At 52.0% G+C, this 277,122-nt stretch overlaps 10 protein-coding genes, 2 long non-coding RNA genes and 5 other non-coding genes across 39 annotated transcripts in view; 7 read left to right on the forward strand and 10 right to left on the reverse strand.

The window, feature by feature from the left end:
* The first annotated feature begins 5,245 nt into the window (after positions 1 to 5,245).
* ST6GALNAC2 (ST6 N-acetylgalactosaminide alpha-2,6-sialyltransferase 2) lies at positions 5,246 to 24,616 on the forward strand. 2 transcript variants are annotated; one of them, XM_055242172.2, is made up of 10 exons: positions 5,246 to 5,370; positions 11,128 to 11,188; positions 15,095 to 15,269; positions 16,577 to 16,745; positions 17,165 to 17,303; positions 19,281 to 19,384; positions 21,194 to 21,277; positions 22,478 to 22,577; positions 23,306 to 23,556; positions 23,721 to 24,616. In XM_055242172.2, exons 1-10 carry the CDS (start codon positions 5,246 to 5,248, stop codon positions 23,788 to 23,790), a joined length of 1,278 nt encoding a protein of 425 aa, XP_055098147.1. In that variant the 3' UTR covers positions 23,791 to 24,616. The 2 variants fall into 2 exon arrangements, with proteins under 2 accessions (XP_055098147.1, XP_055098148.1); XM_055242173.2 differs by lacking the exon at positions 23,306 to 23,556.
* On the reverse strand, positions 5,364 to 32,868 carry LOC129462303 (5E5 antigen-like). 5 transcript variants are annotated; one of them, XM_063617173.1, is made up of 5 exons: positions 32,772 to 32,868; positions 32,030 to 32,255; positions 31,587 to 31,685; positions 28,827 to 28,942; positions 5,364 to 6,550 (listed from the first exon to the last, which is right to left on the reverse strand). In XM_063617173.1, coding segments are annotated over exons 4-5 (1,089 nt in total). In that variant the 5' UTR covers positions 28,829 to 28,942; positions 31,587 to 31,685; positions 32,030 to 32,255; positions 32,772 to 32,868; the 3' UTR covers positions 5,364 to 5,463. The 5 variants fall into 5 exon arrangements, 3 of the variants coding, with proteins under 3 accessions (XP_063473243.1, XP_063473244.1, XP_063473245.1); XM_063617174.1 differs by lacking the exon at positions 32,772 to 32,868 and adding an exon at positions 32,351 to 32,761; XR_010115515.1 differs by lacking the exon at positions 5,364 to 6,550 and adding an exon at positions 6,566 to 6,833.
* On the forward strand, positions 20,269 to 21,198 carry LOC129462290 (uncharacterized). Its single transcript, XM_063617180.1, has one exon. It carries the CDS (start codon positions 20,321 to 20,323, stop codon positions 21,191 to 21,193), a length of 873 nt encoding a protein of 290 aa, XP_063473250.1. The 5' UTR covers positions 20,269 to 20,320; the 3' UTR covers positions 21,194 to 21,198.
* LOC129463316 (small nucleolar RNA R38) lies at positions 28,516 to 28,587 on the reverse strand. Its single transcript, XR_008651110.1, has one exon. It is a non-coding gene; the product is annotated as a small nucleolar RNA R38 (small nucleolar RNA).
* On the reverse strand, positions 29,042 to 29,125 carry LOC129463317 (small nucleolar RNA R38). Its single transcript, XR_008651111.1, has one exon. It is a non-coding gene; the product is annotated as a small nucleolar RNA R38 (small nucleolar RNA).
* On the reverse strand, positions 31,762 to 31,839 carry LOC129463315 (small nucleolar RNA R38). The gene has a single exon (XR_008651109.1). It is a non-coding gene; the product is annotated as a small nucleolar RNA R38 (small nucleolar RNA).
* A 4,193-nt stretch (positions 32,869 to 37,061) lies between the features above and the next one.
* Positions 37,062 to 50,913, reverse strand: PRCD (photoreceptor disc component). Of its 2 annotated transcripts, none has more exons than XM_063616529.1 (6): positions 50,522 to 50,913; positions 50,176 to 50,244; positions 48,120 to 48,196; positions 47,625 to 47,717; positions 46,813 to 46,942; positions 37,062 to 37,533 (listed from the first exon to the last, which is right to left on the reverse strand). In XM_063616529.1, exons 1-3 carry the CDS (start codon positions 50,593 to 50,595, stop codon positions 48,175 to 48,177), a joined length of 165 nt encoding a protein of 54 aa, XP_063472599.1. In that variant the 5' UTR covers positions 50,596 to 50,913; the 3' UTR covers positions 37,062 to 37,533; positions 46,813 to 46,942; positions 47,625 to 47,717; positions 48,120 to 48,174. The 2 variants fall into 2 exon arrangements, with proteins under 2 accessions (XP_063472599.1, XP_055098190.1); XM_055242215.2 differs by having other exon boundaries at positions 48,116 to 48,196; positions 50,522 to 50,911.
* LOC129462305 (uncharacterized) lies at positions 39,535 to 46,819 on the forward strand. Its single transcript, XR_008650819.2, has 3 exons — positions 39,535 to 39,807; positions 44,829 to 45,119; positions 46,397 to 46,819. It is a non-coding gene; the product is annotated as an uncharacterized lncRNA (long non-coding RNA).
* A 1,888-nt stretch (positions 50,914 to 52,801) lies between the features above and the next one.
* Positions 52,802 to 63,312, forward strand: CYGB (cytoglobin). 2 transcript variants are annotated; one of them, XM_055242207.2, is made up of 4 exons: positions 52,802 to 53,347; positions 59,002 to 59,233; positions 59,555 to 59,718; positions 62,070 to 63,312. In XM_055242207.2, exons 1-4 carry the CDS (start codon positions 53,205 to 53,207, stop codon positions 62,101 to 62,103), a joined length of 573 nt encoding a protein of 190 aa, XP_055098182.1. In that variant the 5' UTR covers positions 52,802 to 53,204; the 3' UTR covers positions 62,104 to 63,312. The 2 variants fall into 2 exon arrangements, with proteins under 2 accessions (XP_055098182.1, XP_055098183.1); XM_055242208.2 differs by having other exon boundaries at positions 53,146 to 53,347; positions 59,555 to 59,730.
* A 24,698-nt stretch (positions 63,313 to 88,010) lies between these two features.
* On the forward strand, positions 88,011 to 118,885 carry RHBDF2 (rhomboid 5 homolog 2). Of its 4 annotated transcripts, none has more exons than XM_055242108.2 (19): positions 88,011 to 88,139; positions 101,488 to 101,685; positions 108,236 to 108,406; positions 109,916 to 110,037; positions 110,493 to 110,688; positions 110,761 to 110,964; positions 111,982 to 112,110; positions 112,478 to 112,596; positions 112,752 to 112,946; positions 114,628 to 114,739; positions 114,966 to 115,040; positions 115,241 to 115,402; positions 115,647 to 115,756; positions 115,887 to 115,950; positions 116,051 to 116,145; positions 116,464 to 116,539; positions 116,686 to 116,786; positions 116,952 to 117,105; positions 117,739 to 118,885. In XM_055242108.2, exons 3-19 carry the CDS (start codon positions 108,257 to 108,259, stop codon positions 118,156 to 118,158), a joined length of 2,484 nt encoding a protein of 827 aa, XP_055098083.1. In that variant the 5' UTR covers positions 88,011 to 88,139; positions 101,488 to 101,685; positions 108,236 to 108,256; the 3' UTR covers positions 118,159 to 118,885. The 4 variants fall into 4 exon arrangements, with proteins under 4 accessions (XP_055098083.1, XP_055098084.1, XP_055098082.1 ...); XM_055242109.2 differs by having other exon boundaries at positions 88,058 to 88,556; XM_055242107.2 differs by having other exon boundaries at positions 88,065 to 88,139; positions 109,829 to 110,037.
* A 788-nt stretch (positions 118,886 to 119,673) lies between these two features.
* AANAT (aralkylamine N-acetyltransferase) lies at positions 119,674 to 137,210 on the reverse strand. Of its 4 annotated transcripts, none has more exons than XM_055242199.2 (4): positions 137,101 to 137,210; positions 120,884 to 121,121; positions 120,465 to 120,619; positions 119,674 to 120,126 (listed from the first exon to the last, which is right to left on the reverse strand). In XM_055242199.2, exons 2-4 carry the CDS (start codon positions 121,044 to 121,046, stop codon positions 119,821 to 119,823), a joined length of 624 nt encoding a protein of 207 aa, XP_055098174.1. In that variant the 5' UTR covers positions 121,047 to 121,121; positions 137,101 to 137,210; the 3' UTR covers positions 119,674 to 119,820. The 4 variants fall into 4 exon arrangements, with proteins under 4 accessions (XP_055098174.1, XP_055098173.1, XP_055098175.1 ...); XM_055242198.2 differs by lacking the exon at positions 137,101 to 137,210 and adding an exon at positions 136,249 to 136,539; XM_055242200.2 differs by lacking the exon at positions 137,101 to 137,210 and adding an exon at positions 130,648 to 130,690.
* On the forward strand, positions 136,805 to 201,586 carry UBE2O (ubiquitin conjugating enzyme E2 O). Of its 4 annotated transcripts, none has more exons than XM_055242095.2 (18): positions 136,805 to 137,307; positions 185,505 to 185,564; positions 185,761 to 185,871; positions 188,383 to 188,480; positions 188,955 to 189,018; positions 189,933 to 190,076; positions 190,537 to 190,646; positions 190,790 to 190,940; positions 191,166 to 191,638; positions 192,095 to 192,249; positions 192,502 to 192,614; positions 192,703 to 192,831; positions 193,198 to 193,287; positions 194,261 to 194,957; positions 195,224 to 195,360; positions 198,937 to 199,140; positions 199,237 to 199,294; positions 199,437 to 201,586. In XM_055242095.2, the coding sequence occupies exons 1-18, from the start codon at positions 136,891 to 136,893 to the stop codon at positions 200,105 to 200,107; spliced, it is 3,882 nt and encodes a 1,293-aa protein (XP_055098070.1). In that variant the 5' UTR covers positions 136,805 to 136,890; the 3' UTR covers positions 200,108 to 201,586. The 4 variants fall into 4 exon arrangements, with proteins under 4 accessions (XP_055098070.1, XP_055098069.1, XP_055098071.1 ...); XM_055242094.2 differs by having other exon boundaries at positions 136,817 to 137,307; positions 193,195 to 193,287; XM_055242096.2 differs by having other exon boundaries at positions 136,821 to 137,307; positions 190,790 to 190,865; positions 193,195 to 193,287.
* Positions 201,587 to 203,169: 1,583 nt separating this feature from the next.
* Positions 203,170 to 208,076, reverse strand: SPHK1 (sphingosine kinase 1). Of its 4 annotated transcripts, none has more exons than XM_063617155.1 (6): positions 207,494 to 208,076; positions 205,367 to 205,570; positions 204,883 to 205,035; positions 204,709 to 204,803; positions 204,516 to 204,631; positions 203,170 to 204,219 (listed from the first exon to the last, which is right to left on the reverse strand). In XM_063617155.1, exons 2-6 carry the CDS (start codon positions 205,374 to 205,376, stop codon positions 203,439 to 203,441), a joined length of 1,155 nt encoding a protein of 384 aa, XP_063473225.1. In that variant the 5' UTR covers positions 205,377 to 205,570; positions 207,494 to 208,076; the 3' UTR covers positions 203,170 to 203,438. The 4 variants fall into 4 exon arrangements, with proteins under 4 accessions (XP_063473225.1, XP_063473224.1, XP_055098146.1 ...); XM_063617154.1 differs by lacking the exon at positions 207,494 to 208,076 and adding an exon at positions 206,220 to 206,488; XM_055242171.2 differs by lacking the exon at positions 207,494 to 208,076 and adding an exon at positions 205,856 to 206,374.
* A 22,176-nt stretch (positions 208,077 to 230,252) lies between these two features.
* Positions 230,253 to 237,716, reverse strand: LOC134732406 (uncharacterized). The gene is made up of 3 exons (XR_010115524.1): positions 237,570 to 237,716; positions 234,348 to 234,451; positions 230,253 to 230,773 (listed from the first exon to the last, which is right to left on the reverse strand). It is a non-coding gene; the product is annotated as an uncharacterized lncRNA (long non-coding RNA).
* The window catches only part of PRPSAP1 (phosphoribosyl pyrophosphate synthetase associated protein 1), a 43,622-nt gene continuing 2,831 nt past the window's right edge, over positions 236,332 to 277,122 (forward strand). Inside the window, exons 1-8 of one of the 4 annotated variants that reach the window (XM_055242159.2) lie at positions 236,332 to 238,014; positions 243,265 to 243,317; positions 247,504 to 247,570; positions 257,907 to 258,079; positions 259,992 to 260,107; positions 260,554 to 260,609; positions 261,802 to 261,947; positions 276,971 to 277,041. In XM_055242159.2, coding sequence (XP_055098134.2) covers positions 237,944 to 238,014; positions 243,265 to 243,317; positions 247,504 to 247,570; positions 257,907 to 258,079; positions 259,992 to 260,107; positions 260,554 to 260,609; positions 261,802 to 261,947; positions 276,971 to 277,041 — 753 coding nt within the window. In that variant the 5' untranslated portion in view covers positions 236,332 to 237,943. Of the gene's footprint in view, positions 238,576 to 243,264; positions 243,318 to 247,503; positions 247,571 to 257,906; positions 258,080 to 259,991; positions 260,108 to 260,553; positions 260,610 to 261,801; positions 261,948 to 276,970; positions 277,042 to 277,122 lie in introns of those variants that run through there. The other 3 variants (XM_055242158.2, XM_055242161.2, XM_055242160.2) reach the window with 3 other exon arrangements.
* Positions 254,849 to 254,955, reverse strand: LOC129463407 (U6 spliceosomal RNA). Its single transcript, XR_008651175.1, has one exon. It is a non-coding gene; the product is annotated as a U6 spliceosomal RNA (small nuclear RNA).
* On the reverse strand, positions 265,938 to 266,041 carry LOC129463345 (small nucleolar RNA U13). The gene has a single exon (XR_008651133.1). It is a non-coding gene; the product is annotated as a small nucleolar RNA U13 (small nucleolar RNA).

Below are 277,122 nucleotides of genomic sequence, written 5' to 3' on the forward strand. Positions count from 1 at the left end.
AAAAAAAAAATTGCAAAAGATGGACTTCCAGCATGAGGAACTCTACAGCCCCACTTTCTAGTGAAAGTGGACTCCAGCCTGGTCAACGTGGCAAAACCCTGTCTCTACTAAAAATACAAAAATTAGCCAGGTGTGGTGGCACGTGCCTAGACACTTCTAAGTAAACAGAAAGTAAGAAGATTTATTGTTAGCAGACACACATTACAAGAAATACTAAAGGAATCTTCAGGCTGAAAGAAGATTCAAATACACATGAGACAAAAAAAAAAAAACTCTGGTAAAGGAAACTCTGTAATTATAAAAAACAGTATAATTTTATAATTATATATTATATAATTGTATTTACCTACAGTTATCCCCTATTATCCATGGGGCATTGGTTCCAGGACTGCCCGTATAACCAAACCAAATCCACACATACTCAAGTCCCATAGTTAGCCCTGAGAAACCCATGAGAAGTAGGCCCTCTGTGTCTGCAAGACCCTGTCTCTGCAAAAATAAAAATAAAAATAAATTAGACGGGTATCGTGGCACATGCCTATAGCCCTGGCTACTTGGGAGGCTAAGGCAGGAGGATCGCTTGAGCTCAGGAGTTTAAGACTGCAGGAGCCGACTGGGCGCGGTGGCTCACGCCTGTAATCCCAGCACTTTGGGAGGCCGAGGCGGGCAAATCCCGAGGTCAGGAGATCAAGACCATCCTGGCTAACATGGTGAAATCTCATCTCTACTAAAAATACAAAAACTTAGCTGGGCATGGTGACACACGCCTGTGGTCCTAGCTACTTGGGAGGCTGAGGCAGGAGAATCGCTTGAACTCAGGAGGTAGAGGTTGCAGTGAGCCGAGATCGTGCCACTGCACTCCAGCTTGGGCAACAGAGTGAGACTCCGTCTCAAAAAAAAAAAAAAAAAAAAAGGACTGCAGGAGCCATGATTGCACCACTGTACTACAGCCTGAACAATAAGAGTGAGACTCCAACTCAAAAAAAAAAAAAAAGTAAGAAAGAAAGAAAGAAAAAAGTAACACAGGTCTCCAGGGATGCCTTTATACATAGCTGAACAGGTTTACAGCTGGTAGAGATCTGGGCCTCAGATGGAGACTAATTCAGGAGTCACAAACAGAAAGCTGGTTGTTGAAACCATGAGAGCAGAGTTGCAAGCTGGAGTTACTGGGAGCTAAGTGTCAAATTCAGAGAGACAGATGCAGCAGAATTAGAACTGGAAAATGTGGACTCCCTTTTGGAAGGATGATGGTTGCTAGTGACTTCAGTGGGTACAATTTCAATGGCATGGTAGGTAAGGAAGTCAGATGCAAAAAGAAGTGGAGACAGAATAGACTCTCTACCAAGAACTTGGATGAAAGAAAAAGAGAGTAGCTATGAAGGGGGCCAGCTCAACTGCGTTTTTTGTTTCTTTTGCTTTGCTTTGCTTTTTAGGATGAGCTATTTGGGGCATGTTCATAGGCTGTGATAAGGACCTTGCAGAGGGGGCAGGGAGGGCTGCTGAAGCAAGAGCTGAAGAGTGGGAGGTCACAGTGAAGAGGCTGGCTCTCCCTGGGAGGAGGAGAGTCTGGAGCAGTAAGGTGAGGGTGCATGGGCATGATCGTGCTGTGAGCAGACAGGGACCAACTGACCTTTTGTTCCAGGCTCTTTTCAAGAATGTTGGTATAGGCTAGGGGTAGTGGCTCACATCTGTAATCCCAGCACTTTGGGAGGCCGAGGTGGGCAGATCACGAGGTCAGGAGATCGAGTTCATCCTCGGTAACATGGTGAAACCCCATCTCTTCCAAAAAATACAAAAAATTAGCCAGATGTGGTGGCGGGCGCCTGTAGTCCCAGCTACTTGGGAGGCTGAGGCAGGAGAATCGCTTGAACCCGGGGGCAGGAGGTTACAGTGAGCCAAGAACACACCACTGCACCCCAGCCTGGGCGACAGAGCGAGACTCCGTCTAAAAAAGAAAAAAAAAAAAAGATTGTTGGTATAGCAGACTGCCTTGGAAGATAAAGATAGTGCCTCCCTCTGGAGCAGAGAGCAGATTTCCTACTGTCCAATGTAATAAAGATAATGTCTCCCTCTTGGACAAGAGCAGGTTTGCTTGCAGCCCATTATAAAAGATTCTGGCTCCCTTATCTCAGGGATTCTCAGCTGTGCTGCAAACCCATTGTGTATGCAACACCCACCTGGGCCTCTCTGTCTCACTCTCATGGGGCTTGAGGAGTAAAGAGAAGTGACACAAACATGATGCCTGTGTTGCTTGCTGCACCATGAGTAATAAAGTCCTTTGTCTCTGATCCAGTAGTCTTGTGTCTTCTACCAGCATCCACAGAACTATGGCAGGTTCACTGGTTAGCTTGTAAGTAGAGCAAAATCTGCACAGTTCTTAACAAAAGATGACTTTGAACTTGGGGGCATGGGAAGTTGAAGGTCACTTCTGATGGGCTGCATTTTCTCACAGGTATGGCTGGGAAAAGAGGAGGCTTGAGGAAAGAAGTAAGTTCTAGAATCATTGTTGAGCAGGATAGAAGCTGGAGCTGAGCAAGGATAAGGAAATGGCTGATGTTGAGAGCCAGCTGAGGCCAAACGTGTTCCCAATTCACTCTGGAATGAGCTACCCCTGATCCCTGACCCCTGACCCCCGCAGCACCCAGCCAGGCCAGGGACAGGCAGCACAGGAGAGGCAGAGGCACGAGTGAATCCAGGTCAGAGTTTTGCTGGGCAGAAAACCAGGAACACAAGAGAATCTGGGTTACTGATGCAGGAGTAGCTCAGATTATAACCCAGGGAGTCCTGCCTAGATAGGAAGGAAAGCTGCTGAGACAGGGTTGGCCCACTGGGAGAAAATGGAAGGATGGAGACCCTGGAGATCCTGAGGCTGAAGATGGGAGGAAGGAGAACTCCAGGTGGGTGGACAGGAGATCTTGGTGTGAGGGGAGTACTGCCATTTAAGACACTGGAGGTGGACCTGGATCATTAACACAGATGGGGGTTAACTCCCACACAGGAGGAGAGCACCCTCTCCCCAACTCTTAAGACTGGAGTCCTGAGGCCTGGTGCAGTGGCTCACGCATGTAATCCCAGCAATTTGGGAGGCCAAGGTGGGCAGATCACCTGAGGTCAGGAGTTTGAGATGAGCCTGGCCAATGTGGTAAAACTCCCATCCCTACTAAAAATACAAAAAAAAAAAAAAGCTGGGCATGGGTGTGCACTCCTGTAATCCCAGCTACTGGGGAGGCTGAGGCAGGAGAATCGCTTGAACCTGGGAGGCAGAGGTTGCAGTGCGCCGAGATCACGCCCCTGCACTCCAGCCTGGGTAACAGAGACTCTGTCTCAAAAAAAAAAAAAAAAAAGACTAGAGTCCCAGCAAGGAGAGTCTGCGCTGTGGTGGGGGCCAAGTTTGTAGGTTTGTAAGTGGAAAGTTGAATAAATTACTAATGAATGATTCCCCTTTTCTCCATGAAGTAGAAGGTAAGGCACTTACTGAGAGCAAGGGCAAAGCACTTACTGAGAGCAAGGGCTAGGAGGGGTATTTATGGGCACAGAGAGAGGGTCTGAGGAAATGTGAGAAGCCAGTGATCAGGGGATAGGTAACATCTATAGGAATTTTGACAAGTAAACCCATAAAGATTGAAATGAAAGTCTTGACACCATAAATTCCAAGTAGTGCCCATCCACGGGGTAGCAAGATGAGTCTGGCTCTGCTGAGCAGTCTTGGGGTGAAGGAAAGAACTGGCCCAATGTGAGTGACCTCCAGTGATCCTGACTTGGTAGGAGAACTGAGACCGGATGGACTGAATGGCCATTCCTGACCACAGGCCCAGGCCCTGGGAGGTTTTCGGGAAGCCTTGCAATCGGACAGGTACCTGTTGCTGCACCCAGACTTCCTCGGATACATGAAGAACAGATTAGAGCAGAAAGCACGTGACACAGTAGCCTAGGTCCCTCTCATCCTTGCAGCCTGCTGACAGTTGGGAGTCTGGGGCATGTCACAGCTTTCTGAACAGTGGTCCCTGGAGCACACCCATCTCACAGTGAGTAACACTCACTGCCAGGGAGTGCTCCACTTAGCACAGGCACTGAGCTTCCCAGCCCTTTCTGATGCTGGAGCCTGCTAGACCAGGGGTCCCCAATCCCAAGCCTGGTCTGCGACCTGTTGGGAACAGGGCCTCGCAGCAGGAGGTGAGTGGCGGGCGAAGGAGCATTACTGCCCGAGTTCCGCCTCCTTCAGATCAGCCTCTGCATTAGAGTCTCAAATGAGCGCGAACCCTCTTGTGAACTGCGCATGCCAGGGATCTAGGTTGCGGGCTCCTTATGAGAGAACCTTAACTCAGGCCTGATGATCTGAGGTGGAACAGTTTCATCACCAACCCCCCCGCCCCCACCCCCGTCCGTGGAAAAATTGTCTTCCAGGAAACCAGTCCCTGGTGCCAACAAGCTTGGGAACCCGTTGTGCTGAACATTTCAAGTGGTCTCTCTGACTGGCCTCGTTCTGTGAAAGGAACTCAATGCGATTGAGGGGACTGGCCACCCTGGATGGTCACCAAATAAGCGCTGACAGCCTCAGCTCCCCCACGCAACCCATCACGGCAAGCTCCCCACCCCCACCTCACCCCCTTTCCCCCCCCCCCGCTCTACCACCAGCCCAGAGACTGAGCTGTCGGGTTTTGCTCCTCCACCCTGCCCGCCCCCTCCCAGCTGTCCTGGTGTCCGCAGACTGACAGATCTGAGGGTCCTTTGGAGGGAGCCGGGCAGATCTCCTCCCGGCCGCCGCCCACCCGCTACAGAGTCTGGAGGCCGAGTGCCCGGCCCGCAGAGCGCAGAGCGCAGCCAGCGCAGCAGGTGGCAGCGTCTACCCGCGCCTAGCCAGCCCCGGACCACGCGAGGAAAGCGCCCTGCCCAACCCGAGACTGGTGGCCTCCCGGGGCTGGGCTCTGGAGAGAGCGCAGTGGCAGGAGTGGCCGCTGCCGAAGTCCCCCGGGCAGGGGGCAGGGCCAAAGGAGCGCGCGCTCCGGGCGCCGGGGCGACACTCCAGCCCCGGGGGACCCGCCGCCCAGCTCCCGAGGGTGCGGCAGCCTCTGGCCACTCAGCCGGTGCCGAGAGGGAGCTGCCGGGAGGGGAGGCGCCGCAGGCACCGGGCGGGCAGGGCGGGGCAGGGCAGGACGGCCGCCTCCGCAAGTGCCACCCGGCCCACCCGGGCCTCTCCGTTCTGCCTGGGACGTCAGCGGACGGGGCGCTCGCGGGCCAGGGCTGTATGGGGCTCCCGCGCGGGCCGTTCTTCTGGCTGCTGCTCCTGTTCACGGCTGCCTGCTCGGGGCTCCTCTTTGCCCTGTACTTCTCGGCGGTGCAGCGGTACCCGGGGCCAGCGGCCGGAGCCAGGTAGGGGCTGCCGCGCGCAGAGCGGGAGGGCGCAGGGGCGAGCAGGGCGCGGGGAGGGTGCCCAGCCCAGGGCTCCCCGGCGGCCCGCAGCCCTCAGCCCAACCTCCGCGTCGACCCCTCTGGGGCAGCTCTCAGCGAGGACTCGGGCCGCGGCCCTTTGTCGCCAGAACCCTCTCCCAGCCTTAACCTCGCGCTGCCCAGACCCCGCGGCCTTTGCCTGGGTCTAAGGAAGATCTCGCCCCTGTGCACTGGCGACCTGCCCCGGGCCCCCTTGTCGGTGAAGTCCTCCCCGGTCTGATGAGTACACCTTCTATTGTCGAAATCTGGCTGGGTCCCCGAAGCAGATAAAAACTTCCTTTTTTGTCGGGAACTCTCCCTCGGTAACGTCAGATTCTGCTTTTTGGGCAGGGGCCCAAGTCTCCGGTTTCCAACTTCGCGGGGACCCTCCGTCCGGCCGCGGCCAGTCGCCTTTCCCGCCCGCTGCGGTCTCTGTCCGCCCCGCGCCCGCTCCCTTCTCCCCGGCCTCCGCTCGCCGTGTCTGGATAAGCCCAGTGCGGGCGCGATCCGCGAAGAGGCGGGCGCCCGAGGGAACGAGGGGCAACTCCTGGCTCCGTCCGCGCTCTCCTCCCCGCGCCGCCTTCTGCGCTCCACTCCCTCCTCCTCCCTGGGAACTTTCCTGGGTGTCCCACGAGGAGAACCTGGGAGCCTGCCTCTAGCAGGTGGTGGTTCCAGTGACTGAAGAAGCCGCAAAACGATTTCGCTTAGCTTAAGAAAGGCGGACCAAGCCGTGCGAAGTCTGGGTTTGGGAGGAGGGAAGGGCCCGGCAGCCTCAGGGAGAGGCTTCCAGACCCAGCCTTTCCCTTCCTGGCGCTTTTCCATCTGCGCACCCCCTACCAACCTAGCTGGGGGCCTAACGGGATGAAAACAAAATAAGTATCTGGTCTCCACAGATGCAGTCAAAGGATACACCAAAAGTTGCAGAAGAATGTGAAACAGCTTGCCAGTGATCAGGAGTCCAGCACTCTTAGAACAAAGGGTGCTTGCCCCCCCACGGTGACTTAACGCCTGTAGTCCCAGCACTCTGGAAGGCGGAGGTGGCAGGATTGCTTGAGGCCAGGAATTCGAGGCTGTGAGCTGTGATTGCACTACTGCATTCCAGCCTGGGCGACAGAGCGAGACCCTGTCTCAAAAGAAAAGGAATCCTTGTCACTTTTATGTAAAGATGCTTAAAACACAAAGTATCTCAATGCAAAGAAATAATACATGTTTGATATAAGCCTGGGCAACATGGCGAAACCTCATCTTTACCAAAAATACAAAACTTACCCGGGGATGGTGGGGCATGCCTGTGCTTCTGTCTATTCGGGGAGCTGACCAAGAAGATCCCTTGAGTCCGGGAGGTCGAGGCTGCGGTGCGCTGTGATCGCGCCACTGCACTCCAGCCTGGGCAATATAGCAAGGTCCTGTCTCAAAAAAAAAAAAAAAAAAAAAAAAGAAGTTCGAGGTGATGGATATGCTAATTAGCTGGTTTGATTATTACACATTACATACACATATTGAAATATCACACTGTGGCTGGGCGCTTTGGCTCACGCCTGTAATCTCAGCATTTTGGGAGGCCGAGGCAGGTGGATCACCAGGTCAGGAGATCAAGACCATCCTGGCTAACACGGTGAAACGCCGTCTCTACTAAAAAATACAAAAAATTAGCCGGGCGTGGTGGCGGGCGCCTGTAGTCCTAGCTACTCTGGAGGCTGAGGCAGGAGAATGGCGTGAACCCGGGAGGTGGAGCTTGCAGTGAGCCAAGATCGCGCCACTGCACTCCAACCTGGGTGACAGAGCAAGACTCCGTCTCAAAAAAAAAAAAAAAAAAATCACACTGTACCCTGTACATATGTGCAAGTATGTGCCAGTCAAAAATAATTTTACAAAAAGGAAGAGACCTGATCTAGCAGCTCAGCCCCACTCTGCATGTGACATCCTGCCCCACCAACACCAAGGCCCTCTGGCTGCTCTGGACCACTGCCTATGGGGTAGCCCTGCTCCACAAGGAGCAGAAAAAAAAAAAAGGACTTCACCAAATGTGGTTCCTCGACCTTGGACTTCTCAGCCTCCATAACTATAAGAAATGAATTCCTTTCCTTATAAAAATAATCTTTTGGGGATAGTCTCACTCTGTCACCCAGGCTGGAGTACAGTGGGTCTATCTTGGCTCACTGTAACCTCCACCTCCTAAGCTAAAATGATTCTCCCACCTCAGCTTCCCAAGTAATACATTTTCTTTTTCTTTTTTTTTTTTTTTTTGAGACAGAGTCTCCCTCTGTCGCCCAGGCTGGAGTGCAGTGGCACCATCTCGGCTCACTGCAAGCTCTGCCTCCCGGGTTCATGCCATTCTCCTACCTCAGCCTCCTGAGTAGCTGGGATTACAGGCACCTGCCACCACATCCAGCTGATTTTTTTTATTGTTTAGTAGAGACAGGTTTTCACCGTGTGAGCCAGGATGGTCTCGATCTCCTGACCTCGTGATCCGTCCGCCTCGGCCTCCCAAAGTGCTGGGATTATAGGCATGAGCCACCACGCCCAGCCCCAAGTAATACATTTTTTAAAAAACACAAAATTATTTCAAGGTATCTAATACAACTTTAAGTATGAAGTTTACTATACTTCTATTATAATGCAACAATGCTTTTTTTTAAAAAAAGATCTTTCCTCTTTTCAAAATGTGGTATGACTCAAGCACCTGGCCGTTTCCTGCTGTTTCTCTGTATCTGCACTGTAGCTTAAACCGCAGTGCGGGGCAGGTCAGGACTCAGCCTTGCTGTGGGAGGTGGATATTTAGTCTGGGAGAGAGTGGGAGGTGGACGGCATTCTGGGCACAGCCAGCAGGCCACATGAGCTTCCCCAGCCAGGGACTGCAAACAGACATGCCTGGCTACAGGGGACAGTCCAGGAAGATGGGCAGCTGGGACAGGGTCTACACAGACCAAGGAGAGGGTTCTTTGGTGCAGATTAGAGTGGAGCCCAGTCTCGGCATTTCCTCATGGCAGAATCTGGATCAGTGGGTCCCCACCTGGGCATTCCTATTAAAAGTTGTTGTTGTTGTTGTTTAATAGGAGAGTAAGAATCAACATAGGGCTGCCAGTTACTATCCATTGTCAATGTTATGTTTTTAAAAAGAGAACATTTTAGGGTTAAGTATTAAGAATATGAAGGCTGGGCACGGTGGCTTGTGCCTGTAATCCTAGCACTTTGGGAGGCTGAGGCAGGTAGACTGCCTGAGCCCAGGAGTTTGAGACCAGCCTGAGCAACATGGCAAAACCCCATTTCTACTAAAAATACCGAAAAAAAAAAATAGCCAGGCCTGGTGACACATGCCTGTAAGCCACAGCTACTTGAGGGGCTGAGATGGGAGGATCGCTTGAGCCCAGGAGGTCGGGGCTGCAGTGAGCCAAGATCCTGCCACTGCACTCCAGCCTGAGTGACAAAGTGAGACCCTGTCTCAAAAAAAAAAAAAAAGGCTGGGCGCGGTGGCTCACGCTCGTAATCCCAGTACTTTGGGAGGCCAAGGCGGGTGGATTACAAGGTCAAGAGAGAGATCAAGACCATCCTGGCCAACATGGTGAAACTCGTCTCTACTAAAAATACAAAACTTAGCTGGGCGTGGTGGCATGCGCCTGTAGTCCCAGCTACTTGGGAAGCTGAGGCAGGAGAATCGCTTGAACCCGGGAAGTGGAGGTTGCAGTGAGCCGAGAGGCACCACTGTACTACTCCAGCCTGGTGACAGAGCAAGACTCCATCTTAAAAAAAAAAAATTGTGAGTAAAATTAACTTTCTGAAAAACACAGCACATGATCCGTATATCTCCTCAGGCTGGTAAAACCTCCCAGAAGAGCATGTGCAGGCTGGCCCCCTTCCTACGCCCTCCCAGGTGCCCCAGGCACTTGGATTCCTGAGAGGGAGGGGCTGGAAGGATTAGTGGGAGCCGGGCTGGGAGAAGTTGCTGAGCACCAGGGATACTCTGAAGTCACACCAGGCCTTCCTGAGGGTGGGGAGTTCAGGGCAGCAAAACTGAACTTGGGGGGTCCCCATCACCTCCTTTGCAGCTGTACCCCTGCCCCCCACCTGTCTCAACTCTGCCCTGTTCCACAGCTCCTCTGTCAGGCTCTCCAGCCTGGCTGCACAGCAGAATCACCTGGTTGGGGTGGGAGGGTAGGGACTGGACTCACCAATGCCCGGCCCCGACCCCAGAACAATCAGATCAGAATCTCAGGAGTCCGGGCTGAGCGATGGGGTTTTTCAAACCTCCCTGGGAGTTCTCATAGGCAACCTAGGCTGAGCCCACTGTCCTAGTTCCTTCTCAGAGGGGGTCATATTGTGCTCATGAGCAGGAACTACGGGATTATGTGGGCGGACAGGTGGACAGTCCAAGGGGGCAAGGGAGGGATAGGGGAAGGGATAAACTCTGCTCTTTCTGGGCCGTCCCTCCAGGGTCTTATAGGAAACCAAAGGGAGGCAGATCCTGGGTTCCCTTGTGGCTCAGCCGCCTCAGCACCTAGAAGCCAGTAACGAGAGACCTTTGTTTCTCTTGCAAGCTGCCAGCCCAGAGTCCCCTCCACCTGCTCCCTGTGGCTGCTGGGGTGAAGGGAGGGGTCTGAGAGAAGCCTGGCCACCCTTTTGAAAGGGTAAGGACCCCTGTTCCTTCCTTCATGTTTTCCTTCTGCCCTGATTCAGGGGCCACCTAGTGCCTGGGAATTGGGCATTGGGAGGGGACAGTAACACTATCCCGTTACTGCCCTCTAGAAGGGACACTAATAATAGAGGCTGACACAGCAAGATCCTTTCTCTTCCTCCTTTAGGAGGTAAAACTAGCTAATATTTAGAGAACACTTTTTTCTTTTTGAGACGGAGTTTTGCTCTTTTTTTTTTTTTTGTGAGAGGGAGTCTCGCTCTGTCGCCCAAACTGGAGTGCAGTGGCACGATCTCTGCTCACTGCAATCTCCGCCTCCTGGGTTCACACCATTCTCCTGCCTCAGCCTCCCAACTAGCTGGGACTACAGGTGCCCACCACCATGCCCAGCTAATTTTTGTATTTTTAGTAGAGATGCGGTTTCACCATGTTAGCTTGGACGGTCTCGATCTCCTGACTGCAATCTGCCCACCTTGGCCTCCCAAAGTGCTGGGATTACAGGCATGAGCCATCCCGCCCGGCCAGGAGTTTTGCTCTTTCACCCAGGCTGGAGCGCAGTGGTGTGATCTCGGCTCACCGCAACCTCCACCTTCCGGTTTCAAGCGATTCTCCTGCCTCAGCTTCCCAAGTAGCTGGGATTACAGGCATGTGCCAACACGCCCAGCTAAGTTTTTTTTTTTTTTTTTTTTTGAGACAAGGTCTCACTGTCATCTAGGCTGGAGTACAGTGGCACAATCACGTTCACTGCAGCCTTGACCCCTAGTCTCAAACAATCTTCTTGCCTCAGCCTCCTGAGTAGCTGGGACTACAGGTGCCTGCCACCATGCCCAGCTAATTTTTTAAATTTTGTAAACATGAGGTCTTGCTATGTTGCCCGCTCCAACCCCTGGTCCCAAGCGATCCTCCCACTTCAGCCTCCCAAAGCACTGGGATTACAGGTGTGAGCCACCACGATGAGCACAGACAGACTTTGTCCACCCCTAGAGCTAAGGGGGTCGGTCAGTCCAAAAGCTTCCAAGGGGTAGGTCAGAGCTGCTGACCCCTGCTTTTTTTTCTGCTTTTTCCCCCAGGGACATCACATCATTTCAAGCACTCTTTCAACCCAAGGCATCGAATTCTTGGACAGGAAAGGTAGAGTGGGCTACGGCTCTGTGGCAGTTTTGAGCACCCTCAAATTAGTGGGGAGGAGGGAAGAGGAGCAAATGAGAACGTTTTCATGAGATTGCTGGGCAGAAGCTCTTTGGAACGCCCTAAGTTACAGCTGAGCATCCGTCCCTTCAGGGCCTCTCAGACCTGACCAATACGGTTTCTTGTGGCCCAACAGCAGGGAAGGATGAATAAATATGTACTCATGGGGTGTAGCCAGCTGAACAGTTCTTCAGTCTTAAGATTGTATCTTAAATAGTCCTGTGAATTTTATATTCTACTCCTCAAAATATCTACTTCCTATAAAAGTCACATTTAAACTGCTCACCCTGGAGCAAACTCCAAGCTCTGGAAAGATGCCCTTGCTTGCCCATAAGGTTTGAGAAGTTTCAGGGCCCTGCCTCATAACCGTAAGTAACAGACAGCATTGATTTTGGGACTTTACCTGCGTTCTCTCCCTGAAGCCTTGCAGCAATCCTAGAATGTGCCCTTACAAATGAACAAAATGAAGCACCAAGAAGTTAAGTACCCTGCTTAGATAGTAAGAGGTATTCCTGGGGTTTGAGCCTCTTGTCTAGAACCTGGCTCAGAACCATTGCACGATACAGCCTCCCCCACCCCATCCCACTCCACCCCACCCTGGTTCCATGTGCTGCCGTTAAGCAGGATGATGACTGTGTTGTTCTGGATTAATACAGGCTTAAGAGGTGTTTTCCATGCCCAAGAGACTAAACTGGGTCATGTTGACTGGGGCTTCCGAGAGAAAGATTTCACTGCATGGTAGAGCTTAGTGACAGCCAAGCTGTTCAGAGACACAGCAAGTAGCCCTGGGCAGGTGATGGGGGCCCTGTCTTAAGAACAGAGGCCGCTGACATGGTGGCTCACACCTGTAATCCCAGCACTTTGGGAGGCTGAGGCGGGTGGATTGCCTGAGTTCAGGAGTTCGAGACCAGCCTGGGCAACACAGTGAAACCCCATCTCTACTAAAATACAAAAAATTAGCCTGGCATGGTGGCAGGCTCCTGTAATCCCAGCTACTTGGGAGGCTGAGGCAGAATTGCTTGAACCTGGGAGACGAAGGTTGCAGTGAGATGAGATCGTGCCACTGCACTCCATCGTGAGTGACAGAGCGAGACTCTGTCTCCACAAAAAAAAAAAAAAAAATACAGAGGCCAATGGACACTTGGCCGGCAGGCTGAAGAGAGGCCTTGAGCACCTTAGGAGTGCTTGGACCAGGTCATCTTCAAGCTTCCTAAAGTCTTTTCCACCTTGAGCCTTGAGCTGTTTGATGCTAATTGACATATGTCCCCACCTGGTCTAAAACAAAGGGTTTGAGGTGGCTTTTGGACACATATAAGAAGGCAAAAACGGCCAGGTGCGGTGGCTCACGCCTGTAATCCCAGCACTTTTGGGAGGCCGAGGTGGGTGGATCACTTGAGATCAGGAGTTCGAGACTAGCCTGGTCAACATGGTGAAACCCTGTCTCTACAAAAAATACAAAAAATTAGCCAGGCGTGGTGGCAGGCACCTGTAATCCCAGCTACTTGGGAGGCTAAGGCAGGAGAATCGCTTGAACCTGGGAGGTGGAGGTTGCAGTGAGCTGAGATCATGCCATTGTACTCCAGCCTGGGCAATAAGAGTGAAACTCCGTCTCAAAAAAAAAAAAAAAAAGAAAGAAAAAAAAGAATTTGTTAATTTGTTCCAACAAGATTGACATATTAGGAAACAATTTGAGCATCACAAAAATTTTGCATTTTTTTTTTTTTTTTTGAGATGGAGTTTCGCTCTTGTTGCCCAGGCTGGAGTGCAATGGCGCCATCTCAGCTCACTGCAACCTCTGCCTCCCAGGTTCAAGCAATTCTTGTGCCTCAGCCCCCCAAGTAGCTGGAATTACAGGCATGTGCCACCACGCCAGGCTAATTTTGTATTTTTAGTACAGACAGGGTTTCACCACGTTGCTCAGGCTGGTCTCAAACCCCTGAACTTAGGTGATCCGCCTGCCTCTGCTTCCCAAAGTGCTGGGATTATAGGCATGAGCCACCGTGGCCAGCCTGGATTTTCTTTTGGGTGGTTTTGTCAGTGAAAACTCTAGGTTAACATAGAAACCACACCCAACTCAGCAGAGCCACGTAGGAATACACAAAAAGTACACACATGAGCACCTGAAATCTCCATCAGCTTCACCTAGTGTGTTATGGTGAAGCTGCCCTAGTGAGCCTGGTGGCACAATTCCCTCTGATTTCAGACAACTTCTTTCCACCATTTCACAATATCACACAAACTGCCCCCTTCCGACACCCACTTCCACACCCACTTCCACATCAATCTCAAGTATTCTTTAACCATGGGACATCAGTAAAACTGTGCTTCTGTCTTTCTTTGATTTGTATCTTTGGTTTTATGCATTCCTGACAGCGTTTCAGTGTTATGTCACTCATCCCATTTTCTCATAAGCCCGTGGTTTTTCGTTTTGCTGTTGTTGTTTTGTTTTGTTTTTGAGATGGGGTCTCACTCTGTTGCCCAGGCTGGAGTGCAGTCTCAGTAGCTCACTGCAGCCTCAATCTCCGAAGTTCAAGCAATCCTTCCACCTTAGCTTCCCAAGTAGCTGGGACCATAGGTCTGGGCCACCATGCCTGGCTAATTAAAAAACATTTTTTTTGCAGACATGGGGTCTTGTTATGTTGACCAGGCCAATCTGGAAACTCCTGGCCTCAAGTTATCCTCCCGCCTTGACCTCCCAAAGCGCTGGCATTACAGGGGTGAGGCCCCATGCGCAGCGGCCCCATGGTCATGATTGCATAGCTCTGCATAGCATGGTGATATTTAGCCACTCATAAGTTGCATTATAGCAGAAATTACTGTACAGCTATTTCCTGCTTTGTCTTTTGATCAAACCAATGGCTTAACAAAGAGCCCCATTCAGGAGTAACAGAAGGCCCACCCAGGCCATGACTGTGTGCAATTCTGAACTTGTGGGGTCGCGGGCAGACAAGGCTGGGGCCTGTTTCCTGACCTCACCCTCCCTCAAGGCCCACAAGTACAGAGGTGCTGTGTTCCTTCCCCATGGCTGCTGGAATAAATGATCACAGCCTGGGGGGCTTCAATCCACAGAAATTGAATCGTCACAGTTCTGGAGCCCAGAAGCCCAGAATCAGGGTGCTGGCAGGGCCACGCTCCCTCCGAAGGCTCGAAGAAAGCCTCCCCTGCCTTTCCCCAGCTCTGGAGGCTCCACGTGCTCTTTGGCTTGTGGTGCATCGCACACATCCCTGCTTCATCATCACTTGGCCTCCTTCTAAGGATGCTAGTTAGGGCCCGACCTCACCCTATATGACCTCCTCTTAACTAATTCCATCTCCAAAGACCCTAGTTCCAACTAAGGTCACATTCCAAGGCTCTGGGTACTGTATTTTGGGGGGACACTTCCACTCCCTAAAGCCACCACTGGAAAGAAAGACCATCACGGATCTTCCTGGCAGCCTGTTCACACGCAAATCATACAGCGAGTACCAGCAGGGTTAGGGTGTGCATCCAGGGTGGCGACCTCAGCTCAGCCCAAGCTGAAACTACTCCACCAAAGGGCAGGCAGGTCAGACCCACACATCAGAAAATGCTCCAGAGTTTGCTCAAGTGTGAGGTGAAGGAGTATGAGGCCAGAGCCATCAGGCCAAGGGGACGTGGCCTCTGGGAGAGGAAGAGCAAGGCAGGCTAAATCCAGAAAGTTCCCAGACCCCCTAGCTGCCAGCTCAGTTCAAAAATGCAAGGATGGCCCCGATCTGGAGAGGACAGGGCAGGCCTCCCCTCACAACTCCCACCTCCCCTGCAGGGTCTGCGGGGTCCCACCCACCCCAGCTCCCACCTAACGGGGCTCAGCCCTCACCTTCTCACCCACAGGGCCAGGCCTGCCAACAGCTGCTTCACCTGGCCATTCAGCGGCACCCCCACTTCCGTGGCCTGTTCAATCTCTCCATTCCAGTGCTGCTGTGGGGGGACCTCTTCACCCCAGAGCTCTGGGACCACCTGAGCCAACACAAAGCCCCGTATGGCTGGCGGGGGCTCTCTCACCAAGGTAACCCGCGCCCGCTGTCTCTTACCTGCCTTCTGCCTCAGCTTCCTGCTCTTGACCCTGAGGTAGGCCAGGCCTCCCTGCACTCATAGCACTGGTGATGCAGGGTCTCCCTGTCCCCCTCTCCTCCCAGAAGCCCCAGCTATGCAACTCCTGCCTCACCTCCCTCCTCCGTCCAAGCACCCAGGGGTCAGTGAGACTCCTGGGGCTGACCCCGCCAGTGGCCCTCACTGTCCTGGGGCCTCCCTGGCAAGAAAGACTGCAGAGTCCAATGGTGACCAAGGACAGAGGCTGTGGGGCCTCAAACCACCTCACTCACAGTTGCTGCTGCAGGAACCCCCACACTGCAGGCCCAGAGCCCCCTCTACATTATACCTGCACCCAAACCCCCATAGGCCTCTGATTCTTTTCTTTTGCAATATACAGTCTTTTTTATTTTTGAGATGGAGTCTCACTCTGTCACTCAGGCTGGAGTGCAATGGCACAATCTCAGCTCATTGCAACCTCTGCCTCCCAGGTTCAAGTGATTCTTGTGCCTCAGCCTCCCAAGTAGCTGGGATTAGGCATGCACCACCACGCCTGGTTAATTTTTGTATTTTTAATAGAGACATGGTTTCACCATGTTGCCCAGGCTGGTCTCGAACTCCTGGCCTCAAGTGATTCGCCCGCCTCACCCTCCCAAAGTTCTGGTATTACAGGTGTGAGCCACCGTGCCCGGCCCAGTCTTTTTTTTTTTTTTTTTTGAGACGGAGTCTCGCTCTGTTGTCCAGGCTGGAGTGCAGTGGCGCAATCTTGGCTCACTGCAAGCTCCGCCTCTTGGGTTCACGCCATTCTCCTGTCTCAGCCTCTCCGAGTAGCTGGGACTACAGGTGCCCGCCACCGCGCCTGGCTAATTTTTTTTTTTTTTTGTATTTTTAGTAGAGACAGGGTTTCACCGTAGTCTCGATCTCCTGACCTTGTGATCCACCCGCCTCGGCCTCCCAAAGTGCTGGGATTACAAGCGTGGGCCACCGCGCCCAGCCCCGGCCCAGTCTTTTTTAAGCCCTGAACTCACTTCTCTAGGACTAGTCTTAAGAAGATAAGTTATTCAAGTTATTAAGACAAGTGAAGGCTGCCAAGCTCCCTCTTCCACTGTCAGCTTTTCAGTTCTCCCCCCACAGACATCTCCTTAGCCTCCCACCCTCTGTGCTTCTTGGGAGGGGCTAGGGTCAGGCCTCAGGGGAGATGGGGCACCAGAACCAGCCTAGGGAAGGCCCCAGGTGCCCCCGATGCCAGCCCTCCTCATGGCTGCTCCCCATCTGCACCCACAGTCATCGCCTCCACCCTGAGCCTTCTGAACGGCTCAGAGAGCGCCAAGCTGTTTGCCCCACCCAGGGACCCCCCTCCAAAGTGTATCCGGTGTGCCGTGGTGGGCAACGGAGGCATTCTGAATGGGTCCCGCCAGGGTCCCAACATTGATGCCCATGACTATGTGTTCAGGTATGAGGGGCAGGGGCTGGGGAGGGGTGGGAGGGAGAGTTGCCTGGAGGGTGGGGGTGTCTCCCCTAGGGACAGTGGGCTATGGCAGCAGTGGCCTGGGCGGAACAGCAGTTGTGACTGGCACACGGGCATGGACAAGGCAAAAACAAGCAGTAGGCCCTGAGGACGGAGCATGGGTGCCCATGCAGGGGACCCAGGAGGAAGCAGCCGCCAGGGCCAGCTCTACCCACTCACAGGGCGTCACCCCTTAAGGTCTGGAGGAGTGGGGGTCTGGCTGACAACTGGGCACTGGTACTGCTGTGGGCAGAAGGAGTGGTCGTACAGAGGCAGGGGGACAGGCCAGGCAGAGCCGTGAAGATGGAAGCAGAACAGATGGCCTGGTGTAACCACAGACACTGACGGGCCTCTGTGCTGACCAGACTCAATGGAGCTGTGATCAAAGGCTTCGAGCGCGATGTGGGCACCAAGACTTCCTTCTATGGTTTCACTGTGAACACAATGAAGAACTCCCTCGTCTCCTACCGGAACCTGGGCTTCACCTCCGTGCCTCAAGGACAGGTGAGGCCTCTGGCGGGCATGCCATTGTGGTTGACAATGGCACCGTTGTTCCTGGATTCCCCTCAGTGGGGGCCACAGGGCTCACACACCCTGGTCCAGTGGATGCAGAGGGGGTGCCAGGACTCTGGATGCACGAGACGGCCACTGAAGGTGAGGCGGGATCTGGTCCCGGACTCCCTGCTGATTCAGGCAGCACAGGACTCCACTGCAGCATGTGAATGGCCAGCATTTACCAAACGCTTGTGACTCGCCAGGCACTTTACAGAGACCATGCAACCCATGGTTTCTCTGGTGCGGGGATAAAAGCCTGGCACCTTTCATTCAGTGAGTCAGCGGTAGGGTCAGGATTTGAACCCAGTGTACCCCCCACCTCGAGAGCTGGCATTCTTTGGGGAGCTCAGCCTGTCCTAGCAACTCCCAGGGAAGGGGATTTATGGAGTTCCTCCTCCTAGCATGTTACAGGGCACACACACGGTCACCACAGCAGCCCTGAGTGGGACCCGTGTACCCATTTCCAGATGACAAAGCAGAGACGCTGAGAGGTTCAGGAACGTGTCCAAGGTCACCCAGCTGGAACCATCTAGATTTAGGACCCTCTGACCCCAGCTCTGGGGTTGTTTCCATTTCCCCACACTGGCCCCTGGAAGAATGATGTGTGGCCTCTCGAAATCTCACAATAACCCTGTGTAGGAAACTGAGGGTCAGAGACACTGAGGGACGTGCCCCAAGTGGCAGCCAGTGCATGGGAGCCAGCATCTGGCCCTACCTGCCGGCCTCCAGGTTCCTCCACCCACACCCAAGGGCCGTAACTGAAAGCTTCCCTCCTCAGGTGCTGTGAGTGCCACATGCAGGGTGAGGGGGATCCCAAGAAAAGGGGATCTGCAGTGCCGGAGGAAGCTGAGTTGGGTTTCTAGAAGCTTCCTCCCCTGACCAGAGGCTTAAGGAGTGTCCTACCATAGCGTCTACGCCACACTGAGTCCTCACATTAGAACCTCTCTTCTGCAAAGTGGAACAAAATAGAGCAGCTTTAGACTTTTGTTTTGTTTTGTTTTGAGACAGAGTCTCACTCTGTCACCCAGGCTAGAGTGCAATGGTGCAATCTCAGCTCACTGCAACGTCTGCCTCCTGGGTTCAAGCGATTCTCCTGCCTCAGCCTCTCAAGAAGCTGGGATTACAGGCACGCACCACCACACCCGGCTAATTTTTGTATTTTTAGTGGAGATGGGGTTTCACCATGTTGGCCAGGCTGGTCTTGAACTCCTGACCTCAAATGATCCGTCTGCCTCGGCCACCCAAAGTGTTGGGATTATAGGCGTGAGCCACCGCGCCCGGCCTTAAGTTTCAGTGTAGCCACAGTACGTGTATGAGTTATCTATTACTGTGTAACAAATGACCTCAAAACTTGGTGGCTTTAAACAACACACATTGATTATCTTGTGGTTTCAATAGGTCAGGAATTTGCGGGGAGCTTACTGGGAGGTTTTGGCTCAGGTGCAGATCATGGGCTGCATCATCTGAGAGACCCAAAAGCTTGACTGGGGCTGACATCAAGGTGGCGTCTCACAGGCCCTTGCCACTTGGGCCCCTGTAGGCTATTTGAGTGTCCTTACGACATGGCAGCTAACTTCATCCAGAGTGAGTGATCTCAGAACATAAAGGAAGCCACAGCACCTTTTATGACCTAGTCTCTAAGTCACACACCATCACTTTCCTCTTTATCAGAAAAATCCTGTGCATGAGTGGCTAAGCCCAGCCCATACTCCAGGGGATGGCAATTGGGTGCCACCTCCTGAAGGAGCATTAGAGGGTTTGTGGACCTACACTGAAACCAGTACAGCACCTCTGGGTGGGAATGAAAGGTATTTAAGGGAAATTCTCCAGTCGGCTCAGGGGGCAAGGTTGGGTGGAGGGCTGTCCACACTGAGCAGCTAAGCATAGCCTGGTTCCCCTCCGGGCTCATTGTCTCTGTTCTGACAGGACCTGCAGTATATCTTCATCCCCTCAGACATCCGAGACTATGTGATGCTGAGATCGGCCATTCTGGGCGTGCCTGTGCCCGAGGGCCTAGATAAAGGGGACAGGTGAGCAGCCAGGCTGTGGTGGTGTGGGGTATGGCGGAGGGGCAAGGGGCACTACGGTCATCTCCTTTTTGCTCCCAGGGCCCATCATGGGGTAAGAGGAGGTGGGTGAAGGGCAGCAAGAAAAGCCCTAAGAATTCAATCATCCCCAATGATTCATATAACTCAGCACTGGGAAATTCTACTTTTTGTCTACCCTTGGAAAGCCCAGGTGACCCTCCGGGTTCCCAGTAGCCCTCTGGGGGCAGTGGGCTGGGGGGCGGGAGAGGCAGCTCTTCTGAATGAGGCGAGCAGGTCTGGTTCCCCGGCTTCGGGCTGTGCTCTCCCTGCCCAGCCCAGCCGCCAGCGGCTCCAGGTCACAGACTGGGCCAGGTCTGCTGTCCCATTGAGCACACTGTGCTGGAAACGAGAGTTGGGGCCAGTCTGGGCCACTCCTCCTGCTGGGCATCCTTCCCAGGGTCATGCCCATGAAACAGGAGAGCAGACTGGAGGCCCAGCATCCTGAGAGGCGGAAACAATGGGCCCTTTTGTCTTCTTTCCCACCTTCCTGCACAACAGGCCTGGGTCCAGCGCTCTTGAGCCACGACCTGACCCTCATCTGAACCTCCTCCCGGGGGTTCTGAGACAATTTCTTGTCCCTGAGATCAGGTCCCTAAAAATCGATGCCACTGCTGTGGCCCAGACAACCAGCCCTCCTATCTCGGGGGTCTCGCTGAGGACATCTTGCCCGCCCCCCACAGAGTGGCTTTACAGGTGGTCCTTATGGGTTAAGGGCTCTAAAGCCAGGCCTTCCCCACCCCCCACCCCCGCCCCCGCCCCCGGTGATTACCCAACAATTGCTTCCACTGCTGGTCTGAGCTGGGCTTTGTGACACGCTGGGCTTGGGCCCCTGGGGGCTGCCTCAGAGACATCGGGTGGACCTAAGCCTCCCCAACACCAATGAGCTCCCCTTCCCACACCCCTAATCCGTCCCCTACCCAGTCTCCCTCCCAGTCCCGTTCCAACAACATTGTCACCCCACCAGGCCAGCAGCCTCACGAGAGCGCCGGAGGCTCAGCCCCTTCCCCCTCCCCCACGCGGGGGTCTTCCTCCCGACCCCTCTCCCACCCTCCCACCCCAAATGCCTCACAGCCCTCTTCCCGGACTTCCTCCCTGAACCCCAGTCCTCAGGTCCAACACGTGCCCCGCGGGGCTACCCAAACCCCCACCCCACCCACCTCCAAATCTCCCTCCCAGTCTGGTTTCAAATCTATCTCTCGAAACCCTTCCCTAACCCCCGCTGTGCCCCCCAAGTCCTTCTTCTACAGCCCTGCCACCTCATCTTCCTATATCGGGCCAATTCAGAACATCCCATCCTATATCACCCCCTATGTGCCCCGCTTTCTGAAGGAGCCCCCCTTTTTCCAGCCCCCCACAGCACCACTTCCCCAAAACCCATGCTTTGCCTGTCCCTCTGCCTGCCCTGCCCGGAAGCCCCCACCCCCTCCTGACTCCCTCTACTTACCTCTCCTTCCCCCGCCCCCCCACCACCCCCAGTTTCACTGCCCCTTCCCAACTCCCCCAGGTCTGTTCATGCCCCCCTCCTCTCTCTCCTACACCCCGCCCGTGGAGGTCCTGGTGAGCGGGAAGCCGCACGTGGTCCCCACCGTACTGCCTGCCACCTTCTACACCCCCTTCTCCCGCTACTACTCCCAGCCCCGCTCCTACCGCTCAGGGTACCGCGGCTACTCCGGCGCCCTGACCCTCTCCTCCATCTCCTCCTTGCAATACGACGGCTCTGGGCGCTCTGTCCACTTCTATCATGGGTCCTAGGCCGCACACCTATTTCGGACCAGAAGCCTCTGCCAGTAAATTCAAGCTGCTACATCCGGACTTCATCAGCTACCTGACAGAAAGGTACGGAGTGGTGTGCCTTAAGAACAGCGTCCCCTTCCTTCCCCCTTTTACACACCCAGCCCACATCCAGGCAGCGCCCTCGCACGAGCCCCACACATGACCAATAACCAGAGCTCCACTGTCCCGAGTGCTACGTGCAAAGCACTGTCACTTCATTTACTGTTTTATTTAGCACCTTGATAGAGGGAGTGTGATACATGTCAGTCACCAGGAAATGGACAGGAAACTCAGGATCTAACTCAAGGAGGTTTATTTACTAGGGACCGTTCACAAAGGCACAGACTGGGAGTTGGGGGAAAAGGTGCACAGCAGCAGTGGGGCTGTCAGCAGTGGGACATCAGAACCTTCAGGCCCAAACACAGCCAACACAAGGTGCGGGGAGGAACCCAGGGAACAGCCTCAACCCCCTTCCCTCCCTCCCCTCCCTCCTGCCAGGGGTTCTCAATGTGGATGTGCATATGGTCCTCATTTGGGGTTGTCACAAGGGTGGTGGGGGCAAGTGCCATCAGTGGGTAGAGGCCAGGGATGCTGCTGAACATCGCAAGAAGCACCTGGCCCCAAGTGTCAATAGCACTGAGACTGAGAAACCCTGCTGTGGACCAGAGGCTCGAATCCCAGGTCAGGGAGCAGTTGGAGAGGGGTGTGTGGATCTGGGGAGGCAAATGAAGCCCCTCTAATTAGTCCTGTGCTACAGAGGAAGACAGGCTCTGAGAGGTCAGGTGATCGGCCTGGCACAGTTTGATGTGAACTCGGGCCTGAGGGCAGAGCCCGTGGTCACACCCTGGCTTCACTCTTGGACTGTATGGGTCCAGTTACAGGGTCTGAGCTCCCTGTCCCTCACATGATTCCTACTGAATCAAGATGTGGGGCAGAGAGAAACTGCAGTCTCAGGCTAAATAAACAGGCCACCTATGCCCTTGGCAGTGTGGTTACTTAGTAGCTTGGGGTGAAAACAGGCTGTTGCCGAAAGGGGGAAGGATTTCACCTGTGGTTCCTTTCTCACCCCCCCACCCCCACACCCCAACCTTACCTAAGATCTCAAAGATCTTTGTATTTAGTCCATTTGGACCAAATAAAGAACTGATTGGAGTAGAAGGCCCTGAGTTTTTGAAGTTTTCCCACCTATTTGAATGTGTAGTTGTGAAGTGTGATGATAAAGCCATCAAGCTAGTGAGCTGAAACGTCTCTTTTTGCTTCCAGGTTCTTGAAATCAAAGTTGATTAACACAAACTTTGGAGACCTATATATGCCTAGTACCGGGGCTCTCATGCTGCTAACAGCTTTGCATACCTGTGACCAGGTAAGAAGCTTCTCTTCCAGAAGCCCATGCCGGCAGAACACAGGACAACAGAACCCAACAGGATCCCCTGATATCCCTTACCTTGGAGCTGGGACTCTGGGCCTCTGTTCGTGGAATCCCCAGCTCCAAGAGTGCTGCTGGTGCTGCTCACTTCCTTGCCCACAACCCAGGGGCCTTTGAAGGACAGGTCCTGGGCCAGCCTTGCCTTGGCTCCTGACATCTGCCCCAGGCTTCCTTCTTTCACTCTTCTCCAAGGCAGCCACTCAATATGGCACTGAAGGCTCAAATCATCAAACTGTCCTTGTGAAAGCCAATCTCCTCAACATACTGGGCCAAATAGGGACATTCTTTTATGGGGACATCCTAGAGCTGGGGTGGGGCAGCAGGTTTAGCCTCCCACACGCAACTACTTTGAAATCACCATAAGAGTCATTCCTGATGGGATGTGACCCATGTGAACCTTGTGGAGGCAGGGGCCAAGCAGCAGCTTTCAAGGAGAGGCCATGACCCACGCTAAAGCTGGTATGGAGAGCTGGAGGCCAAATGCCTCTCCACGACTCAGGCCTACATCTTTTCCCTCTTTTTTGAGATAGGGTCTCAACTCTGTCACCCAGGCTTAAGTGCAGTGGTGTGATGATACTCCCGCCTCAGCTTCCCAAGTAGCTGGGATCACAGGCATGTACTGCCACGCTCAGCTCACTTTTTTTTTTTTTTTTTACTTTTTGTAGAGACAGGGTCTCACCACATTGCCCAGGCTGGTCTCAAACTTCCAAGCTCAAGCGATCCTCCCACCTCAGCTTCCCAGCGTTGGGATTACAGGCGTGAGCCACCACACTGGGCCTTTTCCTATTCTGATGCAGGAGTGTCTTGACTGCAGTCCCCAATTAGGATGGGGAGAGAGTAGTAATGGGCTTTTGCCCCCACCCTCGAGTTCCAAACCCAGCTCTGGCAATCACCAGTTACGCCAAGTGGGGACACAGTGAGTCACCCCTGAATCCATCTCCCGACTTGCTAAGTGGGAATAAGCCTTAGACCATTATCCTTACCTCAGCAGGGGGACACCTTTCTAAACTCATGTCACTTCACCCAAGTGTCTGTACACACTAGACGCTCAATACTAATCCAATGACTATCCTTGCCCAGGTCAGTGCCTATGGGTTCATCACAAGCAACTACTGGAAATTTTCCGACCACTATTTCGAACGAAAAATGAAGCCATTGATATTCTATGCAAACCACGATCTGTCCCTGGAAGCTGCCCTGTGGAGGGACCTGCACAAGGCCGGCATCCTTCAGCTGTACCAGCGCTGACCCCAAGGCACTGAGCCCTTTGTTTCTTCCAGAGTTGCGTCCCTGATCCTCTCAACTAGCCAAAAGCTTTTTTCTTAACTTTTCAATCTTCACCTTCCCTTCTTGCCAACAGAGGGCACTGGGGTGAATTCACAATTATCATCGAAGTCTGTTCAATGTAGGACACCCCAGCTTGTCCCTGGCTCATCCAAGAAAACTCTTCTGTATCTAAAACAATCAATCTTGGCCAAGGGAAAATGGACTGCTTTGCTGGATTTGCACTGAGCAACTTCAGGAAATGTCAGTGGAGTGTTCAGTAAGATCAAACAGCAGTCCAGGTCAAAGACAAACACACACGCTCCAGCCCAAATCTTCCTGGTGGCACATCCTACCCCAGAGGCTAAAGTGATTCAAGGACTCCAGGACCCCTCTTAAGAGCCTTTCTAAGAACATGATAGGCTTACTTCTGCTTCATAATAAAGTGGGAGAAAAAAGCCAGAATATAACTTAAGACTAGATAACTGCGTACATGATGGACCACTTTTTTTTTTTTTTGGCTGGGTAGAGAAATCATATAAAACGCAGGCTGTTTAGCATGGAGATCACTCTCAGAACACTGGGGGTGGTCTGGCACTTGATGGGGGTTAGTTGCTTGGCAGCCTGCCACCGAGGGAAGTCCCATTAGAGATGTATCACCACCTTGTCACCAACAGGATGATGTTACCAGGTAATAAACCTTCATCCTCGTATCATGGCTTCAGTAAATTTGAACTTAGCTGACGGTAGTTTCCCAATTTTATTATAAGTGGTTTTAAATAAGTCTCATCCAAACAAGTTATCACACAGCACTTAACCAAGCCCTGGGATTTACTGTCTTGATGACTACATGGCTTTGCACAGTCTGAGATGCTTCAGTGTGCAAGGCAGCAGCGGTGGGGGGAGGGGAGTCTTCACAGGGACAGCTGGCGAGAGACTTCCCGAGGCACATCGATCGTGTTGGTCAATTTAGGGCATGTCTGGTTCTGTAGCTTTGAAAGGTGGATTCTTTCTATTAGCACACTTTACAAGAGGGATGGGGATTAACTCAGTCACCAGAAACGAAACACCACTTCAGAAATTCAGAGACCTCTGATCAACAGAACAGACATTTGGGCTTTAATTGCTAAAGCAGCTACCTACTTGGGGAAACCATGGCATTCTGCTGCCTGGACAGCAGGAATTAAGAGAGATTTCAGAGTTGCTGGCACGAGGACAAAGCCTCTCAGCTCGCTTCACCTTGGCAACCTTAAACAGTCCCTCCTTGGTCCCCATGATAGCAGTATGCTTCTTTGGATAGAATACTTGGTTTGGAAAGAATGTAGTCAAATGTAAGATATGTAAGTACCCCTCAACAGTCACAATCCATCCTAGTATCTTATATAGTGATCTTTTTTTTTTTTAATTTACAAAAGAGGTTTATTGGACTTACAGCTCCACATGGCTGGGAAGGCCTCACAATCATGGCAGAAGGTGAAAGCCACGTCTCACATGGCAGCAGATAAGAGAAAAAAAGGAAGTGATCTTTTAGTAAAGAAACCTGAGACTGGTAGTGGGCTTGGAGCCAGAGGATCGCTTAAGTCCAGGAGTTCGAGACCAGCCAGGGTAACAAATTGAGACCCCAACTTTAAAATTAAAAAACAAAAGAAAAACTAGCTGGGTGTGGTGGCTCACACCTGTAATCCTAGCACTTTGGGAGGCCAAGGTGGGTGGATTGCCTGAGCTCACGAGTTTGAGACCAACCTGGGCAACATGGTTGAAACCCTGTCTCTACTAAAACATAAAAAATTAGCCAGGTGTGGTGGCGTGCACCTGTAGTCCCAGTTACTTGGGAGGCTGAGGCACAAGAATTGCTTGAACCTGGGAGGTAGAGGTTGCAGAGATCATGCCACTGCACTCCCAGCCTGGGTGACAGAGCAAGACTATCTCAAAAAAAAAAAAAAAAAAAAAATCTCTCAAAAAAATGAAAAAAATTTAAATTAAAAAAAAAAAAAAAAGGCTGGGTGTGATGGCTCATGCCTGTAATCCCAGCACTTTGGGAGGCTGAGGCGGGCAGATCACGAGGTCAGGAGATAGAGACCATCCTGGCCAACATGGTGAAACCCAGTCTCTACTAAAGAAGGTACGCGCCTGTAGTCCCAGCATTCGGGAGGCTGAGCCAGGAGAATTGCTTGAACCCGGGAGGCAGAGGTTGCAGTGAGCCAAGATTGTACCACTTCACTCCAGCCTGGCGACAGAGTGGAACTCCGTCTCAAAAAATAAACAAAATAGAATAAAATAAAGCAAAAACATAAAATGTAAAAAAAAAAGGGGGGGGGGAGAGGAAGCTGATTGCCTTGGTGAGTCAACACTGGGTGTTTTCTGACCACTATTTGAAACAAAAAAGGAAATCACTGATATTCGATGCAAAGATCTGTTCCTGGAAGCCACTCTGCGGAGACACCAGGAGAACTTTTATCAATCCTTCATTGATTTGAAGTAAAAGTGCTAAAGCAATGGTTGTGGGTGGCAACCCATTAGCAGATCACAAAATCAATGTAGTGGGTAACTAAAAAAGAGAAAACACAAGACGGCATCCTGTGTAACTGGGGTTTTAAGCATTACTCTCTGAAACTCATGGCATCAGTTTCCTCTTAGGCGCTTCCAGCAGAGTATAATCATGTTCATTTCAGTTTACAATCCTTGCAGTCCCAGCGATTTGTGAGATTATACCCAGAACATCCACAGTGGAGGTCTGAAAATGTTCTTAGTTGTACTCTAATTTCACTAACTGCCAAAAGGTTTTCCAGAATAATCTCAGTTGCTTCATTCCTTTAAAGGTGAAGCCCGAAGAACGCATGGCGATCACTTTAGAAGAATAATTAGGGCCCGGGCGCGGTGGCTCACGCTTGTAATCCCCGCACTTTGGGAGGCTGAGGCGGGCGGATCACGAGGTCAGGAGATCGAGACCACGGTGAAACCCCATCTCTACTAAAAAAAACACAAAAAATTAGCCGGGCGTGGTGGCAGGCGCCTGTAGTCCCAGCTACTCGGAGAGGCTGAAGCAGGAGAATGGCGTGAACCCGAGAGGCGGAGCTTGCAGTGAGCCGAGATTGCGCCACTGCACTCCAGCCTGGGCGACAGAGCGAGACTCCGTCTCAAAAAAATAAAAAGAAGCCGGGCGCGGTGGCTCACGCTTGTAATCCCAGCACTTTGGGAGGCCGAGGCGGGTGGATCACGAGGTCAGGAGATCGAGACCACAGTGAAACCCCGTCTCTACTAAAAATACAAAAAATTAGCCGGGCGTGGTGGCGGGCGCCTGTAGTCCCAGCTACTCAGAGAGGCTGAGGCAGGAGAATGGCGTGAACCCAGGAGGCGGAGCTTGCAGTGAGCCGAGATCGCGCCACTGCACTCCAGCCTGGGCGACAGAGCGAGACTCCGTCTCAAAAAAAAAAAAAAATAAAAATAAAAAAATAAAAAGAAGAAGAACAATTAGCAGCAGAGGCAGGGCTGTGCTGATCCCATCTGGCATCGCTGGGAGCTAACCTATAAAACAGAAGAATAATTTGAAGTGACAGCCAAGGAAGTGACTCAAAACTGAATGCTATATAACAACTAATTTGGGAGAAAAAGGCAGTCAGTCTAAGAGCACTCCTTCTCACCACCAGCAGGCATGTGCGCGTTGGGGGAGCGTAACGGGGCACTATCACATCATTTTGGTGCAGGCTGGTGGGGATCCAGGATGACTCATTTTAAGGAGACAGTACCTCTGAGGGAGCAGTTTCTGGTAAGAGGCCAGTAAACAACTATCAGAAAGCACTCCCTCTGGATATAAACATTTCAAGTCAAATCTTCTGGTTTACTTGAGTTCTGTAGTCAAGTCCACTCAGCAGACAATAACTACTTGATAAGCTGCCCTTTTCACTGTTTTACGTGCAGGCTGTAAACTACTGGGGCCAGTTTTTAGGCTCATTAAATCTCACCCAGTATACAGCTTCTTTGGTGTCCAGCAAAAACACAACCTTAAATACAAAGAATTTGCACACACCTCCCATTTCAACAGAAAAGAAAGGCAATCTGTGTGCATTTCAGGCCTGGCATTCCAATGGGAACAAAGCTGGGCACCCCACCCTCCAGCACCACTTGGCTTCTTTCTTGCTGGCATGCCAGTCATGACATTCAGACAGGATCTAAGCTACAAACTTAGGAGACCTCCCTGGCGTCCTTAACAAAGCACATAGAAACCAAACAGCCGTGGTTTCCCCTAAATGTCAGCACCCTGGAGCAGAGGCGAGGTCAGTCATTAAGCATTCTCATTGCCACAAGCTGGCATACACCCTACATTCCAATCTGTTTCTAAGAGCACATTCATTTTCTTGAAATATGTAACAAGCACTTTCATTCCACAATAAGGGTATAAATCAAATCCTGCGCACTTGTGCATTTCTACCACCTCATACAGCCTGTACCCTCAGAGCCATAATCAAAGGCCTAGAGAAAGCAGGACAATCACTCATTTGCTTTTCATGTTTTAGAGGAATGATACTCTAGACTGGGCTCTCAGCAGGATATGCTGAGGGAAAAAAAAAAAGGGGAAAAAAAACAAAAACAAAAAAACCATGGAGCCAAACCCTTAAGCCTCAGAATAGATTACTTCCCTCAGTCTAGATTTTCAGACAGGGATAACTAACCATCATAGGCTTATGGGACTTCTTAGGGATATGAAAGATGTAAACAAAGCTTACAAACAGGAAAGCAATCATTTCACTTGTTTCCAGCAAAGCAGTTCAGTTTCGTCTCTTATTGCAGACACCTAGCAACAAAACGCTACTAAAGTCTCCCTGCCCCTTGGCATCCATTGCTTTAAGTCCAGAGCAGGGGAAGCAAAAAAGATTACCTCTCTCCCAAACCAAACCAAGCCTGTTTACCAGTTCGTCTACTTACATGCATTAAAGACATGGCACTTTGGGTCCGGGGTCCAGGTCCTGGTTCAGGGCAGCTGCCACACCGTGGCTACTAGAAGATCCTTTTCCGGCTTTGGAAACTGAGGCTGACTGCACCTGGGAAGGAAGAGAAATTAAGAAAAAAACCTACTTAAGAAGATACACGCAGAGTAACTCTCAAGTAGCTTAAAATTTCTGTAAGGCAAACTTGGGAAACTGAGTTTCAGACATTCAAATTCCACACAGAAAGGCCTTTCTTTGCCTTCAGACAGGGATAACTTGACATCATCATGGACTCAGCTCCCACCAACCTGCTGGCCCATAGCACTAACCGCCACAGCACATGCATACTATTTTTTTCTTATCAAATTGTTCACTTCTTTCATGCAAACTCTTTGTGGAGCAAGCATGTGACTTGCAGTTTTTTTTGTTTTGTTTTGTTTTGTTTTGTTTTTTTTGAAACATAGTTTCACTCTTGTTGCCCAGGCTGGAGTGCAGTGACGCGATCTCGGCTCACTGCAACCTCCACCTCCCAGGTTCAAGTGATTCTCCTGCCTCAGCCTCCTAAGTAAGTTGGGATTACAAGCATGCGCCACCACGCCAGGCTAATTTTGTATTTTTGGTAGAGACGGAGTTTCTCCATGTTGGTCAGGCTGGTCTCAAACTCCCAACCTCAGATGATCCACCTGCCTCGGCCTCCCAAAGTGCTGGGATTACAGGTGTCAGCCACCGTGCCCTCCAGGCTTTCAGTTTTTTAAGACAGAGGATTAGAGATTTGCCCAAGAGCTACTTAAAAATAGCCGGCACTATAATCTCACTATAATAAAATCCTTGCACTAAAAACGGATGAGATCATCTATTTCAAGCTTGTCTAACCCACAGCCTGCATGTGGCTCAGGACAGCTTTGAATGCAGCCCAACGCAAACTTATAAACTTTAGGACGGCTTTGAATGCAGCCCAACACAAATTTGTAAACTTTTTTAAAACATTATGAGATTTTTTTTTTTTTTTTTTTTTTTAGCTCATCAGCTATCATTAGTGTTAGTATATTTTATGTGTGGCCCAAGACAATTCTTCCAATGTGGCACAGGGAAGCCAAAAGATTGACACCCCTGATCTAGTTACTACCCATTTGCTCTTGGACTGGCCACATGATTCCTGGACTCCACTCCAGAGCCATTCTCACCCATGCCTGGAGGTGAGGCCCAGGAATGTGTATATTTTAACCCTTTGTAGGTGGCTATGATGTAATAGTCAAGTTTGGAAATCACTAACCCTGTTTCACAAATGAAGAAACAAGACTCTGGCGAGAAAATTGGCTGAGACTAGAGCTCAGATCTCTAATTAGCCTAATGTGTGGTATACAGGAGTTTCTCAACCTCAGCTCTACTGACATACTGGGTGGATCAATTATTCCTCACACAGGCTGTCGTGTGCATTGTAGGATATTTATTTATTTATTTATTTATTTATTTATTTATTTACAGAGTTTCGCTCTTGTCGCCTAGACTGGAGTACAATGGTGCGATCTCAGCTCACTGCAACCTCTGCCTCCTGGGTTCAAGAGATTCTCCTGCCTTAGTCTCCCAAGTAGCTGAGATTACAGGTGCCCACCACCACACCTAGCTAATTTTTGTATTTTTAGTACAGACAGGGTTTCACCATGTTGGCCAGGCTGGTCTCAAACTCGAACTCCTGACCTCAGGTGATCCACCCACTTCGGCCTCCCAAAGTGCTGGGATTACAGGCATGAGATAAATATCCAGGCCCGGCCAGGGTATTTATTAATGGTAGCATTCACCAGATGGCAGGAACACCATCCCTCCCCAGTTCACAACTGCCAGTCTAACTCAGTAACTGCTTGTATAACTTTGGGCAAGAGAACTCTCTACGCCTCACTTTTACTTACTCAGCAGCAGAGTAGGGAAAAAAATTTACCTCATATGGGGTTGATATTAGAAATACTATTTATGGCCGGGCGCGGTGGCTCACGCCTGTAATCCCAGCACTTTGCGAGGCTGAGGTGGGCAGATCACCTGAGGTCGGGAGTTCAAGACCAGCCTGACCAACATGGAGAAACCCCGTCTCTACTAAAAATACAAAATTAGCTACGCGTGGTGGCGCATGCCTGTAATCCTAGCTACTTGGGAGGCTGAGGCAGGAGACTAGCTTGAACCCAGGAGGCAGAGGGTGCGCTGAGCCAAGATCACACCATCGCACTCCAGCCTGGGAAACAAGAGCAAAACTCTGTCTCTAAACAAACAAAAAATACTCTTTGTTGGCCGGGCGCGGTGGCTCACGCCTGTAATCCCAGCACTTTGGGAGGCCGAGGCGGGCGGATCACGAGGTCAGGAGATCGAGACCATCCTGGCTAACACGGTGAAACCCCGTCTCTACTAAAAAATACAAAAAAATTAGGCGGGCGAGGTGGCGGGCGCCTGTAGTCCCAGCTACTCGGGAGGCTGAGGCAGGAGAACGGCGTGAACCCCGGGGGACGGAGCCTGCAGTGAGCCGAGATCGCGCCACTGCACTCCAGCCTGGGTGAAAGAGCGAGACGCCTTCTCAAAAAAAAAAAAAAAAAAAAAAAAAAACTCTTTGTGAGAGTGCTTGGCAAGGACCCTATCAAAAGGAATTCCATACTACTTCCATTATCTGGGCAATCATAACCCTGGAAGACCAACACATCCCCAAAACTAACAAACCAATTCTTAAAGGGGACCATAAGCACATTCAAGTCTATGAAAGAACTAAAAATCTCACCATTTACAGAAACTTCATCATGAAGATCCTTACACTTAATATCTTAAGGTGATGAGTTTTCACATGACTGTTTTCAAGGCCACAGCCAACACCTTCAATCTAAAAGAGAAGGATAACAGGCTTCATTCTAACAGAAACCACCTTAAGGTTTATTCTCCAGATTTGTATTAAACAGCTGAGCCTCAGCAAGTCAGACCTCCTCACAAAAGATACCATTTCAGACAGGGATAACTTTAAATCATCCTCAGCTCAGCCAATAACAAAGATTCCTAAATCCCAGCGATCCAAAATTCATTTGCCATGTCTCTTTCATCCCTGCATGCCCTAACGAGGATCCACGTTGGTTACAATGACACCTAGTGGCCCCAAATTACACGGGCAAAGACCCTACTCATTTTTATCATTAAAATAATTAGCATTCTGAATTCTGAGTAATTTCTTACCATAGCTGGCTTGTATGTCAACACGTATTCTCACACTTGAACTTCAGAATAAAGCAGGAGGTGAATGTATGTGATGGCACCAACTGTGCTTTCTCATTTCTAGTGACCACTCAGGCCCTGCCTGCACCCACTCTTACTCATGTTAGGGCTCCATCCATTACTCTGGTCCTTCAACCTGGCGCTCTGCTTTTCCCCGTCTCTGCAGATGCCAAACAAAGAAAGGCCTCTGGGGAAGGAAAAAAAGGCTCGTTGTTAAAACTACGGCTTTCCAGAAGTTTACAATCCTACTGACTCCTATCTGTAAAGTTAACTATAAACTACCGATTGGGGCCGTCCTCAAGGCACTCCAAGTGGAATCACGTCTTCACACGTTAACACTCCTGATGCTGAATTAAGAACCACCATCGTCAGTTTGCCCGTGCGCGGGCACCGAAGACCCCTGGGCATGCAGGCTCAGCACACGCGCGGCGGAGACGCACGGGGCTGCCCAGGTTGTTAGGCGCTCTCCCCCGCAGAAGCCGGCCCTATGACGCCGAGGACGGGCTTGAGCTCTCTCCCTTCACATAGTAACATCTTCTCGCCGTTTGGAAAACATTTTCTCATCCAATACTTTTAACCCTCCTAACCACCCTATGAGGGAGAAACCGAGCTTATCGTCACCACTTCGTCTCTGAGGAAGGGAAGCCAAGTGTGTTAGTGTCGTGTCAAGGAAGACCCCGTTTTCCCACTCAGTCAGCCTTACCATCATCATTAAAGGCCTGAGGCTGCTCGCCGTGCTCAACACCGACGGGAGCGGCCATGACTTCCAGCCACGCGGCCGACCTCGAAAAAAACGCGAGGCCGCGCCTGCGCGCAAGTCTTCCCGGCAATCTCTCCGGAACGCTCGCGATGTTGAGAAAGGGCTGATGGGAAATGTAGTTCAAAACTGCGGAGGCTGGGGGCTAGCCGCGTCCTCAGCGGGACCCTGGAGGTGGGGGTAAGATGGTGGCCGCCACCAGGGGCAGTGGAGGGTCCGGAGTGGGAAACCAGGCCTGTGAAGAACCACGGCTGTCAGAAAACGAAGCTGGAGGTTCACTTCTGCCAGAAAGTCATTGAGCTTCAGCACAGTTTGTCCCTGGTCGAGACTGGGGAAGCACAGAAAGTTCGAGGGGGCAGGGACGGATGAGGAAACCGGGGCTTGGCCGAATATCTTTTTTAATTGTTCTGCGGATTTTATTTGGGGGAGGATGGGGGCATTTAGGGTAGTTCGCTGGGTTAGTGAAGAGGAGAGATTCCGAGGGAATCGTTCAACCTCCCACTCAGGTGTTTTTAAGTTTGGGGCGAGGCCGGTGAGGCCGAGGCGCGGGCGGCAAGGGGCGCTCTTGAGCGACGGGGCTCGGCCTCCGCGGCTGCCCAGGGGCCCGGGGCCAGTGTGCTTTTCATTCCGAGAAGAGAAAAAAAGGCAAGTGTCACGAGCTGAATTACGAAAAGAACGGAGAATGATGTAACACCCACTGCTCTTCTGAGTGTTATTTTTCAGGCAACCACCTTGGCTTCATTTTTTTTTGTTTCTGGGTTTTTTTGGTTTGTTTTTGGGATAAGGTGTCACCCTGGCACGCAGGCTGGAGTGCAGTGGTGCAATCATAACTTATTGCAGCCTGGACCTCCTGGGCTCAAGTGATCCTCCCGCCTCAGCCTCCTGAGTGGCCGGGACGACAGGCGAGCGCCACCACGCCCAGCTGATTATTTTTATTTTGCAGAGATGAGGTCTCACTATGTTGCCCGGGTTGGTCTCAAACTCCTGGCCTCAAGCAGTCCTCCTGTTTTGGCCTCCCAAAGTGCTGGGATTACAAAGGTGAGCCACTGCGCCCGGTCTGGCTTCATTTTTGAAATAAAAATAAGGCAAAAACGACAACAACAATCAGGGCCAGAATTTGCACCTATTTGAAAGCTAGTTTAAGTTTGCAAGACCAAAAGCCTTTTCTCCATTCCAGTCTCCCCATTCTCATCCACCCATTAACAGTGATCTCTGTGGCCTTCGGTATGGGTTATATTGTCCTGCAGATGGTAATATGTTGCAGATACTTATCTTCAAATTACCACATTTGCTTATGTTTACCTCCTTTCATTTGATTGTAAGCTCTTCAAGAGCAGAAGTCTCTTTTTATTTTTATTTTATTATTATTATTATTTGAGATGGAGTTTTGCTCTTGTTGCCCAGGCTGGAATGCAATGGCATGATCTCGGCTCACGGCAACCTCCGCCTCCCAAGTTCAAGTGATTCTCCTGCCTCAGCTTCCCGAGTAGCTGGGATTACAGGCATGCGCCATCACGCCCAGCTAATTTTGTATTTTTAGTAGAGACAGAGTTTCTCCATGTTAGTCAGGCTGTTCTCAAACTCCCGACCTCAGGTGATCCACCCGTCTCGGCCTCCCAAAGTGCCGGGATTACAGGTGTGAGCCACCACGCCCAGCCTCTTTTTATTTTTATTTTTTTCTTTTTCTTAACAGTGCAGGGTTTGGTATTTACCTGCTATGCTCACAGTAAGTCTTCAGCAAATAATCATTAATTCATTCAGCAGTAATTCTGGCCATTAGGTTTCTCTGCCTTACCCTTGAAGACACGTTATTTTGTGTAATACTGAAAGGAAGAATGTGTTCTATCCCTGCAAACATAGTTCCTTTCATTTGACACTTACAGTGGGAATTCTAAGTGTGGAACTTCCCAAAAGCTGCTAGCGGGCTGATGACCTACTGTAGGCAAGATAGTAATGATAGCTAATGCTTCATAGCACTTACCAGGTGCCATTCCCTATATTGATTTCTGTACATGTATGAACTCGTTTAATCCTCACAATGCGGTGAAGTACTACGTCAGAGGCGTTGGAACCAGAGAATTCTGTCTTGAATAGGAGCTGGGTGAAATGAGGCTGAAACCTACTGGGCTGCATTCCCGGACGGTTAAGGCATTCTAAGTCACAGGATGAGATAGGAGGTGGGCACAAGATACAGGTCATAAAGACCTTGCTGATAAAACAGTTTGCAGTAAAGAAGCTTAGCAAAACCAAAACCAAGATGGCGATGAGAGTGACCTCTGGTTGCCCTCACTGCTACATTCCCACCAGCACCATGACAGTTTACAAACACCATGGCAACATCAGGAAGTTACCCTATAGGTCTAAAAATGGGAGGTGTAAATCACCCCTTGTTTAGGATAAAATCAAGAAATAACCATAAAAATGGGCAACCAGCAGCCCTTAGGGCTGCTCTGTGGAGTAGCCTTTTTTTTTTTTTTTTTTTTTTTATGAGACAGAGTCTCGCTCTGTCACCCAGGCTGCAGTGGTGCTGCTGTCTCGGCTCACTGCAACCTCCACCTCCCGGGTTCAAGCAATTCTCCTGCTTCAGCCTCCCGAGTAGCTGGATTACAGGCGCACGCCACCACGCCCGGCTAATTTTTGTATTTTTAGTAGCAATAGGGTTTCACCATGTTGGCCAGGCTGGTCTCGAACTCCTGACCTCAAGTGATCTACCTGCCTCAGCCTCCCAAAGTGCTAGGATTACAGGCTTGAGCCACCATGCCTGGCCAAGTAGCCATTCTTTTATTCCTTTACTTTTCTAATAAACTTGTTTTCACTTTAGTCTATAGACTCATCCCAAATTCTTTCTCGCTCAAGATCCAAGAACCCTCTTTTGGGGTCTGGATCAGGACTCCTCTCCGGTAACACTATCACTGTCCCCATTTTATGGATAAGGAAACGGAAGCACTGGGAAATTCAGTAACTTGCCCAAATTCACATAACCAGTAACTGGCAGGGTCAGGGTTTGCTCCCAGCCTGTAGAATCCATGCTTTTACCACTAATGAATAAGGTGACCTTATGTATAAGGACTTTTGTTTTGGGGGAGGAAGGGAGAAGGAAGAAGATTTTCATGTGTTTGTAGGGGTGGTTGGGGACAAAATCAGAAATGAGGTTGAAAGGAGGAACAATGGGCACCTGCTCTGCCATTTGAGCCACTTCGTGGCAGGAAGAGTGAGGATGGGAGGCTGCAGAGCTGATGTGTGGAAGATGGAGGCTCCGGGCTCTAGCAGGGCTATACTGGGCCTGGATGCCACCCAGTGTATAGTGAGGGCCATTCTTTACAGCTCCTCACTCTGCCGCAGGCCACCAAGTCGCTTTCACACCTGACTGGACATCGCTTCCCCAACAGTAGGTTCACGGCAGATGGTGATGCCAGGGCAGCTGGGCAGTGGCCAAGAGGCTGGAGCGAAATACAATGAGAGGCCTTGTGCCGAGCGCATGTGAAGTATACTGTGCAGCCAACCCAGAAATAACTGGGGAGACTTCAGAGAATGCATCAGAATTCCTGAATGAGCCAGCAAGGGCTCAGAGCTGTTGAGACTGAAATGTGGATGTTACTGTGATCTCATTTGCGCTTGCTGCTGGTGAGAGCTAGGACATTTGAGTTTTACCTACCGTGGAATTATCATACAGCCATTATACCAGGCTAGTGCAGACCTCTATTTATTGACATGGAAAGAGTCACAGTCTAGTGACTCTTTACAAACAGGAAGGCAGAAGTCCCCAGCACTTTTCAGGGACCCAGGCTCTGAGTACAAAGGGAAAGTCCAGTCAGCTGGCCTGCTGTGTTGGGGTGGTCACTGACAGAGTTTAAGACATGGTATCTGAAACCCACGGTAATAGAAAACAGTCTTTGGGCTGGTCGCAGTGGCTCACGCCTATAATCCCAACACTTTGGTTGGCCAAGGCAGGAGGCTCACTTGAGCCCAGGAGTTCAAGACCAGCCTGAGCAACATAGAGAGACCCCCATCTCTACCAATAAAAAATAAAAAATGAAAAACAGCCAGGTGTGGTGGCACATGCCTGTGGTCCCAGCTGGATGGGAGGCTGAGGTGGGAGGATTGCTGGGGCCTGTGAGATTGAGGCTGTGCAGTGAGCCATGACTGCATCACTGTCCTCCAGCCTGGGTGACAGAGTAAGACCTTGTCTCAAAAAAATAAATACATAAAAATAAAACAGTCTTTAGAATATTGAGGTTAATTTCTCTACCCAGAAAGCAATCTTTAATTTTATTAATAAGAACACAAAAGAAGGTAGGTAGTATCCCAGGCAGCTGACTGCTGACATTTGGAACAGTGGCAGCAGCGATATCACAGGAAGCACATCTGTATGTCAGGCACTGTTAGCGGCCAGTCTCTTCCTCCATCCGGTGAACCTGGGCTCCGTTCAGCTGCTGGGCAAGGGTCTGCTTCAGCAAGGGCAAGCCCCTCCCTAGCCCCCACTGGCAAATCTTGATTCATCTGTACCAGACATGGTAAGTCTATTCCCTTTGCTGGAAATTGTTTTGGAAAGGGTCTGCGATGCAATTCTGGCCAAGTTTAGGAAAGTTTTCCTGCTTTTTAAAACAACAGCCTCTCTTCTGGCTTTGGGACACTGAGAAGAAGTGATGCTGGGCCTGCTGGAGCCATCTTGCATCTGCGAGGCTTCCATTAAGTAGGAGCTGAAGGACTGCGATGGCAGAGTAGAGAGAAGAAGAACATGAGTCCTCAGTGATGCTGCTGACCCGCAGAAACCGCCAGTCCCGACACCCCCGAACTTCAGACCTCGTTTTGATTCAGAGACACATTTATACATTTCATATACACACATATATATGTATACATACATATACACATATACATATATATACACATATATACACATATACATATATATACACATATACATATATATACACATGTACATATATATACACATATACATATATACTTTTTTTTTTTTTTTGAGACAGAGCTTTGCTCTTGTCGCCCAGGCTGGAATGCAGTGGCATGATCTCGGCTCACTGCAACCTCCACCTCCTGGGTTCATGTGATTCTCCTGCCTCAGCCTCCCAAGTAGCTGGGATTACAGGTGTGCACCATCACGCCCAGCTAATTTTTGTATTTTTAGTAGAGACAGGGTTTCACCATCCTGGCCAGGCTGGTCTTGAATTCCTGACCTCAGATAACCCACCCACCTCAGCCTCCCAAAGTGCTGGGATCACAAGCATGAGCCACCAGAGCCAGTCGCATTTTCATATTCTTAAATGCAGGATGTGTCTTACAAGCAATGGCATCTCAGTTTGAGTGAATTACAAAATGTGAGATTTTAGGCTGGGCACGGTGGCTCACACCTGTAATCCCAGCACTTTGGGAGGCCGAGGACAGTGGATCACGAGGTCAGGAGATTGAGACCATCCTGGCTAACACAGTGAAACCCCATCTCTACTAAAAATACAAAAAAAAAAATTAGCCAGGCATGGTGGCAGGTGCCTGTAGTCCCAGCTACTCAGGAGGCTGAGGCAGGAGAATGGCTTGAACCCGGGAGGCAGAGCTTGCAGTGACTGGAGGTTGTACCACTGCACTCCAGCCTGGGCGACAGAGCGAGACTCCGTCTCAAAAAAAAAAAAAATAAAAAGTGAGATTTTAAAAAGAAATCTTATTAAGTCATTTTAAGTTGGGTGTTCTGTTTCAGTCAAATCATCCTAAATGATATCTTTTAAAAATAATTCTTCCCAGAAGAATGGATCATGGCAGAATACAGAAAATGAGCTCATGTGTGCAAGCTTCCTTTCTGAAATCATAACAGCTATGTGTATATGAAGTGTTTACTCTGTGGCAGGTACTCTGGAAGCACCCTTTATTCACTGTCTCATCTGATTCTCATGACATCCCTGTCATCCCCCACCCCCCACCCTTCCCATTTCACAGCTGAGGAAGTCAAGGTGCAGAAAGGTTAAAGGAACTCGTAAGTGAAGGCACTGAGATCTGAACTCCAACAATCCAGCCTAAAAACCCATGGTCTCAGCCACCATGCCATGTTTCCTAAAAAAATTACACTATGACAGTGGAACGTTTTTGCTTAACTCCAGAGACTTTAATTCACCCACCTAGAAAACCCGTCATGAAAACATAGAGGATTTTTTCCTGAGAGTTCTTAGGACCGTGAAACTGTGTCACAAATCCTGTTCAGAAATCTGGGATCATGCAGATGACCAGGCAGATGGAAGAAAAGTAAAAATATAAAAATAAAAAAACCTGGGATCACTGCTTTAAGTTTCACCTAGCTTTAACTTTCTGGAGGAGGAGAAATATAACACAGACCCTATGCATTGAGAATAGATGGCGTTGGAGTTGTGGATTATCTGTCCTTGCCAACAGTGTCCAGGAAGAAAAGCGACGCATTTGACTTCCCTGCTTGGCAGAGCCACTGCCTCTAGAGTATTACTCAAAAATTGATTTTTAAAAAATAAAAATAAATGAATTTGAAGACGATATAATGTTCCATGGATCTCTTCTGTTATTTCCTGGGCATGTCTCTCCATGCCCAGAAACCCTTGCCTTCTCACAGCTGTTGCATAACCTTTGCTTGTGGTGGTGTTTGTTCCTGTTGCCTTGAAAGTCCCTTCACTGCATTCTCTTCTCTGCTCTGCAAATTCCAGCTTGTACTTAAATACTTCCTGCGAAGTTGTGACTGAGATGCTGCAACAATTCCCGAGCTGTTTCATCGTGGCACCTTCCTGGTGGCAGGTGGATTAGCACATTGTCTGCAACCCAGGATGACCTGGAGGAAAGTCCCAGCTCTACTGACTGTAGCTGAGTAACCTTGGCAAAGGTCACCTCAATTCTCTCTGAGTCTTATTTTCTCATCTGTAAAATGAGGAGGAGGAGGAGGATCATCCAAACATCACGGGACTTCGTTAAATCAGTGCTTCGGAGCATTTAGCACAGCGCCTGGCGCAAGGTAAGCACTTGATAAATGGGAGTTCGTGTTATTTCAACATACTTTGAACACTCGTCCCACTGTTTGATGATTATTTGTTTGTACGTCTGGCTTTTCTGCTAGATGGTGAGCAAAACAAGCATCATCATTCTTGTTTTGTTTCTAACTCTAAATCATCTTTATTCTCGTGTAACTTACATACAATACAGTATAACCATTTACAATGTACGGTTCAGTAGTCCAGTAAGTGTATAGACCCATGTAACCACAATCCCAGTTAAGATTAAGAACATTGTGGTCACCTCAAAAGCACCTTCTTAGGCAGGTGTGGTGGCTCATGCCTGTAATCCCAACACTTTGGGAGGCCGAGGCCGATGGATCACCTGAGGTGAGGAGTTTGAGACCAGCCTGGCCAACGTGGCGAAACCCCGTCTCTACTAAAAATACAAAAAATTAGCCGGGTGTGATGGTGGGCATCTGTAATCCCAGCTACTCAGGAGGCTGAGGCAGGAGAATCGCTTGAACCTGGGAGGTGAGGTTGCAGTGAGCCAAGATCGCACCATTGCACTCCAGCCTAGCTGACGAAAGCAAAACCCCATCTCAAAAAAAAAAAAAACCTTCTAGGCCGGGCACGGTGGCTCACACCTGTAATCCCACCACTTTGGGAGGCCGAGGCGGGTGGATCACTTGAGGTCAGGAGTTCAAGACCAGCCTGGCCAATATGATGAAATCCCGTCTCTACTAAAAATACAAAAATTAGCTGGGCGTGGTGGTGCAAGCCTATAGTCCCTGCTACTCAGGAGGCTGAGGCAGGAGAATCGCTTGAACCCAGGAGGCAGAGGTTGCAGTGAGCCAAGATCGTGCCACTGCACTCCAGCCTCGGTGACAAAGTGAGACTCCATCTCAAAAAAAAAAAGAAACAACAACAACAACAAAAAACCTTCTTACCGTTGCAGTCAACCCCCACGATATCTAACCCTGGCCCCAGTCAACCACTGATGCCTTCTGTCACTATCAGTCGGTTCTGCCTGTTCTAGAATTCCATGTACATGTCATCATCACACAGTAGGGGCTCTTTTGTGTCTGGCTTCTCTCAATTTACCCATGTGGTCGGCATCGGCAGTTCATTTCCTTTTCATTGCTGAGTATTATTCTGTCTTATCTCAGTGTGTTTATCTATTCCCATGTTGAGGAATATTTAGGCTGTTTCCAGTTTGGAGCTGTTAATAATAAAGCTACCATGAACATCTTTGCAGTCTTTTTTGTGGATGTTAAGTTTTCATTCCTCTGGGATAAGTTTATAAGAAACCACCATGCTGGTTTCCCAAGTGGTTATAACACTTCACCAGTCCCCAGCCGTGTATGACAGGGTCACATCTTGGACAGTACTTACTATGGTCAGCCTTCAGCTTTAACCACTGGTGGGCATGTAGTGGTGTGTCATTGGGCTTTCGATTTGTACGTGGAATATCTTTCTTTCCCAAAGTGCTGGTATTACAGGCCTGAGCCACCGCGCCCAGCCGCATGTTGAACAACTTTCTGTGTATTTTAGCTGTATGTATATTTTTTGTTGTAGTGTCTATTCAAACCTTTCCCCACTTTTTTATTGGGCTGTCTTATTATCGAATTGTAAAAGTTCTTTATGTGGATACAAGTCCTTTCTCAGATTTTTGTTTGGCAAATATTTACTCCTAGTCTTTCCAAGAGCAGAGGTTTAATTTTGATAAAGTCCAGTGTATTGATTTTTCTTTTCTGGTTAGTGCTTTTTGTATCCTGTTGAAAGGACCTTTCTTTCTGCATTGGATTACCTTTGCTGCATCTGTTTTTGGATTCCATTGATCTGTGTGTATATCCTTATGAATCTCACACTGTCTTGACCTCTGATTCTGTCTCCTCCTCACCTTAGCAAAGCCACTGTCATCCGCTTGGGTTTCCCCTCCCCAAGGCACAGTCAGGGAACTGTCTCCAGGCAGAAGCTGAGGCAGTCATGGGGTCACTGTCCTGTGTGCTGCCAGTTGTCAAGTGTCTGTTGCTTATATCTTGCCCAGTTTTCTGGTTGTTTGTGGCAGAAGGTCTTAATCCATTTCTGGATCCACAGTGCCTGGCACACAGCACTCCAGACACAGTTCATTACAGTCGCTTTCGATTGGGAAAGTCGGTGGGGCCCCCAGAGAGCTTCTGGTCCATCCCCTTCATTTTACTAAACTGTTCTTTTCCTGAGGAGATCACTAGTCCTCTACGTCCTCACTCCAGCCCACCTGGGTTTGACAAATGTTTATCAAATGAGGAAACCGAGGTCCAGAGAACAAAAGGTCACAGGGACAGGCAGGGTTGGGCTGGCAGAACTAGGCCACCTAGGCTGGGACCTTCCTATAGGACCAACCGGCAGGGCAGGGCCTGTCTCTCATCGAGTGTCACTCCTGACACCTGATACAGGGTTCGTACATTGCAGGTTCCCAGGACATGCTTGTTAAATAAATGACCAAATGAACACGTTAATTTCTTTTAATGCTTGGTTCAAATGGCTTCTGCCTCTGCATATGATATTGTGTGTGTATATGTTTGTGTATGTGTATGTCTCTGTGTATGTATGTTTATGTGTATCTGTGTGTGTGTGGCTGTGTGTATGTGTGTGTATGTTATGTGTGTCTGTGTGTATATGTCTGTATGTGTGTGAATGTGTGTGTCTGTATATATGTGTGTATGTGTGAACGTGTGTGTGTGCGTATGCATGTGTATCTGTGATTATGTGTGTCTGTGTGTGTATGTGTGTTGTGTCTGTGTATGTATATGTCTGTGTGTATGTGTGTGTGAATGTATATGTCTATGTCTGTGTATGGGTGTGTATGTGTGAATGTTTATGTGTGTGAATGTGTATGTGTATGTTTATATATGTGTATGTCTGTGTATGTGTGTCTGTGTATGTTTATGTGTATGTATGTATGTGTATGTTTATATATGTGTATGTCTGTGTATGTGTGTCTGTGTATGTTTATATATGTGTATGTGTATATGTGAATGTGTGTTATGTGTGTCTGTGTATGTGTATGTCTGTGTGTATGTGTGTGAATGTTTGTATATGTGTATGTCTGTGTATGTGTGTGTGTGAATGTGTGTTATGTGTGTCTATGTGTATGTGTATATGTGTGAATATGTATATGTGTATGTCTGTGTATGTGTATGTGTGTTGTGTGTGTGTCTCTGTGTGAATGTATGTCTGTGTGTGTACTGTATGTTTGTATAAGTGTATGTCTGTGTGTGTGTATGTGTGTGAATGTATGTGTCTCTGTGTGAATGTGTGTGTGTGTGTGTGTGTGTGTTTTCACATAGGGACAGGATTGGCCTCTCCTCCCCAGGCTCACAGGCTGAGTGTGTTAGTAAATTTTTAAAAATTTTCTCAGCCCCCCACTACAGTCATAATCCCCACTAGGGGGCACATGTGTCCCACAGAGAGGGGCTGTGCTCCTTAGGCACAAGGACTGGCTTCCCGCTGTCAGTGTATTGCCCCTCAAAGCCACCTCCTTGGTCTCCATGCCCTGCACCCTCCCCCTGCAAAAACAAATCAAAACAACCTTCCTCACCAGGCTCCCCATCCCCAGCGGGGCTGCTAGCTGCCATCCTTTCCTCTCCCCAGGGCCCTGCCCCTGGCTGAAGGAGGCAACGGAGTGGCAGTGGCAGTGACTGTGGGTGATGACCTCGCTGTCCGTCATCCCTGCCAGGGGCCACCACATCCTCCCTGAGGAAGATTGAGGGGTCCTAAAGGGGCAGCTCTCCTCTCCCCCTCACCTGGGAGGCAAGAACCTCCTCTCCCCCTCACCTGAGAGGCAAGAACCAGCCTCTCAGGGCCCAGAGTCTGGTCTGCCCTTGAATGTGAGTTCCTGAAGACGGAACAGTGGCAATGACCCTGGCCAACCCCAGCCCACTTGCAAAGGCAGGCTGGGCGGGACCACAGCTCCATTCCTTGTGCCTTGTAGACAGGTCACAATCAGAATTTCCTCACGGCCCCCAACTCAAGACTCGGGCCCCCTCTATCCCAAGCTTTGGCGTCAAATTTCCCAGGCTCAGGTCCTGGCTTCACTGCCAGCTGTGAGTGACCTTGAGCAAGTTCTGTGAACCTCACTTTCCTTATTGGATAAATGATAACAGTTCCTGCCGCATAAATGAAACAGTGCGTAAAATACAGCAGCTGGCACGGTGCCTAGCACATAGTAAGCGCCCAATGCATGTTAGTGGTTATTAATCATACGATTAGTATCATCATTATATTAATATAAGCTTCCGTGCAAACCAAACTGTTCTTCTGAAGTTCACAAAGAAGCATTATCTTCCTCTAGCTCTAGGCCTTGGGCTTCTTAACAGTGAGGCCCCCCACAGGGGCTACGGGAGCCTGAGGAACCAGCAGGGTTTGCTCTCTCGCCATTGTGCCTGACTCAGAGTGGGCACCGTGCCCTACCCATCTAGTCTTGGCCCAGCACCTCTACTGTTTGCCCTTGCCCAGGACTGTCTGCACACACCCACACACAACCGCACACTTGGAGTGGGTGGGTACTCCCCAAGGTGACATCTACACCCCAGGGTGACAATGGACAGCCACAGCTGTGGTGGCTACTTCCCTCGCTCCCACCACACCCCCACCGCCTCATTAGTTCCCTGGTCATGCTCCAGTCTCCAGGAGAGACTGGCAGCCGCCCTGAGCCTCAGTTGCAGGAGCAGCACCTCTCTGCTCCTGGCTGCTGCCCTCAGCCACCCTGCAGCTCCAAGCAGCCTTTCCCCATCACTCAGGCTCCCCCAGCAGAGAGATTAGCATTCACACGGAGGAAGCCACCACAGCAGGGCAGCGCCTCCTGTCTTGTCAAGGAGCTGAGGTCCATTCCGGAAGCAGAGCCAGCTGGGAGTGGCACTGTCCAGGTCGAGGCCACCACTGGAGGTTGGGACACGGTTCTGGGCACAGAGAGGCAGTGGTGGTCTTCTCCAGTACAGGCTTACAGGGGGCTTCCCCACCCCAGCAATGCCACCCTCTGCCATCCTCTGATCTGTTGCAGAACTACCGGTCGCCCAGCTCTGTGTATGTGGAGAGACAGCAGGAAGGACCACAGAGTGAGGATGGGAGGAACTCTACCCGTCCTGAATCTACCACTGTTCAGTAATTTACAGTTCAAACCGGATTGTGCCAGCTGACATATATGGGACACTTACCCAACATGCTAAGCATCTTCCATGCGTTATCTAATCAACCCTTACAACTCTAAGAGACAGATACCAGTAGGCTCTCCATCCTACAGCTAAAAAAACTGAGGCACAGAGGTGTTCAGAAACTTACCCAGGCCACAGAGGTAGGATGTGCTGGCGGAACAAGGTTCAAACCCAGGAGCTCTGACTCTGGACACCTTGCTCTTGGACTCTGTTATTTCACAGTAGCCAGCACCCCGGACCAGAAGGGACCCCACCCTTTGGCTCAGCTCTCCCTCTCTAGTTGCCCTTTATTTGCCCTCTCCCAAGCCCCTGAGCACTCCTGCTCCCATTCCCAAGCAGCGGCTCTTTGCAAGGAAAGGGAGGAAAAAGGACTCAGCCTCCGTGGGGACAGTGTCATAGTCAGGATTTAATTCCCCCATTTAAAGGTCCACCCTTGCCCTGAGCTTCACACTAACCCCTGTGATGGGAGCCAGTGGGCCAAGGAAGGGGCACCCGGGTCCCAGGAGCCTTCTGTGGGGAGCTCTAGGCTGAGAGAGGTAACTTTCTGCAGCAGGAGCTGCAAATGTGCAGATTGTGCAGAGAGCCCGGGGTGGGAGAGGCCCCGGGAATAAGAGGCGAGCGTGGGCTGGGTGTGCGGGGAAGGTGTAAACACAATCTGCTCCCACCAAAGCCAGCCTGCTCCCTGGGGGAGACAGCCCCCCACCCAGCCCACATGGCACCCCAGCTGCCCAGGCAACCTCCAAGCCCAGGCAGCCACGGCCCCGCTGGCCGCCAGCAGCCCCTTCCTCTCTCTTTCCCGCCCTTCCTCTGGATGGGATCCCTGGAGCAGCCACCACCTCCTGCGCAGGTTCTCAGAACAGTGCTGTGGAGGGGCGCTGCCCTGCGGAAGTGCGTCTGGGCCATGAGCCAGCTCCATGACCTTGGCCTGACAATTCCTCAGACCAGTGGAAGGAGATGGGCAACTTGGAAATGGTAGCAAGGATGAGGTGACAGGAACATGGCAAATAGATTAGAGAATAAATGCAGATAGGATCGGGGAACACAGACTGGGTCCCGGGAACAGTGCCCTCTGGCCCTCAGCCTGACAGGCCTGTCACCAGGAAGGCCGATGCCTCCAAAGAGAGAGACAGGCTGACAGGAGCTGAGACAGGTGATCACAGGCTCACGGCCTGGGTCAGGCTGGCGCTCTGGCTTTGCCTCTGCAGGCTCCTTCCCTAGTGTGACTTTCCCCCTGCCTCCTGCCTGCCCTACTTTGAGAGGTTCCCACAGAACTGCCTTCGCACACACCCCAGCCAGGCTCCCCGAGGTACCAGCAGCCCCTCCCAAGCAGGGTGCGCCTCCTCCCCCACCCTGAGCGCCTCCCCAGCGGTTCCCTCTCTTTGCGGTGTCCCTCACCCTTTCCCTTCCTTCCCTTCAGAGGCAGAGCGGCGGCTGAGGTGCTGCTGTCTAGAGAACTCCATCTCCTACTGCCTGGAAGTCAAGGGCACGGGCCAGCGAGGCAGAGACATCGCCGCTGGGCTGGGAGGGGGGCTGGCTGGGGAGGAGAGACGCGTGTGCACAGAGGCACGGGGGGCTTTTGAAGACTAATAGCTGTGAGACATCAGGAGCAGCTGCCTGCAAGGTCTGCGCCTGGATCTGGGAACAGAAGCGGAAATCTGCTTTTATCTCTGCTCAGGATCACGCAGGATTGGAAAGAGAGAACTGGCAGAGCAGCTGGGGGCAAAGGAGGCAGCCGCTGGGACTGAGCATCAGCAAATTGATAAAAACAAGTGTCAGGCTTTTTCCTTCCCACACGCTACTGCCCGTTTGGAACACACGCGCTTGCACACATACAGAAAACACATTCGGAGGACAAGCTGTCCGTTGCTCCCATCCAGCTGCAGGCAGATATGTCACAGATCCAACTGGCATTTCTTATTGATAATTTCAGCAGAGCAGCCAGTGACAGGATGAGCTCTGGGAACTGGGGAAAGGCAAATGAGACAAAAGCGAGTGCCACTGTGGCAAACTGACAGCAGCATCTCGGACCACAAGTGGAGGCTTAACAGAATAGCTCCTGGGCTGACAGGCAGTTGGCCAGGCCAGCAAACCACCCCCAACCCCTGCAAACTGTGTTAGGTGCCAAGGGGAGGCCGCCTGCCACGGTGGGTAGGAGCGTGGGCCCTGCAGCTCCAGCGTGAGCCTGGGAGCCTCCACTTCCTAGCTAGGTGATGTTGGGAAATTATTTAACCTCTCTCTGTGTTTCCCCATTTAGAAATTGTGGATAATAACATTACCAGGCTCTGTGGGTGACTGAAGATTAAATTACAGAATGAATGGAAGCCCTTGCTTAGCAAATGTGAGCTATCAGCCGTCCCTTGCTTCTGGGGTCTACTCACTCCTTACTTATTCCTGCCTCTTGCCTGGGCTGCTGGCTGCCCCGGAATTAGCCTGGCAGACCCAGCAAGTCCCTCATCCTAGGCTTTCTCAGGTTCAGCAGTCCCTCAAAGGAGCCTCAGGAACTCAGATGGAAGGAAGCCTGTCCGAGGGCAGCGGGAACGTCTGCTCTTTCTGCCAGGCCTGGCCAGGTCCTGCTCAGGAGCGCACACCCAGGGCCCGGGGAAAGGGGAGACTGGCAGGTCCCGGGCTGACAGGGAGGCGTCTACCTTCTCTAGTGCTGCTTCCCCCCATTCTCCCTCTTGCTGCTGCTTCAGCTCCCACAGCATCCTCCTGGGCTAGGGGACGAACCAGGACCTGAGCTGAAACAGAAAACCAGAACAGATCAGCACTTCTCCCACACCTGGGGATGGGACTCGCACTTCAGAGTGGCTGTTCCAGAGCACTGCCTCTCCCTTGGACGTCCTCCGACACTGCCCTCATGCCCCAGCACAACCACCTCGCCATCCCCAAGCCTAGAAAACGTGGTCAACGCACACCTGGTTCTCTTCAAACTAACCCTTGCCCCAAGGCCTGGAACACAACAGGCTCAAGGTAGCAGCCAAAGGCACAAGTCCATCCACCTACTTTGAACCTCCATCAGTGACCACAAGAGCTGAACACTGCCCGCTATCCTCCCACATGGCCGGGCCTTGCCTATTGCTTCCTGCCTGTCCCCAGCCTTGCCCTCTGCCCTCCCCAGCTCCCAGCCCTGCCTTACCTGCCTGAGCCAGCTGATCCCAGTCTCTGGGCCTGAGCCCCACCTGCAGAGGTGAGGGCTTACTTCAGAGGTTCTTTCTCCCTAAACAGAGGAAAGCACTGGGGTCAGGATTGAAGGGCATGACCTTCCCAGGTTTCTGACTCTCCTCTTCCTCCTCCTCCCATCCCTATCAATTCACCCCAATATTGAGGGGCAGGACCACCTAAGGAATCAGTTGGCATTTAGGACAGTGTGACTGGAGAGTAGAAATGTCACCCCCACCGCCAGCCCTCCACGGCAGCCACCATCGGCAGGTGGTTCCTCGATGTCAGACCAATTTTTCCAGTTAACTGGGTCCCAAGGAGTTAATAGGCAATTGCTTCCTTCTGGCTAAGTCACGCCAGGCCAGGCCTGGCCAGATGGTCCTCAGATTTGGCCTTTTCTCTCCTGCCAGGAGGTCCAGGCCCATTTCATGTAGAAGAGACCCTGCCTGGAATCAGGGGCCTGAACGTCCCGCATTAGCCACAAATGAGATAGATGATCCGGAGCAAGCCATCTAAATCTCCCTGTCCCTCAGTTTCCACAACCATTAACCAAAGATTAAAAACACATGTCCTGCCAATCCTCTGGGGTTACTGAGCCTTCCGAGTGACTTAATATATAAGAAACCTCTGGAGAAAACTAAAGCACAGGTCCCGAGCATGAAACAAGACAGCTGCTAGCATTTATGGAGCAATCACTCTGTACCCTCACCGAAACCTCACAACCACTGTTATTAATCCTAGTTTACATATAAACTGATTGCGCAAATTTCCCCCATAGTCTTTCCATTAGTAAGAGGGAAGCCAGGATTTAAATTCTCTCTGCCCGACTCCAGACCCGAGCTCAATAGCGTGGACCACCCAGCATTTGAGGGCCTCCTATCGGGGGAGGCCCAGGGGTGGTCATTGTAGCTGATTTAACTAGTGATATCAATCAGGCACTATTATGATGATGCCAGCTGGCCTATCCAGTTGAGGTGTCACAGAAATGCCTCCATTTCCTGTACAGTCCCAGGGCTTCCCATTGGGTCTTCTGATCATCAGAATCTCAGGACTCAGAATCCCAGGACTCAGACAACAGGAGACAGAAAGACTGAAGTTCTTTCAGTTGCCAGTTTCAGCATATCTAAGGGACACATTGCTGGCAGGTCCCCACTCAGAAAGAGACATGGATGGTCACAGTACCCGCCACCTGAGTCTTCCCTGTGTGGAGACACCCTCCTGCCAGTGGGCCCTGACCCAAAGATGTCATCGGATCTTTTTTACTCTTTGTTTCACTGGGAGCAAAAAAGTCACTCTTCAGACAGGTCTCCCATGCTAGGTGAGTCCATAGGCACAGAAGGAACCCCTCATGCACAGGAACTTCATAAAGATTTGCTGATTTTTTTCCAGTGTTTGGTTGGGATAGGCGCCCCTATCATCGAACGACACTGGTCACCCAGGGAAGGAAAAGTCTGGAAGTTCCCCCAACTTCACCCCCTAAAGACCACATGGCTGCAGCCTAGGGAAGAGTTAACTTTCTGGCCACTGGAGACAGCGTCCTGCCCGCAGGGTCTGCCCAGCCAATAGCACTCAATGCTGATGATGTCATGCTCCTCCCGCGCCTTCTATTGGGGACTGGACAGCGAATCCCGCCGGAGGCTCAGGCAGCGGAGCTGAGGCGGGGCGGGGGCAGAGCAGGAGGAGGGGGAAGGGCAAGGAAAGGCGAGCAAAGCCACACAGAGCTACTTCTGCCTCATCCCTCCTTCCACTCCCCTGTGCCTTCCGACAGAAGGTGCCCCGGGGGACCGCCCCGTACTGGAGATGAGAGGCACAGCGGCTTTGGTCCAGAGGAGCGAGCTGAGGGCTCCCATTCCCAACCGCAGAAAACAGACATCCAGCCCGCCCAGCAGGCGGACAGGGAGCAGGGTGCCTAGGGCAAGGGCCAGGATACGGTGCACGCACAGGGCGCACACAGGCACACACGTGCACCCCCAGGCATGCACAGCCGCAGCTTCCTTGGCAGCACCTTCCCTCCCCCAGCCCATACTCCTGCCTTACCTGCCTGAGGACTGAGGGTCCGCGTCCACGCTGCTGCCCCTAGCTGCCCCATCCACGTCGCTGGGCTCTCTGTGGGAGGCAAGAGTAGGCAGGAAGAGCTATGGCTGTGCCCAGCCCCTCCCTGTCCCTCCACAGGTCCCGGACGCATTGGGCTATGGGACTAAAGGCTGCAACTAGAGCCTTTGAAGCTCTAAGTCCCCACTGCGCTCTCTCAAGGGTTCCTCAAAATGCCCTCCCAGCCCCCCTAAAGGTTCAGGCAGCCCCTGCCCACCTTCGGCTTGGTGGCAGCCCAGCCCCATGGTTCCCCCCCGACCAACCGCCAGCCATAGCCCTGTCAGTTTCTCACGGTTGGACTCGGTTGGCAAATCGGCGGCGCCAGAGCATGGCCAGGGTGCTGAGCAGGAAAAGGGTGGTGCACATGGCGCAGCTGCCCCATCCCCTCCCAGACCCAGTCTGCAGAAGGCCACAGGCGAGAGGCCAAAATGGCCCCAGCCAGCTCTCTCAGGAGCCACTGCCGTCTGTCCTGCGGTTCCTGCTGGGGATGGATTAGGAGGCTCAAGCTGATTAGTGGGTCAGCGGCCCCGACCTTGTGAGGACTGATTAAGCTCACTGGGCCCACGTTCTCCCCTCCAGCGGTAGGGTCAAGGCGTGCACTGTGGCATTGAGCACGTATTCGGAGTCCCGATCTGATGAGACTGGGCCTTGCTTGCAAGGAGCTACCAGTCTAAACAAATGTGCTGTCAAGTACAGTGACTGCAGTAGAGTGACCCAGGAGTCATTCAAGGCGCCTACAGGGCACTTTCAGAGCTGCAGGCATCAGGGCAACGTTTAAAGAGGAGCAACGGCATCTGAATTTGCAGTGCGCAAGGCAGGATGAGCCCTCAGACGGAAGACGCTGCCGAAGCTACTGACATGAAATCCTGGAGCATCTGCCAGTAACTGCAAGGTGAGTGGAGGTGAAGCAATGATGTCACCGTGGAAGCGTCAGGAGAGGAGGAAGAAAGGGGAGGAATATTCGATAATGAAGCCATAGAAACAGGGGAGACTCAACAGTGAAGGGCTGGCAGTTTTACCCTCTGGACAATCCTCTCCAAACTTTTCTGATTACACGCCCTCTTCAGTAAAAGGCAGAATTCAAGTGTGCACGCACAAAATAGACAGGTGCAGCCACTTACAAATTATATGCTAGACTACTGTACAGATTCATTCCTACACCATACGACTACATTACATTTGCAAAGGATGAGATGAAAAGAAACAGATATACGACTTCTCCTATTTTCTTTCCACATCCCAAGGGGACCTGTTGGGCAGCCACTTGGTCACACCAACTTTGAGAAACTGTTCAGTGTGTGTGGGGGGCATAGAGCCAGCCATGGCCACGCTGAGACATGGGTCTTGGAGTGGTGTGAGAACCTGAACCCACCCACTCCCCTCCACCCCCTCCAAGACCCCCAGGAGGCATCAGATTTTCCTTCCCTCAACAAGGGGGAGACAGTGTCAGAGGCACTGCCACAGGGTCCCCCAGGCACCTGAACTCTGAGCTCCCAAGAAGGGCCCAGGCTGCAGCTGAGGCTGGCCAGGGTGAGTTCTCCTTGCCTCCCCCGGACCTTAAAGTCGGATTTTAAGAATAAATACATGAACCATAGCGAAAGCGCAGAGCCAACCCTTAGCAATGCTTGGGCAATGGGACATCAAGTCTTGAGCGAGGACAAGGGTCCCCGGGAGCCTGAGTGACACCTCTTCCCGACACTGCCAGGCCCTGTCTGGCCTCAGGCTGTCCCCAGGACTGAGCAGCCGCTGCAGGGCAGGCACCATGGGATTCTTCCCCCACCTCTGGCCCAATCTCACACCGCCCTGGATAGGGCCCACCAGGAGGAAGGATTTGCCACCCCCAGGCCCGGAATCGGGCCCTTGGTGGCGGCTGAGATGTCCCCAGCGGCCTGCGCCTTCCTCAAGACTTTTTGTCTGCCAGGTCCTGTCTGCCCTATCCGGTGCCTCTCTGGACTTCCTCCGCCACCAGCTGGGCCAGAATTCAGGGCAGCGCCTGGTTCTTGCCTGTCCGTGTCATTCATAAGCCACGGGGGACTTCTGGCCGCCGCCGCCGCCTTCGTGCACCGAGGGCATGGAGGTGCTGGGCGGGAGGAAAGGGGGCGCAGGCCTCTGGCGCCCGAGGTCGGAGGTGCGCTCAAGTTCCGACAGCCGGGGCGGTGGGCGGGCAGGGGGACGACCCCCGTGCTAACCCCCCAGAGCCTGGGCGTCTAGAGCTGTGGGAGTGGCGCGGCGGCCCCCAGCAGCTGGCTCGGGGGCGTGGGGAGAGGCCCGGGCTGGGGGAGCCCAGTTAGGTCCGCGGCGGCCGCCGGAGGGGCTCCAGTTCGCTCCCACGGGCGGGCTGGCGGTCGGCCTCGCCGCGAAAGCTCCAGAGTGTTGGACTTTGAGTCAGTTGCCCGCCGCGGGAAGGGTCCGCACGCGCACACCCGCGACGCCGCAAGCACTGGGACCCGGAACCCGGCGCTCCCGGCCCGCGCCCGCCCCGGCGCACTCCTGTGCGGCCCGCGCCGCCCAGCGGCGCGTGACCGCCCATTCCTCCCGGGACCCCCAGCGCCCCGGCCACACCTACCCGAGCCCCGCCCCGCGGTGCAACTCCGCCGTGGCCTGCGGGTGGGCGGGCGGCAGTCGCGTCGCCCCCACCCCGCGCAGCCTTCACCTTGCCGGCATTGGCTCACCCACACGGGGCCGGGGGTTTGGAGCGGATTTGTTTTTTTAAACATTTTCCAGCAGACCACATCCCCGCCCCCCGCACATATACCCTGCACACACGCACGCACACACACACACCCGGCGCGCACACACACACGCTCCCTCCCTCCGCGCTCTACCCCTCGCCCGCCCGCCCGCCGCGCACGCAGCCGGCCCCGGCTCCCGGCTCCCGGCTCCCGGCGCCCCGCGCCCCGCGCCCCGCGCCCCGCGCCCCACCGCCGCCGCCGCCGCCGCCGCCGAGCAAAGCCGGGCTGGACTTGGAGCTGCCCATGGAGAAAGCGCCGGGCGAGATGGAGATCGAGCGCAGGGAGCGGAGCGAGGAGCTGTCCGCGGCGGAGAGGGAGGCGGTGCAGGCTCTGTGGGCCCGGCTCTATGCCAACTGCGAGGACGTGGGGGCGGCCATCCTGGTGAGGTAGGTGTCGCCCAGCCCGGCCGGGCCCTGGGCAGGGAGGGCGGCAGCGGCTCCGGGCAGAGGCGGGCTGGGCCCGGGTCCGAGCTCCAGCGCCACCTCCCCAGCCGCGAATGGGGCCGGTCCGAGGTCGGCGGGGCAGGCGGCGAGGGGCGCCTTGGGGTGAACCAAGCCTGGGTTGAGCCTTCCCTGGCTCCGGCGCGGTGCTCACCAGGATCTAGGAACAAGAGGCAGGAGAGCACCTCGGTCCCCCTCCTCTCCCCGGCCTCAGAACTCCTTGCTCGGCCAGCGACCCCAGACACCCAGCCAAGCTGTCAGACACACACATTTTTCTGGAATTTCAAAGGGAGTAGCAGGGGCTCCCCATTTTAGAGATGGGAAAACCGAGGCTCAGCCAAGAAGGGGGACAAAGAGGAGCAGACCCCTGTCTCCAGCTCAGCTGCTTGCTGGATTCAAAGCCTCTTGGAAGAACAGAGAGCAAAGAGCAGAGGTTGAGAAAGAGGAGAGCGCGGGGGGGTCCAGTGTTCCCAGCTGCCCCTTTCCTGCTGGAGGGCACGGGCCAGCAGAAGCGCCCAGGGCAGGCACAGGTGAGTGGAGAAGCAAACAGTCCCCTAGGATACAATCCCTGCTGAGTTTGGAGGGTGAGGGGAAGAAGAGAGAAGCTTCAGGAGACAGAGCCTAACCCTAAAACCTCCCACCTAGGGAGGAAATGCAGTGGCTTGGGCTTAGGGGTCATTCAGGCACTACATGCCCCCAAGAGACCCACAAACACAGAGCGCCCCGTTCTTCACACACCTAGGCTTAGAGCACACACACCGTCCTCATAGAGGTGATGTGTCCAAGCCTCGAAAGCTAGTCACTGACTCTAGCTACAAATCCATGCTGTCTTCCCACACGTGCTGGTCCCTGGGGGTGCAGGCAGAGGAGCCCCAGACCATGCTCACCCTCAAGCCCCTCTTCTTGGCAGAGGAAAGCGGTCAAATCTAGGACAGAGCAGGGCAGCCTTGTCATGTGCAGACGGGGTGAAGCCTCGCTCTGGAAGGGCAGCTTTAGTGCATCCCTGACTCCCAGGCCTGTTCCATCTCCAGCTTCTTCTTTCTGTGGCCTCTCCCAAGCCTGGGACCTACCCAGCTCCACCATGATATGCCCTGATTCCAACTCAGAAGCAGATTTTGGAGGAAAAAGAGCAGGAAGCACTTCTAAGGAGTTAGAGGAGCGCTCCTGAGAATGGGGCAGCTATCTCAGCAGCGCCCAGGCCCAGAAAGACAGCCGGGAGTGGCAGGAAGCTAAGAGGGACATTGGGATACTGGGGCCTCAGACGCTCAGAACCACCAGTCCCCACAGGTGCTGGCACCCACACAAGCACACAGTGGGTAGCAGAGCTGCAGACGTGCCAGACTGCATCCTCGGAGGGTGCCGTCAGCCGTGTGTCAGCACCTGCAGCCCACCGGCCTTGCATGCATCTGGCACACTCATGGGTCACCATGAAGAAGCAAGGCAGGGTCCTCAGGACCTTGGAGGTTTTGTGTCCCAACCCCTGCCATGTACCTGTGTGGATACATGGAGGAAGTGCTCACCATCCACATCTCGGGACACCATCGAACCTCCCCAGGAAGGAGACCAGGGTAGGGCAGATGCCAAGGGAGAAATGAAACACCAAGGCCAGGGCCATGTCTGGGCAGTCCGAGTTTTCAGCAGGGATTTCTTTCTCTCTCTACACCCCTCTTCCGGTTCCCCACTCCTGTCTCTTAGAGGGGCTAGGCCTGGGCTGGGGGAGGTCATTACCAGTGCGCTCAGGGCCCAGAGTAACCCCTCACCACTCCGACTCCACTTCTGTGTGGACTAGAGCCCAGCCCCAGGACAGCCTGGCCCAGCTTTGTCTCAGCCACTCCCTGCCAGCCCAGGTCCCACACGGCCTTGCTTTCCTTTTTGTCTCCTCCTGTCTCTGTCCAGGGCCTGGTCAGTGGGGGAAGGGGAGGAAAGGGGGATAAGGGCTCCTGAAGGTCCCTCCTCGGATCCTGGGCCCGTCAGTCTTGACACAGCGCCCTGCCTTCCCACATACAACATACACATCCTCGAGGTCAAGGCCCCAGCTGTAGCCCTCTGGCCGGCACCCTCACCTCTGCCCTCCCCACTGCGCCAGGCCAGCGCCCTCAGCCCTTATGAGCCTGCAGGGCAGGAAGGAGGCAGCTGCACTTCCACACCCCCAACCTGGAGAAGTTGCCACGTTGGTGGGGGTGGAGGAGGCGTTGCTTTCGGAGCCTGAGGCAGACCCCACACTTCCATTCCCTGCCAGGGAGGAGACCAAGAGGGAACACCCACCCTCCCTCCTGGTTGTAACTCTGACACCTTCCTCCTCACACTCAGACAGGCCTATTTCAGGCTCTCTTGGAAGCCCAGATGCCTCTGGGAGCTGAGAAACCCCCAGGGCTGGCTGTGGAGGCTCCTCCCTGGCAGCACAGACTGAGACCGGGAGGGTCTCAGGTGGAAAAACCGCAGAGCCAGGAGGAAGGAGCCAGGCACATGGGCCCCAGGGGCCACAGAACCGTGGAGGGTCTGGGTGGGGGCTCCCTGAGACTGTCATTCCTCAGGGCCACAACCCGGTGGTGGGTGTTGAGGCAGAAGACACCTGGTTACCAGGCCACGATCCCCTGGCACAGCTGTCTCTCCAGGCAGTGTAGGGAAACTGTCAAAGCGGGCCTGCCTGGGCCCCTTCCTGGTGCTGCCATCTACTTTGTTGGGCAATCTTGGACATCAATTCCTAATTCACAAGATGGGGATTAAAACAGTGCCTACCTCAGGAGACAATTGCAAGGATTCGTGAGATCATACAGTAAGTGTTCAACAAATGTTCCCTGTTGTTTCCTCATCAGTAAAATAGAGGTAATACCCGCTTAGCTGTGGCAATTAAATACAATAACAGGCCGGGCACAGTGGCTCACACCTGTAATCCCGGCACTTTGTGAGGCCGAGGCAGGCAGATCACCGGAGGTCAGGAGTTCGACACCAGCCTGGCCAGCATGGCGAAACCCCGTCTCTACTAAAAACACAAAAATTAGCCGGATGTGGTGGCGGGCACCTGTAATCCCAGCTAACTTGGGAGGCTGAGGCAGGAGAATCCCTTGAACCCAGGAGGCAGAGGTTGCAGTGAGCCAAGATTGTGCCACTGCACTCCAGCCTGGGCAACAGAGTAAGATTCTGTCTCAAAAAAAAAAAAAAGGAAGAAAAGAAAAAAGGTACAATAACATTGTAACACATCAGGCAAATATATATATCATTGTTATTATTTTGTGTCAGGGTCTTGCTGTCACCCAAGCTGGAGTGCGATGGCACCATCATGGCTCACTGCGGCCTCCAATCCTGGGCTCATGATGCGATCAGATCTTCCTGCTGCAGCCTCCCAAGTAGCTAGGACTACAGACAGGCACCACCACACCCAGCCAATTTTTTTCTTTTTTTCTGGAGACAGGCTCTCACTATGTTGCCTAGGCTGGTCTCGAACTCCTGGTCTCAAGTGATCTTCCTGCCTTGGCCTCCCAAAGTTCTGGGATTACAGGCGTGAGCCACCACACCGGCCTTTTATTATTATTATTATCATTGTTTCTTTTGATTCACGGTCTCACTCTGTCACCCAGGCTGGAGTGCAATGGCACAATCTTGGCTCCCTGCAGCCTTGACCTCCCGGGTTCAAGTGATCTTCCCACTTTAGGCTCCTGAGTAGCTGGAATCAAAGGTGTGTGCCACCACACCTGGCTAATTTTTTGTATTTTGGAGAGACAGGGTTTGCCACATTGCCCAGGCTGATCTCAAATGCCTGAGCTCAAGCAATCCACTCGCCTCAGCCTCGTAAAGTGCTAGGATTACAGGCATGAGCCACCGTGCCCGGCCATATCATTATTTTTTATTGCAATTGTAAAACCTCCAAAGTCTGAGATGCTTGTTTAAGTCCAAATTGGGTTTTTCACATTTGTCCCTCATCACAGTGCTTCTCCAGAAAATTCAATGTATTTTCAGACCCATCGCCTCACGTGTCCTCACCCGTGTATCCATGAAGCAGTGAGCGGGGGCCCTCCTCTCGCCCTTCTGCAAACAGGGAGCTTGTGAATCAGTTTGCCCAAGGTCACAGTTGGCCTCTGAGAGGGGCCCTCCTGAGTCTCCACACAGACTGTGCCCTGGTCACTGTGCAAACTTCCCCCGCCAATAGCAGCTCCACCACCAGCAGGGATGACCCGGCCAGATGCCCTCTCCGCATCTGTTCCAGCCTTCACATTTGAGACTCGACTCCTGGCCAAAGGGCTGCTTCCGCAAATTATCAGCTCTCTCTGATCACAAAGGGGACACACGAAGGGGCAGAACAACCTGGAAGAACAGGTCCAGGACGCTCCATACATTTTCTGGGGATTCACTTAAGTTATTTAAGTTCTGATTGAGTCCATGCCCACGTCTCACATGACATCCAGCCCCGACAGGGAGGGGAAGTGTAAAAGTCATTGTCGGCCGGGCGCGGTGGCTCACACCTGTAATCCCAGCACTTTGGGAGGCTGAGGCAGGCGGATCACCTGAAGTCAGGAATTCGACACCAGCCTGGCCAACATGGTGAAACCCCATCTCTACTAAAAATACAAAAAATTAGCAAGCTGGGCGTGATGACGGATGCCTGTAGTCCCAGCTACTCAGGAAGCTGAGGCAACAGAATCACTTGAACCCAGGAGGCAGAGGTTGCAGTGAGCCAAGATTGCACCACCACACTCCAGCCTGGACGACAGAGTGAGACTCCATCTCAAAAAAAAAAAAAAAGACGACTGTCATTTTCCACGCTGCAGGTCCCCAGCTAGGGCAGGGGGTCAGAGGGTGCATGAGAGCCTTGGGATCCAGTCTGACACGCTGGAAGGAGGGCAGGGAAGGTCACCTGAGTGGTGCCAATGGCCTCGGGGGCAAAGCATTTCCCCTGGGCCAGCCTGCTCCAGGTAAGGCATGTCTGACACAGGAAAAAGGTAGTAGAAAGGAATGTGGCTCACCTGAGGAACATTTTCCCAACAGTAAGTAAAGCCACTGAGCCAGGACAGGGATGATGCGAGTATAGTGGGGAATGTGGACATGAATTTGAAGAAGTGGGTGGGGAACGGTTCAGAAGAAGTCTGGAATGCCCGGTTAAGGAGTTTCACTTTGGCAGACAATAGGGAGCCATTGAATGTTTTTGAGCATGAGCATGACTTCATGAAAGCAATATTTTGGGAGAGTCAGAATAATTTCAGTCCAACTGGAGAGGATTTAATTTCAGATCAACTCATGATTCCAGAACCTGAGCTCTTACCCTCTCGGCTATGACTAGAGCAGGCCTTGAAGGGGGTGTAGAGTTTGTGAAGGAAGCAAGAAGCGAGGAAGACAGAGGCCTGGGAGACGAAGCCGCCAGCCTGACGAAGCCATCAGCCTGAGCAAGCCTGGCAGATAGACATGGCCAGACTTGGTAGGGGTGAGCCGGCTTGGCCAGAGCGAGGAGGGTCTATGCTGAGGTCTACAGATGGTAGTGAATACAGTGATGATGTGGGGGTGGGGGGCACTGGGGTCCACTTCTTCAGCCCCCACTATCCTGGCAGCTTCAGGGTGGGCCCGAGGCAGCCTCCAGCTTCAGCGACCACCCCTGTTCCTCTTGCCAGGTTCTTTGTGAACTTCCCCTCGGCCAAGCAGTACTTCAGCCAGTTCAAGCACATGGAGGATCCCCTGGAGATGGAGCGGAGCCCCCAGCTGCGGAAGCACGCCTGCCGAGTCATGGGGGCCCTCAACACTGTCGTGGAGAACCTGCACGACCCCGACAAGGTGTCCTCCGTGCTCGCCCTTGTGGGGAAAGCCCACGCCCTCAAGCATAAGGTGGAGCCCGTGTACTTCAAGGTATGCACCCTGATCTGCTGCAGAGCCCCCACCGCCCATGCGTCATGGCCACCTGCAGCTCACAGGCTCCGGGAGGGCTCCCTGGGGCAGCAGAGGTGATCCCCGGAGTGGCTGCGAGAGGGAGGAGCAGTGCCCGGCAGCAGGATGGAGGGGCTGGGTTCAGGGCAACCCTTGTCCTGAGAGCACTGGGTTCCCAAAGCTGCCAGACTGTTGCATTAGGAATGATCCTCTTGGCCACACATGGGGCGGAGGGGCCTGGGGGTTGCGGGACGCAGGGCGCCCGGGTGTTCACTCCCCCTTCCTTCCTCTCTTTGCCCCCAGATCCTCTCCGGGGTCATTCTGGAGGTGGTCGCCGAGGAATTTGCCAATGACTTCCCACCTGAGACGCAGAGAGCCTGGGCCAAGCTGCGTGGCCTCATCTACAGCCATGTGACCGCTGCCTACAAGGAAGTGGGCTGGGTGCAGCAGGTCCCCAACGCCACCACGTGAGGAGGCGGGTGAGGGTGGGCTGGGCAGCCTCCCCGCCATGTCCTCTGCTGTCCCCGAGGTCTCCCATCTCTCCTGGGGCCCTGGGGCTGACCACCTGGGCAGGCACACTTGAGGCAGGCCAACCCTGGGGTCTGACATGTAAGAACAGGCATAATAGGAAAAGGCCTTCAAGATGGCTCCCCTGTGACTTCAGGCTGCGCAGAGCCATAAGCCCTGAGCAAAATTCCTCCCAAAGAGCCTTCCCCTCTCCTAGAGCCAGGGAGAGCTCAGAGCACCCAAAGCCACAGCTGCCCAGGCAGAGAGGCACCAGAGGCTCCTGGCGGGAAGGTCCGATCATCAGGCTCAGGGGCAGCCCAGGTCAGCCCAGCCACTTCCTCCCTGGGTGCCAATCACAAGGGGCTGTTTTTTCATCTCATGCCGACTGGTGCTGCTAAATGCCCTCTGCCTCAATAGGGCTAGAGCCAGGAGGATCACGAGGACACATACACACACACACACACACACCCCAGCCCACGAGGGCGCTACATGGGTGTCACTCACACGCACACAAGCAGGGGGATGTTTACTTCCAGGCTGACCTGGAGGCTGGGCTTCCAGTTCTGGGCCCAGGAGGTGGCTCAAGGAGGGTGGCCGGCCTCTGTGACTCCTGCTGACTCGGAGCGTGAGGGGAGGGCTAGCCCCGAGACGTGGCGGTTGGGAACACTCGGCCTCCCTGGGCCCCCAAGGGGAGGCTGACTCTGGGAGCTGAATGGAGAGGCGGAGGCAGGGCTGGAGTAGGAAGGAGCGAGAGGAGCGGAGGCGGGAATGGGAAGCAGAGGTCAGCCAGCAGCCCGGGACACGTGTGGTAGAGAAACATTCCCAGCAGTTTCCCATGGAAAAGGCGGCGTCTCCCGCCGGGCTCCGCACGGGCCCCCAAGACTGCCGGCCCTCCTGTTCACAGGCACAGCTCCTGGAGGAGGTCCCCTGAGGGCAGCTGGGGACGCCAGGCCTCCTGCCCTTCCTGCTGCTGACCACACTGGCCCCGGGCTGGCTCCTGCTCCCCTCCCCCCTCTCCCCTCAGCACCACCCCAAGAGAGTGGAGTCCTCGGGAACTGCTGGCTGGAGCCAAGCCAACTCCAGATGTGCACAGCTGGGCCCCGGCCTGCCTGAGACCTGGAAGTCAATGGGAAACAAGCAGACGTTGGCCCACCAGAGGAGGGCACTGGCAGAGTGTGGAGAGCTGTGGTTGCCCCATCACCCCCCACCAGCTGTCACCCAGAGGGTCCAGGGAAAAGACGGGAAGAGGAGGGGAGGGGGCTTGCTTGCCCTCCCACCCCTCTCCCCAGGCAGGCTCTGCTGCCAAAGATGAGTTTGTTTACAGCCAGGACACAAGACTTCCTGCTTCCAGAGAAAAGGGCTTTTTTATAAGGGCCAAGAGGGACTGGAAAGGGCTGGCCGGGCGCGAGCCCCAGTGAATCAGAAACACATGGCCCAAGTTCCCCAGCACGCTGCCCGTCCTGCCCTCCCCACCCTGCCCTAGGGACTGAGATCTCTCCAAACCCCAAACATTTTGAAACGGCCGAAGTCTCCTCCTCCGCCCACGTCTGCTCTTTGTGGACTGAATGGAGATGGGCTACCGTGGAAACTGGCACCCCATGAGGGTTAGCGCCCAGCTGTCAAGTGGTGGGGTGGTCCCCTCATCCCTTTACATCCTCTAGCCCACCCCTAGTGTTCCTGGCCTGAGCCTGCAGAGCCTCCCTGCTGCCAGGGTCCCCATGGGCTTGAGGGTAGGATGGAGTTACAGAGCAGAGTCCTAGAAGGCCCTCGCCCAACTTCTCTTATCAGGGAAGCAGGGGTGGGCCAGGCGCCACTGTTTATTGAGCCGTCTCTGCTCCAGGGTGTGCGCCTTTGCGTGGGTGGGGGCGGGGAGGGGTGCGCAATGATTGCAGCGGGGGCTGTGTGTACCGAGAATACCAGAATACAGATGGGTGGCCCGAGGAGGGACGAGACAGGCCCGACAGAATGCGCCACGTTTCAGAATTAATGGAAAAAGAGCTCATATTGGTATCGTGCTTTGCAGTTTGTGAAACACTTTTTTACCCAGTTTATGTCACAAGACAGACATTATTCACATTTTAGAGAAAACGATCCGGAGCCCCCACGGACCAGTAGACTTGCCTGAGATCGCACAGCAGGTTCGAGGCAGGACGGAGACTAGAACTTGGGTCTCACGGTTGCTTTCAACTGCACTGTGCCGGGCATCTTGGCAGGAAGTGAGCCTCACCAGCCCCAGGTCTTCCCCCTTTCCCCAGAGGGTCCTTCCCTGCCTCTGGTAACATATGTCCTTCCCTTCCTATCTCGTCCACAGCCCACCGGCCACACTGCCCTCTTCGGGGCCGTAGGACCCCTCCCTCCACCCCTCTCCCTGGCAGCACCTTGAGCAGAAGGCCGAGTTCCGAAGACCCTCCTTGACGCTCCATTTCTGGGTGCCAAGGAAGCTGGAGGAATCCCCGACTCAACTTCCCCCAAGGAGGCCTCTGTGGGGGCCACGGTCCCCCCCTGGAGCTGCCGGGAGGCGGCGCTGGCTGCCTGGATGCTGACCCCAGCGCGGCGGGCAGGGTGGGGGACCCGTCCTCCTCGCAGAGCGGGGCCCACTCTTCTTAGCTTTTCTACTCACTGTTGGAGAGAGACCTAGCTGAGCGGCTGGCAGGAAGCGGGACCGGTCTAGGAGTCCCTTAGGGAATAAACCAGCCCCGTTTCTATCAGCCCGGCCAGCATGCAGGTCTCCACATCACCATCTAGAGTATCCCGCACACATCTACCATATATACAGATATATTCTATATACGAGCTATATATAAATATATATATACATATATATACACACATACATATCTAGAATGCATATCTGCGGGGCCCAGAAGCCTCGGTTTGGCCCACCTGTGATTGGGCAGGGAGGGGTTCCAGTTGTGCAGAGAACAGAGTGTTCTGGCAGCGCAGAGGACCTGGGCCTGGAGGGGCAGGGCTGGGGCAACCCGGCTTGGCAGCAAAGCGCAGCCCTTTCTCAGACCAGCTCCCCACATTCCTGAATCCCACTTCCAGGCAGAAAGGAGTGGGCTCCCCTACTCCCTCAGAGGAATTGACTCACCGACTGCCCTAGAATGGGCAGGGGCAGAGTGAAGTTCTGGATGGGATGATTGCACTGGGGGAGGGGCCTCAGTCCAGAAACCTCGACCGACAGCTCCACCTGCCTTGGCCACCAGGGCAGCCCCGGGGGATCCGGGCTGCTGGGCAGCAGGTCGGCGGGACCACATGCCTAGGTCTCACCCTCAGCTCCGAGGGCCGAGGGCTTTCCCCACCCCACCCTCCTCCTGGCCGGCAGTCGGCCCCGTCTATTCATCTGCGTCAGGCTTGCCAGGGGGGCCCCCCATGTGTGCCCCTTGGTCACGTGTATCGTCTTCAAGGATGTTTTGCTGCTGTGGCTACTATGCCTGTGTCCCCTCCTGGCCCATCCTCATCTTCATCTGTGTAACTGCCTGTCCTCCTTTTCTAGTTTCTGATGTTTGTAACCAGACCCAGCTGTGTCATTAAACAGACCCGTTCTTGCTGTACCCGTGCACACTTGTGCAGTCTCTTCCTGCCACCTGCCCTCACCTCTGTCCCCCATCCCTGGTTCCGGGCTCAGGCCTTTTTCTTGAAAAGTCCTCCCCTGACCTCCCACACCAAGGGCACCCCATCCCCTGTCCTACACCAACGGCACCCCATCCCCTGTCCTACACCAACGGCACCCCATCCCCTGTCCCATACCAAGGGCGCCCCATCCCCTGTCCCGCACCAAGGGCGCCCCATCCCCTCTCCCGCACCAAGGGCGTCCCATCCCTTGTGTCTCACCTTTGGCTCCCCCTGGGCCTCTCTCTAAATTGGGGATTAAGATTGCTGTCGGTTCCTCACCTGGTTCATCAGGAACACAGGGCTGGAAACTGGAACTGGGGTTTTGTGGGGGCTGGGGGAGGTCAGCCTTGTTAAAAGGTCAGGAGGCAAGGCCAGGCGCGGTGCCTCACACCTGTAATCCCAGCACTTTGGGAGGCCGAGGCTGGCAGATCACTTGAGGTCAGGAGATCAAGACCATCCTGGCCAACATGGTGAAACCATATCGATACTAAAAATAGAAAAATTAGCCAGGCGTGGTGGCGCGCACCTGTAGTCCCACTACTCAAGAGGCTGAGGCAGGAGAATCGCTTGAACCCAGGAGGCGGAGCTTGCAGTGAGCCCAGATCGCACCACTGCACTCCAGCCTGGGCGACAGAGCAACACTCAGTCTCAAAAAAAAAAAAAAAAAAAAAAAAAAAAAAAAAGTCAGGAAGTTTTTAAGATTTGGTTCTGGAAATCTCCCCCCAGCAAGGGTACAATAGGGACGAAGGAATCAGAGGTGAGATATCCAGACAGAAGGGCCCTGTTTGTCCCAGTTCTTTAGTGATAGAGCCAAGGATTGAACCTTGACCTTCTTTTTTTTTTTTTTTTCCAGATGGAGTTTCCCTGTTGTTGCCCAGGCTGGAGTGCAAGAGTGCAATGGCACAATCTCGGCTCACCACAACCTCTGCCTCCTGGGTTCAAGCGATTCTCTTGCCTCTGTCTCCCAAGTAGCTGGGATTACAGGCATGTGCCACCACGCCTGGCTAATTTTTGTATTTTTTAGTAGAGACGGGATTTCAGTATGTTGGCCAGGCTGGTCTTGATCTCCTGACTTCAGGTGATCCGCCCACCTCGGCCTCCCAAAGTGCTGGGATTACAGGCGTGAGCCACTGCGCCTGGCCTGAACCTTGACCTTCTAGACCTGAACACCGGAGGCTGCACACAGGCAGAGCTGAGGGCCTGGCCCTGCTGCTCAAGTTACATGTGGTGGATCAGCCCTTGGGTGTTTGAGAGAGGAAGGCTGCTTTCATCAGCCTTAAACCCCCAACACCTTCCCTGAGCTCTGAGCTCCCAGACCCCTTCCCCAGCCCTCTATCCCTCACCCCATAGTCTACTGGGTCAGGCCTGCCCAGTCCCCACCCGATGATGGAGGCGGCGGCAGCAGCAGTTCCCTGAGAAGGGACCAGGAGGTCACCAGCTCCGGGTGGGCTGCAGGAGAAGCAGGAAACAGCCTCTGCCCCTTGGGAGTCCTGCGGGCTGCCTGGGAAGACTCAGCTGACACGCAGGAGGAGTCTTGTCTCCCAGACCATGAACTCCTTAAGTGCAGCCGCCGCCTTTGTCTCCTGGGCCTGGTACAGGGGAGGAACTAAGTAGAAATCCAAAGAATCAGTAAATAACCACTCTTAGAAAGCAAGACAAGTACCCGGCACGGGCCAAGAGTGAGCTGTGTGAACTAAAACAGTGCAGGGCAGAGAGGACAGTGCGGGCCCAGCCTTTCCAGGGAGGCAATGCCAAAAGACAGCGTGCTGGCTCTGGGCCCAGACTCCATCTCTCACTGCTATGTGACTTTGGGCAAGTCACGCAGCCTTTCTGAGCCACAGTCACCTCTAACTTATGCGGTCTCTTCCTGCCTCATGTTCACTGCAGGAGTGAACATGAAGCCTTGCCTTGCAAGGCAGCTACGAGGAGGAGGAGGATGGATGCCACAGTGCAGGGGACAGTGACTGTCAGGCCATCAGGGCCACGTCAGAAGGCAAAGGAAAAGAAATAGAAGGAAACAGCTGGGCGCGGTGGCTCACACCTGTGATTCCAGCACTTTGGGAGGCCGAGGCAGGCGGATCACTTGAGGTCAGGAGTTCGAGACCAGCCTTGCCAACATGGTGAAACCATGTCTCTACTGAAACTCTGTTTCTACTAAAAATATAAAAATTAGCCAGGTATGATGGCGGGCACCTGTAATCCCAGCTACTCGGGAGGCTGAAGGAGGAGAATCACTTGAACTCAGGAGGAGGAGGTTGTAGTGAGCCGAGATCGCGCCATGGGACTCCAGCCTGGGCGGCAGAATGAGAGACTCCATCTCAAAAAAAAAAAAAAAAAAGAAAAGAGGCCGGGCACGGTGGCTCATGCCTGTAATCTCAGCACTTTGGGAGGCTGAGGCAAGAGGATCACGAGGTCAGGAGTTCGAGACCAGCCTGGCCAACATGGCAAAACCCCATGTCTACTAAAAATACAAAAATTAGCCGGGCGTGGTGGCAGGCGCCTGTAATCCCAGCTACACGGGAGGCTGAGGCAGGAGAATCACTTGAACTCAGGAGGCAGAGGTTGCAGTGAGCCAAGATTGTGCCATTGCACTCCAGCCTGGGCAACAAGAGCAAGACTCCGTCTCAAAAAAAATAAATAAATAAAATAAGGAAAGGAAAGAAAAGAAATAGAAGGAACTCAGGAGAGCTTCCAAGTCCTGAGCCCAGGGCCCCCGGTGGACCCAGGCAAGCCAGAGCTGGAACCAGAGCCAGTGGGGGTCACAGGGCCATGGGCCATAGGGACTGTCAGAGGAAAAGGGGCATCTGAGGTCAGGGGTGAGGGAGACCATCCGGGAAGAAAGGCCCCCCTCCTCATTTCACACCACTTGGCTTGAGAATGGTGAAGGGGCTTCTGAACTCAACAAAACTGGAATCCTTCAAGAATGTGGCCCTTCTGGAAGGTTCTCCCTGCTCTCCATTCCCAATAGAGGGGACACTGTCAATTAGAGAATCAGCCAGACCCGGGCTGGGGATGCTACTTGGACCTGGGACAAACATGATACCCCAGAGGCCTTGCTGAGGGAAGGCGTGGTATTCTGGGTGGGCTCTGCCTGGGTGCAGAGGACTAGTGGGTAAGGAGCAACGTCTGAGCTTTGGTTTTGTTCTCTACACCCCGAGTTAGCTATCTCGCCCAGGAGCTGAGCAAGTGGGTCAGCTCCCCGGGCGAGCTGGGGCTGTGAGCGACGTGGGTGTCAGGAACCGGGGTGCACGGCGGCTTCTTCCCTGGCAAAACGGTCCTCGCGGTGCTGCCCCACAGCGTCCCCTGCTGGCCGCGGAGGGACCCTCACCCGGGAGCCGCCTTCTGCCCCGCGGACCCCGTTACCTTCCTGGGATGACCACTTCCTCCCTCGCTTTCCGGGGCTGCAGCCGCGCCGTAGCCTGAGACCAAGGAAGCTGGAGGAATCCCTTCCCAGTTTATTTGCAGGAGAAGGAAGTGGGGGATTCTCTGTGCAGCCTTGTACACACTCAGGAAAATGTCACCCCCAGAGTTGGAACCAAGTGGGAAAAGTGAATAAATGGTCAATTTTTTTTTTAAGAACGCCTGTAATCCCAGCACTTTGGGAGGCCGAGGTGGGAGAATTGCCTGAGCACAGGAGGTCAAGGCTGCAGTGAGCTGTGATGGTGCTACTGCACTCTGGCCTGGACAATAGAACGAGACCCCATCTCAAAACATAAAGTAAAATGATTTTTTCTGAGCCGGGCACAGTGGCTCACCCCTGTAATCCCAGCACTTTGGGAGGCCTAGGGGGGAAAATCATGAGGTCAGGAAATCAAGACCACCCTGGCTAACACAGCGAAACCCTGTCTCTACTAAAAATACAAAAATTAGCCAGGCGTGGTGGCACGATCCTGTAGTCCCAGCTACTGGGGAGGCTGAGGCAGGAGAATCTCTTGAACCCGGGAGGGGGAGGTTGCAGTGAGCTGAGATCATGCCACTGCACTCCAGCCTGGGCGACGCAGCGAGACTCCATCTCAAAAACAAAAAAGTAAAATGAATTTTTCTTTATCATTAATATTTTTGTTTTAACATTGATTTTTTTAAGTATTGTATTTCAATATTATTTCTCTTGATTACTAGGCCCCTTAAATTTTGGGCCCCAGGCCAGCACCTCACTCGCCACACCCTGTTCCAGGTTCTGTCTTATTGTAGTGTCTTATTGTAGCACGTTCAAGGGACCTCAGCCAAAGAACACTCATTTTTAAATCTTATGTATTTATTTATTAGAGACACTGTCTGGCTCTGTTGCCCAGGCTGGAGTGCAGTGTCGCGATCACAGCTCACTGCCACCTCAAACTCCTGGGCTCAAGCGATCCTCCCTCCTCAGCCTTCCAAAGTGCTGATATTATAGACATGAGCCACTGTGCCCAGCACACACTCTTCTTGACTCCAGAAAGTTGCCCCACCCACCTACAGGGCAGCAGGTTTCATAGTTGCTCATTGGATGCCTTTGGTAAAAGAATTGATTGCAGCACGGTATGAGTTTGGACTTGGCCCTTAGGGCTGAAGACACTGGGGCAGGAGCTTTTGGTGGCAAGGAGCAAAGGCCTATTTGGGCTCCCAAAGTAAGGGTGGGGAGGCTGGGCACGGCGGCTCACGCCTGTAATTCCAGCACTTTGGGAGGCCGAGGCGGGAGGATCACCTGAGGTCAGGAGTTTGATACCAGCCTGCCCAATACGGTGAAGCCCGTCTCTACTAAAAATACAAAAAAATTAGCCAGGCGTGGTGGTGGGCGCCTGTAATCCCAGCTACTCAGGAGGCTGAGGCACGAGAATCACTTGAACCCAGGAGACAGAGGTTGCAGTGAGCCAAGATGGCACCAGTGAACTTCAACTTGGGCGACAGAGTGAGACTGTCTCAAAAAACGAACAACAACAACAACAACAACAAAAAACAGAAAACAAAATGAGGGTGGGGAGTGCACAGTAAACGGGAGTCCAGTCTCTGGGGATCAGGGAAAGCCACATGACCCAGCCTTGCTGGAAGCAGAGACCGGCGCAGCTGCCCAGGAGCCTGGGAACTGAACAGCAGACTAGGGGAAGGCAGCTCCCGGCCCAACCATCTCCTGACCCTCTGATAATTATCAGGGCCCCCATTGTCTTTTGCGCACCCCCACTGCAGCCTTAAGTCCCTGGAACCCCACTCATGTTGGGCGGGCTTCTCCACTTTCCCTTCCTTCCATCACGGAGGGACCAGGTCTCAATCTCCTCTGTGAAAAAACGCTGTAGAAACACTGCTGGATCCAGCCTTTCTCAGCGGCTGGGGCGGACAAAGCTCTCATTGGAGGCCACCCTGTAAGCCTGCCTGGGGCCCACCTGGGGTCTGATCAGCCCCGGCCATGTGGTCCAGAAACTGCCCCCTACTACTGCACCAGTACCAAGGTCCCATTTCACTATTTCCTGGGGAAGCACAGAGACATTATCCCCGGGGTCTCACTCTGTCGCCCAGGCTGGAGTGCGGTGGCGAAATCTCGGCTCACTGTAACCTCCACTTCCTGGGCTCAAGCAATCCTCCCACCTCAGTCTCCCAAGTAGCTGGGACTATAGGGACGCGCCACCATGCCTGGCTAGTATTTTTTGTAGAGATGGGTTTTCGCTGTGTTGCCCATGCTGGTCTTAAACTATTAGGCCCAAGCGATCCACCCTCCTCGGCCTCCTAAAGTGCTGGGATTACAGGCGTGAGCCACTGTGCCTGGCAGTTTTAACTTCTTGATCATAGGTCCTCTCCGCCCCCACCCCACAGCAACCAGTTGCGGTCCTGCCGGCCTGTCCTTTGTTCCTTCCGCTGCCCTGGTTGCTTCAGGCCTAAGCCCGGGGTGGCCTCCGTGCCTTCCCCAGTCCACCCTGCACAGGCCGCCAGCTCTGTGGCCACCACTGCTCCTGTTCCGGGATCTCCAGTGGCTACAAGTCACCTCCCAAAGACAGTCCGAGCGCCTCAGCCATCGAGGGCCCCATGACCTGGCGCCAACACACTTCCCTGGTCTTACCTGGCACGTTCTGCATCACAGATTTGGCTTCCACTAGCTCCCGGTCTCTGCTCACTCGCCCCCAGGGTCTCCACCGCTGCTCCGCACCCTCTTTCCCAGAACCTTCCTGACGCCCCTTCTGGACAAGCCCCCTCCTCTGTGATGTCCACGCCCATGTACACAACCTCCCTCTTCTCTCATGGAGGGGTTTGAGAGGAGAAACAGGACCTCATTTAGTCTCTTTTTTTTTTTTTTTGGAGATGGAGTCTCACTCTGTTGCCCAGCCTGGAGAGCAGTGGTGCGATCTCGGCTCACTGCAACCTCCGCCCACTGGGTTCAAGCAATTCTTCCACCTCAGCCTCTCACATAGCTGGAATTACAGGTGATGCCACTGCACCTAGCTAGTTTTTGTAGTTTTAGTAGAAACGGGGTTTTACCATGTTGGCCAGGCTGGTCTCAAACTCCTGACCTCATAGGTCAGGATCCTCCCGCTTCACCCTCCCGAAGTGCTGGGACTACAGGCATGAGCCACCTTGCCCGGCCAGTCTCTTTTTAAATAATAGTGATGGAGTCTCACTACGTTGCCCAAGCCAGCCTGGAACTCCTGGGCTTAAACGATCCTCCCACCTCTGCCTCTCAAGTAGCTGGGAATACAAACAGGAGCCACCACGCCCAGTTTAATGTGATTTACTGATGGATGGGATGTGAGGGGTGAAAGAGAGGACAGTTGAGGAGGACTCCAGGGCTTCTGGCCTGTTTAACTTGGCAAACGGAGTCTCCACTTTCGAGGGGAAATAGCCAGGGGAGAGGAGGCTTTGGCAGAGGTTCCGCTTCGTCCGCACGAAGCGTGAGGGGTCCGGGAAGCAGCCGGAGGCTCCAGCCTGAATCAGGACAGAGATGTCAGGGCTGGGATTTAAATTTGGGATTGGATGAGCTCACTGAGAAAAGAATGTGGGAAGAAAAGAGGGGCGAGGACAGAGCCCTGCAGCCATCAGCCCTGAGTCCGGAATAAAGGGATCAGGGAGAGGGAGGATCGGGAGAGGGAGGATTAGGAAGGGGGAGGATCAGCGAGATGGGGGGATAGGAAGGATCAGGCAGAGGGGACACCAGGGAGGGGCGGCTGAGGGAGAAAGGGGACTAGGGACAGGGCAAGGAGAGGGAGGACCAGGGAGAGAGGGAAGCAGGGGGATGGGACGCCAGGTGGAGGAAGGATGTGGGAGGGAAGCCAGGGGGATAGGGGATCAGAAGGAGGAGGTCAGTGGGAGGGAGGCTGGGGGAGGGGGCATCACGGAGAATAGGGGCCAGGGAGGGGGAGGAAAACCAGGAGGCTGCAAGGAGAGCATTTTGGGGCAGTGGGCAGCTGTGTGGGCTCTCTGCTTAGGTCCAGAGCAGTTGAGGACAGATGGCAGGGTGGTGCCCAGGATCGTGACCTGGCTGGTTCAGAGACTGGAGGGGAGAGGTCTGGGTGGGAAGTATGGGTAAAGGATGGTGGTCAGGGAGAGATAGGAGGCTCAGGTGCAGGAGGACATGGGGTCAGGAGAGGGAGATGACAGCCCCTCTGTGTGGCCTGATCCCTGACAGACAGAGAGAGAGAGAGATAGAAAGAGAGAGAGAGAGAGAGAGATGGCAATGCAGGGGACCAGGAGGTGGGGGCAAGACTGCTGGAGGGAAGTCCTCAAAAAGAAAAGGAGGGGATATTGGCTGGGTGTGATGGCTCACACCTGTAATCCCAGCACTTTGGGAGGCCAAGGTGGGAAGGTCGAGAGGTCAGGAGTTCGAGGCCAGCCCTGGCCAATATGGTGAAAGCTCGTCTCTACTAAAAATACCAAAATCAGCTAGATGTGGTGGTGCACGTATGTAATCCCAGCTACTCAGGAGGCTGAGGCAGGAGAATCACTTGAACCGGGGAGGCGGAGGTTGCATGAGCTGAGATGGCACCATTGTACTCCAGCCTCTGACAGAACAAGACTCCATCTCAAAAAAATAAAAAATAAAAAAAAAACAAAAAAAAAGAGGGGATGTCTTCATCCATCTGAGCTTCCCTAACAATGTTCCATAAACCAGGTGCCTGGACTGCTTATACACAATAGAAATGTATTTCACATGGTTCTGGAGGCTGGGAGGTCCAAGACCAAGGAGGCTTCTAGTTGGTGTCTGGTGAGGACCCACTTGCTTGTCCACAGAGGGCACCTTCTCACTGTCCTCACCTGGTGGAAGGGCAAGGGTCTCTCTGAGGGGCCTCTTTTATAAGGGCACTAATCCCATTCGTGAGGACACCCTAATGACCTAACTCCCTTCCAAAGTTCCCCCCTCCTAACACCATCACCTGGGGGTTAATTGCAACATGTGAATTATCTGGGAGACACAGACTTCAGACTCTAGCAGGGGGATGGCCTTAAAGGGCCTGCCTGGGAAGGGGGAGGTGGGCTCTGCCACAGCTGGAAGACATGCAACAAGCGACGAGAGACGGTGGTAGCCACCCCAGCTGGTGCTTCCCAACTCCGTGAGACAGTACCTGACCCGAGAGGCCAGGGCTGTGGGGTACCTGGGGAGGTCTGAGGAGAGAAGGGCGCACCAGCGGTCCAACAGCAGGCAGGACTGGGTTTGCTGTGGACAGTGGTGGACTGGCCAGGGAATGGCATGTGGTACTGAGCCGTGCACCACAAACTGGAAGCAAGAGCAGCCCCTGCCAGGTGACTTTCTCCTTCAGAGCACAGAAAGTTCCTGCGAGGCCGGGGTGTCCTGAATTACTGGGCCTCACAAGGCGGGTGAGTGCATAAGTCACATGGGCGGGATGATACACTCACCGCCCAGAGCGCCATCCAGCTACTATGAGCGCATCAGTCTCCTTGCCCAACCTCAGCGGCCGTTCCTCTGGGGGAAAACAGGCCCAACCCCAAACAGGGACCTGAAGGGCCCATGCCCATCCCTGCCTCCCCTGAGCCTTTTCTGTAGTGAAGGTAGGAGGGGTGGGGGTGGGGGTGAGATCAGTGAGTCTTTGACTTTGTCTAAGTCCAAAAACAGAAAGTAAATACTGTTCATTGTCCAAAACAATAGCAATAATTTTCTGTTTAAAAAAATTTTTCTTTTACAAAAATTAGCTGGGCATGGTAGCGTGCACCAGTAGTCTCAGCTACTCAGGAGGTCGAGGTGGGAGGATCTCCTGAGCCCAAGAAGTCGAGGCTACAGTGAGTCATGATCATGCCACTGTACTCCAGCCTGGGTGACAGAGCAAGACCCCATCTTAAAAAAAAAAAAAAAAATTAAACACTGCTCTCCAGCCTGGGCGACACAGAGAGACCCCATCTTAAAAAAACAAAAAACAAACAAACAAACAAAATCTTTTTTTTTTCCGAGACAGAGTCTGGCTCTGTTGCCCAGGCTGGAGTCCAGAGGCGTGATCTTAGCTCACTGCAACCTCCGCCTCCCAGGTTCAAGTGATTCTCCTGCCTCAGCCTCCCGAGTAGCTGGGATTACAGGCACTGGCTACCACGCCCAGCTAATTTTTGTATTTTCAGTATAGATGTGGTTTCACCATGTTGGCCAGGCTGGTCTCGAACTCCTGACCTCGTGATCTGCCCAACTTAGCTTCCCGAAGTGCTGGGATTACAGGTATGAGCCACTGCGCCTGGCCAAAAAATTCTTTAACAGTTTTTTGTTTTTGTTTTTGTTTCAGAGACAGGTTCTCACTCTGTCTCCCAGGCTGGAGTGCAGGGGTGCAAACAGGGCTCACTGCAGCCTTGACCTCCAGGGCTCAGCCATCCCCCCACCTCAGCCTCCTGAGTAGCTGAGACTACAGGCATACATACACCACGGTGCCTGGCCTTATACATAGTTTTGAAGTAGCATTCCTGGGGATTCTATATGATTACAAAGGCAATATGTATAAGATGACAGAGAGAGTGAAAAAAAGAAAATTAAAAAAAAAAACAAAAAAAAAACCAGGCCAGGCGCAGTGGCTCACGCCTGTAATCCCAGCACTTTGGGAGGCCGAGGCGGGCGGATCACCTGAGGTCGGCGGTTCGAGACCAGCCTGGCCAATGTGGTGAAACCCTGTCTCTACTAAAAATACAAAAATTAGCTGGGCGTGGTGGCAAGTGGCTATAGTCCCAGCTACTTGGGAGGCTGAGGCAGGAGAATCACTTGAACCCAGGAGGCAGAGGTTGCAGTGAGCCGAGATCGCACCACTGCACTCCAGCCTGGGTAACAGAGCGAGACACCATCTCCAACAACAACAACAACAAAAACAAAGGTAGCCGGGCGCAGTGGCTCAGGCCTGTAATCCCAGCACTTCGGGAGGGCGAGGTGGGCGGATCACAAGGTCAGGAGTTCGAGACCAGCCTGGCCAACATGGTGAAACCCCATCTCTACTAAAAATACAAAAATTAGCTGGGCATGGTGGCAGGCGCCAGTAATCCCAGCTACTCAGGAGGCTGAGGTAGGAGAATTGCTTAAAAACCCGGGGGCGAAGGTTGCAGTGAGCCAAGATCACACCACTGCACTCCAGCCTGGGTGACAGAGCAAGACTCTGTCTCGAAAAAAAAAAAAAAAAAAAAAAATTGCAGGAAATTTGAGGGGGAAAGGAAAGCACAAAGGGAGATGTCCAGGAAGCGGTTGGAGAGTCTGGTCTGAAGCAGGACAGAAGTCAGGGCTGTGACAATAAAAGTCCCCTGTGATCCCTCCACCCGAGAGTCACTGTGAGTGTTTTGCCGTAAATACTGGCAGTGGTTTTCCTGTTCATGTGCACATTTTACACGGCACACACGCGTTATGTTTTGTGTTACGCCAGGATCTTAGCATGCATACTGGTTTTAGTGAAGAAGGCTCCAGCAGTTTCGCAAGTGAGTGGGTTTCGGTTCAGGTCACACGGGGATGATAGTAGCAGTTGACTCAGTGGCAGCGCATGTGGGTCTGACAAGTTCCCAAGGCTTTCTGGCTGGTCCCCAGTTTAGTGTGAAATGAGCCAGGAAAGAAAGCCGTCGTCTCTCCTGGCGACTGCAAAGCCTCCTCCCAGTCATCGGCCTCCGCTTTGCCCTCCCACGTTGTGGTCTCCACTCAGGGCCCAGGAAATGCTTTTATCGTGTGAATCAGATCGCGTGGACTCCTCCCTGTCCCATCAAAACCCTGCCCTAGCTTACTGAAGTCACAGCCAAACAGAAAGCAGAGTCCTGGCCTGGCTCCCCAGCCCGCCTGATTTGGCCCGGGCCATATTTCCAGGCGGATTTCTCCCCCTGGCTCCCCTTCTCGCTATTTTTTTTTTTTTTTTTTTTTTTTTTTTGCACTCTATAGCCCAGGCTGGAGTGCAGTGGCATGATCTCAGCTCACTGCAACCTCTGCCTCCCAGGTTCAAGTGATTCTCCCGCCTCAGCCTCCTGAGTAGCTGGGACTACAGGGTGAGCCACCACACCCAGCTAATTTTTGTATTTATAGTAGAAACAGGGTTTCACCATGTTGGTCGGGCTGGTCTTGAACTCCTGACCTCCGGTGATCCACCCACCTCAGCCTCCAAAAGTGCTGGGATTACAGGTGTGAGCCATGTGCCCGGCCTAATGCAGTATCTCTCTCTCTCTCTCTCTCTTTTTTTTTTTTTTGAAACGGAGTTTTTGCTCTTATTGCCCAAGCTGGAGTGCAATGGCACAATCTCAGCTCACCACAACCTCCGCCTCCCAGGTTCAAGCAATTCCCCCGCCTCAGCCTCCCGAGTAGCTGGCATTACAGGCATGTGCCACCACGCCTAGCTAATTTTTTTTGTATTTTTAGTGGAGACGGGGTTTCTTCATGTTGGTCAGGCTGGTCTCGAACTCCTGACTTCAGATCATCTGCCCACATCGGCCTCCCAAAGTGCTGGGATTACAGGCGTGAGCCACCGCGCCCGGCCATCTCTCTCTCTCTTTTTTTTTTTTTTTTTTTTTTTGAGACAGAGTCTTGCTCTGTCACCCAGGCTGGAGTGCAGTGGTACGAGCTCGGCTCATTGCAACCTCCGCCTCCCAGGCTCAAGCAATTCTCCTGCCTCAGCTGCCCAAGTAGCTGGGATTACAGGCACCCGCCACCATGCCCAACTAATTTTTGTATTTTTAGTAGAGACAGGGTTTCACTTTGTTGGCCAGGCTGGTCTTGAACTCCTGACCTCAAGTGATCCAACCGCCTTGGCCTCCCAACATGCTGAGATTACAGGTGTGAGCCACCACGCCCAGCAACAGTAGCTCTTAAAATCAAAATTAGCTGGGTACAGTGGCTCACATGCATAGCCCCAGCTACTTGGGAGGCCGAGGTGGGAGGATCACTTGAGCTCAGGAATTTGAGACCAGCCTGGGCAACATAGCAAGACTCTCTCTCAAAAAACAAAACAAACAACAACAAAAAAAACACCTCCCCACCCGCCGCCCCGCAAATCCATGATGAAGAAAATGCCAAAATTTTAAATACAATGAGGATCCCTTTTCCCGGTCCCTCTATCCTCACTGTCTGGCCCTCCTGCCCACAACACACACTTGGGAAATATGGCTGAATGAATTAGAAGAGCAGGGGAAGAAACTGAACATAAGTTGGGTGGAGGCAAAGAGCAAGAAGCAAGTGGGGCGGCTCACGGAGACCGCTCGATGAGACCTCCCACCTGGGGGCCAGGCTGGGGTCCTGAGGAGCCCCCTTCCCCTGTCTGGCTAGCAGGTCCTGGAAGCAGTGAAGGAAGAGACTGGCTGGGAGCCCCATGACAGGGCAGGGACCTGGGGGTTCTGCCTCCAGGAGAGTGGGGAGTGCAGGCCAGAAAAGCCCGTTAGGGAAAGGGAATCACCCGTGACGTTGGTTTCCCTGGCTGCTGTAACAAATGACCACAAACTGGGTGGCTTAAAACAGCAGAAATCGGCCAGGCACGGTGGCTCACGACTGTAATCCCAGCCTTTGGGAGGCTGAGGCAGGTGGATCACCTGAGGTCAGGTGTTTGAGACCAGCCTGCCCAATGTGGCAAAACCCCATCTCTACTAAAAATACAAAAATTAGCTGTGCGTGGTGATGGCTGCCTGTAATCTCAGCTACTTGGGAGGCTGAGGCAGGAGAATTGCTTGAACCTGATAGGCAGAGGTTGCAGTGAGCTAAGATTATGCCACTGCACTCCAGCATGGGCCACAAAGCAAGACTCCATCTCAAAAACAAACAAACAAACAAACAAAACAAAAGAAACAGCAGAAATCGATTCTCTCAGGGTGCTGGAGGCCACAGGTCTCAAGTCAAGGTGGGGGCCAGGGCCACGCTCCCGCCGAAGCCTCTGGGAAGGATCCTTCCTCACCTCTGTCAGCCCTTGGTGGCCCCAGGAGTTCTTGGCCCAGGCCAGCATCACTCCAGCCTCTGCCTCCGCGGTCACGTGGCCTTCTCTCTGTGTTGCTCTTGTCTCAAGTCTCTCTCTGTGTTTCTCTTCTAAGGACACGTGTCACTGGATCTAGGGCTTACCCTAAATCTGGGATGATCTCATCTTGAGATCCTCAGCTTAGTCACATCTGCAACAACCCTTTTCCAAAAAGTTCACATGCACAGGCTCCTGGGACTCATATCTCTGGGGGCCACCATTTAGCCCACTACCCTCGTGGACTGGGAGGAATGAGCCAGGGAAGATGCAGGGATCTGCTGCCCAGAGTCCCTTCCTCCTCCTTCTCTTGAACCCTTTGGGAGCTGGGCCCTTCTGATCTGGGTGCCAGAGCAGACAGGTAGGGCCTGCCCAAGGAAGCATCCATCCCCAAGGACGAAGAGCATAGGACGCAAGCATGTGAACAGTGGGGTGAGTTCAGATGAGCAAGGACAGAGTCCCCGAGGTAGGGAGGGGCTCTTCTGGACGGGCCTCATCTGTTCTCCTCCACCACCCTCAGAGATGCACCTCATGACCCCATCTTACAGCCAAAGAGTTGGTCTCATCAACAAGCCGCCCACGGCCACGGGGCAAGGCAGGAGCCACAGGCTGACCCCAAAGTCCCAGCCTCTCCCACAGTCCCCACCATTAGAGAGAAGCAGGGAGGAGATAGCAGGACAGGAAGCCATCACCCTGGCCCGGGCTCCCCGCGGCCTCCCCGGTGGTCGCCAAGGTCACCTCCTACAGTCCAGGCTCCATCCAGCAAAGCTCTCTTCAGGAAAATCTACCTCGTCGGCCCCTGCTCAAACCTTCCGATGGCCCCCCACCAGCGGCAGCTGACGGGGAAGGATGATGAGGGTGGTGAGGGCAGCTGGGATCTGAGGTGGGAAGAGCACAGGGGTGTGATCGAGGGGGACCAGTGACCAGAGACTTTTGTTCCCAGCTTCTTACCCTCGAGTGACATCTGGGCCGAGGGAGAAAGGGAGGGCCCAGGTGTTGGTGGCAGCTCGGGAGGTGAGATGGGACCCGGCCTCTGCCTCTCCTGCCCTCTGGGGGCCTTGGGAGAGAAGAGCTCCTTGGAAGAGCCTCTTCTATTTCTCCTTGGTGACAGTGGAGCCAGCAAAGCAGTGTCTGAGGCTGCTTGGTTTTAGACTGGTCCCGAGAGACCCAGACGAGCTCCAATCTCCCTGGACTTGCTGTGCAACCACGAGCCAGCCTCTCACCCTCTCTGTGAAAGCTTGGTTACCTGCCAGCTTTGGGTTACCTGCTGCTCCTTCTGCTGAACCCAGTGGCCCCATGCACAACTCCCTGGGAGTTAGAATGAGGGATCCCAGGGAACAGAAAGCCCAGGGGGGCCAGCACCCCCCACCCAGGCTGTTGCCTAGGCTGGTCTTGAACTCCTGGGTTCAAGTAATCCTCCTGCCTCAGCTTTCTGAGTAGCTGGGATGACAATGTCATTTATTTTAAAATACAAATTTAAATTGTTAGCGTGAATTTTACTGTTCATCTTTATATTGTGCAATGCCAGTTTTTACACACAAATAGAAGAGCATTGAATTCATAATGCAGAATCAGCAGAATTACACAATTGGTATTTCATAGCTCCTACAGGCGTCTGTGGTGCGTGTTGTTCTTACCACAGCAGTGGAAACACTGCACAAAACTAACTCACCTGCTTTTATTTCACTTTTGTTTTTGTTTTTGCTTTTGTTTTTGTTTTTGAGACGGAGTCTCACTCTATTGCCCAGGCTGGAGTACAGTGGCACAGTCTCGGCTCACTGCAACCTCCACCTCCCGGGTTCAAGCGATTCTCCTGCCTGAGCCTCCCGAGTAGCTGGGACTACAGGCGCCCGCCACCACACCCGGCTAGATTTTGTATTTTTAGTGGAGACAGGGTATCGCCATGTTGGCCAGGCTGGTCTCGAACTCCTGACCTCAGGCGATCTGCCCACCTTGGCCTCCCAAAGTGCTAGGATTACAGGCATGAGCCACCGCACCCCACCTTTTATTTCACTTCTTGATTCTCCCAACACTCCAGGGAAGCCAGTGGCTTCCTTAACTCACCTTGTATTCACATTGAATCTTGTTAGACTCCCACCCAACGTGGGTCCGCCAGACCACTGTACCGTGGGCATGGAGAACGTTCTATGAGAGTCAGTGGGTGTCGGCTGTGGATAGGGTGCATGCTCCACTGTCCAGCAGGACTTCACTATAAGACACAAGTTCAAAGAAAAAATGATTACGAATTCCAATGTGGCGACAGCAGAGCGTTAAACCAAGCACAGAGGCTTCTGAGCCTGGAGTCCTGTGCTACCGCCCAGCTGACACTCCCGTGTAGCGTCCCTGTCTCTGGACAACTGACAGTGGGGAAAGAAGGCCTCAATCCAACAGCCAGACGGACATTGAATCCTGTCACCGCGGGAGTGAGCTTGGAAGTGGATTGTCCCCCAGTCAAGTCTCGAGATGAGTGTAGCTTCTCGTTGACAGCCTATGAGAGAGCCTGGGCCCAAGGAACCAGCTAAGCCACGCCCAGATTCCTGGACCCACAGGAACTGTGTGATAATAAACGTGTGCTGTTTCAAGCAGCTAAGTTTTGGGATAAATTGTTTTGCAGCCAGAAATACCTAATACAGCTGGCATTCTTCTGTAAAGCAAAGCATTCCTTCCTCAAACCCGACTATTCAGCCACTTCGAAATACAGTTTCTACTGGAAAGGCAGGATAGATGCTTGATTTTTTTGCCTCTCTGGGCCTGATATATATATACACACATATATATACACACACACACACACACACACGTGTATATATATACGTATATATATGTGTGTGTATATATACGTATATATACATGTATACATATATTTTTTTTTTAAGAGGTAGGATCTTGCTCTGCGGCTTGGGCTAGAATGCAGTGGCACAATCATGGCTTGCTGCAGCCTCAAACTCCTGGGTTCAAGCGATCCTCCTGCCTCAGCCTCCTGAGTAGCTAGGACAACAGGTGCACGCCGCCATCTTCGGCTAATTTCTTTTTCTTTCTTTCTTTTTTTTTTTTAGAAACTGAGTCTTGCTATGTTGCCCAGGCTGGTCTCGAACTCCTGAGCACAAGTGATCCTCCCACTTCAGCCTCCCTAAGTGCTGAGATTACCTGCCACTGGGCCTGGCCAAGACTTTGGTTGAATAAATGCTTTGGTGGGGTCCCAAGAGTTTCTCTGGATTTCCCTAGTTTGAGTGTCTAATGAACAAATGAATTTTTTTTTTTTTTTGAGACGGAGTCTCGCTCTGTCGCCCAGGCTGGAGTGCAGTGGCACGACCTCAGCTCACTGCAAGCTCCGCCTCCCGGGTTCACGCCATTCTCCTGCCTCAGCCTCCTGAGTAGCTGGGACTACAGGCGCCTGCCACCGCACCCAGCTAACTTTTTTGTATTTTTAGTAGAGACGGGGTTTCACCATGTTACCTAGGATGGTCTCGATCTCCTGATCTCATGATCCGCCCGTCTTGACCTCCCAAAGTGCTGGGATTACAGGCGTGAGCCACCGCGCCCAGCCTGAATTTTTTTTTTTTAGATGGAGTCTTGCTCTGTTGCCCAGGCTGGAGTGCAGTGGCGCAATCTTGGCTCACTGCAAGCTCCGCCTCCCATGTTCACGCCATTCTCCTGCCTCAGCCTCCCGAGTAGCTGGGACTACAAGCACCCACCACCACACCCAGCTAATTTTTTTGTATTTTTAGTAGAGACAGGATTTCACTATGTTAGCTAGGCTGGTCTTGAACTCCTGACCTCAGGTGATCCACCTGTCTCGGCCTCCCAAAGTGCTGGGATTATAGGCATGAGCCACCGCGCCCGGCCTTATTTTGTAGTTTTTATTTTTATTTTATTTTATTTTTTGCGACAGCATCTTGCTTAGTAGCCCAGGCTGGAATGCAGTGGCTCGATCTCAGCTCAATGCCACCTCCCGCTTCCTAATCCTCCCTCTCCCGATCCTCCCTCTCCCTGGTCCCTTTATTCCGGCCTCAAAGCTGATGGCTGCAGGGCTCTGTCCTCGCCCCTCTTTTCTTCCTACGCTCTTTTCTCAGTGAGCTCATCCAATCCCAAATTTAAATCCCAGCCCTGACATCTCTGTCCTGATTCAGGCTGGAGACTCCGGCTGCTTCCCGGACCCCTCACGCTTCGTGTGGACGAAGCGGAACCTCTGCCAAAGCCTCCTCTCCCCTGGCTATATCCCCTCGAAAGTGGAGACTCTGTTTGCCAAGTTAAACAGGCCAGAAGCCCTGGAGTCCTCCTCAACTGTCCTCTCTTTCACCCCTCACATCCCATCCATCAGTAAATCACATTAAACAGGGCGCGATGGCTCGCGCTTGTATTCCCAGCTGCTTGAGAGGTGAAGGCAGGAGGATTGTTTAAGCCCAGGAGTTCGAGGCCAGCCTGGACAACATAGTGAGACCCCATCACTATTATTTTTTTTAAAAGAGACTAGGGCCGGGCACGGTGGTTCACGCCTGTAATCCCAGCACTTTAGGAGGCTGAGGCAGGCGGATCATGAGGTCAGGAGATAGAGACCATCCTGGCTAACACTGTGAAACCCTGTCTCTACTAAAAACACAAAAAATTAGCCGGGCGTGGTGGCAGGTGCCTGTAGTTCCAGCTACTTGGGAGGCTGAGGCAGGAGAATGGCATGAACCCGGGAGGCGGAGCTTGCAGTGAACAGAGATCGCACCACTGCACTCCAGGCTGGACAACACAGCAAGACTCTGTCTCAAAAAAAAAAAAGAGACTAAATGAGGTCCTGTTTCTCCTCTCAAACCCCTCCACGAGAGAAGAGGGAGGTTGTGTACATGGGCGTGGACACCACAGAGGAGGGGGCTTGTCCAGAAGGGGCGTCAAGGAAGGTTCTGGGAAAGAGGGTGCGGAGCGGCTCAAGGCTCCGTGAGGAAGGGAGACCATGTCAGCGGTGGAGACCCTGGGGGCGAGTGAGCAGAGACCGGGAGCTAGTGGAAGCCAAATCTGTGATGCAGAACGTGCCAGGTAAGACCAGGGAAGTGTGTTGGCGCCAGGTCATGGGGCCCTCGATGGCTGAGGCGCTCGGACTGTCTTTGGGAGGTGACCTGTAGCCACTGGAGATCCTGGAACAGGAGCAGTGGTGGCCACAGAGCCGGCGGCCTGTGCAGGATGGACTGGGGAAGGCACGGAGGCCACCCCGGGCTTATGCCTGAAGCAACCAGGGCAGCGGAAGAAACGGGAGATGTGTGGATGGGCCGGTAGGACTGTAGCTGGTTGCTGTGGGGCAGGGGCAGAGAGGACCTATGATCAAGAAGTTAAAACTGTCAGACGCAGTGGCTCACACCTGTAATCCCAGCACTTTGGGAGGCCGAGGCAGGTGGATCGCTTGAGCCTAATAGTTAAAGACCAGCCTGGGCAACATAGCAAAACCCCATCTCTACAAAAATATAAAAATTAGAGGGGTTTTTTTTTTTTGTAGAGATGGCATCTGGCCATGTTGCCCAGGCTGATCTCAAACTCCTGGACTCAAGTGATCCTCCCGCCTCAGCCTCCCAAAATGCTGGGATTATAGGCATGGGCCACCTTGCCCAGCTGTTTGGCTTTTAACTTTGTCTACAGTGCCTTTTGTGGCACGGAAGTTGGAGGCATTTATGTCAATCTGTCAATCTTCTGGTTTATGGCTTCTGGGTGGCATGTCTTTCTAGGGCGGCCTCAGTATTCCAAAGTTAGGCAACTTGCTTAACCGCTCAAGCTAATCAGTGATGAGTTGGGTGTACCTGAGCATTTGCGTGCCCCCGAGGCCAGTGCCCTTCCCCCAGGCCTCATTCTCCTCCCAGGGTGACTGAGGCCTCCAAGGTTGGGGAGGGAAGATACAGCAGTGATGGGCGCCTGAAAAATGAGCACAGCTGGGCTGAGCAGGTGACAGGGGCTCTGGAATAGCTTTCAAAGTCCGTTCCCAAGGGCTGGTGGGAATGACCAAGCCCTAGCTGAGACTAGGATGACCCAGTGGAGGGCTGACAGTGGGGTGAGAACACTGGTGAGGAGCAGCCTGCTGGGAGGGAGGTGGAGATGGATTTCAAGGGCACCATGGGGGAAGGAATAGCACCAGGAGGAGATAGCTGAAAAGTATCTCTGGGCCTAAGGAGTCTGACCACATCCGCCTCCTCCCCAGCACCCGGGAATGCCAGGCACCCTGGCTTCTCCCCTGGTGGCAGGCAGCTCCCAGGGTGCCTAAGGGTCTGGTGGCCCATGAACCCCTAGAGAGAGAAGGTCACTCACTGGTGCCCTCCCCGTCATGATGTCGTAAAGGCAGGCAGGGAGGAAAGGAGAGGCCTTACAGAGGCTTTGGCACCTTGCTAACCACTGACGAGTCCTGTTAAGAGCGAGCCTGTGCCCCTGTGCCCTTAACCTTCAGGCTGGACTGCCAGGATATCTGGTGAGAAAGCAGGTGGCGGGGAGCGCTAAGACAGCGGCTTCCCCAGGTTCCCCCGACCAGGTGGGTTCCTTGGCGCGGTACCTCTTCTCGCCACCAGATGGCGATCCCGCATCATCAATCTCTGCGGCTAGGCCGGCAAGCTCCTGTGGCTCCTTTCTCTGGGGCTCCCACCTGGACCCACTGCCGCTGCTGACTCTCCCTGCTGGAGGCCTGGGGGTAAAGGGAGGTAAATCCAGAGCATATATGGAGAGGAAGTCTGGGGGCTTGTGTCAGCTAAATTCCGAAGAGAGGGGATGCCCTTCTCATCCCTCTCTCTACTCTGCTCCCCCAGCCACTCCCCTGGTCCCTCTCACCTGGCCTCCCCACCTTTGCCCAAACCCATCTGTCCTAAGCACAGCCAGAATGGCCCTTCCAAAAGATGGGAATGGTCCACCGGGATGGCTGGAAAGAGTGTGGGTGTGGGGCCCAGCACCCAGCCCTGCTCTGTCTCACCACCTGTGCCTTCTTGGGCACAGTCCTACACTTCTCTGAACCTTGACAAGGAAGTCAGCATTCAGCATCCTCTCAGCTCACTGCAGCCTCCACCTCCCAGGTTCAAGCGATTCTCCTGCCTCAGCCTCCCAAGTAGCTGGGATTACAGGCACGCACAATTATGCCCAGCTAATTTTTGTATTTTTAGTAGAGATGGGGGTTCCACCACGTTGGCCAGGTGGGCCTCGAATTCCTGACCTCAAGTGATCCAACGACTTGGCCTCCCAAAGTGCTGGGATTACAGGTGTGAGCCACCACACCCGGTCCACTCATGTTCTAAAAATGAAAAAATCTAAACATAGACCCCTAATATTTTACTCCCACGGACAAATACCAGGGCATCCTTCAAATGTGTGTTGTTGGAGCTTTTCTGAGTTTGCTAACTCATGGCTTCGAGACCCTCTGCCCTTTTCTTCCGAGGGTCACAAAGTAAGTCTTGAGGGGGTCTCAGGGTGTGCACTTCCCAGGGTGGGTCCGTCTCTGGGGCACGTTCTCCTGCCTTCCTCTCACTCAGTACTCACTGAGGACCGAAGCTTCTCAATGTCAAACTCTGTCGCTGGTCTTAATTTCACAGCAGCCTCAGTGTCCTCATCTGTAAAGCCTGACCTGCCTAACTGCAGAATTGTTGTCAAGATTTAAAAAATAAAATAGGCTGGGTGCAGTGGCTCATGCCTGTAAACCCAGCACTGTGGGAGGCTGAGGCGGGAAGATCGCTTGAGTTCAGGAGTTCAAGACCAGCCTGGGCAACATAGTGAGACCTCCATCTCTACAAACAATAAAGCAAAATTAGCCAGGTGTGGTGGCCTGTAGTCCCAGCTACTCAGGAGATGGAGGTGGGAGGATCACTTGAGCCCAGGAGGTCGAGGCTACGGTGATTCCCATTGTACCACTGCACTCCAGCCTGGGTGACAGAGCAAAATAACTGCCTCAAAAAATAATAATAGGCCGGGCGCAGTGGCTCCCCACACCTGTAATCCCAGTGCTTTGGGAGGCCGAGGCGGGCGGATCATGAGGTCAGGAGATCGAGACCATCCTGGCCAATATGGTGAAACCCCATCTCTACTAAAAATACAAAAAAAAGGCCAGGCGCAGTGGCTCACACCTGTAATCCCAGCACTTTGGGAGGCAGAGGCAGGAGGATCGCCTGAGGTTGAGACTTCGAGACCAGCCTGACTAACATGGAGAAACCCCATCTCTACTAAAAAAAATACAAAATTAGCCAGGTTTGGTGGCAAACGCCTGTAATCCCAGCTACTTGGGAGGCTGAGGCAGGAGAATCGCTTGAACCCGAGAGGCGGAGGTTGTGGCGAGCCGAGATTGTGCCATTGCACTCCAGCCCGGGCAACAAGAGAGAAACTCTGTCTCAAAAAAAAAAAAAAAAAAATTAGCTGGGTGTGGCGGCGCATGCCTGTAATCCCAGCTGCTCGGGAAACTGAGGCACGAGAATTGCTTGAACCCAGCAGGCGGAGGTTGCAGTGAGTGGAGATTGTGCCACTACACTCCAGCCTGGCGACAGAGCGAAACTTCGTTTCAAAAATAAATAAATAAATAAATAAATAAATAAATAAATAAATAAATAAATAATAAATGAAATAGTGTCTGTGAAAGCATGTTTTAAAGGAGGCTACACAAGCAGAAAATATGAGGGTGCAATTTCCTAGTTGAAAAATGCCTCATGGCTCCCCCTTGCTTACAGAATAAAGTAAAAACCCTTATCTGGACACACAGCAGGCTCCACCCTGAGGCCCCCCTGACTCCCCAGGCTTCTCCTGTCCCCCTCCTCACACAGCCTACGATGTAGCCAAGCCGATCTCAGATCACTGCAATCTTTGCCTCCCAGGTTCAAGCAATTCTCCTGCCTCAGCCTCCCGAGCAGCTGGGATTACAAGGCATGCGCCACCACGCCTGGCTAATTTTGTATTTTTAGTAGAGATGGGGTTTCTCCATGTTGGTCAGGCTGGTCTCAAACTCCCGACCTCAGGTGATCCGCTCGCCTCAGCCTCTCAAAGTGCTGGTATTACAGGAGTGAGCCACTGCGCCCAGCCGACAGTGTTTTTCTTTACGTTATAAAAGTAAAATATGCAAAGTGTAATCCCACCACTTTGGGAGGCCAAAGCAGGATCACTTGAATCCAGGAGTCTGAGGCCAGCCTGAGCCCCCCGCCCCCACCATCTCTACAAAAAAAAAAAAAAAATTTAATTAGCCAGGAAGGATGGCGTGCACCTATAGACCCAGCTACTCAGGAGGCTAAAGTGGGAGGATCACTTGAGCCCCAGAGGTCGAGGCTGCAATAAGCCATGAGTATACTGTACTCCAGCCTGGGTGACACCAAAACCCTGTCTCAAAACAGAAACAAAGAGTCTAGACAGTGTTTCTCTTTAAGCTATGTAAGTAATATACGCACATGATACAAAATGAAAAAGCAAGTGCCTCTCTCCCACTAAACCCCTGCAGGGTTACTCCACAAATATCCTTCCAGAAAGTTTTTGTGGATCTACCAACATATATATGTCTGTTCTATTTAAATTTAGGTAAGTGGGATTATACTAAACATGCAGCTTGCTTTTTTTTAACTTACTATAAGTTGGAGATAATTCCTTTATCAGTACATGCATAGCTGCCTCATTGCCTTTAACAGCTGCTTGACATCAACACAAAATATTCCCCTGGCCAATTTAACATTCTTCCCTCTCTGGCCTCACAGGTGCGTGTTGCTGCAGCCAAGGCTGTGATCAGCATCCCTGCACCTATGTGGCCGGGCAGCATGCCATGTTTGCATGGGACAAATCCCTGACACCAGCTTAAGCACCACCATGAATCCCTCCCCTCCTGGGGACTCCTACAGAGCTTCCAGTAGAGCTCCAGGAGAGAGGACCCAGCTCGGGCATTTGCAGCAGCATTTGTTAGAGTCTAAAGTCAGATCACGACTGAGTTTAAAGCCCAGCTGCTCCCCTCACATCGCCCTCTGCCCCAGTTTTCTCATCCCTAAAATGGGGATGATCATAATGGTACCCACTTCATAGACCTGTACTGCAGATTATACAGACTAAAGCACTTTGGAATGGCTAGCTGCTCTCACCCTTCCTGTTACAGTACTGAGTTCCAACGTCTCCCCGTAGAATGCTGGCACTTTGTGGGCAGACCCTGGTTTTGTTCCTCTCTGCACATAACCCCAGAATGCGCTGATTGCAAAATAAATGGTCCCTTACATTTGTTATTAAGAGCAACCCCCACCCCAGCTTTGGCCCACTCCCCCTCCTTCCAGCCTGTGCCCTCCTCATGGCCGCAGAGCTGGGGAGGAGAGATGCATCTCTCAGGATAATCCCCAGCAGCCAGGGGCTCCCCACCTCCACCCAGGTCAGCAATAAACACCAGAGTCCTTGGGTTGGGGGGGCAGGGTGGCTCAGGAGCTCTCTAAGGGCCAGAGGTTTTGCCTTGGCCCTGACACCCCCACCCCCACCCCTCCAAGCCTGAGTCTCTTCAAACTCTGCTCCTCCTGGCCTGGCCAGGCCTCCTGGAGTGGGACGGGCGAGATGATAAGCGCTGGGGCTGAGAACGGGGCCTCCAGACCTTGGAGTTCGGTCCTAGCTGCCCTGGCCAAGGTTTTGTTTGTCTAGTCCCAAGAGGCAGGGCCTTGGAGTCCAGGAAAGAGAGAAGGAACCACCTGGGCAGACAGACCCAAGCCAAGAGGCCAGGTGTCGCCAGCGTCCCCAATCTCCAGTCTGGCTCTGGCCCGCACGGCAGCTGGAAGGGCCAGAGCTGGATGGGTTCTGTCAATGCTTCTACGGAGTGTGTAGGGGGGTGGCAGGAGTCACAAATGTTGGCCTTAGCTGCAGGGCAAATGCAGATAGGACCTCCACGGAGTGCCCTTTCCCAACCCAAGGGCACAGCAGAGCTAGGGGAGAGGCCTCAGGGTCCAGGAGGGAGAGGAGGTGTTCAGGCCCAGCTTCCCGGATAGAGTGTGACTACAGACTAAAAGGGTCAAGGGAACAAGCCCACTTGGCCTGAGGATGAGGGCGCTGGAGGAAGGGGAGGGGAGATTCGGTGCTTTTTCTTGAGGGAGACGGGCGACTTGAAGACGCCAATCCAGACCTAGATGACGTGTTAGGTCTGGGGTGGAGTGAGGAAGCCAAGAGGGAAAGGACGGCGCCCTGAAGAGACCAGCTCGGGCGAAAACGGGGCTCTGCCCAGGCGGGGACCCAGCTGGGTGGAAGGCGGAGGCGGGAACCCAGGAAGCAGTCAGAGCAAAGGCTGCGTCCAGGCCCCGCCCCCCCGGAGCCCGGCCCCGCCCCCCCGGAGCCCGGCCCCGCCCCCCCGGAGCCCGGCCCCGCCCCCCGCCCGCCCGCCCGCGCGCAGGTAGGGAAGAGGCGGAGCGCCGCCGCCCCGCCCCCGAGGAGCCACCGCCCAGCCGCTCGCAGGCGCCGCACAGAGCTGCGTCCCGGGGACTTGGGGCCGCAGGGAGGTGAGCGCGGGGCGACGACCGGGGCAGGGCTCACGGCCGCCCAGCCGCAGGCCCCGGAAGGGTCCCGAGGTTGTGCCCAAGCCTGCCCTAGAGCGGTGGTGCGCGGCCAGGGAGGGTGCCCAGTGCCCGGTGCCCGCCCTGCGGAGCGCCTGGGTCCCACGTGGGCTCGGCTGGAGGCCCGGGCTGGCTCGAACGGCGCCGGCGGGGCCGCTGGACCCGGTCTGCTGGCCCCCGGGGCTCGGCTTGGACAGGACGCCTAAGGGGTCCCTGGGCGACGGGGCGCCAGATGTAGGGGCAAGACGATTGGGCAGAGGTTTAAACCTCCGGAGGAAGAGAGGAGACTGCGCAGGGCAGTCCCGCCTGCGTCCCAGAAGTGCCTGCAGTTCAGACCCTTCTCTCCCCTCCACTTTCTCCCGGGTGAGCACCGGGCGGACCGGGGCCGAAGTTTGTTGGTTGAGCCAGCCAAGGTGGAAACAGGTGCGGGGGTGGGGATGAGGGAGCCGGACTCACACAGCAGGGCTGGACCGGAGCTCAGAAATTGGACCCAGGAGTCCTGACTTCTGGATGGAGGGGCTGGGGAGGGTTGGCCCTGGGCTTGCCTTTTACCTATTTGGCCCCTTTGATGTTCTCCCAGGGCATTGGGATAGAGACGGGTAAGTCCCCTAGGGTACAGACCCCGCCCCACTCCCACGCCAGGGCGCAAAGGAAGCCTAGGTTTTGGCCCTGCCCCATTCCATGAAAGATTAACGGAGGGGGCTCTAGGGTTGGAGCTACTGAGAGGGTGGCAGCGGGTGTGTCTGAGGAGCAGAAGGCGGAGGGGGGGGGAGCTGACCCCACGTGGGGAGAGGCTGCTGTTGCCTGGGTGGCTGGCATCAGGCCCCCAGTGTGTGCCATTTGCTGGTAAAATAATGAGACCAGCATCTGTCTTATTCGACCATCACTGTCTGTAGGGCAGGGAGTGGAAAGGGGGGCGTGTTTTAGAGCTGTAGTTCTCAACCAGGGGCGACTTTGCCTGCCATGGGATATTTGGCAATGTTGGAGTCATTTTGGGTGTCACACACTTGAGAGGGGAAGTGAGTGTTGTTGTTACTGGCAGGTAGTGGGTAGAGGCCAGGGACGCTACCAGACATCTTCAGGGCACAGGACAGCCCGCACAACGAGGAATTATCCAGCCCAAGGTGCTGTGCTGTGCTGAGGCTGAGAAACCCTGCGCAGCAGCTGGTCCATCAGGTTCCTTCTCAATGATGCTCCCTCACTGGGGAAACTACCTCAGTTTTCCCGAGTGGTTAGGGGAGGAACTTGGAATAAACCTGAATGAGATAAGGGGTAAGGCAGTGTGAGGGCAGTGTGAGGGCACTTATTCCCCTCGCAAGAGTCCTCCTTTGGTGCCGTGAGCCACCGCCTTTCCCAATCTCCACTGTCCCTGCAGGAAGCTGGTCTGGGTGCTGTGGGGGAGGGGTCGGGAACAGGGGACCCCCTCGCAGTCCAGGCCTGGAGTGCTTAACCCCAGGGCAGTCTCCCAGGAAGGCTGGGCGGAGGCAGCCCTTGAGCTCAAATATCCCTGGGCTGGGAGGGCGGGCAGAGGGCAAGCTCTCTTCCCATAGATTTTCCCAAAGCTGATTGCTGAGGCTGGCATGATTGCCTGATACCATGTGACCTGCTGGAATTTCTCCTTCTGAACTCACCTAACTTGTCCAATTATGTACACCTTTTGAAAGTGACATCCAAGGAGTATCAGGGCTCCTAATTCCTGGGGGCTCCCCAGGCTGCTTTTCTCCTGCAATAAAGAGGGCACCCTGGGTTAGCTGACGAGCCCTGGAGTGGGCCCAGCTGCTGATGGGGTGGGGGCACCCCTGCCCGTGGTGTTAGCTGAGCAGAGGTGAGAGATGGGAGACATCAAAGCACAGGCCAGGCGGCCCCCCAGTAGGGATGACTCAGAGTTGTTTGTATTGGGCTGGAGGAATGTACTTCCAGTTTTCTGGCAACAAGGAGGGGTGGCTGGCATGGTGGGAGAGGATCGGATGAAGCAGCCACGTCTGTACCCAGGAGCTGGGGCCACCTCGCTGCCCTCCCTCCCTGTTTTCTTTCAGTAGCCATTATACCCATGCTGTTCACTTCTGGACCCAGCCTTCTTGCCTGGGAACCCTAGTGGAGGTTTCGAGCTTGGGTTCTTTTTGTTGGTGTTGGTGGGTTTTGTTTTTTTTTGTTTTGTTTTGTTTTTTTGGTCTCTTGACTGTAAAAGGCCGAAGTGAAACTCCCACCTTCTCATTTGCACAAAAAACAAAAGTGGCCTCCATTGCTGTGAGCCTCTCAAGGGACAGGGCTGAGCACCCAGACTTGTACAAAGTTGTTCAGGAAGTCAGCAGTGGAGCTCGGGTGTGAACCCAGGTGCCCACCCTCAGGCCCCGCCCAAGAGCCCCACGAACAAACCCTCAGTGACTCTTACCTGTCTATACCTGGTGTAGACACACACACACACACACACACAGGCACACACACACACACAGGCACACATACACACAGGCAGGCACACACAGACACACACACACACACACACTCACTCTCTTTCTCTTCAGCCCAGAAGAGGGCTTTTGTTCCTGTAAGAGGAGGAATAAATCACACTACAAATGCTTTGGGTGACACACTTGGGGCCCGAGTCCTGCTCTGGGGTCAGTGGTGCTGTTTTTCCTGTGGCCTCAGCTCTGGATCCTGTGGTGGCCTCTCCACCAAGGTTTCTGTCCTCCTTGCTGTGTAAACTCTTCCCCAGACAAGGTGACAGATGACAGCAGAAGTCAAGGAGCTGTGCACGCCTGCCTGTGAATGTCCGAGTGGCATAGCTCAGCTGCCTGGTGCTTCCCTTTGGGCCTGGCCCCTGCCTGCCGCTGGCACAGCACAGGGAAGACGTGTGCCCTCCTGGCTGCCTCTCCCCCTCCACACTCTCCTCAGATCTCTGTGCTTCGCACTCTGGAGCAGGCCTCGGCGCTGCCCGTCTGCCCCAGGGGGTTTCCAGAGTGAGCTCAGGCATCTGCACCGGCTGGGCTGCGCTGGCTGTCGGAAGCAGCTCCCAGTTTCCTATTCAGCTGAGCCAGGCTGGGGGAGGAGTGGTGGGGACGTCTGCGCCTGCCCAAGTACCGGCTGACCTCGGCTGTGGTGGTGGCTAGGCAGGGACAGCTCTCAGGGCATGGGCGGCTTCACAGGGAAACCAAGCCTGCCTGGAACATCGTTTTGCCTCCCAGGAGACCTGGATGGGTGTACAGAAAAACACACCTTCGGGGAAGTACAAAGCGCCACCGTGTCCACAACCCCTCCTTCAGCAAATGTATCCGGGCGCCCAGCTGGGATTGTTTGTGGTCCAAAAGCTACTGGAAGGCAGTTCCAGCCCCAGTGCCCGGCTCCTCCAGGAAAGTGGTTTCAGCCAGGTGGGCAGCGCAGGAGGTGGGCCAGAGACACTGGAGTGTGAGGGGAACCTTGTGACCAGCAGAAAAGGATGGAGGAGGATTCCAAACTTCAGGAGCTGGGCCAACGTCCAGGGGCTGCCGGGCACAGTCGTCCATGTGTGTGCTCAGTAGGATGGGTTCACTTAATTAGTCTGTGCCTCAGTTTCCCCAGCTGCGCAGTGGGGTCACTAACAGTAATCTACCTGGAGGGTCGTGTGAGGTGAGGACTCCCATGGTGAAGGTGTGCAGCCTTCAGTGCAGTGCCCGGCCATGGCAGGAGCAGTGAGGGGAGCCATCGTGATAATGGTGTTAGGGTGGCTTCAGGTAGGGGCGTGGCTGCCGGTCCATGAGACAGACTTGGGAGATGGCCAAGGCCCTGCCTCATGGGCTGTCAAGGACTAGATGGGAACATGCATATGGAGCAGTGGCACTGTTGTTATTGTTATTCTGTAGGAGTGGCTGTGTCTGGGGTAGGGGGACCTCAGTGCCTTGGTGGCCAAGGGAAGCGAGGGTGGGTTTCCATCTGGGCATGAACTGCTGACCTCTGCCTGGGGGTTTTCCTGGCCTGCCAGTGTGTGCGTGTGTGTGGGGGGGCAGGTCATGGAGTTGGTGCCCCTCAGCTGTGCTTTCCCTGGCGTAGGTTCCTGGGGCTGGGAGCAGGGTACAGCTGCCTCAAGTCTTGGTTTTCTCCTCTGCCTCACCCGTGTGGCCCTCAACCCTGTGCCAGCAGGTGCTGCGGGGTGGCTTCCTGCCCCGGTCTCTGGCAAGAAACCCTTTTCCCTCTCCCAGTGGGTCTCCCCAGGTTGTCAGCTCCGTGTAGCCGTAAGAAGATCTGGGGCCGGGCGTGGTGGCTCACGCCTGTAATCCCAGCACTTTGGGAGGCTGAAGCAGGCAGTCACAAGGTCAGGAGATCGGGACCATCCTGGCTAACATGGTGAAACCCCGTCTCTACTAAAAATACAAAAAAAATTAGCCGGGTGTGGTGGCATGCGCCTATAGTCCCAGCTGCTCAGGAGGCTGAGGCAGGAGAATCGCTTGAACCCAGAAGGCAGAGCTTGCAGTGAGCCGAACTCACACCACTGCACTCCAGCCTGGGCAGCAGAGCGAGACTCCATCTCAAAAAAAAAAGAAAAAAAAAAGAGATCTGGAACAGGAGGGTTGAGGATCTGCTGTGGGGTTTGGAGTGTGAACAGGACTTTGAACCCCGGCCTAAGCCTCTTTTGACCTTGCCAGCCCGTGAGGATGACAGCCGCCTCTCCCCCTCAGCCTCAACTAAATGAGATCATGTTTGTAAAAGTCCTTTGCAAGCCAAGCAGTGCTGCCCAGGCAGTTAGGTGCTGTCCCTTCTTCATGAATCAAAGGCCTTTGCACGTGGGACTCACCCCAGCACCCCAAACACTCAGAGTCCTCACCCGTTCTTTTTCCCCTGCCCCTCACCAGTTCCAGGGCGGCAGGAGGCTGCAGAGTGTGGAGGTTAAGAGCGCGGGGACCCTGGCTGGGGTTGTAGCCCCAGCACTCCCTAACTGTGGGACCTTGGACAGGTGACTTCATCTCTCTGAGCCTCTGTTTCCCCACCTGTCGAATAGAGATCTGTCCCCTGTGGGGCTCATGGCTCAGATAGGGACTAAGTGAGCAATGGTGGCAGAGCTCAGCCAGGAATAATAGAAGCTTCCAACTGGGCGTTGGGTGTGTGCCAGGCACTGTCCATTCATATCTGCTGTCATCTTCCCTGGCTCCCTCCGTGGTGGGGCGTCACCCCATCTCACAGCAGAGGAAGCAGGCTCTGCAGCACCCACTTGCCCAAAGTCTCCCAGCAGGTAGGTGGCCAAGGCAGGTTTGAGTCCTATCTCTGGCCCCTTATCCCTCCTCATTCCTCAGCAAGAGAGCTCCACGCTGCCCCAGAGCAAGGTGCGGGCCATGAGCAGGTGGCTTTGCAGGCCTGCTTGGGACGAGCAACCTGGTGGGCTGGTGTCCAAGTGTCCTGAAACCCTGGCAGCCACTGGGGCTAGGGCCAGCCTCTTCCCCGCGAAGCAGGGAACCCCAGGGCAAAGTTCTGGGAAATCAGGTTTATTAGTTCCTTAATGACTGTTTACAAGCCCAGAAGTGTCTGCCTGGCATTTTCCCTCCCTGCTGAGGGGCTCCATGCAGCCAGAGGCAGAACTGGGCCTCCAGAAGCGCTCTGGCTCTGAGTGTGTTGAGGTGAGGGCCCAGGGACGCTGTCAGCTCCCTGGGCTCTGCATGCTCACACCCAGCCAGTCCAGGCCTATTTCTGGCTGGGTGACGCTGGGCAAGGTGCTTACCTCTCTGTACAATAGGTGAGACCTTGTACCTTAGCTGAGCTGTTCCTGGGGTGAGCCCTCGTTCATGGTGACAAAGTCACATAGATCTTAGACCCTGGGAGGATACTAGCATCTTATGCCTACACAAACGGAGGCTCAGAGGTGTTAAGTGGCTTGCCCAAGATCGCACAGCGGTGAGAGATGGGCCTATGACTCTGTCTTCTGCCATCAGGCCAGATTTTCACTGTCTGGAGGCAGGTGGAAATCGGGTGGGCTCCTACTTTATAAGCCCAGGACAGAGCCCTGTCTGTGTACATGGGACAGTCACAAATGGACATGGCCTGGTCACACCTTAGTGTCAAAGAGCCTCCAGCAGGAGTGAAAGGGACCTCTCACACAGACCCCAGGCTGCGTCCCACCCTGCCCCAACCGCTGGGCTTGTGCTGGACCGCCGCTGCTTCCAAGGGCCCGTGAAAACCCGGCTGCTGGGACGCAGAGAGGCGGACTTTCATGAACGTTTGCAGCAAAGGGCAGTTCCCACAGAGCCTGCGTTGCTGTGGCACTGTGTGGTGCACACCCCACCCTGGAAACCCTCCAGTGTCCTGGTGTGTGACCCCAAATGGACAGGGCCTTTTGGGCCCCAGGGGCCACTTCTGACTCCTCCCCTTCACAACGATGCTGAGGGAGCAGGAGAACTGGGGTCCGGCTGCTGTGCATGCCCCTTCCCTTCATTGCCCCAAAGCCTGCAGTCCAGCCCCAGGCTCGGGAGCTGCTGCCTCTTCCCTGGGATGTGGAAGGCACTTCATCCCTGCCCAGCTGCTGCCACTTGCCTGCCTCCATCAGCAGCTTTGTTTTGTTTTGTTTGTGTGTTTTTTGAGATGGAGTCTCGCTCTGTCGCCCAGGCTGGAGTGCAGTGGCGTGATCTCGGCTCACTTCAACCTCCGCCTCCCAGGTTCAAGCGATTCTCCTGCCTCAGCCTCCTGAGTAGCTGGGATTACAGGCACCCGCCACCACGCCTGGCTAATTTTTGTATTTTTAGTAGAGATGGGGTTTTACCATGTTGGCCAGGATGGTCTAGAACTCCTGACCTCGGGTGATCTGCCCACATCAGCCTCCTAAGGTGCTGGGATTACAGGTGTGAGCCACTGTTCCCAGCCTCCACCAGCAGCTTTTGAAATCCAGAAATTTCCAGGGGAGGGCACTGTGGTGGGTGGGGCCCAGCGCTGTGTCCAGCTCAAGAGGCCTGGCTGCACTGCCACCTCCTTTGATGCCCACCCCTGTGTCTTGCCAGCAGCTGCTGCATCTTGGGCTTCGGGGATGCAGGGCTCCAGCACCCCTAGCTCAGCCTGCTTCCTGGACCAGGAACCCCAGCAGAGGAGGGGGCATTTGTATCTCTGCCATCCCTGCTGGCAACTGGTCCTGAGAAAGCCCAGATGGTGGGTGCAGGGGGGCGTCAGGGGCTGCACCACCCCAAGAACATGACCTGTCATCCCCCAGCCCCCCACAACACACACACGCAGGTTCACACCTCACACCCTGATCTTGGTGGCTCCCTGGAGCGCAGCGCCCGCTTCCCGTGTCTGTGGTTGGCTTATGACGCCCCAGCCACTCTAACCGGGTTAAGGGGAGCCCAGAGCCTGGGGCCTGATAGGAAAAAGCCCAGAGAAGTCAGGGGATGGTCAAGCCCCTGAACCTGCCCCTGGGGGTTCTTGATCTTCTGAACTGAGTTTGAGGCAAGCCCTGGAGGGGTGAGGAGGAGAAAGAAACAGCTCTCTGGACCAGGACCCGCTGTTCGTGGGATGTGTGGGGAGGTGTGTGAACCCACAGGCCGTTTTGTTTCTCTCCATCAGTGGCTGTGGGCTGAAGCGTGTACCGGCGGAGTGGGTCGAGATCGTGTCTGCGCCCACTTGCCACCAGCTCCGGCCTCTGGGGAGGTGGTGCTGAGAGGGAGGGAGAGCGGCTCCTGTTTGGCGCCTGGAGACAGACAGCTGGGTGTCCCACCCTCAGAGTCCCCAGCCCCCTCTCCCCTCTGCTAACTGCCGGTGGAGCTCACGCCGCAGCTCATGCCACACCTGCCCTCCTGTTTTGCCTCTCATGACTCTCCCCAAATGCTGCCCCCAGCCCCCAGCCAGCCTTCTTGCCACTTTCCTGCCCTTTACTCTTGCCCCTTCTACCTCTTGCCAGGGCAAGGAAGTATGCAGGGCAGCGTCTCTGGCTACGTGAGGCCCAGCTTGGGAATGCATGGGGAGGTGTGAGGACAGCTGTGCCATGAGCTGTCCTTCCGGGCCTCTGGGGCTGGAGAAACCCCGGGGTCAGCAGAACCACGGGTTTTGCTGGGGATTGCACAGTGGGTGAGGCCCAGCTTCCTCTTTGCAGCTTTCTAAAAATGCCCTGGTTCCCAGCAGGGCCACAGGCAGGGAAAATGAGTTTCAGTTTCTGTGGCAGGGAAGCTGGGGAGAGAAGCAGTTTCCTCGTCCCCAGCCCTCACCCTAGCATCCTGTGATTCAACCGGGAAGACGTGGCCCCAAGCCTCCCACCGCCCTCCTTCTGTCCTGACTGCCCACTCCCAGGGACACCAGGTGACTCGCCTCGCCCACCCACAGCTCCGGAGCCAGGCTGGAAGCAGCTTCCCGCCCAGGGGGTGGTTTCTCCACATCCTCTCTTCAGGCGGCTTGAGCCCCCTAAACTTCCTGGTCATATCAAGTGGCTAATAATGGTCTCCCTCTTTCCTGTCTGGAGGGGAGGGGGCTGCTTACTTCTTATCCATTTCTGGCCCCTCGCAGACTCAGCCCTTGCATCAAGCCTCCGCCTGTTTCCCTGTGGGCTGCACCTGCCACGCTCTCCCTGCCCTGCCCCATAAAGCCCATAGAGCCCAGGGTTTGTGGGGACTGCACCCTTCATTAGCAAGACTCGGCGCCTCTAGAAACCCACTTGTGTGGGGGTGGGGAGTGCAGGGAGATTGGTGGCACCAGGTGGAGAGAGACAGGGAACTGCACCTGGGGGAGCTGGGAGGGGCAGTAGGCTGGGCCCCCGTGGAGGAGTGTGGCTTGTACAGTCCGCATGTTGGGGGACCCTTGCACCCTGCCTGGGCTGGCTGGTGGAGCTCTATTGGGGACCTCCCTGGGGGTGGCCTTGCTTACCCAGCTGTGCGGGACAGGCTTGGTTGGGAGTGCCCGGCCCCACCCTTTGTGGGGAAACCGGATTCTCTGGGCAGCAGTGGTAAATAGTGTCTGAGTCTGCGTTTTGTTGGATGTGTCTGAGGTCCGCTGCTGCTAGCTGGGTTATGCTATCTCCAAAGCTATCTGCAGTGGGGGAGGCCCTGCGTCTGGGCAGGGGAGGGTGCAGAGGCCTTAACCCATGGGACCTGGGAGTGATCTGAACTCTGCACTTCACTTATTCTCAGGATTTCCCCTGCCCCACCCTAAAGGTGGAGGAAATAGAGTCTGTCCCACCCTAAGCCCCAGCCCTTTCCCCACGTCCCTTTGGCATCTCCCAGCTGAGCTGGGGGTGAAGGCCCTTCTCTGGGGTTGGCCACAGCCGGGATCTGGCTGGGCAGGTGGCAGTGTTCCGCCTGTGGGCTGGGTGCGGAGGCGGGCCCGGGGGTCTTAGAGAGAGAGCAGTGGATGTGACTGCGGGCCAGGAGGAAGCCTGGTCCCAGGATGTCACCATTTCCCCTGCAGTGAGCAAGCATTTCTAGGGCTCGGAGATAAGTGCTGGGTGGGGCAGCTCCAACTCTCCAGCACTTTTTTCTGTCTGGTTCCTGCCATCTGGACTTGAGCCATGCTGAAGGCCAGAGTGGGTCTGACAGTCCCCACTCCTTTCCCTGCTGAGCCCCAAGGAAGGGGCTGGGCTTTTGCACGCCCACCCCAACTTCTGCACAACTTGGAGGCAGTTGATCTCAATGGTGGCAAGTGGCTGGTGCAAAGTCATGCTTTCATACTCCATGTTTAGGCTTCATGGGTGTCAAAGCTGGGCCGTGACCTCGTCGCATTCCCTCAGAGAAGGGAACTGAGGCCCGAGGGTGGAGCTGCTCTCAGGCCGCTGCCCAGGCCTCTTGTGCTCTGCGGTTCAGATGGCACTCCCGATGCCAGGCTCCTGCCCAGGAAGACATGCCCACACGCCCTGGCCCTGTCTCTGCTGTCTGGTGTCAGGCCACCTCTCTTCGGGACCCCCCCCCCCCGCCACCGATTGCCCTGGGGCTGACCAAGCTCTCCTCTCCCTCAGTGTTGGGTTTTGGGAGCCTCTCTCATCAGGAGGTTGGCACAGATGCCAGCCATGCAGCAGATCCTGGGCGGGGGTCTCGGCTGGGATGGCCTGGCCTTGGGACAGGGAGGCTGGCTGGGCAGAACCCTAGAACCAAAAGTGGTGCCTGTGGGGAGTCTAGCGGGGAGGTCCACTGGACACTTGTCCTGGCACAGCATGCAGCGTCCTCCACCCTGGCCCTGCCGTGGGCGCGGAGAAAGCCGGGCAGGAGCTCTCAGTGGAGCCCTCCAAAGGGGGCTGCTTCCTGGACCAGCTGCAGGATGGGGGAAACCACTTCTGCCCAGGGCTGACATGGACTGACTGACCACCCCCAGCCCCACCCTCTCACTAGTTTCCCACTCAGTTAGCCATCGATGAGGGCTCACTGGGTGCAGGATCCCGGGCTGCCCGGGGTTGGGTAGGAGACTCCTACACGTTGATAAATCCGCGAGATGCTGGAGAGAGCAGGCAATAAAGTGTTTGATTCTCTCTGGAGGTGACATTTTACTTTCCTAGTAGGGCTTGGCCAGGCAGGCAAGGTGGAGCCTGGTGTGTCAGGTGCAGTGCTTCAGATGAGGTGAGAGCTTGGGGATGGCACAGGGATGTGGTTTGTCTGGTGAGGGTGTGGCAGGGAGGGCAGGCCTGAAGGGACCTCCAGGGAGGTGTGATCAGATCTGAGTTCCAGAAAGATCCTACCTGCTTGGCAACCTTAACTGAGCTGGAGTCTGGAGTCCCCACCCTTGCACCTGGCTGCTTCCACTGCTTGCCTGCCATCCCCCAGTGCCAGTTCCCCAGGGCGGTGCCCTCCCCATGCCCTCTTGGTGTACCCTGGTCCCAAAGGAGGCCAAGCTATGAACTTTTCTTGCAGAGGCCCCAGGTGAGGCTGTTGTCTTGGAGCTGTCCCCGGAGCAGGCTCAGGACGAGGGGACCTACCCACAGCTTCAACTGAGTGGGGTCCCGGTGTGGCTGCCAGGGCTCCTTGGCACCAACCCAGCCCAGTGGGTTGATCTCTGAGGACCTTGTCATACTCGGCCGGGCAGTCTGCCCTGGGGGATGGGGTCAGGACTCTCCAGCACTTGGGGATGGAAAGAGGTGAAGCTAGCGCTGCTGGACTAGCCTTAAAGAAGCGGGAGACATCCTAGCTCCGCCTCAAGATTTCTCCTCTGCACCCAGCATTCTGCTCCCCAAATGTCCCAAATATGCAGGGGGTCAAGGAACATTGCTCAATGGAATCAATGGGGAGCGTGGGCTACTCCGCAGCCTCTGCTTTGCCCCATAGCAGCCCGTTAGGCACCTCTGGGGACCCCCAGGCCTCTGAGGAGCTTGGTTTGGAAAGCGCTGGAATGCTGGACCAAGTTCCCTCTCTGGATCCCTGAGGGGGGGGTCTTCTAGCCCCAGTCTTAGGGCAAGAGGGAGCCCGTCCCCTAGGAGCCCCCAGGCCCTGGAGCCAGACATCGGGCGTCCTAGCTACACCCTTTCCTGGCTATGTGAGCTTGAGCAAGTTACTGAACCCATCTACAGAATGGAAGAGACGCTAACATCTCCCTGGCAGGTGTTTTGAAGGGTAATGTGTGTGAAGGGCCAAACAAGGCCCGGCACAGTTAAGGACTTAATCCTGCCCGGCCTCGGGAGGGCTTCCGGCATCTTGGGGTTCCCCTCAAAGGAGGGCCTGGGCAGGACTTCTTAAAAACAAACAGGTTGCTGGGCGCGGTGGCTCACGCCTGTAATCCCAGCACTTTGGGAGGCTGAGGCAGGCGGATCATGAGGTCAGGGGATCCTGGCTAACACAGTGAAACCCCGTCTCTACTAAAAATACGAAAAGTTAGCAGGGCGCGGTGGCGGGCGCCTGTAGTCCCAGATACTCAGGAGGCTGAGGCAGGAGAATGGTGTGAACCCGGGAGGCGGAGCTTGAAGTGAGCTGAGATCGTGCCACTGCGCTCCAGCCTGGGTGACAGAGCAAGACTCCATCTCAAAAAAAACAGGAATGCCCCTGGGTTTCGTGCTTTAAAATGGTTGATTTTATGTTGTGTGGCTTTTAAGTTCAATAAATTACCAATCAAAGCAACAAAACACTTCCAGATCATTTGAACTTTGCCTTAAGTATCAGAAGGCAGCTAGTAATTCCTAGACTTTGAATGTTAAATATGTGGGGTTCTTTTGTTTTGTTTTGTTTTGTTTTGAGACGGAGTCTTGCTCTGTCACCCAGGCTGGAGTGCAGTGGCGCGATCTCAGCTCACTGCAACCTCCGCCTCCCGGGTTCAAGTAATTCTCCTGCCTCAGCCTCCCGAGTAGCTGGGATTACAGGCATGTGCCACCACACCCAGCTAATTATTTTGTTGTTTTTGGTTTTGGTTTTGAGACAGAGTCTCGCACTGTCGTCTGGGCTGAAGTGCAATGGCGCGATCTCGGCTCACTGCAACCTCCGCCTCCCATGTTTAAGTGATTCTCCTGCCTCAGCCTCCTGAGTAGCTGGGATTACAGGTGCCCACCAGCACACCTGGCTACTTTTTTGTATTTTTAGTAGAGATGGGGTTTCACTATGTTGACCAGACTGGTCTCGAACTCCTGACCTTGTGATCCACCCTCAGCCTCCCAAAGTGCTGGGATTACAGGCATGAGCCACTGCACCCAGCCCCGGCTAATTTTTGTATTCTTAGTGGAGACGGGGTTTCACTATGTTGGCCAGGCTGGTCTCGAACTCTTGACCTCATGATTCCCCCACCTTGGCCACCCAAAGTGCTGGGATTACAGGCGTGGCCCCTGCACCCGGCCCAAAAATATGTGGCTTTGTTTGTTTTTTGAGACAGAGTCTCCCTCTGTCACCCAGGCTGGAGTGTAATGGCACAATCTCGGCTCACTGCAACCTCCACCTCCCAGGTTCAAGCAATTCCCCTGCCTCAACCTCCCGAGTAGCTGGGACTAAAGGCGTGCACCACCATGCCCAGCTAATTTTTGTATTTTTAGTAGAGATGGGTTTTTACCATGTTGGCCAGGCTGATCTCGAACTCCTGACCTCAGGTGATTCACCTGCCTCAGCCCCCCAAAGTGCTGGGATTACAGATGTGAGCTACTGCACCTGGCCGAAAATTAAATGTTTCTGTACTGTTCAAGAAATCTTGAGAAAAATAACAGGGGCCATCTTGACTTTAATGTCCTGCTCCAATCAGGTTCCCAGACCAGAGGACTGTTGTTAGGTGATTGGCTGTAAACACCCTGAGGCCAGTGCCCCTCGCTGCTTGGCACTCGGAGATGCCTGATTAGCACCTTTAATCCCTTACCAGTGAGGCAGGTGGAATTGGCCCCATTTTACAGATGGGGAGACTGAGGTGAGGAAGGTTAAAGCACTCAGTGGTGGGCATGCCCCCTGGAGCCGGCCCTCCTTTCTTCCAGCTGCGAGTACCCAGGAAGCTGCACTGTGTGGCCTGGAGCCGTCTATCTGTCCTTCCAGCCACCTGTCTGTCCGACCACCCTTCCACAGACTGAGGCTTGACGCGGGAGCAACTGTACAGAGCAAGGAGAAGACAAGAACATGCTCTAAAGCCCTTCACAGCAAGACCCAGGAAGCCGCGGGCAAACTCAGACTCGAAGGTAGGAAGCTGGGCGGCCGGGTGGCTGGACCCAGGGCACTGGCTGCTGTGCCCACGTCCAAATACCTCCTGCGGGGCCCGTGCTCTCTGTCTGAACAGCAGTGGACAGTGAATGAAGAAAGTCAATTCAGGGAGCGAGAGGGAGGAATAAGGGCAGGGAAGGGACGGGTGCGGTGGCTCACGCCTGTAATCCCAGCATTTTGGGAGGCCGAGGTGAGTGGATCACCTGAGGTCAGGAGTTCGAGACTGGCCGGCCAACATGGCAAAACCCCATCTCTACTAAAAAGACAAAAAAAAATTAGCTGGGCGTGGTGGCGTGCACCTGTAGTCCCAGCTACTTGGGAGGCTGAGGCAGGAGAATCGCTCGAACCTGGGAGGCAGAGGTTGCAGTGAGCCGAGATCATGCCACTGCACTCCAGCCTGGGCTACAGAGTGAGACTCTGTCTCAAAAAAAAAAAAAAAAAATTGCCAGCACCCTGGCTCACACCTGTAATCCGAGCACTTTGGGAGGCCGAGGCGGGTGGAGGTTGGGAGTTTTAGACCAGCCTGACCAACATGGAGAAACCCAGTCTCTACTAAAAAGTACAAAATTAGCTGGGCATGGTGGTGCATGCCTGTAATCTCAGCTACTCGGGAGGCTGAGGCAGGAGAATTGCTTGAACCCAGGAGGCGGAGGCTGCAGTGAACCAAGATCGTGCCATTGCACTCCAGCCTGGGCAACAAGAACGAAACTCTGTCTCAAAAAAAAAAAAAGAAGGCAGGAAGGGAGGTAGGACTGGCACTGCTCAAGGTGGGGCAGGAGGGCACTTGAAGGCACTGCTCAAGGTGGGGCAGGAGGGCACTTGAACCACAACCAGGAGGCTGAGAAGAGCCAGCCCCTCCTCTGTATGATGGTCTGGGACAGAGTGACTGGCTTGGACAGAGGCCCAACATTATGGAGCACCTGTTTCATTGAGAGAGAATTCATTCACACACCAGTCGATTCACCCATTTAAAGTGTACCATCAGTGTTTTTATTTATTTATTTGTATTTTGAGACAGGGTCTCACTCTGTTACCCAGGCTGGAGTGCTGTGGCGCGATCACGGCTCACTGCAGCCTCGACCTTCCTAGCTCAAGTCATCCTTCTACCTCAGGCTCCTGAGTAGCTGGGACTATACGCATGCACCACCTTATCTGGCTAATTTTTTAATTTTTTTGTACAGATGGGATCTCACTATGTTGCTCAGGCTGGTCTTGAACTTCTGGGTTCAAGTGATCTTCCTGCTTCAATCTCTCAAATTGCTGGGATTACAGGCGTGAACCACCGCTCCCAACCTTCAGTGGTTTTGATATATTCACAGAGGCTGGGCACGGTGGCTCACACCTGTAATCTCAGCACTTTGAGAGGCTGAAGCAAACTTGAGGTCAGGAGTTCGAGACTAGCCTGGCCAACATGGTGAAACCCCATCTCTACTAAAGATACAAAAATTACCCAGGCGTGGTGGCTTGCACCTGTAGTCCCAGCTACTTGGGAGGCTGAGGCAGGAGAATTGCTTCAACCCAGGAAGCAGAGGTTGGCAGTGAGCCAAAATCGCACCACTGCGCTCTAGCCTGGGTGACAGAGCAAGATTCTGTCTCAAAAAATATGTGTGTGTGTGTGTGTGTGTGTGTGTGTGTGTGTGGGTGTGTGTGTGTACATATATATACATATTCACAGAATCGTGCCACTATCACCACAGTTTTAGATTGCTTTCATCACCCCCTAAAGAAAGCCTGCGCCCTTTAGCTGTCACCCCCCACCCAGTCCCCACCTTCCCAGTCCTAAGAACCACTACCCTGCTTCTGTCTGTAGATTTCCCTGTTCTATTCTGAGCTTTCATATGAATGGACTCATGCAGAGGTGGCCATCGTGACTGGCTCCTGTCCCTGGACACAATGTTCTCAAAGCTCGTCCATGTTGTAGCTTTGTTAGGACTTCCTTCCTTTCGTGGCTGAAGGATGCTCCATTGTGTGGCTCAACCACATGTTATATTTGTGCCTACATCTGCTGACGGGCTCTTGTGCTGTTTCCCTGCTCGGTCTCTGCAGAGCCATGCTGCCGGGCACTTCCTGTCCAGGTTTCTGTGTGGACACAGTGCTTCAGTGTGTGAAGCCATCTGCTCATTTTTTGTTGTTGTTTGAGACGGAGTCTCACTCTGTCGCCCAGGCTGGAGTGCAGTGGCGAGATCTCGGCTCACTGTAACCGCCCCCCTGTCCCAGGTTCAAGTGATTCTCCTGCCTCAGTCTCCTGAATAGCTGGGACTACAGGTGCCCACCACCATACCCGGCTTTTTTTCTTTTTTCTTTTTGAGACAGAGTTTTGCTGTTGTTGCCCAGGCTGGAGTACAATGGTGAGATTTCGGCTCACCGCTAACTCCACCTCCCAGGTTCAAGCGATTCTCCTGCCTCAGCCTCCCAAGTAACTGGGATTACAGGGATGCGCCACCACACCTGGCTGTTTTTTTTTATTTTTAATAGAGATAGGCTTTCTCCATGTTGGTCAGGCTGGTCTCGAACTCCCAACCTCAGGTGATCCACCCACCTCAGCCTCCCAAAATGCTGAGATGACAGGCATGAGCCACTGTGCCCAGTGACATCATCCACTCATTTGCTCCTCTAGACGCTTCTCTGGGGAGGAACCGTTACTCTGCCCCTTATACGGGTCAGGACTTGGGTGATGAGTTGTCGGGTGACTCACCCGACAGCAAATGCAAGACTGTGGGCCCAGTATGTGCCACGGGCTCCATTGCTTTCGATCACGAACCTCACCCCCGGCAAAGCTTGGCGAGTTTGATACAATGAGGGGCCCAGAAAGGCTGGGTCAGGGGTAAGCAAGGGCACAGAAAGAGATGAAGAGAGGGCCTGGAAGTCCCAGTGAGACGTTTGGACTTTGGGTGAGAACAGGAAATCCTGGGAGAGAGTTGAGCAGGGAAGTGACAGGTGTGATCTGTGCTTTTGGGAGGTGACCTCAGCTGCAGTGCAGAGAATGATCAGTCTCAGGGGGCTTGAGGCAGCAGGTAGAGGAATTGAGAGAATGGAGTGAGCCTCCAGGTCAGGAGATGGCAGAGGTGAGGTAGAGATGGAGGAGGAGGACAGGTTCAGATTCCACATGGCTGCTGTCTCACCGACCCGTGCATCCCACGCCTCAGCCCACACACGCCCTTGGCTGAAGGCTCCCAGGGAGATGGGTATGGAGTCCCTGGCTTCGTACAAGGTGAGGAAAAACAAAACTTGCCCAGGAACCTTGGGATGTGAAGGAGAGGAAACAGCTGGGGGGTTTTATTTTTATTTTTATTTTATTTTTGAGACAAAGTTTCGCTCTTGTTGCCCAGGCTGGAGTGCAATGGTGCAATCTCGGCTCACTGCAACCTCTGCCTCCCGGGTTCAAGCAATTCTCCTACCTCCGCCTCCCGAGTAGCTGGGATTACAGACATGCGCCACCACACCCAGCTAATTTTTTGTATTTTTAGTAGAGATGGGGTTTCTCCGTGTTGGTCAGGCTGGTCTCGAACTCCTGACCTCAGGTGATCTGCCCACCTCGGCCTCCCAAAGTGCTGGGATTACGGGCGTGAGCCACCACGCCCGGCCACAGCTGGGGGTTTTAACAAGAAGACGGTCATGGGCAGAGCAAGAGATGAAACAAAGAGAATGAAACAGGCAGAGGGTGTTAATTCTGGTGGAGTCAGAGGGGAATTGGGGACTGACGGCACATGCACAGGAAAGCCCCAGATGGGGTACTGGGCAACAGCCACTGAAATTCGGGATGTACTTACCCTTCAACCCAGCCATTCTGCTTCCAGAACTTGCTCTTGTTAATACCTAAACAAGCACACGCGGTGTATGCAAGGGTGTTAGTTGCAACATCAGACCCATTTCTCAAATTCCGGAAACATCCTAAATAACCAGCAATCGGGACTTAAGTAAATCTTGGTGCATTCCCTCTATGAAAGCTTTGCATTCATCAGAAAAGACAAGAGGCCTAGGACCAGGCGTAGTGGCTCACACCTGTAATCCCAGCACTTTGGGAGGCCGAGGCAGGTGGATCACCTGAGGTCAGGAGTTCAAGACGAGCCTGACCAACATGGAGAAACCCCATCTCTACTAAAAATACAAAATTAGCCGGGCATGGTGGCACATGCCTGTAATCCGAGCTTCTCGGGAGGCTGAGGCAGGAGAATCACTTGAACCTGGGAGGCGAAGTTTGCGGTGAGCCGAGATCGCCCCACTGCACTCCAATCTAGGTGACAGAATGAGACCCCATCTGAAAAAAAAAAAAGTAGATCTGTCTGTATGTGTTTACAGGGAAAGATGTCTACAATGCAGGTAAAATGATAGAGTGTGGGCCGGGCATGGTGGCTGACGCCTATAACCTCAGCTACTCGGGAGGCTGAGGCAGAATTGCTTGAACCTGGGAGGCGGAGGGTGCAATGAGCCAAGATCACACCACTGCACTCCAGCCTGGACAACAGAGTGAGACCCTGTCTCAAAGAAAAAAGATACGTGTAAAATTTTGAAGTATGTAGTTCCAGGCCCAGAGAGGCCTTCCAGAGGCTGGGTGGGGGGAAGGGTGGGTCACGTGCTCATGTTCTGTTTTATAGAATTCTGAATTTTTTTTTCTTTTTTGTTGAGATGGAGTCTCACACTGTCACCCAGGCTGGAGTGCAGTGACGCGATCTCAGCTCACTGCAACCTCTGCCTCCTGGGTTCAAGCAATTCTCCTGCTTCAGCCTCCCGAGTAGCTGGGACTACAGGCGCCCGCCACCACGCTGGCTAATTTTTTGTATTTTTAGTAGAGAAGGGGTTTCACTGTGTTGGCCAGGCTGGTCTCAAACTCCTGACCTCGTGATCCACCCGCCTCGGCCTCCTAAAGTGTTGGGATTGCAGGCATAAGCCACCGCGCCCAGCTGAATTTTTTTTTTCTTTGAGACAGAGTCTCACTCTGTCACCCAGGCTGGAGTGCAATGGTATGACCTTGGCTCACAGCAATCTCTGCCTCTCGGGTTCAAGTGATTCTCCTGCCTCAGCCTCCCGAGTAGCTGGAACTACAGGAATGAGGCACTATGCCTGGCTAATTTTTGTATTTTAGTAGAGATGGAGTTTCACTATGTTGGCCAGGCTAGTCTCGAACTCCTGGCCTCAAGTGATCCATCTACCTCGACCTTCCAAAGTGTTGGGATTGTAGGTGTAAGCCACCACACCCGGCTGTGTGATTTCTTTTTTTTTCAATGAGAATATACCACTCTTATTGTTAAACAGTGTTCTCACTATGGGGAAAAAAGTGCCAGACAGGTGGCAGTTTCAGTTATCTTTTTTTTTTTTGAGACCATTTTCTCACTCTCGCCCAGGCTGGAGCGCAGTGGCATGATCTTGGCTCACTGCAACCTCTGCCTCCTGGGTTCAAGCAACTCTCGTGCCTCAGCCTCCCAAGTAGCTGGGATTATAGGCATGTGCCACCACACCTGGCTCATTTTGTATTTTTAGTAGAGATGGGGTTTTACCATGTTGGCCAGGCTGGTCTCAAACTCCTGACCTCAGGTGATCCACCTGCCTCAGCCTCCCAAAGTGCTGGGATTACAGGCGAGAGCCACACGCCCAGCCGGTTTTAGTTATCTTTGAAAAATGAACTGGGGCTGGGCACAGTGAGCTTGCACCTGTAATCCCAGCACTTGGGAGGCCGAGGAAGGCAGATGGCTTAAGCCCAGGAGTTCCAGACCAGCCTGGCTAACATGGAGAGACCCCCACCTCTACAGAAAAAAGACAAGAAAAATAAACTGGGTGGCCTTGGGGGACAGGGACCAGCATGGTAGGCTTCTCATCTCTCCGCCCACCTCGGCCTCCCAAAGTGCTGGTATTACAGGCGTGAGCCACCGTCCCTCGCCCGCATCTTCATGCTCTTTTCAGGGTTTGGTTCTTGCCTCAAGTGGAGAGATCAGAAATTGAATGAGGTAGTAAGTTGAGGACCTCCCAGACCCATATGGTGCAGGATGCAAATGATTGTCAGAAATAGACCTCACTTCAACCACTGTGCCTGAGGTTCAGCCTGGTTCAGGCTGGGTTTAGTCCCCAGGGATGGTTTGTTTTTGGGTGTGTGTGTGTGTATGTGTGTGTGTGTGTGTGTTTTCAGACAGAGTCTTGCTCTGTCGCCAGGCTGGAGTGCAGTGGTGTGATCTCAGCTCACTGCAACCTCTGCCTCCTGGGTTCAAGCCATCCTGCCTCAGCCTCCCGAGTAGCTGGGATTACAGGCACGCGCCACCATGCCCAGCTAATTTTTTGTATTTTTAGTAGAGACGGGATTTCACCATGTTGGCCAGGATGGTCTCGATCTCCTGACCTCGTGATCCACCCTCCTCGGCCTCCCAAACTGCTGGGATTACAGGCATGAGCCACCGCGCCCAGCCGCCCAGAGATGTTTGAACCAACTTTAGGCAGGTTGGTTCTTGGTCTGGGCTGCATGCCCTGGCATCAGGGTCCTGACATCACGCCACCCCACACCACCACCTCCCACCACTGCTCTCCCGGTCTCCATTCCAGCCCTCCCGCCTCCCGCCCACAATGGCCTCTGCTGACAAGAATGGCGGGAGCGTGCCCTCTGTGTCCAGCAGCCGCCTGCAGAGCCGGAAGCCACCCAACCTCTCCATCACCATCCCGCCACCCGAGAAAGAGACCCAGGCCCCTGGCGAGCAGGACAGCATGCTGTCTGAGGTAAGGGGGCTGGCCTGGGGGCTCACTGTTCTGCCATAGGCAACAGATGTGCCCACATGACACTTTCTGGACAGTTTCACTTCCCAGAGGGGCTCCTTCCTGAGCCGCAGCTGCTGCCTGTGCAGCCCGTGACTCAGGCCCCACCCCCTCCTTCCTGGGCCCGAAATATCACAGGGAGTAAGGCCGGGAACCGCGCTCGCTCTCATCGTGGTCAGAGGCACATAGGAAGGGCCAGCCCCAAGAAAGTGCTTGCTGGTAACCCTGGGGCCCTGGCTGTTTTCGTTTCACCCCCTAGGCCTGGACTCTCAGTCTCTCTTCTGAGAGTTGGGGGCTTTCTTTGACATGGGTGAGCAGGGGACGGTGTCTCCCTGGCATCAGCAGCCCGCCTAGGCAGTGCCCGCTTCCTTTGGGAGGATGAGAACAAATCAGTGTTTCTGACTGTCTGGTCTAGTGCCCCATAAAGAGTTCATTGAAAACGGGCTTGTAGCAGCGTGGGCTTGCTGCACAGCCTGGAGTATAAAGAGAAGCGATATTAACGCCCCCGTTCACCCGAGAGCTCTGCAGAAGACACAGCAGCGGGCAGGAGCGTCATGGCGCAGAGGGAAGGGACTGGATGGGGAGTTAGGAAAACACACGCTGGCCTTGACAGAGAAAAGTTAGACAATGGCGATTTTAAATTCAGAATAAGGCTGGGCGCGGTCGCGTCATGCCTGTAATCTCATCACTTTGGGAGGCTGAGGCAGCCAGATCACTTGAGCCCGGGAGTCGGAGACCAGACTAGACAACATAGCAAGACTCTGTCTCTGCAAAAAAAAAAAAAAAAAAAAAAAAAAAAGAGCTGGGTGTGGTGGCACATGCCTGTGATCCCAGCTACTTAGGACACTGAGGTAGAAGGCTTGCTTGAGCCTGGGAGGTTGAGGCTCCAGTGAGCTATGATGGTGCCACTGCCCTCCAACCTGGGCAACAGAGCAAGACTCTGTCCCAAAAAATATATATATAGGCCGGGCATGGTAGCTCACACCCGTAATCCCAGCACTTTGGGAGGCCGAGGCGGGCAGATAACTTGAGGTCAGGCAGGAGTTCGAGACCAGCCTGGCCAACATGGTGAAACCCCGTCTCTACTAAAATACAAAAATTAGCCGGGTGTGGTGGTGCATGCCTATAGTCCCAGCTACTCAGGAGGCTGAGACAGAAGAATCTCTTGAACCTGGGAGGCGGAGGTTGCAGTGAGTCGAGATCATACCACTGCACTCCAGCCTGGACAATACAGCAAGACTCCATCTCAAAAAAAAAAAAAAAAATATATATATATATGTATATACATACATATACACACACACACACACACACACACATATATATATATATATTTCCAAATGAAAGCAAATTGGGGCATAAATCGGGGTTGAGGTTTGTTCTCAGGGTTTTCAGAATGGGAGGCTAAAGAAAAGCCAACCCAGGACGTGGGCTGCACACACCACCGCCTGCCCTCCCTCCTTCCTCCCCAAGAGGAAAAACCCAGCCTACTTGAAGAGCGTCAGCCTCCAGGAGCCGCACAGCCGATGGCAGGAGAGCTCAGAGAAGCGCCCCGGCTTCCGCCGCCAGGCCTCACTGTCCCAGAGCATCCGCAAGTGAGCCTCCCTACACCCAAGCCCAGCACCCCCCACCCAGCAACCTGTGGATTCTTGGGGCCTGGACATTATTGGGCCTGGTCCCTGTGTCCCCTCTCTGGAAGGAGGAGGCCGGCATTAATGAGCAATGTCTCCCTGCAGCCTAATATCATGGGATAGATGGGGAAATGGGTATGTGTTTTGCGGAATGTCACGGTATGGAGGCTGGGGGGCTTCGAGGAACTGGGTGGATCAGTGTGGGGGTGCCTGGGGCCCAAGCCTGGCTCCTCATGCTCCAGTCATCCCCTGCTTCTACTCATCTGGTCACTGGGCTCCAGCCAGGGGCCTCACAGGCAGATCCACGCCCCACCTCCCTGCAGTCACGCGGGCACACACATGCCATCACCCCTTCCACACACTCAGGTGCACAGGAGTAGATAAGCGTATGCCCACCTTTCCCTTGTCTGCTTCCGCAGGGGCGCAGCCCAGTGGTTTGGAGTCAGTGGCGACTGGGAGGGGCAGCGGCAGCACTGGCAGCGCCGCAGCCTGCACCACTGCAGCGTGCGCTACGGCCGCCTGAAGGCCTCGTGCCAGCGTGACCTAGAGCTCCCCAGCCAGGAGGCACCGTCCTTCCAGGGCACTGAGTCCCCAAAGCCCTGCAAGATGCCCAAGGTGGGATCCATGGGGAAAGGGGGCAGGGGTGGGGACCCTAGTGGCTCTGCTTACCGCCTCCCTCCCTTCCAGATTGTGGATCCGCTGGCCCGGGGCCGGGCCTTCCGCCACCCAGAGGAGATGGACAGGCCCCACGCCCCGCACCCACCGCTGACCCCCGGAGTCCTGTCCCTCACCTCCTTCACCAGTGTCCGCTCTGGCTACTCCCATCTGCCGCGCCGCAAGAGAATGTCTGTGGCCCACATGAGCTTTCAAGCTGCTGCTGCCCTCCTCAAGGTGCAGGGCTCCCTCCTGCAGGGCCCCCACCTCTGCCCGGCCTCCCTTCCTTGCCCCTCCCTTCCACTCCTCATAGTAGCATCCCCTAAAGCTCACCTGGGCATCTGCCTACGGTGCCAAGGACAGTGGATGTGCTGGGATCTCTGGGCAAAGAGGGACCCTGAAGCCCAGCACCCAGGCATCCGTCCTTGTGTCTTAAATCTCATGTGACCCCCTGCCAAGTTTAGGAACCTGGTCTCTGTGCTGACTCTTAAGCTGGGGAAGTGGGAAGTGAGATGCATACTTGCTCCTCAGCCACCCGGGTTCTCCGAGTCCCTGTTACGTGCTGGGCACCGGGTGCAGAGCCATCGCCATCCTGGCTGAGCTCGCAGCCCAGGGTGAGGGTCACGATTCAGGGTGGTCAGTTTAGGAGAGCGGTTGTTATCAGGGAAGACATTGAGTTAAGCCCAGAAAACACAAGGAGATGTTCGCTAGGGAAGGAAGGGAACAGCATTCTCAGCAGAGGGAATGGCCTATGCAAGGGCCAGGAGCCCAGAGGAAGTACAGTGCTTTGAGGGAGCAGCAGGTGGTTTGATGTGGTTTTAGTGAGGGGTGGTTATGGGAGCTGTGACAGGAGATGGGATCAGAAAGGTGGGCAGGGCCTGGTATTCCATGCCAAGAAACAGGACAGGGAGACATGGCCCAAGCCTCGGGAGTGAGGGTATAGAATGTGGGTTGCTTTGAGTGTTAGGGTACCAACAGCCCAAGGCAGAGGGGCAGCAGGGACCAAGGGAAAGGTGACTCCAAACGGTGCCAAAAGTGGTGTGCCAGCGGAAGCTGGTGCCTCATTTCCTGGCCTTCCAGTCTCAGGAACTCCTCTTGCCCGTTCAGCTTGCAGAACCTCCATGCTTTGGGCAGGATCCCTCCTGCCAAGGCACTGCCTGAAGGTGGATGGGCTTGATGATTCCTTCGGTGTTGGGGCTGGGGGCTAGGTGGCCAGGCTCTGGTCCTGATGGCTGTGCCTCTGTCCATGCACAGGGGCGCTCGGTGCTGGGTGCCACTGGACAGCGATGCCGGGTGATCAAGCGCAGCTTTGCCTTCCCGAGCTTCCTGGAGGAGGATGTGGTCGATGGGGCAGACACGTTTGACTCCTCGTTTTTTAGTAAGGCAAGCATGGGGTGTGGGCCCTCGGTGACAGCAGGGGTGGGGTGGGGTGGCCTGGGAGCTGGGTGAGGTGACCTTGGCCTTGATCATGTTCAGGAACCCCTGAGCGACCCAGAGGCCCACTGGTAGGATGTGGCATGTTCCTGTGTGGAGCTGCTGGGCCCCCATCTTTCTGTTGGGTAGGGCGAAGACCTGCGGTGGGGCACAGTGCCACCCGGGAAAGTCACCATTGGGGCTGACGGGCATGTGGCTTCCCGTTTCATTGTGAAGAGCCCGTCTGTTCAGCTGCGTCCTGCCCTTGAATTGAGGTGCTGGGGCTCAGTGTTTGGGACAGACTCCTTACACTGTATTTTCATGTCCCCCACCCCAGGAAGAAATGAGCTCCATGCCTGATGATGTCTTTGAGTCCCCCCCACTCTCTGCCAGCTACTTCCGAGGGATCCCACACTCAGCCTCCCCTGTCTCCCCCGATGGGGTGCAAATCCCTCTGTGAGTGCTGGGGCAGAGTCCCTCCTCCAGGCCAGCCATCAGCCTGGGGGCATCCCCAGACCTCACCCTGGCCCCCAAGCCCCTTCTGAGCACCCTGGTGGGGTCTGGGAGTATTTTGGTGGGGGAATCAGGCTGAAAGCCACCATCCCCACCAGGAAGGAGTGTGGCCGAGCCCCAGTCCCCGGGCCCCGGCGTGGCAAGCGCATTGCCTCCAAGGTGAAGCACTTTGCCTTTGATCGGAAGAAGCGGCACTACGGCCTCGGCGTGGTGGGCAACTGGCTGAACCGCAGCTACCGCCGCAGCATCAGCAGCACCGTACAGCGGCAGCTGGACAGCTTCGACAGCCACCGGTGAGGTGTCGCCCTGGAGCCTCCAGGAGGGCCTGGAAGCTTCCAAATTCCTCTGGGCCCTCCTGAAGCGCCCCCGTACTCATTCAGCAAGTGTTTCATGAGCATCTCCTGCGGATCAGGAGCGTAGTGACAAGCTCGAAGGCGCACCCTGTCCCAAGGGTTGTGCACATGACCTGGGAAGGGCCAGGGGTGCTTCCTGCCTCTCTTCCACCCCGTGCTTTCTGAGCCTGGTCCTCAGCCTCGCTCCCAGACAACAGTCAGTCAGCAAATGTTGATTGAGTGTCACTGCCTGCAGGCCCTAAAATGGAGCCCCCAGAGGGTGGAGCAGGGAGGGCAGGGTGGGTCAGAGGCCAGTTAGAAGCTGGGGCCAGGGCTGGGCACCGTGGCTCACACTTGTAATTATAGCACTTTGGGAGGCTGAGTCAGGAGGATTGCTTGAGCCTAGGAGTTTGAGACCAGCCTGGGCAACATAGTGAGACCCCACCTCTACTTTAAAAGAAGAAGCTGGGGCTGGGAGGGAGGGGACTCTGGGAGAGGCTGTGCAGAGCCCTTGGGGAAGAACAGGGCATCTGATTTGCAGCAGCCCGATAAACACTGGGCCCAAATTAGAAAATAAGCAAGCAGGGCGCAGTGGCTCACGCCTGTAATCCCGGCACTTTCTGAGGCCAAGGCAGGCAGATCACCTGAGGTCCGGAGTTCAAGACCAGCCTGGCCAACATGGTGAAACCCCATCTCTACTAAAAATACAAAAAATTAGCCAGGTGTGGTGGCACGTGCCTATAATCCCAGCTACTCGGGAGGCTTGAGGCAGGAGAATCACTTGAACCTGGGAGGCAGAGGTTGCAGTGAGCCAAGATAGCACCATTGCACTCCAGCCTGGGCAACAAGAACAAAATTCCATCTAAAAAAAAAAAAGAAAAAAGAAAAAGAAAATAACAAGCAATGGCCAGGCCCGGTGGCTCACACCTGTAATCCCAGCACTTTGGGAGGCCTAGGTGGGCAGATCACCTGAGGTCAGGAGTTCGAGACCAGCCTGGCCAACACAGTGAAAACCGGTCTCTACTAAAAAGACAAACAAAATTAGCTGGGTATGGTGGGCGCTTGTAATGCCAGCCATGAGGGAGGCTGAGGCAGGAGAATCGCTTGAACCTGGGGGCGAAGGTTGCAGTGAGCTGAGATCGCACGACTGCATTCCAGCCTAGGTGACAGAGCGAGACTCTGTCTCAAATAAAAAAAGAAAGAAAAGAACAAGCAATGATAGGTGTGTTGGGTGTCCTGGAGGAGGATAGAGAGGGAGAGTGAACAGCTGGTGGGGAGGGGTGCAGTCAGGACAAACTGTGGTGTCATGTGCAAAGGCCCTGGGGCTGGAAGGGCAAAGTGCATCCCAGGAAATGCAGGCAAAGAGGCCAGGGAGGTGGTCGATCAGGCAAAACTTTGCAGCCAGCAAGAGGGGGTGATTTTGGAATTTGTCCCAAGGCCAGTGAAAAGCTATCAAAGGGTTTTAAGCCAGGAGAGAGATGCTTGGAGGCTCATCTTAAAAGTTCCTCTGGTTTGAGATGAGTTGACGGGGCAGAGCAGGGAGCCCAGGCGAGCCATGCGACCGGGCCAGGGTGGCCCTGTGGCCGGGACTGGGGGTTGGGATAAGAGCTCAGTTCAGCTGACCCGAGGCATCTCTGCACAGGCCCTACTTCACCTACTGGCTGACCTTTGTCCATATCATCATCACGCTGCTGGTGATTTGCACGTATGGCATCGCACCCGTGGGCTTTGCCCAGCACGTCACCACCCAGCTGGTGAGTCAGGTCGGGCTCCATGCTGGGGGTCCCAGCCTCCCCTAGGAGGCCTCAGCGTCGTGGGTACCTAATCCCTCCCACCGCAACAATCTGGCCCCAGCACGGCAGTGCTCACCATAGCCTGGCCCCTTCCTGGAGGCTCTATCCTGGGGACAGCTGCCCCAGCCCCCCATGCCCAGGGCCCACAACTGTTCTGACGCCTTCCTCTGCGCTACCTCCACGACAGGTGCTGCGGAACAAAGGTGTGTACGAGAGCGTGAAGTACATCCAGCAGGAGAACTTCTGGATCGGCCCCAGCTCGGTGAGGGCCCAGGCTGGGGGACATCATCTGAACCAGGAGTCCCTGTGCCCCGTCACCCCCAGCTGGGCAGGTGGGCTCCTCACCCACCCGCAGGCCCCTCATCACGGGGAGACTCTGCGGGGCAGAGGTGGAGTGATGGACCCCTCCCAGGTCTGGGGCTCAAACTCACTCTCTGCTTCCCCTCCCTTTCCCTTCCCCAGATTGACCTGATCCACCTGGGGGCCAAGTTCTCGCCCTGCATCCGGAAGGACCGGCAGATCGAACAGCTGGTGCTGCGGGAGCGAGACCTGGAGCGGGACTCAGGCTGCTGTGTCCAGAATGACCACTCCGGCTGCATCCAGACCCAGCAGAAGGACTGCTCGGTGGGGGCAGGCCCTCCCTCCTACCCCTGCCAGACCCTGGTCCCGGACTAGCTCCACTTGCCCTGGCCTGGGGGACAGGCCCTTCAAGGGCAGTGACCACGTTCCCTCCTCCCCGCCCCACCCTTCCCAGACCCCCGTAGATGAGACTGAGCCCTGGGGAGATGGGAAAAGCTTCTGTCCTCGCCCACTCCAGTGGGGGTGACCTGGCCCCGGCATGACCGACTAGCCTTCTTCCGCCCTCCAGGAGACTTTGGCCACTTTTGTCAAGTGGCAGGATGACACTGGGCCCCCCATGGACAAGTCTGATCTGGGCCAGAAGCGGACTTCGGGGGCTGTCTGCCACCAGGACCCCAGGTAGGGCCTGGAGCCTCTGCTGGGCCTCAGGGTCAGGCATAGCCACGCCATCTGAGCCACCCACAGGGACATGGGTAGGTGGACGTGGCAGGCTGGGTGTGCCACAGCCCAATCTGAACCCTGTCTCCAGGACCTGCGAGGAGCCAGCCTCCAGCGGTGCCCACATCTGGCCCGATGACATCACTAAGTGGCCGGTGAGTGAGTGTCCCCGGCGGGGAGTGGTCTGGGAAGGTTAGGGACGGGGGACCTGCCTGCCACACAGCCCACTTCCCTGCCGGTGCCCCCTCCTGGCAGATCTGCACAGAGCAGGCCAGGAGCAACCACACGGGCTTCCTGCACATGGACTGCGAGATCAAGGGCCGCCCCTGCTGCATCGGCACCAAGGGCAGGTGAGCAAGCTGGGCCCTGGCCTCAGCCATCCTGCTGCCCCCCGAGCTGCGGCTTCCTGTGGGCCCACGGCTTCTCCACTGTCACCACTCACAGCCGCTGGGCCAATGCCCTCCAATAACTGTCCTTCCCTCCCCTGCTCTGGGGCTACCCGTGGTGCGAGCTGGAGGAAGGAAACTTGCTCCAGAGTCAAAGAGTCTGGATGCGGCATCCCCCTTCCTGCCAGGGATGCCTGCTGTAGCCAGGTGCTGGGCTCTGGGCAAGGTGGGCAGTGGTTATTCGGCGCCCTGATGTCCCCTCTTGCCTCACCACCCCCTTAGCTGTGAGATCACCACCCGGGAATACTGTGAGTTCATGCATGGCTACTTCCATGAGGAAGCGACGCTGTGCTCCCAGGTGAGGCGAGGCAGGCCTGGGGTAGTGGAGGAGAGAACGCTGGGCATGGCAGCCTGCTGGGGCCAGGGCTCACACACTCCCTCCCATGTCGGGGCCTCAGACTCAGCCTGCTTCTGGGGCGCTGAGCACCATACGCCCACTCCCAGGTGCACTGCTTGGACAAGGTGTGTGGGCTGCTGCCCTTCCTCAACCCTGAGGTCCCAGATCAGTTCTACAGGCTCTGGCTGTCTCTCTTCCTACACGCTGGGTAAGAGGCTCCTCACTGCCCCCGAACCTGACCCCTGTGACGGCCACCCAGCCCGACCCCTGGGGAAAGGTTCCCGGGCCAGGGCATGGCCGGCCCAACCTGCCGAAGCCTACTGCTCCTGAAGTGCCTGGCTGAAGGCCGCTGCCTGGTGTGTCCCTCCCCCAGCGTGGTGCACTGCCTCGTGTCTGTGGTCTTTCAAATGACCATCCTGAGGGACCTGGAGAAGCTGGCCGGCTGGCACCGTATCGCCATCATCTTCATCCTCAGTGGCATCACAGGCAACCTCGCCAGCACCATCTTCCTCCCATACCGGGCAGAGGTAAGGATGTGGAGGACGGGACCCTTCCGCACGTAGGGGGCCAGCCCTGCTGCTCCTGTTCCACCCACCTGGGGTCTGCCAGAGGGACACAGGGCCCCCCCCAGTGCTGGGCTCCACAGCGGGTGGACAGCTAATCTGGGGGCTTACTGGCTGGTCTCTTAATCCCGGCGAGAGGGAACAGTGATGCTCTTGAGTCACCCTGTCCCTCTGCCACCTCATTTATCTTCCTAACCATGCCCACTGCCTGACAGTATGCTAGCTATCTGTAGGTCGAGTGGTAGGAAATGACCTCCGTGCGCCGTCAGCAGTCTGATCAGTTCCACCTGATTGATCTAGTTTGATCAGTGTCCGTCCTCTCCCCGCCGTGTGCAGCCTGGAAAAGGCTTGTCTGTCTTGCTTATTGCTATGGACCCACACCAGGCACATACACAGTAGGTGCTCAGTGTTTGCTGAAAGAATGGGCAGAGCAGGCCCAGCTTTGGTCCAGCAGCTCCAGCCGACCCCCCACCCCTCAGCCTCGGGGGTCCCCGTGCCTGCCGGGGAGGAGCTGATCGATGGGATGACCCAGGGTGCAGGCCCGGCCTAGGCCGCCCACCCGACGCCTGAAGCTGCGTCTCCCCTGCCCCACCCCAGGTGGGCCCAGCCGGCTCACAGTTCGGCCTCCTTGCCTGCCTCTTCGTGGAGCTCTTCCAGAGCTGGCCGCTGCTGGAGAGGCCCTGGAAGGCCTTCCTCAACCTCTCTGCCATCGTGCTCTTCCTGTTCATCTGCGGCCTCCTGCCCTGGATCGACAACATCGCCCACATCTTCGGCTTCCTCAGTGGCCTGCTGCTGGCCTTCGCCTTCCTGCCCTACATCACCTTCGGCACCAGCGACAAGTACCGCAAGCGGGCACTCATCCTGGTGTCACTGCTGGCCTTTGCCGGCCTCTTCGCCGCCCTCGTGCTCTGGCTGTACATCTACCCCATTAACTGGCCCTGGATCGAGCACCTCACCTGCTTCCCCTTCACCAGCCGCTTCTGCGAGAAGTATGAGCTGGACCAGGTGCTGCACTGACCGCCGGGCCACGCGGCTGCCCCTCAGCACTGCTGGAACAGGGTCTGCCTGCGAGGGCTGCCCTCTGCAGAGCGCTCTGTGTGCCAGAGACCCAAGACAGGGCCCGGGCTCTGGACCTGGGTCCCCCCTGCCAGGTGAGGCTGACTCTGCGTGAGATGGTTGGTTAAGGCGGGGATTTTTGGGGGCGTGAGGCCTGTGTGATCCTGGCCCAAGCTCGGGCACACCCAAGGCACCTGCTTCTCTGAGCCTTGGGTCTCAGGTCCTAATATCCCGCTCCTGGCTGGGACCATCTCCTGGGGCAGGGTCCTTTTCTTCCCAGGGTCCTCAGCGCTGCCTCTGCTGGTGCCTTCTCCCCCACTACTACTGGAGCGTGCCCTTACTGGGGATGTGGCTGTGCCCTCAGTTGCCCCCAGGCCTGGGTGCCCACCATGCCCCTTCCTGTTTCTCCTCCTACCTCTGCCCTGTGAGCCCATCCATAAGGCTCTCAGATGGGACTTTGTGGGAAAGGCTTTGGCCATGGTCTGGGGGCACAGAACAAGCGGGGAGACACAAGCAGACCTCAGGTAGAATGAAACTGGGCGGAGCCACCCCAGGGGGTGCTCCCAGGGGGTGCTTGAGGCGCATCAGGCCCGTTTTTTACCAGTTTATATCACGGTCTTCATTTTTAAAAGTAACGCTAACTTTGTACGGATGACGTCTCATGGATTAAATAATATTCTTTACGGCAGTATATTGTCTTTAACGGAGACCTCAGGTAGCATGAAACTGGGATTTGGGGGTGAGGGTGAGGGGTCAGCCATCAGCCGCTCAGAGACAGCAGTTTGGCCCGGTGGACAGCGGAAAACTTGTGGAGCATCTTGGGGATTTAGATGGGCCAAAAAGCAGATTGGGGTCACGTGGGAGACCCCAGGGGTCCACTTGGGAGGGCTGGGTTGAATCCTTAGGCCCCTGGGGTTCCCACCCCCACCTGCTCTGCCTTGGTTCCACGGCAGGGAGGGGGCTGCCTGGGCCCAGGGTGGCCTGCCCTGATGGGGATGGCGCTGAGGAGAAGGCACAGCACTTGTCCTGTCACCCCACCTGGGGACGAGTCCACTCCCTGTGCTGGTGCCTCGCCCACTACACTGAGGAGCGGCCAGGGAGGCACCGGGTATTACCACTTGATTACCATGGGCAGAGGGTCCTGTACCAGCTCCCCTGCCCCAAGCTGCCTCCACAGCACAGGCCTCCCGCCTCTGCCCCATCCTGCTCCCCACTATCCCCCACCCCAGGGGCTAAGGGTGGGAAGCGGCATCCATGAGACTGGGGAGAATAAGGACCCCCCCGCCGAGCAGTGGGCTCCTGTGAGGATGCTGCCTTGGTGCCTTTGCCCACCTGCCAGGAGGAGGAAAGGAGCCAGGAACCCCACAGCACCTCCCATTGTCCCTGCTTACCAACCCAGCCCGGTCTGAGGTACAGAGTTCAGAACACAGGAGGTCCAGAGGCCTCGTGGGGACAGACAGGACACACCACTCCAGCTCGCGCCATGAGAAGCCACCTTATCTCCTCTTTATTTAGCCCTGCTCTCTCCGCTCTCTGGAAACTGCTGTCTCCATGCTCAGCTGAGCTAAGAGGAGCCCAGGGCAGAGACAGGGATCACGTTGGCAGCCAGGTGGGCAGCCCAGTTCAGCAGCCGCTGTTCCTGCGCAGGAAGGGGTGACCCCGCAGGGAGCAGTGGAGCTCCGTGAAGGTGAGGGAGCCCACGGTGATGGCGCAGGGGCCCACGGCATGGAAGCTGAACCTCTCATAGAAGGGTACCAGCGCGTCCTCACACATGAGCGCGGCCCGGCGCACGGCCGGCTGGCTGCCCAGGTGGTGCAAGTAGCGCCACAGCAGGATGGGGCCCCTGCCCTGCTGCCGGAAGGCGCGGTGCACGGCCAGCACATGCAGGTGGGCTATGTGGCCCCCAGGCCTGTGCAGCGTCAGCGACTCCTGGGGGCAAGCAAGGGATGAGAGCCCAGGTCACTTCTGCTGATGCATGGTCCCCCCCAACCACTGACCCAGGCAGGGAGCAGGTATCCCCTGGGTGCCTGTGGTCAGGGCTCCCGCCCCAGCCAAGGAGGGACCCAAATTGGGAGGCATACCCCCAACCCCATGGAGAAAACTTGAAGACCCAGAAGGTCTTGCTCTGGGAGAGGCCTGCGGCCTGTGCTCATCTCTCCAGTTCTGGAGGAAGAAATCCCAGCCCCTGGGCTCCCCTCCCTGCCATCTGGCTGACCTCTGGTCTTCAGAGGCCTCCCTGGAGGTGGGCGTTGCAGCCGTGTCCTCACCTGCGTGAGTCTCTCCTTGTCCCAGAGCGAGCCGATGATGAAGGCCACAAGGCAGCCCTCCTCGAACCAGCCTAGGGACAGCTCTGGACATAGGGTTAGGAAGTGCCGGATCTCATCCAGGTACAGGGGGCAGACGCCCAAGACGGAGATGAAGGCTGTGACAGGAGGCTCAGGTGAGTGACTGGTAGTCGCTGTGCCTCGCGTCCACTGTCTGCTGCACCCCGAGTGTCCACTCAGATGCCCCGTTCCCCACAGGAAAACGGGGTTTAGGGCTGCTGTTTCCCCTACTTTCTTGAGCACACACATGGTCTGATAACTCTGGGACCCAGTCTCCAAGGACAGGAGACTAAGGGTCTCCTCCCCCCAGGATAACTGGACCAGAGTGGAGCATCCCTCTGACCCTGTGCGGGGCCACTCACCTTCACGCTCGATCTCAAAGGCGCTGACAGCGTCCTCCGGGGTGAGGCAGCGAAACTCGCTGGCAGGGAGTGTGTGGCGCCGCTGACAGCTCAGGGACTCGGGGATCCCAGGTGGCAGACGTGGGGCCTCAGGTTTCGGGGGGTGGGTGCTCTGCGTGGACATCCTGGCCACTGGTGCCTCCTTGGGGCGCCCCAGCTTTGGAAGTGGCCTCCTAAGCCAAGGAGGGCCTCCCAGCACCTGTTGGAGAACAGCAAGGGACAGGGGTCTGATCCTCATCTCCAGGGAGGCAGGCCCCAGAGTATGCATCTGGCCTCTTTTGTAGCAGGAACTGGGGTGGAGCCAGCCCCTAAATCAATGGGCACATTCCCCAGGTACCTGGTCCCCGAGGCTGTTACCAGGCACTACAAACATTGGCACTGTCTCCCCACCTTTCCCTCTCAGCCAGAAGGATCCCTGGAGGTTTGCCACCTTGCAGACCTGCAGACATTGGTCTCAGGGTGCCTTCTGGGTGCTTCTGAGCCCCAGAGGTGGTGGCAGGGATGAGCAGGGCTCAGTGGAGCCTGGGGCACCCCAACCCTGCTGCCCACGGTGGGAGGGGAGGCAGGACTCGTGACCCTCCTCTGACCACGTCTAATGTAACTGTGCAGTGGGTGGGCGCCCGGGTCCCCGATACCACCATTCATGTGGCTTATCTTACCTCCCCAAAGGGAGGTTTCTGGTGCTTTGGGTGCAAGATCCTGTGGCGGAGAACTTTTTAGGTAGCCTCAGCCCTTGGTCCTAGAGAGCCCCTTAATCAAAGTGGGCCCTTAGGGAGCCTCTACTTCTATCCAAATGGCCTCAGACTGGGCCACACACATGCAGGATTTGTGGTGGGGGGTGGGGAGGTTAGAGGGAGCCGGGGACTGCAGAGGGCCTGGGGGATGGGGAGGAGCAGGCAAGGAGGGTGCATAGGACATCCCCTGCCCCATACATCCAGCTCATCAGACATTCCCCTCTGGGCACTCTTGTCTCCCAAGACACCCTGCAGATTTGCAGTTCCTAGAGGAGGCCATCCCTCCCTCCACCTTCGAAGACACTTAATAAACTCCATGGCTTCCAGGTTTCCCTCCATGTCTAGAGGCTCCAAGTAGGGAAGCTCCTGTTCCCAAAGGCTGAGAGCCAGGAGTGGGGGTCCCACCTACCTGGACTGTGGAGAGGACACCCAGTGTTCCCCCCACAAAGCCGGTCGCCCTGGGGGCCTGTCCGCAGGCACAGGAACCAGTAAAATCCGGGACTCCTGGCTGCGAGGCTGTAGTAGCAGATGTTCCCCGGGCAGCCTGTGGTGCTGTTCCCACAGGTTTCTAATCCCCCCCACCCCACCGCTCGAGCTATCCCAGGCAGGATGACGCCAGCAGGGCTCTGGCAGCCTCCGCCCCTGCCTTACTGAAGGGAAACGTCGGCTCTGGTGCCCTGGGCACAGAAGGGATTACCAGAGGCTGACTGAGGCCCCAGGGTTTGGGGAAGAGAGCGTGGGGCTAAGCCTCAGGGGTCCAGCTCTAATCCCTGCTCTGTCACCGACTGACTGGGCACCAGTGATTCCCCCGCTGTCCCTCAGAGTCTTGGACAAGCCCGCTTCTTATGTGGGGGACGGGGTGGGAATTTGTGCACTTTTTTTTTTTTTTTTTTTTTGAGACAGCCGGAGGGCAGTGGCGCGATCTTGACTCACTGCAAGCTCTGCCTCCCGGGTTCATGCCATTCTCCTGCCTCAGCCTCCCGAGTAGCTGGGACTACAGGCGCCCGCCACCACGCCCAGCTAATTTTTTTTTTGTATTTTTAGTAGAGACGGGGTTTCACCGTGGTCTCGATCTCCTGACCTCGTGATCTGCCCACTTCGGCCTCCCAAAGTGCTGGGATTACAGGAGTGAGCCACTGCGCCCGGCCTATGCACTTTAAGTACGTTCTACTTCAAGTTTATTTAAATATTGAGGAGGTCGATCTACCAAACGTCTCAACTACAAAGCTCTCTGACTGCCATTGACCTTGGCTCCACCCATTCCCAGGGCTGCCGGGGCCTTGGCACCTGGTGCTGGCGTTCCCTCGGGATGCAGGCCCCTCTCCCTGTCGGCCCTGACTACCCCCTGCCCTCCAGCTCACACCCCATCCTGCGCCCCTTACCTCTTCTCTTGCCAGCACCTGCCTCTCCGCCCCACCCAGCAGTGCAGATCCCCTGTCCATCTCGGTCTCCTGGGGGTCCTGGAGGTTGGGTCTCACAGGTGCACTCTTTTGACCCCCTGCAGAGGAAGCTTCTGCTCCTACCCACACAGTTTGGGACGGACCTCTGAGGGTCCTTCCTGTCCTGGCAGCCTGTGAGTACCACTGCTTACAGCACTTGCTACGTGCCGGGCCCTGGATACGTGTCTCCTTTGATCCACACGGAAGCCCGGCCAATTGAGTATTAACCACATGTTATAGAGAAGGAAACCGAGGCACAGACAGGTTCAGTAACCTGCTCAGAGCCATCCAACAAGTGAAGGGGGAGGGGCAAAGCCAGGTCAGCCTCCTGACATGCACTGCCATGGCTGCGCTGGGGGGACCCACTGCATCTCACAATGAGACTCCTGGTTCCTGTCTTCATGATTCTCCCGCTGGTTTTCAGAGTCCTCCCAGGTGCACTCTTTCCATCCCCCGCAGAGGAAGCTCCTGTTCCTACCCATACGGTTTGGGACACAGCCCCTGACCTTGGAGTGACCCCGTCCTGATGCTCCCGCCCACCCACCACGTGCATTCTCGTGTCTCTGGGTCCCCTTCTCCCAGGCTCCTCTCTGCATTCTGAGGCCCACCTGCCTGCTAGAAAGGACCCTCGACAGACCTCTCAGGACCGACCAGAGACCTCCTTGGGCTTGGTTGGCTGGGTGACCATATCCAGGACCTCAGCTGGGCATCCCCACCTTCAACCCTCAGGGTCCCCCAAAAGGCCTCTTCTGTCCCTTCATCGACTCTGTGGCTCCATGGCATCCCCTGGTGGCCAATCCTAATCACAGCCACTTGGCGATGCCCGAGAAGAGCCTGCTGTTGAATTGGCCTCTCTCTCTGCTGACTTCCACAAGGTGCTGTTCTTTCTGGACAACACCCTAGAGGTCTAGAACCTCGGGGAACAGGATGAGGCAGTAAGCCAGGCACAGTGGCTCACCCCTGTAATCCCAGCACTTTGGGAGACGGAGGCAGGAGGATGGCTTGAGCCGGAGAGGTTGAGGCTGCAGGGAGCCAAGACTGCGCCACTGCACTCCAGCCTGGGTGACAGAGCGAGACCCTGTCTCAAAAAAGTACAAATAAAAATAAATTTTTTACAAAGATGAGACGGTATGTTAAACATGGTGAAACTGGGAAGTTCAAATCCTTGTGGGACAGGAGAGGAGACAGAAGGGGAGGGCAGGGTGATCGCTGGGACCTTTGTCCTGGTCAACAGGAAGAAAACCACACGCCACCACCAATGAGAAGGAAAATGAGGAGGGCGAGGGGCCCACAGGGTGATGGGTACAGAAAGAAGGAGATCCCTGGGGCTGGGCATGGTGGCTCACACCTGTAATCCCAGCACTTTGGGAGGCCAAGGCAGGAGGATCACTTGAGCCCAGGAGTTTGAGACCAGCCTAGGCAACATAGCAAGACCCCTGTCTCTACAAAAAAATTAAAAATCAGCCAAGCACCTGTAGCCCCAGCTACTTGGGAGGCTGAGGTGGGAAGATCACTTGAGCCTAGGTGGTTGAGGCTGCAGTGACGTGCCACTGCACTCCAGCCTGGATGACTGAGCAAGATGTTGTCTCCAAAAAAAAAAAAAAAAAAAAACTCCTGACCTCAGGTGGGCTCTAAAAACAAGCACCTCCAAGATCATCCTCACACCGGTGACACTGACTGCACTGTTTATCAGATGCCCAGTCTTGTCCTGGTTCTGCAGTTAGAGTGCTGGCAACGTCTCTAGTGACTGCCTCTCAGGTGGATCTTGGGGATGGAGGGGAGAATGTGTCCTTTGCCCCCCAAGTCGTACCTGTTCAGTCACTCTAAACAGCTGATAAACACCTAACCTGATGGGCAATGCCGGCCGGGCACAGTGGCTCACGCCTGTAATCCCAGCACTTTGGGAGGCCAAGGTGGGTGGATCACCTGAGATCAAGAGTTCGAGACCAGCCTGGCCAATATGGTGAAACTCCATCTCTACTAAAAATACAAAAAAATTAGCTGGGTGTGGTGGTGGGCGCTTGTAATCCCAGCCACTTGGGAGGCTGAGGCAGGAGAATCGCGTGAACCCGGGAGGCGGAGGTTGCAGTGAGCCAAGATCGTGCCATTGCACTCCAGCCTGGGCAAAAAGAGTGAAATTGCCATCTCAAACAAAAAATGTAGATACAGACAGGGAGAAGATGGCATCTGTATGTTTCCCAGGGGTGCTGTAACAGATGATACACAAACTGGATAACTGTAAACCACAGAAATGGCTGGACATGGTGGCTCATGCCTGTAATCCCAGCAATTTGGGAGGCCGAGGCTCTTTGTGCCCAGCCTCTCCCTCAAGCAGCAGCTCCCTTGAAAGTCCTGTATCCACGACTCCCCCACCCCGACTCCCTGCCCAGTGTGTACCATGCCACCCTGCCTCACCCATGATGGCTCCCCTCAGGGGTCCCTCTGTCTTTCCACCCAGCCTGGCGTCTTTTGATCTCCCAGACAGATTTATACATTTCAAATGGCAGATGGGGTTCAGTTTTCTCCCAAAAGGCTCTTCAGTCCCATGAAAATCATGGTCTGTGACTGGGCTTCCACTTTGAGACTCCAGAATATTCTTTTTTTTTTTTTTTAAAGATAGAGTCTTGCTGTGTGGCCCAGGCTGGAGTGCAATGGCACAATCTCGGCTCACTGCAACCTCCGCCTCCCAGGTTCAAGCAATTCTCCTGCCTTAGCCTCCCAAGTAGCTGGGATTACAGGCGCACACCACCACGCCTGGCTAATTTTTTGTATTTTTCCTAGAGATGGACTTTCGCCATATTGGTCAGGCTGGTCTCAAACTCCTGACCTCAGGTGATCCAACCGCCTCAGCCTCCTAAAGTGCTGGGATTACAGGCGTGAGCCACCGCGCCCAGGCAGGACTCCAGAATATTCCATAGCAGTTTGGAGAGGGGTTGTCCAGGGCACACAGACAACTGCCAGGGACCATGCTACCTAACTCCCCACCTGCCCTGGTAGAGCCTCACCTCTGACCCATCAGAGCCCTCATCCCACTCCTAATCAGACATGGTGAGGATGATGACAACAGTTATTGAACGGATAACTGATGTCATGACAGTAAAAGAAGGTTCTGAGAGGATGTGTATCACCACAGGAAAGCTGAGAACCAAGCTTTCGGGACGTCCACTGTTAGCAGGGAAAGGAGTTATTGACAGGAACACAGGTGAAGCCACAAGAAGGGAAGAACCCAGGGGAGAATGTCCAAGAAATAGGGCAGTTAGAGCCTGAAATGCCACAAAGAATGGAGAACAGATCTCAGATTCTGCCAACAGGGAGGCTCCGATGACCTTTAAGAATCCTTCCAGAAAAGGCCGGGCACGGCAGCTCACACCTGTAATCCCAGCAGTTTGGGAGGCTGAGGTGGGTGGATAGCTTGAGGTCAGGAGTTCAATACTAGTCTGGCCAACATGGTGAAACCCCGTCTCTACTAAAAATACAAAAATGATCTGGGCGTGGTGGTGGGTGCCTGTAATCCCAGCTACTCGGGAGGCTGAGGCAGGAGAATTGTTGGAACCTGGGAGGCAGAGGTTGCAGCGAGCCAAGATTGCACCACTGCACTCCAACCTGGGCCACAGAGCAAGACTGTATCAAAAAAAAAAAAAAAAAAAAAAAAAAAAAAAAGAATCCTTCCAGAAGGGAGAAGAAATGGGTGGAGAGGCCAGATGCAGAGGAGTGGCCTTAATGGTGACAATGAGAGGTGGAGTGCAGAGGCCGTCGATTAAAGGCACACTGACTCGCCGCCACGGCCCAGGGTTGGAGAAGACCTCCCCACGGCCCCCACCCCATCCCGGGCACCGAGCCCGCCGCAGCTGCTGATACACCCGGAGAGCCTGGTGCAGGGGCAGTGAGCATCCCGCCGGGCCCAGTGCAGAAGCCCTGGACCTGGAATCTGGGAGCTTCCCGCATGGGGACACACCCCCTCCCCTCCGTGTGTCAGCTGCCCAGTTTCACTCCCAGACTGAAGGGAGCCCATTTGGGGCAGACCAAGGAGTGGACCCCAATGGCCATGTCCTAGGGACACCTTGACGATGCTTCTGAGACCCCAGTTTTCCATGCAGAGCAGTCGAGAGGCCCCGGCGTGCAGGAAGCACAGCCCTCTCTTCAGGCTCTTGTGCAATGGCTGGATTTTTTTTTGGTGGTTTCAATGGTCACTTTCTCTCTCAACTTCCCTGCACTTAAGGTCCGCCCCACAGACCTGGCACTGAGCATATCTTGCGTTATCGTCTTTACCTTTCCAGCCTGAATCCTACCACATGGCAGGCTACCTGGGGGATGAGAGATGGAGAACTGTGTGCAGCAAGTTTATTGGGGAGAGGTCTCATGAGCGACCCCTGCCGTGGAGCAGGGCAGAGGGCTGGGCAGTGGAAGCTGAGCCTTGATGGTGCAGCTGTAACCGAGGCCTTGGCCCATCCCCTGAGGAGCCTCAGACCTGGGAAGCCCTTCTGGACCCGCCTCTTTGTCCTGCATCAACCTTGGGTGAAACAGCTTGCTTCATTGAGGTCAGTTGCAGGAAAACCCAGCTGGGAGCCGTCAGCAGTCCTGCCTGCTGCGGGTAAGAGCCCGAATCACTTTCTCCAAGCTTCCAAGTACCAGGGTCCTTGCCAGGGTGATAAATTCTGTAACAGGGAAAAAAAAGCTCCCACACCAACACGTGTTCCTTATCCAACTTTATGCTCTGACCCCCTTGGCCCAGCCAGCATCCTCTGATTCCAGTCCCCACTCTCCTGGCTCTGGTCAGGACCTGCAGCTCCTTCAAGACAGAGCCTCCTTCCTCCCTCAGCTGACCCAGCACTTCACCAGTGGGTGAGGTTGCGATTTAGCCCTGGTTACTGGCCCAGTGCAAGAAGAGGAGGTGCAGTATATACTCAGGGTTGGGGAGGGGATAGTACCTGTCTCCTAAGGAAGAGTCATTGTCCCCAAGGAAGGAGGGGCACTAACCTCTGTCCCTGGATGTCTCCCGCTTCTCCGCAGGGGCCTCCTCTGTATAGCTGACTCATTAAGGTGGGGAATTCAACCTGCTCTCAGGATCTGCCACGCTGACTTCTCTCTGTTCCTTAACTTCAGGAGGCGAGTTTCTTTACATGCTGCCAAGGAGGCCCTCTGGCTTTTCCACTTTGCCTTCAAGCAGTGATTCTTTAACCCCAGCAGCTGACTGCCTTTCTCCCCTGCACTGACTGCCCCAACAGCCATCCAGACCCCCAGTCCTTACTCTTACTCCATCCTTGTACCTCTCAGACACCTGAGATGTTGCACCCACTGCTGATTTATTTATTTATTTCTTCCTTCTTCTTTTTTTTTTTTTTGGTGGAGGCTCACTCTGTCACCCAGGCTGGAGTGCAGTGGCACAATCTCAGTTCACCAACCTCCGCTTCCCAAGTTCAAGTAATTCTCCTGCCTCAGCCTCCCAAGTAGCTGGGATTACAGGTGCCCACCACCATACCCGGCAAATTTTGCACTTTTAATAGAGATGGGGTTTCACCATGTTGGCCAGGCTTCATGCCCCTTACAGACAGTCAGTGGTTAGGGGAGACATCTTCTTTCAGCCAAGGGCAGTGTTTGGAGAGGGATGGGATGGGGAGGTGCACCACAGCATCCACTACACACCTGTCCCCCCAAGAGGCTTATGCACCCCTGGAAAACAGAGGCTGGGTTGAGAATGTGGCATCGTGCCACCCACAGAGCAGGTGCCTATCAGCTAGAGGCAGTCTTCCGGTTTTTTGGGTTTTTTTTTTTTTTTTGAGACAGAGTCTCACTCTGTCGCCCAGGCTGGAGTGCAGTGGTGCGATCTCAGCTCACTGCAACCCCCGCCTCCCAGGTTCAAGTAATTCTCCTGCCTCGGCCTCCTGAGTAGCTGGGATTACAGGCGCATGCCGCCACGCCTGGCTATTTTTTGTATTTTTAGTAGAGACGGGGTTTCACCATGTTGGCCAGGCTGGTCTCAAACTCCTGACCTCAAAGATCCGCCCCCCTCAGCCTCCCAAATTGCTGGGATTATAGGCACAAGCCACCACGCCAGGCCCAGAGTCTTCTGTTGAGGAGGGTGGCACTTAGGGCTGAGTGGGACCCTGCCTTATTTGGGGCTCAATATCTGCCATATTAGATAGGCGCTTACCTCAGGAACCTTCCAGACCATTCTGGAACGGAAGCATCAAAGTCAGGGACGGATTGCCACCTCCTGGACAAAGAAGGGACCTAAGGCTCCCCAAGCAATGGAGCCAAACTGCCCAATAGTAAGACTGTGTGAGCCCCACATGTGATTTTAAATGTTCTAGTAGCCACATTTTAAAAAGCCAAAAAAGGCTGGGCACAGTGGCTCATGCCTATAATCCTGGCACTTTGGGAGGCCAAGGTAGGAGGATTGCCTGAGCCCAAGGAGTTCAAGACCAGTCTGGGCAATATAGTGAGACCTTCTATTTTTTTTTTTTAAATAAAAAAATAAAAAACAGGCCAGGCATGGTGGCTCATGCCTGTAATCCCAGCACTTTGGGAGGCTGAGGCAGGTGGATCACCTGAGGTCAGGAGTTTGAGACCAGCCTGACCAACATGGCAAAACCGCGTCTCTACTAAAAATACAAAAAAATTACCCAGGTGTGGTGGTGGGCATTTGTAATCCCAGCTACTCAGAAGGCTGAGGCACGAGAATCTCTTGAACCTGGGAGGCAGAGGTTGCAGTGAGCCAAGATCCTTCCAGGACACTCCAGCCTGAGCAACAGAGAGAGACTCCATCTCAAAAAAAAAACAAAAAACAGATCCTGAAGTGGGTGACTGAGGCTGGAGCGCAGAGCACTCCATGCTGGATGCAGAGGGGGAAGGGGGCTTGGAAGGATCAGATCAGTTTATGAAAGGCCACATGCACCTTCTTGGGTGGACCCTGGGGAGCCACAGAAAGATATAAAGCCAAGAATCCAATGACCATCTTTGCATTTTCAATCACCCTGGGAACAAGGCAACGGATAGATTAGACGGCCTGGGGCCTGGTGAGGGGCCTACGGCCGAGGTCTAGGCAGGAGATGGAAATGAATTCCTAACAAAAGCTAACATTATCAGGCCTGCCATCGTGCACTCACTGGGCAAGGCACATTATATTCAGTTGGTCAGTTACAGTCTCCACAGTCCTATGAAGTAGGTATTATTATTATTCCCACCTTACAGAAAGGAAACTGAGGCTTAGAGAGTAAAATAACTTGCCCAAGGTCACATAGTGACCAGTAGCAGCACAAGCTTCAAACCCAGGTCCCTGTGACTCCGGAAGCTCACTCTCAGCCACTGTACCTCCCACCTCCCCACATCTCCATGGATCTGCGCCCCTGGTGGAGCAACTCTGGACAGAAAGGGTGTGAAAAGGCAGTGGAGGGGGCAAGACCCAGGCTTTGATTGCACGTGGAGCTTAAGAGTGAGGGCTGACCCTCAGGTGGCCAGCTCAGTACCCAGGTAAGTGATACTGCCATCAATCAGGATGAGAACTCTGGGAGAAGAAACTATTTGAGGAAAAGATGATGCGTCTACTTTGTACCTATGGCTGGTCACATCCAGGAAGCACCCACGAGTCTGGAGCTGTGGGAGGTGGCAGTGGATAGGGTGACATATTGTTCTTGAAGCTGGTCCAGCAGATTCACTGTGCCTCACCCTGTATCTTCAGGAAGGAGGGAAACAGGATGAACCTGGTGGTCCTGTGCTGTCACTATTGCTCAAACTTTTCACTGTTGCCCCAGCATAAAGTGTTTTGCCCAGTGGATTGCAACCCACCCTCACAGCAGGAGTCAGAATGGCCAAGGGCCAGCTGGGCTGGGTCCTGATCCTGACTGTACTGCAGAGTGACCTTGGGCAAGTCCCACAGTTTTCCCAGGGCACCCGTGCAAGGAGCAGGTGAGGCTCCAGGAACGAGAAGGGACGTTTTAACTCCAAAAGCCTTGAGCAGCATTCAGCTGGAGCCTCGGAGGCATTTCTTCAGCCAGCCACATGAGGGTGTGGGGGGCTTCCCAAGGCAGCTCGCCTCCTACCCCACCCCCAGCTGAAGTCCCCAGTGCCTAAGGCACCCTAGCACCCCCAAACACCTGCTCCAGGGTGGAAGGAGCTCTTTGGGCCAGGCTGAAATCACTTGCACAGCAATGGAGAGGCCAAGCAGGCTCCCACAGAGGGCAGTGTTGGGCCTAAGCATACTTAGAGGTGCCCCAGTGGCTGGTTAAGATAGGGACGAGACAGGGCCTGCTTTCCTGAGATCAGTTCACTCTGCTGCTGGCTCTGCCGCCTCCTGCACATCACCCACCCCACTTAGCAAGGGGAGAGGCCAGACCAGCTCAGTTTCTGGAAGCACATTTATAAATAAGTGAAATCCTCCCAAGAAATAGCTCTATTCCCCCACGAAAGGCTGGGAGATGGGGCCATGATAAGAGAGGGTTTCTTCATTAGGGAATCAAGTTTTTTTCCTCCTTCCTACACCTCATCAATGATGAAAATAAGAACTAAGCAGCGGCTTCCATCCACACTTACCCTGCTAGCCAGCCTGAGTGTATTTTGGAGACTGTGGCTGGGCCTCAGGGTCTGGGAAGGAGTCAAGCCTCAAACCTTATCCAGAGCATCTTGGGTCTGAGTGAAGTCAATGAAAGACACCATCAGATGGGTAGGAATTTACTGAGTCTCATTTTCTAAAGCAGCTCAGATGCAGTTGCAACTGGGGGCACTTGAAAGGATTCGGAGCAGCCAAAGAGGGCAGCTCTGTCCCAGCTTCTTCAACTTTTTGGTGTTTGTCGGAAAAAGGATAGGAAACTGACAGAATGGAGGTACAGGTTCTGAGGACTTTGACATCCACTAATATGATAATTTTCTTTTTTTCTTTTTCAAGATGGAGTCTTGCTCTGTCGCCCAGGCTGAAGTGCAGTGGCACAATCTCAGCTCACTGCAGCCTCCGCCTCCTGGGTTCAAGCGATTCTCCAGCCTCAGCCTCCTGAGTAGCTGGGATTTCAGGCGCCCGCCACCAAGCCTGGCTAATTTTTGTATATTTAGTAGAGATATGGTTTTGCCGTGTTGGCCAGGTCTCAAGCTCCTGACCTCAGGTGATCCATCCGCCTTGGCCTCCCAAAATGCTGGGATTACAGGCGTGAGCCACTGTATGGGCCTAGCCTAATATGACTCATTATTGAGCTCCATCCCTATGCCAGGTACTGTCCTAGGCACCAGGGTTACACACACAAATACGACATGGTCCACATGCTTAAGGGTTTAGTCTAGTGAGGGAGAGATCAGCATGTGAAATCAAGGAGTCTTACCTACAACCTGGAAGTTTCCTGATAATCTATGTAAAGCACTTAGTAGAGTATCTGGCATGAAGTTACAGCTCAATAAGTGATAGTTATTATTAGCCATTATTACAAGAAGCCGCAGAATAAACACAACACGTCTTCCAGGAGTGCCAATATTACTCAATGATTAGAGAGGAAAGGGCATTAGCTTTTACATTAAAACAACAAACATAGGCATACTCTGGAGTACAATGCAAAACTCACTTGATTTTTTGACAACAAAAGCAGATTTGAGGCCGGGTGCGGTGGCTCACGCCTATAATCCCAACACTTTGGGAGGGCAAGGCAGGTGGATCATTTGAGGTCAGGAGTTCGAGACCAGCCTGGCCAACATGGTAAATCCTGTCTCTACTAAAAATACAAAAGTTAGCCAGGCGTAGTGGCGGACGCCTGTAATCCCAGCTACTCAGGAGGCTGAGGCAAGAAAATCGCTGGAACCTGGGAGACGGAGGTTGCAGTGAGTCAAGATCACGCTACTGCGCTCCAGCATGGGCGACAGAGTGAGACCCTGCCATGAAAATAAAAGCAGATTTGAGGTCTGCACTGCCTTATCCCCCCATGGGACACGTAGACACATGGACTCCCCTCTGCAATCAGGAGTTCTTCTGAGGGAAACCTAAAGAAACAGCATAACTAGGAAAGCCCCTGCCCTTGGAGTGGGGAGACTCCTCAGGTTACTGCCTGTTATCTGAAGCACCAGATTCCTTGGGTCCTGTTTCTTCATTGGTAAAATGAGGTTAAAAACCCTCTACATCCAAGATTGTGATAACAGACAAGAGAATGTGCATGGAAGTACCTGGTACAGTGCCTGGTCAATAATATGTGCTTAATAAATGCTATGTTATCTGGGGGCAAGAAAACAGGGCTGAAAGGGTCATGGGAGGCAGGACAGAAGCTGCTATGTTACTGCTGTTTAATCTCCCAGGTCTCTGCAGGAGAGGGAGTAGGGACCTGCATCCTTACAGCAATGATTCCAGATGGCCATTTGGCATTGTGGTCTGGGATGGGAAGGCCATGATTTGAGAACCCAGCCTTGCCCCTAAATCATATCCTAACTCCTCTTCAGCTGATTCAGCCCATTTGTTCTGTATCTTAGTACATAAATTTTCTAAGATTTGGATCCATTGACAACCACCCTGATCCCAATATTACATCAATACTCTATTAGTACTTGGCCTAAGACATCTTAAGTACTTAGGCTGCCATCTGTTTTGTGCATGTTCTTTTTTTTTTTTTTTCTTTTACTGAGATGGAGTTTTGCTCTTGTTGCCCATGCTGGAGTTCAATGGCTCAATCTTGGCTCACCACAACCTCCGCCTCCCGGGTTCAAGTGATTCTCCTGCCTCAGCCTCCTGAGTAGCTGGGATTACAGGCATGGGCTACCATGCCTGGCTAATTTTGTATTTTTAGTAGAGATGGGGTTTCTCCATGTTGGTTAGGCTGGTCTTGAACTCCTGACCTCAGGTGATCTGCCTGCCTCAGCCTCCCAAAGTGCTGGGATTACAGGCGTGAGCCACTGTGCCCGACCTTGTGCATGTTCTTTTAACTTTTCTCTCTTTTTGTTTTGAGACGCAGTCTCGCTCTGTCGCCCAGGCTGGAGTGCAGTGGTGTGTTCTTGGCTCACCGTAACCTCCTGCTCCCGGGTTCAAGTGATTCTCCTGCCTCAGCCTCTCGAGTAGCTGGGACTACAGGCATGCGCCACTATGCCTGGCTAATTTTGTGTTTTTAGCAGAGACGGGGTTTCACCATGTTGGCCAGGGTGCTCTTGAACTCCTGACCTCAAATGATCCATCTGCCTTGGCCTCCCAAAGTGCTGGGATTACAGGTGTGAGCCACTGCACCCAACCAACTTTTCTATGAATGTAGTTCTGTATCTTCAGGACCCTGTAAACAACCCAAAGAGCTGGGATTCTGCCTTCTTTGAAGAACCTAAATACTGTAATATCAATCCAACTTACTAGTCTTTTGTTGATGATCATGTAGAAAAATGTGGAAAAAATGATGTTGACTGAGAAAGGTGAGGGCTAGATCTTGTTTTCCTTAACAATCTATTTAAATCTGTCCTCTGAGAATGTATCTAAACCCTTTGAAACTTAGGTGACACGTTAAATTAGAGTTACTTTTCTTTTGAGATGGAGTCTCACTCTGTCACCCAGGCTGGAGAGCAATGGTGTGATCTAGGCTCACTGCAACCTCCAACCCCCAGGTTCAAGCGGTTCTTGTGTCTCAGCCTGCCAAGTAGCTGGAATTACAGGCGCCTGCCACCTTGCCCAGCTAATTTTGGATTTTTAGTAGACATGGGGTTTTGCCATGTTGGCCAGGCTAGTTTCGAACTCCTGACCTCAACTGATCCACCCACCTCGGCCTCCCAAAGTGTTGGGATTTCAGGCGCAGTCAAAGTGTTGGGATTTCAGGCGTGAGCCACTGCGCCCGGCCTAGAGTTACTTTTTTTTTTTTTTTTTTTTTTTTTTTTTGAGACGGAGTCTTACTCTGTCGCCCAGGCTGGAGTGCAGCGGTGCGATCTAGGCTCACTGCAACCTCCGCTCCCCGGGTTCAAGTGATTCTCCTGCCTCAGCCTTCCGAGTAGCTGAGATTACAGGCGGCTGCCACTGCGCCCGGCTAATTTTTGTATTTTTAGTAGAGACAGCGTTTCACCATCTTGGCCAGGCTGGTCTTGAACTCCTGACCTCGTGATCCACCCACCTCGTTCTCCCAAAGTGCTGGGATTACAGGCAAGAGCCACCGCATCCAGCCTTTTTTTTTTTTTTTTGAGACAGAGTCCTGCTTTGTCACCTAGGCTGGAGTGTAGTGGCATGATCTCGGCTCACTGCAACTTCCGCCTCCCAGATTCAAGCAATTCTCCTGCCTCAGCCTCCCAAGTAGCTGGGACTACAGGTGCACGCCACCATGCCCAGCTAATTTTTGTACTTTTAGTAGAGAAGGGATTTTGCCATGTTGGCCAGGGCAGTCTCGAACTCCTGACCTCAGGTGATCCATCTGCTTCTGCCTCCCAAAGTGCTGGGATTACAGGCATGAGCCACCACACCCCGCCCTAGAGTTACTTTTTATATTTTATTTATTTTTTATTTATTTATTTATTTTTTTGAGACAGGGTCTCTCTCTGTTGCCCAGGGTGGAGTGCAGTGGCGTGATCTGGGCTCACTGCAACCTCAGCCTCCCAGGTTCAAGCGATTCGCCTGCCTCAGCCTCCTGAGTAGCTGGGACTACAGGCACGTGCCACCACGCCCAGCTATTTTTTTTTTTTTTTTTTTTTTTGTATTTTTAGTAGAAACGGGGTTTCGCCATGTTGGCCAGGATGGTCTCAATCTCTTGACCTCGTGATCCGCCCACCCCGGCCTCCCAAAGTACTGGGATTACAGGTGTGAGCTGCCATGCGCGGCCTACTTTTTATATTTTAAAATGACAATATGGAGCAGACCATAACAGTTCTGCCAGTCTGGAATTTAGTCTAGGCAGGGGGTTTGGAAATAGTACAACAACGGTTAAGCTTATTGAAGGAGCTAAATGCCAGGCACTGTTCTACTTCATTTAATCCTCCCAATTGCCCAATGAGAGGAGTATTGCTATTATCATCCCTATTTCACAGATGAGCAAATTAAGGTGAAAATAAGTTAATCAGTGTGCCTATTTTTATAGATTAATAAGTGGCAGTGCCAAAAATTGGAATCCATGGTCCCCACTCCTAGCTACCTTACTATACTACCTCTTGCCATTCATTCTTGGCTTCAGGGAGCTTTGAATTTATCTACATGGATTTATAGCCAAACCATTGACGCCACTGATCCTTTTGTTACCTTTCTCTGGGCCTCCTTCACCAGCTTCTGGGTCAACTCCTGAGGGGTCATGACCTTCCAAACTGCTTGGAATTCCTAAATACAGTGCATTATACCTATGCTCTATACATATCTATTATAGCCTTATGAGTTGGAGTTGTCTGTTATCTATTTAATGTGTATTTGTTTTGTCTCCCCAACTAGACTGGAAACACCTAGAGGACAGGGACAGAATCTTTCTCTTTCTGCAATGCTCCCAGTGCCTGGGGGCGAGGCTAGGACGCCAAGGGAGCTCATTAAAAGTTGTTGACAGTCTCTCCACCATCCTGTGCCCCACCCCGACCACTCCCCTCTTCCTCGGTGGCCACTCCACTTCCTCCTCCCGGGTCCCCGCCCCTTCTCGCTCCCTTTAGTTGAATCCTCTCTGGCCTCGCCCCTTCTTAGTGGATTCCATCCTGCCCCCGCCCCCCGCGGCATCTTCAGCGTCCCCTAGCGACGAGGCGGTGGCTCCTAGCAACTGCATCCCGGCTCCCTGACGACGGCGCCACGCAGGGACACGTCAGCGCGCCATGGCCCCGCCCCCGGCGCCCGCTGGTCCCGCCTCCCCGCGCCTCGTTCGCCGCCGCTGTCGCCGCCGCCGCCCGAGACTCGCGCAGAGCAGTTATGGCGGATCCCGCAGCCCCCACGCCCGCAGCTCCCGCTCCCGCCCAGGCCCCGGCTCCAGCCCCGGAGGCAGTCCCGGCCCCAGCCGCAGCCCCCGTCCCGGCGCCGGCGCCCGCCTCGGACTCGGCCTCCGGGCCGTCCTCGGACTCCGGCCCAGAAGCCGGCTCGCAGCGCCTGCTGTTTTCTCACGACCTGGTGTCGGGCCGTTACCGTGGCTCCGTGCACTTCGGGCTGGTGCGCCTCATCCACGGCGAGGACTCGGACTCAGAGGGCGAGGAGGAGGGCCGCGGCAGCTCGGGGTGCTCCGAGGCCGGGGGCGCGGGCCACGAGGAGGGCCGGGCCAGTCCGCTGCGCCGCGGCTACGTGCGCGTCCAGTGGTACCCGGAGGGCGTCAAGCAGCATGTGAAGGAGACCAAGGTGCGGCGGGCGGGGGCTGGGCGGCGCGGGCGGCAGGGGGTCGGCGGCCGGGCAGAGGCCAGGGAGGGACGGCGTGCAGGGCCCTGCCCGGAGCGGTGCCACTGCAGTGGCCGAGGCAGGAGGACAGCCCCAGTGGAGGGTACACTCCATGCAAAGTCATTGCAGCAGCCCTGGGCGCACACGCCAGCCGGGCACTGCTGGCCCGGGACCGGGTGGGCCCTGGGCTTCCCGACTTGAGGGGACTTCTAAGCCATGCTATGCTGTGGTGTCGGCCTCGAGATTTAGAGACGTGGACCGACTCCCGTGGGGACTCGGGTTCTGGGGCGCGTTCGGCATTACACCAGTGCGGCGTTTTGCTGACCCCCAAGGAGCTGGGTACTGCATTGTGCATCCAGCAATGAAGGCCGTGCCGGGTCCGTGCAGGGAGGGGTTGTGGGCATTCCAAAACAAAGATAGAGGTGAAAATCCCAGCTGAACCCAAGAAGTTCACTGGCTTACAGGCTGCATTATGGTGAAGCCACCCAGCCTCTTTTTGTTTTACCCTGCTGCCTCATTTTAATTGCTGCAGGGAACTTTGTGAGTAAAATCATTAGCAATCAGAGCCCCGGTATGAATAGTACTTGGGCGGGGGGGGGGGGAATTCTGACAGCTGCGACCGGGATTGATGACTCCTAAGTGCATGTGGACTCCTTGAAAAAAATATTCCAGAACGCTGGGGTAGAGGGGAGTCACCAATTTGGAAACCTGAAGGGTTTTTCTTGACCTGAAGCTGTTAAGCAGACATCTGACTCCCGTATGGTTTTTGGGGAGATGCTAGTGAGTATAGCGGTTTTACAAAACAAAGAGGCTTGTCATCATAAACTCGAAACCTTGAACCTGGGTTGGTTTGGTGGCTTGTTTTCCAGAATGTGAATTCCTATCAGTAATTGACACACACACACACACACACACCCCTGTATCTCACACCCCTTCTTCCTCTCCTACTTCCCCTCCCCTTCAAGAAAACATTTCTAAGCAGGAATCAGGCCTACGCTGTTTTAGGTCCTTGGGAGGTTGAGAGGTCTGATTTCAGGGGAGGGCACTTTGGAAGTTGATCTGGGTTTCTCACACAGTGGGAGACAAAGACTACAGAGGAACGGGGTTTCATGCCAAACTACAAAGGGGGTTCTGTAACAGTGGCTTGAGAAAGAAAAAGGCCCCACTCCAGAGAAGAGCCCGTGATCCATTTCCTAGAGGCAGAAGTGACTGCTGATACCAGCAGGGTCTTTTTGTTGGGGATGCACATACATCCACAGACACAAATCCACACACAGGACCCTGCTTCCCCTCAGAGAAATGTGAATCAGGCAACAGCTCTGAGACTTGGAAGGAAAATTACCAGTCCATTTAGAAGAGTATTTGGAAAATATTACTTTTGTGCAATAGAATGCTGGTTAAAAATTACCCAGTATTGTGTCAGGAGAAGAGGGTTATTGCTGTATACTGTGTGACTCCAGATGATTGCTGGTGTCTTTCTGTGAGTTTTTAAGAATGTTTTTCACCACCCATCTACTTGAGAGGTTCGTGACTTTTGGAACCCAACTCATTTGACTGCAGCATCCTCTGTGCTGTGGCCTCCTGCCCTAGGACTTAGGGAGTCAGGCCCAGCTCACTACTGGGAGCCGCCATGTTTATCAGTTGTTGTTCCCGTCCGTCTTGACTTTGGTGGTTAACTTTGTTTACAGTTATGCTCCGTCTGCCTTCTGCACTATGTGTAATTATACAGAGTTTGACTTGAAATACCTATTTTGGAGTTAAATCGAAAACAACGGCCGGGCGTGGTAGTTCATGCCTGTAATCCCAGCACTTTGGGTGGCCGAGGCAGGCGGATCACCTGAGGTCAGGGGTTCGAGACCAGCCTGACCAACATGGAGAAACCCCGTCTGTACTAAAAATACAAAATTAGCCGGGCTTGGTGGCGCATGCCTGTAATCCGAGCTACACCGTAGGCTGAGGCAGGAGAATTGCTTGAACCAGGGAGGCGGAGGTTGCGGTGAGCTGAGATGGCACCATTGCACTCCAACCTGGGCAACAAGATTAAACTCTGTCTCAAAAGAAAAGAAAAAAAAAACAACAACAACTTTGAGGCACCACTTTGGATAGATTTTGCAGCTGGCCTCCTATGACTTGCTTTGAATTTGTTGAAATCCGTTTTGTGGCTCCATGGTGGTATTTTGTCATTGTAGCATCTGGGTTTAGCAAAAGCCAAGGGACGCAGGAATTCCAAGGAAGCGGTAGAATGGGATGCCCATTTATGGGTGTCAAGATATAGTTCTTTTAGGATGTAGAATGGGTTTGTTTTGGAGGGTGGAGTTTATACCTGATAGGTAGCTCAGTTACCATGAGCTATAGATACAGGTGACTGATTAGCTGAATGTCTCCTGGTCTATTACTGACCACCAAGCAGGGTGGTAGGGTGGGTCCTGGGACCTTGCAGAACTGTGGCTTAGGATGATTTTTCTTCTTACCTCCTGCTCCTTATAAATTCCATCAAGGTGATAGTATGCCGTAAAGGAAAGACCATTAGACCAAGTTTGACTAATCTAGTTATGAGATTTGAGAACCCAATTATTGATAAAATAATGCAGTGGCAGATTTTTTTTTTAAGTTACTGGTTTATTATTTTTGAGATGGGGTCTCACTGTTACTCAGGTGGCCTTGAATTCCTGGTCTCACACAATCCTCCTGCCTCAGCCTCCCAGGTAGCTGAGACTACAGTAGTGATGGTTTTGAGAAACTTATTTTTTATTTATCTATTTTTTTGAGACGGAGTTTCGCTCTTGTTGCCCAGGCTGGAGTGCAATGGCGCCAGCTCGGCTCACCGCAACCGCTGCCTCCCGGGTTCAGGTGATTCTCCTACCTCAGCGTCCCCAGTAGCTGGGATTACAGGCATACGCCACCACACCCGGCTAATTTTTTGTATTTTTAGTAGAGATGGGGTTTCTCCATGGTGGCCAGGCTGGTCTCGAACTCCTGACCTCAGGTGATCCACCCGCGTCGGCCTCCCAAAGTGCTGGGATTACAGGCGCGAGCCACCGCACCTGCCGGAAAGTTATTTTTTTTAATAAGCTTCTACCTATTGAAAATTTTTTTGTGTGAGTTTCTTTTTTAAACAGAGTCTCTCTCTGTCACCCAGGCTGGAGTGCAGTGGCACGATTTCGGCTCATTACAACCTCAGCTTCCCGGGTTCAAGTGATTCTTGTGCTTCAGCCTCCCGCATAGCTGGGATTACGGGCATGCGCCATTACACCCAGCTAATTTTTGTATTTTTAGTAGAGACGGCAGTTTGCCATTTTGGCCAGGCTGGTCTTGAACTTCTGGCCTCAAGTGATTCACCCACCTCGGCCTCCCAAAGTGCTGGAATTACAGGCATAAGCCACAGCGCCTCGCCCCTATTGAAATTTTTTAATAGTATCTATTTAATGTGGAGTGTTTCATAGGGTGTGGCGTATTTTTGTAGTGTTCTCTGTCAGTTGGAGGGCAATGAGTAAAGGCTTAATCTTAGTCTCAAGTTTTTAGTGAACAAATTTACAAAGAGATGAAGAGACTGGGCAGCAAGTCATGTCCTTTCCCTGCTGCCTGCATGAAAATAGCAACAGAAACAAAGTAAGTTCTTCCATGAAGCTATGGAATTTATTGTCGTGTTCCTGAGGCTTCCAGCCACCAAAATTAAGCTTCTTAAGGACTCAAAAGGAGCTAGTGGCCAGTGCCTCTTATATGCTCCTTCCTTTCTCCAGTCTTCTGACCTCTTCAGCGAGGTAGCCACTTGAAACTCTGTCCATCTGGCCACGGATCTCCTTAGAGGAGGCTTGCCCCTTCCCCATCACCGGTCATCCTTTGGATAAAATTTTGTAATAAAGCCAAATGCCAGCAGCCACTTAAACCTTCATGATCACTGGCTAGACGTGGTGGGTCCTTCTGGTCTCCACCTGTCATGGTTGGGCAGACCGGCCCCCTGCGAGGTAAGGGAGCAGGACTGCTGTCTGTCAGTTCAAGTTCAGCCTTCGTTTCGGAGGCAAAGCGTTTATGCTTTAGCTTTCTTGTGCTTTTTCATCTCTTTTGCATTGTCTTTAAGTTGCCATGACATTCAGGGTTTCACCAGGTTTGAGATACAGTGCCTCTAAATTAGGGCTGTCTGTGATCACCCTGCTTTTATGAAGCTGTGTTTGTGAAACATCCCTGATGACAGGTCCCTCGGGAATTGGCTTTGCAGTTTATTTTTGGCTCCTACGCTGGCCAGCATTTCCATGGGGAAAGCTATTTAGGTGTAGCATCATGGCACGTGAAGTTTGTCTCACTTGTCTGGGTGCTGGGCCCATTAAAAGCAATTGTTCTTAGTGATGTAATATGAAGAAGTTATATAAGGTTAACCAAGATACAGGACTAAGTGAATCTAAATTGCATTTTATTCAGATAGGATCACAGCACTTGTAGACTCTTAACAGCTGTTCTGTGATTTTATTCTTTGTCCCTTGATTTTCCCTCTTCTAGCCCTCGGGCCTCAATGCCCTGATGGTGCTTCTGTCTGGCTGCTGCCTGACTCAAGGGCACTTTCCCCAGATGAGGGGTGTGTGTTGTACTGTGATTGGAAGCCAAAACCTTTGGGTGCTCTTCCTGGCTGTCTCCTACTCTGAATGACCTTGACCAAGTCACTGCCTCGTTGTCTCCCTCTGCAATGAAGTAAGAGGTCTGTCTTCCTAACCCCCGATATGAGCCTGCACAGATGGAGTAACCAGAAGTGTAGTTGGGTCGAGCCTAGGACGGCCACTTGGTTATTAGCAGACAGCATTCTGATGTCTGTCAGAGAGAGCCAGCCCTGCGCCTTCAGGAGATCACTTCCATGAGAAAGAGGGTGATGCTGCACCAAAGCGGCACCTTGGGAAGCAAAAAGCGCATGGGGCAGGTTGTGGGGAAGGGGGTTGTTTCAGGGGCGTAGGAATTCCTAATGGCTCGTGTTGCTAGTGACCAGATGGATTATAGATTTGACTTTATTCAACCTCTTCTAGAAATACTCGTGAACTTCCTACCTCTGTTACTTTATAAGAAATTCAGTAATGCACATTTAAAGTAACCCCAGCCATCCTCCAGGAGGGGGATGGAATGAGTCTATACGTATGTATGTATGTATGTTTCCAGAGTCTGAAAGGTCTGTTTTGAAATTCCCAAGACTGGTAATGAGATTATAAATTACAAAGATGATAGAGTATTGCTTTATATTTTAAGGTAATAAGAGCAGTCATGACACAGGATACTGTTACTGTGTGCCAGGCACTCTTAGTGCTTCGGATGTTTTACTTAACACTCACAGCAACCCTGTGGTGCTATTATTAGCCCCATATTCCAGAGAAGGAAGCGGAGGAACAGAGAGGTTAAGTAAATTGCCCAGTGTCACACTTCTAAGTGGAGGAATCTGAATACAAATTGAACTAAACGTATTTTGTTCTCACCTGAGAATACTTAAGTTCAGGATTCATAGATCATTACTATACGTGACCGAGTGCCCTGATCCAACATGAATCACAAGCCCTGTGGTTGGCATTAATCAACTCCTCTTTAAACAGTTGAAAGTCTTAGTGTAATAGGAGGTACTACAAGTGAGGAGGGAGGAAGGCGCAGGATGTTGGGATGGATGGAAGTTGTGCCAGTGGGCAGGCAGGAGGGAGGGAATGATGGGTAGGGAGCAGGATGGGAGGAACACTGCATTCGCACTGGCGGTGTGCTTCTGTAGATTCCACACTTTTCATTCTCTGACCCCTCAGTCATTCTCAAAATAACTGTCAAAAACACATTGCATTTCTAGAGAACCTTTGACTGCCCCTCAATGTTGAATGAAGCAACCTCTGTAGTCTGATTCATTCCAACACTGAACTACAGTTCAGTTTGATTCCCCAACTCCACCTCCTAGAGCAAAACAAGTGTGCAGACACTCCACATAACTGGCGTTTCTGTGTTGTCTCAGCAGTGGTCAGCATTAGGAGCTCCGACTTGACCTCCTGTCCGCTCTGCTGCTGTCATCCTCTGGCTGGGAATGCTGAGTCATGAGACAGGTTCAGGAAGGATTCCTTGGAGAGGCTGAGTTCCGCCTCAATTTCAGTTTCTGTTCCCTTCAGTTTCCGTGTGTTTTTGCTTTAGGATATTAGAGGCCTCTTTGCACCTTCCCCATCTCTACTTCACTTTTATCCCTGTTTCTCTCTGTTTTGTTTGTTGTTGTTGTTGTTTTTTCATTTTCCTGTTATACTAAGAGGAACTTTTTCTCTTTTTTACTACTTAACCCACCATTGGGCCTCATGGAATCCAATGGAACCTGTTCGGAGCCAGCACTTTTTAAAAGGGCGCAATTGTCGTGTGTAACATGAATTGCCAGCACAACAGTCCTGGGCACGTGATCAGTGTCAGCTGCCCCTGGTGGTCGGTCCCCTCAGAGTTGGAGTCAGGGTGGTTTTCTGTGACATGTGGGTTTTCACCCAGGAGGACGTGATCTGTGCTCCTATTCTGATGGAAGCTTTTGGAGTTTCCTTGTCCAAGGCTTAGCCTGCTTCTGGATGGCGATGGGGAGTTGCTGATTTAAAATGACAGTCGAAAGGGGGAAAGTTACAATCAGGAACGTCTATAATGTGCTTTCCAGTTTACAAGAGGTTATCACTTATCTCACTTAATAGGATCTCGGTATTTTTAACTGTAGCTCCTTCCTGAGGCTCCACTTGCCCATGAATGGGTGCCAGTCCTGGAGAAGGTCGTGGTCTAAATGCTGCCCATCCACATTTGCAGCTCTTACTGAGCAGGAGTGCCCGTTCGGAATTGCTTCAGCTTCTGACATTCCAGCCAGCTGCGGGGGAACTCTGTCAGGAGCCACTTGACGTGTGCGGTTACAGCCAGGGAAGAGCAACATGCTTATTGGAATTTGTTGTAGTTGAGAATAAAATTGAAGTATGTTACTGGATAACCGTCTGGATTTATCTACTCCAAGTTATTTGCCCTTGTTTCAATCGTTAGCTATACTCTGTGGTTGAACATTTAATGTCCTTCAACCCAGTCTGACTGTATTGGATGGATCCTTGGGTCAGCTTTGTCCAGGTCACCCCTTGACACAGGTAGGCTGTGTTCTCCTGAAGCAGTATTGTGAAAAGCAAATTTTTATGGTTTAAACATTGCAGTCAATTGACATACCACTCAGAAGTATTCAGTGGGCAATAAGGATTGGAATGAATGTCCTTTTTGGGTTTAATCTGGTTCTTTGGTTGGGGGATTTTGAGTTGGTTTGCATTTTTAGAGAGGCCACAGCAATATTTAATATTCTGCAGCTAAGTCAAAGGATTAAGACATTTTTCAGGTCACTTTTGGTTTAAATCGATAGCATAACTATACCTGGGAAACAGTCTGACTATGATAATTGAAAGTAAAAAAAAAAAAATTAAGATACTGAGTCATGCTTGAAAAAAGAAAAAAAAAAGGCAGTCAGTCCTACCCAACAATGAGATGAATATTTCCAGCTAGCACTGACAGAGAGATTTCCTGCAGGCACCCTTAAAAAGAGAGGCCTTCATTTGCATCCTGCAACAGAGCTGGTCTTTTCACACTCAGCAGCTCCGATGATGTTCTTCCTCCTCCTTTTAATTCTGGTCCTTTTTGTGGGAGCTCCCTCTGGAGAAGGGCAGTTGAAGATAGATACCTTGACCGGCGGATTCAGTGGAGTGTGTGTGTGGTCACCCCTAGTGCAGGTGGGAAGTGTAGACACACAAATACGTCTCCAGGGACTCTGGGAGCATCAGGGCTTGACATATGCAGCGCTGAAAGCATCCCAGTATTCATGTGCTCTGACTGTTTTATTACTTGAGGGATTTTGAGGGCCCTGAAGCTTGATGACATCATCTTCAAGCCAAGGAAGAAAGCATCTCTCTGGTCCACCAGTGTGCTTTTGGGTCATCCCAGCACTGTACTGGGGGGAATGGATGTCTGCCTCCATTTCCTCATGACCTGATTTCCCCTTCAGTGATTTTCTGTCTGACCTCTCACACCACTGAGCGTGACGGCTCCCCTGAAGGTCACAAATGACTAGTGAATTTCCGATCCCTGCATTTGCTGACAATTTCTCAGTCCTTGTCCTCGATCCGTCAGCCTTATGCTCTGTCACCCAGGCTGGAATGCAGTGACGTGATCACACCTTACTGCAGCCTCCACCTCCTGGGCTCAAGCAATGCTCCCACCTCAGCCTCCTGTGCAGCTGGAACTACACACTCGGCTTTTAAAAATGTTTTTGTAGAAACAGGGTCTCACCATGATATTGGCCAGGCTGGTCTCGAACTCCTGACCCCAAGTGATCCTCCCACCTCAGCTTCCCAAAGTGTTGGGATTACAGGCGTGAGCCACGGTGCCTAGCCAACCACACCCTCTTTTTTTTGTTTCGTTTTGTTTTGTTTTGTTTGTGAGACGGAGTCTCACTCTGTCCCTCAGGCTGGAGTGCAGTGGTGCAACCTCGGCTCACTGCAACCTCTGCTTTCTGGGTTCTAGCGATTCTCCTGCCTCAGCCTCCCAAGTAGCTGGGATTACAGGCTTCCGCCACCACGTCTGGCTAATATTTGTCTTTTTAGCCGTGACGGGGTTTCACCATATTGGTCAGGCTGGTCTCGAACTCCTGACCTCAGGTGATCCATCCACCTCAGCCTCCCAAAATGCTGGGATTACAGGCGTGAGCTACCACGCCCGGCCGACCATGCCCTCTTAACGGTATTTCCTTCCTTGGGGTTCTGTTTTACCAGACTGTACCAAATGTTTCTCTTTTTTGCCTTTTGTCTTCTTCCTCTTACCTGTAGATGTGCAGCTTTTCCAAAGACCTCTCTTTTCTTCATCTCTTCCTCCCCAGTTTTTTGGAGTGACCTCCCTGCCTGTAGCTGCATCTGGTACCTGTATTTAGACGACTTCCACATTGACATCACATGCCCAGCTGCCAGCTGCTTACTTGATAGCTCCATTGTGCCATGTAGACTTTGTGGGTGTAAAATCTTGTGATTGTGACTGCCCTTCCCATCCCCAAGTCTGTGGACTTAAAAAAAAAAAAAATGTTTTGATTGGGCACCGTGGCTCACGCCTGTAATCCCAGCATTTTGGGAGGTCGAGGTGGGTGGATCACTTGAGGTCAGGAATTCGAGACCAGCCTGGCCAACATGGTGAAACCCCGTCTCTACTAAAAATACAAAAATTAGCCAGGCATGGTGGTGGGTGCCTGTGATCCCAGCTACTCGGGAGGCTGAGGCAGGAGAATTGCTTGAACCCAGGAGGCAGAGGTTGCAGTGAGCCGAGATCGTGCCCCGGCACTCCAGCCTGGGCGACAGAGCGAGACTCTTTCTTGAGGAAAAAAAATATATATATATTCCCCAACTTTTTTTGTTTTTGGTTCTGAACCCAAGACCCAACTTTTTAATAGGAAAAAATATTGACCATACCAAAATGTTGAAAGCCAGTAATTGCTAACTCCCAACCATTATGAGTCAGCAGTTGTTAACATCCTGCCATATTTGCCTTATCTGTATGTTTATGTAAATATATTTCCTCCTGAGTTATGTCTGGTACTAACTCCTGCTAAGTTAGTGGCAGACATGATAGCACTTCACCTCTAAATACCTAAGCTTGAATCTTCTAAAAATTAGAGCGTTTGGGGTCATTTTTAATTTACCTTCTTTGGCCCTCATTCTAACTTGTCATCAGTTCTTTGAGAGGCCTCTTGCATCCTGTGCCTGCATTTCCCTTTCACAACCCTGGTTTGCTCTCTGCTTGCCTCATGCCTGCACTGTGTAGCCTTCTCCCTGGCCTCCCTGCCTCTAGTCCCTCCTTCAACCAGTGAACAGCGCTGCCACCAACTGACCTCCAAAGGGCTGACCTCCCAAGTGATCGCCTGGATTGTGTCAAGACCCAGCTTCTGATCATGCCTTGGTTGTCATTCAGGGCCTCTCACCTACGCTTCCTGCTCTATCTCTTGCCTCTTCAGTTGACTCCAGCCAATCTGACTGCTTTTCCCCAACTCACTTGTGCTGTTCCCTTCCTCTCATGCCCCATGGCACGCCCACATTCTCTCCTGGATGGAAAGCTCCTTGAGAAACAGAGACAGCAAATCCTAAAGCTTGTGTGCTATCACGCACATGCAGATTCTTGGGAAACATCTTCATGAATGACCAAAGTTTGCTCCCTCCCACTTACTACAAATAGTATTCTTAGTCTTCTTCCAGATGCCCTGTGGTCTGTGCTGGAGCTGTATGGGCCCCTTACTAGACCACTCCGTCTCCCACCCCCCGTATGTTGACCGTGTACAGTAATTTATTGCCCAAGTTGGGTTGTTTTGAGAGTACTATGAATAATTACTCCAGGACTGGGACATGGGCATCCTACTACTAGGAAGAGCAGATTAATCAGAATACACCATATTGTAGTTACTACTTTGGCGACTTCCGTCGCGGGCTCCCCAGGCAGACTACGTGCATTGTGGACTAGGCTAGAGCTAGCTAGAGGTGGTGTCACCTGTGGTCGAAATGAAACTGCTTCTGGCTGCATTTCCTCTGTAAGCACCCCACCGAAAGCACATGACAAATGGCAGATTCCACACACGTGGGTTTCCTGAATGGTTATCAGCACCGAGTCCTCACCTTAGGAGGATGGCTAAGTATGAACGAGGCTTTCTGTTGGAAAAAGAATGCCCCACCCGACTGCAGATGAACCAGGAACGCGGCTTAGGCTATGCACTCTGCCTGCACCAAGACCCTTGGGGGCGGGGCCTGGAGTTGCAGTGGCTACGCCAGGCCTAGTACTTTGAAGGAGTCAGGAACCATCTACTGAAAGTAGATATAAGCACCCCTGTTTATCAGTGGAGGGGGAGGGGGAAGTGAAGAGAGCATGAATAAATGGATTCTAGTCCAGCACTTTTCCAAGGTGAATGCCGCATGCCATCACCTAGGGTCTCCTAATGCAAATTGTCCTAATTCCATTGGGCTGAAGAATCTGCATGTCTAACAAACTCCCAGTGACATTGACGCTGCTGGCTGGGACTGTCCTTTGAATTGCACTGATATGGGCCCTTCCAAACCTCGTTGATGTCAATGGGTTCAGTTTTAGTACATCTTTGGTTTGAGACCTTTTCTCTCCCCTCTGCTTATTCTTCTAGTGCCAGTGTTAACATACAGGGAATTGTCCAAAGGTGGGCTGCAGGAGGGGCAGGAAAGGGATGAGGCGGCCTCATCATCCACCAGTGCTTTAGTGTTAGAAAGGCGTGCCTCTTTCTCCCTCCCCATTGCTTGCTGGTGGTTATTATTAATGCACTGCCGTTGCTACGAAGTTTCATTTGATTTCATTTCATTTTAGGATGCAAATATGATAGTTGCTGTGAGTATAACACACCCAATCCAAGAGGAGAATGATTATTCAGCATTTTAATGAAGTTGCTGTCTTTTATCCAGCCAGTGTCAATGGATTCCTGCTGTGAGCCAGGCAATGTTAACTCACACTTTACCTGTGTCATCTCACTTCCCATAAAGTGGCCAGTGCCCCATTTTAGAGAAGGAAAGACTGAAACCCAGAGAAAGCTTATAACTCACCAAGGCCACATAGCAAGTGAGAGGCCAACCCAAATTCTAACTTAGGCCAGTCTGTGCTGCCCGAGTGCAAGTTCACTTCACTGACTACACGGGTGCTCCCTGCACTGGGCTGGGTGCTGTGGGGAGAGAGACACCCCCACACGGGCCCTGCCCTCTAGATTAGGGGCCAGTAGAACTTTCTGTAAAGGGCCAGATGATAAATGTCCTAGTGTTGCAGGCTGTACTGTCTCCTTCACAACGACTCAGCTTTGCCATTATAGCACAAAAGCATTCAGAGGCAGTAAGCAAATGAATGGGCATGGCCATATTCCAATAAAATTTTATTTTTAAGAAACAGACAGTAGGCTGGACATGACCTGCAGGCTGTAGTTTTCCCACCTCTGCTCTAGAAGGATCCTGAAAAATAGAGATACAATGTGAGCCACAGCTGAAAAAAGTAAATAGAGGCCAGGCATGGTGGCTCACGCCTATAATCCCAACACTTTGGGAGGCCAAGCCAGGCGGGTCACTTGAGGCCAGGAGTTCGAGACCAGCCCGGGCAACATGGTGAAACCGCATCTCTTCAAAAAGTACAGAAATTATCTGAGCGTGGCAGCTTACACCTGTAGTCCCAACTACGCAGGAGGCTGAGGTGAGAGGATCACTTGAGTCCTGGAGGTCGAGGCAACAGTGGGCTGTGATCCTGCCACCCATTGCCCTTAAGCCTAGGCAACAGAGCAAGACCCTGTCTCAAAAAAAAGAAAGAGACAGATGAAATTAATTTTAATATATTTTACTTAACCCAATGTATTCAAAATATTATATCAACATATAACTCATATGAGAAGTACTAATGAGAGACTGTGTATTCTTTTTACCATAGTGGCTACTGGATTGGGTAGTACTGCTTCAGAAACTTAGATAGGAGAGGGAACCATCGCTCTGATCCCCTACTCAGCTTTTTTCCCTCATAGCATCTAGCATTACCTGAGATTATACTACTTCATGTGCTGTTTACTGTGCCCAGCCAGAAGGTAAGAGAAGCACAGAAGCATCTCTGTCACTGCTATATCCTCAGTGACTGGCCCAAAGTAGGTGCTAGGAGAGATTTGTTTAGTGAGCACTTGGGAAATGGCAGATTGCACACATGTGAATGAGTCGAATTAGTGAATGAATGACTGATGCACGTAAGGGAGCGAGAGCCTAGTTCCACCTGCAGGACGCAGTTGAGATGCTGAGGGATGTGGTGGGGAGCATTAGGAGATGCTGTCATAGAGGTGGCTTTAGAGTTCACTCTTGAAAGATAAGAGCTTGGAATAGCAGCAATGGAGGGCAAGGCGTCCTGGGCAGGAAGTCCAGTGCGCATAAAGGCAAGAGAGGCAGGAAGTTCACTTCAGTGGTTTCAGACTTAGGCCTCAGAACTCCTTTAACTTAAAAATTATTGAGGACCCCAATAATTTTTTAGCCTTGTGAGCTTTTACTTATGTGGGTTGTTTCTGTTAACATCTACCATTTAAGAAAACAAACTTAAAAACCAAGAATACCTGGGCATACATTCTATTAGCCTTCAGAGCAGTGATGTCATCACATATCATGTAGCCTCTGGAAAATTCCACTACAGACTTTGGAGAGGATGAGAGGAAAAAAGGCAAATAACGTCTTGGTCTTGTTATAGAACATTTTTGACTTTGGACCTCCTGAAAGGGTTTCAGGGATCCCTGGGCCATATTTTGAGGACCACTGAGCTAGAGGTGGGGTGGAAGAAGTCAGGTGAGAGAGTTGCTGGCAGGCAAGGCTGGACAGGACTGTAAATAATGATAACAGCAAAGGTTTGTTGGCACCTGCCTCGTTCTATGCACAGTCACTGGAGAACCCCATGAAGTAGGTGTTCTTACTTCACAGATGAGGAGAGGTTAAGGCAGTGAGCAGAAAGGCTTGGGCTAAAGCCGGGCAAGCGCCCCCACACCACGCCATCAGCTGCCCCTGGAAAGGCTACTGGTGTCATGCTTGCTGTGTGTGTGCAGGTCTTTGAATGACTGACTCAGGAGTTGGGATTTGTTTTTTACATAAAGAGGACTCATCAGAGTTTACAATGGGTGATTTGGCGGCAGTTTACAAGGTGGAATGTGGGGAGCTAGGAAGCCTGGAGGCCAGTTAGGAGGATTTTATGGGGCAGATGAGTTATGTCCTCTGTGCCCTTGGTGTGCGTGGCGTCACCTATGCATGCATGGCGTGGAGTGCTAGAGGTGCTGACTTTTCACACAAAATGACCCGTAAGTGTGAACAAACATCTTCATTCCGTATTCAGTGGAAGAAGCAGTGATCTGTTCCAGTGCAAGAGGAAACTCTGGTTATGCTGGTCTTACTGATGGATTTAAGGGATTTTTCAAGGATAGTTTTAATGATGTTCAATTTGACTTAGTACCTAACCCCCCAGTAAGATCTGAAATCTGTCGAACCTAAGAGAACAGTAATAAAGCTTTCAATTATTAGAGTAGTGAGGTAGAGAGGAAGGTGAGGTGGTTGGAGAAGGTTTCTCAGATGGGGTGCAAAGGTGTGAAGGACGTTTGAAGAATAACAGGTAAAGCACGTGTTTCACAGCCTTGCACGTACAGCTGAGCCGGGGTGCATTGGCGGAGGTGGGAGACAGAGCAGGAGTAGGGACATTAGTGTGCCAGGGCTTTGAGGTGATCAGAAGAGCGATGAGGAGCCTTTAAGTTTTTCTTTTTTAATTGTAGTAAAATATGTATAACAAAATTTGCCATTTTAACCATTTTTAAATAAACAGTTCAGTAGCATTAAGTACATTCCCATTGTTGTGCAACCATCCTCACCATCCACCCCCAGAACTTTTCATCACTCCCCACTGAAACTCTGTCTCAATTAAATAATAACTCCTCAAACCATTAAGCTTTATAGCTTTTAGAAAAACCTTTTCTAAAAGCAGTGGATGTAGACATGTGGTCACCTACAAAAAGGCAGTAAGAAGAGGGAAGCATGGCAGAGACCCAAGCTTCTCATGAGCATGGCCAGGTGGCTGGTCCTGCCAGTAATAGCAGTGTGGACAGAGGAGTGTGAAGGGAGATTCCGTTTTGAACACATTGCGAATTAGATGCCTGGAAGCATCCAGGCAACGAGAGACACCTCCCTTCGAAGCGTGTATTTAGCCTGTCCCCCATCTTCCTTTAATTCTTATTGCTGTCCTATTTCATGCCCTCATAATTGCAGTTTCTAAACAAACATTTTTTAGATTTATAGAACAGTTTCAAAGATCATACAGAAAGTCCTCCTATCTCCTTCACCCAGTTTTCCCTAATGTTCACATCTTACATATCATGATATATATTTGTCGAAAGTAAAAAAATTAACATTGAGCCAGGCACAGTGGCACGTACCTGTAATCCAAGCTACTCAGGAGGTTGAGGCCAGAGGGAGGGTCGCTTGGGTCCAGGAGTTTGAGGCCAGCCTGGGCAATATAGTGAGACTGCATCTCGCAAAAAAAGATATTAACATCAGCCACATACTATTATCTAAACCATACACTTTTATTTGGATTAGTTTTCTCTTCCAGGATCCAATCCAGGATACTACATTGCATTTAACATAATTGCCTTTTTTTTTTTTTTTTTTTTTTTTGAGACGGAGTCTCGCTCTGTCGCCCAGGCTGGAGTGCAGTGGCGCGATCTTGGCTCACTGCAAGCTCTGCCTCCCAGGTTCATGCCATTCTCCTGCCTCAGCCTCCTGAGTAGCTGGGACTGCAGGTGCCCGCCACCACGCCCGGCTAATTTTTTGTATTTTTAGTAGAGACGGGGTTTCACCATGTTAGCCAGGATGGTCTTGATCTGACCTCATGATCTGCCTGCCTTGGCCTCCCAAAGTGCTGGGATTACCAGCATGAGCCACCGTGCCCGGCCGCCTTTATTTTATTTTTTTTAAAAATGGAGTCTCACTTTGTTGCCCAGGCTGGAGTACAGTGGCGCGATCTCAGCTCACTGTAATTTCTACCTCCCAGGTTCAGGCGATTCTCCTGCCTCAGCCTCCTGAGTAGCTAGGATTATGGGTGCCCACCAACATGCCAGCTAATTGTTTTTTGTGTGTTTTTTGTTTGTTTATTTGTTTTGTTTGCATTTTTAGTAGAAACAAGGTTTCACCATGTTGGCCAGGCTGGTCTGGAACTCCTGACCTCAAGTGATCTGCCCACCTTGACCTCCCAAAGGCATGAGCCACTGCACCCAGCCTAGCATAATTGCCTTTTAAATGTTGAAATAAATGCTCCTCGTTGATCTTTCACTAATCCCCATTTTATACTCTGTCCTAAGAGGAGTTACCTTTTTTGAATTTTGTTCAGAAGGAGGGTGCTGGCCAGTGGCTTTTGATGTCAGGGCAAGGGGTCAAGTAGGATGCTTTGTAAAGAGAGGCAGTTTGGGAGTTGTGAGGAACCTTGGATGGCACTTTTGAGTAGTGAGGTGGTGGCTGGACACCAGAGCAGCAGCAGGCGAGGGAGAGCGTGCAGGGCAGGGGCCTGGAGGGAAAGTCCCAGGTTTAATAGTCTGTTCTTCAGTCTCTGACAATCCAGCACCAAAGAAAAATTGCTGGAGTCATTCCCTTATTTGCCTTAGCTTTATAGCTTTATTCCTGATTGGTCTATTAATAAAGTTATTTATATACTTAATACAAAAATGCAAGGACATAGGAAAGGTGGGTTTAAAAAAAGTCACCCATAATTCTACCACTCAGGGATAACTTCTCTTTATTATTTCAGTGGATGGCTGTTCTAGTCTTTTATTTTTTGTTTGTTTGTTTGTTTGTTTGTTTATTTATTTATTTTTGAGATGGAGTTTTGCTCTTGTTGCCCAGGCTGGAGTGCAATGGCGTTAGCTCACTGTAACCTCTGCCTCCCGGGTTCAAGCAATTCTCCTGCCTCAGCCTCCTGAGTAGCTGGGATTACAGGTGCACACCGCCATGCCTGGCTAATGTTTTGTATTTTAGTAGAGACAGGCTTTCGCCATGTTGCCCAGGCTAGTCTCGAACTCTTGAGCTCAGGCGATCTGCCCGCCTCGGCCTCCCAAAGTGCTAGGATTACAGGCGTGAGCCACCGCACCAGGCCTAACGGTGATGAGAATTTGATGTGACATCTGCAGGATCCCCAGCTAGTCAGCAGCATCTAGAGGGCTAGAACTCTGGCCGGCTGACTGGGCCTTTTGCAAACTGTTTTCTGTCCCCTCTGTGCCAGGGTGTCCCTGAGCTTTGCAGGACAGGCTGGTCTGTTGTGCCTTCAGCTCAGGGAATGTGGCTCCCGAGCATAGGGCTGGACTGAGAGGCGTTAGGTGAGCCAGAGAAGGCCTCAGACACAGGGATTAGAGAGGGCATGTAGACCTGTGATTGCTTAGTGTCCATGACTAGAAAAGACAGAAGCTTGTAGAGTTACTGGGGATTGCATGAGATCACCTTCGAGAGGGTTCAGCACAGCACCTGACCAGTGGTCACTGCTGCTGGGGGATAGTTTAGCTCTGCCTCTGTTTCCCTATTGTTTGGAAGCCCATGTGGTAAACATGGGGGGAATATTGCGAATTAGCTCGTCTGCCTCATAAGGCCAACTTGAAAACTAAATCTTAATCTTTGTGTGTGTGTGTATGTGTGTGTGTGTGTGTATCTATCTGTATATTTAAACAGATAATATATGCAAATATCACAACATTCAAAAGGTTTAAACAAATATGTAGTGAAGTGTTTGTCTCCCTCCTACCATTTCCACTCTCCAGGGATAGCCACTGTGACCAAATTCTATGTGTGTGAGTATACCTTTTTCATATTTTAGCTTTTTACATAAATAGTAGCTTTCTGTACAACTGCTCTGTATTTGGCAGGTCAGAGCTTTGGATTCAGACAAACCTGGATCTGGATCCTGACCTTCCCGTTTGCTTCGTGGTGACTCACAGCTGGCTTGGTGCATCTCATCCCCTAGTGCCTTGCCAGATGCGTCACCTCCCCTTTCCTCTCCTCATTGTTGTCCTTTGTGCCAGGCTGTTGGGCTGAATCCAGCCTAGTGTGCCACTGCAGGGAGAGCCCAGCCCTGCCATTTTGAGGATAGTGTAGGAATCCATGATCCCTGGGTGGGCGCGCCTGAGCTCCTCTATTAAGGCAGGGTTTTCTCAGTAGCCAGAGGTACCACCGATGGAGGTGGAAGGACTATAACAGAGGTATTTGACCCAAAAGACTTTTGTGAGGGCAGAGACAAAGTTTTGTTTTTTGTTTTGTTTTATTTTGTTTTGTTTTTTAAAACTTAAGTGAAAAAGCATTTCCAGAACATCCCAGGTGCCTTTCGACTTCACTCCTGACCTTTGCCCTGTCGGAATTGCTTAGCTTGTGTTAGCAGTGTGGGACCACGCTCTGAGCTCCTTGCAGAAGCGAAGGCAAGACTCTAAAAGGACCCTCCACAACCCAAAAGCAAACCACAGCCATGTAAGGTGGGTTCTGTTGCCTTTCCCCAGGACAAGGAGTCACCCTAATTCGTGCTTGGAATCCCTTTTTCTTCATGTGATTCCTGTGAGACATGTCTCAGGTAACACAGTTCATGGCAGGACTGTTGGCGTCTCCTTTACAGTTTCCAGGAAGACAAATGTGCCCTGTGATTTCCAGGGTAGGACTGTGTTTCCTCCACGTTGGGGTTTCCTTCCTCTCTGTTTCTCCCGTAGACCCTTGCCCCTCACACTTTCCTTTTCTGTGCTGGGAACATCAGAATAGGAAGGAGTTTTCAGCCACTGTGTGCTCATCGCAAGGGGAGTCTTCATCTGAACCTCTGAGATAGGACTGTGTGCTGGGTTTCCATGTATGTCTAGGTCTATAGTGGTAGGACTGGAAGGGATCCTCGGGGTCATTTCACTGGAGCCCCTTATTTTATAGTCGGGCCCAGAGAGGCTAAGTGGTTAAGTAAGATTGATGGAAGCCACAGACAAAGAAAGTAGACTTCTTTCTTAGGAAAGAAAAGTCCCTAGGAAGACACTCATCTAATTTCTAAGAGTAGAAGATGTTAGGAGGGCTGGTTTTTGTCTTCTGGTGAGTATAGTTTGAGACAAGTTCTGGTATTTGACTTGAAAAATAGAATTGATAACACGGGATTTACAGGAAACACTGTAGCTGGGCCTGTAGGTGTGCACCGCCATGCCTAGCTAATTTTCATTTCTTTTTAAGTTTTTTGTAGCGTCACCATCTCACTGTGTTGCCCAGGCTGGTCTCAAACTCCTGTCCTCAAGCGATCCTCCTACCTTGGCCTCCCGAAGTGCTGGGATTACAGGCCACCGCACTGGCCGAAACCCCATGTCTCTCTCTCTGTTTTTTTTTTCTGAGATGGAATCTCGCTCTGTCACCCAGGCTGGAATGCAGTGGTGCGATACTCACACCGCCTCCTGGGTTCAAGCGATCGAGACCCCATCTCTTAAAAAAAAAAAAAAAAAGGTTTATTGAGACAATTCACATACCATAAAATTCACCCTTTTAAAGTGTGCAGTTCAAGTGGTTTTTAGTATACTCAAACAGTTGTACGGTCATTACCGCTATCTAATTTTAGAACATTTTCATCACCCTAAAAAGAAACCTCAGGCCGGGCGCAGTGGCTCACGCCTGTAATCCTAGCACTTTGGGAGGCCGAGGCAGGCAGATCACGAGGTCAGGAGATCGAGACCATCCTGGCTAACACGGTGAAACCCTGTCTCTACTAAAAATACAAAAAATTAGCCGGGCGTGGTGACGGGCGCCTGTAGTCCCAGCTACTCGGGAGGCTGAGGCAGAAGAATGGTGTGAACCCAGGAGGTGGAGCTTGCAGTGAGCTGAGATCGTGCCACTGGACTCCAGTCTGGGCAACAGAGCCAGACTCCATCTCAAAAAAAAAAAAAAAGAAAGAAACCTCATACCCGTTAGTAGTCATACCATATTTCCCTGCACCCCTCCCAACTCCTGGAAGTCATGTTCTGTCTCTCTGGGTTTGCCTATTTTGGACATTTCATATAAATGGAATCATACTAGATGTGGCCTTCGTGACTGATTTATTTTATTTAACATGATGTTTTCGAGGTTCATGCATGTTGTAGCATGTATCAGTACTTCATTTGTTTTTATTGTCAAATAATATTCTATTATACGGATAGATCACATTTTGTGTATCCATTCATTAGTTGATGGACATTTGTTGTTGTGTCATTTTCACCTTTTGGCTATTCTGAATAATGCTGCTATGAGCATTCAAGTCCACGTTTTTGTGTGAACGTATATTTTCAATTCTCTTGGGTATTATACCCAGGAGAGGAGTTGTTGGGTCGTATGGTAGGTAAATCCACGTTTAGCATTTTGAGCAACTGACAAACTGCTTTCTGAAGCGACTGCACCATTTTACATACCCACCAGCGATGTCGGTGGGTTCCAGTTTCTCCACATGCTCACCAACGCTTGTGACTGTCACTTCGTTTATAGCCATCCTAGTGGGCATGCATGGGTATTGCATTGTGATTTGGCGTGCATTCCTAGTGATGAGTGATGCTGAGCATCTTTTCATGTGCTTATTGGCCATGTGTATATCTTCTTTGGATAAATGTTTATTCAAATAAGTCCTGTGCTTATTTTTGAACTGAGTTTTCTGTTGGTCTGCTTATTACACCCTGCATTTGGATCTTCCCTCTCTCCCATGGAGTCTGGCAGGTGGGCCACCTCTTGTGGCAGGTGCCTGTCATTGTCATTGGGATCTGTGCTAGCCATTTTGCATTATGTTGGGATTTAACCCCCTTTCCTATTTAAGTATGCTTAAGACCCTTAGAAACTGAAAGGGCTTTAAGTCCTAAGTCTTTCCAGGAACAGAATTGTAATTGTTTTAAATCTGGGGCTCCACAAGCATCCTAGGATGAGAAAGGGGTTGCTAAATGGGTTTTCTTGGACAGTGGGCAAGCTTTCAAATATTTACCAGTCACATGTACCGTGGCATGCTGGGTATAAGTCTTTCTAAGGCGGAGACCATACAATCTATTTCTTTTGAGTCTCTCTTATAGTACAATTATAATACTTCTTATGCAGTGGGATGATGAAATATTTGTTCATTGACAGGAACGTACTTTGATAACTGAGTCCTTTCCGTAGCAGTTTGATGGGTCTAAGACATGGTTATGCTGAAATGTGTGTGTCTGGTGTGTGTGCCTGGCGATAGGGGGCCTTGAGTTTCCAAAGGCTCTTGGCTGCTGCTGCCTCACAGATTCTCCATGCTGTGTGGCTGTCTGCTGAGGGGCACATGTGCTGCTATTTATGTTTGGTGACTTTCTCAGTGATTGTTTTTAGTTTAGCCTTTTAAGAATCTAATCTAATTTTGTGAGTGTGTAAAGTGTTGATTTATCCATGCCTGCTGCATGACACTGACAGTGAGTGTCTTCCACCCTAAGCCTGGATCAGTTCTGACTGTCATGGTTAGATCACAGCAATCCATGGGACTTAAAATTTCTTTAACATTTGAAACAAAAAGCCGTTCGTAGGAGCGGATGTGTGGCCCTTTCAGGTGTCTGGGGGAGTTTCTAATGGAGCTATTCTTTTAAAAATTTTTTATTCTTAATTTTACTTTTTCATAGAGATGGAGTCTTGGCCTTGTTGCCCAGGCTGGTCCCAAACTCCTGGTTTCAAGCAGTCCTCCCACCTAGGCTTCCCAACTCCTGGGATTACAGGTGTGAGCCACAGTGTCTGGCCCTAATAGTTACTCTTTGTTTTCCCTACCCACTATTTCACATCTCAGAATAGCAACACGAGGAGAGTCCATCAAAATGAATTGGTGAGTAGGTGAATGTCTGAACTAAGGAAAGCTAATTTTTGAATTTGTGATTTCCTGGGTTTTGTTGACTTTTTTTTTGAGACAGAGCGCCCTGTCTCCCAGGCTGGAGTGCAGTGGCGCGATCTCGGCTCACTGCAACCTCCACCTCCTGGATTCAAGCAATTCTTCTGCCTCAGCCTCCCAAGTAGCTGGGATTACAGGCATGCACCACCATGCCCAGCTAATTTTTTTTTGTATTTTTAGTAGAGGCGGGGTTTCACCATATTGGCCAGGCTGCTCTTGAACTCCTGACTGCAAGTGATCCACCCGCCTCAGCCTCCCAAAGTGCTGGGATTACAGGCAGGAGCCACCGTGCCCGGCTTTTGTTGACTTATTACTTCTCCTTCATCTTCAGATCTAGTTGTATATAAGTACTTTGCAAAACAAAGATTAAAAACTTGTGGTTGCCTCTTTTCTGGCTGGAACCATGGAGGGTGTCGAAGAGAAGAAGCAGCTTCCTGTTGTGCCAGAAACCCTTAGGAAAAAGCAAAGGAATTTCACAGAACTAAAGATCAAGTGCCTGAGTACGAAGTTTGCCCAAAAGATGCTTCAAAAGGCAGGGAGGAAACTTATGCATGAAGAAGCGAAGCACTATCACAAGGAATCTAGGCAGATGTACAGAACTGAAATGTGAAAGGCTAGGATGGCAAGAAAAGCTGGCAACTTCTTTGTGCCTGCAGAACCCGAATTGGCACTTGTCATCAGGATCAGAGGTATCAGTGGTGTGAGCCCAAAGGGCCAAAAGATGTTGCAGCTTCTTTGCCTTTGTCAGATCTTTAATGGAACCTTTGTGAAGTTCAGCAAACCTTCAGTTAACATGCTGAGGTTTGTAGAACCATGTATTACAAGGGGGAACCCAAATCTGAAATCAGTAAATGAACTAATCTGCAAGCATGGCTATGGCAAAATCAATAAGAAGCAAATTGCTTTGACAGATAACACTTTGATTGATCAGTCTCATGGTAAATATGGCATCATCTGCATGGAGGATCTGATTCATTAGCTCTATACTATTGGAAAATGCTTCAAAGAAGCAAACAACTTCCTGTGGCCCTTCAAGTTATCCTCTCCACAAAGTGGAATGAAGAAAAAGACCACCCATTTTGTACAAGGTGGAGTTGCTGCCAACAGGGAGGCCCAGATCCACAGCCTTCTTAGAAGAATGAACTGCGGTGTCTACCATGATTATTTTTCTAATCTGGTCAGTTAATAAATAGTACCTGCTCTCAAATTGGGAAAAAAAAAAAAAAAACTTCAGTTAGCATACTTTAGGTAAACACGGTAGATTGAACATATTCATTTAAATCTACTTCCCCTAGAAACTCTGCTAAAATAACAGCAAAATAATTGTTTTTAAATGTATAAACCCACAAAGACACAGAATGGGAGAGAAAACAATAACAGACAAAAGATCTCCAATTTCTAGAAGGTGGAAGGTGAACAGACGACTGAGCAGAGCAGAGGCTGAAATGTGCGGAAAAACACCAAGGAAAAGCACTTTAGAAAGCATCAGGAATTGGAGGCACCTGGTGGCACTCAAGGTGGGAATAAGGTTTGGGCCTAAAAGCAGAGAGATTATGATTAGTTGACAGTCTGTATAGGGAGGAATTAAACTTCCCAAGTCATCTCTTTGAATTCTGCAAACCAGAAAATACTCAATCCCCTTTGCTAGAGAGTGAGAGAGCAGAGGCTTATGCACCAGATTGAGGTACCTTGGGCAGAGCAAGGGGCAGGGTATCGCTGGACTGAAAGAGGGATTCATGAACGTCTGCACACTAAAAGAGCAAATCCCAGCCATGCCCCTGCCTGCTCCTGGAGTGCTGAGGCCAGGCATGAGGCATGGCATTGGATTCCAGTCTGGAAAAAATGAGCATGTCAGCAACAAGAACTTCCATTGCCAGTATGTAGTGGCTCCTCACAGCAGTGGCCAGCTTTCTACTCCATCTAATGTGGTCCTCACCTGTCCAGAGCCTTGCTCATGTTCACAAGGTTTCCATGATCTTTTTTTCGCCTCAACTTTTTTAACTTTTTTTCTTTTTTTGAGACAGAGTCTCACTCTGTCACCCAGACTGGAGTGCAGTGGCGTAATCTTGGCTCACTGCAACCTCTGCCTCCCAGGCTGAAGCACTCCTGCCACCTCAGCCTCCCAAGTAGCTGGGATTACAGCCATGCGCCACCACTCCCGGCTAATTTGTGTATTTTTTGTCAAGATGGGGTTTTGCCATGTTGCCTAGGCAGGTTTCAAACTCCTGAGCTCAAGTGATCTGCCCACCTCAGCCTCACAAAGTGCTGGGATTATAGGCATGAGCCACCATGCCCAGCCTAACTTTTTATTTTGAAATAATTCTAGATTCATAGGAAGTTGCAAACATAGTAGAGGGCTGGCTGGATGCGGTGGCTCATGCCTGTAATCCCAGCACTTTGGGAGGCTGAGGCGGGCAGACCACGAGGTCAGGAGTTCGAGACCAGCCTGGCCAACATAGTTAAACCCCGTCTCTACTAAAAATACAAAAATTAGCCAGGCATAGTGGCGTGCACCTGTAATCCCAGCTACTCGGGAGGCTAAGGCAGGAGAATTGCTTGAACCCAGGAGGCAGAGGCTGCAGTGAACCAAGATCGTGCCACTGCACTCCAGCCTGGGCGACAGAGCAAGACTCCATCTCAAAAAAAAAAAAAAAAAAATAGTAGAGGGGTCCCCTCTACCCTTCATGCAGTTTCCCTTGATGGTCATGTCTTATATAATCACAGACAATATCAAAATCAGGGAATTGACATGGGTACACAATATGTGCATACAGTTCCACACCCTTATCACATGTGTGGATTCATGTAACCACATGTAACAGCAATCAAGATACACAACTCTTCCGTCACCACAAAGATCTCTTATTGCCTCACTTTTAAATAGGAATGGATGCCAAGAATAACTGGATATATTCAGAAAGCTTCCAGCATGGAAGGTAGAGGCCAGAGAAAGCAAAGAGAAAAATGTATCTCCGAGGAATCAGAGCTGATTCAGGCAGGAGAAAGCCTTAAAGCACATGGCGAATATACTCAGAAAAAAGAGCCAATATTTTATCCATGAAATAAAAAGTTACTATAAAAATCAGAACAAGAAACAGTTCTTGGAAATTAAAACCATTACTTTTTCTTTGAAGTTGACAAAGGCTCCCAGGAAACAGATTAAAAACGTCTGACATCTAGGAAGTCTATAAAGAGAGAAAGGGAAAATTAAGGACCATAATGTATCAGAGAAACAAGAATTGTTTCAGAATGGACAGTCATAAGTTTCAAAAGTGGTAAATGGAAAATGTCCTGTGGCACATTGTGTGATTCCAGAGCACTGGGCATAAAGCTTCCACAGAGCAAAAACGGGTCACATACAAAAGACTGGGAATGAAGATGGATTGGATTTTTCGACCTCATTGGAAGCCAGAAGACAATGGGGTGGATTTCCTGTTTCAGTGACATGGTAGATCGAGCTAAAGTAGAACCGCTCCCATTACAATCACTTAAAATGCTATATAAGCTATAACAAGAGAATAAGAAAGAAAAACAGAGAACCGAAAGCAAAGCAGGAATATAAAGCCAGAGCAGAGTAGGCAGCTCTGGGGAGGGGCAGGGTGGGTTCAGTGGACCCTGAAATCAACCCTAACAATAATAGAGGTTTGGATTTGCATGAACATGTAAAGCATGGAGTTGAAACAGAAATCCCCTCAAAAGAGCCATTCCCAGGTAAAAGGGATGCAAGCAAATTTCCTCCATGGGATCAGAGAACTGTCAAGGGAGCTGATCATTGCCCCACACTCTGGATCGTGTTGGAGGAAGTCCTCTGTGAACAGTGGAAAACATCCAAGTTCAAAGTCTGTGTTTATAACATCCACATGTTGCAGGAATGCCCGAGCTGGCACCAGACCAGCCAGCAGACCAACTATACCCCTGAAGCTTCTTCTTGCAGAGCAAAGGCAGAGCTTTTCTAGAGTGACCCTTGCACAGTACAAGCCTCTTGGAATCCTAGGATGCCCACAGATGATGAGCTTGTTCTAGGAAATTACCAAGCATGTAGAAATTAGAACGTGAGTCAGCGATCACAACAAACACAAGATTCTCAACATGAGAATTCAAATAATAGAAGAGATTATAATAGAAATGTCTAAAGTGATTGAAGGGCTGAAAGAACAAATAGATGTCAAAGGAAAGAATAAGACAGAATACATCTTAAAAGGGATTATTTTTTAAAGAATCAAATAAAGCCTCTAGAATGAAAACATTGAGTTAAAACCCCAGTGGAAATGTTAAACAGCAAATAGCATAAATTCTCAAGAGAGAATTATGGGAGCTGGAAAATAGATCTGCAGAAGTTAGTTAGAATTCCGCACAGAGATAAAAGATGCTTGTGAGGAAGAGACGTTACAAACATGGAGGGTGGTGTGAGAGGGCCCAGTGGGAAAAATAGCATCCTAAAGGCAGCTTGAGAAGAAAGGCAGATTACTCCCCAGGTTCAACAGTGAAACTCAGCAAATGCCAAGTAGCAACAGTAGAGGCCATAAGGAAGTAAAATCTTCAGTGTGCTAAGGAAAATCAGTTGTTGGCTTAGTTTTCAGCAACCAGCTTAAATTATCGTTCAATAATGGGAACAAATAAGGACATTTTCACAGAAAAAAAAAAAAAGTTGTATTTACTAAGAGACCTTCGCTGTACTTCAGGAAGAAGGAAGTAAGGAGAAAGGAGAGATACGGACAGTAATGGTATCCAGAGGCATTGGGAAGTGCAGGTAAATCTGAATAAGCATTTGCTTATGAAAGTGATCGTCACTAATTTGGAGAGGATTAAAAACCAAAATCCCGGCCGGGCGCGGTGGCTCACGCTTGTAATCCCAGCACTTTGGGAGGCCGAGGCGGGCGGATCACGAGGTCAGGAGATCGAGACCACGGTGAAACCCCGTCTCTACTAAAAATACAAAAAATTAGCCGGGCGTGGTGGCGGGCGCCTGTAGTCCCAGCTACTCGGAGAGGCTGAGGCAGGAGAATGGCGTGAACCCGGGAGGCGGAGCTTGCAGTGAGCCGAGATTGCGCCACTGCACTCCAGCCTGGGCGACAGAGCGAGACTCCGTCTCAAAAAAAAAAAAAAAAAAAAACCAAAATCCCAACAAAAAATGGAAATCAGTGAGGGGGTGATTTGAATGAACACACTCTTAAGTTCTTTGAACTGTTTGGGAAGTGTAGGAGGGATATTGATTGACTTCAAACTTTCTGAGTCAAGTAGACATGTTCCAATTTTAAGAGTAACCACTAAAAGAATAGAAATAGTGTTTAAAGCTTTCAAACTCACAGAGGGGAAAAATATGGAATTTTAAAACTAGGTCATTTGTCTAGAAGAAAGAGAGCAAAGAAAAAATATGGTAGCCAGAAAGCCCTAAAGATAGTAGAAATAAATCCACATGGATCACAATGAAAGTAAACAGATTATATGTGCCAGTTAAGACAGGTTCTCAGACTGGAAGACAGCAGAGCAAATCCTACAACATTCTGAGAGAATTCCGTATCCAGCCCAACTACGTCAAGTAGAGTAGAAAAACGTTCTTTTGGCTGGGCATGGTGGTTCACGCCTGTAATCCCAGCACTTTGGGAAGCCAAGACAGGAGGATCGCTTGAGCCCCGTTCGAGACCAGCTTGGGAAACATGGCAAAACCCCGTCTCTACAAAAAAATACAAAAATTAGCCAAGCGTGGTGTTGTGCATCTGTAGTCCCAGCTACTCAGGAGGCTGAAGTAAGAGGATCACTTGAGCCCAGGAGGTTGAGGCTGCAGTGAGCCATGATCACACCACTGCACTCCCGCCTTGGTGACAGAGTGAGACCCTCCTTTTAGGCATGTAAGGGCTGGAAAAAAAGTGCCTCCTGTGAACCTCTTGTGGGGAGGAGATAGAAGGAGTGGTTCTTCACCAAAACCAGGGACTTTTCCCAGGATCCCGGAAACGGGATCTGACACAGGTGAGCAGCGGAGGAAAGTCTGAGTTAGAGAGACAGGATGGAATTCTGCAAGAGGGAGAGAGATCGACAAGAAAAAGAGACAAAGCCCAAAGATACCTGATCGATAATTTGTAGGTAATTTGAAGATGTTTAGAAAAGTTAAGGATAGGTATTTGACAAAAGTATCAATATGTACATAGTAGTGTGAGGACACAGAGCACCACTTGGTTCAGCTGTGAGCTCTGTTTCCTCCATCGTAACACATTTATATTTTTCAATTAATGCGGTGGAACTTTTGAAAAGATGGAGTACAGGCAGAGGGCTTCAGAGGGGAGAGTAAGAGTTAGGTCATCAGGTACCAAAACAGGACGTCAATAGATAATGTCTATAATAAGTTAGGAATTAGGCTGCAAGCATGTTGTTTTATATATGTGGAGGTAAATATTCAAACAGCTAAGAAGTTAGAAAGCATTTGCTTCAAAAGAGCACAGTTGAGAGAGTAAGACGGGGGAACTGCCTTTTTTTGTTAAGCCTTTTACTACTATGTTTTTTTTTAACTTAGGCATGCATTGTTTTGATACAATTAAGCTAAACTATTATTTTAAAAAATACAATATGAGCCAAGTAGGTCATTTAAAATTTTTTAGTGACCACATTTTTTTCTTTAATTTTTTTTTTTTCGTCAGAAGGACCTTGAAAGTGGCCACATTTTAAAAACGTTAAAAGAAGCAGGTGAACCGGGCGCGGTGGCTCACGCCTGTAATCCCAGCACTTTGGGAGGCCGAGACGGGTGGATCACAAGGTCAGGAGATCGAGACCATCCTGGCTAACACGGTGAAACCCCGTCTCTACTAAAAATACAAAAAAATTAGCCGGGTGTGGTGGCGGGCACCTGTAGTCCCCGCTACTTGGGAGGCTGAGGCAGGAGAATGGCATGAACCTGGGAGGCAGAGCTTGCAGTGAGCTGGGATCGGGCCACTGCCCTCCAGCCTGGGTGACAGGACGAGGGCGAGACTCCGTCTCAAAAAAAGAAAAAAGAAAAAAAAAAAACAGGTGAAATTAATTTTGGAGGTGGAGGTGGATGGGGTCTTGCTCTGTTGCCCAGGCTTGAGTGCAGTGGCCCGATCATAGCTCATTGTAACCTCAAACTCCTGGCTTAAGGGATCCTGCTGCCATTTTTTTATGTAGAGATAGGGTCTTACTCTGTTGCCCAGGCTGGTCTTGAACTCCTGGCCTCAAGCAATCCTCCAACCTTGGCTTCCCAAAGTGCTGGAATTACAGACATGAGCCACCTCACTCAGCCAGAAATTAATTTTAATGTTTTATTTAACCCAGTGTATATCCAAGATACCATTTCAGGATGTAACGAATATAAAAAATACTAGTGGGCTGGGCGCGGTGGCTCACGCCTGTAATCCCAGCACTTTGGGAGGCCAAGGCGGGCGGATCACGTGAGGTCAGGAGTTCGAGACCAGCCTGGCCAACATGGTGAAACCCTGTCTCTACAAAAATACAAAAAATTAGCAGAGTGTGGTGGCTCACACTTGTAATCCCAGCTACTCGGGAGGCTGAGACAGGAGAATCGCTTGAACCTGGGAGACAGAGGTTGCAGTGAGCCTAGATCGTGCCATTGCTCTCCAGCCTGGACAACAAGAGCGAAATTCTGTCTCAAAAAAAAAAAAAAGGCCGGGCATGGTGGCTCACGCCTATAATCCCAGCACTTTGGGAGGCCAAGACAGGCAGATCACAAGGTCAGGAGATGGAGACCATCCTGGCTAACATGGTGAAACCCCGTCTCTACTAAAAATACAAAAAAATTAGCTGGGCGTGGTGGCTGGCGGGGGCCTGTAGTCCCAGCTACTCGGGAGGCTGAGGCAGGAGAATGGCGTGAACTTGGAAGGTGGAACTTGAAGTGAGCCGAGATTGCGCCGCTGCACTCCAGCCTGGGTGACAGAGTGAGACTCCATCTCAAACAAAACAAAAACAGAGAACCCAACCTGGAAGTAGCTGAGAGCCTCCTGGTGTGAAGAGAGGAGGTCTCCTCTCCTGTGTTCTGGTTCCTTTGCGGACACTGTGCCGTAGGCCACCTCTATCAATTATGTCCCTGGCCTGAATCTTCAGGCTCTCCCTTGGCAGCTTCCTGCCTGACCCTATTTTTTTTATTTATTTATTTATTTATTTATTTATTTATTTATTTATTTATTTTGAGATGGAGTCTCGCTCTGTCGCCCAGGCTGGAGTGCAGTGGCGCGATCTCAGCTCACTGCAAGCTCCGCCTCCCAGGTTCAAGCGATTCTCCTGCCTCAGCCTCCCCAGTAGCTGGGACTACAGGCGCCCGCCACCACGCCCGGCTAATTTTTATATTTTTAGTAGAGACGGGGTTTCACCATGTTGGCCAGATGGTCTCGATCTTCTGACCTCATGATCCCCCCACCTCGGCCTCCCAAAGTGCTGGAATTACAGGTGTGAGCTACCGCACCCTGCCCTCATTTTTATTTTTACTATTTTTATTTTTTAGAGATTGGGTCTTACTCTGTCACCCAGGCTGGAGTGCGTTGGCATGATCAGGGCTCACTGTAGCGTCGAATTCGTGGGCTTAAGCAATCCTCCCACCTCAGCCTCTTGAGTAGCTGGGGCTCCAGGTGCGCACCACCGTGCCCAGCTTGACCCCATTTTTAATGTCTTGAAGAGAGACCCTTCCTCAGCCCACATCCACCCTCTCACCTACCTCTTCCTCCTTTTCCTGCTCTTCAGCTGTAGTTCCTGAATGAGCTCCACGCTGTGATTCCTATTTCCTGCATTGCCAGATGTTCTCCAGGCCCCGCCATTGGGGATTCTGCCCATGCCACCCATTGGGACTGCTGAGCCCAGGTCAGCAGGGACACTTCCCCATGGCACCAGATCTCTCAGCAGCATCAGGCATTGCTAGCCACTCCTTTCTTGACACTTGTTCCCAATTCCCATGGCCTTTCCTTCAGCTGTCTCTAGTGACTCCTCAGAGGCACCCTTCTGTGTTCCAGGCACTTGCTGGGGTGCACTGGTGCCCATTGCCTGCCCTTGTGCGGTTCACATTCTAACCCCCATGGGGCACACAGACTGCAGGTGTGGGAACAGTAAGTGTTGTGAAGAAAAATAAAGCAGGTGGATAGAGAATGAGGAGGAGCAATTCCAGACAGCGTGGCCAGAAAAGCCCTTCTGAGGAGGTGACATCTGAGCAGAAACTTGGGTGCAGCTATCTGGGGGAACATGGGAGCCATGGCTGTTCCCCATGATGGCACACCTCCCCCAGCCTGGTGTGCCTCGACACCATTGCGGATGGAACCTCCATCCTGCTCAGACACCTGCAGGACTGTCTCTTGTTCCAGATGTTTCATTGGCATCTGGCACAGCATCTGCTGTTATTCATTTTGCTGAATGAGTGAGGGAACAACTGAATGGATGGTCTACAGCGTGTGATGAATGGGAGGAAGAGGCCACTGGGGGCCCAGACCTTATGACAGAGCAGGTTGTGTCCCTGTGAAGCCCTTCCTGGAGGAGAGATGGGACTTCAGCTCAGCCTGGGAAAAGCCAGGTTAAGGTGAGCCGCCCTTTGCCCACGCCTCTCCCCGTGTTGTTCATTTAGGTCGTGCTTCTGCACATCATCTTCCCTTTCAGGACCACTCAGGCTGTGGATGAGTGGAGTGACTGAAATAGTTGGGAGCCATTGAGGAAAGCCGGAGAGAGAGGCCACGAGAACTAGCATTTTGGGCTTACGTAGCACACATCCCATTACTTACCACACATAGAGGTCTCAAAAACATCACCACAGGCCTGCCTGACCCTCCTGTGGCTTGGTTGGTTGTCCCTTAAAGGAAGGACACAGCAGAGCCTTTGAGACATCTCCATCTTCCCATTTTCCTGCACCTGGGATTTGTGGTCCTTGAGCACACTGGATGCAGATCCATTGGAGAGGGGATGGGTCTTCAGATGCAATCTGGTGGCATCTTCTTGTCTTTTCCAGACTCCTGGCCAGCGACTTGTTGACTTCCTCCTGGGACCCAGGGACTGAGGGAAATAGAGCCAGCCAGGATGGGAGAAATGGGAAGCATGTGGCATTTACTCCATGAAAGAAAGGCCACAAGCCCTTCTCAGCCAGCAGTCCCAAGGCATCAGTTACCAGTTGTAATGGATCTCAAATGGTGCTAATTACTGCATCCCTGGGAAAATAGAAAATAGTCACTCAAGGCCGGGCGTGGTGGCTCACGCCTGTAATCCTAGCACTTTGGGAGGCCGAGGTGGGCGGATCACCTGAGGTCGGAAGTTCAAGACCAGCCTGACCAACATGGAGAAACCCCGTCCCTACTAAAAATACAAAATTAGTTGGGCGTGGTGGCGCATGCCTGTAACCCCAGCTACTCGGGAGGCTGAGGCAGGACAATTGCTTGAACTGGGGAGGCAGAGGCTGTGGTGAGCCGAGATCGCACCATTGCACTCCAGCCTAGGCAACACGAGCGAAACTCCGTCTCAAAAAATAAAAGACAAAATAGTCACTCAAATTATGTTCCATGTTCTGGTGGCTTTAATGTGGGTGACTCCAGTGTTTCAGTGTCCGGAAGAATGGTGACCATGTGGTGTCAGCCGTGAGCGCTGACAGCAGGCTGTCACTTCTTTCTGCAGTATTTCCCTACAGTTGGGCTCAGCTATAGGGAGCTCACTGTAGCTGTGAGTTTCCCATTTCCTGTCAGAGGAGCAAGGGCCTGTTGGAGCGAAGTCTGCAGTACTGATGGACTGCACCCACTTAGCAAATGGGTGGTGCTGAGTCCTGTTCACTTTCCCATCCATGCCTTTTACCAGGAACTCAGCCCAAATTCATGCTGCTATGTGTTTATTTTTGTTGGAAATCTTGGCTTAGAAGGCAGGCTACCTGATCCTGTCCTGACCTAATTGCAGGGATGTGGGGGAGCTAAAGAAAGGGAGGGCTCCTACTGTCAAGGTTAGCATTTGGGAGTCTAGGGGGGTGAGTGACAAGCCCGTCCCTGCCGACCCACTGGGGTCAGCCTGTCTCTGGGGCTTTCTGTGGCCACAGACATCAACAGTGTGTGGCAGGCCAATTTTGAATGCTGGCAGGACCAACACCTAGTGGTGCAAGACCCCAGCTTGCACTTGATCCCAGGGGTCTTGTGTCTCTTCCTCCTTGGCTTCCCATGCCTTTATCAAGCTCCTGCTTCTCTGTGAAAAAGAAATGTCTGCAGCACCCCAGCCCAGTTTGTCTGGGAAAGATGTAGTTACAGAGTTGTAAGGAGTGGAGAATCAGCATTGTTTTGACATAGTCATTCCAGGGTGGGTCATGAAACCTGCCAGTGCCTCTGGTGTAGGTTCTCCTGGCCTGCATGTGGGGTTGCTTGGCGGTGTGTTTGGGTAAAGATGTGGGCGAGTCTGTAACATTTCTGGCCACTGGGATTGATCTGAAATCACAGGTATTAGGAAGACAAAACGATGCAGGAAGCCAGGACCACTATGGGAAGATAGGCCCCCCTGCAGTTCCATAGCCCCCTGCTCCTCCATAGCCCCCTGCTCCCACTTCAGTGGGAACCTGGCCCCTGGGGAAAGAACTGGCCTTGGATCAGGGCTCTTGTGTGTTATTTTTACTGCCTTTTCCTACCATATTTGCATTTTTAAAAATAGCACTGCTGAGTGGCTCCTTTTCAACATGAGTCTGCCTAGGAAAGTACGGTGCATTTGCAGAGTGTGGCTGTTGATTAGCAGCCAAGGCTTGGCATTTGGGAGTGTGGCGCAAAGGGGGCCACTGCTGTGCTGGGTAGGGGTGAAGCTCCGGATCATGAGCTGCGGCAGAAGTGAAGCAGCAGCTTTCTGCTGCCTCAAGGTTATGTCATGCTTCTGTGCATTCGCAGTTGCAGGGAGGTGATGAAAGAGGGGCAGGGAGCGGACGGGCGCGGTGGCTCACGCTTGTAATCCCAGCACTTTGGGAGGCTGAGGCGGGCGGATCATGAGGTCAGGAGATCGAGACCACGGTGAAAACCCCGTCTCTACTAAAAATACAAAAAATTAGCCGGGCGTGGTGGCGGGCGCCTGTAGTCCCAGCTACTCGGAGAGGCTGAGGCAGGAGAATGGCGTGAACCCGGGAGGCGGAGCTTGCAGTGAGCCGAGATCGCGCCACTGCACTCCAGCTTGGGTGACAGAGCGAGACTCCATCTCAAAAAAAAAAAAAAAAAGAGGGGCAGGGAGCACCAGGGTCCCGAGGGCCATGGCCGAGGAATGGGGCCAAGCGGGCATGCCTCCTTCTGCTGGCATGCTTCTTTCTCAGACACTGAGGTTTCCATGTGGGTAGAGCCACACTTTCACACCAGCTCGCTCCCTTCTAGTCACAGCTCTGAGCATCGGGTTCTCAGGACCACAGCATGGCCTTCCTGCCTGGAAGTCTTCAAGGTGGCAAAACCATGTCCCCCAGGTTCCCAAGGATGCGTGCTGGCAGGATCTGCTCTTTGCCACTGTGACAGCAGCTGGCCCGGGGCCTTGTTCTTGTCAGCATGGAAACCGGCCCAGGCTGGGATCTGGACCACCTGAGCAGAGGTGGGTCAGGGTTGGGGCCATATCAGTTTGAGGACCTGGTGCCTCTGTGTCTTTCCCAAGGGCTGGACCACAGAAAGGGTGTGTCAGGGAGTGCTGAAGGGTGGGCATCAGTCAACTCTCGCTTTCTTAGTTATTTTCAGTCACCTTGCTTTTACGCCTTGATCCCTGGATTTCACTTAAAATGTTTTTTCTATTTTTTTCTTCATTACACCCCTATATCAGCAGTAAACTTAAAAACATTTTTTTAAATTAAAAACAAATATTCCTAAGTAGTCAGAGTATATTTTGTTTTAGGAGAAAGGGATTTTTTTTTTTTTTTTTTTTTTTTTGAGATAGGGTCTTACTCTGTCATCCAGGCCAGAGTGCAGTGGTGGGATCGTGGCTCACTGCAGCCTTGACCCCCTGGGCTCAAGGGATCCTCTCACCAGAGTCCCCCCAAGTAGCTGGGACCATGAGCATGAGCCACCAGGCCTGGCTAATTTAAAAAAAAAAAAAAATTCTGTAGAGATAGGGTCTCACTAGGTTGCCCAAGCTGGTTCTCGAACTCCTCGGCTTAAGTGATTCTCAAAGCTCAGCCTCTCAAAGTACTGCTATTACAGCGTGAGTCACCGTGGCAGTCAGAAGTTGAACTGTTTTAACTATCAGATTCACCTAGGGAACATTAATCTCTCTACCCAGAGATTCATTCAATGGGTTTGGGTTGAAAAATCAAATCCGTGTTTTTCAAGTTGATAAACAACTGCCTTAAAATCTGTTCCGGCCGGGTGCGGTGGCTCACACCTGTAATCCCAGCACTTTGGGGAGGCCGACGCGGGTGGATCACAAGGTCAGGAGATCGAGACCATCCTGGCTAACACAGTGAAACCCCATCTCTACTAAAAATACAAAAAATTAGCCGGGCATGGTGGCGGGTGCTTGTAGTCCCAGCTACTCAGGAGGCTGAGGCAGGAGAATGGTGTGAACCCAGGAGGTGGAGCTTGCAGTGAGCCGAGATCGCGCCACTGCACTCCAGCCTGGGTGACACAGCGAGACTCCATCTCAAAAAAAAAAAAAAAAAATCTGTTCCACCTTCCAAGGGACCTGTGGAGGCTGCTCCATTTTCCACCACTTCATAGTCTTTTGCTTTCAGCACTGCTGAATTGAATATCTAGACTTCCTCCAACTGTTGGCTTCCACCATTTGCCCTTCAGAGACCAGCACAGGGTGCAGACAGCCAAATGGCGCCTCGCAGTTGCTGATTGTAAGGCATGGCTCCTGGAAGAGGGTGTCCTATAGTCCAAGTACAGTTTGGTCTGTTACTTTCAGGAATTGTGTACCTCCTTCAGGACTGTGATAAAATGAGTTTCTGCCTGAGGCCTGGAGAGCCCTCCGGGAGGCTGTGGGCTCCTAGAAGAGGGAAGTTTTATGCCTAATTGTACAGAAAAAATTATCAGAAGGCTGGGGTTCCAGGTCTCACATGTTGGTGTCTGTTCTCTATTGTCCCTTCTTCAGGGCGCCCCAGGGCAGTGTGGGGCAGCTATCCCAGACCCCAGGGAGGGACTGGGTGTAGGCCCACTCCATGCGTCCCAGCTCTGTGACCTCCCCCTGTGCCTTCCTCCTGAGGTGGTGAAGAGCATTGAACCTTATCTGCCCACTTCTCCACCTCCACTTCTCCCAAGCACAACAGCAGCAAGCAGCTCATCTGAGTGCAGTGAGCCAGGACTCAGATACTAGCGGAAACAGCACCCTCATGGAGACTGGGAGGAGTTTCTGCCCAGTTCTGCAGGTGCAGTGAGACATTCATCTCTTCACTCAGATGTCTCTTCGCGGACGTCTGATGCGTCCACGCAGCATCAAACACCTGCTCCTCTTCCCTTCCTCCTGTCTCGCCTGGGCCTGCAATAGCTGTTTCCTGCCCCTGGACATGCTCAGCATTCTTTCCTCCTGCAGTCGAAGGCCCTTCGTGGTGCTCTCTGCCAGGTGGTTTTAGTAATGGCCTCTAAAGACCCAGCTCAGTTCAGCCCCCAATGCACTCTCATTTGGCCTCCATCCATGTCCTCTTATCACTGGGGGTGGGTGTGTCCATACTCATAAAAAGGAGGGGGGTAGAGAATTTTGACCGTATTTACAAGGAGGTGGTTAATACTCTAAGATTTCCTGTTGGTTCTCTTCAGATAGCTCTCTTGGTGTATCTAAAATCTCCTCACTTTAATAATGCATCTAAATCCTGATGTGCCCATACATGAAATTTTGCGTTATGTTCTGTTCTTTGTCAATGTTACTGTCTTCTCCACGGAAGAGGCCCTCATCTAGGAACCTGCCCTGGTGCCCCAGCCATGGGGGGCTCCTTGGGCCATGCTGCCCAGGGATGTTGTTGCCTTTTGGCTGGCCTGCTCTGACAGTCAATGGGGATGCCCACATGTGAAGAGCAGAAGCCTGCCCCTGAGTCAGGGAGAGGTGCCGGGCAGGTGGAAATCAGGGCCCCAAGAGGCATTTAGGGGACAAGCTCTAGAGGAGCTCGAAGGGCCTGGAGCTCATTCAGCTCAGTGTTGCCCAACCCCCTGATGAGGCATCTGGTGCCCAGAGAGGTGACATGACTGCAGCACACACAGCTGGGGAGTGGCAACTCTGTGGCCCCTGCAGGACCTGCTCCCTGTGCCCCGAAGCTTATATTCCACATCTCTGTCCCCTGCAGCGTGTAGCCTCCATGTGACCAGCCGCAGCTTTGTCTCACTGCACCTGCAGAATTGGGCAGAAACTCCTCCCAGTCTCCATGATGGTGCTGTTCTAGTTAGTATTTGAGTCCTGGCTCACTGTCCTGAGATGAGCTGCTTGTTGCTGTTGTGCCTTGGGAGAGATGGAGGTGGAAAGGTGGGCAGTTGAGGGTCTTAGGACCTAATGATCCAGCCAAGAAGTGACATTTTGGTCAACTCCCACTCTCCAGGCCAGCTGGCGTCCCAGTGATGCCAGCATCCCGGGATGGCATTCATTTCATCTGCCTTGAAATAGTAACTGCAGGTGTTTGAGAAGCACGGGGAGGTTGGTGTGGGCTCAGGGAGGTTATGTCTCTTCCACGTGCAGTCTGTCATGGCTGAGAGCAGGCCCTGCCCCACTTCTTGGACACAGCCCCTCCAGGGCTTCTCTTCTCCTGGGGAGCATAGCTACAGGGAAACACCGCTGTTTCCCCCAAACTAGAATTTTCCCAGAAGCAGTTCAGAGGGATGCAGTCCCTTTTAGCTGTTTCTCTGGGGGGTGTGCATCAGAATCATTTGGGGAACTTTTTCATATGATTCCCAGACAGCAGGTCTGGGACGGGGCCTGAGAGTCTGCGTTTCCAGCAAGCTCAGGGAAGATGCTGGGCTGCCAGTCCAAGGCCACGCTTCATATATATATATACATACATACATACATACAGAATCTCGCTCTGTTGCCCAAGCTGGAGTGCAGTGGCATGATCTCAGCTCACTCAACCTCCGCCTCCTGGGCTCAAGCAATTCTCCTGCCTCAGCCTCCTAAGTAGCTGGGATTACAGGTGTGCACCACCACGCCGAGATAATTTTTGTATTTTTAGTAGAGACAGGGTTTCACCATGTTGGCCAGGCAGGTCTCCAACTCCTGCCCTCAAGTGATCCAACTGCTTTGCCCTCTCAAAGTGCTGGGATTACAGGTGTGAGCCACCTCGCCAGGCCCAGGGCCACACTTGAATGGCAACATGGTTCCAGTTGGTCCAGGGGTAGCAAGGGCCATGCTTGGGGACCAGACAGGTCAAATGAGGAAGGGCAGCTGAGCAAAACAAAGGCTCTGGAGTCCTGGCACTTGGGTGACCTTAGGCAGCTCACTTACCTCTCCAAGCCACCCAGTCTCCTGTGGAATGAGAGCAGGAGTGGTGCCTCCTTCGTGGGGGTCACAGGGTTGGAAGAGGCAGTGCACATGGGGTTCTTTCCTGGCAGGCTCTATCAGGATCAGTTTGTGCCATTAGCAGCCTGGGTCCTCATTCCGTGAACTAACATGGCATCAGACACTGAGGGGTGTTGAGGCTGTGAACTTGCTCTGTGCCTGGTCAACTGGCCGACTCCCTTGTTCTCAGGGATGCCCGACAGCCGGGCATCTGAAATGGAGCAGTCCAGGGCCACTGGTTAGGCAGTGATATCCCAGTCAGGCCTGACAAGAACAGAACATGAAATCATGCTGATCACTTTTCTGCCTTTTACTTATACTTTTGAGGAAGTAGGCTGCCTTCTCCTAAAGATGCCCATCTGTCTCCTCCCTTCAAATGCAGGAGCCCTGGGCTGTTCTTGTCTTTTTTTAAGCCAGGTTGACAAGCCCAGAGCCAAGACAAGGGGTGCAGGGCTGGGCTCCTCGGCTCCCAGCTCCTGCTGCCAAGTGCGCATATTGCATATCAAACACCACAGCATCTGCAGAGACCAGCCCGCTGGCCCTGTGCCAGGCCAAGCCCCGCAGTCCTTCCCCCTCACTTAGCAGGCAGTTGGACTCAGTCCCCTTTCTCTGTCCCTCGGGCAGGCTGTGCCTCCAGGCCATTCCAGCAAGCTGGCGAGCTGCAACTGAGTTTCCAGGCGGTGATGCAGCAGCACTGTATTGCCCGGCCTGAGAGTCTGCGTTGTGAGATCAGAGAGGGTGTCAGGGGTGAGGGTGTGGGAGCTGTCCCTGGTGTGCAGTTCCCCTGCAACCCCGGTCCTCCTGCCTTCCCCCGCTGCCATCCAGAAACAGGACTCAGTTTCTGGTCTCCTCACCCAGCTTAGTGCACTATTTAGTTGTGTATAACTGTTTTCAGGTGTAATTTCATCTTCTCTCCCTTATCTCAGTGTAAGTTCTAGAAAGCTAATTCCCATTCTTAATTATATATTTGTATTCTTGTCTTGTCCTAAGTCTATAGAAAACACTCAAAAACTATTGAATCAGTTGACCTCAGTCTTAGCACAGCTTCTCTGTTGAATGGCTTCTGTAGCTCATGATTGACAGAATTTTCCAGCTAGGGGCACCAACATTTCTTTTACTTCCAGCCATTTCTGGAGGTTCTGACTCCCCTCCCCCAGGCATGTGAGCCCCCTGGCCATTTGTGCTTTGCTGGTAAAACCTTCTGTCCTCAGGTGGGCAGTGAGCTGATTGCCGGGTTATCAGGGCTCAGTGACATGATGGTCAACTGCTCTGAGAAAGTCCTTACACTGGCACCAGCCGGAATTACTGACCAGTCACACCCTCAAGTCCAGTCCAAACTGGAAACTCGGGCTTAGGCAGAAGCTGGAAGAGGAGTCCAGCTCCAACAGGAGGCCCCATTTTCTGCCTCTCCTAGTTTTACTGTTTGAGCCAATTTAGTAACATTTTAAGTCAGGTCAGAAAGTTAAAGTTCCTCACCCTAAAAGTGCCTGAGTGTGACTGTGTGGGTCTTGGGTTTGTGTTGGTTTGCATGTTTTTTGGTTCCAAGACCGGCTTCTGATGAGACGGATGTCCTCCCTCTGATGTAACTGCCCTGAAGCCTGGCCAGAAAGGACCGAGAGTCAGCGCAGGTGCTAGGCAGAGAATTCAGTAGAGTGGAGATTCTCCAGCTTCTCAGCAGTCACTCACAGTAAAATACACATTTTATATCATGACCCAGGACACATACATGTTATATATGCAACTGAAAGGGTTTTTTCAAAATATTTTAACCGCAGTTACTTTTTGCCAACCTAATAGTACTTGTTCTTATCACACGTGTATTAATGCACTAACATTTTTTTTCCAGTGTTGATCATGACCCACTAAATTGGTTCTGTAACCCACTAATGGGTCACAACACATGGTTTGAAAAAAAGTGCTGCTTTGGGAAATATGCCATTCTAAGATTTCCGCAGCTGTTTCAGAAATCCACACTGGGGTAAACTTTCCAATCTGGTGTAAGTAGCTTCTCAGGCCATTAAGCTGCATTAACATTGTGGGGTGGGGATGAATGTCACTGGCCCTTGCTTCCTCCACCCCATCCCTACATCAGATTCTTGCAAAATCTTTTTTTTTTTTTTTTTTTTTTTTTGAGACGGAGTCTTGCTCTGTCGCCCAGGCTGAAGTGCAGTGGCTCGGTCTCGGCTCACTGCAAGCTCCACCTCCCGGGTTCACGCCATTCTCCTGCCTCCGCCTCCAGAGTAGCTGGGACTACAGGCGCCCACCACCACGCCCGGCTAATTTTTTTGTGTTTTTAGTAGAGATGGGGTTTCACCGTGTTAGCCAGGATGGTCTCGATCTCCTGACCTCGTGATCCGCCCGCCTCGGCCTCCCAAAGTGCTGCGATTACAGGCGTGAGCCACCGCGCCCGGCCGATTCTTACAAAATCTTTAAAGACCATATGTGTACCTTATTTTATGTTTGTATTCTTGTCTAGCCTTGAATATATAGGAATCACTAAAAAAGTGGGATCCTAGGCCTCAGCAAGGTTTCCTGCTTCCACGCCTCCAAAACTGAGTTGGGCTTTTTTGTTTTGTTTTGTTTTTGAGACAGAGTCTCGCCCTGTCTTCCGGTCACCCAGGCTGGAGTGCAATGGCGCGATCTCGGCTCGCTGCAACCTCCGCCTCCCGGGTTCAAACGATTCTCCTGTCTCAGCCTCCCAAGTAGTTGGGATTACAGGTGCCCACCACCAAGCCCAGCTAATTTTTGTATTTTTAGTAGAGACAGGGTTTCACCATGTTGGCCAGCCTGGTCTCGAACTCCTGACCTCGTGATCCACCTGCCTCAGCCTCCCAAAGCACTGGGATTACAGGCGTGAGCCACTGTGCCCGGCCGAGTTAGGTTTCTTAGTCTGAAAAATATCTGTATGTGCACTAACACACGTGCCCCCTGTCTTGAACTATAGTGGCGCCACACCTGTGCTGGCAGTGGAGTGGGCACACGGCAGCGTGGAGCTAGACCCTTCAAGCTCAGGGACAACTGAAGAGCCAGGGAGGCCTCAGCTGGGACAGGAGGGGAGGGAGAGAGGCTGGTTAGGAGCCCCTGAGGTCCCCAGCACAATTGGAAGCTCTGTCTTTCCCATACCCCCAATTGGCCACTGTCAATTTCACTCTTTTTCTATACACCTAGGACTCAGACCCAGCTCAGACTATAAGAGATGGTGGGTCAGGGAGAAGGTGGAGGAGTGGCGTTTCTCAGATTGTTTTTACTCTTTGGGAAGTATCAAGTTGGAATTTAGAAATTTCCAGTGCTGGTCTAACCTCATCTTCCTTTTAGGAATCTGGTCTTTGAGTCCTGGCCTAGGTCAACAGCTTCAGTCCTGCGTGTGGCTGCTGGACCTTCAGAGGTCTAGGGTCTGGCTCAGTCCTGCAAAGGGAAAGCCTCACTCTTTGAACACAAATCCAAGTCAGGAGCCATTGCAAGCTGACCTGTTGTCTACACACTCACAGGGACCTAGTGTGGGGCTGGCCATCTGCTTGTCCTTCAGGTCCTAGGCTGTCTGTGAAGCCTCAGCGGGCGCTTGGCATGATGCTGGACCTTTTCTGTTTGAGACTACTCCAAGCTGTAAGCTGAAAACCTAGTATTAGGGCCAGGCACAGTGGCTCGCGCCTGTAATCCCAGCACTTTGGGAGGCTGAGGCAAGAGGATCACTTGAGTTCAGGAGTTCAAGAACAGCCTGGGCAACATGGCGAAACCCAGTCTCTACAAAAAAATAAAATTAGCTGGGTGGTGGCATGCGCCTGTAGTCCCAGCTACTCAGGAGGCTGAGGCAGGAGGATTACTTGAGCCCAGGTGGTTGAGGCTGCAGTGAACCCTGCTTGCGCCACTGCCCTCCAACCTGGGTGACAAGAGTGAGACCCTGTCTCAAGAAAAAAAAAAAATCTGGTATTGATTACATCACTAACCTCCAGAAGCGGTGGGGTTGTTTTTTCCTCCGGGATTGAAAGAGAGCACACATGTCTCCTCCTGTTTGGCCTTCCCTGGTGTCTGACACATGGAGATGACTGTGGCATGGCTGGTGGCTTCCAGCCTTGAGCTGTAAGTGCTTAGGCTCCATGCAGGCCCCTCCTTTTGGACTTCCTCCAGCTCCCCTTTTTGAACTGGGAGCCCCTTTAGTGTTCAGATGCTGGTGCTAGCGGCCAGGCACAAAGCCGCCTTTTCCCTTGGAGCAAGGACATGGCCTCCGGGGAGCAGCCCAGCCTTTAGGAGCCACCCACTCCTACAAGGACATGACATTCAAAATCACTTGAAAGTAGCTTCTTGTCTGGGTGTAGTGGCTCACACCTGTAATCCCAACACTTTGGTGGCAGGAGGATTGCTTGAGCCCAGGAATTTGAGACCAACCTGGGTAACATGGCAAAACCCTTTCTCTACAAAAAATACAAAAAGTAGCCAAGCATGGTGGCATATGTCTGTAGTCCCAGCTACTCAGGAGACAGGTGGGAGTATTACCTGGGAGGTGGAGCCATGATTACACTCCAGCCTGGGCGACAGAGTGAAACCCTATCCTTCCCACGCACCCCTCCCCCACCACACCAAAAAAAAGTAGCTTCTTTATTTAGCTTCTTTGTATTTTCAACATGTTAATCAGCCTCAGTTTGTGTTTTCTATTCCTGGATCACTTTATACAATGAATTTGGATTCCACCTGGTCAGTCAAGGTCAATGTTATGAATGAGAGTCTGGACCAGGAGCTGCAGGACGAGGTAGTTGCTTTTGCTGTGTTGTCAGGGGTCAACCTCAAGATTGCAGCTCAGAGAAGCAGCATGTGCCTTGGGAGTCAGGCAGCCGTGGAGGAGAGTGCTTCTGGCAGGAGAGGCCCCCAGTGAGCTTCCCCGGCTCCTGAATGCCTGCTCTGAGTGGCCCCCAGCAGAGCTTCGGGGAGCTCAAATGGGGCAGAACAGAAGTGCCCAGCCTCCTGCCATGTTGCCCTCTGCCCTGGCATTGTCCCTCACCCCTCACTTAACCATTTGATTGCTTTCTTACTTGATGCATCCAGAGGCTGGTCCGCAGACCCACCTTCTCCGCCATTGTTCGGGTCTCAGCACCTGCGTCTGCAGAGCACCTTCAGGGCTTCTCAGCTGTGGCACTGCGGGTGCGTTGGCCACGCCATTCTTTGCTGAGGGATGTCCCGTGCATTGTAAGATGCTCAGCATTGTGGCCTCTGCCCACTAGATAGCAGAACCCCCACCACCCTTTATGACCACCGAAAGTGTCTCCAGACATTGCCAAATGTCCTTTGAGGAGCAAAATTACCCCTAGGTGAGAATCACTGGGCTAACCGGCCTCCGTGCTCCCTCTCTCAGCACATTCCCTGCCCAAAAATCAGGTGATCTTTTGGATATCACCATCAGGCAGGGCTCTGAGTGGAGGCCTTCAGGGGCTTCCATCTTGCACAGGATAGAATCTCAAGCCCTACCTGTGGCTCTCTAAGGCCTGAATAACTGGGCGCCATGCCTTCTGCCTTCTTGAAGTCCTGCCGGCATGTGCCAGTCACGCCACCCAGCACCTTGACAGCTACTCCTCCCTGCGTGGTAAGCTCACTCCCCATCTCATCCCGATCTCAGGTTCAGCATCACCTCGGAGGCGCCTTTCCTGACCACGCATTTAAAATCCCTCACTGTGCTCTCCCTCTGCTGGCCCCCATGTGGCCTAGTTTTTCTTCGTGGCACTTGGTACCACCTTCTCTGCGTCTGTCTGTCTACGTCCGTCCCCCTTGCAGGAGAATGGGCGCTTAGCATGTGCCAGAATCCTTCTCCTCGGAGGGCAGCTGTGTTGTTTGCTGCTCCTGTTTCCAGAGGAGGCACAGAGGATGTCGGTCCTGGGTTCCACTGGGCAGCCCCACTGTCGTGTCACATGTGTGCAAAGTAGTGTGTGTTTGCCGGGGGCGGTGGCTCATGCCTGTAATCCCAGCACTTTGGGAGGCTGAGGAGGGTGGATCATGAGGTCAGGAGTTGGAGACCAGCCTGACCAACATGGTGAAACTCCATCTCTACTAGAAATACAAAAATTAGCCAGGCATGGCCGTGCATGCCTGTAATCCCACTACTCAGGAGGCTGAGGCAGGAGAATCGCTTAAACTCCAGAGGTGAAGCTTGCGGTGAGGCGAGGTCGTGCCACTGCACTCCAACCTGGGTGACAAAGCGAGACTCTGTCTCAAAAAAAAAAAGTAGTGTGTGTTCATTTTAAACCAGCTACCACCCCTTCTGGCTTAGAGACACTGTTAGCATTTTGGCATCTTGTCTTGTCCTTTTTCTGTTCAGAAACCTCTGATAGTTACAGCTCTCTAAGAAATAGACAATAGGCTGGGCGTGGTGGCTCACACCTCTAATCCCAGCACTTTGGGAGGCCGAGGCGGGCAGATCACGAGGTCAGGAGATCGAGAGCATCGTGGCTAACATGGTGAAACCCTGTCTCTACTAAAAATACAAAAAATTAGCCCAGCGGGGTGGTGGGCGCCTGTAGTCCCAGCTACTCGGGAGGCTGAGGCAAGAGAATGGCGTGAACCCGGGAGGCGGAGCTTGCAGTGAGCAGAGATCGCGCCACTGCACTCCAGCCTGGGCGAGGGAGTGAGATTCCATCTCAAAAAAAAAGAAATGTTAGACAATAAATAGCTCACCAACTCTGAGGTTGTTTAGAATTTCAGAGCCCATGAGGACAGTTGAAATCTCTTCACCCCCAACCCCAGATCCCCTCATAGTAATAATTTTTTTTTTAAACTACAAGCAGGGCACCCCTTAACAGTAGGGATTGGGTTTATTCCAAGGTTTAGTTTTGTTCACAAATCTGGTGTTTTCCCAGAGTGGGCACAGTGCCCTCTAGTGTTCACCTGCCAGGCCGGCTGGCACCTGTCATTTGCTCTTTGGAGGTAGAAAGGGAAGTGGAGGGCAAACTGCGCCCAGCAGGCATCCGCAGTCAGTGGCCACCACTGCTGCCTTCCACTTGCCTCAGAAATGAAGAGAGTTTTTATTTCTTTCATAAGCAGAAGAATCACTGTCTTTAAATGTGTAGACCTGCCAGAAGTCTTTTCCTGTCTCTGTAGCTCTGGGGAGAGATGAGTTTTTTATGTGGTTAAGAGAGTGGACTCTTGGCCGGGCGCAGTGGCTCACGCCTGTAATCCTAGCACTTTGGGAGGCCAAGGTGGGTGGAACACCTGAGGTCAGGAGTTCAAGACCAGCCTGGCCAACATGGTGAAACCCGGTCTCTACTCAAAATACAAAAAAAGTTAGCCGAGCCTGGTGGCATGCACCTGTAATCTCAGCTACTCGGGAGGCTGAGACAGGACAATCGCTTGAACCCAGGTGGCGGAGGTTGCAGTGAGCCGAGATTGCGCCACTGCACTCCAGCCTGGGCAACAAAGAGCGAAACTCTGTCTTAAAAAAAAAAAAAAAAAAGAGAATGGACTCTGGAGCCAAACTGCCTGAGTTCAGGTCCCAGCTCCACTACTTGCGACATTGAATGATTTGCTTATTTTCTCTTGGTCTCAGTTTGCATATCTGCAAAATGAGCATGGCAGTGATGTGCTTCATGGGTTGTGGAGCACCTCATGGGTGAAGGCAGTGAAGCGCTTGGAGAACTTTCTACCAGGTAGGAAGCACCTGGTTAGCATGAGGCGAAAAACTCCAGAGCTCTTGCGTTCGCCAGGAGCACGGTGATTCCTTCCTGACCGGGGCACTGAAAGGCTTTGTGAAGCAGGTTGTGCACACGGGGGCAGGGAGAGGAGAACATTTGGAAGGAACTGTTCAGTGGAGTGGCTCACAGATGGGAGGGTATGGGCTTACTTGGAGAAAGCCAGTGCCCAGTATGGGTGGGGTACAGGAAGTTAGGAAGGAAAGTCACAAGAGCCTCCCAAGTTGTCCTAAGTCCTTCCAGATGCCGTTGTCTCGGGTTCTAATTCCCAGTGGAAGGGAGTGTAGCCACCATGTTACCATCCCCCAGGCCCTTGTCGCTCCCACTCTGCTCCCAGCACCATCAGGGCTTTGGAGAAATGTAATACCTTGTCATAGAAAGGTCAGAAGAGCTCCTGGAGGCAGCGTGCTGGTGGGGTGGAGCTGCTCTTGTCTGGAGGCCCTACGGGAAGAATGGCTTTTGCTGCCAGCCTCCCTCTCCCTGGGAGCACTGGGCACTGCCTGCCCTGCGAGCCTCTGGCCTTGCCATGATGCCAGCTTTCGCCATCTGTTTTTTTCTGCTTCAGCCTCAGAGTTGACACCTCGGTTTCCCCTGCACTCCCAAGGGTGCTGTTAGGCTGAACAGGGTGTCCCATCAGTGACGGCACTGACTTAGGTCTGTGTCTGCGCTGTTCTTGCCTCCTTTCCTGGCGGCTGTCTCAGGGACCCCCAAGTGGTGGAGGCAGCCCTCCCGCCACACATGGTGCAGTCCCCCTTGCATTGGATTCTCCTGTCCTGCAGCTTCTGGCTTCTCTGGGAGCAATTGTGGCTTTTTGAAGTCTAAAATGGGAGCAGGGGATTAAGGTAGGGTGGGGCAGCGCAAAAAATACTGTGTCTCAGAGTGGAGATTTGGGCACAGAGGGTTACAGCACAGGATGTTCTTTGATTTAGAAAAGTGGCACTGTCACGCCAGCATGACCCTCCAGCCTTCTGGGGTCTTGGAGCAGAGATAAGGAGAGCCTGACCTTTCAGGGGTCTTCACCCTGCAGCTCACAGGGCCAGTGATCACAGCTGCCGGCCTTGCTGAGCACCTACTCTGTGCCGTGCACCATGTGCCACCTGTGGTCCGCTGCCTTGGTGACTCCACCTCAGCCATGCCAAGACGGCTGCCATCATCTCTCCTTCCACATGTTGGCAGGAGTGGTTTGCCTGACGTTCCTGTGTGTGATTCGAGAACCCTGTGTTTAAGGACTGGGCTTGTTGTCATTTGAAACTTGGGCTCATACCTGGATGCAGTGGCTCACGCCTGTAATCCCAGCACTTTGGGAGGCTGAGGCGGGCAGATCACGAGGTCAGGAGTTCGAGACCAGCCTGGCCAACCTGGTGAAGCCCCATCTCTACTAAAAATACAAAAATTAGCTGGGCGTGGTGGCACGTGCCTGCAGTCCCACCTGCTCAGGAGGCGGAGACGGGAGAATTGCTTGAACCCGGTAGGTGAAGGTTGCAGTGAGCTGAGACTGTGCCATTGCACTCCAGTCTAGGCAACACAGCGAGACTCCATCTCAAAAAAAAAAAAAAAAAAAAAAAAAACTTGGGCTCATGAGTTCCCATGGGACTCTCTGCACTGCTGATTGGTGGTGGGGTCCATTGCTTTTCTTTCCTTTTTTTGTGAGTCACGTTATTCTACTAGCAGAGTTTGTTTTAGCTGTCATTGCCAGCATTTAAGTGACCTTGAGCCAGTATCTTCCTTGTTCAGCAACCCAGTTCTCCTTTCTTGGTGGTGACCTCTCAGTGCCGCCAGGTCAAGAGAGGCCACTACAGAGGAGTGTCTGGTTGGCTATTTGAGGAAACAGCTCTCCAGCCATGTGGTTTGGGGTCTCGGAGGTGGACACACACAGTGACCCGTCCATGATTATGACTCAGTGAAGAACCATAGAGGAGCTGCCCCAAGTTTGAGGAACCGGCTAAAAAAGACGCAGGCTGGCCTGGTGGGAGCATCACCTGCCTGGGCTTTTGGGAGATGGAGCAGCAGGAGGCAGCAGCCACTGCCAGCTGTGTGTAAAGGGACAATCAGGTGCTCGTGCAGTTGGCCGGGCTCCAAGAGCCAACCATCCTGAGGGTTACTTAGCAGCCTGCAGGGCTCCAAGCGCAGCAGATAAGGTGCAGGCCGCAGCTGGTCAGGAGGATAACCCAGATTAGAACGTGGTGTCCGGTGATAGCCAGGCTTCAGGGTGACCCACCGCAGCCCGGTGTCCTGCTCCTCCCCCAGCCCACTCTCCCTCAGCACTGATCAGCTAGGGCAGGCACTTGCAGAGGGCAGAAAAAAGATGGAACACAAAGCAAATGTTTTGCTCTCTGTAGAATAGGCTGTTAAATCCTATATTAAAGTGCAGCCTTATGTGATCTGTCATTGAGCCGCACTGTTCAGTATGAGGAGGGCTACCGCCGGCGAGCCGAGTGCCTCTGGTGGGCAAGACGGTGACCACAGGAGCCCCAGGAGGCCTGCGGGCGTGACGCGCTCCGCCTGTGGCTCTGGGTGCTGGTCGAAGGTGTGTGCGGTCTGTGAAGATGCTGCTAGCCAAACGCTTAGGATTTGTGCACTCAGCAGTGTGGATGTGACACTTCAGAAGAAGTTGGAAGAAAACTGTATTCTGTGGTGGCTTCAGAGCCCAGTCTCTCACACCTGTATTTTCTTTTACAGCTGAAACTAGAGGACCGTTCTGTGGTGCCCCGAGACGTCGTCCGGCACATGCGATCCACTGTGAGTCCTGCGTCCCCACCCCAGCCCGAGGCCTGGGGGCAGCCACCTTAGGGACTTGAGCCTGCCCACCTCGCACTCTGTATGTGGGAGAGCTGGCCGGCTCTGCAGGGGGTGCGCTGGGGTTGCCTGGGCTGGGTCTCCCGTGGTGACCAGAGCTGCTGCACCATGGGACTCGCATGTCTCCTCCCTCCCCCAGGACAGTCAGTGCGGCACGGTGATCGACGTCAACATCGACTGTGCCGTCAAGCTTATCGGCACCAACTGCATCATCTATCCCGTCAACAGCAAGGACCTGCAGCACATCTGGGTGAGCCAGCCCTGTCTTCTTATCATCCTGTCTGGGCCCTCTGGTTCTCTCGGTGGCACGACCTCTGGCCTACAGCCTCCTCCGTGCTCTTGCCAAGCACAGCCTTCCTGGGTCAGAAGGTGGAGCACAGCAACCAGCTGGCTCCTGTAGCCTTGTTTTCGCTGCTTTCAAGTAAGCCATTTAGACGTGAGGTCAGGACGTGCCCTTCCCCAACCCCAGCATAGGCTGCCGGTGTGGTTATCTTTAAATGTTTTCCCTTCTTCTCTAGTATTTCTTTAAAAAAAATTATTGGAAATAATTTATTTTTTTAATGATTTCAAACTTACCAAAAGTTGTAAATTCCTGTGTCCCTCTCATCCAGGTTCCTCAGCTGTTAAGATTTCACTTCGTTTGCTCCATCACCTTCCCTCCCTCCTTCTGCCCGAGATCCCCCTCCAGTCTTTTTTCTTCCCAAAACATTTGAGAGCAAGCTACAGATGTGATGCCCTGTCACCCACCCCTGAATACACACACCTCTTGTGTATTTTCCAAAAATAAGGACAGCCTCCTGTGTAACCACCATATAACCCCCAGATTGGGAAATCGACGTTGATAATTACTGTCCAGTCCGCAGACCACATGCAGTTGTCCCAACACTACTCTTTTCTTCTTTGCGGATCCAGGACCCAATTCAGGAACACATCTTGCATTGAGTTGTCATCTCTTCATTCTCTCTCCAGTCTGGAATCGTTTCCCAGCCTTTCTTTGTCTTCCATGCCCTGAACAGTGATACATTCAGTAATTTGACCCTCAGCCTGGGTCTTTCTGGTGTTGCCTCATGCCCACGTGTTCTTGGCAGGCCCACCACAGAGCGCTGCCCTGGTTCATGGTACCCCATAGCCAAAGTGCTAGGGTTGTTCACTTTTACCCCTGGTCATGTTGGTGTCCACCAGGTCTCTCCACCATAAACTCACCATTTACCCCCTTTAAGTGACTGTATTTTGTGGGAACATAGTCCCAGATTATGTCTATAACCTGTCATTTGTCAGACTGAAATCCACCAGCTTTGGCCTCCATTCACAGTTCCGCCTGCACCAGCCATTGCTCTCATGTTGCTAAATGGTGGTTTTATGACTCCCTTGTTCCCCCTCATTTCTTTTAGCTGGCATTCTGCTCTGTAGAAGAGCTTTATCTTCTGCCCTATTTATGTATTCTTTTTTTTTATCAGTATGGACTTAGAGATTTCTGTTTTATTCATTGGTTATAATTAATTACTACTATTATCTGTTCTGTTGCTTAGATGGTCCCAGATTTAGCCAGTGGGAACCCCTTCAAGCTGGCTTTCGTATCCTTCTCACATGGCCCTTTCTGTTAGTTTTTTAAGCAATTTCTTTCTTTCTGGCATGAGATGTGCCAGGCTCATCTTGTACTTTTTGTGATCCAGCCCCAGAATCAACCATTTCTCTAAAAAGCCTCATTGCTTTCAGAGAATGGTATTTTTAAAACCTAAGATCTGGATGCTAGGTGTGCTAATTGCTACTTGGCTCTTTTGGGACACACTAGGAAATACACATTTATTACATGGATACACACATCTAAATATGTCACTACCTGCTCTGTGTGTATATTAAAATATACGAGTTCAGGCAGAGTTCATGGGCACAGTGGCTCACCCCTGTAATCCCAACACTTTGAGAGGCTGAGGCAGATGGATCACTTGAGCTCAAGAGTTTCAAGACCAGCCTGGGCAACATGGCGAAACCCCATCTCAACCAAGAAAATACGAAACAATTGGCCAGGCACAGTGATGCATGCCTGTAGTCCCAGCTACTCAGAAGACTGAGGTGGGAGAGTCGTTTGAGCCCAAAGATGGAGGTTGCATTAAGCCAAGATCACACCATTGCACTCCAGCCTGGGCAATAGAGCAAGACCCTGTCTCTAGAAAAAAAAATAAAGTAAAATAAAATATATGAGTTCATCCTGATACATCCGCTTCCACCTAAACGCCTCAGACTCCTCTTCCTTCTCCTCCTTCCTGCTCCCTTTCTGTTAGTAAACACGTGGGCACCTTCTCCAACAGTGAGGGGCTTGGCTCTCGATATCCTTGATGTGTTAACGTATTTATTCAGAGCACTGTCCATATAGCCACCCCCCAGTGGTGTGGCTGCCTCCTCTGCCTGCCACCTCCACAGCCTCCTTGCCAGGTGTCTTGTGTCCATGGATGTCCCGTGTCCATGGATGCCATCAGGCCTCTCTACCCCTGCATCACCCACCCCGTTCCTTCCAGGCAGCCCCACCACCACCACCACCACCACCACTTCCTCCTCACTGGGAAGAGCAGCTGGGATGCAGCCTAGAACTTGTAGGGAGGGCCTGCTGCAGCAGCTGTTTAGGGCTAGTAGCCAACCGGTCCAGTCAATGAGCTGTCTAGATCCTCCCCCATCCTGTCTTCGGTGGGGAATAGCGGAATCTGTGCCCCGGACATGAACGTTGTCTGCTGTGCCTCACTGCCCCTGCCCCCTTGGTCTGCAGCCCTTCATGTATGGGGACTACATTGCCTATGACTGCTGGCTGGGGAAGGTCTACGACTTGAAGAACCAGATCATCCTGAAGCTATCCAACGGCGCCAGGTAGGGTCTCACCACCACAGGGCCATCGGCTTGGGAAGGACAGCCTCTTGGAAAGAGGGGAGGAGGAGGGTGTTTCCTCCTGGGGACCGTGATGACAGGTTTGATCAAGGGCGGTGACAGATGTTGCAGGCATCCAGGGCCTAACCCTGTACTGTTCTCCTTATCTGCCGTGGCCTAATTCTGTTGCTCGGTTTCTGATGTGTCCTGGCATAGGAAGAAACGTTTTCATTGAGGATATCTGCTAGAGGCTGATGCTTTACTTGAGGCACTGTGATGGTGCAGAGCAAGCACTCCAGTGGCACTTGGGGTCTTGTTCATTGTGGGAGAGCTTCTTGTACTACCTCGGGCTGAGTTGATGGTAGAAGACGTATTGTGCTATTTAGGGCACGTGGGCGCATTGGCATCTCAGAATCACAACTTTTTGGTACTCCCTGTGTCCCCTCGTGGAGACCAAACCTCTGTTCTCTGTTTTAGGTGCTCCATGAACACGGAAGATGGCGCCAAGCTCTACGACGTCTGCCCGCACGTCAGCGACTCGGTAGTGTGCTCCATCCAGGCCGGCACCCTTCTCTGATTGCTCAGTCCTCTGGAAGGAGGACTTCTTAGCAAAGAGCTTGTAGCTGGACCCAGCTAAACAGAATGGTTTCCTAGAAAAGGGGCGGGTGCGCGCCAGAGGGTCTAAAAGTTTGGGTATAGGCAGAAAGTATTAGAACTTTTTTTTTTTTTTTTGAGACAGAGTCTCACTCTGTCGCCCAGGCTGGAGTGCAGTGGTGCGATCTCAGCTCACTGCAACCTCCGCCTCCCGGGTTCAAGCGATTCTTCGGCCTCAGCCTCCCGAGTAGCTGGGATTACAGGCATGTGCCACCACGCCCGTCTAATTTTTGTATTTTTAGTGGAGATGAGGTTTCACCATGTTGGCCAGGCTGGTCTCGAACTCTTGACCTCGGTGATCTGCCCACAGCCTCCCAAAGTGCTGGGATTACAGGCATGAGCCACCGCGCCCGGCAGTATTAGAACTTTTATTTGCATTTTTGTTAGCTTTTTTTTTTCTCATCCTTTAAGGTTCCACTTTGTCTCTCTCAGTACAGGATGATGCATTAGTTGGCAATAGTACATGGACACGCACAGCAAACAAGTAGATATAGAGGGGGCGCGTGAGCAAACAGGTTTCAGGACCACTGCTCTCTGGAGTCCTATTCCTCAGAGTTTGAGCCCTTGACCAAGGAGCATGGAATGAATCACCTATGTTTGAACAAGGGTGCCAGATGACTTCTACGGACCCGGGGTTTGGGAAGTGCTGATCTAGAGCCACAGTACTTGTTTTAGGGTGTGTGGGGCCTGTGTGTGAGTGGGCTTCTGCAGGTGGGCAGCCAGCGGGCACAGGCGTGGAGAGCACGGTCACCCAAGGAGACACGGCTCACGGGGACTTTCCTCTGGCCCCACATCCTGCAGGGTCTCTTCTTCGATGATTCCTACGGCTTCTACCCAGGCCAGGTGCTCATTGGCCCTGCCAAGATCTTCTCCAGCGTCCAGTGGCTGTCAGGTGTCAAGCCCGTGCTCAGCACCAAGAGCAAGTTCCGAGTGGTGGTGGAAGAGGTGGGTCCGGGCCCAGGGGCAGGAGACGGAGTCCTTGACCTTCACACCCTGGAGCTGAGCTGCTGCCCCTTTCCTGCCCGCGCTGAGGGTTGAGCCCTGCTCTTCGGCATCTGGACCCTGTTGATCTCAAAGGGCTTTGAGAGTAAAGGGAACCCAGGCTCTGGTCATAGTGACCAAAAGACAGATTGTCCCCCAGCCCAGCCTGTACAGGCCGAGCAAGGTGGGAGGGTGGCAAGTGGCAGTTCCAGTGGCCCCTGGCTGGTATGAGCAGTGACACTGGTCCTGGGCATTGGGTGGGGGCTGTGGTTACAGTTGGGGCCTGCTCTGATGTGTCTGTACTTGGTGCTGCACTAGGAAGATCAGTTTCCTGCTCTGGAGGTCGAGTGGGCTTTGGGCAGCTGGCTAAAGAGAGTGCTGTCAGAGCCTGCCCTGACTGGCGTGTCCCACCTGCCATCCCCAGGTGCAGGTTGTAGAGTTGAAAGTTACATGGATTACCAAGAGTTTCTGTCCAGGGGGCACAGACAGCGTCAGCCCCCCACCCTCTGTCATCACCCAGGAAAACCTAGGCAGGTAAGCATGCCCTTACTGCCAGCAACCCAGGGGCACACGTGGGACAGGACTCTGGGCCCTGGTCACATGCCTGGGGAGGCTTAAGAACGCTGCTGGCCTCCCAGGAGTCCAGCCCAGCTCACCCCTGCTTCTTCCCCAACCAGGGTGAAGCGTCTCGGATGCTTTGACCATGCTCAGCGGCAGCTTGGGGAGCGCTGTCTGTATGTCTTCCCAGCCAAGGTAGAGCCAGCCAAGATTGCCTGGGAATGTCCAGAAAAAAACTGCGCCCAGGGGGAGGGCTCTATGGCCAAGAAGGTATGTCCTTGGGGTTGGGGGTTGGTGGGCATTTGAGGAACTGGCCTTGAGCCATTTCCATGGCCAAGAAGGACAGTCTGTGCTTTAGGCCTTGGGGGGCAGCCCTGATGACCCTTGCTGGCTAATCAGGTGTATGCAGCTGTCGTCCCCCCAGCCTGAGATGCCTAGGGCCAGGCCTGCCCAGGTGCACCTCACAGCCCTGTCCTCTCTGTTCCGCCCTTGCAGGTGAAGCGCCTGTTGAAGAAGCAGGTTGTGCGGATCATGTCGTGCTCCCCAGACACCCAGTGTTCCCGGGACCATTCCATGGAAGACCCAGACAAGAAGGGGGAATCCAAAGCCAAGAGTGAAGCGGAGTCCGCCAGCCCTGAGGAGACGCCCGATGGCTCTGCCAGTCCAGTAGAGATGCAGGATGAGGGTGCAGAGGAGCTCCACGAGGCAGGAGAGCAGCTGCCCCCATTCCTGCTAAAAGAAGGCAGAGATGACAGGCTACACTCTGCAGAGCAGGATGCAGATGATGAGGCTGCTGACGACACAGACGACACCAGCTCGGTGACCTCCTCTGCCAGCTCCACCACTTCCTCCCAGAGCGGCAGCGGCACGAGTCGCAAAAAGAGCATCCCCTTGTCCATCAAGAACTTAAAGCGCAAACATAAGAGGAAGAAGAATAAAATCACTCGAGACTTCAAGCCAGGGGACAGGTAAACTCAGAGTTGTGCCCCTCCCCAACGGCATCAGCGTGAAGCCAGGCAGAGTGCACGTCCCCTCAGTGTGCACGCTTGTGCTCGCGCACACACCTCTGCATGCCTTGTAGTGGCTCAGGGACGCCCATCCGAGACAACGTAGGTGCCTGGGGTAGGCCCTGGTGGAAAGCAGAGACTGAGGAGCGGTGCAGGGAGGGGGATGGTGGTGGCCTTAAGCTTGGCCTTCTGGAGCCATATCTGCCTGAGCTCTCCCAAGTGGATCCTGTTCTCAGAGAATGCATGGCCTTGGAACCTGGGTGAGCTTCCTGTGCACCAGAGACTCATCCTGCCAACCTGGGATTCAGAGTTTCAGGTTACCAAGCCCACAGGGACAGGGAGGGACAGAAGGACTCTCTGCCCTTTCCACGGAGGGGGTGGGGTTTGCATGGCCTGCTGACTGGCCTGCACCCGCAGGGTGGCAGTGGAGGTGGTGACCACGATGACCTCAGCCGACGTGATGTGGCAGGATGGCTCCGTGGAATGCAACATCCGCTCCAACGACCTCTTCCCTGTGCACCACCTGGACAACAACGAGTTCTGCCCTGGAGACTTCGTGGTAGATAAGCGAGGTAGTGCCAGCTCTGGAAGGGCAGCCAGCAGGGTGGTCGCCAATGAGGGCCTGGGTTGGGGCTTGTGGAGAATGGGCAGTGGATCTGGGGTCAGAGCTAAAATGAGGTCCAGAAGGGGACTGCCCTCATGAAGGGGTCTCACCACTTCCAAGATGGGGGAAGGTCAGGGTTCTGCACTCTGCACTGGCTTGAAATGTGGGCTCCTTAGCTGGGATCCCTCAGCTAGTCACCTCCCTTCCTCTGGTTCCCTAGTCCAGAGCTGTCCAGACCCTGCTGTCTATGGTGTGGTACAGTCTGGGGACCACATCGGCCGTACCTGCATGGTGAAGTGGTTCAAGCTGCGGCCGAGTGGGGACGACGTGGAGGTGTGTGCAGCCCCTACTGCTTTTTTCAGGTGGGCTCTGGGGTTGGGTGTAGGACCCCTAGCTCATGACAACCTGTCCTATGCCACAGCTGATTGGAGAAGAGGAAGATGTGAGTGTTTACGACATTGCTGACCACCCTGACTTTAGGTTCCGTACAACTGACATCGTCATCCGAATCGGCAACACTGAGGATGGGGCTCCTCACAAGGAGGATGAGGTACGCCTTCAAATTCAGGGTCTGGATGGCTGCTCACTGCCCTGTGCACCAGCTGCAGTCCCTGATGCTGCCACCAGGTGGCTCTAGGAGATAAGACCTGAAAGTCCTCTGGGCTCAGTGTCCCCAGGAGGGCAGCTGCCCCAAAGTCAAGCTGCCGCTCAGCCCTAGCAGCTGCAGTAGGACTTGTTTCCCTGCCTCCCTTCTGGGGTCAGGCTTCTTGAGCTGCCGCTGGTTACATTTACCAGAGGAGCTAAGTTCCTTGTCACAAGCCAGGTGGGCATGATGTCAGTCACTGCAGAGCACAGGAGGGCCTGGGGAGCTGGAGCTTGAGCTGGGCCCCCTGACTTTGTCCCCTTTGCCCAGCAGCCATCGGTGGGCCAGGTGGCCCGTGTGGACGTCAGCAGCAAGGTGGAGGTGGTGTGGGCTGACAACTCAAAGACCATCATCCTGCCCCAGGTGAGGCTCTGGCAGGACCCCCCTGCTGGGCTTGTGACTATGGCAGCTTGGGCTGGAGCCACAGTCGTGTGGCCAGAAGATGGGCTCTCAGGTCTTCCTGGTGAGATCTCAGCGAAAGCGTGAGGGGAAAGGCAGGCATTCCACACAGCCCTTGGTGCAGGCCTGCAGTTGGCCCACCAGCCTCGCTTCTCCCAGCAGTCTCTTCACGTCCATCGCTGGGTGCGTGTAGACTTTCACAAACCTCCAGGATTTTCCTGGATTGTCAGCTTACTATACTACGAAGAATGCAAGTTCCCTCCTAAAAGGAGATGGAGACTTTCCTACCACCCTTTCTAGAAAGCTCTAACAGAGAAGGAGAGAAGGGAGAGAGCTGGCCTAGTTCTAGCCCCAGCTGCTGGGTCCTGAGCAGAAGGGCTACACGGGCTCTCCTTCCCTCACCTCCTGGTTGGAGCCACACAGCCCAGCTCTCCTCTCCTGGTCCACACGGGGCGGGAGTGGGGGCGGGATTGGCTTGCCCCATCACCTTAACGGCCATTCCAGGGAAGGCAGCAGGGTGTGTCGGCCCTTCCACATGTCCCCTTCTGTCATATGTTCGCAGCTCCCAGTGCAGCCTCCTTGGCTGCATCATCAGCTGACCCTGCGCTTTTCAGGTGTGGGACTGGGCCTGCCAAGGTCCCCTACAGCCTTGGACAGATGCTGACCAAGTGCACAGAGCAGGAGGGGAGGCTGGAACAGACCACTGGCTGGGGCTTTGGGTCCAGCTGGGGGGTGGGACAGGTGAAGGGCCTCTCCCAGAGACCTAGGGACTGCAAAAGCCAGAGCAGAGGGCAGGGAAAGAGTGGAATGAGGTTGCCAAGGCCTCATGAGCCCAGTCCCCATCAGCTGTGTGGATCAGGGATGCCCAGAGCTCCTCCTTAGTGGTGGGGAGGTGACTTCCTGTCTGTTTACCCTGGTACTTCCCTTCTGCCCCCAGCACTTGTACAACATCGAGTCTGAGATTGAGGAGTCAGACTACGATTCGGTAGAAGGCAGCACCAGCGGGGCATCCTCAGATGAATGGGAAGATGATAGTGACAGCTGGGAGACGGACAATGGGCTGGTGGAGGACGAGCACCCCAAGATAGAGGAGCCCCCCGTCCCGCCTCTGGAGCAGCCGGTGGCCCCTGAGGAGGACAAAGGAGTGGTGATCAGTGAAGAGGCAGCCACAGCTGCCGTCCAGGGGGCTGTGGCCATGGCCGCCCCCATGGCCGGGCTGATGGAGAAGGCTGGCAAGGACGGGCCACCCAAGAGCTTCCGGGAGTTGAAAGAGGCCATCAAGATCCTGGAGAGCCTCAAGAACATGACCGTGGAGCAGCTGCTGACGGGTTCGCCCACCTCTCCGACTGTGGAGCCTGAGAAGCCAACTCGGGAGAAGAAGTTTCTGGATGACATCAAGAAGCTACAGGAAAACCTCAAGAAGACCCTGGACAATGTGGCCATTGCAGAGGAGGAGAAGATGGAGGCAGTGCCCGACGTAGAGCGCAAGGAGGACAAGCCCGAGGGGCAGTCACCTGTGAAGGCCGAGTGGCCCAGCGAGACCCCGGTGCTCTGCCAGCAGTGTGGCGGCAAACCTGGCGTCACCTTCACCAGCGCCAAGGGCGAGGTCTTCTCTGTACTGGAGTTTGCACCCTGTGAGTCAGCCCTTGCCCGGTCTTCGCCTTGCCCCGCCTTCTCGGGGCTCCTGTTTGTGTCACCAGATCTGGGTGCAGGGTGGTTAGTCCCCTCGCCGGACCCCAGCTACTGCCCCAGGGCAAACCATTTCCCTGTGTGGTCACAGTGCTGAGGCCAGCAGCGGCGAGTGGGAAGTCTGTGGGTGTGCTCACCTGTCCAGCCAGGTTTGCAGATGGAGCTCCAGGCCCTCTCCATGAGGGACTGACTGTTCTCTTTCCCCCTCTAGCAAATCATTCTTTTAAGAAAATTGAGTTCCAGCCTCCAGAAGCCAAGAAGTTCTTCAGCACAGTGCGGAAGGAGATGGCGCTGCTGGCTACCTCACTGCCTGAGGGCATCATGGTCAAGACTTTTGAAGATAGAATGGCAAGTAGGCTTGGCATGGGCAGGTGCAGATGTGCTGTGTGGGCACCCAGTGCCCAAGAGGCCACCAGCCTTGGGTCCTCAAACCTCCGGGGCTGACTGGCACCTGCGAGGACACTCACCCACCCACCTTTTACAGGGGCGGTCACAGGCTCAGTCAGGTGAGGGCTGACTCAGCCGTGTGTCCAGGCCGGATGGTTCTTTCTTTCCTCCCTCCTTTAAAAAATTACTTTGAGGCCGGGTGTGGTGGATCACGGGGTCAGGAGATCGAGACCATCCTGGCTAACATGGTGAAACCCTGTCTCCACTAAAAAAAAAATACAAAAAATTCTCCGGGCGTGGTGGCGGGTGCCTGTAGTCCCAGCTGCACTGGAGGCTGAGGCAGGAGAATGGCGTGAACCTGGGAGGCGGAGCTTGCAGCGAGCCGAGATCGCGTCACTGCACTCCAGCCTGGGCAACAGAGCGAGATTCCGTCTCAAAAAAAAAAAATTACTTTGAAATAAGCTGGGTGCAGTGGCTCACGACCATAATCCCAGCACTTTGGGAAGCCGAGGCAGGTGGATCACCTGAGGTCAGAAGTTTGAGACCAGCCTGACCAACCTGGTGAAACCTTGTCTCTACTAAAAATACAAAAATTAGCCAGATGTGGTGGCGGGTGCCTGGAATCCCAGCTACTCAGGAGACTGAGGCAGGAGAATCGATTGAACCCAGGAGGCAGAGGTTGCAGTGAACCAAGATTGCGCCACTGCACTCCAACCTGGGCAACAGAGCAACACTTCATCTCAAAAAAAAAAAAAAATTACTTTGAAATTAATTATATTATGATTGCTTCTCAAGCCTACTTTTCTTTTTGAAAAATTAGAACATTACAGATCCTTTGAGTGGAAATGGAAGAGCTAAAGTTGCCTTTGACCAGACCTCACTTCCCTTTCTCCCCGAATCGTAGGCCTCTTCCCACACCCAGAGGATTGTTGGAAGTTTAGTGGGTCTCCTTCCAAACGGATGACCTTTTTTTTTATACTTTTACATTTTTTATACACTAAAAAAATATTTTTGCATTCTCATATATCACCATAAGTACATAATATTTTGTATGATTTGTTTACACACAGAGTATGTCATTGGACACATCATCTCTAATTTGCTTAAGACCAACCTGTGTTGATTCATAATGATCTAGTTTCTTTCTTTTTACCTGCAAAATAGGATGACAGCATGTGGCCACACCACATTCCATTTTCCCACCCCTCTGTTCGTGGACGGGGCCTAGTGTCTCTGAGTCATGTTTACTGAGGCAGCGTTGAGTGCCTCCTGCAGGAACAGGCGAGCCCGTTTGCCTGCCACCTTGGTTACTCCACAATCCCTTACTGGGCCTGTGCATCGAGCCAAGCACCATGCTAGACTCTGAATCTGAGTCTGAGGCCCCAGTTCTGGCCCTGTCCTGGAAGGAAGGGAGTAAAGAAAAGAAAGAGCAGGGATCCTGAGAGCAGCCAAGCGGGGCGCTGTTGAGATGGGCCCGGAGTAGCCACAACCCTGGAACAGGGCTAGGCAGAGTCCTAAGGCCCAATGCTGCTTGAGATCCTTAATAACGCTTTTGGTTTTTTCTTGGGTTGTAGGAAAATTCCTTTAGAAAATTCTAGCCTGTCTCAGCTCTGCTGAGGGAAGACGGGAACGGTATTTTTTGTTTTGTTCTGTTTTCCCCACATCTCACTCAGGAGAAGAAAAGTAGTGCATTCTCTGGAGCCTCCCAGGGTGGCACCGATAAGAGCACGTGCAGAGGTTCCCTCGCCCCAGCTGGCACTCTGCCCTCCCTGCTTCTCGGCTCATCACTGACCTCACCCATTGCCCTGTCAGTTGAGATCCCACACACACGCGTGCAAATAGATGCACAGATTCTAGATGTCTGTGGAGCAGTGGTCTCCCAACCTCCCCCATGGAGTTCAAACCCTCACTGTCAGCTTCTGGTTGTGAGACCATCCCCCCTTCCCCAGGCCTCACCAGCCTGGAACTGCCTTTCAGCTTGAAACTGCTTGTACTACTTGCCTTGTTGGGGAATAAGGGTTGGAGCAGGTGTTTAGAGGAATCGTTTTGTTTTGTTTTTAAAAGAAGGTTGGCCGGGCGCAGTGGCTCACGCCTGTAATCCCAGCACTTTGGGAGGCCAAGGTGGGCGGATCACAAGGTCAGGAGTTCGATACCAGTCTGACCAACATGGTGAAACCCCGTCTCTATTAAAATACAAAAAATTAGCCGGGCGTGGTGGCGTGCGCCTGTAATCCCAGATACTCGGGAGGCTGAGGCAGAGAATCGCTTGAACCCAGGAGGCGGAGCTTGCAGTGAGCCAAGATCACGCCATTGCACTCCAGCCTGGGTGACAGAGCTATACTCCATCTCAAAAATATATATAAACAAAAAAATAAGAGACAGGGTCTCACTCTGTCGCCCAGGCTGGAGTGCAGTGATGTGATCATAGCTCACTGCAGCTTCAACCTCCTGGAGTCAAGTGATCCTCCCATCTAAGCTTCTTGAGTAGCCTGGACTACAGGTATGCACCACCATGCCCAGCTAATTTTTTATTTTTTGTAGAGATAGGGTCTCACTGTGTTGCCCAGGTTGGTTTTGAACTCCTGGCCTCAAGCAGTCCTCCCACCTTGGCCTAAAAGTGCTGGGATTACAGGTGTGAGCCATCACGTCTGGCTGAGAAATACAATCTTTTTTTTTTTTTTTTTTTTTTTGAGATTCTCACTGTCACCCAGGCTGGAGTTCAGTGGCACAATCTCGGCTCACTGCAACCTCCGCCTCTGGGTTGAAGCAATTCTCCCACCTCAGCCTCCCAAGTAGCTGGGACTGCAGGCATGCGCCACCATGCCTGGCTAATTTTTGTATTTTTAGTAGAGACGGGGTTTCACCATGTTCATCAGACTAATCTTGAACTCCTGACCTCAAGTGATCCACCCGTCTTGGCCTCCCAAAGTGCTGGGATTACAGGCACGAGCCCCCGTGCCCACCTGGAATACAGTCTTAAAGTAATGATTTATGAAGAAAAACACCTGATAAGATAAAAACTCATTTCGAGTATTTCTCTTAGCCAGGGTTCAACGATTCCAGGCAAGGGCCAGGCACAGTGACTGCTCAGGGCTGTAAACCCAGCACTTTGGGAGGCCGAGGCAGGTGGATCACTTGAGCCCAGGAGTTCGAGACCAACCTGGGCAACATAGTAAAACCCTGTCTCTACACAAAATAAAAACATCATCTGGGCGCGGCGGCCCACACTGTCATGCCAGCTACCTGGGAGGCTGCAGTGAGCCAGTATCACACTGGTGTACTCCTGCCTGGGGGACAGAGCAAGACCCTGTCTCAAAAAAAAAAAAAAAAAAAAAAAAAAAAAGGTTCCAGGCTGTTCTGCAGAGAGAGATTTGTCCTTAGCTTCTCCACTGTTGGTGGCATCTGGAGTCCTAGGTGCTGCTCTTCCTGCGTGATCTGCACAGTGTCCTGGGAAAGAGCAGGTGCAGATGCAGATGCCACATGTAGGACACCCCCTTCCACCCCTGCCAACCTTGGCCTCCCTCCCTCCCTACCTAGGACCTCTTCTCAGCTCTCATCAAGGGCCCCACTCGAACCCCCTACGAGGATGGCCTCTACTTGTTTGACATCCAGCTCCCGAACATCTACCCAGCTGTGCCCCCCCACTTCTGCTACCTCTCCCAATGCAGTGGCCGCCTGAACCCCAACCTGTATGACAATGGGAAGGTGTGTGTCAGCCTCCTGGGCACCTGGATTGGAAAGGTGAGTATAGGGCCAGGCCCTCAGCCAAGAAGGAGGAAGAGCCAGTGGTGGATAGGGGCCTGGGGAACAGAATTGATGGTGCCCTGTGTGTTTCAGGGGACAGAGAGGTGGACGAGCAAGTCCAGCCTTCTCCAGGTGCTCATCTCCATCCAAGGTACGGTTGGGCTGAAGCAGGGGTGCGGACAAGGGAGGGCTGGTGGAGGGAAGTGACTCTGATAGTCCCCCTGGCAGGTGGAGGGTAGGCCTGCGTGGTGGGCCTCTCTCACCCACTGAGGGAAGGTGCCCCTCCCCCACAGGTCTGATCCTGGTAAATGAACCATACTACAACGAAGCCGGCTTCGACAGTGACCGGGGCCTGCAGGAAGGCTATGAAAACAGTCGCTGTTACAATGAGATGGCGCTGATCCGCGTGGTTCAGTCCATGACCCAGCTGGTGCGGCGGCCCCCCGAGGTCTTTGAGCAGGAGATCAGGCAACACTTTAGCACTGGTGGCTGGCGGCTGGTGAACCGCATCGAGTCCTGGCTGGAAACCCATGCCCTGCTGGAGAAGGCCCAGGCGCTGCCCAACGGGGTCCCCAAGTCCAGCAACTCGCCAGAGCCCCCAGCTGTAGCCGAGCTCTCAGACTCCGGCCAACAAGAACCTGAGGATGGTGGGCCAGCCCCAGGAGAGGCCTCCCAGGGCTCAGACTCAGAGGGCGGTGCCCAGGGCCCGGCCTCAGCTAGCAGGGACCACACAGACCAGACTTCGGAGACTGCACCAGACGCATCAGTGCCACCCAGTGTGAAACCAAAGAAGCGGAGAAAGAGCTACCGGAGCTTCTTACCCGAGAAGAGTGGCTACCCTGACATCGGCTTCCCCCTCTTCCCACTTTCCAAGGGTTTCATCAAGAGCATCCGGGGTGTCCTGACGCAGTTCCGGGCTGCCCTGCTAGAGGCAGGCATGCCGGAGTGCACAGAGGACAAGTAGCTGCCAGGCGCGGAGGAAGGAGCATCGCTGTGGGAGAGGTCAGCCGCCGCCTGCTCACTCCCCCCCGGAATCACCCCTCTTCCCGTGCCCCTCTGTCCCCACTGCAAACCCCTCACTGCCCTCTGCTCCCCAAGGTGAGTTTGATGCTGAAGTGCAAGAAATGTGTTGAGATGCCGCCGTTTCTATTCTGAAGCAAGCTTTCAACAGGCGGGTCCCCTGTGGCAAAGAAAATCGGAACCCCGTTGCCGATTTTCCATTTGTCACCCCAGCAGAATGTCCGGCACTTGCTCCCTTGCTGTCCCTTCTCAGGTCAGAGGCGGGTGTTCCAGGGCCTGCCACGGGGCTCTCTGGGCCGGTTCCCTGCAGACCCACAGGAGAGCACATGTGCCTTGCATGAAGTGTGGGTTGTGCCAACAATTCCCCTGGTCCCTTTCAACCTGTTCAACTTGAGCCTCCCTGTGTCCCAGACCCTCCTGCTGCCACCGCCACCAGGTCCTCCCTAGTCCCCCAGTGTCAACACTATCCCTTGGGAGTTGTAGCTGCTATCACTGACTCCCGGCCATACGTGGCCCGTCCACCACATTATAGCCCTCAGGCCTGTTGAACTTGCTCTCTAAGAGAGGTTGGGACCAGGCTAGGTTCAGGGTGACGCCCAGGAGAGGTGGTGGCCCTCACACATGCACATGGAGTTGAGGACCAGGGAGCTGCGAGGAAAGCAACAGCTATAGGTGCCTTGCTCTTCTGTCAGAGGCTGCTGGGGGCAGGAGCAGCTGCACAAGGCCAGGGCAAGTGCTAGGGCCCTTCCCCCATCACATGGTCACACTGGGACAGGCGTGCAGCTCACTGAACTCCAAGCGAGCCAGCCCTCTCTTGGACCAGAAGGCCTACTGTCAGCCCTTCACTTACAAACCGCAGGCTCAATCCAGAAGGGGACGGCCGGCGGGGGCTCTCCTAGTGCCCAGAGACAGGCCCAGAGGTTTACAAGTTTTCTAAGCTTTTGATAATGTGAAGCTCCAGGCCGAGAGGATGCTGTTGAGCACATTGCAGCTATGTAATTTTTGGTGTATGTATGTAATATTTAAGGTTGGAAAAAAAAACTTAAAAGCAAAGATACTAACTCTTATTAGAAAAAAAAGACAAAAAAAAAAGCCAAAGCATGATGCGTCTTGTCAGCCTTAAGTGGGCTCCACACCTGTGCTGTGCTGTGACCGCCCAGCCAGCAGAGCTGCGGGAGGACGGAGCCGGACCACACACCGTGGCATTTGGGACCGAGTCAGTATCTTGTTTGAGAAACACCCGGAGTGACTGGTGGGGCTGTGCTTCCCAGTGCATTGTACATGTGGAGATGTGAATGCCTACTGCTTACAATATCTGTATAAAGTGCTGTGTGATTAAACTTTTTTTTACTTGCATTTTTTTTTTTTTTTTTGGCTCATTAACAAGACAAGGTGACACCATTAAACCTCCCTCTGCCATTCATCTGGGCTCCGTTGCCTTTGTGCCTCTCACACACACCCTTCCTGGGGAAGGAAAGACCTTGTTGCCAGGGAAGGCATGTGGCAGTGGGTCCTGGCTTTCCTGGCCAGGTGGGGGCCACTGTGAACAGCACCCGCCCACGCTGCCCTCCGCCTGCCGGATCTGCTTGCATGCCTTCTGTACTTTCTGTCCTGGAGCAGTCCTCTGGCCTCTCCCTGGCTGCTGGTGTGCTCCTCAAGAGCCAGCTTAGAGCAGCCTTCTAGCAGCTGTAGTCTCCAGAGACCTACGACTGACCAGTTCAGCTCCTTCCAGATTCTGGGAGAGCCGACGTCATAGCACCTGGCGGTAGACAGGTGCCACAACTCCTGGACCCTAAGCCAAAATGGTTGCCCAGTTTAGGAGACTTGCATGGATCCCTCCCTGCCACATTCTTTCCACTCCTGCCTGGCACTCCTCCACAAGGACAAGTGGGGAAAAGAGGCAGCTGAGGGAGGTTGGGGGAACCCTAGAGCCCTAGACCATTGTGGGGGATGACAGACTCCTTTTAAAAAGGTAAGATACCAGGTGTGGTGGCTCATGACTGTAATCCCAGCACTTTGGGAGGCCGAGGCGGGCAGATCACTCGAGGTCAGGGGTTTGAGATCAGCCTGGCCAACATGGTGAAACCCCATCTCTACGGAAAATACAAAAATTAGCTGGGCGTAGTGGCATGCACCTGTAATCCCAGCTACTCAGGAGGCTGAGCACAAGAATCACTTGAACCGGGGAGGTAGAGGTTGCAGTGAGCAAAAAAAAAAAAAAGGCAAGATACTGCCATTTGTTACTTCTGAAGTCTCCTGCTCCTTGCCAATTTTTATTTTTATATTTTTTGTGGGGGCGGGGGGCAGTGTTTTTGTTGTTTTTGTTTTTGAGACATTCTCACTCTGTCACCTAGGCTGGAGTGCAATGGCGTGATCTCGGCTCACTACAGCCTCAACCTCCCGGGCTCAAGCGATTCTCCTGCCTCAGCCTCCCGAGTAGCTGGGACTACAGTTGTCCGCCACCACACCCTGCTAATGTTTGTATATTTTGTAGAGATGAGATTTCACCATGTTGCCCAGGCTGGTCTCAAACTCCTGGGCTCAAGTGATCCACCCACTTCAGCCTCGCAAAGTGCTGGGATTACAGGTGTGAGCCACCGTGCCTGGCACATCAGTTTTCTAATGCCCTTAACTCAGATATTTTCCCTTTCCTGCTAAATCCACATGGGGCTCTGATGAGATTTGCTGGGACTAGCTGGTTGTGTGGCCCTGGCTGAGACATGCCAGCTCTGAGCTGCATCCTGTGTGTGGTCAGGCAGCTGGCTGAGCTCTGAGGCTGCTTCAGGTTGGAGCTGCTATAATTATCAGGGTGGTAGAGGCCCCCCCACCATTAGGCTGAACCAGCTCTGGTCCTGAGTCCCCTACCAGAATGACTATGCCTCAGGCCAGTAAAATCCATTGCCCATCCCAGGGGGCACTATTGGCCATCATTAACATTAAATAATATAGTCCTGGCCAGAGCGAGAACCCATTGTCTCCCCAGTCACCAGGACAGGACCAGCAGGCTGGGGATGTCACTTTATTTGGATTTGGTTGGTGGGGTGGGGGTCTCAGAACAAACTAGAAGGCCTTACATAGGCAGCTGGGCCCAGCCAGCTGGGCTCCTGACCCAGGACCTCGTTCTGGCCTGTCCCCCCCAAAGCACAGCCTCCACCTTCTCACCCTTCTCCAGAGCAGTCTCCTCCACCCCACAGGAGCTGTGGACAGGCCCTGCAGCCCTGGGGAAAGAGGAAGGACCCTGCGAGTAGACACTAAGGCACAGCGCGGCCCAGGGGTCACAAGGGCTCTTCTGGAGGTGGCGTCTGCTGGGGCTTCCAGCTGGGTGGGGGATCCACGCAACCACTGACCATCCAGAAGTAGTTTGGGTGCACCTGGCCCTGCACGGCCTCGCTAACCATCAATTCCCCATCCACTGCAAACACACCTCTCCCATCCTTGGGCTCCAAGCGGAAGGCGACCACGGGCACATATACCAAGTAGGGGCATTCATACTCCATATGCCTGCCCTTCTCCATGGCCAGGAAGAGGCGCAGCAGCATGGCCCGAGACACTCCCGCCCGCACGTAGAACAGATGCATGACACCAGCTGCACAGCGGCCCATGGGTGCAGCAAACATCTCACTGCCCAGGTGTGAGTGCAGCAGCGCCAGGACTAGTACAAAGTCCTGGTCGGGCACCACTGTCCAGTGAGAGGGCACTGGCTCCTCCAGTGGCACAAGGTGTGCATCTACGGGGCCCTGCTGGACCACAACGGGGGAGGCAGGTGTCTTGGAGCCGACTCTTCCTACAGGGAGGTAGGCCAGTCGGCCGCGGTAGGTGCGCAGGGCTGCCAGACGCAGGAAGGTGCCCAGAGTGAAGCGCATCTCCCCCAGACGCCGATACTTCTCACTCTCTAGGTCCACATCAGCAATGAAGCCCCAGGCCAGACTGAGCACAGAGAAGAGGCGCAGCCCCGAAGCCGTGCGCAGAGACAGCAGGTTCATGGGCGACAGTAGCCGGCGGCACAGCAACAGCGTGCAGTTGGTCAGGAGGTCTTCACTGGTGACCTGCTCATAGCTACAGGGGGAAACGGTCAGATGAGGCAGGACAGGAGCCCCCATGTATCCCTCCCTTCCTCCTCCCAGGGAGTGGGAGCTGGCAAAGCGCCATGTGGTCCCTGGGGAGTTGGCAGGACTGGTAGGTAACAGATGGAGCAAATGGAAGCAGTCAGCTGGGGTCACCAGGAGAGGGCCCCAGGACTAAGGGAGAAGGGGAAATGGAAATGATCTCGGCCTATGGGAACTTAGACAAGAAAACCCCGCAGTAGAGGGGCACAGACAGGAAACAGGCCCACTCTGGCCCTGGGCTCTCACCCAGCATAATGGTTCAAGGAAGCTGCCAGCGCGTTGCCAGAGCCTGCTGGGAGGCTACACAGGGGCTTCCGGATGGCGGTCTCCCAGTCAGACCGCTCCATGAGCCCGTTCACCACCTGTTGAAGCACACGTGGCCTCAGTCTGGGACGCACCTCGCCAAGCCCCAGGCCAAGCCGTGCGGTGCGGTCCTCACCTCGTGCATCAGCCCGTCTCCAGACATGACCACCAGAGCGTCCCAGCGGCCCAGCTCCTCCGACCGCACCAGCTCCCGCGCATGGTTCCGCCGCTCTGCAGGGAGACCGGCAGCTATCAGGACTGGGGGTCCCCTGACGGGATGCTCCCGAAACCCCCTCCGAGAGGTACTCACCAGTGAGCATCAGCGTGAAGGAGATTTCAGCCTCAGCCAAAAGGGGCTGCACGTGACTCCGGAAGAGCTGCAGGGCCTTGCCCTTGCCGCCGCGCGGGTTCAGCAGCACCAGCACGCGGCAGGGCCGCGGGAGCACGCCCCAGGGGCCGCCCGCTGAGAAAACAAACCCGAAGAGGCCACGTCCGCAACCGACCACTAGGGGGCTACGGGTAACAATAGGGGCACTAGTGTGGGAACGTGGTGCCCGCCACACCCGGGTAATTGACCCTGGCCAGAGGAGCGGCCACTGCTGGGAGCCCTGGGGTGGGGAGGCGGCGCCCCTGCCACCCCCTTCCTTGGCTCAGATTCGGCCGGCTTCTGGCCTCGTAAGGGATAATGTTTCTCTCGATCGTCCACAGCCCCTTTCGTCCAGCTGGGCGTTCCATCATTCCTGGCGAGGGACAGGAATCCCCCTACAGCCCTTCCCAGCAGGGACCCCACAAACCTGGATCCATAACCTCGACCCGCGGCTCCCGCTGCCAGGGGGTCCCCGGCGCTGTGGGGGCGCTGCCCGTGGCGGTGGCTCCTGCCTTCAGCTCCTTATCGGTGCTGCCCAGGCGGGCGTCGCAAGGCCGGCTGTAGGGCTCGCCCTCCCCGCCCGGAGCCGTGGCTGTAGGACCACCGGCGTCATTCCCTGAGGCGGCTGGATCTGAGGGAGAGAAGACAGCGCTGGCGGAGTCCGGGGCCGCAGCTCCCAGAGGTGGGGAGCGCCCGACAAAATCCCGGGACTACGCGAGGGCAGCTAGGTTCCCGGGAGGTCCAGAGAGCTGAGGTCCGGTGCCTCCGAGGGCGCCCCCGCCGTGTGACTAAGCCTACAATCCCTGAGAAGAAGGGCGCCTGCTCCGGGGCTTTCCTCCCTGGGGCTTGGGGTTCGGTTCCGGCCCGACGGATGAGTCAGAGCCCCGTGGCTCCCTCCGACGGACTAGCTCCTCACACCTCGGGGCTGCCAGGGGGATGGGAGTCCAGCTGCGTAAAAATCCCAGAACTTGAGCGGACACTGCCGGGCACGAAGTTCTGGGCGAGGATCCCTGCCCCAGCCATCCAGGTTGCCGTGTCCCCTGCTCGGAGCTCCAGAGCGGTGGGAGCCGCGGCGCGCGCCTCCCAGAGCCCGGCTCCGTTGCGACGCGCGCGGCGCTCGTGGGAACCGCTCCCGGGTCGCGCGAGTGCCGAGCCCGAGCCGGGCCACCAGCTGCCGCCTGCTCTCGCCCAAGCGACAAGTGGCCCAGTTCCCCGGGACCCCGCGAGGGCGGGCCGCACAGGAGCCACGAGCGGCGCGAAGGCAGGGTGGGCGGCCCTACCCAGTCGGTCCGGTCTGCTGGGGAGGCGCCACCGCCGTTCCCTACAGTGGCTTGGGGCGGAACGCAGCTCGTCCCAAGCTCAGCCCAGGTCTGAGGGACTGGAGCGCCCCGCTGGAGCGGACTCCCCGGCCTAGCTCCCTCCGGCCTCAAACTTTTCGCTCAACTTCGCAGCCGGCGCCGCGGTGCGGGGAGGACACTGAGCCTCGGAGCCGGCTTGGCTCCGCCCCGCGCTCCCGGGGGTGGAACCTGAGCCCGGCGCGGCCTTGGCCTCCGCCCGCCCCCGGCCTCAGCGCGCCGCCTCCGTCACGGCTCGCGCCCACGGCCGGGCCACGCGCTGGTTCCCGCCCGGGTCCTAGGAAGCGGCAAGCGCGCCCCCGCCGCTTGTCCTAGGCGTCTGGCTAGAAGGCGGCGCCGCGACCTGGCCTGGTGAGCTGAGGCGACATGCCGCGAGGCGCGGAGTCCCGGGCCCGGCCGCGAGCGCAGTGTCTGGGGCGCGCGAAAGCGACCGCGCAGCGCAGATGGAGGCGCGGGCTCCGCGCGAACTCGTGTCGGAGCGAGCGCCGGGCGCGCGCGGTTCCGCTCTCCCGGGGGACCCTTGGTTTCACCTCGACGCCACGACCTCGCCCCCGCGGGTGCTGCCGGCGCCGGGATGCAGCGCCCCTTTTGCGCGCTCTGCCCTAGCCCACCCGGAATTCGAGGCCCGCACGCCACCCGGGGCGCCTCTCCAGGCCGGGGCGTCTCGCCCGCCGCCCGCCAGCTTCCCTCTTTCTTCCTCCCCCGCGCTCCCACGGAGGTTATTTTTAACTTCCCGGCGTTGCAGCTGGGCCACCGAGCCCGAGGCCGCCTAGCGCGCTGTCCCAGGTAGAGCAGGCGACAGACTGGGGGCTCCGAGCCGGAGAGGAGCCTTGACAGTGTAGATGGGCCTAGGGGCCCTCGTCGGGATTGGAAAGCCAAGCATGGGGTAGGTGTCCCCCGCCCCCTCTGGCTCAGCGTGAAGAAGGGGCGCCGGAAACGCGCTCAGAAGTTGTCACCTCTTTGGAGGCCAGTGGGGACGCGTTTGTCAGTGTGTTTGTGATACACTTATCGCGGCAAGCCACAACGTGTCCGCGAGCACCTCGAGTTAGATCCCTGGGGGGTTACGGCGGAGACGGAGGAAGAAGTTGCCAAGGCCCATTGGTGACCTGCCCAGGTAGGGCCAGATTAGGAGAAACCAAGCCCCTGCGGGAGGCTGCGGGGCTCGCGCGCCCCCGCCGGCCCCACCCGCCCCCACACACCTCTCTCATCGCTTCTTAAAGTCGAGAAGAGGCAGGTCCGGGAGGAGCACGCAGCCAATTAGCCGGGCGGCGCCCTGAACTCCGGCACGCCTCCGCGGTGTCTTCTCTTCCGGAGGACCCAGGCAGCTCGCTCGGCCCCGTTTCCCAACACTTGGGGGGGTCAGACGGGCGGGACCCGAGAGTCCCCGGGCGGGTCGGGGTGCACAGGCTGGGACGCGGGGTCCCTGGGGCCGCAGCTCCGCGCGCGTATCGGCGGGTGCGCCTTCGCCCTGCACGGTCCCCGGGCAGTCCCCGCTGGGTCCAGAGCGTCCCGAGCGCGTTCCGGGAAGGTGACTCAGCGACGCGCTCACGGGTCGAAAAACTCCGAGAAACAGGAACGAGGGGAGGGAGCACGGGCGTCCTCCCCGACTCCTGGCGTCGCGGCGCGTGTCGGAATGATGGGTCCTGCACCTCCGAGCCCGCCACCCCCTTCCCCCAGGAATCCCGCGCGGGCGGGGGAAGGAGCGCTGCAGCCGCAGTGCCGCGGTCATGCGCTGCGGGGACGCGAGCGGCGGCTGTGGCAGGAGGGGGCTCCGCGCGGAAGCCCAGGACCAGATCCGTCCGCCCCTCCCCTCTCCTCTTCCTTCTTCCCCTCCTCTCCCTCCGGCGAGGGGCTTTGGTGCCTAGAAAACGCGAATCGGAGGCTGTGCTCCCTGAGATCTCAGCCTTCGAGGGGACTGGCTGCGGAAACTAGCTGGGGCAGCCTTCCCCTTCTGCTCCCCGCCCCGGAGAGCATTTCTACCAAATCTGAAAAGCTCTGTCATTAGCCATGGTCTGAAGAGGGGAAACTGAGGCACAGGGAAGCACTGTGAGTTCGTGGTGATAAAGCCCACCTGGTTCACGGTCCCCCTTTTTTTTTTCCTCCTGGGGCCCCAGAAAGGTCGGATCCTGCGCCTCCAGGCCCACTACCACCAGCCTTGAGTCCGCGGGGCGGGCGGGGGCGGGGTTGACCGCAAACTGAGTTGGCAAGGGGAGGCGGGGCAGCCTGCTGGGCTCTTAATCCAACAGCCTCCGGGCCCCAGCTCCCCTCCTGGCTCTGGAAGGCCCCGCGGGAGGGAGGCGAAGGGCAAAGCCCTCTGGCCCCGGTTCCAGGCCGCACAATGGGTCCTCTGTCCTCCCTGGCGCCTAACCCCCTGCCCCCCTCACCTCCAAGGCCTTTGCCCCCCTCATTCTTGTCATTCACTTCCCTCAACCCAGGCTGCCTTTCTGCAGACCCGTTTTCCTTTCTCCCTTTCTAAAGAATTTGATCCTATCTCCAGAAACTCCCCCAGCTGCATCCCTGCTCGGAGAGGCAGGATTGGCCAAGAGCAAGATGGTTCCCCTTCTCACGGTAGCGGGTAGGGGGGCGGGCACTTGGATCTCTCAAGCTGCCAGCTTGCCCCGTTTCCCACTGTACTTTACTTCCTTTTTTAATAAAGAAAAAAGGACAAGGCGGGGAGGGGTTAGGGGGGCCTGAAACCCTGAGAGGTGAAGAAGCTTGCACAAGCCTCCAACCAGTTCCCTGCAAAGCAGAGAAGCAAACCCGTGAGCCCAGACCCCACGCTGAGAAGCCAAGTCCAGCCAGAGTTCCCCTCTGGGCCTCTCTGTATCCCAGGCTATTTCTCCCTGAAAGGCAGGTATCTGGGGATCTGGTGCCTGGTGAATTGCTTGCCGCAGAGCTGTGGAGTCTCCCTGAGAAAGAGGAAGCAGCAGGCCAGGCGCAGTGGCTCAGGCCTGTAATCCTAGCACTTTGGGAGGCCGACGTGGGTGGATCGCCTGAGATTGGGGTTCGAGACCAGCCTGACCAACGTGGAGAAACCTGTCTCAAACCCCGTCTCTACACCGGGTGTGGTGGCGCATACCTGTAATCCCAGCTACTTGGGAGGCTGAGGCAGGAGAATTGCTTGAACCCAGAAGGCGGAGGTTGTGGTGAGCTGAGATCGTGCCATTGCACTCCAGCCTGGGTGACAGGGTGAAACTCCATCTCAAAAAAAAAAAAAAGAAAGAAAGAGGAAGCAGCTCCAAGCCCTCCCCAGGCTTCATCCTGAGTCTGGAAACAGCTGAGCAGCCGCTGTGCTCAGCAAGGCCCACCGTGGGCCCGGGAACAGGCCTGGGCCGGCAGAGAGGTCTGATTTGATCACCAACCCAGAGCTTGGCGTGCAGGTGATCTGTCTCACAGGTGGGAGAATTTTTCTATCTTCCCCAGCCTCCCCCTCCTTATGGGCAGCCTCCCCAGGGAGACACACCTGAGAGCCCCCTTTTTTCTTTTCCAGAGAAAGAAAGCAGGCATTCACCTGGCATGGCCCCAGCTCTCCAGAAACTTGGAGTCAAGGCTGCCAGATGGCAAATTACTTGCTTTTATGAGGAGAGGATTCCTGCCATCTCACCCTTCCCTGAAGCTACCTTCCCTAGGAGATTTCAGCTCCCTAATTGCATGGCCTCAAGGCCTTCCTTGACCTCAACTTCTTTCCCTTTTTTTTTTTTTTTTTTTTTTTTTTGAGACACAGTCTCGCTCTGTTGCCCAGGCTGAGGCTGGAGTGCAGTGGCGCGATCTTGGCTCACTGCGACCTCTGCCTCCCGGTTTCAAGCAATACTCTTGCCTCAGCCTCCCGAATAGCTGTGATTACAAGTGTGAGCCACTGCACCTAGCTAATTTTTGTATTTTTAGCAGAGTTTGGGTTTCACCATGTTGGCCAGGCCGGTCTCAAACTCCTGACCTCAAGTGATCCGCCTGCCTCTGCCTCCCAAAGTGCTGGGGTTATAGGCATGAGCCACCACTCCTGTTTTTCCCTTTTTATGGTACTTTACTGCCTAGGGGGTTGCAAGGACCAGGGAAGGGAGGTTCTAGCTCACAAGCTCTTTGAGCTTAGGGGCCGGGCACAGTGGCTCACGTCTGTAAGCCCTGCACTTCGGGAGGCCAAGGCGGGTGATTATGAGGTCAGGAGATCGAGACCATCCTGGCCAACATAGTGAAACCCCCATCTCTACTGAAAATACAAAAATTAGCTGGGCGTGGTGGCGCGCACCTGTAGTCCCAGCTACTTGGGAGGTTGAGGCAGGAGAATCGCTTGAACCCGGGAGGCGGAGGTTGCAGTGAGCTGAGATGGTGCCACTGCACTCCTGCCTGGGGACAGAGCGAGACTATGTCTCAAAAAAAAAAAGCTTAGGGCTGGTCGGGCGCAGTGGCTCACGCCTGTAATCCCAGCACATTGGGAGGCTGAAGCGGTTGGATCACGAGGTCAAGAATTTGAGATGAGCCTGGCCAAGATGGTGAAACCCCATCTCTACTAAAAATACAAAAATTAGTGGGACGCGGTGGCAGGTGCCTGTAGTCCCAGCTACTCAGGAGGCTGAGACAGGAGAATTGCTTGAACCCAAGAGGGAGCCAAGATTGCACCACTGTACTCCAGCCTGGGCAACAGAGCAAGACTCCGTCTCAAAAAAAGAAAAAAAAAAAGCTTAGCGCTGTCCCCACATGGCTTTCCATTCTCAGTTTCCTAGATGTCATTTCCAGGTCGACCATACCAGGCATTGGGGTGGAGGGGGTGCCACATGCCACACGTGGCCGCATGTGGAGATGCAGAGGAGCAGACTGGTCCTGCAAGATTCTTGGCTGCTCGCAGGGAGTGTGTGCTTTGCCCGAGTTTCTGTTTCTCCCCAGTGGTTTGACTACTATGAATGTGTGGTGGGGTGACCCTAGCTCTATCCCTTGGGTGGTCTCCTTGTCCTTGTCCTCCTTGCTAAGGCTGGGGACCCAGGTCTCTTCTGGGCCTCTGGGCTCTGCCTGCCACATGCCCTGACCTCCAGGCTGCTGACTGTGGCTGCAATTCAGGGCGATTCTCTTCAGAGCCCTCTCAAGGTGGCGACCTGCAGCCCTACCCACTCCACTTGTCTCGGCTGCCTGCCCAGCATCTATAGGCATTTGTATTAGTGTCCTGGTGGCTTAGACAACAGAAGTTGACTGTCTCACAGTTTTGGAGGTTGGGAAGTCTGCGATCACGGTGTTGGCAGGGTTGGTTCCTTCTGAGGCTGTGACTCTGTCCCAGGCCTGTGTCCTGGTGGTTTGCGGATAGCCTTTGGTCACCCGTGACTTGCTGCTGCATCGTCCCAGTCTCTGCCTTCACCTGCAGAGGGCCCTCTCCCTGGGAAAGAGTTGGAACTTGTTCTGTAGGGCCCATGGGTCTGTTCTTTTCTACTACAATTGACTCGGAGGGAAAACCAGTGAGTTGTTAGGGCCCTAGTGTAAATCAGTGTTTCAGGTTTTATTTTTTTATTTTTTTGAAACGGTCTTACGTCGTCACCCAAGCTGGAGTGCAGTGGCACAGTCACAGCTCACTGCAGCCTCGACCTCCTGGGCCCAAGTGATCCTCCCACCTCCATCCCCTTTAGTAGCTGAGACTACAGGTGCATGCCACCAAGCCCAGCCAATTTGTTTTTTTTTATTTTTTGTAGAGACGTGGTCTCCCTGTGTTGCCCAGGCTGGTCTCAAACACCTGGGCTCAAGTAATCGTCCTATCTCAGCTGCCCAAAGCCCTGGGATTACGAGAATGAGCCACTGCACCTGGCCAGCATTTCATGTCTTGAATGAAAAGATGTAACAATACCAGGTGTCTTGATAGAAGACAGTGTAGTCTCCCAACAGTACGGGAGGAAAGGGGTTTCTGGCTGCCAGGCCTCCATCCTCCCAGCCTTGCCAAGGTGTGATCTACTGGGAGGGGTTGTTTATGCCTGTGCTGGCAGCCAGACTTCCTGTGCTGCTGCTCCCCTGACTTTCAGATGTCATCTTCCACCTTGGTGTATGGCATCCTCAGCTTCCTGAGCAGATGAGTTTCTTCCCCAGTCTTTGGAAGAGCTCAGCTGAGTGTTGTGTTGGATGGGGTATTAGGTTCCTATTGCTACACACAATGAAAACAACACAAATTTTTTATCTTGCAGAAGGTCAGAAGTATTAGGATAGTTGCTAATACCATTACTTTTAATGCCAAAAAACGCAATTTCCCCAGGCCAGACGCGGTGGCTCACGCCTGTAATCCCAGCACTTTGGGAGGTCGAGGCGGGTGGATCACCTGAGGTCAGGAGTTCGAGACCAGCCTGGCCAACATAGTGAAACCTCCTCTCTACTAAAAACTACAAAAATTAGCTGAGTGTGGTGGTGCATACCTGTAGTCCCAGCTATTTGGAAGGGTGAGGCAGGAAAATCGCTTGAACCTGGGAGGCGGAGGTTGCAGTGAGCCTGAGATCGTGCCACTGCACTCCAGCCTGGGCGGCAGAGTGAGACTCTGTCTCAAAAAACAAACAGGCCGGGAGCGGTGGCTCACTCCTGTAATCCCAGCACTTTGGGAGGCTGAGGCGGGTGGATCACCCGAGGTCAGGAGTTTGAGACCAGCCTGGCCAACATAGTGAGTGAAACCCTGTCTCTACTAAAAATAAAAAATTAGCTGGGCGTGGTGGCAAGTGCCTGTAGTCCCAGCTACTCGGGAAGCTGAGGCAGGAGAATCTCTTGATCCCAGGAGGCAGAGGTTGCAGTGAGCCGAGATTGCGCCACCGCACTCCAGCCTGGGCGACAGTGAGACTCCGTCTCAAAAAAAAAAAACAGTTCCTCCTGCACCAACCTAATATAAGATGAATTGCAGGGCTGTGTTCCCTTGCCTTTTCTAGCTTCTAGAAGCCACCTGCATCCCTTGACTCAGGGCCCCTTCCTTTACCTCGAGAGCCGGCAGCGTAGTATCTTTCAGTCTAGCTCTGTGTGACCTCTGCTCCCATTGACACAACTTTTCTGACTCTGACCTTCCTGCCTCCCTCATATAAGGACCCTGTGATGACATTCACCCCACCCAGAGAACCCAGGACAGTCTCCCCTGTGCAAAATCCGTAATCACATCTGCAAAATCCCTCTTGCCATATAGGGTAACATGACTCACAAGTTCCAGTGATTATGACATGGACATCTTTGAGGGGTTTTGCCAACCACAGATGATTAGGCAAATTTAGTCTGGGAACAGTGGCTTTTGGGCTCCAGAACCTTCATTTCCGATTTCCGACTCCTACTCCCTCCCCAGCTCTACTCAAATGAACACAAACCAGGAACCTGCCTTCCACCAAAGAAGCATTTGTGGAGTGAGGCTGGGGTGGAGACATGTTTCTGTAGACTTTGTAGTGGTTGGTTTATCCAGCAGAAGCCCCTACAAAGAAAATTGGTTTCCATTTTTGAAAATTACCCTAAAGGGAAAAATTGGCAACTTTGCTAAACATAGTAATTACAGGATCACAAAACCCCAACTTTGCACCTGAGGAAGGGGTGGAAGCAGACCAGCCCATCCATCTGCAGCCTGGCAGAATTCCCCACACTGCTTTGCAGGAAGGGCTTGCTGCTGGCACAGGCCCCCTGGGCACGAAATGGAGGTGGGGAGCGTGTGGCCCTCCCAGGTCCTGTCCTGTGCCAGGCTGGACCAGGCCAGCCACACTGAGAACCACAGCTGGCAGGAAGAGCCATTCACTGGGAACGGTCCACAGGCCCCCGCTGACGTTAGCTCCCATGTGGGCCCAAAGTGGGCTCTGGTCTGGTCAATATCCAGTCCCACATCCTGGATACTGATGAGGGGAGAGGCGGGTCCCCTTCTGCCGAGGCTACAGCCAGCACCCCCGTTCCACCCCACTCTGCTTTTGTGTTTACCTGCATAGGTGCCCTGGTTCAGAGACCTCAAGGGAAGAGAAGCCCAACAGCTGTGTGTCAAACCACCTCAGGCATTTCCCAAAAGGAAAGCTGGGAACCAGGAAGCAGGGGCCGGCACCTCTGCACAGGGAGCAGGAAGGTGGAGCCGGAGCATCAGGCGGAGGGGATGGGTGTGTGCACAGTTTTCCAGGGGCTTTTTGTTTTGCAATATTTTCCACTTTCACATTTCTCAAAAGCCAAAATGTGACCTTGGGTGGGTCCCAAAGCAAACAGACAGTGGCCCCGGGCCAGGCAGGGGATTTGCACTAATGGCCTGGGCTGTTTCCACCCACCTGAGGGTGGATCCTCATCTGCACTAAGGGACGGCGAAGTCCTTTGTCACCCTGGTCACAAGCACAAGCTGCCTTTGGAGACACCCAGTTGAGGCACCCAGCTGGCCACTCAGGGGTTCACTCCTTTCCTCTATTTTTTTTTTTTTTTTTTGGTATGGAGTCTTGCTCTGTCACCCAGGCTGGAGTGCAGTGGCGCAATCTTGGCTCACTGCAACCTCCATCTCCTGGGTTCAAGCGATTCCCCTGCCTCAGCCTCCTGAGTAGCTGGGATTACAGGCATGCGCCACTATGCCTGGCTAATTTTTTTTTTTTTTTTTTTTTTTTTTTTGAGACGGAGTCTCACTCTGTCGCCCAGGCTGGAGTGCAGTGGCGCGATCTCGGCTCACTGCAAACTCCGCCTCCCGAGTTCACGCCATTCTCCTGCCTCAGCCTCTCCGAGTAGCTGGGACTACAGGCGCCCGCCACCACGCCCGGCTAATTTTTTGTATTTTTAGTAGAGACGAGGTTTCGTCGTAGTCTCGATCTCCTGACCTCGTGATCCGCCCGCCTTGGCCTCCCAAAGTGCTGGGATTACAGGCGTGAGCCACTGCACCCCACCCCACCCCTTTCCTCTTTTACTTAAACATGCAGCCGCTCAGACTTCCTTGATTGATGCCAATTAGTGGGGGGACTTGGGGGCAAAGGAGGGTGTGGACGTCCTATTTTGACAAGCTGGAAAAAGACATGGAGCCAGGAGCAGGGATTGCCCTCCCCTGTGTTCATTATCCATATGCCAAAAAATAGAAATTCCCGTCCCCTGGAGGCTTGTCTTCTGAAGGTCAAACCCTTCAATTCTTTCCAGACACAACCCTGATAATTTAAGTAATGATTAGACAGGATGGGCTGGACAGCTGGGGCTGGGGAGGGGTGCTTAGGACAAGGGATGCCTAATTCCAGGCTGGTGCCCATGAGCCTTTGTGCAGCTACGGGAGTGACGCTAGGTTGATCCGACAGGAGAGCTGTTTCAGACAGCAGAGTTCCTTGTTCTCTGCTCATTGCCCTAAAGTCCTGATCACGGCAACGTGACTGGCATCTTGAGAATGAGTTAAGATGTCATCTTTCCTTCAAGGCACCATTTGATGATGCTAGCAGTCCCTGAAACTCACCATTTTGAAACTGAATGGGTAACCAAGTGATTACCTTTATAAGGGCTGGAGAGTTTGATTTTTTTATTTTATTTTGTTCCTTTTTTTTTTTGAGACAGAGTCTCACTCTGTCGCCCAGGCTGGAGTGAAGTGGTGCGATTTTGGCTCACTGCAAACTCCACCTCCTAGATTCAAGCGATTCTCCTGCCTCAGCCTCCCAAGTAGCTGAGATTACAGGCGGCTGCCACCACTCCCAGCTAATTTTTGTATTTTTAGTAGATACAGGGTTTCTCCATGTTGGTCAGGCTAGTCTCGAACTCCTGACCTCAGGGGACCCGCAAGTTTGATTTTTTAATGTCTCTGATACCTCAAGGTATGCAGGCTAATACTGAAATTATTTTAAAAAACAAAATTGAGGGGCTGGGCGCGGTGGCTCACGCCTGTAATCCTAACACTTTGGGAGGCCGAGGCGGGCGGATCACCTGAGTTTGGGAGTTCGAGACCAGCCTGACCAACATGGAGAAACTCTGTCTCTACTAAATATAAAAAAAAAAAAATTAGCCGGGTGTGGTGGCGCATGCCTGTAATCCCAGCTACTCAGGAGGCTGAGGCAGGAGAAGTGCTTGAACCTGGGAGGCGGAAGTTGTGGTGAGCCAAGATCGCACCATTGCACTCCAGCCTGGGCAACAAGAGCAAAACTCCATGTCAAAAAAAAAAAAAAAAAAAAAATTGAAAGGGCCTGGAGAGTGCTCCTTTCTGAGCAATGAGGAGCATACAAGCTACTGGAGGACATATCTTTTCTTTTCTCTTTTTGCATCTTCCCTAGAACTATAATCTGTGCAAGGTTCTGCACAGAAAAATCCTCAAGAAATGCCCGCAGGCAGACCTCTCCCATCTGAATCGCTGACAGATGCAGCAGAGCACCCCAGGGAGGGAGGCAGGTGCACTGCAGCAATAGAGGGCCAGGAAGGGCACCGTCCAACACTCTACCTCCTCCTGGTTGGGCACAGCAGGTTGATGGGTCCCTTGAGGGACAGATGGTCCCGATGCAGAGTTAAAAAGACACATCAGTCTTCCCGACTCTGCATGGCCTAGAAAAATCTATAGCATCAGAACTTGCGGCATTTGCAAACAAGCACAAACCATTTAAGACTGGGCTCAGTGGGTCACGCCTATAATCCCAGCATTTTGGGAGGCTGAGGCGGGTGGATCACCTGAGATCAGGAGTTCGAGACCAGCCTGACCAACATGGTGAAACCCTGTCTCTACTAAAAATACAAAATTAGCTGGGTGTGGTGGCACATGCCTGTAATCCCAGCTACTCAGGAGGCTGAGGCAGGAGAATTGCTTGAACCCGGGAAGCAGAGGTTGCAGTGAGCTGAGATTGCACCAGTGCAATCCAGCCTGGGCAACAAGAGCAAAACGCCGCCTAAAAAAAAAAAGACTGAGTTCCGATTCCAATTGCCGTGTGACAAGTATCTGCCATTACTTGACTCTCAGACTGAGAACTTTGAGCTTCTAAAGAAAGAAAACACTCAATAACTGCAAAAGATGATAAACTCAGGGTTGGCTCTGCCTCCTTTCAGCTCTTGGCAGGCGTAAGTGTCATTCCTGAGGGAAGAGGCATGTGCAGTCCCACTAGCAGATCTGTCACCTCAGTTTGCAGCCTTTAGCGGTACAGGAGACACAGCAAAGCCCAGGGCGCTGAAGGGCATGCTTGTCTCGGAGGCCTGAGTCTTTTTTTTTTTTTTTTTTTGAGACAGGATCTTGCTCTGTCACCCCAGACTGGAGTGCAGTGGCACCATCTCAGCTCACTGCAACCTCCGCCTCAAATCTTTTTTTTTTTTTTTTTCAGATGGGGTCTCACTCTGTCACCCAGGCTGGAGCGCAGTAGCGCGATCCCAGCTCACCGCAACTTCCACCTCCTGGGCCCAAGCAATCCTTCCACCTCAGCTTCCTGAGTAGCTGGGACTACAGTCACGCACCACAACCCGCAGCTACTTTTGTTTTATTTTGTATTTTTTCTAGAGACTGGGTCTCACTCTGTTACCCAGACTAGTCTCGAACTCCTGGACTCAAGCAATCTGCCCACCTGGGCCTCCCAAAGTGCTCGGATTACAGGCATGAGTCACACCTGATCAATTTAGTTTTTAAAAGCATGGTTGGAGCCGGGCGCAGTGGCTTACACCTGTAATCCCAGCACTTTGGGAGGCCAAGGTGGGCAGATGACAAGATCAGGAGTTCGAGACCAGCCTGGCCAACATGGTGAAAACCCGTCTGTACTAAAAATACAAAAATTAGCCGGGCATAGTGGTGCGCGTCTGTAGTCCCAGCTTCTTGGGAGGCTGAGGCAGGAGAATTGCTTGAACCCGGAAGGCGGAGGTTCTGGTGAGCCGAGATCGTGCCACTGCACTCCAGCCTGGGCAGCAGTGCAAGACTCCGTCTCAAAAAAAAAAAAAAGCATGGTTGGGTGGCTGTCTGGGTGATGGCTGCTGAGGAGGGCAGTGTGGCAGGGGGTTTCTCATCTGCAAGGACCCTGAGCAGAACAGCAGGAACCTAATTCTAGTTCCAAACCAACAGCCCGCGTGTCATGTATGCTCAAGGAAGGCTGGCACGTCACCCGTGAAAATGGTCTTCACAGACGTGAAAAACTAAGCCAGATTTACCAACCAGTGCTTGAGAAAAATGTCTTTTAGAATGAGAGACTCAGATTCCTTAAAAAATTAAACATAGGTTTACTATATGACCTAGTAATTCCACTTCTAGTTCTGGTCTATACCTAAGAGAGAAAAAAACATGTCCACACAAAAACTCATCCAGGAATGTTCATAGAAGCATTATTCACAATAGTCAAGAGGTGGAAACAACCCAAATGTTGATGGATGACTGGCTAAAGAAAATGTGGCCTATTCACACAATGGAATATTATTTGTCCATAGAAAGGAATGAGGTCCTGACACATGCTACAGCGTGAATGAACCTCGAAAACATGACGCAGAGTCCAGATGCAAAAGGTCACCTATTGTATGAGTCAATTTCTATGAAATGTCCAGAATAAGCAAATTTGTAGACAGAAGGCAGGTTGGTGGTTGCCAGAGACTGGGGAGAGGGAGAATGAGGTAGAACTGCTTACTGGATATGGGGTTTCCTTTTAGGGTGATGAAGATGTTTTGGAACTACATAGATGTTGTGGTTTCACAACATCGTGAGTGTACTTAATGCCACTGATTGTGCACTTTAAGATGTTACGTGAATTTCACCACAGATTTATGTATTGATTTTTCTTTTTATTATTATTATTTAAAATGTCCGCTATTTAAAAAGCCATCTTGGCTCACTGCAACCTCCGTCTCTCTGGTTCAAGTGATTTTCCTGCCTCAGCCTCCCCAGTAGCTGGGACTACAGGTGCGTGCCACCACAGTCGGATGTGGTAAGTACTAAGAGGACTCCTGAGTTTGGCCTCGGGCTATCCCTTAAGAAAAGCTGCTTTCTGGAGAGAAGGCAACAGGGCGCCTGCCTAGAGAACGGCTGAGGGCCGCATCTACTTCCAGGGTCATTTAGCACTGAGGTTTCCAACTAGGGAGCATGTAGGAAACTCCTGCAGACCCTGTGCCCCACTGCCAATGACTATGACTTCACTCACTGCTCTGGAATTTTTCATTTTCTTTCTTTCTTTTTTTTTTTTTTTTTTTGAGACAGGGTCTCTGTCACCCAGGTGGGAGTGCAGAGACACAAACACAGCTCACTGCAGCCTCAACCTCCTGGGCTCAAGCGATCCTTCCACCTCAGCTTCCCGAGTAGCTCAGACCACAGGGGCATGCCGCTGTGCCCAATTTTTTTTTTTTTTTGGTAGAGACAGAGTCTCACTATGTGGCCCAGGCTGGCCTTGAACTCTTGAGCTCAAGTGATCCTCCCACCACAGCTTCCCAAAGTACTGGGATTATAGGCATGAGTCACTGTACCCAGCCTGGTCTGGAATTTTCCAGAGTTCCCCAGTGACTCTAATGTGCAGACAAGTTTGGGAACTACTGACTTAGTATAAAGGAAGGCTGTTTTCCAAGTAGATGAACAAAACTAAATAAGGACTCAGGGAGATTTGTGTAATTGCCACAGAAAACTTCTTGAGAGGCATTAGGCCGTGCACAGTGGCTCACACCTGTAATCCCAACACTTTGGGAGGCTGAGGCGGGCAGATCTCTTGAGATCAGGAGTTCGAGACCAGCCTGGCCAACATGGCAAAACCTCGTCTCTATGAAAAATACAAAACTCAGCCAAGCGTGGTGGTGGGCGCCTGTAATCCCTGCTATTCGGGAGGCTGAGGCAGGAGAATTGCCTGAATTCAGGAGGCGGAGGCTGCAGTCAGCTGAGATCGCACCACTGCATTCCAGCCTGGGTGACAAGGGCAAAACTCTGTCTCAAAAAAAGAAAAAAAAAAGACATTAGGAACTATAGTGATCCCAGTGACTATTTCACATCTGGAAATGAATCAGGCATACTGCCGAAATGACACATACTATTATAATCTCTCCCCACATCCTCCCAGACACCGGCGTGGGAATGTGGGAACAGTGACAGCGCTGGCTGCCACCCAGTCTGTACGAGAAGCGGGGTCAGGCCTGGCTTCGCCATTCCTACAGTGGCTCCCGCTAGGTGGTGTCAAAGCAGGCACTCTCGTGAATTTAAAAAAAAAAAAAAAGCTAAATTAAATTCTATTTCCCTGTTGAACAGTAATACAATTTTGAAAATGCATTTTTCTTAAGAGCTAATTGGTATTTAATGACTGAGGGATTCTATTTTCTCTAGTGCGTAAAATGAAGATAAACTACCATGAGGACTTTGAGACCGCACCCTGGTGGCCAGCTAGGATGTTAGCCTGGAATCTTCCTGCTGCCCCCACCTCTCGCCGCACTGTTATTTCCCAATATGGGTTAGGTTTCTAAGAACCTGACCATGTTTCCATGGTAGTGGTTTTGGAATAGCAGCTTGAAATGTGTGAAAGAATGGGAAAGGAATGATGAGAAGAGGAGAATGAAGGAGGAAGCCATGGGCCAGTGGGGAAGGGGAAGGAGGTGCTGGGAAGCTCTCAGGTCAAGGCTGCCTGGCTTAGGAGTTGGCTGTATGCACAGTCTGGAACTTGGGCTCATAACGGTGTCCGACTTGTGTCTTTCCACCAGCCCTGATATCCCATTTGTGTGAACCCTTCCTGGATAATCACTAGAAAGACAATTTTTCACCCAAGAAAAGAGCATATGTTTCTGAAAGCACTTGACTCCCTGGGGGAAGTGTTCACATTATCTGCTTCTGAGTAATGAACCATCCTAAACTGCAGTGGCCTGAAGCAGTAATTTACTAACCCCCAGTGTAGGCTGCTGGCTGCTGGGTCTCAGCTGGGTGGTCCTCACTTGGAGTCTCCGGTGGTTGCAGCGTCAGCGGGGCTAAACATCTGAGACAGCTCCTTACCATGGCGACGATAACAGGCCCTGGCTGTCAGCTGTCAGCTCAGCTGGGGCTGCTGGCCAGAGTGTGGCCCCTCGTGTGACATGGCGGCAGGGCTCCAGGAGGGAATGTCCCAGGAGCAGTCAGTCCAGGAGACCCAGGCCGAAGCTGCGAGTCTTCTCACGCCTGAGGCTCAGACATCCCAGAATGTCCCTTCTCCCACTTTTTGGTCAAGCAAGTCACTGAGACCAACGCAGATTCCAGGGACAGGAATTAGAATCCCCACAGCCTTGTGACGAGCGGTTCATGTTCTGTCGCCCAGGCTAGAGTGCAGTGGCGCAGTCTTAGTTCACCGTAACCTCTAACTCCTGGGATCAAGCAATCCTCCCGCCTCACCTCCCGAGCAGTTGGGGCTACAGGCATGCAGCACCACCACCGGCTCACTTCCCTCTCAAGACAAGCGGCTAACATTTATCCAGCTCTTGTTTTGTGCCAGCACCAGGCGAAGCGATGCACATATGTAGCCAGTTTCATGAAGGACATGTGTCCTGTTACAGTTGTTGTAACTAGCGAGTTAATTAAGACGCCACACTTTGAGACTAATTAAGAGTCCTTTATTAAGCCGGCAGCCAAAGAGACAGCTAATGCTTAAAATTTTCTCGGCCACGAGGAAGGGGCTCGATTAACTTTTTTTTTTTTTTTTTTTTTTTTGAGACGGAGTCTCGCTCTTTCACCCAGGCTGGAGTACAGTGGCGCGATCTCAGCTCACTGCAAGCTCCGCCTCCCGGGTTCACGCCATTCTCCTGCCTCAGCCTCTCCGAGTAGCTGGGACTACAGGCGTCTGCCACCACGCCCGGCTAATTTTTTGTATTTTTAGTAGAGACGGGGTTTCACCTTGGTCTCGATCTCCTGACCTCGTGATCCGCCCGCCTCGGCCTCCCAAAGTGCTGGGATTACAAGCGTGAGCCACAGCGCCCGGCCTCGATTAACTTTTATACTTAGGTTTAGGAAGGGGAGGGGGACTTAAAAGTAATAATTTTACAGAAGTAAAAACATGCAAGAATCAAAAGAATCAAAATGGTTACATAGTGATAAACAACTTAAAAGACAGATGGTTACAAGAAGAGCCACGATACCAGGTGCAAGGTTTTAAATCTTTTATTATACTTAGATACAGGGTCTATGCCGGACAGGAACTTAAGGTTTATATGTTGTTATCTCTTGGAGAAAGCTCCTGGGAAACTTCATACATGGTTGGAGTTGGTACCTTATCAGTTAATTGGGCTCTTTTGAAATGCTAAGGATCTGTTTACCCAGGGCCAACTCCTCATGAAAGGGGGTTGGGTGAGGAGCCCTAGTGTCTTGTACATTAAGGGGTCAATTGGAGTTTGTCCGGCTTTCCTAGCTACAGAGTCTTATTTACCTAAGAAGCAGGGCTAGGTGATTTAAAGAGACAAGTAGGACAAAATTCAAAGTAACGGGTTAAAGTAAAAGCACAGTTAGGCACCTCAAAGTGAACATTAAGAAAAGGTTTAATTTTGTCTGATAAACACCACCAGCTCTGTTTGTTCAAAATCCCCATTTCCACTGAGCATAAGGTTCCCCACGAGGGCACTCAGTATGATTCCACATTTTTCTAGCCATGTTTTGCTATTAAGACAGCCTAGCACCAGGTGCAGTGGCTCACGCCTGTAATCTCAGCACTTTGGGAAGCCAAGGTGGGCAAATCACTTGAGGTCAGGAGTTCGAGACCAGCCTGGCCAGCATGGTGAAACCCCATCGCTACTGAAAATACAAAAATTAGCACAGGGTGTGGAGGTGCATACCTGTAATCCCAGCTACTCAGGAGGCTGAAGCATGAGAATCGCTTGAACCAGAGAGATGGAGGTTGCAGTGAGCCAAGATCGCACCACTGCACTCCAGCCTGAGTGACAGAGTGAGACTGTCTCAAAAAAAAGAAAAAAAAAAGTCAATTCTGTCTCAAAAGACCCTCATCCCTTCCCAGCACAGGCGCCAACACTGGGGTGAGGACTCCGCACGTCTCTCCCCCACCGCCCCGTCCCTGTGCTGATTCTGTGAGGCTGCGGCAGGAAGGAGAGAAATGGAAAGCAGATGTGATTCCCGCAGGGCCTGGTGGGTGGTGGCGCTGCTTTCCTTGCTGGGGGCTTTGTTGCAGAGACCAGGCTTTCTCAAGCACAGCACTGTTGATGTTTGGGGCCGGCTCATTCTCTGCGGCAGGGACCTGTCCGTGCGCTGTTCCTCAGTGTCCCTGGCTTCTGCTCACCAGATGCCAGTAGCAGCCCCCAAGTTGTGACAAACAAAAATGTCTCCGGACCTTGCCAAATGCCCCTGCGGGACACATTTGCCGCTGATTGAGAACCAGGGCTCTACTGATTTGGTGTGGCCAAGGGACAGCTGCTCAGGCCTGCTGATGAGAGGCTGTCTCCTAAGCGGCTCCCCTGGGTGACACGTTCTGCTGACTCCAGGAGGTGGCCTCATGCCATATTGCTCTGAGAGGGTACCCCCACCCCCAGTCCCGTAATCCGCAGGACTGGGATTCCCATACTCTGGACTCGACCATATTCTAGACTCGACTCTGGGCCCTTAGGTTCAGCATCCAGCTTCTGAAGAGGACCAGGTGCAGTGGCTCACGCCTGGAATCCCAGCACTTTGGGAGGCCGAGGTGGGCAGATCATTTGAGGTCAGGAGTTCAAGACCAGCCTGACCAACATGGTGAAAACCTGTCTCTACTAAAAATACAAAAATTAGCCCAGGCATCGTGACCCACACCTGTAATCCCAGCTACTTAGGAGGCTGAGGCAGGAGAATCGTTTGAACCTGGGAGGTAGAGCACGGGGGTCCATCCCGCAGACCCTGACCGAACGACGGATGAATAGCTTACACTGACACAGATATTCTGCTTGTCAGTCCAGCTAAGGGTCCGGGCCCCTCACAGACACCAAGGAAGGTGCTGTAAAGAATAGCAGCCGTGGCCTCGACTGGCTGGCCCTGCTGGCATTTATTCAGCACACATTAAATGGCAAAGGTCTCAGGTAAACACCACTAGAAGGTAATTACCGTTGCTGACCCCCCAGGTAGACAGCAATCTTGCACCCATGGATGGTCAAAGGTTAGTCTTAGGACCACGTGGGTAAACAAGCAATTTAGATAGACTCCTCTACATTCCTGTGTTAATTACTCTTGCTGTAGCTCAAAGAGAATTAGTCTGCCTTCAGCCATAACTCTATTTTGAGGCTTTTGCAAAAACCTTCAGGCCTTCCAAGAAAGTTTGTGTTTATTTTACAATTTCTCCCACCATCCTGACTGAACCCCTCCAGTGGAGGTTGCAGTGAGCCGAGATTGTGCCACTGCACTCCAGCCTGAGCTACAGAGCAAGACTGGTCTCAAAAAACAAACAAAAACATCTTCTGAAGGGATGGGTGGTCCCAGCCCTCAGTGCTTTCCAACCCTCAGGAGCCCCAGGGCAGAGCAGCCAGTGCACAGCCAAGAAAACAGCCAGCAGGGACACAGGTGTGCTTCCCCTGCCCTCCCACACTCTCGACAGACAGTGCTTCCACTGTGTCCCCAACCCCCACAACCTCCATCTGGTTTCAAGAGAAACCAGTCAAGTCCTCTCAAAAGAGTGAGGCTTGGCTGGGCATGGTGGCTAATGCCTGTAATCCCAGCACTTTGGGAGGCTAAGGCGGACAGATCACTTGAGATCAGGAGTTGGAGACCAGCCTGACCAACATGGTGAAACCCCGTCTCTACTAAAAATACAAAAATTAGTTGGGTATCATGGCGGGCACCTGTAATCCCAGCTGCTCATGAGGCTGAGTCAGGAGAATCACTTGAACCTGGGAGGCGGAGGTTGCAGTGAGTCGAGATTGCGCCATTGCACTCCAGCCTGGGTGACAGACTGAGACCCTGTCTCAAAAAAAAAAAAAGTGAGGCTTTCTGCATGGTGGCTCACACTTGTAATCCTAGTACTTTGGGAAGCCGAGGCAGGCGGATCACCTGAGGTCAGGTGAGAGAGAGAAAGAGAAAAATGAGGGGCTGGGCGGGGTGGCTCACGTCTGTAATCCCAGCACTTTGGGAGGTCAAGGTGGGTGGATCACCTGCGGTCAGAAGTTCGAGACCAGCCTGACCAACATGGTGAAACCCCGTCTCTACTGAAAATACAAATATTAGCCAGGTGTGGTGGCAGGCGCCTATAATCCCAGCTACCCGAGAGGATGAGCAGGAGAATCACTTGAACCTGGGGGTTGGAGGTTGCAGTGAGCTGAGATCACGCCACTTCATTCCAGCCTGGATGAAAGAGCGAAACTCCATCTCAAAAAAAAAAAAAAAAAAAAGATCGAGGCCTTTTCTCACAGACACCAGCTCTCCCCAAAAGGTGGCCCCTTCCCTCACTTCCCTCCCACCTTCTTTCAGGGCAGGTGCAATGACATCTGACACCAACTACCTGGGGTTGGGCCGCAGGTGACACCTTCCTCCACAGGACAGCCCTCACTTCAGACACACCAGCTGCAAGTTCAGGGTCCTCACTTTTGACCAGATGGCCTCAAATTCAGGGGTTCCCACCACCCCCTCAGATTTCTAATTCACTAGAACGACTCACAGCACTCAGGTAAATGCTGAAGTTTCATTTACAGTTTTATTACAGCAAAAGAACATGAATCAGAACCAGCCACAGCCAGAAGCACCGTACCAGGGCTGGGTGGGTCCCCGGTGCAAAGCGCTGTTATCCTCAGGGACACCTTAACCCTCCTGGTACCTCCATCTGTGACAATACACAGAGCATCGCTAGCCAGGGAAGCCCACCCGAGCCTCTGTGTAGAGTTGTCCTTGGGGTTTTATATGCAGGCATGATGGAGGAATCATACACCACACACTGAACTCAAGCTCCAGCCCCTCCATCCCTGGAAGTCAGGCTGATAACAAGTGGCTCAAAGACCCAACCTTCTAATTTTGTTTTCTTTTTCTTTCTGATATATATATATATATATATATATAATTTTTTTTGAGACAGGTTCTTGCTCTGTTGCTCAGGCTGGAGTGCAGTGGTGTGATCACGGCTCACTGCAGCCTCAAACTCCTGGGCTCAAGTGATCCTCCCTTCTGGTCCCTATTATGGGACCAGAAGCGTGCACCACCACACCCAGCTAATTTTTAAATTTTATTTGTTTGTTTTGAGACAAGGGCTCCCTCTGTCGCCCAGGCTGGAGTGCAGTGGCAGGATCATAGCTCACTGTAGCCTCAATCACCTTCCATCACCCAGGCTTCAGAGCTGCAGCCTTCTAATCTCACGGTTGGTCTTCCTGGACCTTCAGTCATTTGCATAAACAATTGGGTGTCCTCTGAGGCCTGATCATGAGTAACACAGACACTACTATCACTCAGGAAATTCTGAGGATTTAGAGGTTACCTCCCAGGAACCAGGAACAAAAGCCAGTGGAATTCTCAATTCCACACAGGGTTGACAGTGTCAGCGTCGAGAGGCATCTCCCAGCCAGCCCCCTCAGTGGGTGGTTCCCTGAACCAAGAATTGGGGGTGCATTTTATTCTCAGCAGTGGGCTCTCATAATTCCTGGAAACGTGAAGGATCCCACAGGGCACCTCACTCCTCCTTGTCATCCACTCTCCATCTCATTTAGCTCTCACAGCAACCTCCAGGCAGGGTTAGGCATGAGCCTCTGCACCCAGCCTTTTTTTTTTTTTTTTTTTTGAGACAGAGTCTCACCCTGTTGCACAGGCTGGAGTAAAGTGGTGCGATCTCTGCAATCTCCACTTCCTGGGTTCAAGCAATTCTCCTGCCTCAGCCACCCAAGTAGCTGGAATTACAGGCTCGCGCCACCACGCCCAGCTAATTTTTTGTATTTTTAGTAGAGATGGGGTTTCGCCATGTTGCCCAGGCTGGTCTCGAACTCCTGACCTCAAGTGATCCGCCTGCCTGGGCCAGCCAAAGTGCTGGGATTACAAGCGTGAGCCACTGTGCCCGGGCTAAGGCTTTATTTTATACATTTTAGGAAGACAGAAGTTACAGGAAAAGACATAAATGGACAGAGGTAAGGTATACGTTGGCTCAGCCCAGAAAGGTGGGACATCTTGAAGCGGGGGTGGTTTCCAGGTCATAGGTAGATTTCAACATTTGCTGATTGGCAATTGGTTGAAAAGGTTAAGCTTTGCCTGAAGAGCTGAAATCAGCTTGAGTTATGTTAAGTGGTGGGCGGTTGTGGAAGCCAAAGTTCTTGTCTTGTAGATGAAGCCTTCAGGTAGCAGGCTTCTGAGAGAAGAGATGTGAATGTCACAGGTGCCAGTCTCTCCGGAGAGACCTGAGAACGGAAGGGGATTCTCTACAGAATGCAGCTTTCCCCCATAAAAGAAAGCTTTGCAGGACCATTTCAAAATATGTCAAAAAAATGTATTTTGGACGACCGGGTGCAGTGGCTCACGCCTGTAATCCCAACACTTTGGGAGGCCAAGGTGGGTGGTGGATCACCTGAGGTCAAGAGTTCAAGACCAGCCTGGCCACCACGGTGAAACCCCATCTCTACTAAAAATACAAAAATTAGCTGGGCATGGTGGCCCACTACTCGGGAAGTTGAGGCAGGAGGCCAAGGTTGCAGTGAGCCAAGATGGTGCCACTGTGCTCCAGTCTAGACAACAGCGAAACTCCATCTCAAAATAAAAAAATATATATATATTTTTGGGAAAATCCTTTTGTTATTGATGGAGGGTGTCCAGGTTCTTGGTGTCTTAAATAATTGTACAAAACTCACAAAGAAAGGAAAGAATGAAGCAACAAAAGCAGAGACTTATTGAAAACAAACGTACAGGCCGGGCGCGGTGGGTCACGCCTGTAATTCCTGCAGCATTTTGGGAGGCCAAGGCAGGCGGATTACTTGGGGCCAGGAATTCGAGACCAGCCTGGCCAACATGGTGAAACCCCTTCTCTACTAAAAATACAAAAATTAGGGCAGGTGCAGTAGCTCACGCCTGTAATCCCAGCACTTTGGGAGGCCAAGGCAGGTGGATCACGAGATCAGGAGTTCAAAACCAGCCTGGCCAGTATGGTGAAACTCCATCTCTACTAAAAATACAAAACTTAGCTGGGCATGGTGGTGCGTGCCTGTAGTTCCAGCTACTTAGGAGGCTGAGGCAGAAGAATCGCTTGAACGCAAGAGGCGGAGGTTGCAGTGAGCTGAGATCGTGCCACTGCACTCCACCCTGGGCAACAGAGTGAGACTCTGTCTCAAAAACAAAACTAAACAAAAATTATCTGGGCATAGCGGCGATGCCTATAATCCCAGCTACTCAGGAGGCTGAGACATGAGAATTTCTTGAACCTGAGATCGTGTCACTGCACTCCAACTTGGGTGACAGGGCAAGACTCTGTCTCAAAAAAAAAAAAAAAAAAAGAAAAAAGAAAAAAAAACTACACTCCACAGGGTGGGAGCAGCCCGAGCATAGGGGCTAATTTTGGGGGGTTTAAATACCCTCTAGAAATTTCCATTGGTTACTTGGTGTATGCCCTATGTAAATGAAGGGATGAAGTAAAGTTACAAAGTCATTCACTCGGTGTATGCCCTATGTAAATGGAGAGGATATTTCCTGTCATAGTTGAAGTGTTTCCATTTGATTCAGTTCTAGGAAGTCCTTAGATTTCCTGCTTCCAGATCCTATTCTCCCGTCTCACTTTGATTGCCTTTTTTTTTTTTAAGACACAGGGTTGCCGGGCGCGGTGGCTCACGCTTGTAATCCCAGCACTTTGGGAGGCCGAGGCGGGCGGATCACGATGTCAGGAGATCGAGACCACGGTGAAACCCCGTCTCTACTAAAAATACAAAAAAATTAGCCGGGCGTGGTGGCGGGCGCCTGTAGTCCCAGCTACTCGGAGAGGCTGAGGCAGGAGAATGGCGTGAACCCGGGAGGCGGAGCTTGCAGTGAGCCGAGATTGCGCCACTGCACTCCAGCCTGGGCGACAGAGCGAGACTCCGTCTCAAAAAAAAAAAAGACACAGGGTCTCACAGCTCACTGCATCCTCAACCCCCTGGCTCAAGGGATCCTCCCACCTCAGCTTCCCAATTAGCTGGGAATACAGACATGAACCACCACGCCCAGCTAACTTTTGTGTTTTTTGTAGAGACAGGGTTTCACCATGTTGCCCAGGCTGGTCTTGAATTCTAGGCTCAAGCCATCCGCCCGCCTTGGCCTCCCAAAGTGCTGGGATTATAGGCGTGAGCCACCATGCCCGGCCTTATTTTTTTTACTATTTTATTTTTTGAGACAGGGTTTTGCTCTTGTTGCCCAGGCTGGAGTACAGTGCTGCCATCTCAGCTCACTGCAACCTCCGCCTCCCAGCTTCAAGCAATTCTCCTGCCTCAGCCTCCTGAGTAGTTGGAATTGCAGGCATGTGCCACCACGCCCGGCTAATTTTTTGTATTTTTAGTAGAGATGGGTTTCACCATGTTGGCCAGGCTGGTCTCAAACTCCTGACCTCAGGTGATCCACCCGCCTCGGCCTCCCAAAGGAGGCTGGGATTATGGATGTGAGCCTCCATGGCCATCCCATAGCTACCTTTGGACATTTGCATTGTTTGGGGGTTTTTAGCTCTCATAGACCTGGACCCTCTTGAACTGACAAATTTGGCACACTTGAGCCAAGAACCTTGTGACTTCCTGAATGATTTGCCTCCTGAGTTGTTGCAATGTCTCCTTCGTGTTTGCCTCCTGCCTTCTCAGCCCCTACGGCCCTGGCCTTTTTCCTTGCTCCATTTCTGTCTCTTCCATCCCATCTTGCCAGTGCAGCTATGAATCCGGCCACAGGGGCAAGGAAGCATGTCCTGTGGCAGGAGCTTCTGCGGTGCACAGAGAGAAGGCACTAGAAGCCCCTTGAGGGTTTCCATTTGAACCAAAGTCTTCAGTGATGTTCGGGCATTTCAGACACCCTCAAACGCCTCCAAAGACTCCCACCAAGAGCTACTGAAACCGAGGCACAGATGAGATCGAGGACTCAGTGCCTTGCGATTCCATTTCGGATTTTCCAGAGACCAGCCCAGCAGCTGCTGCCTACCACTGTCCTTGCTGAAGCTGGGAAGGGTCACTCCCAGCAGGCTTGGCTCTGTCTGCCTGTATTTTGCTCCTGCCCCCAGCATGGTTTCTGGTACCCTATAGAGAGAATCAGCTTAGAGATCCAAGTTGGTATTATTTTTAGAAATAAAGATCACTCAGTCCCAGCTTGCTGAGGCTTGTTTGGAGAATGAAAACAGGGAAAGGCCTCGTATTTTTCCAAAGTTCAAGTTGGAGTGGCGCAACGTGGATGCAAAACTTCTGAATTATTGCCTGAAATGTTCTTTTTCCTTGCAAAGACTGACCTTGTCTTCCAGTTAGTTCCTCCCTTGGGGACAGGGCTGAGCAATCCTAAACACACCCCTCTTTGTCTTGTCCTGTTTGTTCCGGATAACGTTTCATGCCAAATCTGTACTTATGCCGCCCTTTGTCTTCTAGTTTCTAGTACAGAGGAGATCTTTCTATAATTCATGCTGAAACTGGCTCGGTTAACAAGCAGCTCATTTTTTAAAACTTGAAAACTGAAATAGGGTTGTAGATGCAAAATGTCATTTTGTGGAGGCACAGCTGTCTTCGTTTTTGCAGGAGGTATCCAGCAGGTCTGGAGCCTCAAGAGTCAGCCTGGTCTTATAAAGAGAAACGGTAAAAAAAAAACAAAACTGGTCAAGTGAAGTCTCACTTCAAACGTCAAAAAAGACATTTTAAGGCCGGGCGCAGTGGCTCACACCTGTAATCCCAGCACTTTGGGAGGCCGAGGTGGGTGGATCACAAGGTCAGGAGTTCAAGACCAGCCTGGCCAATATGGTTGAAACCCCATCTCTACTAAAAATACAAAAATTACCCAGGCGTGGTGGCGCATGCCTGTAATCCCAGCTACTTGGGAGGCTGAGGCAGGAGAATTGCTTGAACCCAGGAGGCTGAGGTTGTGGTGAGCCGAGATTGTGCCATTGCACTCCAGCCTGGGCGACAAGAGCGAAACTTCGTTTCAAAAAAAGAAAAAATCCCTGACCCATCAGTAAAAATGAAGACCCTGTGAAAGTTGTCAGAAGCAAAATTGAGTCACTTTTGTTAAAACAAAACAAAAAACTCTGACAAATAGAGCTGGGAAAGGCTATAAAGAGAAGGTTCTTATGCATAAATGCCAGATAACAAAAACTATCACGGAAGACTCAGCAAAAATTACAACCTTGCAGAAAGGCCTCTGAAACCTTACACAAAAAATACTTCTGCGAGGACATCTGCCTAGCAACTGCCTGTACGACCTGGCACTGGGTCACACTTGTTGTTGATCCTTGTAGCCAAGGAAAATTATCCCAAAACAATTGTGTAATCCCCCTCAATCTTCCTCTAAAAAGTTTGTCCTCCTTTACCTCGTTGGATACACACATAGTTTACTATGGCACACATATTCCCACTGTCATGCCCAATCCCAAATAAACGTTGCTTTATTTCAGGGAGTCTGTCTCTCTCTTTTTTTTTTTTTTTTTTTTGAGACAGAGTCTCACTCTGTTACCCAGGCTGGAGCGCAATGAGGCGATCTCGGCTCACCGCAACCTCAGCCTCCCGGGTTCAGGTGATTCTCCTGCCCCAGTCTCATTAGCAGCTGCGAATACAGGCGGATGCCACAACACCCAGCTAATTTTTATATTTTTAGTAGAGACAGGCTTTCACCATGTTGGTCAGACTGGTCTCGAACTCCTGACCTCAGGTGATCCACCCGCCTCGGCCTCCCAAAGTGCTGGAATTACAGGCATGAGCCACCATTCTGGGCCATAAATTCTGTTAAACAAGATTAAATCTGACTCCAAGTCCTCTGCCAGGACTGGTACATAAAAGAGCCCCAGGGCCTTCCCCAGTTCCTGAGCTTCAAGGAGAGCCTCTGGTCTTCATTCTTTCCTCATCTTTATGACAGTCCCCAGGGCACTTGCTGGAGTCCCCACCTCCTCGTCCGACTGTCCCTTCAATTTGTGAGGACTCCCTCTCTCCAAAGCTGGGGCACTCAGGGACACTCCAGTTCTTGCCTTTGGGAATTGAGGCTTTCAATAATAAAAGCCTCAATTCCAGCTGCTCGGGAGAGTCATATGAGCCCAGGAGTTTGAGTCCAGCCTGGGCAACATAGTGAGACCCTGTCTCTTAAATAAATAACTAAAAATAATAAAAGCCTCTTAAGGGAGTCTCAGGTCCTCAGAACGCGTCCCTGCGCGCCTTCTTTCTCTTGAGACATGTAGGAAAATATGACTCAGATAGTCTAAGTCAGGTTCTTTTGCCACTTTGTTTATGAGCATTTCCCCATCATAAATGATTCTTTTAAAAGCAAAGCTTTTTTCTTTCTTTCTTCGTTTGAGACAGTCTTGTTCTGTCACCCAGGCTGGAGTGCAATGGTATGTTCTTGGCTCACTGCAACCTCCACCTCCCGGGTTCAAGTGATTCTCATGTCTCAACCTCCCGAGTAGCTGGGATCCGAGGTGCTCGTCACCACATCTGGTTAATTTTTTTTTTTTTTTTTTTTTTTTCTTGAGACTGAGTCTCGCTCTGTCGCCCATGCTGGAGTGCAGTGGTGCAATCTCGGCTCACTGCAAGCTCCGCCTCCCAGGTTCACGCCATTCTCCTGCCTCAGCCTCTCCCAGTAGCTGGGACTACAGGCACCTGCCACCACGCCCGGCTAATTTTTTGTATTTTTAGTAGAGACGGGGTTTCACCGTGGTCTCGATCTCCTGACATCGTGATCCGCCCGCCTCGGCCTCCCAAAGTGCTGGGATTACAAGCGTGAGCCACCGCGCCCGGCCCATCTGGTTAATTTTTGTATTTTTAGTAGAGATGTGGTTTCGCCATGTTGGCCAGGCTGGCCTTGAACTCCTGATCTCAGGTGATCCACCTGCCTTGGCCTCCCAAAGTGCTGGGATTGTAGGCGTGAGCCATTGTGCTGGACAAAGCAAATGTTCTTTTTTTAAAATTTTTAAATTTACTATTTATTTATTTAGAGACAGAGGCCCAGGCTGGAGTGCAGTGGCGCAATCTCGGCTCACTGCAACCTCCACCTCCCAGGTTCAAATGATTCTCCTACCTCAGCCTCCTGAGTAGCTGGGATTACAGGCACCTGCTACCACACCTGGCTAATTTTTGTATTTTTAGTAGAGATGGGTTTTGCCATGTTGGCCAGGCTGGTCTCAAACTCCTGACCTCAGGTAATCCACTAGCCTCAGCTGCCCAAAATGCTGAGATTACAGGCATGAGCCACCATGCCCAGCCTTGTTTGATCGATCGATTGATTGATTGATTGATTGATTTTGAGATGGAGTCTCACTCTGTCGCCCAGGCTGGAGTGCAATGGCTCAATCTCAGCTTGCCTGCAACCTCCGCCTCTGGGTTCAAGCCATTCTCCTGCCTCAGCCGCCCGAGTAGCTGGGATTACAGGTGTCTGCCACCATGCCCAGCTACTTTTTTGTATTTTTAGTAGAGACAGGGTTTCACTATGTTGGCCAGGCTGGTCTTGAACTCCTGACCTCGTGATCCGCCCACCCTGGCCTCCCAAAGTGCTGGGATTACAGGCGTGAGCCACCGTGCCCGGCTCCAGCCTTGTTTTTCTTTTTAAAGTGATGGAGTTTTATGATGCTGTCCAGGCTGGAGTGCAGTGGCTGTTCACATTTGTGATCCTAACTCACTGCAGCCTTGAACTCCTGGGCTCAAGGGATCCTCCTGCCTTAGCCTTCTGAGTAGCTGGGACCACAGGTGTGGGCCACCACACCCAGCTCCTAAAAAGCAAACTTTCTGATGGTTGCCAAATATTCCACCGTTCGGAAGCATCGTCGTTTGTAGAGCTATTCTGTTATTTGGGGGGCATTTCGGTTGTTTCTAATTTTTTAGTGGCTAAATTGAGTAGGTGCTCCTGAGGCCCAAAGTGCTATCTTTGGGCATTGAGCAATGAGCTGTTTCTGTCCCTTCACTTCCCTCCTCAGGTACACAGACCCCTGCAATGCTCCCGTAGGAGGGGGACTGCGGGGGAAACGTGGGTCACAAGCATTGCAGAGGGCTTTGAGCATCAACCTCTTCTGAGGAGGACATGGGAGAAGGCAAGCCAGACCACGGCAGGCCTGCATGTCAGGCGGGATGCGTGACACCCTAGCCAGGCTCAGCATGCCTGCTTTAGTCTGCGTGGGCTGCTACTAAATAGACTGGGTGGCTTAAACAACAGACACTGACTTCTCACAGTCCTAGAGGCTGCAAGTCCCAGATCAGGGAGCCACATGGTCAGGTGCTGGTGAGGGCTCTTTCCAGGCTGCAGATGACCACTTTCTCCCTATGTTCTTACATGACAAAGAGAGGAGAAGCCCTGATGTTTCTTCCTCTTTAGGGGCACTAATCCCATCACGGGGTCCCCACGCTCATCTAAACCCAGCTCACCTCCAAACACTCCACCTCCTAGTCCCATCACACTGGGGGTTAGAACTTCAACATATTAATTTTGGGAGGACACAAACTTTCAGTCCATAACAATGACCATTGGCCACCCTGGGCGTCCCCACATTGTTGCAAAGCCCATGCTTGTGCTGGGGAGTGGGACCCTGGACGTGTTACTGCTGGAGGGTGTCCACGTTCTTGGCATCTTGAACAAAGAATTGGACAAAACGCACAAACAAAGCAAGGAAAGAATGAAGCAACAAAAGCAGAGATTTATTGAAAATGAAAGTACACCCCACAGGGTGGGAGTACGCTGAGCGTAGGGGCTCAAGAGCCCCGTTACAGAATTTTCTGGGGTTTCAATACCCTCTAGAGGTTTCCACTGGTTACCCGGTGCACGCCCTATGTAAATGAAGGGAATGAAGTCAAGTTACAAAGTCATTCACTCAGTGTATGCCCTATGTAAATAGGATATTTCCTCTATGCCCTATGTAAATGGAGAGGATATTTCTTGTCATAGCTGAAGTATTTCCATTTTATTTCGTTCTAAGAAGTCAGTGTGAATTGGCCTTACGTACCCTCACTCCAGACCCTATTCGCCTGCCTCAGAAGTGTTTTGTGCTCCCCTTGTCAGCAAGCATTTATTTTTAATTTTTTTGAGTCAGAGTCTTTCTCTGTTGCCCATGCTGGAGTGCAGTGGCTCAATCATAGCTCACTGCAGCCTTGGACTTCCGGGCTCAAGGGATCCTCCTGCCTCATCCTCCCAAGTAGCTGGGGCTATAGGCTGACGAACTTTTTATTGTTGTTATTGAGACAGAGTCTCACTCTGTTGCCAGGCTGGAGTGCAGTGGCTCGATCTTGGCTCACTGCAACCTCCGCCTCCCGGGTTCAAGTGATTCTCCTGCCCCAGCCTCCCGAGTAGCTGGGACTACAGGCGCGCCACCACCCCCGGCTAATTTTTGTATTTTTAGTAGAGATGGGGTTTAAGCATGTTGACCAGGATGGTCTCAATCTCCTGACCTCGTGATCTGCCCACCTCGGCCACCCAAAGTGCTGGGATTGCAGGCGTGAGCCACCGTCCCCAACCTGTTTTTTTTTGTTGTTTTTTGTTTTTTTTTTGAGACGAGGTCTCACTCTGTCACCCAGGCTGGAGTGCAGTGGCACAATCTCAGCTCACTACAACTTCCGCCTCCTGGGTTTAAGCGATTCTCCTGCCTTAGCCTCCCAAGTAACTGGGATTACAGTTGCCTGCCACCACACCTGGCTAATTTCGTGTGTGTGTGTGCGTGTGTGCACGTGTGTGTGAGATGGAGTCTTGCTCTGTTGCCCAGGATGGAGTGCAGTGCCACGATCTCAGCTCACTGCAACCTCCGCCTCCTGAGCTCAAGCGATTCTCCTGCCTCAGCCTCTTGAGTAGGTGGGATTACAGGTGTGCACCACCACATCTGGCTAATTTTTTTTAAATTTTTTTTTTTTGAGACAGAGTCGCGCCCTCGCCCTGTCGCCCAGGCTAGAATGCGGTGGCACAATCTCAGCTCACTGCAAGCTCTGCCTCCTCGGTTCACGCCATTCTCCTGCCTCAGCCTCCCGAGTAGCTGGGACTACAGGCGCCCACTGCCACGCCCAGCTAATTTTTTGTATTTTTAGTAGAGACGGGGTTTCACCGTGTTAGCCAGGATGGTCTCGATCTCCTGACCTCGTGATCCGCCCGCCTCGGCCTTCCAAAGTGCTGGGATTACAGGCGTGAGCCACCGCACCCGGCCACATCTGGCTAATTTTTTGTATTATTAGTAGAGACGGGGTTTCACCATGTTGGCCAGGCTGGTCTCGAATTCCTGACCTCGTGATCCACCCACCACAGCCTCCCAAAGTGCTGGGATTACAGGCATGAGCCACCGTGCCCAGCCTAATTTTTTGTATTTTCAGTAGAGACAGTGTTTCGCCACGTTGGCCAGGCTTGTCTCAAACTCCTGACCTCAGGTGATCCACCCACTTCAGCCTCCCAAAGTGCTGGGATTAGAGGAGTGAGCCACCACGCTCAGCCAACACCTGGCTAATTTTTGTATTTTTAGTAGAGATTGGGTTTCGCCATGTTGCCCAGGCTGGTCTTGAACTCCTGACCTCAAATTACCATCCGCCTCGGCCTCCCAAAGTGCTGGGATTACAGGCATGAGCTACTGCACCCATCCTGTTCCCCCTTTTTTTAAAGAAGGTAACAAGGTTTTTGTCCGGGTCCATGTGCTGGACATGTGTGCAGTGGTTAAATAATTTGGCCTAGGCTGTGTACCCACTGTCCTTCTTTTTTTTTTTCTTTTTTCTAGAGAGCTATTGGAATAGGGACCAGGCTGCTACAGGCTCAGGGCAGCTCAACTTCCAAATCCTGTAGCTTCAGGCTTGTGGTCCTTCATGACATGCTGAGTCACAATCTACTGCCCCCTCAAGCCCAATGTCACCACATTCTCAGAAGGATGGTACTGTCAATGTGAGAGGCACCTCTCCTCCCCTCAATTTCTGGTGCAGCTGATAACTAGAGACCTCAAATGCTTCCCTGGGCTTTACTTTCTACTTCAACAAGTACCGATTGCGGGCCTCTGGAGCCCATACACTGTCCTAGACACTGGGAAACACGGAGCACTCAGGAATACACGATCTTGGCGGGGCGTGATGGCTAAGGCCTGCAATGTCGGCATTTTGAATGACTGAGGTGGGAGGATGGCTTGAGCCTGGGAGGTAGAGGCTGCAGTGAGCCGTGATCGCGCCGCTTCAGTGAGCCGTGATCGCGCCACTGCACTCCAGCCTGGGCGACAGAGCGAGACCCTATTTCAAAAAATAAATAAATAATTAAAAAATTAAAAAAAAAAAAAAAACTCACGATCTGGCCGTAAAATGGGTTACATCCTAGTTTGGAAAATAGATGTTTGCAAAGGTAAATAAATATGCAAGCATCAAAACAATAACAACAACAGAAATTTAAAAAATGCAAGCATCTACATGTGGCACGGTCCCGCGGGCCGGGCAGCTTACTGTGGTTGAGGTCACCGGAAAGATTGTGGAGCAGACGCATCGCGAGTGGGTCTCGGAGGGGGGCGCATATGGAAAGAGGGGAAGGAGGGCTTTTTTGATTGAAAGCGAATACCGGAAAGAGGGCCTTTGGCACGTTCAGGGAACCTTGCCTTGCACGCAGACACAGGGTTGGGGATCTGTTCGGAAACGCCTGAAAGATCAGGCTCAGGAGAAGACCACCTTCTGGCCGCTTCAGTACTGCGGTCAACCAGCTGGAAAGAACCCCGCCCTCTACTTTTCAAATTAATCTCAGGCCGGCGCATGCGCCTCGTGGGGCGGGCGCTGTGCTACCATAGACATGCAGAGCTAGATCGTATACCTCCTCGGAGGCGGACATGTTGGGTCCTGGCCAAAAAGTTGGAAACACCTGGGGCCACTACCGAGGTAGGCTGCTCCTCCCAAGAAGGTGAGACCGGAAGAGCTCCCGTGGAAGCGGTCAAAGCAGGGGCGGGGCGAGCCTGTGACACGCCCCTCGGAAGAACAGGCTTTTAGACAGTCGCCAGGCTCCCTGCCCTCATCTGAGATGGCGGCCTGAGGGCACTCTAGCCGACGCTCTTCCGATGCCCGGAGGGGGCGGTGGCCTTGCCTCTGGCTCTGAGGCGGCGGCGCGGGGCGCAGCGAAGGCTCGGCCGCTGCAGTCCGTGGTGTGGGGTACGCAAGGGCGCGGACCTCGGAGCTCTCCCCGCTTGCGCCGAGTTTCTCAGCGCCTTCCCCACCCGAACCGGGGTCTCGCAGTCGGAAGCGCTCCGAGTGCAGCCCCGCGCGGGGCCGGCCGTAACCGCGCCGCGGGCCGGACGATGCCCAAGAAGCTGCTGCTCTTGCCCCCGCTCTCCGCGTCCTCGGCTTTCCGCGTCCCGCGCGCCCGCCCCGTTCCCCCGCCGGCCATGAACGCCGCTCGCACCGGCTACCGAGTCTTCTCGGCCAACTCCACGGCCGCCTGTACGGAGCTGGCCAAGCGCATCACAGAGTAAGGGGGCGGCGGGAGGGCCGGGCCGGGGACGGCGGCGCCTAGCTCTCTCCTTCGCGCCCCGAGGGACCCGCTCCCCTCCACCCGCCCCACCTCCTGCACCTGGGGCGGGAGGCGCGGGCCTTCCCGGCCGGACAAAGCTTGGAGGTGACGGACACCACCCCCCGCTCCCCGGTTTTGCAACTGGGAGGCTTGGGGCGGACTCTCGGTGACCTCAGCCCCCCGCCCCGTGACTGGGTCCGCGGCCTGCCTGCCTTTCGTCTCCGCACTCCCACACCCCGGGGCGGGCCGAGCTTTCTGGAGCTCCCGGAGTGCGTGCCTTGGGGAGAGGGGCTCAGGGCGTGGCTCCCTTTCCCACGGCTGGAGTTGACCTGGGAATCTGACCGCCGCCATTCTCAAGTCTCCCTGCAGTGAGACCCGCGGGCGTGGTTGTGACTTGGGGGACCCGACGCGGCAGGTGCGGTCGCAGAGCAAAGGTGTGGGGACCGGCAGTGCGAAGAAGGCAGTTCCAGGGAGGCAGATGGGCCGGAGCTGGTGGTAGAAATGACAGGCCTGACCCTGCGTTGTAAATCAGCTTGTGATAAGATCAGTCATTTGTGTCTTTAACCCAACGAAGCCCCTGTCTCAAATCCCCTTTGGGGTCTGACAGCTCTGAGATGCCCTCTCAGCCCTGCCACTTACTAGCTCTGTGTCAGTGGGCAAGAGACTTGATTTCCCTGAACCTCATCTGTGAAATGGGCGTGATTCTGTCTCTTGGCCGAGAATATTGTATGACCGGGATAATGTAGCAGTAGTATCTGGTTCTAGCAGAGTAGGGGCTCATAGTGGCCCTCTGAATAGTTGTTTACTAAATGGCCTCTTTTCTTTTTCTTTTTTTGAGACGGAGTCTCGCTCTGTCACCCAGGCTGGAGTGCAGTGGCGCGATCTTGGCTCAATGCTCTGTCACCCAGGCTGGAGTGCAGTGGCGTGATCTTGGCTCAATGCAAGCTCCGCCTCCCGGGTTCAAGCCATTGTCTTGCCCCAGCTTCCCAAGTAGCTGGGACTACAGGCGCCCGCCACCACGCCCGGCTCATTTTTTGTATTTTTAGTAGAGACTGGGTTTCACCGTGTTAGCCAGGATGGTTTCGAACTCCCCCTGAGCTCAGGTGATCCGCCCGCCTCGGCCTCCCAAAGTGCTGGGATTACAGGCGTGAGCCACCGCGCCCTGTGAGATGGCCTCTTTTCTAGTTGGCTCTTTTGGAGAATCCCAGAGCTCTGATATAAAGGACCTTTATATGCCCTTTCCACATACACTTGTTAGAAATCTAAGACATAAAATGAATAGCTCGTCTTTTAATATTTAAAGTCATTTTCACATTTTAAACAGTTTTCATAGAGTTACTTCGTTACTTTTTTAGGGTTGACAAATAATTGCAGGGATATATTTTAAACTTCTGGGGGGAAATGTAGAAGAAAGGGAAAACTTTAGTCATATTTTTTTTCAGCTCTGCCCGTTTTTTTTTTTAATAGTTGGAGTTTTGGAGATTGGAAGAATGTTAAAAAAAAACAAATCAATCCTTTTGCAGTCTACTACCTAGTTTCTATTTCTAACCGCTGATTATTTGTCTTTCTTTTTGAGGCCAGTGAAAACACTGACTTTAAACGAAGCTTCTGTGTGTATCTAGTGGTTCAGATTTACCCTACCCGACCTTGAGGGAGAGCAGAGGGAAGCAGGGCACATTTTAAAAGTCAGTGAGGGTTTTTTTTGTTTTAGATTCTTCCCTGGCAAATTCCAGAAAGATTTTGAATTACTATAAATGATACATATTCATAAATACTTCCCTTATCTGTTTTACTTGTCGCTCAGTAAGATTTTATCTTATCTGTTTTATTTATTTTGAGACAATCTTGCTGTGTTGCCCAGGCTGGAGTGCAGTGGTGCCATCTCGGCTTACTGCAACCTCCACCTCCCAAGTTCAAGCGATTCTCCTGCCTCAGCCTCCCAAGTAGCTGAGATCACAGATGCCTGACACCACACCTGGCTAATTTTTGTATTTTTAGTAGAGATGGGTTTCACCATGTTGGCCAGGCTGGTCTCAAACTCCTGACTTCAGGCGATCTGGGATTATAGGCGTGAGCCACTGCGCCCAGCCCACCTGGAGTATTTTTAAAAATTGTTATATACATAACATAAAGTTTACCTTTTTAACTGTTTTTTTTTTTTTTTTTGAGACGGAGTTTTGCTGTTGTTGCCCAGGCTGGAGTGCAATAGCGCCATTTTGGCTCACCCACAACCTCCGCCTCCCGAGTTCAACTGATTCTCCTGCCCCAGCCTCCCAAGTAGCTGGGATTACAGGCTTGTGCCACCACGCCTGGCTAATTTTGTATTTTTAGTAGAGATGGGGTTTCTCCACGTTGGTCAGGCTGGTTTCAAACTCAGGTGATCACCCAAACTCAGGTGATCCACCTACCTTGGCCTCCCAAAGTGCTGGGATTACAGGCATGAGCCACTGCGCCTGGCCTACCTTTTTAACCATTTTTAAGTGTACACTTCAGTGGCTTTAACTACATTCACAGTGTTGCACAACCATCACCACTATTCATTTCCAGAACTTTTCATCATCCCAAACAGAAACTCTGTACCTATTAAATACTAACTCCCCATTCTCCCCTCCCGCATTCCATGGTAGCCTCCATTCTACTTTGTCTCTATGAATTGCCTATTCTTGGGACTTCATACAAATAGAATCATAGTGTTTGTCTGTGTCTGGCTTATTTTCCTCAGCATACCTTTTCCAAGGCTCCGTCGTGTCATAGCACATACCAGAATTTCTTCTTTTTTTTTTTTGAGACGGAGTCTTGCTCTGTCGCCCAGGCTGGAGTGCAGTGGCACGATCTCTGCTCACTGCAAGCTCCGCCCCCTGGGTTCACGCCGTTCTGCCTCAGCCTCCCGAGTAGCTGGGACTACAGGCACCCGCCACCACGCCCGGCTAATTTTTTGTATTTTTAGTAGAGACGGGGTTTCACCATGTTAGCCAGGATGGTCTCGATCTCCTGACCTCGTGTTCCACCCGCCTCGGCCTCCCAAAGTGCTGGGATTACAGACGTGAGCCACTGCACCCGGCCGCAGAATTTATTCTTTTTTTAAGGCCAAATAATATTCCATTGTATGTGTATACCTGGCTGAAGTTTTGTTTTGTTTTGTTTTTTTTTTTGAGATAAAGTCACCCAGGCTGGAGTGCAGTGGCACAATCTTGGCTCACTGCAGGCCCCGCCCCCCAGGTTCAAGCGATTCTCCTGCCTCAGCTCCCAAGTAGCTGGGATTATAGGCGCCCACCACCACACCCAGCTAATTTTTGTGTTTTTAGTAGAGACAGGATTTTTCCATGTTGCCCAGGCGGGTCTCGAACTCCTGGCCTCAAGTGTTCCGCCCACCTTGGCCTTCCAAAATGCTGGGATTACCAGCATGAACCACTGTACCTGGCCTGGCTGGAGATTTTAATTTTATTTTTATTATTATTATTTTTTTGAGATGGAGTTTCGCTCCTGTTGTCCAGGCTGGAGTGCGATGATGCGATCTTGGCTCACTGCAACCTCTGCCTCCTGGCTTCTGGCAATTCTCCTGTCTCAGCCTCCTGAGTAGCTGGGATTATAGGCGCCTGCCACCACACCCGACTAATTTTTGTATTTTTAGTAGAGAAGGGGTTTATTGTATTAGGCTGGTCTCGAACTCCTGACCTCAGGTGATCCGCCCGCCTCAGCCTCCCAAAGTGCTGGGAATACAGACGTGAGCCACCGCTCCCGGCCTGGAGTATTTTTAAATATATTCCCTTACATCATATCATTTCACTTGTAAAAAGAGTATTGCTTACTAATCAGGACTTAAAACCTCACACTACTATGAATTCCTTAATATGATGTAATGTCTAGTCTTTGTCCATATTTCTCTGATTATTTTTTAAAATGGCTTTTTTTTTTTTTTGAGACGGAGTTTCGCTCTTGTTACCCAGGCTGGAATGCAATGGCGTGATCTCGGCTCACCACAACCTCTGGCTCCCAGGTTCAAGCAATTCTCCTGCCTCAGCCTCCCTAGTAGCTGAGATTACAGGCACGTGCCACCACGCCTGGCTGATTTTGTATTTTTAGTAGAGATGGGGTTTCTCCATGTTGGTCAGGCTGGTCTCAAACTCCTGACCTCAGGTGATCCGCTCGCCTCGGCCTCCCAAAGTGCTGGGATTACAGGCGTGAGCCACCGTGTCCGGCCAAAAATGGCTTTTTACACTTGGCTTATTCTAATTAGGATCCAGACGAGATCCACACCACATTTGGTCAATGATGTTGAAGCCTCTTTCCTTCTCTATGCTTTTGATAATTCAGGCATTTATCTCTGGCGTGTATTATTGAAATCATTGCTAGTAACCAAGTATTTGGAAGTGATTTTCCAAGAAAATTACTATTCAAAGAACAATGCACCAGACATTAACCATGGGTTGTGAGCTCTGTCTGGTAAAGCAGTATGTTACAACGTGGTGAGCTGCTTATGGAGTGACAGCAGAATTTTAGTTTAATGAATTAGATTTTCTAAATTATTTTTTGGAAAGAGTGCCAGCTTAATTATTTGAGTCTTTTTATTAGACATATGCGTATGAACTGGAATTTTTTTAAAAAGAGAAATCTTAATTTCCCTTTTTTGTTCTTTTTGGTCTATAGGCGCCTTGGTGCTGAACTGGGGAAGTCTGTTGTGTATCAAGAGACCAATGGAGGTAAGTTAAAATTTTTTTTTATTTATTTAGTTTTTTTGAGACAGAGCCTCACTCTGTTGCCCAGGCTGGAGTGCAGTGGCACGATCTTGGCTCACTGCAACCTCCGCCTCCCAGGTTCAAGCAATTCTCCTGCCTCAGCCTCCTGCGTAGGTGGGATTACAGATGCCCGCCACCACACTCGGCTAATTTTTGTATTTTTAGTAGAGATGGGGTTTCACCACGTTGGCCAGGCTGGTCTTGAACTCCTCACCTCAGGTGATCTGCCCACTTTGGCATCTCAAAGTGCTGGGATTACAGGCATGACCACTGTGCCCAGCCTTTATTTATTTATTTATTTATTTTTATTAAGATGGGTCTCTAGCCGGGCGCGGTGGCTCACGCTTGTAATCCCAGCACTTTGGGAGGCCGAGGCGGGCGGATCACGAGGTCAGGAGATCGAGACCATGGTGAAACCCCGTCCCTACTAAAAATACAAAAAATTAGCCGGGCGTGGTGGCGGGCGCCTGTAGTCCCAGCTACTCGGAGAGGCTGAGGCAGGAGAATGGCGGGAACCCAGGAGGCGGAGCTTGCAGTGAGCCGAGATCGTGCCACTGCACTCCAGCCCGGGCGACAGAGCGAGACTCCGTCTCAAAAAAAAAAAAAAAAAAAGATGGGTCTCACTATGTTGGCCAGGCTGGTCTTGAACTTCTGAGCTCAAGCTGTCTTCCCACCGCAGCTTCCCAAAGTGCTGGGATTACAGGTGTGAGCCACCGCACTCGGCTTCCACCACGTTATTTCTAAAATGTCAATATTTTTTCTTGCTACTGCTTCCTTACGTCTACCCTCTAGCCTGGGGTCCAGTCTTTTTAGCAATCACATGGGGCTCCTTGGGAATCCAGATTCTACCCCTTTACCTGCCTCATCTTTGATCCATCCATTACCACATCTTGTGTGCTCTGACTTTGGATTGGAATACATCTTAAATCTGACCCCTTCTCACAACCTCTGCTGCTCCCACTTCAGTCCAGCCTGCCGTTTGCTACTTGCTAGACACCTTCCGAAACAGCTGCCATGGCCTCCCCGTGGCCACTCGTGCCCTGCCACAGTTTTCTTCACACAGTAGCCAGCAGTCTTTTTAAAACAAGTAGATGAAACCCTTCCCAACCCCAAATCTTCCAGTGGCTTTCCTGTCACTGCTAGAATAAATTCCAGACTCTTTAGCGAGTAAAAAATGAAATCCAGAGTCCTGCAAGTCCTGGCCCCTTGGCTCCCTGACCTCCTGTCTCTCTCTTTCCCCTCACTCTGTCTGCTTTCTTTTTCTTTTTTGATGGAGTCTTGCTCTGTCACCCAGGCTAGAGTGCAGTGGCATGATCTTGGCTCACTGCAACCTCCACCTCCCAGGTTCAAGCAATTCTCCTGCATCAGCCTCCCAAGTAGCTGGGATTACAGGCATACGCCACCAAACCCAGCTAATTTTGTATTTTTAGCAGAGACGGGGTTTTGCCATGTTGGTCAGGCTGGTCTTGAACTCCTGACCTCAGGTGATCGTCCGTCTTGGCCTCTCGAAGTGCTGGGATTACAGGTGTGAGCCACCGCACCTGGCCCACTCTGTCTGCTTTCTGAGTGGACTAACTGCCTGCCCCTCTGCTTGACATGCTCGGATCCCACATCTTCCTGTGTTCCCAAACCCCCTTCTGTGCTGCTCCTTCTGGATTGCAGTGAGGCCCTTGTTTTCAGCCCCATTGTTCTTTCTCCTTCGTCATGGCTAGCGTCTCTGGCATATTGGGCCTGGAGGGTTTGCTGGCCTTGGTGTTGTATCATCTTTCCTGGGTCAGTCTTTGTCCCTTCGTCCAAGTCCTGCATTTTGGGGTTCCCAGTACAGTTCCTGACATGGAGGAGGCTTCAGCATTTGTTGAAAAAATAATAAGGATGTCGCCCGGGCTGGAGTGCAGTGGCGCAATCTCAGCTTACTGCAGCCTCCGCCTCCCAGGTTCGAGCAATTCTCATGCCTCAGCCTCTCAAACAGCTGGGATTACAGGCATGTGCAACCACGCCTGGCTAATTTTTGTATTTTTAGTAGAGACAGGGTTTCGCCATGTTGGTCAGGTTGGTCTTGAACTCCTGACCTCAGGTGATCCATCCACCTCAGCCTCCCAAAGTGCTTGGATTATAGGCGTGAGCCACTGCGCCTGGCTCAATAACTTTCAAACTCCCTTTTTCAATGCACTACCAAAAATCAGAAAGCCACTGTAAAACCCAGTGAACATTTAGCATGTTTAACAACTTTTCACAAGCTGACCCTGACTTTCAGAAGTGAAATGAAAATGGCAGAATTTATCTGAAGATCCACAGTCTAGAAACAGAACTACTGCTCTTTTGAGGGGCGCCATCTCAGTGGCATCACTGGAAGGTCCAGATTGCCTGCCACACTGGTAATCAATTATGGGGGGTCGGGTGCCAACAGATGTCTGGCTTTAAGGGATTTAAGTCCATGCTGAAAGGTGGAAAGGGAGAAGAGGACATAGAAACGAATTTGTGTTTTCAGACCACAAGGCTTTTGTGTGCTGAGGTGGCCATGTGTGTCAAAGTCAGGGAACCCCTCTTCCTGGGAGCTGAGGGGAAGTCTCTCAAAACTAGAAGGGAAAGATGCTTTCCCCACATCAATCCAGCTTCGGAGACATTCTCTTCATGACATATGCTCCTTCCCCCAGAGCAACAATGAAGTGTTCTGTGTGCTAACAACATAGCTTAGAAAAAAAAAATTCTGCGTTTTTATAAAACTTGATACAAAATAGCATTTCAAACTGTACAGTCACCAGAAGTACACAGTTATCCAAAATGCACACGCTTCCCTCGGCATCTCCAGCGGGTGCCTGGTGTGTTCAGGCATCTCCACTTTCCGTAGAGTCATTCCCCTCCTCGCCAGCGTCAGCTTTTTCCTTTTTCCCTTGGGTACCTTCTCTCCCTTCTTTGCAGTGGCCTTTTTAGGCCTGGGCTCTGGCTTTGGAGGGAGGAGCAGGTTTAGCAGACAGCCTCACGGATCTTCTCTGTGGTTCGTCCTTCACCTTGGCCTCATCTCCCTTAGCATCCCCTTCAGCCTTTCTCTTGGGGCATGGTGGCAGTGAAGGCAGCCGGATGTAGGCACTGGGAGCGGGATGCAGTGGCGGTGCACGGACTGCGGTCACTCGAGGGGTCGTTCTTGCTTCCTCTTCTTCACACTGCTCCAAGACTTATTCTTTTGCCCCAGATGAAGTGTTCGTTTAGATTAATCTTTACTCCCTCCAAATGTTTCTAGCTGTTGCATCATGAGTGCTTTGCTTTTCTGCTGTTTTTTTTTTTTACAGACAAGGTCTCTGTTGCCCAGGCTGAAGTGCAGTGGCACAGTTTCAGCTCACACTGCAGCCACGACCTTCTCTGGCTCAGGTGATCCTCCCAATGGGACTACAGGCACGTGTCACCATGTCCAGCTAATTATTTTTTTGAGATAGAATCTCGCTGTGTCGCCTAGACTGGAGTGCAGTGGTGCAATCACGGCTCACTGCAAGCTCCGCTTCCCGGTTCAAGTGATTCTTCTGCCTCAGCCTCCTGAGTAGCTGGGAATATAGTCGTACACCACCATGCCTGGCTAATTTTTGTATTTTTAGTAGAGACAGGGTTTCATCATGTTGGCCGGGCTGGTCTTGAAGAACTTTTTTTTTTTTTTTTTTTTTGAGACAGGATCTCGTTCTGTCGCCCAGGCTGGAGTGCAGTGGCGTGATCTCGGCTCACTGCAAGCTCCGCCTCCCGGGTTCACGCCATTCTCCTGCCTCAGTCTCCCGAGTAGTTGGGACTACAGGCGCCCGCCACCACGCCCGGCTAATTTTTTGTGTTTTTAGTGGAGACAGGGTTTCACCGTGTTAGCCAGGATGGTCTCGATCTCCTGACCTCATGATCTGCCCGCCTCGGCCTCCCAAAGTGCTGGGATTACAGGCGTGAGCCACCGTGCCCGGCTAATTCTTGTATTTTTTGTAGAGACAGGATTTTGTCATGTTGCCTAGGCTGTTCTTGAACTCTGGTGCTCAAGTGATCTGCTTTCCTCGGCCCTTCTAAAGTGCTAGGATTACAGGCATGTGCCACCGCGCCCGGCATGAAGGGCTTTTGTTTTTCTTTTTTCTCCTTTTTAACATAGGAGCTTTTCTCAAAACTTTAGAACATTTTTATTTTTCAGAAACAAGAGTTGAAATAAAAGAATCTGTTCGTGGCCAAGATATTTTCATTATACAGACAATACCCAGGTAAGAGGGTGGACTACTTTATCTCTTTTCTGTAAAAACCTTAACAATATAATTGATTATCTTTTCATATGAACAACAACTTAGTGTTTTTAAAAGTTATATATTCAGGTCAGGCATGTGGCTCACGCCTGTAATGCCAGCACTTTGGGAGGCCAAAGTGGGCAGATCACAAGGTCAGGAGTTCGAGACCAGCCTGACCAATATGTAGAAACCCCATTTCTGTTAAAAATACAGAAATTGCTGGCCGGGCACGGTGGCTCACGCCTGTAATCCCAGCACTTTGGGAGGCCGAGGCAGGCGGATCACGAGGTCAGGAGATCGAGACCATCCTGGCTAACATGGTGAAACCCCATCTCCACTAAAAAATACAAAAAAATTAGCCGGGCATGGTGGTGGGCGCCTGTAGTCCCAGCTACTTCGGAGGCTGAGCCAGGAGAATGGTGTGAACCCAGGAGGCAGAGCTTGCAGTGAGCTGAGATCGTGCCACTGCACTCCAGCCTGGGCGACAGAGCGAGACTCCATCTCAAAAAAAAACAAAAAACCAAAAAAAAAACAAAAATTAGCCAGGCATGGTGGCGTGCACCTGTAGTCCAGCTGTTTGAGAGGCTAAGGCAGGAGAAGTGCTTGAACCCGGGAGGCAGAGGTGAGCTGAGATCGCGCCGCTGCACTCTAGCCTGGGTGACAGAGTGAGACTCTCTCTCACCAAAGAAAAAAAAAAGTTATACATCCATTTGCATGTTAAACTAAATGCTTCCCCAAATACAATTACTGTCTTCTGGAATTCCTACCATTTGTCACACTGTACTGTTACCTGTTTACTTCTCCCCAGGCTTTTTTTTGAGACAGAGTCTCACTCTGTTGCCCCGGCTGGAGTGCAGTGGCACAGTCTTGGCTCACGGCAGCCTCTACCTCCTAGGTTCAAGTGATTCTCCTGCCTCAGCCTCCCTAGTACGTGGGATTACAGGTGCCCACCACCATGCCCAGTTAATTTTTGTATTTTTAGTAGAGACAGGGTTTCTCTATGTTGGCCAGGCTGGTCTTGAACTCCTGACCTCAAGTGATCCGTCCACCTCAGCCTCCCAAAGTTTTGGGGTTATAGGCGTGAGCCACCACTCCCCAAGCTTTAAACTCCTGAAGGACAAAGGGTTTTCCCATGGTTTGCACTGACCCTAGGCCAGTGTCTGTCAGCTCAGCTCTGCTGTAAAGCTTCTAGTTGTTACGTGTGGTGCATAAACTGCTCCTGGTTCATACCCATAAGACAGGTTTTTGCACTGCATTTTATCTTGCATTGTGGCCTGTTTCTAGCCTATCTCTGTTTCATAGAGCATCACCCTTGCTTCCCTCAGGGCAGGGGGCTGACGCCTGGGGAATCCTGGCCTGCTTGAGTGGGAACGTCCATGCTTCTATGCGGGACTATCTCCTTTCTCACTGCCTGACAGGGAGTGGGCCATTACACCATCTGTGTCTCTGAAAAATCCAGACCTTCATGTCCTGATCAGTTTACATTCCGCAGACCATATTAGTAATAAGAATGGCACTGAGTGCCACCAGTGTGCCGGATGCTTTATATGTTTCATTTTTGTTTGTTTTGTTTTTTGAGACGGAGTCTCACTCTGTTGCCTAGGCTGGAGTGCAGTGGTGTGATCTTGGCTCACTGCAGCCTCCACCTCCGGGGTTCAAGTGATTCTACCTCAGCCTCCTGAGTATCGGATTACAGGCGCCTGCCACCATGCCCGGGTAATTTTTTTGTATTTTTAGTAGTGATGGGATTTTACCATGTTGGCCAGGCTGGTCTCGAACTCCTGGCCTCAAGTGATCCGCCTACCTCAGCCTCCCAAAGTGCTGGGATTGTAGGCGTGAGCCACTGTGCCTGGCCCTATTCAGTCTTCTTTAGTTTGGAGCAGTTCCTCACAGCCTTTGTTTGACTTTCTTTTTTTTTTTTTATTTGAGAGAGGGTCTTGCTTTGTTACTCATGCAGGAATGCAGTGACACAATCATGGTTCACTGCAGCCTTAAGCTCCTGAACTCAAGCAGTCCTCCCACTTCAGCCTCCTTAGTAGCTGGGACCATAGGCGTGTGCCACCATCCTGTTCTAATTTTTTGTATTTTTTTTTTTTTTTTTTTGAGACGGAGTCTCGCTCTGTCGCCCAGGCTGGAGTGCAGTGGCGCGATCTCGGCTCACTGCAAGCTCTGCCTCCCGGGTTCACGCCATTCTCCTGCCTCAGCCTCCCAAGTAGCTGGGACTACAGGCGCCCGCCAACACGCCCGGCTAATTTTTTGTATTTTTAGTAGAGATAGGGTTTCACCGTGTTAGCCAGGATGGGCTCGATCTCCTGACCTCGTGATCCGCCTGCCTCGGCCTCCCAAAGTGCTGGGATTACAGGCGTGAGCCACCGCCCCTGGCCTGACTATCCGTCTTAAGGGGAAGACCTGATGGGCTTGCCTAGGCATACAGTGCCCATAGGAAGGGAGCTTTGGCACAACTTGACACACCACATAGCTGTTCCCTGGCCATCTGTGCTTATCCTGGTTTTTGTTGGTAGTGAATAGTGAGGTTACTTTGTCATCGCTATTTTTTCTGCATTCTTGAGTTCCTTAGGGCGTAGGAAAGGGCCACATGTGACCCTAGGTCCATGGTTTGGCCACCTTAGACTACTGAGCTCTCTACTAGTTGATGAAAGGGTGCGGAGTAACAGACCATGGCCTTTGTAGCCATGGGTTGGCCAGCTTTGTCACTAATCCTCCAAGAAATATTGGGGTCTAAATTTTTTTTTTTTTAGACGGAGTCTCGCTCTGTCGCCCAGGCTGGAGTGCAGTGGCACAATCTCGGCTCACTGCAAGCTCCGCCTCCCGAGTTCACGCCATTCTCTGGCCTCAGCCTCCCGAGTAGCTGGGACTTACAGGCGCCCACCACCACGCCCAGCTAATTTTTTGTATTTTTAGTAGAGACGGGGTTTCTCCGTGTTAGCCAGAATGGTCTCGATCTCCTGACCTCGTGATCCGCCCGCCTGGGCCTCCCAAAGTGCTGGGATTATAGGCGTGAGCCACTGCGCCCGGCCATTGGGGTCTAATTCTAAAAGCAGTATTGATTGGTGAAGTCTCTTTACTACCCTAATTGAATTTGTGATAACGAAAGAATTTGTCATGTAAAGAGTTATCTTTAAGAAATCTTGTTGGTCAGGTACAATGACTCACACCTGTAATCCCAGGACTTTGAGACACGAAGGCGGGAGGATCACTTGAGTCCAAGATGGCCTGAGAACAGCCTGGGCAACATAGTGAGACTCCATCTCTACAAATAAAATTCGAAAATTAGCCAGGCATGGTGGTGTGCACCTGTAGTCCCAGCTACTCGGGAGGTTGAGTTGGGAGGATCGCTTGAGCCTGGGCAGTCGAGGCTACAGTGAGCTGTGATTGCACCACTGCACTCTAGCCTGGGCAACAGAGGCAGATCTTATCTCAAAAAAAAAAAAAAAAAAAAAAAAAAAAAGTCAAATTGTTAACACTAATTCTTTGGTCTGCATTGTAACCTGGAATGTGAGTTGGACTTCTCCAGGAAAAGACTGAACTGAGTTGGTGCATAATCAGAGCAGTTCTCCTCTGGCACATGAGCAGCTGTGCTCGTGGCATCTTTGTTTTGTTACATGTATTCAGGGATCATCTGTGAGTCAGGGGAGGAGCTAAGAGGTTATAACCTTCTCACGGCGGAGACCCCATTTTGTTAGATAGTCCAGGAGTCTCCAACCTTTTTGGCACCAGGGACCAGTTTTGTGAAAGATGGTTTTTCTCCCCGCCCCCGCCCTTTTTTTTTTGTTTTTGAGATGGAGTTTTGTTCTTGTTGCCCAGGCTGAAGTGCAATGGCACGATCTCGGTTCACTGCAAACCCCACCACAACCGCCGCCTCCCGGGTTCAAGCGATTCTCCTGCCTCAGCCTCCTGAGTAGCTGGGATTATAGGCATGCGCCACCATGCCCGGCTAATTTTGTATTTTTAGAACTGACAGGGTTTCTCCATGTTGGTCAGGCTGGTCTCGAACTCCCAACCTCAAGTGATCTGCCCGCCTCAGCCTCCCAAAGTGCTGGCATTACAGGCGTGAGCCACTGTGCCAGGCCGTTCATGGTTATCTCGAACTAGTCAAGCATAGAAACAGCATATTGTTAGTGTCCTTTGTGATAAGAAGTTGAATTTTATAAAATTCTTGGCTTTGATATCACATGGTAACCAGGAGTGCTCAGTATAAGTATTTAATACGTGCAATCTAGAGTGATGGTGGGGGCAGTAAAGACTGAACTTGACAAACGAAGGATCATCAGTGTGCAAGTGTCTTCCAGGGAAGGGACAAAAGAAGCATGAAAAAATGAGTTAGTTAATAGCAAATTGGGAAACACTTACAGTTTTTCTCACTTGTATCTTGAGTATTAGAAAATTTGACCATGGTTAGGTGTGGTGGCTGATGCCTGTAACCCTAGTACTTTGGGAGGCCAAGGTGAGAGGATCGCTTGAGGCCAGGAGTTCGAGACCAGCCTAGGCAATATATTAAGACCCTGTCTCTATTTTTTTTTTGAGACAAGGCATTGCTCTGTCACACAGGCTGTAGTGCAGTGGCACGATCTCAGCTCACTGCAGCCTCCACCTCCCAGGCTCAAGTAATTCTCCTGTCTCAGCACCCATCGTCTTACCCTCCCAAGTAGCTGGGGCTACAGGCACATGCCACCACGCATGGCTAATTTTGTATTTTTAGTAGAGACAGGGTTTTGCCATGTTGCCCAGGCTGGTCTTGAACTCCTGAGCTCAGGTGATCCGCTTGCCCCAGCCTCCCAAGGTGCTTGGATCACATGCATGAGGCACTGTGCCCAGCTTTTATTTAAAAGAAAAAAGAAATTTTGGCCAAAGGAAGAAGTAGGAAGCACTTCATAGAGTTGCAGCGAAGAGAGAGTCTTGTACAATAACAACGACAATTTTACATACGTCAACATGGAGAGACACCTTCCCTGTTGAAAAAGGCACACAGGTATAAATGGGTACTTCTGAAAACCAGAACCCTGTCCTGAAGATGGTGAAGTTTCTTTATGTGTATTTGGTGTTGAGATAAAAGCCACAAGTCTCCTTCTAGTGGTTCAGTTTAAGAGCATCGAAGCAAAAATATCATCACCTGGCATTTTCTGTCTCTTAAGCTGATAGGGATGGAAGAAGAAAGGAAAAATTTTGAAAAAAGACAGAGGTTGGATGTGTTGTTTTGTGTGGGTGTGCAGCCCATAAAGAAGGTTATTAGGTTTGTCACAATAAACTAGTTCTTTTTGTTGTTTTTTTGAGACGGAGGCTTGCTGTGTTGCCCAGGCTGGAGTGTAGTGGCGCAATCTCGGCTCACTGCAACCTCTGCCTCCCAGGTTCAAGCAATTCTCCTGCCTCAGCCTCCCGAGTAGCTGGGATTATAGGCGTTCGCCACCACAGCCAGCTGATTTTTGTATTTTTAGTAGAGACGGGGTTTCGCCAGGTTGGCCAGAATGGTCTCGAACTCCTGACCTCAGGTGATCTACCCGCCTCGGCCTCCCAGAGTGCTGAGATTACAGACGTGAGCCACCGTACCCAGCCAATAAACTAGTTCTTTTAGTGCTTGAGTACTGGATACTTTAGTACCAACTAAAGAACACGGATAATTTAATTTTTTTTTTGAGACAAGCTTCTCTCTTGTTGCCCAGGCTGGAGGGCAGTGGTGTGACCTCGGCTCACCGCAACCTCCGCCTCCCAGATTCAAGTGATTCTCCTGCCTGAGCCTCCCGAGTAGCTGGGATGACTGGCATGCACCACCATGCCTGGCTAATTTTGTATTTTTAGTAGAGATGAGGTTTTACCATGTTGGCCAGGCTGGTTTTGAACCCCTGACCTCAGGTGATCCACCCACCTCGGCCTCCGAAAGTGCTGGGATTACAGGCATGAGCCACCACGCCTGGCCTAATTTTTTATTTTATTTTGTATTTTATGTTTTATTTTATTATTTTATTTTTTGAGACGGAGTCTTGCCGTGTTGCCCAGGTTGGAGTGCAGTGGCACAATCTCAGCTTACTGCAACTACCGCCTCCTGGGTTCAAGCAATTCTCCTGTCTCAGCTTCCCGAGTAGCTGGGATTACAGGTGCACACCACCACACCCAGCTAATTTTTGTATTTTTAGTAGAGATGGGGTTTCTCCATGTTGCCTAGGCTGGTCTCGAACTCCTGACCTCAGGTGATTCACGTGCCTCGGCCTCCGAAAATGTTAGGATTACAGGTGTGAGCCACTGTGCCTGACCTGGTTTTTTAATATTATCTGCAGTTACATAGATGAAGGAATATATTTTACAGGTTTTTCTGTTTTTGGGAGGAAGGGGGCATTGTCTAAAGTAATGACTAATTTTAGGCAAACAGACCAAAGCTTAGAATTAAAATAAGCTTAGTTGCCTTCAGAGCTGTTGTTCTAAAATCACATAGATCCCTTTTTTTGGTGCTGTTTTTTCTTGGAATAGCTTTGGAATTACTGCTTCCAAACTTGCAGCGTATTTCTTTTGACTGTTCTAATAATAGCAGACTTTTGGTTGTTGAGGATAGGTTTAATTTTTGGAAATGGCAAAAAGCCATTCAGAACAAAATGATTATTTTGGGTAATTGAACTGTGTGATATTCAGAGATTTTCCAGATATACCAAGCAATGGAACTAAGTAAAATATGAAGCTTATAAAGTATATTTTAAAGGATAATTTTTATGTTTATGTACAAGTTCTAGGGTGTTGATGTAAAGTAAAAAGACTCATTAAAATAACATTTACAGCTGGGCACGGTGGCTCACGCCTGTAATCCCAGCACTTCGGGAGGCCGAGGCAGGTGGATCAGTTGAAGTCAGGAGTTTGAGACCAGCCTGGCCAACATGGTGAAACCCCGTCTCTACTAAAAATACAAACAAATTAGCCAGGCATGGTGGCGGGTGCCTGTAATCCCAGATATTCGGAAGGCTGAGGTGGGAGAATCGATTGAACCCGGAAGGCAGAGGTTGCAGTGAGCCAAGATGGTGCTACTGCACTCTAGCCTTCCAGCCTGGGTGACAGAGTGACTCAGTCTCAACAACAACAACAACAACAAAAAATTTACAACTGCTGCAGATGATTAATTGTTACAGTTGGGAGCAGGGTAAATTCTCCCCCATTACTTCCAGCTATGGTGTTGGTTTCTCTTTTGCAAGCCTGGCCAGTTTAATGAATGCGTATACCATGCCTGTTTCCTCACCTCAGGTTAGGTTTTTTTTTTTGCCCCATATGGAACGCTTCACGAATTTGCGTGTCATCCTTGCACAGGGGCCATGCTAATCTTCTCTGTATTGTTCCAGTTTTAGTATATGTGCTGCCGAAGAGAGCACACCTCAGGTTAGTTTTTGCCTGTCCAAAATGCTAGAGCAGTAAGGGCTGGGCTTAATATAGGATGTGGTTTTCTTAGGGGAAAGAAAAGTAGTTGGTTGGCTGGGCATGATGGCTCAAGCTTTATTCCCAGCACTTTGGGAGGCCAAGGCGGGAAGATTGCCTGAGCCCAGGAGTACAAGACCATCCTGGGCGACATGGTGAGACCTTTCTCTATTTAAAAAAAAAGAAAGAAAAGTAGTTGGTAAAACAATTAAGAATGTCCTACTTAGAGATAAAGACTACAAGAGCTAGCCAGGGTGTACTTGCAACATTCTTAGGGAACAGATAAAGCAGAGACTGCCAGCCAATTTCTCTTTGCCCTGCTCGTTCACAAAGTAACTGCCTGGTGTCCGATTTGTCCAGTATCTCTCAGTGAATGGGTAAAGCCAATGTGACAAAGCCCCTTTTGTCACCTTTCTGACCAATAAGGGGTGAGGTGTGGGGCTTTCTTTAGCCTTGGGCTGGAGGATGTTGAATCCCTTGGAAAAATGGAAAATAACCTCATGGGAAATTGCTCTTTTTTTTTTTTTTTTTTTTTTTTGAGATGGAGTTTCGCTCTTGTTGCCCAGGCTGGAGTGCAATGAGGCGATCTCGGCTCACCACAACCTCCACCTCCCAGGTTCAAGCTATTCTCCTGCCTCAGCCTCCTGAGTAGCTGGGATTACAGGCATGCGCCACCATGCCTGGCTAATTTTGTATTTTTAGTTGAGACGGGGGTTTCTCCATGTTGGTCAGGCTGGTCTCGAACTCCCGACCCAGGTGATCCACCCGCCTCAGCCTCCCAAAGTGCTGGGATTACAGGTGTGAGCCACCGCGCCTGGCCTTTTTTTTTTTTTTTTTGTTGAGACAGATTCTCGCTCTGTAGCCCAGGCTGGTGTGCAGTGGTATTAGGTCAGCTCACTACAACCTCCGCCTCCCAGGTTCAAGCAATTCTTCTGCCTCAGCCTCCCAAGTAGCTGGGATTACAGGCCACCTGCAACCATGCCCGGCTAATTTTTGAATTATTAGTAGAGACGGGCTTTTACCATGTTGGTTAGGCTGGTCTCTAACTCCTCACCTCAGGTGATCCAGCTTCCTCGGCCTCTTGGATTACAGGTGTGAGCCACTGCGTCCGGCCCAGATATTGCTTATTAATGAAAGGAATGTTACCCTGAAATCAAAACTTCTCAAAAATTGTTTATCTTGCTCATTAATGTTTTACTATCTGGGCTTCCCTTGTGCTTTGTTCTCCAAAACTCATGGTATCATACACTTGTGTATTTTACTTGATTCTGTTTTTATTTTCTCGTGTGTGTTTTTTGAGAGATGGGGTCTCACTGTTGCCCAGGTTGGAGTGCAGTGGCACAGTCACAACTCATTATATGGGCTTGAGGGATCCTCCCACCTCAGCCTCCCAAATAGCTAGGACTACAGGTGAGCGCCACCGTGCCTGGCTGATTTTTAAATGGTATTTTGTTTTTAGAGACAAGGTCTTGCTATGTTGCCCAGGCTGGTATCAAACTCCTGGCTTCAAGCAATACTCCTGCCTTGGCCTCCCAAAGTGCTGGGATTACAAGCATAAGCTACTGCACTTGGTCCACTTGTGTATTGTCTATGACAAAGCCAGCTAAAAACCCACTACTTGAGGCTGGGTGTGGTGGCTCATGCCTGTAATCCCAACACTTTGGGAGGCCTAGGTGGGTGGATCACCTGAGGTCAGGAGTTAAGACCAGCCTGGCCAACATGGTGAAACCCCATCACTACTAAAAATACAAAAATTAGCTGGGCGTGGTGGTGGGTGCCTGTAATCCCCGCTACTTGAGAGGCTGAGGCAGAAGAACTGCTTGAATCCAGGAGCCAGAGGTTGCAGTGAGCCGAGATTGCACCATTACACTCCAGCCTGGGTGACAAGAACGAATTTCCATCTCCAAAACAAAACAAAAAACAAAAAAAAACTCACTACTTGAACAGGTAACGCTTTCAGTTAATGAAAGGAATGTTACCCTGAAATCAAGACTTCTCAAAAATTGTTTATCTTGCTCATTAATGTTTTACTATCTGGGCTTCAAACTGAAATTAACTGACTCCAAACATATTGTGGATATTGGGATCTGGTTTATGAAGCAGGTGATTCACTGCGTCCGGCCTCCAGGGAGGTTTTTGAAAATTAAGTTCCAGCTGGGCATAGTGGCTCACGCCTGTGATCCCAGCACTTTGGGAGGCCGAGGTGGGTGGATCACCTGAGGTCGGGAGTTCAAGACCAGCCTGACCAACATGGAGAAACCCTGTTTCTACTAAAAATACAAAATTAGCCACATGTGGTGGTGCACGCCTATAATCCCAGTTACTCGGGAGGCTGAGACAGGAGAATTGCTTGAACCTGGGAGGCGGAGGTTGCAGTGAACTGAGATCACACCACTGCACTCACTCCAGCCTGGGTGACAGAGTGAGACTCCGTCTCAAAAATAAAAAAATTATGTTCCAAGACCTCCCCGCACTCAATGGAAAGAGACCAAATCTTTCTGTTAATGGCAGCTAAATGGAAGGGCAGGTGGGTTTCCCTTGGCATTCATGCTGGCCTAAGCCCAAATCCCTGGGAGGCTGCCAGCAGGTGTTGGGTAACTCTGGTCACCAGCAGTTGCTTCAGATGCCACTGCAGTAACCGGCTATGACACAGGAGACTCAGGCAAATGTGAGCGTGGGTTAACTGTGCTGTGAATAGGAGTACACTCAGATGAAAGCTGGGGCTTACTCAGCTACAAAAAGTCGGAAGGCTTCCCCTGCCTTCATGAGGTGCCATTGTAAGCTAGTGTGATGGTAAAATTCCCACAACACCCGTCTGGGCAGCCCATGTTAAGTTGATAAAGTCAAGATCTTTTCTAGGGGTTAATAAATGGAATTAATCCCCAAATACAAACTTTGACTGTTTCAGAGATGTGAATACAGCTGTGATGGAGTTGCTCATCATGGCTTATGCACTGAAGACTGCCTGTGCCAGGAATATTATTGGGGTCATCCCCTACTTCCCCTACAGCAAGCAGAGCAAGATGAGGAAAAGGGGTTCCATTGTGTGCAAGCTCCTAGCATCCATGCTGGCGAAAGCAGGTGAGTGTGCGCGGGGGCCCTGGGGTTCCAGCGTGATCCTTTAGGACTCTTTCCTAGTTGGGCTTAGTTCATACCTCAGATACCCAATTTGGGATCTGAGTGTTTGTTTCCTTTTGAACAGTTTTGGCTAAGGATATGTGAGCTTGATTAGAAATTCTTTTTTTTCCCTTATTCGCTTCGTCCTACTTTAGAATATCATTGCTTTAGTGTCTTCTCTTCTCTGTCATCTGTCATGTGTTTTCTGTTTCATCTTGTCATCGCTAAATTCTTAGCTGACAGTCTTGGTATTCTTATGTGATCTTTTGATCTTCAGGTCTAGATTTCTGTATCTGCTTTGTTAGCTAAATTCCATTTTTGTTCATAGTATTCAAGCTGGATTTTGTTTTACTGCCTCTCCCCCACCCTTGCCTTTCTACATAGTGGCTCATTTTCATTGCTTTATTCTCCTTATGTAGCGGGGGCACACTTTCTGGCCTGTAAATCAAGGTAATATTTTACAATTGGGTTTCTATTCATCTGATGTCTATTCTAAAACTTTAACATATATTTGGGTCTTTAGAAAGAAATGTATGGTCCTCCCTCGATATCCTTATAGGACTGGTTCCAGGAACCCATCTCCCCCTTCCCCGGCTCCTCAGCAGATACCAAAACCCAAAGATACTCAAGTCTTTCATATAAAATGCCATGGTATTTGCATATAACCAACACAGTCATCTGTAGATTATTATAAATACCTAATACCATATAAACACTATGTAAATTGTTGTTATGCTGTCTTGTTTAGGGAATAATTTTTTTTTTTTTTTTTTTTTTTTTTTTTTTTTGAGACGGAGTCTTGCTCTTTCGCCCAGGCTGGAGTGCAGTGGCACAATCTCGGCTCACTGCAAGCTCCGCGTCCCGGGTTCACGCCATTCTCCTGCCTCAGCCTCTCCGAGTAGCTGGGACTACAGGCGCCCGCCACCACGCCCGGCTAATTTTTTGTATTTTTTAGTAGAGACGGGGTTTCACCGTGGTCTCGATCTCCTGACCTTGTGATCCGCCCGCCTCGGCCTCCCAAAGTGCTGGGATTACAAGCGTGAGCCACCGCGCCCGGCTGTTCAGGGAATAATTATGAGAAGAAAATTTCATACGTGCCCAGTACAGACACAACCATTGTAGGCCTAACTACCTTTTCAGCCTGTGTTTCATTGAATCCACACGTGGAACCCATAGATCCAGATGGTCAAATGTATGTGAATTTCATTCTCTCCAAAAAAGTATAATGTTTCTGGAAAGAACAAGTTATACTGGTTCTATGCCCTGGAAGTTTTGCTGTGACCTTTGACCATTCGCAATGTGTTTATATATGTACCTTTTCCTCTTCAGTACTCTTGATGATAAGAGTATCTCTTCATTGTTTTTCTTTAAGAATACTTGAAACATTCTTTATTACATACAGAAATTATTCTAAGCTTCAATATCTTTGTGTTATATGAGTTTCTTTTCTTCTAATATGTGTATTACTTTGCTTTTGTGTTCTTACTACTTTTTGCCTTCGCTGCAATTCTTTATCCTTTCTTTCAGGATTCTTTAATCAAGGCCTTACTGTTTTTTACATCTCTTCGGTATTAATTCCATATTCATATTTTTGCTTCTGCCACATTATTCTTTTCTCGATTTTCTGGACCAAGCCAAAAGCCAATAATCCCCACTTTCTCAGCTTTAGTTCTTTGTCCATGTGGAAGGTTGTAGCCTTCTCTACATTAAAGCTTTATTAAGGTAAACAATCAAGCCTGTGACTGCAGTGCTTAATCACAGTACCCCCTGTCTTCAGTCTGCTGGTAGGAAGCAGGAGTTGAGCATCTAGTTTAGGTCCACTGTAGCCATTAACCTGTAGGGGTGAACTTTGTAATTTTTTGTTTTAAAATTTCAGGTTTAACTCACATTATCACTATGGATCTTCATCAAAAGGAAATACAAGGCTTTTTCAGCTTTCCCGTGGACAACCTTAGAGCCTCACCTTTCCTGCTTCAGTATATCCAGGAAGAAGTGAGGAACCACCAGCAAACACCCCATTGTCCTCAAAAGAGATCTTATTTAGTTATTCTCTGGTATCAGATTTCAATATTGGAAGGCACATCAAATGGGCTCTCCCTTAAGTCGCAACGCCTGAGGCAGCAGGGTCAGCGTTAGTCGTGGAGGATCGTAGCTTTAAAAGACACAAAACAGATTTTTTTCCTACATATCTTTAGCAATTTGCTTATGTTTTCTAAAATGAAGGTTTTAAGAATTATTTTTTAAAAATTCTTGATGTAGGAGTGCTTTTTGCAGTGATGTTAATTGATAAATATTGAAAAATCTAAAACTTGTGACTAAAATTCTAGCATATTTGGTGACTCGTTTGGATCATTATAAGAGGGCAAACTTGAATACCAGCATCCAGGTGTTATTTTCTGATAACTTTTCAGTATTTTCTATTTTTCCTTCAAATCTAGATTCCAAATTACAGAAATGCAGTCATTGTAGCTAAGTCTCCTGATGCCGCAAAGAGGTAAGTAAGCCAGACATGGGTCCTGATCCCTCCTGAGCGCTCCCAAAGTCAGAATGAGCTGCTTTGGAATCCAGAGGCTGTCACTCGTGGCCCTTGAAAGCCCACTGGCTCTCATGTTAACCCCTCCATCGTTGCCATGTCCCATACCACACACAGCTTTATCTCCAGCCTCCAGACAGCACACGTGATCCCTGAGTTCCTCATCTTTCCTCTGGGAAAACAAAGTTCTTCAAGTTCTCAGAGAAAGGAAAGCAATGAGGCTATGAGCATTTTTCAGGCAATGGTTTGTTTTTTTTTTTTTGTTTTTTTTTTTTTTTGAGAGAGTCTCACTCTGTCTCCCAGGCTGGAGTGCAATGGCACGATCTCGGCTCACTGCAACTTCCACCTCCTGGGTTTAAGCAGCTCTCCTGCCTCAGCCTCCACAGTAGCTGGGATTACAGGCGCCTGTCACCACTCCCGGCTAACTTTTTGTATTTTTAGTAGAGACGGGGTTTCACCATGTTCATCAGACTAATCTTGAACTCCTGACCTCAAGTGATCTGTCCGCCTTGGTCTCCCAAAGTGCTGGGATTACAGGCGTGAGCCACTGTGCCCGGCCCAGGCAATGGTTTTTAACGTTGTTCTTTCTTCTGAAGATGACTATCAGAATATTGGACAAAGGATAGAATCAAAATTATCTAGAATCAGGGCCGGGCGGGGTGGCTCACGCCTGTAATTCCAGCACTTTGGGAGGCCAAAGCAGGAGATCGCTTGAGCCCAGGGGTTCAAAACTGGCCTGAGCAACATAGTGAGGCCCCGTCTCTACAAAAATACAAAAATCAGCAAGTTGTGGCAACACGTGCCTGTGGTCCCAGCTACTCGGGAGGTTGAGGTGGGAGGATCACCTGAGCCTCAGGAGCTTGAGGCTGCAGTGAGCCATGTTGATGCCACTGCACTCCAGCCTGGGTGACGGTGAGACCTTGTCTCAAAAAAAAAAAAAATGTCTAGAATCAGATACAATCCCAAACCCTAACTCACGTGCCCTTTGAGGCATTTACATTCTGGCCTGGGCCTCACATTCTCATTTATATAAATAATGCCTTTGTATGTCCCTGAAACGTTCAGTGTTTTCACTTTATGGTTAAAAAGTGATGCAGTAGTGATGCGTGGGATTTCTTCCTGTCAGTTTCACCATTTCCCTTTGTCCTTCTAGGGCCCAGTCCTATGCGGAGAGACTGCGTCTGGGTTTGGCCGTCATCCACGGGGAAGCTCAGTGCACGGAACTGGACATGGACGATGGTCGTCACTCCCCGCCTATGGTCAAAAACGCTACTGTGCACCCAGGCCTGGAGTTGCCGTGTAAGATGAGCTCTGTGTTTTTATTTTATTTGTAAACTGAAGAAAGTTTTTTTTGTTGGGTTTTTTGTTGTTGTTGTTTTGTTTTGTTTTGTTTTTCAGACGGAGTCTCACTCTGTCGCGCAGGCTAGAGTGCAGTGGCACGATATTGGCTGACTGCAACCTCCGCCTCCTGGGTTCAAGCAATTCTCCTGCCTCAGCCTCCTGAGTGGCTAAGATTACAGGCATGTGCCACCACGCCTGGCCAATTTTTTTATTTTTAGTAGAGACAGGGTTTCACTATGTTGGCCAGGCTGGTCTCAAACTCCAGACCTCATGATCCGCTGCAGACCTCATGATCCGCTGCAGACCTCGTGATCCGCTCACCTCAGCCTCCCAGAGTGCTGGGAATACAGGTGTGAGCCACTGCGCCTGGCCCTGAAGAAAGTTTTAAGTAGTATAAATGGCTAGGAGTTATCAACCTTGTAGATATATGCTGTCTTGTTGTTTTTAAATAATGGAATGGTATTTGCTATCCTCCGCCTGTTTTTTTGAGAAAGGATCTTGCTCTGTTGCTCTGTACAGTGGCACAGTCATGGCTCACTGCAGTCTTGACCTGGGTGCAAGTGATTCTCCCACCTCTGCCTCCTGGGTAGCTGGGACTATAGGGGTACACTACCATTCCTGGATAGTTTTTTTTGTATAGAGACAGGGTCTCCCTACATTGCCCAGGCTGGTTTTGAACTTCTTTGCTCAAACAGTCCTCCTGTCGTGGCCTCCCAAAATGCCAAGATTACGTAAGATTACAGACTTGAGCCACCATGCCAGGCCCGATTTCCTCCTTTGTAAAAGGAAGTTGTGTTATACACATTTGTAGACTGTGTATGGACAGTTCTGCATAGCACTCAGCATTCAGACAGTGTTCGATAATTTTAGCTTTAGTAAAAAAGTTGTATGTGTGATGGTGTGAAATCTTAAGCTTTTATATTATGGTAAGCTGGATGACAGCTGTTGATCAAATACCAGGCTTTGGGGATCAGGTAACTTTTATTTTTATTTATTTATTTATTTTGAGACAGAGTCTCACTCTGTCGCCAGACTGGAGTGCAGTGGTGCAATCTTGGCTCACTGCAACCTCCTCCTCCCCTATTCAAGTGATTCTCCTGCCTCAGCCTCCCCAGTGGCTGGGGCTATAGGTGCGTGCCAACACGCCCAGCTAATTTTTGTATTTTTAGTAGAGACGAAGTTTCACCATGTTGGCCAGGATGTTCTCGATCTCTTGACATTGTGATCCGCCTGCCTCGGCCTCCCAAAGTGCTGGGATTACAGGTGTGAGCCACTGTGCCCGGCCTATTTTTATTTTTTTTAATTTTGTTCGAGACTGAACTCGTTCTGTTGCCCAGGCTGGAGTGCAGTGGCATGACCTTGGCTCACTGCAGCCACCGCCTCTTGGGTTCAAGCAGTTCTTCTGTCTCAGCCTCCCAAGTAGCTGCGACTTCAGGCACACACCACCACACCCAGCTGATTTTTGTATTTTTAGCAGAGACAGGGTTTTACCATGTTGGTCAGGCTGGTCTTGAACTGCTAACCTCAGGTCATCCGCCTGCCTTGGCCTCCCAATGTGCTGGGATTACAGGTGTGAGCCACCGTGCCAAGCCGTAGTCTGTATTTTTAGCTTTTTATTTTAAACTGACTTTAGACTTAAAGTTGAAAGAACAGTACAGATTTCTAGCATATGCCTTTCACTCGGAGTCCCTAAATTTAACACATATATACACGGGGTTTTTTTCACCATTTGAGGGTGAGTTACAGATGTAATGTCCCTTCATTCCTAAATACCTTTGTGTATATTTGTAAGACAAAAGGTTCTCTTATATAACCAGAGTATCACTATCAGACTCAGGAAGCTAACATTGCTATAACACTGTAATTTACAGACCTTACTCAGGTTTCACCAGTGGTCCCAGCAGTGTCCTTTAGAGCAAAAGTATAAACTTGTTTTCTTGTCCAAGACCTAACCCAGGGTCACACATTGCATTTAGTTGTCATTTCTTTTTAGTCTCATTTAATCTGGAATGGCTGCTCTATTCTTTGTTTCTTATGACCTTGATACTTTTGAACAGTGCGATCAAGTGATTTTGTAGACTATCCCTTAATTGGGGCTTGTTTATGTCCTCGGGATTAGATTCAGGTTATGCATTTTTGGCAGAAAATCACAGGAAACACGTGATGTGTCCCATTACTGGTGATGTGCATTCTGATAAGTTGGTTAAGGTTTCTCTGGCAGGTTTCTCAACTGTGAAGTTACTCTTTTTTTTTTTCCTCTTTGTAATTAATACTACCTCATGTTAAGACTATGTTTTAACTGTAAATATTCTATTTCTCATCAAAATGAACATCTACTGATGATTCTTACCTGAATCAATTATTGACTGTCATTGTTGTCAGTGTTCATTTTTCTAACTCTATCATTCCTTCTACATTTATTGGTTGACCTTCTAATGCAAGAAAGCTTTCTCTTCCCTATTCATTTCTTCATTTATATCAGTATGGATTCATAGACCTATTTCATTCAGTGGGTTATAATTCATTGTCGTCACAGGAATACCTTAAGTATTGCAGGTTCAGTTCTACACCATTGCAATAGGTGAATATTGTAATAAAGTGAGTCTCATGAATTTTTTGGTGTCCCAGCGCATGTGAAAGTTATGTTTATACTGTAGTCTATTAAATGCTCAATAGCATTATGTCTAAAAACAATGTACATACCTTAATTTAAAAATACTTTACTGCTAAAAAATACCAGCAGTTGGCCGGACGCGGTGGCTCACACCTGTAATCCCAGCACTTTGGGAGGCCGAGGCGGGCAGATCACGAGGTCAGGAGATCAAGACTGTCCTGGCTAACACTGTGAAACCCTGTCTGTACTAAAAAAATGCAAAAAATTAGCCAGGCGTGGTGGCGGGCGCCTGTAGTCCCAGCTACTGGGAGGCTGAGGCAGGGAATGGCATGGAGGCAGGAGAAAGGAGGTGGAGCTTGCAGTGAGCCGAGATCATACTGCTGCACTCCAACCTGGGTGACAGAGCTAGACTCCGTCTCAAAAAAAAAAAAAAAAAAAAATTAGCAGTCATCTGAGCCTCCATCTTGTTGGTGGAGGGTCTTGATGTTGATGGCTGCTGACTGATCAGGGTGGTGGTTGTTGAAAGTTGGGATGGCTATGGAAATTTCTTTCTTTCTTTTTTTTTTTTTTTTTTTTTTTTAAGACAGAGTCTCACTCTGTCACACAGGCTGAAGTGCAGTGGTGCAGTCTTGGCTCACTGCAAGCTCTGCCTCCCGGGTTCATGCCATTCTGTTGTCTCAGCCTCCTGAGTAGCTGGGACTACAGGCGCCCGCCACCACGCCCAGCTAATTCTTTGTATTTTTAGTAGAGACGGGGTTTCACCGTGTTAGCCAGGATGGTCTCGATCTCCTGACCTCATGATCCACCCGCCTCCGCCTCCCAAAGTGCTGGGATTACAGGAGTGAGCCACCCTGCCCTACCAGCCTCAGGCAATTTTTATACCTCAGCTTCCTGAGTAGCTGGGATTACAGGCAAGAGTGATTGTGCCCAGCTGTGGCAATTTCGTAATGAAGTTTGCCTCATGATTGACTTCTTTCACAAAAGGTTTTTCTGTAGCATGTAATGCTGTTTTATAGCTTTTTTTTTTTTTTTGAGATGGAGTTTTCGCTCTTGTTGCCCAGGCTGGAGTGCAGTGGTGCAATCTTGGCTCACTGCAACCTCTGCCTCCTGGATTCAAGCAATTCTCTTGCCTCGGCCTCCCAAGTAGCTGAGATTACAGGCATGCACCACCACACCTGGCTAATTTTTTTTGTATTTAGTAGAGACAGGGTTTCACCATGTTGGTCAGGCTGGTCTCGAACTCCCGACCTCAGATTATCCACCCACCTCAGCCTCCCAAAGTGCTGGGATTACAGGAGTGAGCCACTGCGCCCAACCGACAGCATTTTTTAAAATGTCAGCCAGGTGATGTGCTGATGTTCTAACAAGGTTCAAGGATGGCACATCTCACATGTGAGCATGAACACCCAATGATCACACTTACGAACTACAAAAGGATCTGTTTGATAGCATTTTACCCGGAAGAAAGAACTACTTTCTTTTTTTTTTTTTTTGAGACAGTCTCACTCTGTTGCCCAGGCTGGAGTGCAGTGGCACCATCTCGGCTCACTGCAACCTCTGCCTCCTGGGTTCAAGCAATTCTCCTGGTCAGCCTCCCGAGTAGCTGCGATTACAGATGTGTGCCACCACACCTGGCAAATTTTTGTATTATTCGTAGAGGCAGGGTTTCACCATGTCAGCCAGGCTGGTCTCGAACTCCTGACCTCAGGTGATCGACCCGCCTCGGCCTCCAAAAGTGCTGGGATTACAGGTGTGAGCCACTGCGCCCAGCCGAAAGAACTACTTTAAAAATTGTAGTCACTTTTCTCAAACCCTGCCACTGTGTTATCAAATGATTTTTGTAATACTTCTAAATCCTTGTTTTCATTTCAACAGTGTTCATAGCATCTTCACCAGCAGTAGATTCATTTAAAAAAAAAAAACACCCACTTTCTTTGCTTATCCATAAAAGCAACTCCTTATCCATTACAGTTTTATCATAAGATTGAAGCAGCCCAGTCACAGCTTCAGGTTCCACTTCTAATTCTAGTTCTTTTGCTATTTCCACCACATCTGTAGTTACTTCTACCATGGAGGCCCTGAACTCCTTAGAGTCATCCATGAGGGTTAGAATCAACTTCTTCCAAACTTCTGTTAATGTTGATATTTTGGCCTCCTCCCATGAATCACGAATGTTCTTCATGGCATCTAGAATGGTGCATCCTTTCCAGAGATTTTCAATTTACCTTGTCTGGGTCCTTCAGAGGAATCACTATCTATGGCATCTATAGTCTTCTAAAATGTATTTTTTTTTTTTTTTTTTTTTGATACAGAGTCTTGCTCTGTCACCCAGGCTAGAATGCAGTGGCGCAATCTTGGCGCAGTACAACCTCTGCTTTCCAGGTTCAGGTGATTCTCGTGCCTCATTCGCTCGAGTTTCTGAGATTACAGGTGTGCACCACCACGCCCAGCTAATTTTTTATTTTTAATAGAGAAAGGGTTTCACCATGTTGGCCAGGCTGGTCTCAAACTCCTGACCTCAGGTGATCTGCCTGCCCCAGCCTCCCAAAGTGCTGGGATTATAGGCGTGAGCCACCACGCCCAGCCAAATGTATTTCTTTTTATTTTATTTTAGAGACGGGTCTCTGTCTGCTGTCCAGGCTGGAGTACAGTGACAGGATCTCCCTCTCTCGCCCAGACCTGGAGTGCAGTGGTGCGATCACTGCTCACTGCAGCCTCTACCTCCTGGGCTCAGGTGATCCTCCCACCTCAGCCTCCCGAGTAGCTTGGAAGCTGGGACCACAGGTGCGTGCCACCACACCTGACTAATTTTTGTATTTTTTGTAGAGACAGGGTTTTGCCATGTTGTCCAGGCTGGTCGTGAACTCCTGGGCTCAAGCAGTCAACCCACCTTGGCCTCCCAAAGTGCTAGGATTAGAGGTATGAGCCACTGTGCCCAGCACCCAGCTAATTTTTAGAAATTTTTAGTAGAGACAGGGTCTTGTCTTGTTGTCCAGGCTGGTATCGAATTCATTGGCTCAAGTAATCCTCCCACCTCAGCCTGTATTCTTGACAGTTTGGGAGGGTGAGGTGGGAGGATCACCTTATTATTATTACTCTTAATAATAACACTTGGAAGTTGAAATTACTCCTTGTTCAACGGGCTGCAGAATGGATGTTGTATTAGCCAGCATGAAAACAACACTAATCTCCTTGTATATCTCCATCAGAGCTGTTGAAAGACTATTGTTTGATATATATATTTTTTTGAGATGGAGTCTTGCTCTGTCACCCAGGCTGGAGTGCAATGGCACGATCTCGGCTCACTGCAACCTTCGCCTCCTGGGTTCAAGTGATTCTCCTGACTCAGCTTCCCGAGTAGCTGGGATTACAGGCGTGCGCCACCATGCCTGGCTAATTTTGTATTTTTAGTAGAGATGAGGTTTCACCATATTGGTCAGGCTGGTCATGAACTCCTGACCTCAAATGATCTAACTGCCTCAGCTTCCCAAAGTGCTGGGATTACAGGTGTGAACCACTGCGCATGGCCTGTTGTTTGATATTGTTTGAACTTTTATCAATTATCTTAGTTAGATCTTCTGAGTAACTTATTGCAGCTTCTATATGAGCAATTACTGCTTCACCTTGCACTTAGGTCACGGAAACGGCTTCTTTCCTTAAACTTCATGAACCAGCCTTGCTGTGGATTAGGCTTTGGCTTAAGGGAATTTTGTGGCTGGTTTGATCTTCTATCCAGATTACTCAGACTTCTCTGTATCAGTAATGAGGCTGTTTTATTTTCTCATCATTTGTGTGTTCCCTGGAGTCCCATTTTTAATGTCCCTCATGAACTTTTCCTTTGCATTCACAACCTGGCTGTTTGACTAAAGAGGTGTAGCTTTTGGCTTTTGACACACTGAGCTTCATTATTTCTAGCTTTTGATTTAAAGTAAGAGACATGGGGCTCTTCCTTTCACTTAAACACTTAGAGGCCATTGTAGGGTTATTGGCCTAATTTCAATATATTGTGTCTCAGGGAATAGGGAGGTCCAACAAGAGGAAGAGAGACGGGAACAGCAGGTCAGTGGAGTAGTCAGAACACACATTTACTAAGTTTGCTGTCTTTTTTGTTTGTTTGTTTGTGACAGAGTTTCGCTCTGGATCTCAGCTCACTGCAACCTCCGCCTTCCGGGTCCAAGTAATTCTCCTGCCTCAGCCCCTGAGTAGTGTGCTCCACCGCACCCAGCTAATTTTTGTATTTTTAGTAAAGACAGGGTTTTGCCATGTTGGTCAGGCTGGTTTTGAACTCCTGACCTCATGATCCACCTGCCTCGGCCTCCCAAAGTGCTGGGATTACAGGTGTGAGCCACCACTGCACCCAGCCAGTTTGCTGTCTTATATGAGCATGGTTCATGCTGCCCCAAAACAATTGCAATAGTAACATCAAAGATCACTGATTACAGATACCAGAAAAGATGTAACAACAATGGAAAAAGTGGACATATTGCAAGAATTACCAAAATGTGACACAGAAACATGAAACAAGCACATGCTGTTAGAAAAATGGCACCCAGGCTGGGCACAGTGGCTCATGCCTGTAGTCCCAACACTTTGGGAGGCCAAAGTGGCAGGATCACTTGAGCCCAGGAGTTGGAGACTAGCCTGGGCAACATGGCAAAACCTGGTCTCTACAAAAAATACAAAAAATTAGCCAGGCGTGGCATGCACCTGTGGTCCCAGCTATTCGGGAGGCTGAGGTGGGAGGTTCCCTTGAGTCCAGGAGGCAGAGGTTGCAGTAAGCCGAGATCACACCACTGCACTCCAGCCTGGGTTATAGAGCAAGACCCTGTCTTAAAAAAAAAGAGAGAGAGAGAGAAATGGCGCCCATAGACTAGCTTAACACAGAGTTGCCACAAACTTCAATTTGTAAAAATTGTATTATCTGGTAATCTAGCACTTTGGGAGGCTGAGGTGGGTGCATCAGCTGAGGTCAGGAGTTCGAGACCAGCCTGGCCAACATGGTGAAACCCTGTCTCTACTAGAAATACAAAAAAAAGAAAAAAAAATTAGCGGGACGTGGTGGTATGTGCCTGTAGTCCCAGCTACTTGGGAGGCTGAGTCAGAAGAATCACTTGAACCTGGGAGGCAGAGGTTGGAGTGAACCGAGATCGTGCCACTACACTCCAACCTGGGCGACAAAGGGAGACTCCATCTCAAAAAAAAAAACAAACAAAAAAACAGCATTATCTGCAAAGCAACATAAAGCAAAGTGCAGTAAGATGAAGTATGCCTTTCTTTCTTTCTTTCTTTCTTTCTTTCTTTCTTTCTTTCTTTCTTTCTTCTTTCTTTCCTTTCTCTCTCTTTCTTTCTTTCTCTCTCTTTCCTTTCTTTCTTTCTCTCTCTTCTCTCCTTTTCCTTTCCTTTCTTCTTTTCTTTTCTTTTCCTTTTTCTTTTCTTTTCTTCTTTTCTCCTTCCTTCCTTCCATCCTTCCTTCTCTCCCTCCCTCCCTCCCTTTCTCACCCAGGCTGGAGTGCAGTGGCACTATTTCGGCTCACTGCAACCTTTGCTTTCCAGGTTCAAGTGATTCTCGTGGCTCATTCTCTCAAGTTTCTGGGATTACAGGCGTGCACTACCACCCTGGGCTAATTTTTGTTTTTTTAGTAGAGACAGGGTTTTGCCATGTTGGCCAGACTGATCTCCAACTCCTGACCTCAGGTGATCCGCCTGCCTCAGCCTCCCAAAGTGCTGGGATAACAGATGTGAGCCACCACACCCAGCCTACATTTATTTTAATGCTCAGTTTGTCTCATATTTGGCCAGAGAGAGCTCCTTCCAGCTGCCTCCTGTGTTCTTTTGGCATGTCCCCAACACTTTTGGAGACTCCCTTACTTTTCTGCTATAACCACGCCCCGTGTTCATCTTGTACTTTCTTAGCACTGTACTTGGCCATTTCTCCAAGGAGTCTTTATACCTTTAGTGGAGAATGGTATTGATTTATTTTTAAAAATCAGTCAGGCCAGGCACGGTGGCTCACGCCTGTAATCCCAGCACTTTGGGAGGCCAAGGAGGGTGAATCACGAGGTCAGCCTGGCCAACATGGTGAAACCCTGTCTCTACTAAAAATACAAAAAGCCGAGCGTGGTGGTGGGCACCTGTAATCCCAGCTACTCAGGAGGCTGAGGCAGGAGAATTGCTTGAACCAGGGAGGCGGAGGTTGCAGTGAGCCAAGATAGTGCCACTGCATTCCAGCCTGGGTGACAGAGCAAGACTCCGTCTAGAAAAAAAAAATAAATCGGTCAGATTTAGCAGTGCTGGATTGTATGCCAACTTTTTAGTGACACTAATATTAATAAGTATTGATAACCCATTAGCATCAGACCAGCTGAGAATGGTATTTAGAAATCAAGATTTGGGCTCAGGGTGGACATGCTCAGTTACCCCACGTTACTACCTGTGAGTTACCTTGATTTAATGTCCTTTTGTAAGCGGCTGAGTATGTTGTGGGATAAAGACGGAGAAATAGGCCAGGCGTGGTGGCTCATGCCTGTAATTCCAGCACTTTGGGAGGCCGAGGCAGGCAGATCACGAGGTCAGGAGTTCGAGACCAGCCTGACCAACATGATGAAACCCCGTCTCTACTAAAAATACAAAAATTAGCCAGGAGTGGTGGCACACATCTGTAATCCCAGCTACTTGGGAGGCTGAGGCAGGAGAATCGCTTGAACCCAGGAGGTGGAGGTTGCAGTGAGCTGAGATCACGCCACTGCACTCCAGCCTGAGCAACAGAGTGAGACTCCATCTCAAAAAAATAAAAATAAAAAAAGACCGAGAAATAAAATTACTGGGTCAGAGGTTATTTTGATAGATGTTGTATTATCAGAGTATTTTATATGGTGAGATTATTTATTCTGAGGATGTTGCTTTGTTGCTTAACGGTCATAACCATGGTTTCGCCGGCAGTCATCTTTGTGTGTCATAGGAAAAGAATGCATTACTTCTAGACATACTGGTGTGTTTACATTGCAACTTTCACAGTTATCATCACATTGCTTTCTGTGACTCTCTTTAATAGGCTTAGCCAAGAAAATTCTGAAAAAATTATTTCTTGTATATGTAATAAATTGCACCTCCCAAATTAAATATGCTTCACATCTGTGTGTCAGTTATCCAGTGTGTGCCGGTGGTTCATTGGTTGGTAATGAAGATTAAGATCTTAGAATGGTTATGACAGAATAAATATTCAACCTTGGAATCTTTGCATTTCTTAGGAAGATGAACTATTTTATTTTCCTCAAATCCATTCTTTTTTTTTTTTGTTTTGAGATGGAGTCTTGCTCTGTCACCCAGACTAGAGTGCAGTGGTACGATCCCAGCTCACTGCCACCTCTGCCTCCCAGGTTCAAGTGATTCTCCTGCCTCAGCCTCCCAAGTAGCTGGGATTACAGGTGCCTGACACTGCCCCCAGCTAATGTTTTTGTATTTTTAGTGGAGACGGGGTTTCACCATCTTGGCCAGGCTTGTCTCGAACTCCTGACCTCCTGATCCACCCGCCTCGGCCTCTCAAAGTGCTGGGATTACAGGCGTGAGCCACTGCACCTGGCCAAACCCATTCTTTAGAGCACTACTTCTTGCCCACGGGTGAGTTTTGCCTCACAGTGGATATTTGGCAATGTCTGGAGATTTTCTGGTTGTCACAACCATGGGAGCTGGGGTGCTGCTGGCATCTCGTAGGTAAAGGCCAGGATGCTGCTCAGCATCCTGCAGTGCGATAATCACCCAGTCCAAAATGTCAGTAGTGCTAAGGCTGAGAAGCTCATTTTAGAGTAATTTGTTAAAGGAGAAGTTTTATGAATGAAGGAGTGAAACCTTAAATCTTTTCCATCTTATCGGTAGACTTGATACAGATGATGGGCAAGGCCATCTAACAAACTTGAAAAGATTATATGTCAGGGGTTCTGCTAAAGAAGACTACATTTGCCACAGGGGTGAAAAGTAAGAGTTTGGATCACAAAAGTGAGAGGAGGTCACTTTTTCTGGCTCGCTTTTCCTGGCTTCTTTTTTTTTTTTTTTTTTTTGAGACGGAGTCTCGCTCTTTCACCCAGGCTGGAGTGCAGTGGCGCGATCTCGGCTCACTGCAGGCTCCGCCCCCCGGGGTTCACGCCATTCTCCTGCCTCAGCCTCCCTTGTAGCTGGGACTACAGGCGACCGCCATTCCTGGCTTCTTAATTTCACAAGTGAAGATGTGGTTTTCACCACTGAAGTGAAAACAGACATTGGCACCTCTTGAGCATCTGTTAAATGTAAATTTTGATTTGTTTGCTTGTAGATAGGGGTTATGAGCTTGAAATCAGTTCATTTCTATTCTACAGAAGACCTCATTTTATTTACTCATCTAATTTATTTTATTTTTCTGAGATGGAGTCTTGCTCTGTCACCCAGGCTGGAGTGCAGTGGGCGATCTCAGCCCACTGCAACCTCCACCTCCCGGGTTCAAGCAATTCTCCTGCCTCAGCCTCCCAAGTAGCTGGGATTATGGGCGTGAGCCACCACGTAATTTTTGTATTTGTTTTGTTTTGTTCTTTTTTTGAGACGGAGTTTTGTTCTTGTTGTCCAGGCTGTAGTGCAGTGGTGTGAACTTGGCTCACCGCAACCTCTGCCTTTGGGGTTCAAGCAATTCTCCTACCTCAGCCTCCTGAGTAGCTGGGATTACAGGCATTCGCCACCACGCCTGGCTAATTTTGTATTTTTAGTAGAGATGGGGTTTCTCTGTGTTGGTCAGGCTAGTCTCAAACTCCTGACCTCAGGGTGATCCGCCTGGCTCAGCCTCTGGCCCAAAGTGCTGGGATTACAGGCGTGAGCCACCACTCCTGACTGTTTTTTTTTTGTTTTTCTTTTTTCTTTGAGACAGAGTCTTGCTCTGTCGGCCAGGCTGGAATGCAGTGGCACAATGTCGGTTCACTGCTACCTCCATCTCCCGGGCTCAAGCAATTCTCCTGCCTCAGCCTCCCAAGTAGCTGGGATTACAGGCATGAGCCACCACGCCTGGCTAATTTTTGTATTTTTAGTGGAGAAGGGTTTTTGCCATGTTGGCCAGGCTGGTCTTCAACTCCTGACCTCAGGTGATCTGCCCGCCTCAGCCTCCCAAAGTGCTGGGATCACAGGCATGAGCCACCACACCCAGCCACTCATCTCTTTTTAATGTCAGTTTGTTGATATGGTTTGACATTTCATTGAACTAGAAATAGACAAAGGTCAAAATGGGTAAGGAATGAATTTGCTCATAGTTCTTTTTTGCTGTTTACTTTAGCAGAGGAAGGTTTGGTTAATTGGCTCCCAGGAAAGAGTAAACGTGTGCACATGTGTGCAGGTGCTTGTACTTGTGATGGAAGCGTGCGTAAGGTAAGGAGGGTTGTCATTGCAGCTTTATTTTACTTGGAAAATGCTACCTTTAAAAGCAAAAGACAACTTCCTACGTCCTTCATAAGAACATTGGAAATCATTTGATGAATTGGAAACATTTTCACTGCAGTTGATATAGTTTTCACAGTGATTTCTGGCCACAAGTAATGTTGCACAATTTATTTTATTCATGGATTAGATTTTGTTTGATAAAATGGAAAGAGAGAGCAGAATCTAAACTTAGGGTCGTTTTAGCACTCTATTCTTGACCTTGTATGAAAACTGGAATTTTTGGTGTTTTATTTTTTGGGTAAGCTATTCAAAAACTGTTGGTCATTTTTTTTCTACCCTGTAATAATAAAGTCTGTCTCTGTTTTGTGGCAGCCACCAAATTATGTATTCACTTTTATTCAGAACCTAAAGGCAGTATCAGCAGGGAATGAGTATATTGGGCAGAAAGGCTTTCATTTTAGCCTTTTTTAGCCTCCCTCCTAGCAGTGCCTAGGTTTTTCATGCGAAACTAACGATAATTCTTTGCGGGAGGTAGGGTTGCAAAAAAGTAAACACAAATACTGTGATGTTTTCTGCATCAAACTAGAGCTGAATTTCCATTGATATTTGATGAGGGGTATTGGCTTGCAATCTTTCTTTTTTTTTTGAGACTGAGTCTCACTCTGTTGCCCAGGCTGGTGTACAGTGGTGCGATCTCAGTTCACTGCAATCTTTGCCTCCTGGGTTCAAGCAAGTCTTGTTTCAGTCTCCTGAGTAGCTAGGATTACAGGCGTGTGCCACCATGCCTGGCTAATTTTTATATTTTTAGTAGAGACAGAATTTCACCATGTTGGCCAGGCTGGTCTTGAACTCCTGACCTCAGGTGATCCACCTGCCTTGGCCTCTCAAAGGTGGCCTGGCCAACATGGTGAAACCCCGTCTCTGCTAAAAATACAAAAAATTAGCCAGACATGGCAGCGCGTGCCTGTAATCCCAGCTACTCAGGAGGCTGAAGCAGGAGAATCGCTTGAGCCTGGGAGGCAGAGGTTGCAGTGAGCCAAGATCGTGCCACTGCACTCCAGCCTGGGAGACAGAGTGAGACTCTCAAAAAAAAAAAAAAAAAAAAAAAAGTGGATAGGTCAACATAACCACCTATTTACATGGTTTAATTTAAAAACAGAATCTCAGGAAGCTGCTCCTAATGGTGGTGGTTTGAAACCCCCCTCCCCCCATTTTAAGTGATTTTATATACAAAGCCTTCTTGTCTTGCCCAAATTCAAGAAGTTGTCTTTGTTTCTAGGATGCGAAATCAGGAAATACATGTCTGTTGAAATGTATAAAGTAGTGCTGAATTTCAGCTCAACTGATTTGCCAGTATACAGAGAAAAACACTTGTTCTTTGAGATACACAGTGCCTTTTGGTGGGAATCTGCCAAAATTGTTTGTTGGTAGTCACTAAACTCTTGTTACCTGAATTTTATTCTCTTTCGCTTCCCCCACTACTGGCCTAATAAATATTTCAGAATAATAACAAAGTTTAAAGAAAGAATACTTAGCCTATTCTTCTGAAATAGTCTTTGTTTTTCTTCTCTGTTTACTAACCTCCTTTTGAGGATAAAATCTTATTTCCTTTCTTTATCCTGTAGTTTCCTTTGTACACTCATAGCCTTTCTTCAGATGCAGATTTTACAGTCAGATAAAAGTCTCTACTTTAGGCACCAATTAAATCAGGAAAAGATGATGGGCCTGGAGTTATTGTCTTCAAGTTCCTGATTTTGAGGAAACTCTGATTATGTCAGTAGTGCAGATATCTGATAGTAAGGTTACACTGTCCAAATAAGGTGACTTTGGAAGAAATAACATAAAGCCATCTCATGATCTGGCAGCTTTTCGCTGTTTCGCTTTCTGCAGAGCGGCATTCCTTCTGCATGTCTCTGTCGGTCTCTGTGAGAGTGGGGTTTCTATCTGCACGGTCTACAGAGCGGCGTTCCTTCTGCATATTTCTCGGTCTCTGTGAGAGTGGGGTTTCTATCTGCACAGCATTGCGGTGCAGCTTCTCCATGTTGGCAGAATCTTCCATGCTCTGCTGGTTCGTGTCTTTCCAGCTGTGCTGTGCACTGTGCTGACTGCTGAGCTCATGAGACACGGCTCGTCTCAACTGAGAAGTGCTGTATGTCTAAAATACACACCAAGTAGAGAAGACTTGATAGGAAAAAAGTGTAAGGCTGGGTGCGGTGGCTCATGCCTATAATCCTAGCACTTTGGGAGGCTGAGGTAGGAGGATTGCTTGCTTCCAGTTTGAGACCAGCCTGGGCAACATAGCAAGATCCCCTCTGAAAAAAAAAAGTGTAAAACATCTCATTAATTTTTATATCAGGCTGGACATGGTGGCTCACGCCCCAGCACTTTGGGAAGCTGAGGCAGGTGGATCACCTGAGGTCAGGAGTTTGAGACCAGCCTGACCAACGTGGAGAAGCCCCGTCTCTACTAAAAATACAAAACTCAGCTGGGTGTGGTGGTGCATGCCTGTAATCTCAGCTATTCGGGAGGCTGAGGCAGAATTGCTTGAACCCAGGAGGTGGAGGTTGCAGTGAGCCAAGCTCGTGCCATTGCACTCCAGCCTGGGCAACAAGAGCAAAATTCCATCTCAAAAAATACATACATACATACATACATACATACATACATTTTTATATCAGTTACATGTTGAAATTATAATATTTTGGGAATTGCATAAAATAAAATGTATTAATTTCATCTGTTTTTAATGTGGCTACTAGAAAATTCAAAGTAACATGTATGGCATGCCTTCTGTTTCTTTTGGCCAATTCTGCTGTTTCTGAGAGCTCGCAGGTTCATTGAGGGGGAATCTGCGTGGTTTGTTTGTTTTTTGTCTGTATAGTGGTTTTGCCACCATTTCCAGGGAATTAGGTTGTGATTACATTTCTCTAGTGATACATGAATGAATGAGATCTTACAATTTGTTTTGTTTTGCTAGTGATGATGGCCAAAGAGAAGCCACCGATAACTGTAGTTGGAGATGTTGGAGGCCGCATTGCAATCATCGTGGTATGGCTGTGTGTCTGTCATCCATGTGCAGAGGTGACACTCCTGGCTCTTGGTCAGTAGGTCGTCTACTCTGGGACTGTA

Source organism: Symphalangus syndactylus, chromosome 14, assembly GCF_028878055.3.
Source record: "Symphalangus syndactylus isolate Jambi chromosome 14, NHGRI_mSymSyn1-v2.1_pri, whole genome shotgun sequence".
Classification (NCBI taxonomy): domain Eukaryota; kingdom Metazoa; phylum Chordata; class Mammalia; order Primates; family Hylobatidae; genus Symphalangus; species Symphalangus syndactylus.

Bases quoted from the DNA above. Each gene is read 5' to 3' on its own strand.
- ST6GALNAC2 (XM_055242172.2), top strand. From the start codon at position 5,246: ATGGGGCTCCCGCGCGGGCCGTTCTTCTGGCTGCTGCTCCTGTTCACG. The intron at 17,304-19,280 runs GTGAGGCCTCTG...CTGTTCTGACAG, and splicing joins CCTCCGTGCCTCAAGGACAG to GACCTGCAGTATATCTTCAT. The intron at 21,278-22,477 runs GTACGGAGTGGT...TTTTGCTTCCAG, and splicing joins ATCAGCTACCTGACAGAAAG to GTTCTTGAAATCAAAGTTGA.
- LOC129462290 (XM_063617180.1), top strand. From the start codon at position 20,321: ATGAGCTCCCCTTCCCACACCCCTAATCCGTCCCCTACCCAGTCTCCC.
- PRCD (XM_063616529.1), bottom strand. From the start codon at position 50,595: ATGTGCACCACCCTTTTCCTGCTCAGCACCCTGGCCATGCTCTGGCGC. The intron at 50,245-50,521 runs GTGAGAAACTGA...TGCCTCCCACAG, and splicing joins TTTGCCAACCGAGTCCAACC to AGAGCCCAGCGACGTGGATG. The intron at 48,197-50,175 runs GTAAGGCAGGAG...TCCTCTGTTTAG, and splicing joins GACCCTCAGTCCTCAGGCAG to GGAGAAAGAACCTCTGAAGT.
- CYGB (XM_055242207.2), top strand. From the start codon at position 53,205: ATGGAGAAAGCGCCGGGCGAGATGGAGATCGAGCGCAGGGAGCGGAGC. The intron at 53,348-59,001 runs GTAGGTGTCGCC...TCCTCTTGCCAG, and splicing joins GGGGCGGCCATCCTGGTGAG to GTTCTTTGTGAACTTCCCCT. The intron at 59,719-62,069 runs GTGAGGAGGCGG...TCTCGTCCACAG, and splicing joins CAGGTCCCCAACGCCACCAC to CCCACCGGCCACACTGCCCT.
- RHBDF2 (XM_055242107.2), top strand. From the start codon at position 108,257: ATGGCCTCTGCTGACAAGAATGGCGGGAGCGTGCCCTCTGTGTCCAGC. The intron at 112,947-114,627 runs GTGAGGTGTCGC...ATCTCTGCACAG, and splicing joins GACAGCTTCGACAGCCACCG to GCCCTACTTCACCTACTGGC. The intron at 115,041-115,240 runs GTGAGGGCCCAG...TCCCTTCCCCAG, and splicing joins TCTGGATCGGCCCCAGCTCG to ATTGACCTGATCCACCTGGG.
- AANAT (XM_055242198.2), bottom strand. From the start codon at position 136,299: ATGACCCCTCAGGAGTTGACCCAGAAGCTGGTGAAGGAGGCCCAGAGA. The intron at 121,122-136,248 runs GTAACAAAAGGA...GTTCTCCAACAG, and splicing joins TGAAGGAGGCCCAGAGAAAG to GTGCTGGGAGGCCCTCCTTG. The intron at 120,620-120,883 runs GTGAGTGGCCCC...CTCCTGTCACAG, and splicing joins CTTTGAGATCGAGCGTGAAG to CCTTCATCTCCGTCTTGGGC.
- UBE2O (XM_055242094.2), top strand. From the start codon at position 136,891: ATGGCGGATCCCGCAGCCCCCACGCCCGCAGCTCCCGCTCCCGCCCAG. The intron at 137,308-185,504 runs GTGCGGCGGGCG...TTTCTTTTACAG, and splicing joins AGCATGTGAAGGAGACCAAG to CTGAAACTAGAGGACCGTTC. The intron at 199,141-199,236 runs GTGAGTATAGGG...TGTGTGTTTCAG, and splicing joins TGGGCACCTGGATTGGAAAG to GGGACAGAGAGGTGGACGAG.
- SPHK1 (XM_063617155.1), bottom strand. The intron at 204,804-204,882 runs GTGAGTACCTCT...GTCTCCCTGCAG, and splicing joins CTTCACGCTGATGCTCACTG to AGCGGCGGAACCATGCGCGG. The intron at 204,220-204,515 runs GTGAGAGCCCAG...TTCCCCCTGTAG, and splicing joins TCCTTGAACCATTATGCTGG to CTATGAGCAGGTCACCAGTG.